The sequence below is a fragment of the Ambystoma mexicanum genome, chromosome 12, assembly GCF_040938575.1.
Source record: "Ambystoma mexicanum isolate Mex_15411 chromosome 12, UKY_AmexF1_1, whole genome shotgun sequence".
Lineage (NCBI taxonomy): Eukaryota > Metazoa > Chordata > Amphibia > Caudata > Ambystomatidae > Ambystoma > Ambystoma mexicanum.
In genome coordinates, this window is record NC_090936.1 from 941,739,033 (window position 1) to 942,027,390 (window position 288,358).

Here is a 288,358-nt window from a genome sequence, read left to right on the forward strand (position 1 = left end):
AGGGGTACAACCCTGTGCCCCTAGTTCATGTTTTTGGGCACCTGTGTGTGACCCACAGAGCAGGGTACGGGCTAGTGGCAGCTCCGTGCTGAAATGACTGGTGCTCTGAGCGTCCTTCATTTTGGGATCCCTAGGCCCTGTCATTGGAATCGGTAGATTCCTGATGCAGACAAAATGGCCCTGATGGCCTCTTGCCTTCCATCACCTGTTACCTTGATATTCCCGATGTCCCGGGAAGCCCTGCCTCTGTCCCTTCCCCCTGACTGGCTGTTGGGTGGAAGTTCTGTGTATGGTAGTGGGGGGAAGTGCCGACCAGACTGGCTGGAGCCTTCTGAACAACCGTATGTCGTGGGTACGCCTGTGGGTGGGACCTGGGAGAATGGAATGTGTGACGAATATGCATTCTATGTTGTGGCTGTCTAGTCTCTGGTGTTTGACACAATGGATGAGACAGCCCTGCCCGAAACCAGTATGAATGCAGCTTGGAGTGTTGAATGGCTTGGTACTTGTCCCAATACACATAACTTGTTGTGAGTGTCTGGAGAGAAGTGAATGGCCTGAATGCCTCAAGTGCCTGATTGGCTGCCTGCCTGCATGAATGCCCGTAGTCGTGATTGGATGCTTGAGCGTGACCCAGCGGAATTAATGGGAGATCAACGGTATATCTGGGGACCTCCCACTGCTAGAAATCGTGCTCAGAAGCTGAAGTCCACTATGATGAGTAACTGGAGTAACTGAAGCTTAACCTTGAGCCCTGCTGGATGAGAAGAATTGCTGTTGCTCTCCTTCGCAATCTGAAAGTTGTTGTGCCTCAAGAACTAACCCAGAGAGGACCTGGTAAGGCGCCCTCTTCCGAGCTATGAGGGACCATCGTGCACAGCCGATCTTTGCCTAAGCTCCCTGGTAGACAGACCTTCGACAGGCTGCCGACCCGATACAGGGAATGCTGCAGAACTCCAAGGAGAAGCGCCCGGACTGTTGTCCGCCACTGTCGCCGACCGCTGTCGCCGACTGGAGCCGCCGTGCTCCCGTTGCCTAAGAACTCCATTGATCCAAGGACGCTCTTGTCCGCATTGTCACCGCTCTATCCTGCTGGAGAAGGCCTGACCGTTGACGCACCGAGGAGCATCCCAAGACCACAGAGACGCCAACGACTTGACGCCCTTGCTGGGCCACAGTTCTTCAACTCTTTGCGGTCCAGAAATAATGACATCAAGGTGACTCGCACACCTCTTCCTTGCAGGACGTTCACGCTTCCCCGTCAACGAGCAACGCTAGGAACGATACCGCCACTTCACCGTCGTAGCTCGAACTGTTCTCCATCGGACTTTCGACGTGACTCCTGCCTTAAAGGGAAGGCACTCAAGAAGGGTTGTCGATTGCCCCGACGAGGAACGCTACAACGCCAGGTACTTTGGGGTTGCAGAACTATTGGAAAGTCTAGTGTGAACAATATATAGACTGGGCTTGCATCTTTCTTCTACAGGTTACCCAGGTGGGGGGATCTTCACACAGAATTGTGGTTAACGGTAGTTACCAGTATTCTGCCTATTGCTCAACCATCTTGCTTTCCTTCCTCTCTCTACTGCTGGTTTCCTCTTTATTTTGATCTGTGTGTCATTCTGACCGTATGCACTTTAATGAGATCTAATAACGTTAGTGGTACCACTTTAGAATTTTACATATTTACCATTGTTGATTTTCGGAGTACAAAAAGAGTTATCGTGATTGTGTATATGACCGTGAATATTCATAATATAAAGACAGTGTTGTAAGCGATACAGTGTGCGGACATTCCTTCGTGGGTGCTCGGGGACTACACGGTACTTAAGAACCAGCTCGCATCACCTCCCGAGAAGCTAGGCCTTGATTGCTCGTCCATTGCTACCGTAATAGAGAATCTTGGCAGGGGTCTCTGTGCCTCCCCTCTATCATATAGAGAGCGGAAGTGCAGACCCCCCTCCGGTCTTTACACACGCCTCTTATTTAATATCTTTGACCTCTTCATTCCTAGTTACAAGGGAAGGGGTGGGGTGAGAGTGGACAGGCAGTCGCTTAACAGTGGAGAACGACTTCCATCATCTTGTTTCTCTCTGAAATGTTCTCTCTTTCCTGTCCCTTCCACTTCATCTGGACTGGAGCAAAGCACTTTGAGGTTGAAGCCAGAAGGGCAAAGACCACTTCTTTCAAGTACAGGGGTTGGACCGCTAAGGTGGGTCCTATCACCTGCAAGCTGTTAACCATAAAAGAAGGGGTTTACCACCACTTCTTGAAATCATCTTGGAATCGTTTTCTGAACTCCAACGCTTGAATAAGATTTTGTCTGGACCCTACTGGCAGAGCAGTCCTTTCCAAAGTCCTCCAGTTGTGAGGTGGAGATGGGTGTTGCAAGGCAGAGGCAAGCTCTGTCCCCAAACCATCCACAAGGACCATTGGGGTAAACCTGCTGCTTGAACAAGTGGAAGGACCCCTGTATTTGTATGCCATTCTCCCATGTGTTTTGGAGCCCAAGAAAAGGATTAATCTTTTCCCTGAGCCCCTGGATTGGGATTCACAGCACCGTGAGAGCCAAGACAGCCGGGATCCAAGTGTTTTTTTATGTTTAAATGCGTGTTTCCACAACCATTCAACACGATTGTACAACCAGAAACATGTGTTGCTGCCTTTTGCACTCTCCCAATCTTCTCACAATAGTCAAGAAGTCTGGTTGGGCGCTGCTGGACCACCAAGAACTGCAAAAAGGTACTGTTGCCTGCTATATCACCCGTTGGCCCATTTGTGGACCCTAAGGACTGGCTATGTATTTTTGATCATGTGTTGCAACCTCAAGAAATATCCATTTGAATATTGTGGTCTTTTAATTGTCTCATTAGCCAGAGTGCTGCAACTTTTCTCACTTTGCATATTCAGTATTCTTTCGACAGAGGTGGGTTTTTACAGTGTTTTCCAGTTAGTTATTATTGTGCAAGTTGTGTTTAATAAAAGTATATATGTTTATAGAAACTTGATTTGACGGTCCTTTATTTTGGACTGTTATACTTTGCTGTGTGGATTGCTACCAAACCACATTCACACCCCTCTTGAGAATATAGCCTTTCCCCGGCCCACCTTTGCACAAAAGGTGAAGGCGGTGTATCGCATGACTGTGCCTGTTTTACTTTTATGATTGTGTTGGCTCTTGATTTGTAGAAGTGTGAGGGCTGAGTGTGGGCTTTAGTCTCGACTCCTGGAGGGCAGAGGTCAGTTTATCACAGTGGTAACCCTATTTCAATATAGCTACACACACTATCCAAACAAAGGCAGTATTTAAATACTTAAGTATCTATACTATGTATAGAGTACAAAACTAGTCTGGAAGCAAAAATATGCTGTTCATAGGGACCGCACCCAGGTTTGTTGCTGTACTCAGGCATTAAATAGTCACTAATTGCTTGCTGTACTCAACTGCAGTATCACTGTAGTACTTGGCATATCACTAGTAGTGACAATGCCTATCCGTGATCACAGGATCCTTCCCAATGTCGAACAGAGGTCCTGGTCCAAGCAAAATGTAAATTTAGCTCAGGTTACAACGAGATGTGGCCTCATTGTAATGCAGGGGTATTTATACAAGTCTGTCAATGGCAAGGTACGGTGTTGTGCTTTGCACCTGCCAGGTGGTTTTGATCTACTTGCTCTCATTTTGTACTGTTCTGTGCTGTCTTCTCCTGAAGGACTGGGTCCAAAAGTAAAATGTGGATGAACAAAGTCTAATCTAAGTCAAATGCAACCCAAATGTAATATACCCTGACGTTTTGTCCCTTGAGCTGGGTCTCATATTTCAAACCATCAGGCTTGTAGCTCGAGCTCGGGTTTCTTCAACTGAATTTGGCCATACGCTGTCATGTGCTAGCATCAAAGACAACCACGCTCTCAATGTATGGATTCCTGGGGCTTCAGTGGAACTCAGTTTGATCACTGGTGTGGGTGAATTGAAAAGAGAAGGGCAGGGAGCCAGCATGATGGCGCTGGCAGGCTTTGAAGTGACTGATGGCCACACAGTGCTTCTCAACCTTGCTGATGTCCATTAGAGGCAAGGTGGCGGGTGATGATGGTACTGCCAGAGACATGGGCAGCTCCTAACATGGAAGAGCAGAGACGGCAGTAGTCCACAGGACTATGGATATCATGGAATGACCCAACCGCTAGCACATGCGTCTTTATGTTTCTTGGTTGGCTGCGGTATATAGTCGGTTGTCCTGGCTGCCTTGGCTCTGGTTCCCTTGGCATCTCAAAGCCACTGATTCTGTTAGCTGCATGGCGTCATGATTCCTGCTTGCTGGGACTCTCCCATAGCAATCAGGAGACATCCTTGAGGAGAGCAATTTTGCATGAATAGATGCATCATTTGATTTCACCATGTGTAAAAAAAAAAGGCTTGTGGTCTAAGTATGTGCTTGAGCTCTGAGAACAATTTTCTAATGTGATACTGCCCCAGTGTTCCTAACAGCTGTGAGTGTCTTCCCATCCGCGTGGAAATCATCAAGAAACTATTTTTTGTTCCTTTTAACTCTAGCTTAAAACCAGACTCATTCTCCAATAACAGTCCGAATATCACCCCTATTATTAGTTAATGATGCTGCGGACACCTTCACTATGTGCACAGCCACACAAATAGTCTGGAGCCTAAGGGTATTTCCTGACCTTTAATGACTAAGGTCCGTGCATTCTAAGCATCCTCTCCCCTGTTATTGCCACTGACCCTGCTATCAATAAGCCTATTCATCTTGGTCTCCTTCTTGCCCCCAGACTGTTTTCTTCCCTTCAGGTTTAAGGTTATCATCAGTGGGGAATCGGTTGCTGCTAAATATTGCATTTTGTTTTTATGAAATGCTGATTCTGCTAAACCATATTTTCAGTTTAGTAAAGTGCCTTTACACTACTCTATAATATGCTTTTTGCTACAAGAGTAGTTGCACGGTATCAGATGCACCAGCAATCTGGGGCCCAGCTAGTGATGAATGAAAGTGTAAACGATTCCTATACTCTGAATGTCACTGCACATTCAGACAAAAGCTTCCTAAGCACCTATTATCAGTTCACATTACTATTTTTCTATCTATAAATGGTTCAATAGTTTTCTCTACAGATATGTTTACCCTGATGCTGCTGTTCCGGCATGTAGCACTCTTTACCATACATAAATATAACCAAATGATGTACGTTTTCATTTAGACAAGTGTACGCGCCAGGGCATCCATTAGATGATTGAGCTGGGCATTGGAGAGAGATGATTGGGTAGGTTCCTCTGGACTATGCGCTAATAGTGCATGTTTTCTTCTGCTTAGACAATCATAATGTGGGGAATGCAGGCTCAAAACAACAGGTGAAATAAACGTGGGCCCTGGGCCGTTATTGCCCAGGTATGCCCATAGAACAGGTACATAAGGCCATTAGCACCTGTCCCATGGGCTGGGACGGGCTAATTTACTGTATTTTCGCTCTGTGAACGGGGCGCCTCACGGCGTCCCGTTCATGCAACAAAAATACTGTTCCAAGTTGGGCCACCTTGGAAAGAGAGGGTGGGGCTCTGTACGGAGCCTCTCTTCACTTTCCATAATGGCAATCGGGAGCAGCGAGGAATGTGCAGCGAGGAGTGCCACAGCAGCGAAATAAGGTAAGCGTTGGGAGGGGGATATAAAAGAAATGTGAACGGGACGGAGGGGGGGGGGGAATGGCAGCAGGGGAAGCCAGCGTCAGGCGGCATGGAATGCAGGCTTTCACTGGCAGTTCAAGCCTGCGTTCCTAGCCACCTGATTAGCTGGCTCCCCCAGCCAGGGTGCTAATGTTTGTTAGGTGCCTGCCCCTTGTTAGAGACTCTCACATTTAGGCAGGAAACTCTAACTTTGTTCCTGGTCACCTACAACTGAATGTAGCCCTCTGTTTTGGGCTCTAACACTTCAAACGAATATGCATGCTTCTTCTGTGAGTCTAAGGCGCACCTATTGGTACATACAGACACAGATAGACAGGCACACACATGCACTAAGGATAGGCAAACAACCAGCAAACTGGTAAAAGGTGATTACCGAAAGCAATATTGAGTTCCTGTGAAATACTGATGGTCCTGCTGGCCCAACAAAATCATGCCTAAATCCCCATGAGAGATGAGGCATACAGGGAATGCGTCAGTGGGCCAATCAGAATGACAGATTGTCCTGCAGAGCTTCAGTAGACCAGTCTGATCCCACAGTGGTGGTGGGCTGATAAATAGGCCCTGGTTCGCTGTGCAATGTGCTTACCTTTTAGATTGAGAACTAACTAAGGGTGAGCCACATAGGAAGAGGGGCAGGAGGTCTCATGCTATGTTAACTCTTTAGGAGAATCCTGTCTTTGAGTGAGAATAGCCATCAGCAGCAGGAGGAGATGGGGATGGCCAAATAGCAGAAAGTGAACAAAAGAAGGAAGAGAGATGAACAGCTGAAGGGTGAACAGGAGGTGGCAGAGAGGGAGGGGCAGCAGGATGTGGAACACCAGGTGGCAGAAACTGAGGGGCAGCACAAGGTATCACACGAGGTGTTAGAAATTGAGGGTAAGGGAGGGAGGATCATGAACGGGCAGATGAGAGGTAGCAGGCAGTATGTAATGTGATGGAGCAGGAGGACGTGGATGAGGGGCAGGCTGAGGCAGATGAGGGGTTAAGGAGCTAAAGTAGCGAGAGGATAAAGAGCTGTAGAAGGAGAAGGTGTGGAAGCCAGAGGAAGTCAGTTAGCTCTGCAATTAGCAAGTACAGCAGGACTAAATGACTTCGCAATCTTGCATTGTGACAAATTGCAGTGGCATAAACTTATTAATGATGCAGATGCACCATTAGCTTCCACTGCTCCCAAAATAACCTACTCCAGTGGTGATACGGTTGCATCTGCCAGCATGTCTGGATTTGCAGGTCATTCCAAACTACAATGTAGAACACAGTGGTGTGAAAAAGAGGCCTCATCACTTTCTGACCTCTCCCTGTAAATACTCCCTTTTGCCCACTGATGTTCTGTTCTCTGGGCTGATCCATGCCACAAACAGACACACACACAGACGCACACACACACAGACACACATCTGCCCTTCAGGAATACAAGGGTGAGTAGTAGATAAAGCACCCACTCATCACTCAAACTGCTACAAACCAAGAGTGATCCCAATCGTAAAGGTAAAACAGAAACAGTTAAGCGATGTACCTCCTTCGTCTTCTGTGGGAACATGGGCTGAAGGAAGGTTATACTTTAATAAAACACACCAGATACAAATAATAACCAAATAGAAAAACACTACACAAAACCCACCCTGGAGGAAAGAACAGAGAATATGTACAGATAGAAACTTGTAGCACTCTGGGTAATGAATCAGAGGTGTAAGCAGGCAAGTAAAATCCACAATGCTCGTAAAAAGGATATGTTCTTGGATGCTAAAAGTGGGCTAAACCAAGTTCGAGGACTGTGCCCCATAGTTGCTCCAAGCATTTCACAGACATTAATCTGGGTCAAACATGTGGGCTCAGAAGTTTGAAGGTGGCACTTGAGCTATGCTGGTCAAAGTATTCACCAGGGTAGCTTCGAAGTCGAACCGGTGTGAGACATGGCAACCACTGGGTCGGTGAGTGAAGGTCCAGCAGTTCAAGTGGGGTCTTCTATGGGTTCAAAGATGTTACCCTTGAAGTGGGAGAGTGGAAGACCAGGCTCCCGCCCTTCCCCTCTCGCGCTTGGCCTAGAGGATCGCGGCCTAGACACCCGCCACGAGAGGAGTTTGCCTATCTACCAGACGACCAAATACCCTGGTACAGGAACATACGGATGTGCCCATCTACCTGCCCAGCAGCCCGCCCTGTCCATGCCGACACCTGCGGCACGGATCAACTCGACTAAACCTACACGTCGTTAGAGATGCCATGACGACCTAGCCAACGGTCAGCACACCTGTGCAAATATACACACCGGACACTCCCACACCAATCCACACGAAGGATATACTCAGTGCTATGACGTAGGCGACAGACATACTCACGGACGTGCATCTTTATTATTTTCCACATAGGCTCTCAAAATGCAGAAAACGCAAGACGCATCATGAACTTATCTAAAAAGGCTTGCTCACGCTTCTTCTAAGAGCCATGTACCATAATGAAGAATATAACGGAGACACGATACTGAGGATAGAGCAATATGATACCGTAACCTAAAGCGCTCTGCATCAAACGGTTCCACCTATTCACCAGGCCCAAGTAGGCCGCAAGCAAAAGCTTCCATGAACATTGAATGAGCAAGAACTGGGTTGCTGACCCTGCAGAATGAGCCCGGCGAAAGCACACCGCCAAGGGCACGATGTTGCAATCTGCAACGCTGCAAGCCAACGCCAAGGTCGCACCTGCAAGATAAACCAGGCACACAGTAGGAAAAACAATATTAATTATGTTGAATTTTGCCTCAAACACGGTCCCACCTCACGTGACAAAGCCAAACCGGACAAGATGCCAAGCCTAGGAGGAAGGAGACGCCTGAATCCCACGTTTCAAGACACAGGCAGATACAATTAAAAGACTCATTGGATATCTGCAGCAGTGGGAGTAGTCGACCTCCCAACATATGAATAAATCCTCACATTGTTTACACCTACCCATATTAAAACATTGTTGCAAATTACAGGTGCACCGTGAGCTGGGAACAGCGATAGTCCCAGACTGGGAGGCTCGCGAGCGGACCAATCAGAACATGGGGCTCTTATCACTGACGCCATTAACATTGACCAATCCTCAGAGGTCTTCATGTAACAATTTTCATGTATCAAATTGAAGGGACAGCCCAGTTATACCACCTGACTAACCCTCAACCACTAACACCGTTCTCTATATGTGCGCTATACTAACCCTACCACTCGAGTAACCAATCCAGAGTGGAAATAGGTTTTTTACTAAACTTTGTAAGATGACGCAAGTAGCGCGTCATACTAAGGTAAAAAGGGCCTGCGAGCCCCACGATTGTGTGTGTGTCAGGACGGACGCGTACGCTCCTTGACCCATCCCTGCCGTTTTGTCTAATAAACAGCAGAGTCACCTTGCTTCTTGCGTGTGTCTCAAACTCTATCTCTTTTGGGATATACGGGAGGAGTTGGGGCCTCCCTGCCCGGAGGTCTGCGGACGGCCCGGCCGACCCCGGCAGAATTTCCCCCTGACAAGTTGGAGGCACTGCTGAGATCTGTTTAAGATCTGCTTTTTTATTTTTACTTTTTTCCAGGTACTACTCCCCTTCTGAGGACTACATTACCATCGCGGAACTGCGAGAAGACCGGACAGCGCAATCCGGATATTGGCCTTCGGGAGCCGGTTGAGAAGTATCCCGCCTGCGGTTGGCGAGTGTCCAGACGTGGTCCAGACGAGGGGAGGTGGCGAGCCGCTAGGAGGGGTGCACGCAGTCGAGTGGCCCCGCATCAAGAGAACTTGGTGAGCATGCCACACACAACAAGCAATGCGAAATTGTGAGGGAGGGGGGAGGAATTAAATACGGGAGGTGGGAGGTGTTGCACAGGTGCGCGGCGAAGGTTTTGACAATTTAGTGTTGGCAACGAAATGAATGGTAGCCGAACGAGTGCGAGAGCAGTCGGTTACATTACGCGAGAGAAGGGGGCAGAGCACGAAAACATCACGTGCGGCCGCTCGTAGACACTGATTGGCCTAGGTCGCGACTACGTGTAAGGGTGTGTATGTGTGTGGTTTCCTACGATTTGGCATTTATTGATCAATGAGTGGATGAGTATCCCTATTGTTCGAGCAAGAAACTCGATAGGTAAATGACGTTTCCCTGTAGGCGGTAGCTAGTCAGTTGCCCAATACGGAAGATAATTGGCTGGTTAAGCCCTCCTGTCGAGGGGCGTATCACACGCGAGGCGACGCAGCCTGCGCAGTCCGATTATATTATTGATTACCTTGTTCCAGGAGTGACAGGAAGACAGCTGTGAGGTTAACGGGGGTAGATTGCAAGTGTATTTTGAACTTAAAGAATATATGAAGAACTTACCAGTAGCTCGAAGAGATCGGTGACGTCACCAATAGGGCTTTCATAGGATATCCCGAGCACAAGGCATCTTTCCTTCTGAGAGTGGTGGGGAAGAGAACTGTGGTAAGGGAGTGGGAACAGAGATAAACGGTCATGAATTGATCAAGGAAAGGCGAAACGGTGGACGTGGCGGCGCACGGAGAACGCCGGCCACGGCAAGTGTAGAAGAAGGAGGAGGAGCAAGTGAAAATAGGACGACTGTATAAGAACGCCATAAGGGGTACGCAGCCGCAGGGGACTACGTGCGCCTCGGCCACAGGGGGCCGTAAGGGTGTCGTGTAAAGGAAGAAAGAAAGAAGAAAATATACAAATGTAAATACTATATTTTAATAATTTTCCTTAGCGGACTATCGCAAGTCCCCAAACTTACGGGGCCAGGTAACGATATAAGGCTGTATATTGTGCTAGTGAGATAACCGCTACCAAATAGGGGAAGGGTAACAAGTGGAGCGCTACTATGTCACACGGGACAGGATCGGGAGGGTGGGGGAACACCAAAAAATACAACACATATGTATCACACTGTCACCCCATAGGGAGAAACTGATTAAGTATAGCATAGAATGGACACAGGGGACGGACAACAAAATGATAACACCATGGCCGCCTAATGGTAGCTTCGATCCATATGCCCAACATTCACTATTAAACCATCTGCATAATACATACAAAGGGAAGAAGTTGGCAAACCACGTGGAGGTGTTTAACTTATGGAGGATGTCCCAAGGGTCCCGACCAGGACCAAATGGAATGTTCACTGTGGGGGAAATACCGGAAGAAAAAGAGATTAAGGAGGAAGGAGAGGATGGGAAAAAGGGGAGTGAAGACCCAAAGAACACGGGGGACGGACAAGAGGGAGGAGAAAAGTATAATAAATCAAATGAAATAAAAAAGGAACCGAGCAACGATATACCCCTAGCAAAGGTAGTGAAAACAGAGGGAGGGGGGTTGTACCCTTTAAGAGAATTAGGAGAAATAGAAAGAGGACAGTTAAGGGCGGCTGAGGGGTACTCGAACCCGGCATAGAGCCCTCCACCATATGTGGCTCATAGGAAGATGCCAGCAGGGGAGGGGAGGACTGGAGAAGAACAAACTGTGGAAATAGGAAATGATGAGTGGGTAGCTGCACAGATACTATTAAAATTACGAGGGTCATTAACAGGAGAAGAGAAGGAGGTAATAAGGAAAACAGACGAGGATAATACCAGGGAGAGTGGAATGAGAGAGGAAGAGCTGTTAGGACAAAAGGAAGAGATTTTGGAGGAACGACTAGCAGAGTTAAGGGATGAGCAGAATGAACTGATCAAACAGCTCGAGAGGGAGGAAAGAGAGAGAGCGAGGAAAAGGAAAGAAGGTAAGAACGAATTGGAAAAAATAAGGGAACGAACTGAGGAGCAAAGGAGAGAAGCTGAACGGGTAAAAGCAGCAGCAGAAAGGGTATCAAGAGCAGTGCTGTGAGAAAAGAAAAGGGAAGAAGAAGAGAAAGAAAGAGAAATGGCAATGTGGAAGAGGAGATTACTATCAGAAACGACTAAGAAATACGAAGAAGGGAGGGTGATAGAGAGTATATTAGAAAGGGAGAGGGTGAGATGGGAAAGGAAGAAAGAGGATGAAAGGATATTGGAACAGGTGAGTAGTGAAGTAATGGAGGAATTAAAAAGGAAAAGGGAGGAAAATGGTAGGGAGATGGAGGAGAGAAATGAAGGAGAAAGAGAAGATAGGAGAAGGGACAGTGAAGTATGGGGGGATGTATATAGAGACACAGAAGTAGCAACAACATCAGCGCAAAGGGGAGCGGTTGATAAAGGAGAAAAAGGAGAACTGGACCTAATAGACTTAAAAACAGTAACAATCAAGGGGAAAAAGACCGAGTGGGGGGTGCCGTTTATGACTGACTTTTGTAGTGAAGAAGAGGAAGGCGAGGAGAAGGAAGGAAGAAACAGTGAAAGGGAAAGCATAGGTAAACTATACATCACCCTGACCAACACAGACTCACCATGGATCCGTAGGAGAAAGGATGAACTGGAGAGAAGTGAGGAGGAAGAGCAAGGAATAGCGGAAAGACAGACACATGAGGCCACACCGTCCCCATCACGCCCTCTCTCATCCCACCCTACATGCTCAACCACCTCACGCTCATTACGTACAATAAAACTTGCGCCCTTCACAGACGAACTGACACCCTATGCATGTCGGCTTAGAGACCTCCCTAGACGCAGGCAGGAAGGACGAATACACATGCCCACATTAAATACAGGAAACGATGGAAGAAGGGGAAAAGATGGAGAAGAAAGAGTTACGAGCAGGGGAAATACGGACGAAAATGACGATGTAGAAGAGAGGGAAGAAGAGGAAGGGTGTGAGGACTCGATTTTATGGAACACAAAGGGTAAAACGAGACATAACTTAATGCCACTTCTGGAGAGGGGAGGGGTTAGACCACAGTATGTCCCTTGGAAGCATACAGACAAAGAAAATATAAAGTGCAGGCTCCCATCATTAAGTGGAGGTGCGGGTAAGTGGATATATGAAATGGAAAAACACACCACAGGACAGAAACTGGCAGTGGGAGATGTAAAGGGCCTTCTAATATCGATATTAGGGGATGCAGCGGATGACATTTGGAAGAGAGCGGGATTCCCTGGGGTAACAATAGTAAACACATCGCACTATGGGGCACCATTCGCAAACTGCAAACTGGGTACAGTACCCAGACACATCAGACATAGGAGCAATTACCTCACGCAAGATGCGTGAGAACGAAGATCCTGTTGATTATATCCAGGAAATCCAAGAAAAGTGGCGCATGGAAACTAGAGAACAATGGGACAAAACACCAGCAATATTTTATCATATACTAGTACAAGGGCTCCCAGAAGGAGTTCAGAAACAACTGAAGAAAGTAGTGGGAATGGAAGCAAAGGCATGGCCAGAAATACAACTGACAATAGTGTATCATTGCAGGACATGGCAAGGAAAAATGAAACAAAAGGAAGAGGACAGGAAAACGGAAGAGGCTAAACTAGTACAGAAAAAACTCACTAAATACACAATGGAAGGGGCACTAATAACTACGCCTGCAACAATGACCCAAATCCCCACACAAGTAGTGGCTGCACAAGATCCCTCCCAAATACCACCTTCACAGACTATAACACAACAGGTGCCGCCACTCCAACCATACACGACCAACATGGGAGGAGGATACTCAATGCCAGGAGCTGGGTATTATAATTACAACAGGGGAAGAGGAGGAATTATGAGAGGGAGAGGATATGGATATAACACACAACAGCAGGTGGGAGGACTTAGAAATTCCTACCCCACAGGGCAACCAGTATACCAGGAAAACACAGGGAGCTTTCCATGGCAGAGTAGGGAACCAACAGTGTGTTGGAGTTGTGGATTATTAGGGCACATGCCACGCACGTGTAGAGTAAGACCAGGAACACCATCATGGAGTGAACAGGGACAACCAAGGCCCACACAGGAACAGCAGGGCATACAGCAACAGCAGACGTTGCAACAGGGAAATGAACAGCAACAACTAATAACACAACAACAGCCACAGACACATTCACTGCCACAACAACAGGTAGCGATAACACAACAACCCCAAGTACAACAAACACAACTGGGTAGGGTGACGGTCCTGGGACACAACCCTTACACAGGAAATGGTCAATCGTTGTACCCTCAATAGGACAGCCCAAAGACGGCCTTGGTGTGTCCCATCCTGTCAGTAACACCTAATGGTGCGGAGGAACCACGCATAGAGGTAACGATAGGTGACAAAAAATTATCATTCCTTGTTGACACCGGGGCGACCCGGTCTTGCATAAGGGAAGGTAATTTTAAGATGTCAGGCGAAGCCATGAACACCCAAGGATTCTCTGGGGCTAGAGGGTTGGTTCCTTTTACTGATAACATTCCCTTATCTATAGGAGATTATGACATGTCAGTTCCACTTTTATATTATAGTGCCTCACCAGTAAATATACTGGGGAGAGACATAATGAACAGGTTGAATATGACGATCTCCTTTACTGAGGACGGCATAATTTGCTCTACTCCAGGGATTAACATGCTCACAGCACGACAGATTATGCAAGCATACTGCGGACAGACAGCGATTAGGGCGGAGCCAGTGGATGGCGAACTCTTCCAGTACGGGACAGACATGGCATTTGCATGGATGCCAGGGATAGAGGGAAAGATCTGGCGGAGGCCAGCAGCCTATTTGTTCAGACCAGAAACACCAGTCAATGAACCAGAAGGAAAGGTGGTTCCAGTGGACATTGAGAGCATTATAGCAACAGCTGATTACATTGCTGTACATGCCCAAGACAGAGAAGGAAGAGCATGGAGGGCAGTGATAGCACTAGCAGAAGGATGTAGACTCACCCAGGTGTCAGATGAGGAGCTGTTCTCAGAAGCAAAGGAGGAAGGTGAAATGGTGTTTATTATGAGTGTGGAAATATGGCTAAGAGTGGCGTACAAACAAGTAGCACAGAAAATTGCAATGGCACTTGAGGCACCCACATGCACCCCAGTCCCCTTCTTTAAGGAGGATATGACAAAGGTACCCACATCATTGTGGACTACTAGCCCCTATGACGTGGGGTGCATAAAAAGTATAGGGGGAGTAAGGATAAAATTGAAAAAAGGTGCAATACTCCCCAGAGTGAAACAGTACCCACTATCAAAAGAGGCAGATGAGGGCATATATGAAACCATAACGGCCCTTATAGATAATGGCATATTGGTCCCCTCAGAATCACCAAGTAACACGGCTGTATACCCAGTGCGCAAGGCTAGAGGGGGGTCTTGGCGCTTCATACAGGATCTCAGGCCCTTGAACAACATAGTAAAAGCAGAATACCCCATAGCCACAAACCCGGTCACAATATTGTGTGGCATTCCAGCAGAAGCATCACGATTTACAGTGATCGACCTTAAAAATGCATTCTTCTCAATACCATTGCACCCAGACTCACAAGATCTGACAAGTTTCACTTACAGAAACACAAAATGGAAACACACCAGATTGCCACAAGGGTATTGCGAATCACCCTCAATTTTCAACAGAGTAATACAGATGGATTTGGGTAACATTGAAGTGGAAAGCACAGTGTTGCAGTATGTCGACGACATAATAATTTGCAGTACAAATGAAAGAACATGCAGAAAGGACTCATTAAAGATGCTGACAATATTGGCTGAAAAAGGTTACAAGGTAGATATGGAAACGTTACAGTACTGTCAAGAACAGGTACTTTAGATTGGTCAGCTCATATCCCAACATGGAAGAAAGATTGCACCACAAAGAGCACAGGCCATTTCAAACACACCAGTGCCACAAACAGTGAGGGAACTGCAGCAGTTCCTGGGTCTGTGCAACTACTGTAGAGCATGGGTATTTGATTACAGTTCATACATAGGACCTCTGCTTGAGGCGTTAAAGGAAGCTAATAAAGGGGAGAAAAAGTTGGGGTGGACAATGGAAATGAAAGAGGCTTTTGATGAATTGAAAGATGCGATATCAACTGATCCGGTACTGGCATCCCCAGATTATGAGCGACAATTTTTTATATTTTCACATTGCGACTCAGCAGTAATGAAAGCAGTGTTGGCTCAAAAAACAAGCATGGGCTACAAACCAGTAGCATTTTACAGCGGCCACTTAGATCCTGTGATGTTAGGTCATTTCCCTTGCGAACAAGGTCTCGCCGCAGCTGCTTTTGCGGTAGAGAAAGCATCAGCAATCACCATGGGGTGCCCAACTACACTGTTTGTGGAACATGCACTATTTGCGATATTGAATAAACCTAAGTCCACCCTAACCACGCAAAGGGCATCAGGTTATGAGATCATCTTAACCAGAGCTGAACTATCAATTGTTAGATGTAGCACGGTCAACCCTGCAAGGTTCCTAGCAGAAGAAATTGAGGAGGGAGATTATGCCCACGACTGTACGCAAATAACTGAAATGTACTCATGTACTAGAAAGGTTGAAGAAAACGCACTAGAAGGAGGTGAGCTCCTGTTCATTGATGGGTCATCAACTATCGACCAAAGGGATGGTATAAGGAGGACTGGGGCAGCAGTGGTAAAAATGATGGAGGTACCGGTGTGTGTGGCAATGAAATGTGTACAATTACCACAGCATTACTCCGCTCAAGCAGCAGAATTAGTTGCACTGATCTTGGCGTTGAAGGAAAGCTTTGACAAACGAGTAACCAGATATTCCGACAGCGAATATGTTACGTCCACTGTCCACTCAGGGCTGTCGAAATGGAGAAGAAGAGGGTTTAGGAGAGCTGATGGCACTCCAGTGCAACACGCCCTCCTATTGGCTGAACTAATTGAAGCAATAAATGACCCCCAAGAATTAGCTTTGGTCAAATGCACCGCACACACCAATGGTGAAGACCACATCTCAAAAGGGAATGCAGCAGCAGACGCACATGCGAAGTATGCTGCATACTTTGGTGAGATATGGAACCCCCCAGAGTCACAGAGAGGGAGAGGGAGGGGAATGGCTAAGGAGATGTTGATAAGTGAAGGGTACACCCATCTCCCAGCAACACAGATTATGGAGCTACAAGCGGCTGAACCAATGGCCGAAAAAGAAATATGGCTAAAAAGAGGATGCACAATGTCACCAACCGACGCACTATGGCCCCAGGGTGACGCTGGAAAGATTGTAATACCACTGGCACTATTGAACACTGCCTCTGAGCCATCTACATTACCCAGCACACACAGGCAAGGAAGTAATTGCAGCACGAATTAGGGAAGACTGGTTCTGCCCCGAGTTAAATTCTCATGTGTCAAATTTTATCAGCAATTGTCTCACATGTCAACAGTTTACGGACGATCATACTCTGAAGGTGATAAGAGGTACTATACCCCGGCCAGAGGGACCTTTCCGACATCTCCATATTGACTATGTTGATATGATCAACGTATGTCAAGGAAATGGGTATATGATTGTAGTAGTATGCCCATTCTCGAGGTGGATTGAAGCAGGGCCCTGTTCACACCCAGATGCATTTAGAGCAGCTAAATTCCTAGTGAGGGAGGTCTTCCCCAGGTGGGGAGTGTGGGAGGTACTGAGGTCAGACAATGGCCCACATTTCGCAAACGAAATGTTCCAGCACATCACATCCTTGCTGAACATCAAGCATAAATTTGCATGTGCATACCACCCACAGGCCAACGGTGTATGTGAACGCCTGAATGGCCTATTAAAGCTGGTCAAGTGGCACAGCGAGTAGAGCGCTCGCTTTGACATCAGTGCAGAGCCTGCGAATGCAGGTTCGAATCCCGGCAGGGCCAAACTCAGCCTTTCATCCTTCCGAGGTCGATAAATGAGCACCACACACCGTGGGTAATAATAAGCAGCGCTCAGATACCTGAGGGTTCGTAGCGCTATATAAATGCCAAATTATTATTATTATTTATTATTAAAGGAGGCAATTGCAAAAATACAGCAAACAACAAAGAAGAGTTGGTTGTATTGCCTTCCATTAGCCCTATTTGAGCTAAGGAATAGACCAGGTTCCGACCACCACCTCACCCCTCACGAGGTGGTTACCGGACGTCAAATGCACCTTCCCCTAATGCCAACATCAAGAGCATTTACTGACCACGAGAGTACTGCGAGTGTCCTTGGTGATGAAATGTACCAATATGTGTCTCCTTTGATTACTAGTGTAGTGTTTGTGTCTCAACAGCTCAATGGCACGCGGGGCGGGTCTAACAGCGAGCAACAAGAAGACGTGGATAAAGAATTGGAAAAGGAAAGACTGTGCAAAGTTGCTAAAGGTGACCACGTACTAATTCGCAATTTCAACAGAAAGTGGAACAGTCCACGATTCACTGGCCCCCATCTGGTAGAGGAGGTATCAACGAGAGCAGTAAAACTACAGGACAAACGTGCTTGGAACCACCTACACGACGTAAAGATCTACAAACTCCAGACCCGCCCCAGCGCCACCGACAGGGCCACTGGAAGAACAACAACAGCGTCACCAACGGAGGAAGAGACTTCTACCACAACTAACAGCCTAAGTGTCCCCATACCCTGCCACCCCCCAGATTCCCCAGAGACAACTATTAGAAAAGAAAGGGGTGATCCCCATACCGCCCATCCCATGGTTACACGATCAAAGGGTAAAGAGACTTCCGTCAGTTGAGCCCCAAACCCTCTGCCCATTGACCCCCTACCCACTGTAGTAATAACGAAACTGAAGGACATTGTTTTGCACATATACACATGTAAACACCTGAATGTTCTCTTTCTTTTCTCTCGCACATGCAGGTACAGCGTATTATTGTACTGTCAAGAAAGTAGATAACTAACCAATTCACTGCCCAGGAGTAGATGGTACCCTCAGACGATAATTACCTGGAAGAATTGTCACACCAATTTGTATATGAAGTAAAAAGGCCAACGTACCTGAAAAGAAGGAGGGTACGTGTCTACTACACAGCATTCCTCTTGGCCATAGAACATTCAATGCCCCACCTCCAACCATACTTGCCTGCCCTGAGAGATAGATCGCTTAGATTGGCGTGGGAACAGCTCTTCGCCTGGGCACTGAATGACTACTTGATAGGGATAGCTTAATAACAATAACTAACCTTAATAACAAGCATATTAAGAATTTTCAGGCGGGCAACTGTAACGTCGCAAGAATAAGCTGCCGGACTGCAGCAAGGTAAGAGCAAAATGCCGGTGAAATTAGCATTTGTAATAAAATTGATAGGGATTTTAATGATCACCGGGTTCTTGGCTGCCTCTGTATGGCAGTACAGCATATTATTGCTGTACCCAAACCTAATGCACTCCCACCCCCAGCTGCAACAGGTGTTATGTCAGGTAGTATTAGTAAAATCCCACTCAAGGAAAATAGAGTTAAACGCAGCACATACTCAGATAATAAAGGCATTGACAACTACGTACAAGATTCAGCACACATCTCAAACAACATATGGTATCAACACATGACCCACATAGGTAAGCAGAAAACAGAAGACAGCTGCTATGTTTGCTCATTGATCCCATACGCCATGAGCGCTTCTCGAACATTTGTTGCCACAGAGATAGATGGAAAAATAGCACGATGTATAATATACCTGGCACTGTTCCAGACGAAAGGAAGATTTCAAGGGACAGTGGTGCATCTGGTGTGGAAAACACGAGATACATATCCATATGAAAACAACTTCCTCAAGACTTATTTGAGTTACCACAAGAGCAGTTTACATGCTGAAGGATTCAAATACATAACAAGTGGTCCTGAAAAAGGAGAAACAAAGAAAGTAACACTGCAGTACTTACCATGTGATTGGTACGCCACTGAAGTCCCTGGTAAAAAAGGATGTTGGGAAAGACCACTGATGATAATAACAGGGAAGGTGTACATGAACAACAAATGGGACATAGGAGTGGTTGGCAGTAACATGGTAACAAGAGAAAATATTTCAACTATTGATGGATATAACCATAGATGTTGGATGACTTGGATCAAGTGCGTACCCATGCTCACGTGGATGGAGAAGGATGAAGACCCAATAACGATACTGCCGCTAACTGGGCCTAAGGTATGCTACCAACATAAAGGAGAGGTGGATGTAGGATACAATACTAACTGTGAAAGCGTGATGGAGTTACCTGAGGGGGGAGCAGGAACAGCAGTAGTAATGGACCATTACTGGGCCTTTGGAGACAAGGCGTATCACACACTGCCCCCTTTGTGGAATGGTGTATGCACTATAGTACACGTTAATGTACCATCACTAGTGGTACCCCAGAAGCATGTGAATATGGTGAATTTCCCCAAGATGGATGAAGGGAACAAAAGGAAGAAGAGATCTGCACAGCCTCGGAAAGGGCCAGAGAACAGACGCAATGGCAACAACACTGTCCTCAACAGAAGGAAAAGACAAGGAGAACCTCTGACAGGAAATTACCTGTGGGGAAGGTCGGAAACAGCACTGACCTCAATTCCGCCGGAACACAGACTATTCAGCATAGCAGCTATGTTCTTCTCCTCAATAATACATCCTGGACTGCAGGCCTACGCAAACGTGAAATGGCTCCAGATAACTAGGTGGGAACTAATGATGACAATTAACTCTACAGTAAATGGATTCAACGCAATAAAAAAGGAATTGCGAGCAGTAAGAATGGTTGCACTACAGAACAGATATGTACTGGACCTCCTCACAGCAATGGAAGGAGGAGTCTGCGCAAAGATAGGACAATCATGCTGCACATTTATTCCTGCTAACGATGCTGACAATGGTACACTCACGGAAGCTGTATCACAATTGGCCCAGATGCACTCAAAAATGATGGATGAAAGTAAAGGTGTGAAAAAGGATGAGAGCTGGTTTTCAATATTATGGTCATGGATGCCATCTTGGCTGTCAGATGGACTGAAGATTATAGTTGGATGTACTATTTTGGCTGGAGCTGCACTGATCATAATAAGATTTTGGAAGGCCCGGAAGGCACGCACCACAGACGAGATGATCGAAATGGTTGGTATACACCTCTTGATGCCAACAGATGACGGCCAACACACAGGCACAATCATAAAAGAGAGAGAGAAGTTGCGCCACCAGATCATCACCAACCACCTGGACCCACCATCTGTGAAGCTCGAAAACCCAAGAATCCCAAGGAGCTACATAGGGAAATGGGTATACTGCACTCCTGGAGGAACCTGTGAATATATGTATTGGTCATTTGAAGACCATGTTAACCACTATGGACATTTGGGAGGAATAACTAAAATATGGAGAGTAAGAGGAGATAAAGAAAAGGATATGTTTGTGGTCGACAAGTCGACCAGAGGGGGGACTGAAGTGGGAGAATGGAAGACCAGGCTCCCGCCCTTCCCCTCTCGCGCTTGGCCTAGAGGATCGCGGCCTAGCCACCTGCCACGAGAGGAGTTTGCCTATCTACCAGACGACCAAATACCCTGGTACAGGAACATACGGATGTGCCCATCTACCTGCCCAGCAGCCCGTCCTGTCCATGCCGACACCTGCGGCACGGATCAACTCGACTAAACCCACACGTCGTTAGAGATGCCATGACGACCTAGCCAACGGTCAGCACACCTGTGCAAATATACACACCGGACACTCCCACACCAATCCACACAAAGGATATACTCAGTGCTATGACGTAGGCGACAGACATACTCACGGATGTGCATCTTTATTATTTTCCACATAGGCTCTCAAAATGCAGAAACGCAAGACGCATCATGAACTTATCTAAAAAGGCTTGCTCACGCTTCTTCTAAGAGCCATGTACCATAATGAAGAATATGACGGAGACACGATACTGAGGATAGAGCAATATGATACCGTAACCTAAAGCGCTCTGCATCAAACGGTTCCACCTATGCACCAGGCCCAAGTAGGCCGCAAGCAAAAGCTTCCATGAACATTGAATGAGCAAGAACTGGGTTGCTGACCCTGCAGAATGAGCCCGGCGAAAGCACACCGCCAAGGGCACGATGTTGCAATCTCGCACGCTGCAAGCCAATGCCAAGGTCGCACCTGCAAGATAAACCAGGCACACAGTAGGAAAAACAATATTAATTATGTTGAATTTTGCCTCAAACACGGTCCCACCTCACGTGACAAAGCCAAACCTGACAAGATGCCAAGCCCAAGAGGAAGGAGACGCCTGAATCCCACGTTTCAAGACACAGGCAGATACAATTAAAAGACTCATTGGACATCTGCAGCAGTGGGAGTAGTCGACCTCCCAACATATGAATAAATCCTCACATTATTTACACCTACCCATATTAAAACATTGTTGCAAATTACAGGTGCACCGTGAGCTGGGAACAGCGATAGTCCCAGACTGGGAGGCTCGCGAGCGGAACAATCAGAACATGGGGCTCTTATCACTGATGCCATTAACATTGACCAATCCTCAGAGGTCTTCATGTAACAATTTTCATGTATCAAATTGAAGGGACGGCGCAGGTATACCACCTGACTAACCCTCAACCACTAACACCGTTCTCTATATGTGCGCTATACTAACCTACCACTCGAGTAACCAATCCAGAGTGGAAATAGGTCTTTTACTAAACTTTGTAAGATGACGCAAGTAGCGCGTCATACTAAGGTAAAAAGGGCCTGCGAGCCCCACGATTGTGTGTGTGTCAGGACGGACACGTACGCTCCTTGACCCATCCCTGCCGTTTTGTCTAATAAACAGCAGAGTCACCTTGCTTCTTGCGTGTGTCTCATACTCTATCTCTTTTGGGATATACGGGAGGAGTTGGGGCCTCCCTGCCCGGAGGTCTGCGGACGGCCCGGCCGACCCCAGCAGAATTTCCCCCCGACACCCTGATGGTCCAGTGTCTGGTTCGACAAGGTGGCAGTTCGAGTGGATTTGAATTGTTCGGTAATATCTGGGGGGAAGTCAGCAAGTAATGCCCCAGCAGTTTTTATCGAGGGCCGTGGCAGCAAACCTATTTAAACACGCAGTAAAGTGGTTTGAGGTAATAGAGTGCCAACAGCAGCTCCCAAGGGCCCTGGAGGGTTGGTTGTGTTAAATAGGCTCAAATCAAGCTTCAACTGAAGAACACAGGCTTCCTGCCTGTTTTAGCACTCTGGCTGCTGTGAAACCCAATCTAAAGACTCACGGATAAGTGTTATTCTTTGTTTTTGGGTTCCAACGCAGAGGGACGTCTCGCCCATGACTGCATTTGTCCCTCAACAAGGCGAGGTTCTGGGTATTATTGTGGCTGGTGAGAGGCAGAGAGGCAGGCCTTGTCCGGGCAGCAGTTTGCCCCCACTGGACCCTGAGGATGGTTATGGGACAGAGCTCACCTCTGCCTTGGACACTCAGCATTCACCTCACTTGTGAAAGATTTTGGAGGGATTACTTCTCCCAGCAGAGATCCAATGAATTCTTAATTAAGAGTTTGTTACAAAGTGAATCCAAGAAGGAGTGGGGGCCCTCTTCTTTGAAAGGCAAAATCCCAGAGGTGAGTTGACTAAGTTTAGCATGCGTAAGGGGTTCCATCTAGATTGCTGACTCTAGATTCTTACATTGTTGTGTGGTTATAGTTGGTGTCATGCTCTGCAGTTTCTACCTTTCTCCCCCTTCCTTCTCTCTGCACTCTCCCTCAATGGTGCACTCAATCTCCCCTATCTTCTCTAATTGCTATTCTATCACCTATCCTATCCCTCTGTCGAAGTCTGGAATGAAAAAGTTGAAGAAGGATCTCCTGGTCTACAATCTGGGCCTGCCCATCACTGACACCTATTTCAATGCTTATTCCAGGCAGACTTTCACTGACATCCACTTTGTCGTTCTTTCTCTGGACCTTTAGATTCCACTTATGGTCTCTGTTCTCCTCCCTTTCTCTTCATCTCCCATTAATGGTGGCAGCCATTGAGAGGTACTCTTAGCATCCTTCCTGTCCTCTAGGGTCATCATTAATGTCTATCTAAATGGCACTGTCACGGCCCAGGGCTCTCAGCCCAACCTCCTCCTTCTTGATAGGCATTTTCCGTCTCTCCCCTCTCCTGTCACTCATCTTTCTGCCACCCCTTTGGCCCCTTCTCCTCCTCCGACATCCGTACCACACTCCTCTACCCCTCCTTGGAAGACCTTCAAAAGTGACAACCTGCTCTACTTAGCTACCCTTAAATTCGCTCTGCCATCAAACACTCCTCTGACATTTGCCACCTCCTTGAAGAACTCGAACTAAACATCCTCGCTCTCACTGAGATGTGGCTCACTGCCAGCTCTGTCACAAGTTTTGACGGTTACAAGATTCTCTCTAGGCCCATGCCTAACCAGCTCAGGGGCGGAGTGTTCCTGATCTTCCTTGAGTGGGTTCCTGCTACTATCAGACCCACTCAGGACTACTCCTCCTTTTACCACCTTGTCTGTAGGCTTGGTGTCTCTCCTGGCCTCTCTCTGACTCTGGCCAACATCTATAGGCCTCCTGGCTAGGTCTCCCACTTCCACTAAATAGTCACCTCGTCTTCCCTGATATAGCCTCTGGGCTCTTCCGCAACCTCTGTGACTCTCTTTCCCTCTCCATACTTTCCTCCAGTCCGACACACTCAGCTGGACACAACTTGGATGTCCTCATCTCATCAGACATCCCCACCTCTAACTCTTTCATTACTCATCTCTCCTGGTCTGATCATGCTCTCCTGTCCTCTCACCTGTACCTCCTGGCTCCCCCGGCTAAGCCCCCACCCACACTGCCAGCCTAATTCCCTGTCATTTGACCTATGAAGTGAGTGTCAGTTGCCACTTTTGCCGCCATCTTCACTCCCCCTCCTACTCTTGCCACTGACTCACACTCTGACACAGCCCTTACTAACTTTCAACTCTCCATCTCCAACACCCTGGACATCCTTCTCCCTGTCATGAGGATCCACATGAAACCTACCTCCCAGTGCAACTCCTGGTATTACTCTGACCTGGCTGCTCTGAAACACAAGTGAAGAGCAGCTGAGCGGAAGTGGCAGGCTTTGAGCACATCATCTGACAAACTGGCCTGCCACCTGCTCCAAAGGCAATACAGACTCTCAATCTGCTCAAAGAAGAGAGTCTATATCCAAGCCCACATCTCTGTGGCCGTTAACAACACTGCTGAATTTTTCAAAATCTTCAAGTAACTCACCAACCCTACTGCAGTCTCCAATTCTCCTCTGCCTTCCCTGGCCTTTTGCACTTCGCTGGCCTCTCCCTTAATTTCCAAAACTCAGAACATCTTGTCCTCACTGTCCTCTACTCTGCACCCTTCTCCCTCACCCACTCTCATGCCTCCCATGTCCCCCTCTCTCCTACCCTCCTACTCTCCTCTTTTTCTCTTATAACACCTGATGAGGATTCTACACTATTCGGCCCTATGAAAATGTCATCCAAACAGGTGCTCCCTGTGCTCCTCCAGAACTTTCAGAGACAACATTGTCTCCCTTTGCTCAAGCCTTGGCCAATTTCTGAAATCACCCCTTTGACACTGGATCCTTACCCTCTCTTCTCAAGTACTCCCTTGTGCACCCTCTCTTCAAAAAGCCTTCTGCCAACCCTCCCTCTCTGGCAAACTACCACACTATCTCCATTCCCCCTTCCTGGAAAGCTCTTGCAGAAGCTGGCCATCTCTTAGCTTTTCCACCATACTGAATCTGTTGGGTGTTTCTATGACTACCAGTCTGGCTTCAGAGCTGCCAGAGGCACGGAAGCTGCTCTCCTGAACACCTGTGAAGACTTGCTCTCTAATCTCGATTCCTTCTCGCCTTCCGTCCTCATCCTTCTTGACCTTTCCTCTGCCTTTCATACGGTCAATAATGCCACCCTGATAAATTGGCTCCATAATACCCTTGGCATCAAAGACCTGGCTCTGGACTGGTTGACCTCCTTCATCTCGGGCGACCTTCCAAGGTTCAACTGGGCCATTTTCTCACCACCATCTCACTCTCCACCTGTGGTGTCCCTCGGGGCACCAATCCTCTCGCCCTAGCTTTTAAACATCTACCTGCCACCTCTAGCCCATTTGATCTCCACTTTCTCTCCTAACTTCCAGTGTTGTGCGGATGACACATAGCTCTCCTTCAAGCTTCCTTTCATATGCCTCCTGCTCTTCTTTTCTCATTCCTGACTGCCTCTCTGCTATTCAGACATGGTGCACTGCTAACAATATCTGCCTTAATGCCATTAAGACATAGATCCTTTTCATTGGGCCCCTGCTCCCTCTTTCCCTCCCACACTCTGGCAGCCCTCCAGGGGCCCACACCCCACACCCTCCTGCGAGGCAAAACACCTTGGTATCATCTTCGACTCCTCTCTCTCCTTCTATCCTCAAATCACGGACCTTGCCAAGAAGGCCTACTTTCAGCTGCACCTCCTCAGAGGCATTCTCCCTTTCCTCACCTTCCCACAGAAACTCAATTTCTCCAAAGCTCTGGTTCTCTCCAGGCTGGACTACTGCAACAGACTCTTTCTCAATCTGTCTGACTCCTCTCTTCGCCCCCTTCAACTAATCCAGAACAGGACTGCAAGTCTTACCCTTGGCCTCAAACTCAGGGACCACATCTTTCCAGCCCTAAAATTGCTCCATTGGCTCCGGGTTGCTGCAGAGATCACATTTGAGACCCTCTGCATCATCCACAAGGCTTTCTAGGGCTTGGGACCCCACTTCATACAAACTCTCTCTCCCTAAATTCCTCCCTGCTAGAGCCCTTTGATCATCTAGCGCTAACTCTGCAGATCAGATGCTTTCCCAAGCAGAGAATGGGGGTAGATCTCTCACCTTCACAGGTGCATCCCTCTGGAATGGCCTCCATGCCCCTTTCAGACTTAAGCCAGACCTCCTTAAGATCTGGAAACTTCTCAAGACATTCTTTTTCTCTTCTTCCTTCCCTCACCCCCTCCCCTGCTAATGTTCCCATCTCTTCTTCCTTCCCTCAACCCCTCCCCTGCTAATGTTCCCATCTGCCCTTTACTGGCTGCCTCATTCCTCCAGAGTCTTACAGGGCACCAGGCTCCCCTAGTCCACTCTTCCCCCTGCACTTGGACTCACCTGATCCCTCCCTCAACCTGCACTTGCCCTTCTGGGCCCGTTTCCATGCACTAGCCTTGCTGGGCCTTAACCCTTGTAGCCCTTCCAGCCCCTTACCTCACACTTAGCTCATGGACCCCTTCCCCTGCACTTTCTGCTTTCACCTGCTTTCACCTGGCCCTGGCCCTGTCCACCTGGCCTCCATGGACACTCACCCTTCTGTCCTGACCGGCACTTCCCCCGGCACTTCCCCCCCTCTCCCCTGCACTTCTTGTTACTGCACTTGCACAATCTGAATGTCACAAGGCCTAATAGGATAGTTTGTTTATTGTCCTCCTTGTTCACCCACCCTCATGTCTTGTTGCCCCTCGAAGCACATGCAGTATAGGTGCATTATAAATACCCAATACATTTTTACAAATCCATGTTCTTGGAACAAGTGGACCTTTGCGTTATGACATCACACCCAAAGTGTGTTGTGCTACAGGAAACGTAGAAGACAGGAAGTAATCATAGAGGTTGGGATAGAGCGAAACAAGATAGTGGAAACTTGCTAGAGTTTTAAAGAACTACCTCTAACTACACTAACCACACCTCCTTCCCTTCTCAATAGAATAAATGACCTTTAGATATACAGCGCCCAGTGTGTGGCTACATATTTTGTGAATGGGTTTGCCCTGTGATTCCTGTTTCCAGGCCATCTTCCAGTGGAGAAGCTGTCTCTCTGGGGAGGGTATTACCTACCCTCTCAAAGGACCAAAGAGAGGCAATCCCCAAGGCTACCTTCCTGCCAATAGTAGCAAGGTACAACCTGTCTCTGGAGAATACACATGATTCTTTTACAGCTGTGTGAGGTTCACACGGCGACACATGTGCTGCCGCTTTCAATAGTTACGAGGATTACCATAACTCAGGCATGGTTTATATTTAAAAATGTATCTTCCAGCAGAACAGTAGACTCATAGGGCCTGCTTCCTAGAATTTATAGTGTGGTGGTTCAAAGTTACTTTGCATTGCCAATAAACACCCTGATTCACAGAGCAGTGCAACGTGTTTTTTTCTGCAGCGCAAAGTGACTTTGCACTGAATTTTCACAGGTGCAAAGTCACTTTTAAAAGCAAAAATACATCCCAGCAGCATGTCCTCAGGTGCATGCTGCTGCTAATGGCATGACCTGCTTGGGTCTTACATAATGGCTGGCTGGTTGGCACACATTGCCCATTATTGATGAGCCACTCCTGGGAGAGAGGGAGAATGACCAATGAATGCAGAGATGTGCAGATTAATATCACCATATTTTATCTGGATGTGGGGGGTAACACAATGCAAAACAGGAGAGGTTTCTGAGGAAGCAAGGTTAATGCTAAGGATTGCAGGATTGATTGAATACCTAAATGCATGGCAGAAAATACGATAATTCCTGTTTTCAGGAAATGGAAAAGTTGTACGTTGGATACTTTGTTGAGACATTTTCAAGGAAAAGGTGATTGTCTTTATTTGTCTTTATTTTTCATTTTTAAACTGTGGACTGTACAGTTGTACTTGAAGTTACCTGATATAAGCATTATGTAGGCATGTGTGTTACCATAAAATGGTTCCTGAAAAAGATAATTTGTGGAATTGATTTCCAACATAGTTGAGTTTTTACAATTTTTCAGCAAATGTTTGTCAATGGTTTGCTACTTTTTTAACCAACAACGCAAGTGGATATTTCATTGTTCCATTATATTTTGTTGAGTTTGCTAAAAAGTTCTTCAGCAAAAGTTAATATGTAGATATTGGAAGCTGCAAAACCCATTTTGCAGATAGCTTTACACTCAATTGACCAGAATGCATATTTTGACCCAAGTTTCCTACATTTGCAAAATATGTGGAGTTTTGTGCACACATTCATGACATTGGTGAAAGTGAAATTCAACTACTTTGCACACTCCTACTATTAAGACAAATTTGATATTCAGCTGCAATGCTTGATGAACAGTATGAAATGTATCAATGTTAATCGAGTAACTCTAAAAGGGTTTTAAAATGATGATATTGCCCTCAAACGTAAAAGATTTCCATAACGTGGTAAATTCCCCTGCCCTCTCTCTCTATACAATGCATGATGGTCATATGGAGACAGGAATTTGCTATGTTTTATTCATATAGTTTGAGTTATACCCATGTTTCACAGGGCTGTAGGCCAGCAAGTTTTTCAAAGAATGTTTTACATCCAATTTATAGTCTATTCTGCTGGTAAGATCTTAAATTATCACTGAAACTATCACTGAAACTATCACTGAAACTATCATTGAAACTATCACTTCTACATCCATCCAGCAGGATGCCACTCTAAAATGGATCTCCTCATTCCTCTCCAACCGCTCTCAAATCATGAACCTCCCTCCCTTCTGCTGCCCACCTCGCCCTGTCCCAAAAGGGGTCGTCCAGAGCCTTTAATTTCCACCTATGCATCCTCAGGCAAATATCCCCCTATCTCTCCTACCCTCACAGAGTCTCAGCAATCCTCACTATCTTCTTGTCCCATTTAAACTATGCCAACTCCCTCTATCTTGGCACTTCTGCCTATCATCTCAGAAAGCTCCAGCAAATCCAAAACTCTGCAACCTTGAATTCTCCTTGCCCTCTCACTGAGAGAACATATCACCACAGCCCTTAGAGTACTACACTGGCTTTGATTTAGTTGACCATGAAATCCTTTGTCACTATCTCACCACCTCAGCTTACGTTTCACCCAAAGCTAAGAGCAGGTTTGCCTCCTTCAAAGAGGGCAGAGCAATGAGAGTGTTCACTGAGAACACCAGTGATCCATGAGAACCAATCAGTTGTAGAGTAGCACAAGGTCATGCATCCCTCCCATGCTTTATAACACTCTTTGACCTTCTGGACTCCCTCAGCATAGCCTACACCAACTATGCCAACAACATGCAAATGTTCCTTCCTCTCATTGGAAATTACTCAAACCATGCTGACAATCTTAGTGAAGCACACACGACCATCCAAGTCTGGGTGGCAACGCATGACCTGAGTCTTAATGACGAGAAGACTGATATCCTTCTAGTCAGACCCTCAACAGTGCTAAAAATAATCAATCCCATATACACAGCCATCAACATCGATGGTATCCAGATTCTAGTCTTCTTGGTGAAAACATTGGGGCTCTACCTCGATTCCACCTTATCACTGATCGGCCAGAGAACGCTATCTCCTCTTCGGCAGCGTACACGACCAAACTGATAAATGCCTCCAGACCCTTCCTATTTATGGATAGCTGTCTAACTATTGCACGTGCAGTCATCTGCGCCAGGCTAGACTACTGCAATGTACTCTTTGCCGGCACCTCTGCACACAACCTCTGGATATTGCAGACCATCCAAAACAACGCTCTTCGAGCTGCCCCAGAACACATTTCGGCCGCACAAAGAGCCATGTACTTGCTCCCGATTTGAGAAAAGAACATTTTCAAAACCCTCTCTATCACGCATAGGTGGATTTCCAAGTTTGCCCCACTTTACCAGTCCCAGAAAATATCCACGTCTCACTCTTCTAGGCCCACCAGAACATCATACTCCCATTGCTTGGTCCAGCCTACGTTTGAATGTACTAAAGTGGGAGGATCAAGTTTCCCTTCCATAGCAGCTAAACAATGGATCTCTCTTGCACTCGCTTTGAGGGCCAGAGGTTCTTACTGGGTCTTCTAGAGAGCTCTCAAAACGTGGCTGTTTGCATATACTGGGGAGCCTATGACAGGGCCCTCCTGAACTGCAAACTGCCAATTGGCTGCATGTAACTGGTACCTGTAAAAGTGCCTCGATGCCTGCAGGTTTTTGCATGATTTATAAATATAAACAAATAAATAAATACATCTGCTGATGAGCGCCCTTCAAGGCCATGTGCATCACACACCACGCCCTCCACAAGATTGTCCCAGAATTCCTCCAAGACAAGTTTAAACACTACCAACCCTTCAGAAACTTTAGATCCAGCTCTGCACTCCACTTTGTGAACCCCCCCTTCAAATTGACCAGATTGGAGGATCCTCATTCTCCGTTCAAACTCCCACCCTGTGGAGTTCCCTTCCACAGAACATCTGCCGGAATGAGGACTACCTCTCCTTCAGTAAGGCCTTAAACACGTGGTTATTCCCTGCAGCAATCTGAAGAACCTCTGTGTCTCCACATCTTACTCTACAGGGCAAGGTAAAGTGAAATCCTGCATCAGACTGGACGACTCAGCCACATCAAAGTCAAAGCTCCAAGCTGAGCCTCAAGTAACGTAAGCAAGCACCACTTCGGTGGATACCAGCCAAAGGCACGGCTACCTTTTCACATGCATTCACCTCCATACACCAGACTAATACATGAATCACAACATCTCTGCCATCAGAATGCAGCGTCGACCTATGACAAAATTTGGTTTAGCTGGACACATAACGAGTCACATAACGAGTCGCTTGCACTTGCACACTCTCTTGACTCCTGCAGCACCCATCAACATGCCTGACCCTCCTGGGTAACTTACTGGGACACAGCCAGCCCATCCAACTCCCTACCTCTGCCTAATGCGCACATGCATAATAATTCTTCTGAGAAATCTCATACATTGGACTCCAGTCCTCCGAGGGCGTTCACCCCCACACGAGCATTGAGGCCATGCTAATTGGATAAATGTGCTATATAAATGACAAACTACTACTACTTCTACTACTACAACTGGGTGTTCAGCAAAATATACCCTTAATTCTGTACCATTGTGCCTTGGGTGTGCATGCATTTTTTTTTAAATACAATTAAAAAAAACATATACAGTTGCTTTCAAATTGTTGATTTTTTCCTTACCAAAGCTAAATATTATAAACAATCTAGAAGAATTGCAAGGCCACCAGTGACTACAGTATACATTATTATAAATGTTAACATGTAACTTATTTAAAATAACGTTATCTTGTATTCATAAAAATGGACACGTTTTTTCTACTACTTGTTGGGTGAACGTGTAGAATTATGTGACCACTTATGAGTGATTTTGGCAGATGGAATTTCATACATGTGTCCTCTTTGTCAGTTTGGCACTCATTTCTGAGGTATCACTTCTAAACTTGGGTACAGTTACCATCAAGCGCCCTGGCGGATTTAAAACTAGATTACGAAAGGGGTAACAACAGTCTTTAGTGTGCGTTTGTGTCCACAGAACCCCCTTTTTTGGAACAATGATTACTGTGGTTTTGCACCCACTTTAATTCTTCCAGTTCTTAGAAGTAAAGGGATGTATTTCCTGTACTTTAGAACTCATTTTGCTATGTATGTGGACAAGTTGTGGTAATGCAACTGCACTCATTTTACTAATACTTTTTACGGTAAGGCGAGAGTCGGAATAAGCCCCATTATTTTGCTACAGGGGATCAAAGCTGATGTCTGATATGAATCTCTCTAAAATGTCTTAAATTAGCAAATTGAATGCATTCGATATCGTACATGATTTAAGGGGTCGAAAATATCATTGTCTCCTCGTGTTTAAGTGCTAATTCAACACAAATGTTTAAGAGATATGCAATTGCCACTCAGAACGATGACTGATAGCCAGGCAAACCAAACTACATTCTCACATGTCGAATTAAGGCTTCCAAGAGCATGCAGATCTGGTGGCGACCTTGCACTAACAAGACCCACAGCGTATTCAATCCACGAAGAAAGGAAGAACCAGAATGAATGCACCTGTCAACCTGTCGTTTTAAAAATAAGATACTTTAAGGGCTTATTAAATAATATATTTTTCTCATTCAATTATTGAAACATGATTTCTCATATTCAAAAAGACAGACCATGTACAACTTTGCATGTCAGATTTTAAAGCGTGAGGATTTTGACCTAAAATTGCATGTCTTAAATTATGTACGTGATGAGAGTTATGAGACGGGAAGAGTGTCATTCAAGTGCATAGATTAATTGGAAAAACATGATTCATTAAATAACTCAGGGCTGTGCATGCATTTAGCAAATAAACAAAATACTTGATTTTACACTAGATAAATTATATTAATTTATAAAGTACTATTTTTAGTTACGATATTATATTATGAAAAGGTTTGTTTAGTTGAATATGAAAACACTGAAGGAGGAGAGGAGTGCCTTTGCCAAATAGAGACAGTCTTCGGTGGATTAGCACATTTCACATATTATGTTTTATTTTGCAGTTTGCGGTGTGCCAACTCACGAGAATGCTGCATCCAAGAGCGAACAGGTTTTAAAAACAAGGAAAAGCTAGACAAGTTCTGAGGTTACCGGCCTGACTTGTCATCCATCACATTTAGTGTGGTTTCAAGCGCTCATAGGATACAATTTATGCTGAAAGAGGGGAGGTCATAATGATTCAAGGTTGTTTTACAGGCACACATTATCATCACACCTATGCAAACAGTCCATGAACTATTGTTTCTTATATTAACATGCAAGGACATATAAGACCGATCAGTTAAACGTTGGTGGGGCAGAGGGAAGCCGATTTGAGGTTAACAGTTCAATATAATGGTAGACTGGCAGGCTGGAAGTGCAGATCAAGTGGGCCTACGGCTAAATGTGTTTCAGGTAGCGAAATGAAGGGTAGGTCATCTTGTGAGAGAGGTAGGTATTTAGGACAGGTTTATGGCAGGTGGTTAGATAAACCGTTTGCTGAGCCATGTTTTCAGGCATCTTTTGAAACTCCTAAAGTTGGGTTCTGTTATTCAAATGTGAGTGGAGGTTGTTCCAGTGTCTGGGTTCTAATGCTGCTAAAGATATAGGTCCATGTCTTTATCTTCTGAACTAGGGAGCTCTCAGGTTGGTGTTCAGCATGGATCTCAGGTTTCACTTTACCACACATTTGTTTAAGTATGCATTAAGGTAGCTAGGGCAGCCTTTTGCTAGGTTTCAGAAGGTATTTGCACTTGTATTTACTTGGATAATAGGGACATTTTTTTCCATCCGAGGAGCAGGTGAGTGTGCCACCCATTGGCGATCCCATTTCTGTGGTTCTGTTTGTAGAAAATGCCCCCCAGGCCCTGCGTTGCCCCGTGTCCCCCAGCCTGCCCTTCCTGGTCTGCCGTCGCCTTCCCGCCTCCCAGCCCGCCCCCCACCCCTGATTGGCTGCTAACAACAGCGTGCCTGGGTCTAGCGACCCGTTTGTTGTACCTGCTCCCCTTTTCCATCCGAGGAGCAGGTGAGTGTGCCACCCATAGGCGACCCCATTTCTGTGGTTCTTTTTGTTGAAAATGCACCCCAGGCCCTGCGTTGCCCCGTGTCCCCCAGCCTCCCCTTCCTGGTCTGCCGTCGCCCTCCCGCCTCCCAGCCCGCCCCCCACCCCTGATTGGCTGCTAACAACAGCGTGCCTGGGTCTAGCGACCCGTGCGTTGCACCTGCTCCCCTTTTCCATCCGAGGAGCAAGTGAGTGTGCCACCCATAGGCAACCCCATTTCTGTGGTTCTTTTTTTGTTGAAAATGCGCCCCAGGCCCTGCGTTGCCCGTGTCCCCCAGCCTCTCCTTCCTGGTCTGCCGTTAGACTCCCGCCTCCCAGCCTGCCCCCCACCCCTATTGGTCCATCAAGGCTCCTAAGCCACCTTCCCAGGGCAGCCCCTGCCCGGCAGCCCCTACGCTAAGGACCCCGAGGCAAAGGACGGCTACACGAAGTGTCTGCAGGTGTCCGCAGAGGGAGCAAAATAAGCAAACAGACACAAACTAAATTGTAAGTGTGGCATGGGTGGGGAGTAGAGAAAATACTCAACTCCAGAAAGCCCTGGTCATTCTACTTTACCTCTCCTGAACGCATACTGCCATAGAATCACAACATGCATACCTAGAGAGATTTGTCATCTCCAGCCTAACTCCATTATTCACCTGACTGTAAATGTTGTAATACATTACGCACTAACACACTAGCCAATGTTAATTAGCACCATATCGATAGAGAAATGTCATGATTAGCCTACTTCTCCTTTAGACAGGTGCAACATTATTAGCACGTACCACACTTAGCCGGAAATTCTCAATTTAGCCTGCGCAGCATCTAGATAGAAATGTGATTGTTAGCATATGCCACACTTAGATGGAATTCTCAAGCTTAGCCCGCGTCGCATCTAGATAGAAATGTGATTGTTAGCATATCCCACACTTAGATGGAATTCTCAATTTAGCCTGCGCCACATCTAGATAGAAATGTGAATGTTAGCATGTACCACACTTAGCCGGAAATTCTCAATTTAGCCTGCGCCGCATCTAGATAGAAATCTGATGTTTAGCATATGCCACACTTAGATGGAATTCTCAAGCATAGCCCGCGTCGCATCTAGATAGAAATTTGATTGTTAGCATATGCCACACTTAGATGGAATTCTCAATTTAGCCTGTGCCGCATCTAGATAGAAATCTGATTTTTAGCATATGCTACACTTAGATGGAATTCTCAAGCTTAGCCTGCGTTGCATCTAGATAGAAATGTGATTGTTAGCATATGTCACAGTTTAGTCTGTGCTAATAGCGTGGCCTGGTTGAATTTAGAAGTGTGCATAATATTCTCTCTGGGTAAAGTTGAATCTAGAACTCTGCCTAATAGCCTCTCTGTGTAGAGTTGATTTTAGAAGTGTGCCTAATAGCATCCCCTGGATGAATTTAGAAGTGGGCCTAATATCCTCTATGTGTAAAGTTGCATTTAGAAGTGGGCCTAATATCCTCTGTGTGTAAAGTTGAATTTAGAAGTGTGCCTAATAGCGTGCCCTGGTTGAATTTAGAAGTGTGCCTAATAGCGTGCCCTGGTTGAATTTTGAAGTGTGCCTAATATCAAATGTGTGTGCCTAATAGCGTGCCCTGGTTGAACCTAGAACTCTGCCTAATAGCCTCTCTATGTAAAGTTGAATTTAGAAGTGCGCCTAATTGCGTGCCCTGGTTGAATTTTGAAGTGTGCCTAATATCGTGCCCTGGTTGAATTTAGAAGTGTTGCTAATAGCGTGCCCTGGTGGAATTTAGAAGTGTGCCTAATAGCGTGCCCTGGTTGAATTTTGAAGTGTGCCTAATAGCGTGCCCTGGTGGAATTTAGAAGTGTGCCTAATAGCGTGCCCTGATTGAACCTAGAACTCTGCCTAATAGCCTCTCTGTGTAAAGTTGGATTTAGAAGTGCGCCTAATTGCGTGCCCTGGTTGAATTTTGAAGTGTTCCTAATAGCGTGCCCTGGTTGAATTTAGAAGTGTGCCTAATAGCGTGCCCTGGTGAAATTTAGAAGTGTACCTAATAGCGTGCCCTGGTTGAATTTAGAAGTGTGCCTAATAGCGTGCCCTGGTTGAATTTTGAAGTGTGCCTAATATCATCTATGTGTGCCTAATAGCGTGCCCTGGTTGAACCTAGAACTCTGCATAATAGCCTCTCTGTGTAAAGTTGAATTTAGAAGTGCGCCTAATTGCGTGCCCTGGTTGAATTTTGAAGTGTGCCTAATATCTCTCTGTGTAAAGTTGAATTTAGAAGCATGCCAAATAGTGTGTCCTGGTCGAATCTAGAAGTGTGCCTAATAGTGCGCCCTGGTCGAATTATTTAGAAGTGTGCCTAATATCACCTGTGTGTGTCTAATAGCATGCCCTGGTTGAATTTAGAAGTGTGCCTAAGTATCCTCTGTGTGCCTAATAGCGTGCTCTTGTGAAAATCGAATTTAGAAGCGTGCCCAATAGCCGCTCATTGAAAGTTGCATTTGAAATGTGCCCAATAGCCTCCTGTGAAAATCGAATTTAGAAGTGTGCCCAATAGCCCCTCTGCAAACTTAAAAGTGAGCCCTGTAACACCTCTGTCCAAACTTGAATTTTGAAGTGTGCCCAATAGCCCCTCTGTGAATTTAGAAGTGTGCCCTGTAACACCACTGTGCAAAGTTGAATTTTGAAGTGTGCCAAATACCATCCCTGTGAAAGTTGAATCTAGAAGTGTACCCAATAGCCTCTCTGTGAAAGCTGAATTTAAAAGCGTGACTAATAGCCTCTCTGTGGAAAGTTGAATTTAGAAGTGTGCCCAATATACTCTCTGTGAAAGTTGAATTTAGAAGTGCATTAGAAGTTGAATTTAGAAGTGTGCCCAATAACCTCTCTGTGAATCTAGAAGTGTCCCAATTGGCCCTCTGTGAAAGTTGAACTTAGAAATGTACCCAATAGCCTCTCTGTGAAAGTTGTATTTAGAAGTATACCCAATAGCCGCTCATGGAAAGTTGTATTGAGAAGTGTGCCCAATATCCCCTCTGTGAAAAGCAGAATCTGGAAGTGCATTTAGAAGTCGAATTTAGAAATATACCCAATAGCATCTCTGTGAAAGTCGAATCTAGAAATGTGCCCAATAACATCTCTGTGAAAGTCGAATCTAGAAGTCCGTAGAGCGGACGAGCACAGATTGCATCCAGCACTGATGAGTGCGTAGAATAGATGAGTATGTAGAAGTGCTGAATGCGGAGAGCATGGGGCAGACAGGAGCCCATGCGTGGGGCAAACAAGAGCGCATGCGTGGGGCAGACAAGAGTGCATGCGTGGGGCAGACAAGAATGCATGCGCAGGGCAGACTGTAGCGCGCGGGGCGGACTGGAGCGTGCGGGGTGGGCTAGAATGCATGAGTGCGTGGACCGGAGTGAATGGAGCATACTCGGGTACATGGAGTGGATAGGAGTGCATGGAATGGACTGGAGCGCATAGAATTGCATGACGTATATAGTATGGAATTTGGTTTGGAATGCAGAGAACGTTTGAAAGAGCATATAACCCATCATATCACGCCACCACGCTTACTCCCTCCTTTACATCACCACTCAACTAGAACACAGGGATACTATGACACCATTCGGTATAACTGTTCTCATACCAAGATCCGCCGCTCACTCCACATCATTCTAACTAAACACTGCTGGTTTCACACCCCCCAGCCAGGCGTTCTCTTTAGGCCTAACGCAGCCACATCCAGTCTGGATAAATCATGCCAGAACGAACACATACTCTTGATCTCTCAACCACCACACCTACCGCTAAGAAGCAGCTATTACACGAATACTGCACGAGCTGCACACATACCCGGTGCTCACATGCACCTTTTGACTCCCTCTACTCTCTCTACTGATCTGAACTTCGGTTCCCAAGGGCGTTCAACCTACCAGCGCCTTCAGACCATACCAATGGTATATAAGGCGCTATATAAATGCAAAATAACAATAACAATAACATACATTCCGATCAGAAATTACTTAATATAACCATTTTACAGATAGTAGGGTACCTGTAGAATAGCACAAAGGTGAGAAAAAGTGGCGAGTCAGTTTATGAGGCTGTGAATAAAGTGAGACATGAACCAGGGCCAAAAAAAACAAACATATAAGCATCAGATGATTTACACGATAAGATTAATATAGCAGAGGAAGTGCTTCAAACTAAATAGGAGCACAACATGATATCATTACTTTATTGCAAATCACTGGAGGGAGTGGTGAGGTCAGGTAGGGAGGATGATGGAGAGGATGGGGCAACTCACTCTTCAGCAAGTAAGAGAAGTTTAAGATGAGGTTAAATAAAACCACAGTCAGGATGGCTTTTATTGTAATGTGCAGAGGTTCCAGTGGAGTGGGGCGCACATGAACAAAGATTGGAAGTGAGAAGAGACAAAGGGCGAGGAATTTGACAGTGAGGTTAAATGCAAAACAGAAGAGGGAATGAGATTGTGCACAGACACAGATACAGTTAAGGAGGTACTGAGAAGCAAGGCTATTGATAACTTAAGACTCGGAGAAAGAACTTGAAGAGGGAGCGGTTGCGCTAGGAGTGTAAATCAAAATGGTGGTGAGGTAGAAGTGGGGTAGGATCTGGGTAGTTTTTAGAGGGTGAAGGTAGCACAGTTGAAGACTGTCTAGAGCGATGAAGGAGTAGAGTGGAAGGTCAAGGAGCAGGCATGAACTGCAGTCGCTTTTGGTGAACATGCAGATGGAGATAAGACATTTTGTGGAGTGGTGAGTAATACATTGCTGAATTTTCTGAATGTTGAGAAGGATAATACAGACAGCAGAAGCAGAGGTAGTAAACAATGTTGCAGTCTGCATTTGAATTAATATGTTAATATTGGATTGTCATTAAGTGGACCCCCGATTTCATACCCGTTTACTATACAGTCCCACTGCACAATTATGGGCAAGAAACATTTGGTTTGCTCAACACTGAAATGTATTTAAATATAGGAATTGACTTGCCCTGCACCTACTGTGTGCAGGGCAAGTCACCATATTGTTACACAATAACAAGCAGATTGCCTACAGAAAATGAAAGTAGCCTGACTGCATGAATCTCATTATTTCTCACATTCATGCATTCATTTCCATGATAGCTTCTCTAGCTATCTTACGTTCTGAATAACATTAAACATTCTAGCTATACTTCTACTGGTTGGTCAGTATATCAACATTCTTGCCTTCACAAAACATCCCCAAATGAGATATAAGACACATTTGCAAATGGCTCAAAGAATGTTGCTTTGCCCAACAAAAGCAGCAATCTACAGAATCAGAAAATGGTTGCATGCCTCATATTTTCCATATAGGTCTGGTGCTGTGGACTGCTAACAAGTATGCACAGTTTAAAACTGGTTTACCATAACTTGCATTCGAATTCTGCATGTTTTGATTTATGGAAGCTGTGTTATTGATTCAGAATGCACAACTTGGAAGAAGAGTTTTAAAATAGTTTTACCTATGTATAGGTGTCACTTCACTAACAGAGTCCTACTGTGTAGTTTTAGTAATTAGGGGTATATGTTTGTTTTTTTGTTTGCTTGTTTTTATTATTTATATTGCACACCAGACCCGAGAGTATTGGGGCACGAAGGCAGGTTGTTAAGCTTATGTTACATTAGTACGCAGGATTAAATACAGCTATGGTTACAATGCTGTGTGCATGAGCATTAGAGCGAAGGTTATACAGAGGTAGTATGCACTGCTGTAGGACAAATATATACAATAAATTATACAATAAATGCAGTGAATTAGTGTGAGACACATATATACAATAGATGCAGTGGTGGACACCTATATACAATGAATGCTAGGAGGTTGCAAGCGATGTGAGGTCAGATGTCGTGTTCCTTTAGCCAGTGGATGAGATTGGATCTAAATTGTAGGTAAGGTAGATCTTCCCTTAGGGCAGGGGGGAAGGAGTTCCAGTATTGTGCTGCTTTAACAGGGAAGCTGCTCCCACCGTATTTAGTACGTTTAAATCTAGGTCATAATAGGAGGTTCGAATTGACTTTTCTTAGAGGGCGAGTGGCTACTTGTCTAGTAAATCTGGCTGTGAGGTAATGTAGAGCTGATTGGTTAAGACATTTGTGTGTCAGAGATGCAGTTTTAAGGAGAATCTTGTCTTTCGTAGAAAGCCAGTTGACAGATCTCCTAAGGTCCGATATGTGAGCATTTTCTGGGAAGCTTAGGGCAGCTCTTAAGGCATTGTTTCGAAGGGTCTGAATCTTGGACGTAACATATTTATTACTGCCTACATAGAGGACATTGCAATAGTCCAATTTGGACAACATCAGGGCTCTCGCTAAAATATTGCAGTTGTTAGGTGAGAGGAAGGGCTTAGCTGCTCTGATTAGCTTGCAGGTGTAGGAGGTGGCCGAGGGCATAGCATTTACATGTTTACCGAAGGGTTTTGACTACCTTCGCCACAGTAATGTTGTTGTTGTCAATTTTGAAGGATGAGTAGTTCAGGCCTAGTTTATTAATGTTGTATGGGGTGCCTAGAATGAGGAGTTCTGTTTTGTCATCATTCAAGCATAGACCGTGAGATGCCATCCATGCCTGGATGATGAGGTATACTCTGTTCACAAAGGCCAAATCCTTGTCATAATCCCCCGTCAATGGGATGAGGATCTGTCTATCATCGGCGTAATTCGTGTAGGTGATACCTAGACCATCTAGATCATCGAAAAGGGGCTTTTTGAAGATGTTGTACAGAGTAGGAGATACACAGGAGCCCTGAGGAACACCACACGATATGGGTGCAGGGTCCGCGGCTGATAGAGGAGAGAGAACTCGCATTGTCCTGTTATCAAGGAAGGACTGGATCCAGGCGACTGATTACTGAGAGAAGTGAGCTGCGGAATTCAAGTGTTTGCAGAGAATCATGTGATCTACCAAAGCTGAGAGATCGAGGAGTAACAGGAGTGCCACCTTGCCTTCGTCTATTTGTCCCTTGAGGTCTATGAGCACAGCCTCAGTACCGTGTTGAGGTCTGAAGCCAGACTGTCGAACTCCTAGAAGGTGGTTTTGTTCCAGATGATGCTGGATTTGCAGATACGCTATTTTATCCAAAATTGTGAGTAGGAATGGCACTGTGATGATAGGGTGGTAATTAGTGGGGATGGATGGGTCTAGGGTTTGTTTTTTGAGGAGGGGGAGGACCCAGGAGTGTTTCAGGTTGTTAAGTATGGTGCCTGATGTGAAGGAAAAGTTTATAAGTTTAGTGATGAAAGGGGAAAGTTCATGGGAAGCATCTTTTATGATTTGAGCTGGGCATGGCATGGGTCACCATGACAATTGGACGGTTTGAGGGTGAGGATAACTTTTTCAACTTCTTTGATAGATACTTTGTGAAAGTAGAAACAGGGAGTCGGTAGTGTAGGTGGGATCGGGGTGGTCTGAGGTGCTGCTGCGGCATTAGTGCCAGTCTTGGAGGCAGTTGCGTTAGTGCCAGTCTTAGAGGCAGTGAGAGTGTCTTTTTTTGTTGTTAATCTTGGCCTGAAGAGTTGTTATCTTGTTGGCCAGGGCATTTTGTATGCTCGTGCACCAATTTGTATCCTTGAGACAGGAGTCAGGAGCTTGGATTCGTGTTTCTACCTATTTAAGGATAGCAAGCAGTTCTTTAGTATTCGATTTGGCTTGGGAGATCCGGAGGTTGTAAGATGTTTGTTTGGCTAGGATGATTTCTTTTATGTAAAGAGCGGCTAGTTTATTCAGGTTATTCTTATTGAGATCTGAGGGGCCTAGTCTCCAGATTTTTTCACTGAGACGTTTCTCTTGTCTAATTGCTTTCAGATGGGGCGAAAACCATGTGTTTAAATGTTGATGGGGTTTACTCTTTCTGATTTTCAGTGGTGCTATAACGTCTAGAGATACAAGCATCACTTTATTGTACATTTCTACCATAGTAGAAGGGTCGGTCTGGTCTGAGATAGAGTCCAGTGTGGGAAGAATAAGGGGGATAAGTTTTTCAGGAGTAATATTTTTTTATTTCTGGTAGGAACAGCGGGTGCTATGCTACCGGTATTCATGGGAGAAGTGGCTGCTAGCATAAAGGATATCAGGTAATGGTCAGACCAGGGCTGAGGCGGTATAGTAGTGTTAGCGGTTGGACAATTATGTTCAGCAATCCAGGGTCCTTCCTTTAATGTGGGTGGGGCCTGTGACCGCTTGGGTGAATCCTAATTCCTCTAAAGAGTTGTTAATCTGTGAGGCGTTGGGATCTAGTGGGTCACTGAAACCGAGGTTGAAATCTCCTAAAATGAGGCACTGTGATGAGTTTTTGAGGTTGTCAGATGTTTGTGAGGTCTTCCTCAAAGGAACCCAGAGGGCCTGGTGGTCTGTATATCAAGTGAATGGTGAGGGTCTGATTATTGGAGATGGTAAGTTTGGTGGTGATGGATTCACAGCAGTTTGTATTATGGGGTGTGGAGAGTCTTAGGGTTAGATTATTCTTAACAATTATGGCAAGACCTCCACCTCTGGAGGTGGTGCGATCTAGTCTTATAAGAGTGTAATTGTCCGGGATAGCTAGCATAGTTGCAGGACCTGCTGCAGAGTGAAGCCAAGATTCAGTAATGGCCAGGAGGTCGATGTTTTCATTGTGGATTAGGTCAGCTATATCTGTGGAGTGGGCTACCATGGAGTGGGCGTATATTAGTGCGCTTTTTATGCCAATTTGAGTGGGTTGAGCAGATAATGGTTGGGCCTTGTGTTGACATTTCAGAGGGGTGGTAGGACCTCTGAAGAGTCGGCAGTTAAGCTGAAGTGGCTGTTGGCCATTGGTATATTTGTAGGAGGAGTTATTGGTAATGGGCTGAGTGTCCCTTGGACGTTTAGTGGTGAGGTGGGCATTGGTTAGGGGATCATACATTCTTGGGAGTTTAGTGCAGAGTTTAAGGTTTCTCTGTTGAAAGCTGCAGGGTTTGGTGGTCATGTCAGCCTGCTTAGGAGGTGCGAGTACATGCTTTAGTTGGACTGTGGGCTGGGGCATGTTGAAGTCTTGTAAAGTGATTATGTAGAGGATAGTTCTTAATAGAACACTGTAGAGTGGTGGCGGATACATAGTGTGCATGTAATGGCAGGTACGTATAAATGGCCTGAATAATAAAGCATTAGGGTTAGACGTCTGGCTAAGGTGACTATGAGTGCAAGTGGGTTAGCGAGATTGGGTAGCTTGCTAAAAAGGTTGGGCGCAGATCATCATACATTCATGGGATATGCAGTGGGGCACCTGATCACATTGCATGCACGTAGTTGGTCTAGAGTAGAGAGGGAGAATACATACGGTAATGCCTTGCAGGACAAATCAGGTTAATCAAGACAAATCAGGCTAATCAAGACTATCAGAGCAGATACCAGATACTACATAGGCATATACTCACATAAAGGTTTGATATGCTATGCAATAATTGTGAAGAGCTGCGACACGAGTGCAATAAGAGGATGCATTATACATATATGGTGAGTATGTATTATATAGAGCAACAGTAGTTTTTATCACAAAGCAAAAATCGTTGGCAATAGGAAGCTTGTGTCTTATAGCTTACCTAGGGCCAGATCGCATAGAAAGAGGCATATGCTGCGCCACTGAGGGGGTAGTGGGAGTCCAGGCAAGTTCACAGGAGTTGGGCATATGGCAGTCGGAATGTGGGAGGCGCTCGTGTTGCAGGGGCGGGCATATGGAAATGCTAGAGCATAGCAAAGCAACAGGTAATTTGGCAGAGTAATTAGCGCTAAGTGCGTGGTTCAGAGTGATGGGTGTTAGATCAATAACAACAGGTGAATACACTGCAATACAAGGTTGGTATGCACCTAGAACACAGCAATAAGCGAGATGCGTTAGTGAAGTGGCCGTTACAAAAAATAGGTATCGTTGGTGACTAGTGGATGTGGTAGAAACATTGCGGGCCTGGTATGCTCCTAAGCATGACTATGCAGTGATCGTACATAATTTAGAATGATCCCCATAGAGTGATAATCAGTAGGTAGTGTTCGGTCGGTCTCTTACCAGACAAATGGGGGCGGCGAAGTGTTCAGCAAAAATAGTCCTTGGTAGTGGCCGTGTGTAGATCCAGCAGCATGAGCGCGTCTCGGGACTTGTATGTGCTCAGCGGTGGGAGTAGTAGTTATAGTTGCTGGTGTTCTGTGGAGCAGCGTATGGACCGTGCCGCAGGTGTGGACAGGGGCAGACAGGAAGGGGCCTTTGCCTAAGTGGGCCTTAGCTGTGGTGGGCCAGTTTCCGCCTCCGGCTTGCCTCGCTGATTAAGGCTATAGCCCCTGAAGGTTGCTAGGCAACCATAGACGACGCCGCAAGAGCATTGGGAGCAGCGGCCATCTTAAGGTAGGATTTTGGATGGTGAAGTTCTCGTGGCTCGGGGTCTGTAAAGGAGGACAAGATTGTGGGGCAGTGTGGTGCTGATGGCCAGGCCACAGTGCCACGGTGCCTCAATACACCTCTATACTGGCAATCAAAATCTTAGAAGCATCATGGATGCACTGCGATGGCGATCGCATCAATTCCAGCTGCTCCTGCAGCACAGTGCGCGACACCGGCGATGTGGAGCAGAGCACGGCTACTGTTGCAGGGCTCCTGCCCTGATGAAAGTGGGGCTGAGGGGCAGACAGGAAGGGGCCTTTGTCTAAGTGGGCCTTAAGCGTGGTGAGCCGGCTTCCGCCTGCGGCTTGCCTCGCTGCTTAAGGCTCTGGGCCCTGAAGGTTGCTAGGCAACCAAAGACAATGCTGCAAGAGCGTTGGGAGCTGCGGCCATCTTAAGGTAGGATTTTGGATGGTGAAGTTCTCGTGGCTCGGGGTCTGTTAAGGAGGAGAAGATTTTGGGGCAGTGTGGTGCTGATGGCCAGGCCACGGTGCCACAGTGCCACGGTGTCTCAATATACCTCTATATGGCAATCAAAATCTCAGAAGCATCACGGATGCACTGCGATGGCGATCGCATCAATTCCAGCTGCTCCTGTAGCACTGTGCGTGACACCGGCGATGAGGAGCAGAGCACGGCTGCTGTTGCAGGGCTCCTGCCCTGATGAAAGTGGGGTTTAGGGGCAGACAGGAGGGGGCCTCTGCTTAGTGGGCCTTAGGCATGGTGGGCCGGCTTGCCTCGCTGCTTAAGGCTCTGGGCCCTGAAGGTTGCTAGGCAACCATAGACAACACTGCAAGAGCATTGGGAGTGGCAGCCATCTTAAGGTAGGAGTGTGGATGGTGAAGTTCTCATGGCTCTGGGTCTGTAAAGGAGGACAAGATTGTGGGGCAGTGTTGCGCTGATGGCCAGGCCACAGTGCCACGGTGCCACGGTGCCACGGTGCCTCAATACAGCTCTATACTGGCAATCAAAATCTTAGAAGCATCACGGATGCACTGCAATGGCGATCGCATCAATTCCAGCTGCTCCTGCAGAACAGTGCGTGACGCCGACGATGAGGAGCAGAGTACGGCTGCTGTTGCAGGGCTCCTGCCCTGATGAAAGTGGGGCTGAGGGGCAGACAGGAAGGGGCCTTTGCCTAAGTGGGCCTCAGGCATGGTGGGCCGGCTTTCGCCTCCGGCTTGCCTTGCTGCTTAAGGCCTCTGGGCCTGAAGGTTGCTAGGCAACCATAGATGACACTGCAAGAGCGTTGGGAGCGGCGGCCATCTTAAGGTAGGATTTTTGGATGGTGAAGTTCTCGTGGCTCGGGGTCTGTATAGGAGGGCAAGATTGTGGGTCAGTGTGGCGCTGATGGCCAGGCCACAGTGCCACGGTGCCACGGTACCTCAATACAACTCTATAGTGGCAATCAAAATCTTAGAAGCATCAGCGATGCACTGTGACAGCGATTGCATCAATTCCAGATGCTCCTGCAGCACAGTGCACAACGCCGGCGATGAGAAGCAGAGCATGGCTGCTGTTGCAGGGCTCCTACCCTGATGAAAAAATATATACATGAGATTTACATTTGCACAATGAGTCCTTCAAACTTGCTCTCATCTTGCCTTCCTTATTAAATAAAGGTGGACTTCACAAAGTACACATTATCAAACATATTTTATTAGGCTCTGCTATGGATGTCATCATATCACAGTGCAATGTGACCTATTTCTGTGTAAAAAAGTTGGTATAATTTAATGATTTTTAAAGAGCGGGGCACCAAATGCACAAAAGTTCTTCCTGTATCATTGCACACAAAATGCATTTCCCCTTTAATTCAATGTATTTTTTATAACACTTTCCCAAACCATCCCCTTTCCAGAACATAGTAGGACAATATTTATAGAGAGCATATATCATTTATTTTGGATACATCCAATGCTCACATTTTGTAGTCATTAGCAACATGGAACCAACAAAAACCCTTCTGTGGTCCAAGGAGAATCTCAATCATAATCAGGTTTCATATTGCAGTTCCTTTATGGATAGGAATTATTTCCTGGAACAGCAGCCTTTGCTTCTGCATCCCTTAAGATAGTCTCCCTCTGTAATGCATCCTATATGAACAGGTGTGCTCTTTACTGCAGATTTTCCCAGTGTCAGAAAGATCTTCTCTGTGCTCATATTATAATTAGTAATTCAAATGTCCACAATTCCAATTGTATGTCATTATAATGTCACACTCGACTGGACAGGTTCCTCCATTGGCCTAGCTCATAGTTCGACAATCCTACTGAGTACACCCCCAATCTTGATTAGATGATCAACATGTATATACTTGTGATCAGAAATTTCAGGGACTAAACCACTCATAATACTATTGACAAAAATCTTTTTCCACAATGCATGGCAGCAATATGCTAATCTAATGAAATCATGATTATTATTATCTGTTTTTGCAGACGCATGTGTGGATATACAACACACTATTCAGCATATTGCTTCATAAATGTATATATTTTTTCATTGTATTAATTATTAAAAATCATAAACAAAGCGAGTCAAATGAATAGGAGACTCTTACTTCACAACAAGCCCAGTCCCATAGTTCTAGTTATCATTAAAATGGTAGACTTGATATACACTTTTGCATATAGGGTCATTTGTAACTGTATGTTATTTTAAAAACCAAGGGAAATATATATGCCTAGACGTGCCCTGTAATTCAACTTGGAGTCTAAAGGTTAGTACATGAGTTAAATAAAGAGATCTTTGTGAGGCCTTGATTAATGATGAATGTAAGTCTGTTGAAAGAGCTCTTTTGGTCTGCTCACATTAGACTAACAGATATGTGGGGTGCCAGGATAATGGATGGTTGAACATATGATGTTAAGTGCAATTAAAGGGTTTGAAGCTGGCAATGAAAACATATAGTTACCAGATATTAATCTCTACATAAACTGCAAATCCTTTTTTCATGGAATGTAAAAGTATGTTTCTAACATTCTCCTCTGGAAGATTCCCAATGGTGTGAGGGATAACTGTCTCTGAGTTGAAACCCAGGTCAACTTGTAGTCCTCACACTATCAAGCTGAATCAAACACCAATGTTATTCAAACCTCATAAAAAAATAACTGTTCTTCTACATATTTATACTGTAGGATATTATTTAAGTCCACTATATTTTTTGTAAGCTTGATACAATAATCTGGGAAATAAAACATTACATTAAACGACTCTGAATGAATGATGATTTCTTCCCTTTAATTGCTGTACAATAAGAAATGCATGATTAGTAGAGGTGTTTATCAACATCTGTTTCTGTGCTGGCTACCATAGATAATGAGTCAAGACCATTTTTTGACAGGTCATGAGTTCAAAAGGGGACAGACCTTCTGAATACACACCCACAATTCTTTATGTATGACTATAATGTCTACACTTGTGATCAGAAAAGGTGGGGGCCTAAAATCACCCGTATTACTACCCGATGAGTTTTTGTTCAGACTAGAGATTCCCTTAGATGAGAAGGAAGGACAGATATTGCCAATCAAACTGGAGACAGTTATAGTAAGGGAAGAGAGAGTAGTATTGCATGGGATTGACAGCATAGGACAGGCTTGTAGGACAGCATTTGCGGAGGAGATGAGCACTGACTGACTGATTTGACAGATGAGGAACAGTTTTGAGGAGACCCTTCAGATCACAAGACAGTGTTTTTTATGAGCATTACCCATTGAAGAATGCCCCTGCCACATACAGTGAGGGAGATGCAGCAATTCTTGGGCCTCTGAAATTATTGCAGGCCTGGGTATTTGACTACAGCACATACACAAGACCCCTATTAAGAGGGCTTCATGAGGCACAGAGGGGGAACAGTGATCTGTCATGGAGACACATAATGACAGAAGCATTTGAGGAGTTGAAGAAAGCGATATGCAGAGCTACAGTGCTAGGGATTCCGAATTACAATGCTGAATTCTACTTCTTCTCATACTCCAAAGGAGTAGTGATGATTGCGACGCTCACACAGAGGACGACCTTAAGACACAAACCAACGGCCTACTATAGCAGATGTTTACACCCATTGATGAGAGGACATTACCCTTGAAAGCAAGCTTTGGCTGCTGCAGCATTTGTAATAAAAAAGGTCAGCCGATATCGCAATGGGCTGCAACAACCCACTTCACATGGAGCATGCCCTCTTTGCGATCCTCGAAAAGCTCAAAGCACACTGACTACTCAACGAACATCTGGATATGAAGTGCTAATTTTGAATCCGGCTATAAAAGTAGCGAGATGCAGAATTAAAAATCCAGCGACATTCATATGTGCATGAATGTACCACATACATGCTATGATATGGTGTGATGTGGCATTTATAACGCATCTAAACACAAGTGTTTCTAGGCATGACAAGACAATTAGGGGGAAACAAGGGAAGACAAAATAAGGATCTTACAAGGCCTTGTGTCATTCAGATCGTGCAAGTGCGCGGACGAGGGCAGGGGATAAGTGCCAGGGGGGAGGGGAAGAGGGAAGTGCAGTTAACTCACAAGTGCAGCCAGCGGGTGTCTCATAAGAGCAGAGAGAAGGCACTTTAGGGTTGCATATACAGACCCTTAAGTGCTGGGGAGCTGGGAGGCAGTGCAAAGGTGACTGGACATGCAGGAGCCTGGGCCCGAGTTCAGAGGGTGACCAGGTGACTAGTGCGCAGAGCAGTCAGGTGCATCAGCAGGGGAGAGGGAGTGAGAAAGCATAAGTAAAAAGGAAGGTCTTGAGTTGGCTCCGGAACCAGAGGTGGTTCTGCTCAAGTTTGAGAGAGGCAGGGAGGCTGTTCCAGAGGGAGACCCCAGCCGACGAGATATATTTGCTACCAACTCTATGTTTGGAGAAGTGTCTGACCCTCAGAGAGTTGGAGGTGGATGAGTGGAGAGTTCAAGAAGGAAGATGTTTTGGAAGATAATGTTGGAGGTAGAGTGGTCCCAGGCCCCAGTAATCCTTGTGGACGATGCAGAGTGTCTTGAAGTTGATACTTGCAGACACGGGGTGCCAGTGAAGAGATTTCAGAGCTGGAGATATACGATCCCTGGGCTTGAGGCCAAGGACAAGTCTTGCAGCACTGTTCTGGATAAGTTGTAAAGGTCGAAGAGTAGAGGCAGGAAGATTTAGAAAGAGGCTGTTGCAATAGTCCAGCCTAGAGAGAACCAGAGCTCTGGAGACAGTGAGCTTCTGTGGGAAAGTTAGAAAAGGAAGAATACCTCTGAGGAGGTGCAGCTGATAGTTTGACTTCATAGAGATGTCAGAGATGTGAGGAGAGAAGGAGAGGGTGGAGTCGAAGATGACACCAAGGTTCTGAGACTAACAGGAAGGAGCAGGAAGAGGGCCAAGAGTGGGTTTCCAGAGAGGGAGAGGAAATGAGGGAGCGGGTGTCCCAATGAGGAGGATCACAGTTTTATTGGCAATAAGGCAGAGGTCATTGGCAGTAAACCATTCCTGAATTGCGGCCAGTGAGTCTGGTATGAGAGAAGAAGCAGGGGTGGCTAAGGGGAGCCTGGCAGATTGCTGAGTGTCATCCGCATAACATTGAAATTGGAGCAGAATTTTGCAATGTGATGGAGTACACGGTCAGCATAAACTGGGCTGAATAAAGAAGAAGTCAGGAATTATGCATCGTTGTTAACTAGAGACAAATAGACTGAGGCAAAACCACCTGGGATGAGGAATCCTCATGTAGGCTGGAGCTCTGGCATATTGGGGTACATTTGACCATGTGTCTGGGTGGTGGCTGGCCCTTCATTGAAGCAAACCTACACTGAGTGCAATTTCAGTGTTTACTGTGCTCAATGTCGAAGAAGGAAATGATTGGTCAGGAAAGGTAAGCTTAATGTGAACTTAAGTAAACTTTAACTTGTGTAAATCTCAACTTTAAGTAAACCTCAACGGAAGGAGAAATCTAGTGTAACAAAAATGTTACTTTAAGAGGATCTACAACTGTAATGGAATGACAAATTAAACGTTACCATCATGAAATCCAAATGACTTATTCTGATAATCCATCCATAATGCTGCTGATTAAAATGTATTATTGTAGGCTCTTTCCTATGTGTGTCCTTGAGGTATCTCCTATAGTATGAGAAAATAGCCAGAGCCAGGCAAAATACCCATTCACACCGCATCCTAGCTCCAGGACGGTTTGGCCACTTCTCACTTTCCAAGCCAGATTTCTAGAGGATCATCATCACTACACAGTTGTCATGTGCCGAGAACAAGATATCGACCATCTGGTCTTCTATCGGCCTACTTATTTCTCTGGACTGCGATGTATAAAGCAAGCTTGACTGCATTAGCGCTGTGTGCCACATTCTCTTATACTTTTTTTCTGCTAAAAACCTCATTGTGGTGCCCATGAATTACTGCCCCACATTGAGGATTGTGCACAGTCCATTAACCTAGTTTGCAGTGGAGGGCTAAACAAATAGGCTGTTGTTCTCTGACCTGTTGCTCCCTCTGCTGGTTTCATCCAGGCCTTTAGGCATCTCTTTAGTGCATCCTTGCACATGGTTAGCATGCTCTGCTCTCTTGTTACTCACAACCCGTCTGTTATCCTCAATCTTGTTCTCTCACACACATTTTATATGAACTTTGCCACCTTGACTTTAAAATGTGGGGCATGAAAAGATGCGAGTATATATTCTTAATCCGCTTTAAGACAAAAACACACTCATCCTTTCAGAAGCTTGAAAACAGTTCCATGGATATTTTTCCTGTTTCTTACTTTCCAGACATATCATGGTCCTTTAATGTGTGCGATAGTTGTTATTCCAATAGATACATCAGTGGCAAAAATCTTAATGTGTGATATACTGAATATTTGGATGGCCTCTTCAAAAGGCTGCAGTAAAGAGCAAACGTTTTCCAACATTTTCCACAGTGTAGGTGTTAATTAGGCACCCACTGGTTGCTGGCTATGGGTATTGCAATAGTCAGTCACAGCATTGTGCTGTTATTGCACACTGTACAGGAAATGGAGGGTGAATTCTACTGAGTTGAAATTGTAATTGTAATTGTTCATTTGAATAGCACATATTCACAAGTGAAGTGCTTCATAGCGCTTCAAGGTGGGAGGGGAACAACGGATAACAGTTGTCATTCTTAGGCCTTGAAGGTTCCAAATTAACTAACAACAATAACTAGCATATTAGGCACAGGGGCATATCTACTAGTGAAGTGCTTGACAAAGGGTGAGGGGAGAAAATAAGAAAAAGTGGGTGGGGGGAACAAACAGAACATGAACTACATGAACTACAGTGCTGGCCTGGAAAACAATTCAGATTGCTTGGAGGTTGGTCATCCAATGTGCCTATGAATGATTATTTCAAGCATGACCAAGACTAGGGGGGAAACATGTGGGAGGAATAGGACAGACAGACTTTCTGGGACTAGAACATTCAAGGTTGAGTAAGTGCACCCAGTCCAGCTAGTGCTGGGTTAAGTGCAGAGTAGTTTCCATGATCATGGGGCATATTACAGTATCCCAGGGACAAGTGCAGAGGCCCGGAGGCAATTGCAGGACTGGTAGGGGACCCTGGAACCTGTGAGGTTTTGGAGGTGCACCAGGCAACCAGGCAGCTAACTGTGCAGGGGGGATGAGAAGGAGTGACGGAAACAGGCAGAAAAGAGAGGGGTTAGCAGGGGAGAGGGAGAGAGAAAGAGGAAGATAAGAGGGAAGTCTTGAGGAGTTTCCAGAACTTCAGGAGGTCTGGCTCAAGATGAAGAAAAGTAGTGAGCCTGTTCTAGGGGGAGGCACCTGTAGAGGATAGGGATCTACCCCAAATCTCTGTTTGGTGAAACGGCTCACCCATAGGGAGTTGGAGGAGGCTGAGCGAAGGGCTCTAGAAGGAGAGTATTTGAGAAGAGAGCATTGTAGATAGTAGGGGCCCAGGCCCCAGCAAAGCCTTATGGACTATGCAGAGAGTCTTCAACTTGATTCTTGCAGCCACGCGGAGCCAATGGAGAGATGTCAGTGCTGTTGAGAAGCAGTCCCTGGGCTTGAGGCTAAGGATAAGTCTTGTGGTTCTGTTCTGGATGAGTTGAAGAGGTCGGAGAGTAGTGATAGGGAGATTGAGAAAGATACTATTGTAATTGTCAAGTCTAGAGCGAACCAGGGCTCTGGAGAAAGTGAGCCTCTGGGGAAAGGTGAAAAAAGGCAGAATATCTCTGAGGAGGTGCAGCTAGTAGTGGAACTTTTGGACATGTCTGAGATGTGAGAGTAGAAGGAGAAAGTACTGTCGGAGATGACCCCCAGGTTTTTTGGTACACAGGTGGGTGGGAGTGCAAGACCAAGGGAGGCTGGCCAGAATGAGAGTGAGAAAGTGGGAGCAGGTGTCCCAGTGAGGACTATCTCTGTCTTGCTGGCATTGAGGCAGAGGTCGTTAGCAGCACACCAGGACTGAATTGCAGACAGTCAGGAATGAGCAAGGTGGAGGAAGGGGTTTAGGGCAGCCGGAAAGAGAGCTGTGTGTCATCCACATAGCACAGAAAGTTAGAGGAGTAAGTAGAGATTTTGTGGGCAAAATGGGCCATCCAAAGGGGCCATGTAGATATTGAAAAACCAGGGGGATAGATTAGAACCCTGGGGGGACACCACAAGTAGAGAGGGTGATAGAGGAGAGAAAGGACCCAGATTCTACCTGGAGGGACGGTCCAAGAGAAAAGCCATGAGCCACGCCAGAGCCTGATCAGTGATGCCCAGGGTATCACAGAGACAGGAGGTAAGGATGTTGTGGTTAACTGTATCAAAAGCAGAGAAGAGGTCAAGCAGAAGGAGGACAGATGGTGAGTTGGAATCAAGGTTTGAGAGCAGGTTTTCATGGATGTTCAGAAGAGCAGTTGATGGTTAGTTGAGAGATAGCCAGCTTCTCCAGGAGTTTGCCCAGGAAATTGGTGATGGAGATCGGGTGATAGTTAGCCATAATGGAAAGGTCGGTAAAGGGTTTTATGAGCAAAGGGTGCACAAGAGAGTTCTTCAGAGAAGTGGGGAAGACTCCAGTGGCAAAGGAAAGGTGGCATTGGTCTGCTTAGGCTGCAGCTACGGAGTCGATGTTGTCCTTGATGTTTTGGAGGGCAAGGGTCCACCTGTTTGGAAAAAGCTTTCATAGACCAGACTTGCCTAGAAACCTCATCGGGTGTGACAGGAGGGAAGGAGGAGTGAAGAAGCGGCGTGGAGGGGGTGGCCGAGGAGGCCACAGAAGATGATGGTGCACTAGTGGGTGCAGTGGAGAGAGAGGAAAGGATGTTCTGTGTTTTGGCGGTGAAGTGTGCCGCCAGAGCCCCACAAATGGCACGGGTAGGTGCAATAGAGGATAAGGCTGCAGTAGGGTTGGCCATCTAATTACAGATATTCTGACAAATTGTTGATGGGCGCAGAGATACTGGCTTGAATATGGACACTACTCTTGTGCCAGATGCGGAGTCTATATTGCCTTTGCAGGAGGCGGCAGGCCACCTTATCAGAGGGTGCACCTTAAGATCCCCATTTCCGCTCTGCTGCCCTGCACTTACGTTTAAGGTCAGCTAGATCAGAGTTGTACCAAGAGTTGCACTTTTTGGAAGGCTTCAGTCGGACCTTCATGATAGGGGAAAGAATGTTGATAGTGTTTGTGATGGAAAGGTGAAACTTGGAGAGGGCTGTGTCCGAATGGGAGTCAGCCGAAATAGTAGGTTGAGGGGAGTAGGTGGAGGCAAAGGCAGCTACTGAGCCTTTTTTCATGGGTCGGAAGACCTTGCAGATGGGAAGCAGTGCAGGGTGTGCCAGTGGTAAAGGAGAAGAGAGCTTCAGGTGAGAGGAAAGAAGAGAATGATCTGTCCATGAGAGTGTAGTAGTGAGAGGGATAGAGAGAGGGATGCCTGTGGAGAGGAAAGCATCCAAGGTGTTGCTAGCAGTGTGTGTCGGCCCAGAGGGTAGAAAGTATAGAGATAACGAGTCACATAGGTTGCGGAAAGCTCCTGAAGAGTCAGGAGAGTCAAGATGGATGTTAAGATTCCCAAGTAGGAGAAGTTGGGATGATGAGGACAAGAGAGAGGATGCCACATCAGCCCATTCCAAGAGGAAGAGGGTTGGATGGCCTGGAAGCCGATAGAAGGTGCCCAGAGTAAGAGAGGAGACAGGGGAGAGAGAGAGCCTGCAGCCCAGGCATTCGAGGAGGAGTAAGCCTGAGTGGGAATGGTAGAAACAGGGATCCACTCAGGATATATCAGGGCAACACCCTCTCCTGGCCTGGTAAGCCTGCACTCAGAGAGGATCTTGTAGCATTCAGGGAGAAGTGTGTCAAAACCTGTGACAGAGCTGTCCTTAAACCAGGTCTCGGTGAGAGCAAGAACATCTAGATCCAGGTGTTCAAGGAGGTGGCAGATCTCACAAGAGTGTTTGACTGCAGAGCGAGAGTTGAGAATGGCAACGTGGAGAAAATGTCAATTTTTGAGAGACTTATGGGGGATGGGTGGTGCAGGACACAGACCCCCCCCCCACCAATAATGGCTGCATGTGCCAGAGAGGTAGAGGCAAGAGAAGGCAGTGGATTCAAAAGTAGAGAAGGTAAGGGAGCTAGTATAGTAGTAGAAGGCAAGGGAGCCAGTGGAGGAGAGGCTGCTGGGCGCAGGGAAGCTGCAGATACAACTGCAGTGTGTGGCAAGGGCACCAGCGACGGAGAGGCTGACAAGGTTGGTGGCTTTGCAATTTTACACTAGTAGTAAGGGAGCGGATGAGGCAACTGCAGATTTACTTGCACATTTAAGGCACCTATTGAGTGTGTAAAGTGTGCAACGATTATCTCGGCCACTCTAACCATCTCATCTAGTGGTTGGTAACAGCTCATTAATTGGCTTACCATAAAATGGAGGATCTGGGCAATGCAGTGCATGTTCATGGTTTCACCTAACCTTAGGCCAGTTGTATCATTACAGTTACTGTCAAATCCTACGTTTAGTCCTCAGGGAGTGAACCAGCGTTCAACAACCACGTTTGCATTCTCCCAGAGATCAACTAATCTGTAGGATTTGTTCTCAGACCCTTCCATACAACAGGTGGCCTGCTGGAAAATAGCATTCCGTAGCTGCTCTCATGGTATTTGATTCGGTAAGATATGGGGCCGTATGCACCAGTGCCTGTTGATGGGATTTAAATCTGTGCTTATAGCACATGTCCATTGTCATGTGAACTTTCTTATCCTCAGAGTGGTGCAGTCTGCTGTGTGCATGAATCAGTGCCAAGAATTTGTTCAGCGGGAATCAACCAAGCCAAGAAGCCTTCTGAAGTCTCGAATTTCCACAAAGAAATAGGGCCGCACATCATTGCAACATTGCAGCAAGAGTGTCATTGAGGAAAAAATACTTTAAATATTTTATGTGATATTTCAAAACACTTTCAAAAGCACAAGGAACCATAGTCTGATGCATTGAGTGGAAGAAAGTTGTCAGCATGCTCTGGTAAAAATAGTGTTCCAAAAGACTTCTTTGTTTTAATAGTGCACAATGGTGGTGCTTAAGTGTCCATTGCCTGTAGTAGTAGAGTGGCCTGTTACATTTTATTTTTGCCAAAAATTGTATTTATTTATTTTGTTTGTTGTTACGTGCCACATGCCCTTGGGCCTCAGAGTGCACAAATAATGGATAGAACAAGACGGAAAAACAGGAGGAGGACACAGGATATCAGAAGGACAGAAAGCAATTACTGATTGATACGTTTTGACCATCCCCTTAAAGGTGGACAGAGATGTGGCAGCTGTCATTGTCAGTGGGAGAATATTCCATTCTCTGGTGGCCTGTACTGGGAAGATGCTACCACTGAATTTAGCAAGTTTGAAACAAGGTTTTTTTAATGTATGCCCATCATCGGACCAAAGAGAGCGAGATGGTAGATCAATGGTTACTTGTTTTGACAGATACACGGGTGCAGTAAGTGTCCAACACGGATATAATATTATGTGATATGGCAATTATAACGCGCCTATACACAAGTGTTTCGAGGCGCAACGAGGCGAGGGTAGGGGAACAGAGGGAAGACAGACAACGATCCCACTCGGCCAGGTGGCATATAGATCGACAAGTGCATGGGCAGGGGAAGGAGGAGAAGTGCGGGTGGGAAGGGGGAGAGGACAGTGCAGTACATGGGATAAGACAATATTAAACAATAAGTAAAAGTACAGCCAGCAGGTGGCAAGTGAAAGGGTAAGTGCAGACGTCAGGTGTCAAGTGCTGGAAGTGGGACCGTAGGGATACAGAAAACAGTTACCATGTGCTGGGGTTGCCAGGAAGGCAGTGCAGGAGTGTGACCAGCGGGGGAGTGGACCTGGGCCCGAGATCAGAGGGTGGCCAGGTAACCAGTGTAGTATCAGTATCAGCCAGGAAATCAGCAAGGGAGGGGAGGAGAAAAAGCGGACGCAAAGAGAAAGGTTTTGAGGTGCTTCCGGAACCGAAGATGATTCTCCTCAAGTTTCAGGGAGGCAGGGAGGCTGTTCCAGAGGGAGGACCCAGCCGAAGAAAGAGATCTACCACCAACTTGTTGCTTTGAGAAGCAACTGACCCTGAGGGAATTGGAGGCAGATGAGCGAAGAGCTTGATAAGGAAGGTATTTAGGAAGAGAGAGTTGAAGGTATTGAGGCTCAGGCCCCAGAAGGCCTCGGGGACGATGCAGAGGGTATTGAACTTAATCCTTGCAGCCGTTGGGAGCCAGTGCAGAGATTTCAGTCCCAGAGAGATATGATCCATGGGCTTGAGGCCAAGGACAAGTCTCGCAGTCCTGTTCTGGATAAGTTGCAGAGGGCAAAGAGTAGAAGCAGGCATATTTAGAAAGAGGCTGTTGCAATAGTCCAGCTTGGAGAGAACCAGAGCTCTAGAGACAGTGAGCTTCTGGGGGAAGGAGAGGAAAGGAAGAATACACCTCTGAAGAGGTGTAGCTGGTAGTGTGACTTCTTAGAGACGTAAAAGATGTGAGGAGAGAAGGAGAGTGTAGAGTCGAAGATGACCCTGAGATATTTTGCCTTGCAGGTGGGAGCAGGAAGGGGGCCAAGAGAGGCCGGCCAGAGAGCTACAGGAAAGGAGGGAGCGGGTGTGCTAATGAGGAGAAACTCAGTCTTACTGGCATTAAGGCAGAGGTCATTGGCAGCACACCTCTCCTGGATAGCAGACAGACAGTCAGACATGAGTGAAGAGAGGAGGAGGCCGATGGTAGCCTGAACATGAGCTATGTGTCATCCAGTTCCACTGAAAATTGGGGCAGAGAGCAGCTATGTGGTGGGTCAAGAGTGCCAGGTATTGGTTGAACAGCCAGTTATATGCTAGTGCAACAACCTTGTCACCATCCTTTGTCTAACACGCAGTCAGTGCAGGTCCCTTCTGGAGTCTGTAACATGATCATGTCCAGGTAGCCCACTGATCGCACGTACCTCACCATTTTTGGCCGTTTCCAGGTACTGAATATTGATCTGTGTTGTCACTGCAAGCAGGCTGTTACAGTAATTGAGCCTTAAATTCACCAAGGCAGAGGCAAGACGGGATCTGTTCTCTAAAGTGGGAAAGGGTCTGATTTGATTCAATAGCCTAACCAGGTAGCCACATGAAGAGCAAATGTGAGATACGTGGCCCTTCATGTTAAGTTCTGAATCTAAGTGGATGCCTAATGTCTTTACACAATCAGAAACCACTATCTGTTTATTGGCAATGTTGAAGCTTTTATAGGAGACATATAGTTTAGCAAGTCACTGGCCAGTAGCCACCACCAGAATCTCAGTTTTATCATCATTTAGAGTCAGGGAGTTGGAAAGCATCCAGGGCTGTATTAATGAGAACACTTCATTTAGCAACTCAGAATCCTGGGCATAGTTGCCCGACAGCTCAAAGACCACTTGTCAAAGATGTCATCTTATGTGGGCCAACATGAAGAGGTGGTCAAATTGCTTGTCAGATTCCCTCACACAGGTGTTGCATAAACCGCAAGTGAACATATGTGTTTGTTGCTTTTCAAATGTGAAATATCTTCACACACCAGCCTTTTCTGACTGCTGACATGGGCCTCGACTTTGTTTACTCATTCTTTTGGTCTTCTTAGTGAACTTTGCTGTCCATGCTCTGTAGGTTCTATTGATAGAGTTTACAGCAGCGTTGATGTGACTGTCTGCAAATATGAACCACTAAATACATAATATATATAGACTTTATTACAATAAGTAGATTACAAAACAGCTTTGTTGTGCTCTACTGCTGTACCGTGAATGTGGACTGTGATTGAGAATGCTTTGGCATGCTCTTACTCACATACTAAATTGACATGTACAAAAGTCTGTTTTGGTGCGCTGTCTTCCCCTTATAAAATTAAGTGTGACAAAAAATGCTTTTGCAGGCTCTCTTCCTCGGCTACTAAAATGATGTGTATGTAACAATGATTTGGTGTGCTTTCCTTCACTGACAAAATAAATCCATTATTAAGAATCTATTGGTGTGCCCTCTCTTCTCTGCCTATAGAATGAATGTGTGACTAAGAATGCTTTGGTGTGTTCTCTTCCCACCTACAAAAATATCATACACCCAAGAATGTTTTGCCATGCTGTCGAACACCTATAAAATGTGACTAAGCATGTTTTGGCATATTCTATTCCTACCTACAAAAATAATGTGCTTCTAAGAAAGCTTTAGTCTGATCTCTCCTCCACCTATGAAATGAACATGTAATTATGAATACTTTGGAATACTCTGCTCCAACTACAAAATTAATGCATGCCTAAGTATTGGCATATTCTCTCCTCTGCCTTTAAAATCAAAGTGTGACTAAGAATGATTTGGTGTGTTCTATCCCCACATACAAGTATGACATGTGCCAGAGAATGCCTTAGTTTGCTCTCCTCTACCTCCACCTACAAAACGAAAAGCACCTAAGAATATGTCGGCGTGCTGTCTACTCTGGCCCTAAAATGAACATGTGACTAAGAATGCTTTGGCATGCTTGTCCTAATTTTAAAGAACATGATGTGTACCTAATGCTGTTCTCTGCCTATAAAATGATGTTTTTCTTCCAAGTATCCAACAGTGGCATGCAACTAAGAATGTGTTGGCATGCTCTCTCCTCCCCCTATTAAATAAAACTTAGACTTAGAAAGCTGTGATGTGTTTTGGCCCTTGCCTACACTAATAAAGTGCACCGAAGAATGTTTTGGCTTTCTCTGAACTGCCTATAAAGTGGAGCATGCACATAAGAAGGTTTTGACATGTTCTCATGTCTCTATTAAATAACGTACACCTGCACGTGTTTGGACATTCTCTCTTCTCTGGCCCTCAAGTGTATGTTCACCTAAGAATTAATTGGCATGCTCTCCTTCCCCTATTAAATAAATGTATGCATAAGAGTGTTTGGCATGCTCCCTTCTCCACCTATAAAAGGAATGTGTGAATGTGTTGGCATCTGTGTGCATTCCTCTACCTACAAAAGTAAAGTGTTCCTAAGAATGCTTTGGCATACTTCCCCTATCTATAAAATGTAAATGAAAACAAGAATGCTTTAGTGTGCTTTCTTCCACCTACAGGCACGGCATGTGCCCAACAATGCTTTTGACATGATTTTTCACACCTTCAAAATAAACGTATGCATCAGAATGCATTGGCCTGATTTCTTTCCCTCCAACAAAAATAGCATGTGCCTAAGAATGTTTAACCATGCCCCCATCTTCTGTTACAAGAATAAGTAGCAAAGATTGAATTGACATAGTCATTTCCCACCTTCAAAAAATTGATTTGTCAACAAGATTGCGTCATGTTTTCATTGACCTACAAAATAAACACATCCCCAAGAATGCATTGGCATATTCTCTTCTCAGCCTCCTAAAATGACAAGAGCCTAAATATTTTGTGCATGTTCTCCTTCGAATATAACATGAAATTGGGCTTCATATTGTTGGCTTGCTCTCTCCTACACCTATAAAAAGGTGTGACTAAGAATTCTTTTCTGTGTTTTCCTACCCACATAAATTGTTTTTAAAGAAGCTAAGAATGCTCTGAGTGGTCTATTTCACCTATAAAATGAATGTGTGCCTAAGAATGCTTTGGAGCGTATGTGTCACACCTACAAAAATTGCATGCACCTAGCAATTTTAGTGCATTCTCTCTTCTGCCAATAAAATTAGTAAGTGTACAAGAAGGTTTTGCATGCTCCCCTCCACCTAGAAAAGGGACATGTGATTAAGAATGCTTTGGTATGGGGCGTGGCCAGCTACGGAACGATGCGGACATGAGCCTTCGAGCTCCCGGGCCCGCTACATACATCCTGCTTAAATCACCTGCCAACATGAGGTGGGTGCAGGCGGTCAGTAACATACTGCGCGGAGGCCGACTGGGAAAGACATGCCGCCTCGCCTCCGACCCGGCGCCCGTCCCGCTGAGCGGAGTGGTGCGCTCCCCACTCACCCGCCAGGCACTCGGGGGGAGAGAGGGTGTCGTGCCTGAAGTGGGCGCACACAAAGACAATCCCAGTGGAAGGGGCCGCGATCACAGATGAAATTCCCTCGCACACCAGCCTAAGCCGGGGGAGGAGGCACAGGTGGAGGCGGATGCGCCTCCGGCAGCGGGCACGGCAATCAGGCTGATTCATACAAATACCCTAAACGCGGCGCACGGCTGCACCACCGCACAATAGTAGGTGGGGAGCCTATACAAGGAAGGACTGGAAGCGCCTCAAACCTGCGCTTACCCCCGTGCCAAGCCCTAACTGGCCCTCAGTGCACACCCGACTGCAAGAGTCTCCAAAATCGAATGCCCCTGAGGAGGGAAATAAGGCACTGGAATAAACCTTACCGTAGCCTACGACATCCCCCACAGAGGTGAAGGTGATTATAACCCATCGGATGCCGGACACATTGGCAGCACATGATACGCAGGGACTCCCGTGTAAAGCAGCAATACAGTATGACTCGCTGGTAATAGGCGACAACAAAGCACAGAATACCTATCCGGGCAAGAGCGGGGCTAAAATCACTGATCGCACTCAAAGACCTCTGACATGGGAAAAGAAAAATCCAAAAAAATGGGAACTCAGAGCAAAATTGACCAATTCACCACTGCCGCAACAAATGTGCCGGTGGAGCAATGGAAGAAGAAAGAGAAGCAATATCTCTGAAAGACATTATGGCGGCGATCACCGATTACCGGGCCTCCATGGAACAAAAAATAGATGGAATAAGTGTGGATGTCTCGCTACTACGTAATGACCTTCAAAAGTTAACTTCCCACACCGGTGAAGCCGAGCAGCGCATATCTGGGACGGAGGATGGACGGAGGAACCTGGAGCAGCAGCTGCATAGAACTACAGCCTGCCTAAAGGTACTGGAAGCGAGAGTAGACGAAGGAGAGGGCAGATCGAGACGGAACAATGTACGCATCCTAGGCTTGCCCGAGAAGGCCGAAGGTGACTGCATGGAACTGTTCCTGGAGCAGTGGCTTATCGACCTGTTGGACAAAAAGAGTTTTTCCAAATTCTTCTCAATAGAACGGGCTCACCGAGTGTCAACCGGACGTCCTCCGCCTGGGTCCCCGCCACGCACGGTAGTGGCAAGGTTTCTAAACTACAGGGACCGGGACGCATTGCTGCAAATGGCACGCACGAGGGGCACGATAACCCACAATGGCTCCAGAATTGCCCTCTTTCCAGATTATACAAGAGAAGTGCAAAAGGCAAGGCAATCATTTGAGCAAATCAAGAAACAGCTGCGCTCTCTGAACGTTAAATACGGTCTAATCTTCCCAGCAAAACTGAAAATCTTCCATAAAGGAACAACGGTCCACTTCACCGACCCTAAAGAGGCATGGAGATGGGCGGAACTACACATAGATGGCAACTGGAGACCGAATCGAAGAAACAGACCTGCGCACCCTGGCAATCCTCTGGCCAGAGACCCCCTCCAGACCAACCACCGAACCGGGATGACAATGTAGCTCCTGCAGAGGGGCAAGTAAACTCAGATTCAAAATGTTGTAAGGAACGAGGGTGGGAAACAGTCAATGACCTTTATCGGCAGTGTGCTTGTGTTGTTTGTTTGTTTGTTTTCAAAACCCAATAAAATTTGTTATAAAAAAAAAAGAATGCTTTGGTATGATCGCTTACTCATCTACATAAATGACATGCACCTAAGAATGTTTTGGCATGCTCTCCATCACTTATACATTGAAGGAAGATTTGATGCTCTGTTTCCTACTCATATAACATGAACATGTGACTAAAATGTTTGGTGTTCTCTATTTCATGCCTACAACAATGATGCGTGCCTACAAATGTTTGGCCTGCTCTGATATGCCTAAATATTGAATGTGTTCCACCACTAACATTAATATGTGACTAAAAATGGTTTCTCTACCCACCTACACAAATTATGTTTTGGCATGCTCCTCTACACATCTACTAAGATGTTCACCTACGGATGCGTTGCTGTCCTCTCTCCTCAGATACTAAAATTAACATACCCCTAAGGATGCATTAGCATGCAAACCACCAGCTATACATCTAATGTGTGCATAAGAACGATTGTGCTCACTCCTCTTTCTAAACAATTAATGTGTGACTACTTTGGCATGTTTGCGCTCATATGAATAATATGGAGTGATATTCTGCAACTTCAAAAATAAAGTGTGCCTAAGAATACTTTTTACTTGCTCTCTGTCACCTACACAATGAACATATGCTTAATAACATGTTGGCCTGTTCTCTTCCCCTCTCACAAAAATAACATGCACCCAAGAATGATTTGGCATTCTCTTCTTTGTCTATTCGTTGTCTATTCAATGAACCTGTGCCCAAGAATGTTTTGGCACTCTCTCTAATCCTACTATAAAATAAAAACGTCACTCAAACTGCCTTGGTGTGATTGTATCCCAACAACAAAAACAAGGTGTGGCCAAGAATGTTTTGGCATCCTTTCCCCTGGCTTCAAAACAAACATATGCCTATAATGTTTGACTTGTTCTCTTCGCCCACAAAAAACCATCAGGGTAATTCATAGAATTTCGCAGAAAAGTGTCGCAAGCGGCTGGCGCAGAGTGTCCGCGTGCGATTGTCTGCGCCAGGCGCGTGCGCCAAAACCGATTTCCGCGCACAGCGTATTCATGGATTTCAGGCTCCCAAACCAGCCGCGGCGCAGAGTATCGCAGCGACCCTGCAGCAGCGCCAGTAACGCCCCCAAGAACGCCCTCGTGCAAGGAAAAGCCATCAAAATCGCTAAATCATCGCAAAGGGCTGCGCTAACCCTGGACCTGTTTACAGGGCTGCCAAACAAGGAACGCAAAGCGGGTAACGTCCATATCAGGGGTACGCGGGAAGTTTTACATGCGATTAGCCAGGGTACGTGTATGACAGGGGTACGCGGGAATTTTCACACGCGATTTGTCTGGGTACGTGTATGACAGGGGTACGCGTGAAGTTTTACACGTGATTAGCCAGGGTACGTGTATTACAGGGGTGCGCGGGAATAATCACACGCGATTTGGCTGGGTACGTGTATTACAGGGGTGCGCAGGAATTATCACACGCGATTTTGCTGGGTACGTGTATTACAGGGGTGCACGGGAATAATCACACGCGATTAGGCTGGGTGGGTCCTCACAGGTGTTCCCTGTACACCCTCCACGGCCCCTGCAGGCAGCCCAAAAAACAGGGGACTACCCTGCACATCTGCTCATGTCTCCCACCCCCCACCCCCCCCCAGCAGTGTGGGGCACCCTCCACCAGGCCCCCACCCATGTCTCCCACCACCCCCACCCCCCAGCCACCATGGGCAGCCCCCACGAGGCCCCCACTCATGTCTCCCACCCACCCCCACCCCCCAGCCACCATGAGCAGCCCCCAACTGGCCCCCACTCCTGTCTCCCACCCACCCCCACCCCCAGCCACCATGGGCAGCCTCCACCAGGCCCCCACTCATGTCTCCCACCCACCCCACCCCCCAGCCACAATGGGCAGCCTCCACCAGGCCCCCACTCATGTCTCCCACCACCCCCACCCCCCAGCAGTGTGGGGCACCCTCCACCAGGCCCCCACCCATGTCTCCCACCACCCCCACCCCCCAGCCACCATGGGCATCCCCCACCAGGCCGCCACTCATGTCCCCTATCACCCCCACCCCCCAGCAGTGCAGGGGCAGCCTCCACCAGGCCCCCACTCATGTCTCCCACCACCCCCACCCCCAGCCACCATGGGCAGCCTCCACCAGGCCCCCACTCATGTCTCCCACCACCCCCACCCCCCAGTAGTGTGGGGCACCCTCCACCAGGCCCCCACCCATGTCTCCCACCACCCCCACCCCCCAGCCACCATGGGCAGCCTCCACCAGGCCCCCACTCATGTCCCCTATCACCCCCACCCCCCATCCACCATGGGCAGCCCCCACCAGGCCCCCACTCATGTCCCCTATCACCCCACCCCCCAGCCACCATGGGCAGCCCCCACCAGGCCCCCACTCATGTCCCCTATCACCCCCACCCCCCAGCCACCATGGGCAGCCTCCACCAGGCCCCCACTCATGTCCCCTATCACCCCCACCCCCCAGCCACCATGGGCAGCCTCCACCAGGCCCTCACTCATGTCTACCACTGCCCCCACCCCCCAGCCACCATGGGCAGCCTCCACCAGGCCCCCACTCATGTCTCCCACTACCCCCACCCCCCAGAAGTGTGGGGCACCCTCCACCAGGCCCCCACCCATGTCTCCCACCACCCCCACCCCCCATCCACCATGGGCAGCCTCCACCAGGCCCCCACTCATGTCCCCTATCACCCCCACCCCCCAGCCAACATGGACAGCCCCCACCAGGCCCCCACTCATGTCTCCCACCCACCCCCACCCCCCAGCCACCTTGTGCAGCCTCCACCAGGCCCCCACTCATGTCTCCCACCACCCCCACGCCCCCAGCAGTGTGGGGCACCCTCCACCAGGCCCCCACCCATGTCCCCACCACCCCCACCCCCCAGCCACCATGGGCAGCCCCCACCAGACCCCCACTCATGTCCCCTATCACCCCCACCCCCCAGCAGTGCAGGGGCAGCCTCCACCAGGCCCCCACTCATGTCTCCCACCACCCCCACCCCCCAGCCACCATGGGCAGCCTCCACCAGGCCCCCACGCATATCTAACACCCACCCCCACCGCCCAGCCACCATGGGCAGCCTGCACCAGGCCCCCACTCATGTCTCCCACCACCCCCACCCACCAGCCACCATGGGCAGCCCCCACCAGGCCCCCACCCATGTCCCCTATCACCCCCACCCCCCAGCCACCATGGGCAGCCCCCACCAGGCTCCCACCCATGTCTACCACCCCCCTCCCACCCCCAGCCACCATGGGCAGCCCCCACCAGGCTCCCACCCATGTCTGCCACCCCCCCACCCCCCAGCCACCATGGGCAGCCCCCACCAGGCCCCCACCCATGTCCCCTATCATTCCCACCCCCCAGCAGTGCAGGGGCAGCCTCCACCAGGCCCCCACTCATGTCTCCCACCACCTCCACCCCCAGCCACCATGGGCAGCCTCCACCAGGCCCCCACTCATGTCTCCCACCCACCCCCACCCCCCAGCCACCATGGGCAGCCTCCAACAGGCCCCCACTCATGTCTCCCACCACCCCCACCCACCAGCCACCATGGGCAGCCCCCACCAGGCCCCCACTCATGTCCCCTATCACCCCCACTCCCCAGCCACCATGGGCAGCCCCCACCAGGCTCCCACCCATGTCTACAACCACCCCACCCCCCAGCCACCATGGGCAGCCCCACCAGGCTCTCACCCATGTCTACCACCCCCCCCACTCCCCAGCCACCATGGGCAGCCCCCACCAGGCCCCCACTCATGTCTCCCACCCACCCCCACCCCCCAGCCACCATGGGCAGCCTCCACCAGGCCCCCACTCATGTCTCCCACCACCCCCACCCACCAGCCACCATGGGCAGCCCCCACCAGGCCCCCACTCATGTTCCCCTATCACCCCCACCCCCCAGCCACCATGGGCAGCCTCCACCAGGCCCCCTCTCATGTCCCCCTGCCCACAGGCCCTGACAATCCTCAAGCATGGGCCTCATGGCCAGCCACCACAGCCCAAAGACACAACCATGCGCCCATGATACTACTCCAATGGAAACAATGTAAATCAACACATGTGTCTCACACACACACAATGGTTGCAAGTGAACCTGAAAACCCATATCATGACATGCATGAAAACAATGAAATGAAACCACACATTGAAGAATGAAAAAATCCAAATAATGTATTAATAACAACAGTAATGGCAAACAAAATTAAACAAAATACACAAGTAAAAAAAAACAAAATTAAGCTGGCTGTCCCTTTTCAAATTAAAATCAATAAATGATAATCCAAAAAAATTTCTTCCAAAGTTCAACTCCATAAAAAGGAAATGAAGGGAAAAAAGAAATAGAAAACCATTGCTCCATGGGAAAAAATATTCATAGTAAAAGAAATGTCCAAATCCAAAGTCCAACTATGTACAAAGTATTCAGGGTCCATCATCCCAACAGAAGAAATGAAACCTACCAAAAAACCTATCTAAAATGGTGGGACTATATACAAAAGGTGGAGCAGTGTCCGTCGACTCCAAATAAAAATAAACTATAAAGGAAACCTATCACTAAATAACTATATACAATGGCGGCGGGCCAGTCCAGCGGCTCACTTAGTGATGTTCTGGGCCAGGGCATCATCGAACTCCTTGTCTATGTCCTGGAGGCGGTCCTGTTCCATGGCCCCGAGGCTCCGCAGGGACGCCGACATGTTCACCTCCAACTCCCTCCGGATTGCCTCGAGGCACTCGGCCCGCCTCAGGGCCCTCCGCATGAAGTTCTCTGCCCTGACCATCCGGAGCCGCGCCTCTTCCGCCCGCCGCCGCTCCGCATCTATGGCGTGGCCCAACCGCTGCTACACGGAAGACACTTCCCATCCAGGGTCCTCCTGCCCTCTGGCCGATGCCTGCCCCTCCGATGTTGAAGGCCCTGAGCTATCGTGGCTCCCACCTACAGCCTCCTGCTGCTGCAGCTGCTGCTGTCCATGTGCCCTGTCCGATGGTGCCTGCAAATCCTCCTCCAGCTGGGGTGTAGTCGTTGATGTGGCCACCCTTACTGGACGTCCGACTCCCGACTGTGGCAGGGATCTCCTGTCCACCAGCCTGGCCGCACGGTCGGAGGCAGCTCCACAGGGCACCCTGGTGACACATGGGTGGGAAGATGGCATGGAGGACGACTGGGGCATAGGGGGTTCCGTGGAGGAGGGGGTCGGAACAAGGTCCAGGAAACTGAGGAATCCAGCCCTGGTGAGCTGTCCCAGTGGGTCAACGCAGTCAACGAGCCGTGCGAGAAGACGTGCAGACTCATCATGAAAAGACTGCAGGTCAGCTCACATGGCCCGTTGACGCAACGCCACCCCACCCTGGACAGGCTCATCCACAGGGAGAGGAAGGCCAGGTGTTGTAAGCCAATCCCCTCCCTGAGAACGTGTCTGGAGGTAGGCATCCCCGCTGGTGCAAGATGATGCAGTGACAGGAGCAGGGACAGGATTGCACACAGGCACCTCCGCGGCGGCCTGTGCTGTCTCCTGTCCCAGATCCTGCACTGCACCACTAGCACCAGTGGAATCCCCACCTCCAGACTCCGCCTCTGTCGCTTGCACGGCCTCCTCCTCCTCCAAACCCCCCACCAACCTGGATGACTCCATGCCATCTTCCTCCGTTGGGCCCTGTGGGGTCCCAGCTGCCCCTTCTGCTGCCGAGGAGTCCAACTCCAACCTCCGCCTCTTGGACCTCCCCTCGGCAGCTGCGGCCTGGGACACGGCACCGGACTCCTCACTCCCCGACGAGATCAGAACCTGGGAGGGGATCCGGGCCTTGCGTCTCCGGCTGGTGGTGCGACCCCTGCCGCTGTGCTCCACAGCACCTTCTCCGCCCTCTTCATCAGTTGACGCTGCAGACAGGGAGAAAGAAAACACAGGCATCAGGGCACTGTCCAATGGACTCATACACACATGACAGTCATACATGAGTGGCATTGGTAAACCTCAGACATGGCATCACAATCCCCAACACACATGTCATTTCAACTTGCATACATGTGCCATACCACAGCCATATTGCAACAGCCAGCACCATCCATTCACATACAACAGCATGAGCAGCCAAAGGTCATCCACACATCACATGCAACATAGGGAGTACACTACACATGCACACACACCACCAAACTTGCATGCATGTGTACACCTCCGCCAACTGTCGCAGTGTTCCGATCGACATCCATGTCACACCTGACAATCATTCCTCCACATCCTGTGCCATGCAAGCCCACACACACAAGCACCATCCATGTGTCACACATGAGACCCCTTGCATGTGTCACCCTCACAGCCCTGTACACCCCCCCTACTTGCCCACATAAAAATACATGTTCAACCTGCACACTCCTGGCACACCACATGCACAGCTTACAATCAGTATGCATGTACACTTACCGCTCGACTCCAGACGGGTCTGCCTCTCAAGGACCTGGACGTGGAGCGCTGGGGATATGCGTTCCAGGACCCTCATCTGATCTTCCAACAAGTGGACCCTTGTTGAGGGTCCTGGACCTGAAGTCCTCCCAGCGCTTCCTGACACGTTCGTAGTCGCGGACTGCCACTTCCTCCGCGTTGATGGCAGTCACGATACCATCCAGATCCGAGTCCGTCCTTCCTTGTCGGCGCGCAACCTTCCGAAGAGGGCATCATACTGCCCCAGGACATGGTCCACCAGGACACCAACTTCAGTGGCAGTGAAGCTGGTGCCCCTCTGCCTCCTTGGCCGGGGGTTGCCACTGGTGCCAGATTTTGCAGCGCCTGACATGGCAACCCCAGAGGCAGGAGTGGGTGGGCAACTGGGTCCTGGGGCTGGGCTGTGGGGCGATGGAAAAGCAGTCGGGAGTCTTTAGTTCCAGCAGGGGTGGTCACAGCAACAGCACCCCTGGCTGATGTGCAGGCACCAAATGGCAGGGCACATGGGCAGCAGGCAGTCAGGCAGCAGCAGATGGCAGGTGGGAGCGTGCTCAGGGCTCTGGGGGGCAGTAATTCGGCCTTCTGGGCAGGAGCGTGGTCTTCCGTGTGTGAACGCGTGCCCAGCTTGATACGGAGTGATTTTGCACGTGAAAATCCAGCACGTTTGCGTGTAATTCGAGCAAAGGCCCTTAGAGCATAAGCGCGTCAGCACACGTCTGTACATTCATTGGCCCAAAGGCCACCAGCATATGCGCGTCTATGAAGTCACATGCACGTTGAATATGGCACACGTTTGAAATGTTGCGTGTTAAAAAAATGAAAGACATGTCCAACTGTCAAAGCGGGTAATTGGTGGAAATGGCCCTAGCGCGTACACGCGGAAGTGACGCTGGACGTGTGGGCCTGCATAAAAGGTACGTGTAGAACAACATTTCCTTGTACGTGCTTTTCGTGGAGAGCGAGTGGGTGAAATCCGTACTTCTTGTCGTTTCACACGCGATTTACTTCACAGCGTTTCAAGTTCGTACTCCCTGTTACCTCTGACAGCTTTTTCTCTTTTTCTGGTTTTCCTGGGCCTGTATCCCTCAAACCGCATTCCCTTCTACTGTTTTCCTGTCTCCTCAGACAGAGTACAATTCTTCTTTTGGCGGGGGTGTTGCCAACGCGCACACGCGCTTCTTTTTCACGCTCTTTTTCCTGGCAGACGGTGAGTCACGCACGTATCTAACATCTCTGCTTGCCCCGTGTGTAGCCTACCCCTTCAGAGGTCAATCTAGGCTGCGTGTGACACGCATACGTTCATTCTTGTGTTACTGGGTGCCACAGCATAGTGCAGGTTTTTTTTCCGCACACGTGGTCTAGGAGGGGTTGCGTGCACGTCATCTCCCTTTTTTGGGCTTCCTGTGCGTTGCGTGACCCGTCATCTTTCCCCAGGGGTCACATTCAGCCTTGTTAGAGCACTAGGGTACATTTACCATCTGGTACCCAACCCCTTTGGCCCCCAATTGCCCAGGACAATAGTTTACAGCCACTCCCATATGCACATTAACATCAGTGCCATGGTTGGGAGGCGAGGAATCCGTAAGGGTGGCAAAGGTGGACGAGCCACAAGTGGTGGCCGTGGTGGATCCGGTAGGGGACGTGGTCGTTACTTGCAGGGTGACCCTGTCCCCCCATGTGTGGAGGACCAGTCAAGGGTACCCATAATCCCCCCACCCCTGCCCCGCCTGGTTGAGGCTGATGTGGCTGACACCATCCATGCTCAGCCCTTGTTGGACCAGCCCATTGTGGCACCAGACCTGGCTGACTCCATGGCTGACTTCCAGGTCAGCAGGCCTATGACACGTGCGCTGGTGCACGTTGATGTCATCAGGCCATGTGGATCAGGGGCAGCAAGGTCATCTGCTGCCCCAAGTAGGCAGGGTGGAGAGGCTGCAGGGGCAGCTGCGGCTCCATCCACCCCAGATCTCACACACCCAGCCAGGACAGTGTCGGTCCTAGTCCATCCTGCTGACATTCCCCCTGACACCATTACACTTGAGCCAATGCCTGCACCAACTCCCATGCTGAGTTTGCAATCCCACACTCCTGATACAGAGTCCACCAGGGCTCCTGCCCCTAGTGTCCAGAGCGGCGTAGGACACTCAGGATCACCACCACCTTCCAAGCGGAAGAGGAAGAGTGCTCGTCCGGCACAGGCTGATGCCCCAGACACGGCTACACAGTCCAGCCCGTCGAAGAAGCCCAGCTTCACGGATGCCGAACTGAATGCACTTGTCGAGTATGTGTCCGCACATGATAACGAGATGGTCATTGTTGCAGGATCCAAGACCACACCTGCACAACGCCAGGCACACTGGCAGACCATTGCGGACATCGTAAGTGCCCTTGGAATCGTGAGGCGCACAGCCAATGATTGCTATAAGCGCTGGAATGACCTAAAGCGCAGGGCAAATAATAAGCTGGCCTCAAGTCATGCCGCAACTCTAGTGACTGGAGGTGGGTCTCCAGTAGAAGACATGGAACTCACTCCACATGAGTCAGTCGCTGGGACCTACGTCACGGAGGAACAGATCCAAGGCGTGGGAGATCTGCCTAATTATGAGGCATTGTCCGGTGAGTGCACATGCATGTGTGTGTCATCCATGTGCATGGCGTGTGTGTGAGGGCTTCTGTTTGTGTGCCAGTTGAGGGTGTGTGCGCCTGAGTCGTTTGGGTCACCCATGTGCTTCATGCAATACATTCTGCGCAGCAGCATTTGGCCATGGCAGTATCCCTTCTGCCAACAGTAGACATCTAGCCCAACAGCACGCCAGTTGCCCTTGAAGTGTCACCTTGCCACAACATTGTTGCTTATTTTTCTCTGTTCATTCAGGCAGCTTGTTTGCATTCCACCACTTTTACTAGGCATTTCTCAGTCCTCTAGTGACATGTCTGACATGGCTATGGTAAAGTGGAGTGACTTTGTTACCTGGATATCATTTGTTTAGACATGTCCCTGTGCAATCGGACCATTTTGGACTGGCAGCTCCAGGTGAAAAATCAGACCTGTTTGAATTAGAAAAGCTATTACATGAGGGAACTGGACTGAATGAATAAGTGCTGCCCTCCTCTCCATCTTCACTCAATAGCAATGGTACATGCCATCTGTTTGATGGCATGTGTATTTCACCTGGCAATCACAGGCCAATGTGTGATGCCACTGCCAGGCAGCATGCAGAAAATGTGTTCATCTTCCATCTTGGTGTCATCAGTGTGTGCCATTTGCCTACCCTTCATACGCAGTGAGGGTGCATGCATGGGAGGGTTTTAGTCATGTGGGACATGTGTCAATCAAGTACTGGTTCTGTTGCTTCTCAGCCCTCATTGTGTGCCATGGTGCTAATGCCTGTTTCCATTTGTTTGCTTTTATGTCTTTGCAGGGGAAGACGCACTTGATACTGCTGGGGTTGTGGAGATGGTGCAGACCCAGGAGGGGTCTGAGGGCCGACCGACCACCAGTGAGGGACGTGGTGTGGTGGTGGGTGAGAACCCACAACTGCTGCAGGTCGTGCTCTCAAGGGGTGTCTCTGGCTGCACCTCCCCCGAGCTGTACTCAGGTGTTCATTCGGATGATGAGACCTACGTGCCGTCGCAGGTGAGTGTTCCTGGGAGGAATTCTGTTCTGTCCCACCCACCTGCACCAGGGTCAGAACCCTCAATGGGGATGTCAGTGATGGCAGCTACGCCTTTGGTGGTTACGGATGCAGGATCACACTCCGCGACATCTGATCCTGTTCCTGGGCCAGCAGATCAGAGGGGGAATGCAGTCCTGCAGCCTCAGGCAGTGCCGGCACAGCAAGGCGCAGTTCGCCTTGCCCCAGACAGGTGTGGTGCCCGCCGACGTGGTGGCCGTACGCCACCTGGCAATACCGCATGGGAGCAATCCATTTACGGTATGGCAACCCAACAGGCAGCTTCATCAGAGATGATGGCTCAGTCCATGGATAGGGTGGCCACTTCCATTGTCCCCCCCGAAAGGCTGATGGAGCGACTACAGCAGGCAACCGACTCCATCTGCCAGTCACACAGGGAGGACATGTTGGCGTCCAACAGGGACAGGCGGGCGGCACTGGCGACTCTGCAGGAAGCCATCTTCATAGAGTCACAGGGCCACAGGGAAGCCCTGAGGATGGAACTCCTTCACCTCAGGACGACTCTTGTTGAGCTTGAGGCTTCAACAAACCGAAGGACAGAACAGCAGCTGGAGCATCTCACCTGTACGCTCTCAGTTGAGATGCAGGCAACTAGGGCGGAGGTCTGGGCATCCCGTGAGTTGTTGCATGGGGACCTCTGCACACTCATCCTCCAGAACGAGACCTACTACACCCGCATGCTTGCAGCCATGGAGGAACAGACTAGGGCCTTGCGTGGGCTGCCTCCCATAGTGCCACCACCTCCGGATGCAGCTGCACAGGGTGATAATAGCGACAGCATGGAGGTGTTTTTTTTTCGCAAGATCCACACAGGTGGGTTTTGGTGTGCACCCTGTCCTCGGACCTCCTGGGTGGACTCCCCAACCCCCCCGGGCCCATTAATGGCCATTTTTTATTTTTTTTATTTTTTTATTTTTTTAAATATTATTATTATTTTTTTTTTTTGGGACAGTGTGTTGCCTTGTGTGGCTCCCATGGGCATACACTGCATTGTGGCTGGGCACATGCAGGCTTGTCATGTATTTGGTTCAGATGCTTGGGTTTTTGTCACACACACCCCTCCTGCTTCCCGTTTCCATGGGCTTGCAAAGGGTGTGCCCAAGTGACATTGACATACATGGTGACATTGGACTCCCGCTACATGTGTGGGTAGTCTAGTCAATACTGTGTATACATTCCTAGTGCATATTGCTGTTGTGTTGTACACTGCATGTTGCATTGATGTGTAACTCATCATCCATGTCTACCTCCTAATTTGCAGGTCTTTTCCTCATGTCTACACAAGCCCCTCTACTTTGGAGATGGGGTCCATGTTGGCAGCAGTGCACCAACAACTCTACATGGCGGCAACAATGTACAGTTGGAAGTGGTGGGAGTGCAGGCATTTCCAGGTGGTGAGACTACGGATTCCTTACATTCGTAATGTCATGTTAATGGTAGTTTTGAGGGTCAGTAGCTGATAAGTGTTATTGCTAAATACCTGCTCAAGTGTGTTGTTGGTCCTGCATTACTGTGAGCATTTCAGGTGTAGCGAGTTTCAATTAGGGACACTGTATTATGTGACTCTTGTGTCATGTTGTTGGGATTACTTTGTTTACCTGCACATAGCATGACATGGCACGGTGTGTCGTGTGGCGGTGCTGGGGATGGGTTGGGTGACATGGCACTGTCCTCATGTTGCATTTTGCAAGTGGGTATTCATTTTAGCTGCATGAATGTGTTTTTTCACGAAAACTGCATTGGTGGTCTCTGTGTAGGTAGGGATGCACACATTGTAACACTTCCCGGTGAACAATCTCAGGCTGATATGGTTTTGACGGTTGATTCTCCAGACATTCAGGATCAGTGTCAGGTTGAGTCATCATTGATTGTCAGATGGTATGTGCCAGGGCAGTGTGCACTCCACAGGGGTGTGATTTCTATGTGAAGTAATTAGCCACTAGCTGTGTATGGGCTGCCTCCCCCGTGCCCTTTCCCCTCCCATGCGCAGCGGGCGTGCATGTGGTTGGGGATGTGGGGGCACCACCATGTCCACGGCCAGGCCCCGGCGTGTTGCAACGTTGTGCAGGACACATGCTGCCACTATGATCCTGCACACTACTGGGGGAGCGTATAACAGCTGCCCGCCAGAATGGTCAAGGGAGCGAAAGCGTGACTTAAGGACTTTGAATGTGCGCTCCACTATGCCCCGGGTTGCAATGTGGGCTGTGTTATATCTTACCGCGGGTGGCGTGGTGGGGTTCCGAATTGGCGTCATCATGTGGGGGCTGAGAGGGTAGGCACTGTCCCCTGTGGAGGTGGTGATGGGTATCATTGGTGGGGTTGTGACCTTGCTCAGTATCTGACATGCATGCATGTGCAGTGGCATTCATACTCACCAAGCAGCCATGTATCGCCATGCCGCCCCGCTTCTAGGTCCCGGCTTATGGTGGACATTCAGTAAATGAAGCTGTCGTGGGTGGACCTGGGATAGTTGGCATATACTGAGGTGATGATTCCCTTGGCATTACATACTACCTGCACGTTGATGGAATGCCAGTGCTTGCGGTTCCTATAGATGTGCTCAGATGCCCTGGGGGGACGTAGAGCCACATGGGTGCAGTCGATGGCACCTAGCACTTTGGGGAATCGTGCCACACCGTAAAAATCCAGGGCGGCAGCATGCCTTTCTGCAGGTGTTCTGGGCAGGTATATGTGCCTGCGGACTGATGGGCGTGCAGTGATGATGTTCAAGACCTGGTGTAGGCAGCATGACTGCATGGCCTGTGACACCCCACCCACTATGGCACTGGTCCGCTGAAATGATCCAGTGGCTAAGAAGTGCAGTACATTGAGGACCTTCTCCAGGGGGCTGAGTGCTTGGGAGCACAGGGTGGGTGATGTGAGGTCATCCTCCCACTCACTCACCAGGTCCAGTATTATGTGTGGTGGAAACCTGTACCTCCCATACACCTGGTCATCAGGCATCCCGAAAAGGCTGGTTCTGGGTGTGAAAATTCTGGCCCTGACTATCCTCCTCCTCCTCCTTTGGTAGCCCACGGCCACTGCTGCTAGGAACGGTATATTCATCCTGGCGTCTGAGCTTGTTAGTTTTTTGTGCGCAAATTTAAGCGTCGCGGGTCGACGTATGCCTGCTTCCTACTGGCGTACGTGTTTCTTTGCGCGTGTTGTAGGCGAGCGTGTGAAACGTCCCGCGCACCCCTGAAATCCAGTACCCAGGCCAATAGCGTGTGTAAATTTCCGAGCACTCCGGAATACACGTGCGCTGATGTACTCGCGTGTGTAAGTGCCCGCGCACCTCTGAAATACACGTACATATGCCAATCGCGTGTACGCGCACTTTTGTCCAATTACACGCAATGACACTCTGACGTGCAGTCTTTCCACGTGTACTCCAGCATCACGTGCTATGAGGGAAACACCCGTGCGGGTCACGTCACAGACACGCTTAAGCGCTGAGGGCCTTTGGTCCAATAGAATCGCGTATGCGTGCTGATGCGCTTACGTGCTGAGGGCCTTTGGTCCAATAGAATCGCGTATGCGTGCTGACGCGCTTACGCGCTAAGGGCCTTTCCTCGAATTTCACGCTGACGTGCAGGATTTTCACGTGCCAAATCACTCCGTATCAAGCTGGCCACGCGAAAACACACAGAAGACCACGCTCCTGCCCAGAAGGCCGAATTACTGACCCCCAGTGCCCAGAGCACCCTCCCACGTGCCATCTGCTGCTGCCTGCCTGCGTGCCTGACTGCTGCCACCGTGCCCTGCCATTTGGTGCCTGCACATCAGCCATCTGCAGGGGTCCAGTTGCTGCGTCCACCCCTGCTGGAACAGAAGACTCCCGACTGGGATACCATCGCTCCACAGCCCAGCCCCAGGACCCAGTTGCCCACCCACTCCTGCCTCTGGGGTTGCCATGTCGGGCACTTCAACATCTGGCACCAGTGGCAACCCCAGGCCAGAGGGGCAGAGGGGCACCAGCTTCACTGCCACCAAAGTTGGTGTCCTGGTGGAGCATGTCCTTGGGCAGTATGATGCCCTCTTTGGATCGTCCTGCGCCAGCAAGGAAGGACGGGAGAGGATCTGGGCCGACTGTGTGGTTGACATCAACGCAGAGGGGGTGGCAACCCGTGACGTCCAGAAGATCAAGAAGCGCTGGGAGGACTTGAGGTCCAGGACCCTCGTGAAGGGCCGGCGCCTCGTGGAGGGGGGCCGGGGCCGCATGAGTTCCATCCAGATGAGGGTCCTGGAACGCGTACGCCCAGCGCTCCACGCCCAGATCCTTGAGAGGGAGACCCCTCTGGAGTTGAGCGGTAAGTGGCCAAGCATTGTTGTGTGAGACAGGGCATGTTGCGGTGTGCTGGTTTTCTGATACTTGCCCGTATGTGTGACATAGGCCATGTATGCATGTATGTGTGCAGGGACATCATGGTAATGCATGTGCGACCAGTGATGTGTGAACCACATGGTTGTTGCATGTGTTTAAACGCGACATGGGGAGCCCTATGCAGATTTTACACATGAGAGCATGCCAGTCTCTGTTCCCGGACATGGGTGGGGGTGAGGGATGGGTGCTGATGCCAGGTACATATATGGTAGCCATGTCTGTGTGCCTGACCTGCGTGTCTGTGACTTGTGAATGCCATGGATGCATGACACATGTGTGTGACAATGCACAGATTCACTGATGCAGCCTAGTTATCCTTGTATCCGCTGTGTTTGGTGTGTATGAGGCCAGATGGATGTGACTGAGGTGAAGTGTGTGCATGTGATAGGCATGACCCATGATGCATGTGAGTTCCATATCATTGTATGTTTCAAGAGTCCATTGGACATGTATGGAAATGTCCATGGCATGCACCATGCCTGTTACTGTGTGTGTTTTGCCTGGACTGACCCATGTGTTGTGGAGAGACATGATGGAAGTGTACTTTGACAGTGGTACTCATCTGCTATTGCTTCCTGTATAGGGGACCATTGTACAGTACCCTGATGCTTGTGTTCTATATCTCCCTCTACGCAGCGGCTAGTGAAGAAGAGGGCGGAGACGGCGCTGTGGAGCAAGGCGGCGGGGATGCCCCCACGGCTGCAGCGGAAGGGGTGGGTGAGCCCCCACAGGGGCCTGCTACGGCGGAAGACGGTGAGGAGCCATCCAGGTTGGTGGTTTCCAAAGAGGAGGAGGAGGCCGCCACTGAGGCACACATGGGGCCTGGTGGGGGCATCCCTGCTGGTGCAAGTGGTGCAGTCCAGGGGCAGGAGGCAGCACAGGTCACCGTGGAGGGGCCTGTGCATGTCGCTGACCCTGACCCTGTGAGTGCACCACCATGCACCAGCAGGGATGCCCCGTCCCAGGCCCGTCCGCAGGTAGAGGGGTTGTCCATGTCACCTGACTCCCCTCCACCTGTGGACGATGGGACCCGTGGCCGTATGGAGAAGGTCCTGATTGGGGTCGCGATGCGCGCGGGTGCAATTCATGATGACGTGCGTGCTTCCCAGGAGGACCACGCACGTCATCACGAAGAGCACCGTGCCGACGTGGCCCAATTGGGATCTTCCATGTTCGGGGGTTTCCTGCATGTGTCGGCCAATCTGGCGGCCCTCTCCTCCTCTGTGGAGGCTATACGCCGGTCGTTCTCCTTGCCGTCTTCTGGCCCAGATGCCACCAGGGCCCCCTGTGGACCTGCCCTGACCAATGCAGCCAGCTCGGTGGGGATCCCATCCCTGCCACAGTCGGGAGTCGGAGGTCCAGCAGGGGTGGACACCACAGCAACTGTACCCCAGCAGATGGAGGATGTGCCGGCATCATCAGGCAGGGCACGTGCACGACGGCGTCGGTGGATTCCATCAGCCTGGATGCCGTCGTGCTGGCAGAGGCAGTTGTGTCGGAGGCAGCAGCAGAGTCAACGTGGGAGGCATCATGGCTCGGGGCCATCAACATCGGAGGGGCAGGCATCGGCCGGAGGGCAGGAGGACCCAGGACAGGAAGTGTCTTCCGTGTGGCTGCGGTTGGGCCAGCAGATAGGTGCGGAGCGGCGGCGGGCGGAAGAGGCGCGGCTCACGATGGTCAGGGCGGAGAACTCCATGCGGAGGGCCCTGAGGCGGGCCGAGTGCCTTGAGGCAATCCGCAGGGGGTTGGAGGAGCAGATGGCGTCATCCCTGCGGACCCTCTGGGCCATGGAACAGGACCGCCTCCGGGACATAGACGAGGAGTTTGATGATACCCTGGCCCGGAACACCACGGAGTGAGCCGCTGGACTTGCCCGCCGCCTTTGTATATAGTTCTTTAATTTTAGGTTTCCTTTGTTTCTTCTTATGATTTGGAGTCGACAGACACTGCTCCACTTTTTGTATATAGTTGCATTTTAGTTAGGGTTTTTTGTAGGTTTCCTTTGTTCAGTTGGGCTCATGGACCCTTGGATGTTTTGTACATAGTTCTTCATTGGATTGTTTTATTTTTCTTTTTTTTTATTTATTCACCATGGAGCAATGGTCTTTGCATTTATTTTTCTCTCTCAGATTGATTTTATTTTTAATGTGACTTTGGACAACATTTTTTTGGATTTGGATTTGTAGTTTTGATTTTTTTGTACGACATGCAGCTTATCTTTTTTTCATTGCCATTGTAGTTTTTTTCAGTTCGTTTGCATTCAATTTTTTTTAATACAATTTTGTTTTCATACTTCACTGTGTGGTATCATCTCATTGGTTTCATGCATGTCATGTTGGGTGTTTTCCCATTCAATTGCAACCATTGTGTGTGATGGACATAGGTTCATTTGCTTTATGAACATTGGGGGTGTAACATGTAATTTCCATTTCCATGTGGGTGAATGGGTTACTTGGTAGGGCCTTTTGGCTGTGGAGGCTGACCATAACGCACATGATTGGGGATTGTGAGGACCTGGGTGCAGGGGGACAGGAGTGGGGGCCTGGTGGAGGGTGCCCTTGGTTGCTGGGATGGGGGTGCAGGGGGACATGAGTGGGGGCCTGGTGGAGGGTGCTCCTGGATGCTGGGGGGTGGGGGTGATAGGGGACATGAGTGGGGGCCTGGTGGAGGGTGCCACTGCACTGCTGAGGGGTGGGGGTGGTGGGAGACATGAGTTGGAATGAGTGGGGGCCTGGTGGAGGGTGCCCTGCATTTCTGGGGGGTGGGGGTGATGGGAGACATGAGTGGGGGCCTGGTGGAGGGTGCCCCTGGATGCTGGGGGGTGGGGGTGCAGGGGGACATGAGTTGGACATGAGTGGGGGCCTGGTGGAGGGTGCCCCTGGATGCTGGGGGTTGGGGGTGGTGGGAGACATGAGTGGGGGCCTGGTGGAGGGTGCCCCTGGATGCTGGGGGGTGGGGGTGCAGGGGGACATGAGTTGGACATGAGTGGGGGCCTGGTGGAGGGTGCCCCTGGATGCTGGGGGGTGGGGGTGATAGGGGACATGAGTGGGGGCCTGGTGGAGGGTGCCCTGCACTGCTGGGGGGTGGGGGTGCAGGGGGACATGAGTTGGACATGAGTGGGGGCCTGGTGGAGGGTGCCCTGCACTGCTGGTTGGTGGGGGTGCAGGGGGACATGAGTGGGGGCCTGGTGGAGGGTGCCCCTGGATGCTGGGGGGTGGGGGTGCAGGGGGACATGAGTGGGGGCCTGGTGGAAGGTTCCCCTGCACTGCTGAGGGGCGGGGGTGGTGGGAGACATGAGTTGGACATGAGTGGGGGCCTGGTGGAGGGTGCCCTGCACTGCTGGGGGGTGGGGGTGGTGGGAGACATGAGTGGGGGCCTGGTGGAGGGTGCCCCTGGATGCTGGGTGGTGGGGGTGCAGGGGGACATGAGTTGGAGATGAGTGGGGGGGCTGGTGGAGGGTGCCCCTGGATGCTGGGGGGTGGGGGTGCAGGGGGACATGAGTGGGGGCCTGGTGGAGGGTGCCCCTGGATGCTGGGGGGTGGGGGTGATAGGGGACATGAGTGGGGGCCTGGTGGAGGGTGCCCCTTCACTGCTGAGGGGTGGGGGTGGTGGGAGACATGAGTTGGACATGAGTGGGGGCCTGGTGGAGGGTGCCCTGCACTTCTGGGGGGTGGGGGTGGTGGGAGACATGAGTGGGGGCCTGGTGGAGGGTGCCCCTGGATGCTGGGGGGTGGGGGCGAAGGGGGACATGAGTGGGGGCCTGTGGAGGGTGCCCCTGGATGCTGGGGGGTGGGGGTGCAGGGGGACATGAGTGGGGGCCTGGTGGAGGGTGCCCTGCACTGCTGGGGGGTGGGGGTGCAGGGGGACATGAGTGGGGGCCTGGTGGGGGCTGGCCATGGTGGCTGGGGGGTGGGGGTGATAGGGGACATGAGTGGGGGCCTGGTGGGGGATGCCCATGGTGGCTGGGGCGGTGGGGGTGCAGGGGGACATGAGTGGGGGCCTGGTGGAGGGTGCCCCTGGATGCTGGGGGGTGGGGGTGATAGGGCACATGAGTGGGGGCCTGGTGGGGGATGCCCATGGTGGCTGGGGGGTGGGGGTGCAGGGGGACATGAGTGGGGGCCTGGTGGAGGGTGCCCTGCACTGCTGGGGGGTGGGGGTGGTGGGAGACATGAGTGGGGGCCTGGTGGAGGCTGCCCCTGCACTGCTGGGGGGTGGGGGTGATAGGGGACATGAGTGGGGGCCTGGTGGGGGATGCCCATGGTGGCTGGGGCGGTGGGGGTGCAGGGGGACATGAGTGGGGGCCTGGTGGAGGGTGCCCCTGGATGCTGGGGGGTGGGGGTGATAGGGCACATGAGTGGGGGCCTGGTGGGGGATGCCCATGGTGGCTGGGGGGTGGGGGTGCAGGGGGACATGAGTGGGGGCCTGGTGGAGGGTGCCCCTGGATGCTGGGGGGTGGGGGTGATAGGGGACATGAGTGGGGGCCTGGTGGAGGGTGCCCTGGATGCTTGGGGGTGGGGGTGCAGGGGGACATGAGTTGGACATGAGTGGGGGCCTGGTGGAGGGTGCCCCTGCACTGCTGAGGGGTGGGGGTGGTGGGAGACATGAGTTGGACATGAGTGGGGGCCTGGTGGAGGGTGCCCTGCACTGCTGGGGGTTGGGGGTGCAGGGGGACATGAGTGGGGGCCTGGTGGAGGGTGCCCCTGGATGCTGGGGGTTGGGGGTGCAGGGGGACATGAGTGGGGGCCTGGTGGAGGGTGCCTCTGGATGCTGGGGGGTGTGGTTGCAGGGGGACATGAGTGGGGGCCTGGTGGAGGGTGCCCCTGCACTGCTGAGGGGTGGGGGTGGTGGGAGACATGAGTTAGACATGAGTGGGGGCCTGCTGGAGGGTGCCCTGCACTGCTGGGGTGTGGGGGGGGTGGGAGACATGAGTGGGGGCCTGGTGGAGTGTGCCCCTGGATGCTGGGTGGTGGGGGTGCAGGGGGACATGAGTTGGACATGAGTGGGGGCCTGGTGGAGGGTGCCCCTGGATGCTGGGGGGTGGGGGTGCAGGGGGACATGAGTGGGGGCCTGGTGGAGGGTGCCCCTGGATGCTGGGGGGTGGGGGTGCAGGGGGACATGAGTGGGGGCCTGGTGGAGGGTGCCCCTGGATGCTGGGGGGTGGGGGTGATAGGGGACATGAGTGGGGGCCTGGTGGAGGGTGCCCCTGCACTGCTGAGGGATGGGGGTGGTGGGAGACATGAGTTGGACATGAGTGGGGGCCTGGTGGAGGGTGCCCTGCACTGCTGGGGGGTGGGGGTGGTGGGAGAAATGAGTGGGGGCCTGGTGGAGGGTGCCCCTGGATGCTGGGGTGTGGGGGTGATAGGGGACATGAGTGGGGGCCTGGTGGAGGGTGCCCCTGGATGCTGGGGGGTGGGGGTGCAGGGGGACATGAGTTGGACATGAGTGGGGGCCTGGTGGAGGGTGCCCCTGGATGCTGGGGGGTGGGGGTGATAGTGGACATGAGTGGGGGCCTGGTGGAGGGTGCCCCACACTGCTGGGGGGTGGGGGTGCTGGGTGACATGAGCAGGTGTGCAGGGTAGTCCCCTGTGGTGTCGGCTGCCTGCAGGGGCCGTGGAGGGTGTACAGGGAATACCTGGGAGCACACAGCCAAATCGCGTGTAGAATTTCCCGCGTACCCCTGAAATACACGTACCCAGCCAAATCGCGTGTGGAAATTCCCGCTCACGTACCCGGCCAAATCGCGTGTGGGACTTCCCGCGCACCCCTGAGATCCATGTACCCAGCCAAGTCACGTGTGGAAATTCCCGCGCACGTACCCGGCCAAATCGCGTGTGGAACTTCCCGCGCACCCCTGAAATCCACGTAGCCTTCCAAATCGCGTGTGAGACTTCCCGCGCACCCCTGAGATCCACGTACCCAGCCAAATCGCGTGTGGAAATTCCCACGCACGTACCCGGCCAAATCACATGTGGAACTTCCCGCGCACCCCTGAAATCCACGTACCCTGCCAAATCGCGTGTGGGACTTCCCGCGCACCCCTGAGATCCACGTACCCAGCCAAATCGCGTGTGGAAATTCCCGCACACGTACCCGGCCAAATCGTGTGTGGAACTTCCCGCGCACCCCTGAAATCCACGTACCCTGCCAAATCGCGTGTGAGACTTCCCGCGCACCCCTGAGATCCACGTACCCAGCCAAGTCACGTGTGGAAATTCCCACGCACGTACCCGGCCAAATCACGTGTGGAACTTCCCGCGCACCCCTGAAATCCACGTACCCTGCCAAATCGCGTGTGAGACTTCCCGCGCACCCCTGAGATCCACGTACCCAGCCAAGTCACTTGTGGAAATTCCCGCGCACGTACCCGGCCAAATCACGTGTGGAACTTCCCGCGCACCCCTGAAATCCACGTACCCTGCCAAATTGTGTGTGAAAGTTCCCGCGCACCCCGCAATACACGCACACGTTATTTTTCAGTCAGCTGATGTCCGTGTTTGTGGGTACCCCTTTGCACGTCATTTGTCCTGGAGGGCCACAGTATAGGACATTCATCATAGCTGTATATAGGTGCTATTTGTTGGCGCACCTTTTGGCGCACATTTATTACAGGCGCAGAGACGCTACCACCTGCTTTCTTGTGGCGGTCGTGTTTGTGCCTGTGCGCTGGTTTGACCGTGCGCTTTTTTGCCCTATTCGATTCCATGAATACGTGTTGTAGGCGAGCGTGTGGGCGTTCCGCGCACTTGCACCCTGTACTTCCCCCGTGACGCCCACATTTTGGCAAGTTGTTCCCCATTCCGAGTGTTACGCCCCGTGTTCCGCCTACTTTTGTTGTGTGCGCCGCGCTATGTGCGATTTTCGCTGTGGCCTGTGCGATTTTCGCTGTGACCTGGCGCATGCCGTTTTTTAGCGCACATCCAATGGTTTTCTTGCTCACGGCCTTCCATGAATCGATGTGCGCTGCTTTTTGTGCGATTTTCGCACTTGCACTGCGATTTTCGCTATTCCACTGCGAATCGCACGTTTTTGGCCACTTGCGCCGCGCTAATTATTCCATGAATCGGCCTGCATATGTATAAGAATGTTTTGCTATGCTCTCCTTCCACTATGACTCGCTCTCCTCTCTGCCTATAAGTTTTTAGCATGCTCTCATTCACCTATATAGTGAACATATGCATAAGAATGTTTTGGCATGCTCCATTCTAAGTCGTAAAAAATTAAAGTGTGACTGATAATGCATTTGAGTGACTCTTCCCTGTCTACATGAATGACATTCAACTATGGATGTTTTGGCTTGCTCCTCTTCACCTATACCATGAATGTGTGCATCAGAATGTATTTGCTTATTGTCCCCTCGACCTATAAAATGAAAATGTGACTAATAATGCTTTGGTATGTTCTATTCCAAGCATACAACCATGACATGTATCTAAGAATGTTTTGACATTTTCTCTCCTCACTAATGAAATTAACACTCTTACAGAAGAGAACAAGCAACCTGCCTACTGTTGTTTCGCTAATATGTTATTTCCAAATATACAATCCTACTCCATTTTCATTAGTGAAAGAGATTACCTACATGGGTTCTGTGCTTAGAGCTTACCCAAATAAGGGGTCGGTTATGGCCAGCCTGGACATAAAGATACTGCAGTCAGGGTCCCAGATGAAAAGAATCTTAAGTAAATGCTGTACATTTTCTATGACTTCACTGATAAACTATTACATTGGTAAGATTGTTCCAGCCTTGATATATGGCTTAGAAACTAACCCCCAATCATATAACATCGACTGAGAGAGGCTGGAGGATAATCTGTGGAGGCATGTGGTGAGTCAACCCAACTGTGTGCCCAAAGCAAGCCTGATGTATGAGTTAAGCCTGAAGTCATTAAGGGCTTGCCTTGAATGGAGTTGGATTTCTCAATACAGGTTGATCCAGACTCCCCCTCCATTCTCTTTATATGAAGATCTTTTAGTAGCACTGAGGGTCTTGTCCAATCAATACCTGAATAATTTGAAAACTACCTGCATTAATATCTTAGCTGGAGCAGAATGCGAGGAAGCTACCCTGACTCCAAACCCTGATAAGGCCAAAGAGCTCATGAAAATAATGGACTGGATCAGAATAATTGCACAAATGAGAACATTCAGGTTGTTTGCCTCTTTAACACTAACTGACAAATACAGGTCTACAATGCCCACATACTTGACTAAATTTCCCGATCCAGTCATTAGAGCAGATTTCTTGAGATTTAGGCTTAATCTTATACCAACTTGGGAAATTAAGCATATTAGAGACTCTGCAGGGACGCCTAATTCAGGATGTCATAACTGTGGGGGTTTAGTTATTAAGACCCTTACGCATCTGCTGATTGATTGTCCCGGGACCTTAGAGATGATGATTCTAAGGCTGGATAGATTTGCTCCTCGGAGCTGGTGGTTGGAAACTGATTGTTTCTTTTACAGAGTGGCCTTGGGCAATTAAGTCTGTTTAACGGCCAAAGTAGTACAACTACTGAGGGAGAGGAATCTATTGGCACCACCTAAATAACAGAGAGTAATTTATTCTACATGACATGTAAAAGTACTTCTTTAGTCATAATTAACTGTTTGGAGGTGCTGTTTGTTTTTTATTGATCCGGTGTACCTTTTATTTTTATTGATCCGGTGTACCTTATATTTCATTTGGTTTCTTTTTTCTTCTTTTTCTTTTTTGTTTACATTGCTTGTATTGCTTCTTTTTAAAGGAAAAATGTATAACAGTGTGGAAATGTCTAAATATTGAGGATTGTGTTAGCTTTGTTGGGTATATGTTTCGTCTGTTTGTGGTTCATCTCTCTCGTTGTAAATTCTATGATATTTTGTGAAAAGTCAATTTTATTTAAGTTTGCATTGACTATATCACAATAAAAATGTTTTATAGGGATTGATGTTTGCTTTTCTATACATGGATGTTAGTGTGAATATGAAAACTAAAAAAGTAGTTGCTGAGCTCTCGGAACTCATAAAATGTTGATATGAAAAGGGTTTCTTGACAGAAGATGAAAAACAATTTTTGATCAATACAGAACCAGTTATGCCCACCCTATATTTTCTACCGAAGATTCATAAAGACTGCATCGATTTTCCATCTGTAAGACCGATAATGAGTGGTATAGGGTGGGCCACGGAAGGGCTTTCACAGTATTTGGATGAAGTTCTCAAACCCCATGTGATCGCGATGAAATCCTATGTACGAGATAGCACTCATGTTTAACAATTCTTGCAATCATTACAATGGGAGGCCGATTATTTGTTAGCAACATTGGATGTATCAGCCCTCTATACTAACATTGATCATGATCTGGCAATACGTACCATTGACTACATCTTTCATGATTTTTCTGCATCATATTTAGACCATGTCCATTTACTGAAAAGTTTTTTGAAATTCACACTTGATAACAATGTGTTTATATTCAATGGACAGTATTATGTTCAAGCCAAAGGTGTTGTTATGGGGGCAAAGTTTGTGCCGTCTTTAGCAAACCTTTTTATGGCACAATTTGAGGATGTTCATATATACAGCAACACTGAATATAAGAGCAATCGGATTGCACAGCGACGCTTCATAGACGATATACTTATTGTTTGGAAAGGAGATTCTGAGTCATTTGAAAATGTTGTACAACATGTTAATAAGAATGATTTTGGGCTTAATTTTGTCGGCACTGCAGACGCAGATGCAATTGATTTTTTAGACCTGCACATTTTCATTGAACAGGGCAGTATCCAAACTAAGACTTTTCGTAAACCAACAGAAGTGAACTCTGTACTCCAGGCACAAAGCAGCCATCGACGCTCTACAATCGAAAATATTCCTTCTGGTGAATTCTACAGGGCCAGAAGGAATTGCAGTAGGGACTCTGATTATGAAGAAGAAACGAGAGTTTTGAGATCTAGGTTCTTGATTGCTTGTTAATTCACCATTCCTTAACAAGAATTACCAACAATTAATTCTTCGGAAAACCCGTTTGCTGTCCGATTGGTCTCATGAGATAATTATAATCAATAGTCGCTAAAGACATTGGATCTAACTTCAGGCCTTGACAACAACCAGGGGTCGAAACACATGTCGGCTGTTGTTTCTTTTGGAAAATAAACATCTCACATGATTTGGACATGTACTACGTTTGTTCGAAACAATCATTGAAAGGAATGACCTCGAGCGCAAGACACTCCCCCGAAGCTTAACTCTCAATCTTCAATATTATTTACAAACTCTGTGGGAAGTTTGAGGGGGTAGTTTTTTGTTTTGCTGCCAGGTTAATTAGAACTAATTGTAAAGGCTGGTTCTGGAACCAATCGAGAGTGGTCACTAGCGCACCAACAGGGACTGATCCCACATTTACAATAATTTTCTTAGCCCTGCTGAACACCCCTGGTTATTACAATCAGTTTAGAGAGGAACCCATATCTACCGAGTCTGACCTGTATGTCTGTGTTTTCATGTAATTCAATAAGAATTGCCAGTACATTGTCTGGCAGGCCCCACTCTCTCAGCTTCGCCCAGTGGCAGTCCCAGTTGATGGTATCAAATGATATGATATGATATGGCATTTTTAACGCGCATAAACACAAGTGTTTCAAGGCATGACGAGGCAAGGGAGGGGGAACAGAGTGAAGACAGACAACAATCCTACTAGGCCAGGTGTCATTCAGATCGCACAAATGCATGGGAAGGAGAAGGAGGAGAAGTGCGGGAGGGAGGGGCGAATGGGAAGAGGACAGTGCAGTACATGGGATAAGAAAATAAATAACAATGAGTGCCTGCCTGTGACATGTCAATCCATGCCCCAAACAAGGGTTGCCCACCCCTGGAAATTGCTTCACTGCTAACAGTATTTAGGACAAGGCCATTTAGAGATGTTGATAGACCTCTCCTAAAGCCTGTTTGATGTCTTGAGATAATCCCCCGGGAATTAGCCCAGGTTTCTAGATATCTAAGGACTAACCCCGCAAAGATGTTCCCATCATCATCTAGTGACGATATAGGACGGTACTTTGAAGGGTCCAAGCGATCCCCTTCCTTAAATATAAGAATTACAAACTCCCTCTTCCAGGGGCCCAGAAATTGCTTAGAGTCTATGATGCCTTTAAATAGGGCAGCCAGCACCCGGGTCTGCCTTAAGTATTGCATTGCTCAGACCATTGGGTCCTGAGGCTCAGGAAGAGAAATGTTTAGTTATTAGACCTTTTATTTCCTCTTCCGAACAGTGCAGGGACCACTTTCAATTGTTTTCAATCTTCATACTCGCTACTGGGACTGAACCATAGAGCCCATAAAAATGCTCGACCCACAAATGTTCTTGAATAATACCACCTTGCTCATTATTATCCGAATAATCAAAGGATCCAACTATAGACCAGAAGTTTGGGGAATTATTTTGCCAGATGGTCCTCAGCATAGTTGCCCCTTCTAGTTGTGATTGTTGGATACGATGAGATCTGGACCAATTCCTATAGATATTTTTTATGGCTTTGATCTCACTGTTCACTTTTCACAGAGCCCCTCCCACATGCTTGGACTTTTTTATTGCTTGTCTTCTCTCTCTTTTTTTCTTCCAGGTTTGTGTATTACCGATTTATCTGGGGGATAGATATCCCACAGAATATCCATAAATGCATAGGGTTGGCAATTCCTCATCAATTCTCCTTCTGACATGGATTCTATCACCCGACCTAGCTGGTCTGCCAAGACCCGACCATTGTTCTTAAATCTCGAGACTGAATTCTCCCTTGTTCACTGTCAGATTTTCATTGCAGCGATGGGTCACCCCCTGTGATTTTATACCCAGCTGTTATTGCCCTATTAATGTAACTAGTGTTTAATGGAGCTTGGGTATTCTGGTTTGACAAGCCAGCCTAGCTAATGGTTGTTTCTCCATGAACACGTGGTATTCGTTGAATGAATGTTTACAGAATACCAGAACAGCATGCTCATTTTATTCAATCCCATGTTATCTAAATAATGTGACATTTAAAATATGTTTACTTATAATGATAGTTATCTGGCAATAGTTTGTTATATCCAAAGATACAGGGCCCGATTCATGGTATAAGGTGCAGAAATGGTGCAAGGGCTGTGTGCAGAGAAAAATCCTGCATGAGAAGTGGTACAGAAAAATGTTTGCGTGCCATACGTATTCATGGATTTAAAGATGCATAACTAGCCGTCGTGCAAGTACAAGCAAGCTCCGTGAGGAACATCCACAACTCAACCCCAAGCACACCAAAAAGCAAGCAAAAGGACAAACACGAGGCACGCCTCCGTGCCACCCCTGGCCCACAATCCAATACCCCTGTGAGAAGGTGCGCCTCACCTCACAGGCCCAGGCTGCATACCAGTGAAAACGTGTGCCCTCCTCGCAAAGCCAACCTGCACCCCATTGAAAACGTGTGCCCTCCCTTGCAAGACCAGACTGCACCCCAGCGAAATCACACGCCTCACCTCACAAGCAAGGCTGCTCCCCAGCGAAAACGCGTGTCCTCCCACGCAAGCCCAGACTGCACCCCAGCAAAAACGTGGGTGCTCCCTTACAAGTCCATGCCGCACCCCAGCGAAAATGCAGGTCCTCCCTCGCAAGCACAAGCTGCACCCTCATGACTGGACACCCCCCAGGCAGCCCCTGTCCAGATTGGACACCACCCCCTCCCCCACAGGCACCCCTTGTCCAGACTGGACACCTCCCACAGGCAGCCCCCTCCAGACTGGACACCCCCCATAGGCAGCCCACTCAAGACTGGACAACCCCCCAGACAGCCCCATCCATACTGCAGCCCCCTCCAGACTGGACATCCCCCACAGGAAGCCCCCCCCAGACTGTACACCCCCCCCAGGCAGCCCCCATCCAGGCTGCAGCCCCCTCCAGACTGTACACCCCCCACAGGCAGCCCACTCCAGACTGGGCACCCCCCCAGGTAGCCCCCATCCAGACTGTACACCCCCCACAGACAGCCCACTCCAGACTGGACAACCCCCACAGGCAGTCCCCTCCAGACTGTTCATCCCCTGCAGGCTGCCCACCCCAGAGTGGCCAACCCCCAGTCCCTGTCCAGACAGGACATCCCCCACAGGCAGCCCTTGTCCAGACTGTAAACCCCCCACAGGCAGCCCACTCCAGACTGGGCACCCCCCACAGGCAGCCCCTGCCCAGACTCTAAACCCCTTACAGGCAGACCACTCCAGACTGTACACTCCCCAGGCAGCCTTCATCCAGACTGGACACCCCCCACAGGCAGCCCCTGTCCAGACTGGACACCCCCCACAGGCAACCCTCCTCCAAACTGGACACCCCCCAAAGGCAGTCCCGGTCCAGACTCTACACCACCCCAGGTTGCCCACGTCCAGACTTGATACCCCCCACAGTCAACCCCTGTCCATTCTGGACACCCCCCACAGGCAGGTCACTCACGACTGGACATCCCCCAGGCAGCCCCCATCCAGACTGTACATCCCCCACAGGTAGCCCCCTTGACTTTAGATCCCCCACAGGCAGCCCATTCCAGACTGGACAGCCACTCCAGGCAGCCCCCGTCCAGACTGGACACCCCCCACAGCCATCCCCCTTCAGACTGTACACCCCCCCAGGCAGCCCCATCCATAATGGACACCCCCCACAGGCAGCCACTCTCCAGACTGGAGACCACCCACAGGCAGCCCCTCCCCAGACTGTACACCCCCCACAGGCATCCCACTCCAGACCGGACACGCCCCCACAAGCAGCCCCTGTCCAGACTGTACACCCCCACAGGCAGCCTACTCTAGACTGGACACCCCCCAGGCAGTCCCCGTCCAGACTGTAAACCCCCCACAGGCAGCCCCCTCCAGACTGGACATCCTCCATAGCCAGCCCCTGTCCAGACTGTACATTCCACACAGACAACCCTCTCCAGACTCGACACCCATCCACAGGCAGACCCTGTCCAAACTGTACACCCCCCACAGGCAGCCCACTCCAGACTGGATACCCCCCAGGCAGCCTTCTTCCAAACTGTACACCTCCACAGGCAGCCCCCTTCAGACTGGACATCCCCCACAGGCAGCCCCCATCCAGAATGGACACCCCCCACAGGCAGCCCCTGTCCAGACTGTCCACCCACCACAGGCAGCCCACTCCAGACTGGACCCCCCAGGCAGCCCTTGTCCAGACTGGACACCCCCCACAGGCAGCCCCCTCCAGACTGGACACCCCCCCCCCACAGGCAGCCCCTGTGTGTTATGAGAGCACAATGAAGGGCCACAGCAGCATGTACACTGCAAATATGACCAACTGGAAGTACCAGGGGGTCCATCCATTAGTGGAGCATCTGCTGACACACCCTTCCAGGCCTTCATCAGCCACCCCAAACACATGTGACAAGTGAATGCAAATCCATGTGCATGTTGTCCTGGGCACATTGCAAAGGTATCAAAGCACAGTAACTGAATGTGTGCCCAGGACAGAAGAAAACCTACCAAAAGATTTTGCAAGATACACAATGGCCAGGCGTGTCACAGCCTGAGCATCAGGACCTGGGTGGAATGGGCGACAAAATACCTGCCAGGGAACAATCACATGACAGGGCCATGCATGGGTGATGGTTAGGCAGTCAGAGAGAACATGAGTCACAGAGACTAGAGAATTGTCCTGCAATACGGAAGAGCAAACATGGCCCACTATTGCATTCCAGGGGTCGAGGTTGAGCACCACGAGAGAAGGCAGTGTGTGACTGCACATGATGATGGGCGTACCTGCACGACATGGGTTTTACACAGCAATAACAAACAAACATGCTATTAATGTGACCACTGAACTCCTCCACAGTGAGCCCACTTCCCTCCACCCCAAACACACTGATGCCAAACACAGAGTGATGCTGCACAGGTAAATGCAAATGAAAACGTACTGTGCAGACCCAGTCGTCTGATGGACCCACCCCCATATGTCAGGCACATATACATCCTACCATCCACAACCATCCCAGTAACAACAAAACACAAGCATGCACGCCACAAGACACATGATTTGCAATCGAGAGATGCACATCTGAATATAGAACTATCAAAGGGGCCTACACACAAATGAACTGCATGAGGTGTGGAATGGAACAAACAGAACAATGTATTGGACATAAATATGTACACACATAAACAGGGAATCAAGTTCAAAGTAGTCCAGGGGAAATGTTAAATGAAACAAATACCCTAAGCCTAAAGACCTATACAATTAAAATATATAAAAGGCAGTGGGCTAGTCCTCCTCATCTCCAATCTCACGAGCCTTTCCACCAGTGCTGAGTCCAGCGCCATGTCCTCACCCCTCAGGCAAGCATCCGTTGTTGCCTGGAGGGCTTGCAGGGTCTCCAGCATTTGTGTCTCTATCACTCGGGCTTCCCTGCAAGTAGCCTATAGGATGGCAGCTCGTCATCCTTGCCCCACACAGCGCAATTTCAGCCCTGGCCATCACAACCCTCGCTTCCTGAGCCTGCTACCTCTCTGCTCAGATCTGTACTTCATATCCCCAGAACACAGAAGACATGCTGCCCCTATTATGTTATTTTATTTTATGTTAAATTATTTAAATGGCGCCTATGCTCTCGGGCGTACAGGCGCTGATCAAAACAAAAGGGAGTAAGAAGAAACTCTGGTATTCCAGACATTATTATTGTTATTATTATTTGTTATGCGCATCCAAGCACAGGTCCAGTCCCTAACACTACTCTCAAGAGAACAGTGGCCGTGATCTCATATAAAGAGGTGGGTCTTGAGTTTATTTTTTAAACTCCTTGATCATCCTATAGTTTCTAACGGCCAGTGGTAAGGCATTCCATTTCATGGGGTCACTCGACTAAAAAGCACCCCTTCTCACTAATTCCAGGGAGGTTTTAGGAATTTGTAAGCTCCTATCTCCGTTAGAACGAAAGTCTGCATGCTGCCTGTTTGATTTTTAATCTGTTTATGATGTAAGGGGGGCATCACCTGCAAGTGCTTTGTATGTGATAGTGAGCAACCTAAACTCAACTCTTTACACAAATAACCTAGTTTTCAAAGGTTTTCTAAAGACGGTGTGGCTTTCCTCTTTTCGCATGGATTCGGGCTGTTCATTCCATGCTTCAGCTGTCAAGACTGGAAATGAGCAGCCCCTTGCCTGGGCTCTTTTTATGCAATCAATTTTCAAGATTTTTGCTTTTGCTGATCGCAGGTTTCTCGTGGGTTGGTATAATACCAAGCTATCTCTAAATTACTGGGGAGCGATCCCCAATATGCACTTATGAGCAAGAGTCAATATCTTAAAGGCAACTGTAGCTGCCACAGGTAACCAATGTAGCTCTTTCCTGGCTACTGATACTGGATGTTTCCATGTTCATTTTTGCACAATGCGTACGGCTGCATTTTTTTTTAAGTGTTTGTATGGACTTTTTGCTTGCTGCACCCAAAAGGGAGTTGCAGTAGTCCAACCGTGAGAGAATAACAGCCCTCGCCATCTTAGCACAGTTCTTTTTCATGATCGTTGGTCTGACTGACCTTAAAACACTCAAATAGTGAGCCACTAGTCGCCACTAAAATCTGATTCTCCTCTTAAAAACTTCCATAGGCCTAACTGAGACTTTTCCTTACTTGTCTGGTGCCATAGATCATTAGCTCGGTTTTTGCTACATACAAACAAAGCCAGTTTGTGAACATCCAGGTCGACGTGTGCCTCCTGCCTCACATTTCGCACCTGCCTCCTTATGGTGGTCTGCCCTGAAACAAATAGCCTCCTCTTCATTGCCACCTGCTGCCTCAGTGCCCAGTGCTTGCTATGTGGGTATGCCCTCCGAGCAGATGATGATACAAGGGGGCATACAGCACCTCACTCCTCATGGGTGTCTGCTGTCCTTCCATTGCCAGTGCTCTGTTGGAACCTGGGTGGGCATGGTGACCACCTCAGCTGATATGCCTTGGACTCACAACTCGGGAAGGGATGTGGTCTCCACTAGACGGGGCATTGTGGTTGGGACTGATGTACAGGGGGCTGTGGTGGTATCCGGGATGGAAGGCACACCAGAGGATGATTGGCACACAGAGGAGCAAGACGAGGATGTGGTTGCAGCAGTGAAACTCCCATGGAGCACACCACAGAACAGGCAGGTTGCAAGCCAGCTGATGAGGCGGGATAGCTCACTGTGATGATGTACAAGCAGACTACAAGTAGCCTGCACAACATCACAATTGACAGCTGTCTGCCTTGCCAACCCGGCCTGCAGGGGTAGCACATCATCCCAGATGGCAACACCAGATGTAAGGGGGTGTCGGTCTGGGTGGACACTGACACCGGGTGGTGGGTCTGGATGGTGGCATCCTTGCAGACCCTGCAGCGGTATTGCAGGTGCATACCGCTGCATCTGATGGCCCAGGGACTTAATTTTACATAGGCGCCTCCACAGTGGCCTGCACAGCCTCATGCCACTGGGACAGGACTGCAGTAGGCACGGCCACCTCAACACCCCCACCTGACCCCATGGTCTGGGCTGCAACAGCCACCTCCTCCCCCTCGACCAACATGGATAACACTGGTGCATCGTCCACCATGGATGACTCCTGTGTGGCATCACCTATCACCACCACTGCTGAGGAGTCCACTCCCACCTTCACCTTCTTGGATTTACCCCCAGCAATGCCCGATGACACCACCACTGCCACATCCACATTGCTCCATAAAGATGAGCTGTCATGGGGGCATGGCTGGGCCCTGCGCCTCTGCCCGATGGAGGGATCCCTGCTACCATGCTCCAGAGCACAGGTTCTGCCCTCTTCATCAGATGCAACTGTGGAAAAGGAGACGCGGAACAGAAACATCAGTGTACTGCACCAAATTGTGCATGGCAACACCAACATTCACATGAACATGACTAGTCAAGGGAACTACCATCAAACTCCACACCCACACACATGGACATGCAATCCAAATCCATGTAGACACCTGCCTGGCCATCAATCCACTTATTCACATCAGGCTGCTTGCCACTGTTACAACCAGTCAATTGGGTATGCTATACACACATGCATCATTTTCACATGCACATTTGAGCACATACACTTGCCATGCACACACATCAACTGAGAGGCCACAAGCAGTGTGATGACCAATCACATCAGCATCCTGTGAACTGCAATGCCTCTACGTGATTAAGCCAGACATACATATGCACATGTTGCATCCATGCTTGAGAGATGCCCAGTCACACATTCCCATCTTTGGCACAAACACATGAACATCATGCATGCACATGATGTGGGCAACATTACCTCAGCTGTCACATTTGTCACCCTGGCATGTCTCAGACACAAGTAACATTGGATGTGTACAGTCTGAAAGGCAACACTACAACGCACAATGAAAGTGCTATCACATTCAAAATGCTTATCGGTCTGAATGCACACATGGAGACCAATGTCTGGGGCATGCACGCAGACATCCGTCGCAGAAGCATACTTGTTGCAAGCCTAAGGAGGTCACTGACAACATGCAGCTACATACAGAGAGCACATGCACTGTAGAGCATTGCACCACATGGCAACCCACCAGTAGACTCCAGACGTTCACGTAACTTGCAGTCCTGGCTGTGCAGCACCAGGTAGAACTTCTCCAGGACCCGCATGTTGTTAGCTAACATCCGGCACCTGCAAGCATGGTGCAGCTCCGCGATGGCACCAACTTGGAAATAGCGCAGTGCCTTAATGTGGGTCCTGAATTTCAGGTCCTCCCAGCGCTTGTGCACGGTTTTGAAGGTGCAGGATGCCACCGCCTTCTCATTGATGGCATCCATTATCACGTCCCAGATCTGTGGATATCCTTCCTTGCATCACAGGGTTGAAGAGGGCATCATAATGCTCCAGCACCTTCTTCACCAGGATGTCAACTTCGCTGGCTTCCCTGGCTGTGAAGTTGACAGCCCACTGCCTAGCTGGGGTTGGCGCTCTGGTCTGATGATGGTTGTGCAGACATGGCAACCCCTGAGCCAGATGTGGGTGGCAAGGTGGTATTGGAGCTGGGCTGTGGAGTGGTGTGGGTGGTGGAATGGCATGGTGGGAGTCTGATGAAGCAGCTGAGGTGGTTACAGGGCTAAAGACAGGAGCAGAGGCAATGGCTGGACAGCAGGCACTCCAAACGCAGTGCAGGTGGGCAGCAGGTACACACACACTGGACAGGCAGCAGCAGATGGCTAAGTTGGAGGCAGCTCAGGGCAGCAGGAGGCAGGTAAAAAGGCACGGAGGCAGGAGCGTGGGTCTTCCTTGTATATCTATGATGGCAGTCGGAAACAGAGTGACAGGACTTTGCGAATAACAAATTAGCATGGACATGTGAAATCTGAGGAAAGGCCCTCAGCGCGTAACTTACACGACACACGCTGCACGCAGGTGTTAAGCATGCCATAATCGGGAATATATTAGTACATATAGAAGCAACTCCGATTGTGTGTGCGAAGAGGAGATGGGCAAGTGGAGTACTGCGTATTTTGGGGAGTCACGCAATCCGTTCACTTCAGGGACCGTACAAACTTCTTATTGTGGTGGGGGATTTGCCTCTGTCCCCATCTACTTTTCATTTTAGCAAGGCTAAAAGTGTTTTGCGTTCACATTCTTCCAAATCTGGGTGCCCCTTTGTATTGCGTATCTCTATTCTTACCTTTCGTGTAGCTTTCTGGGGGTTACGCATATACATTTTTTGTGTTGCTGAGTGCCACTACATATCGCATACTGCTTTTTTCTTTTTCCGGAAGCTCTGCTGGTCTCGTCTATGCATCCAGTTTTTTGGGGGGGTGCCTGTGCAATAAGTATACTGTATTTTTCACAAATGGGGTACTTTTGAGCCACATAACTACTTCTTTAATCACGTAGACTGCCCCCTCACTCTAATTGCACAGTGCAGTTGCTTGGCGTGCCTTCCATTTTTCCCTTACACTTGGAACATGAGTGGAATGGCCCCAAGTGCAAAAGGGGGCAGAAATGGCTGGGGTCAGGGACGTCCTGCAGAAGCAGCTGGCCCAGCCCCAAGGGTCCAGGGACTTCCTAAGGAAGTAGCTGTCAAGCCCCAAGGGTCCAGGGACCTTCTGCCAAAGCAGCTGTCCCAGCCCCAACGGTCCAGGGACCTCCTGCGGAAGCATCTGCCCCAGCCCAAAAGGGTAAGGGATGTGCAGTGGACGCAGCTGTCCCAGCCCAAAAGGGTAAGGGACGTGCAGCAGAAGCAGCTGTCCCAACCCAAAAGGGTGAGGGACATGCAGCGGAAGGAGCTGTCCCAGCCCAAAAGGGTAAGGGACGTGCAGCGGAAGCAGCTGTACGAGCCCTAAAGGGTAAGGGACATGCAGCGGCAGCAGCTGCACCAGCACCAAGGATAATGCCATGTCCCAGGCCACTAGTGGTCCAGCATCTTGACCCCACAGTGGTCCCAGCCACACAGGGGCAACGTCAACAGCTCGTGGCAAGAAGCCTGCACAGCGGGAACAGGCTCAATCCCACTGGCATGTTGAGGAAGTGGAACTTCCATGAGGAAGAACTCCGGATACTCATGGATTACGTGACCATTCACCATGTGGCATGTGCCAGCAAGTGATTTGTTTGTATCTCTGTTGTAATTCATTGTCTACTTCCCCTGCCCCCACCCTGTTGCCCTGTGTGTGCTTTGAAACAGTTTAGCTAATTGTAAACGCGCTTAACAAGTGACCAATAAATAAATGTGCTCCCATGACTGTGTTCAGTGCCCTTTCCAAATACTACTCAGGTTATGGTATGCCTTGTCATGTCATTGGTAGTCTTCCAGGTGTTTCCCTGCTTTTTTTGTGGGCTCACTGGTCTGCATGTGTGATATCTTGTCATTTTCATGCAGCAAGTTGACTTATGCGTGCGTTGTGTATGTTCCATTGTCTAGTGAATAGGGATATATGACATGCACATTTGCTGCATGTCATTGAGGGGGGCAGGCAGTGTGGGGGATGTTGTTGTTTATCAGTGTGTGTGTTGTGTGTGTTTGATTTGCATGCAGTGTGCAGGTGTTGCGTGGGACACATGTTGATAGTTGTCTCGTGAAATGTTGTTTGCATGTGCTTTATGTCACTGAGGGGTGCCCGTGGGTCTTGAATTTTTGGGTGCATGGATGTGTTAGCTGCACTCTGTTCCATTTTGTTCATTGTCTGCATATCCTTCCATCAGGGAATTGTCGGGGGGAAATTCTGCCGGTGTCGGCCGGGAAGTCCGTAGACCTCCGGGCAGGGAGGCCCCAACTCCTCCCGTATATCCCAAAAGAGATAGAGTATGAGACACACGCAAGAAGCAAGGTGACTCTGCTGTTTATTAGACAAAACGGCAGGGATGGGTCAAGGATCGTACGCGTCGGTCCTGACACACACACAATCGTGGGGCTCGCAGGCCCTTTTTACCTTAGTATGACGCGCTACTTGCATCACCTTAGAAAGTTTAGCAAAAAACCTATTTCCACTCTGGATTGGTTACTCGAGTGGTAGGGTTAGTATGGCATACATATAGAGAACGGTGTTAGTGGTTGAGGGTTAGTCAGGTGATATACTTGGGCTGTCCCTTCAATTTGATACATGAAAATTGTTACATGAAGACCTCTGAGGATTGGTCAATGTTAATGGCGTCAGTGATAAGAGCCCCATGTTCTGATTGGTCCGCTCGCGAGCCTCCCAGTCTGGTACTATCGCTGTTCCCAGCTCGCGGTGCACCTGTCAATTGCAACAATGTTTTACTATGGGTAGGTGTAAACAATGTGAGGATTTATTCATATGTTGGGAGGTCGACTACTCCCACTGCTGCAGATGTTCAATGAGTCTTTTAATTGTATCTGCCTGTGTCTTGAAACGTGGGATTCAGGCGTCTCCTTCCTCCTGGGCTTGGCATCCTGTCAGGTTTGGCTTTGTCACTTGAGGTGGGACCGTGTTTGAGGCAGAATTCAGCACAATTAAAATTGTTTTTCCCACTGTGTGCCTGGTTTATCTTGCAGGTGCGACATTGGCGTCGGCTTGCGGCGTGCGAGATTTCAACATCGTGCCCTTGGCGGTGTGCTTTCGCCGAGCTCATTCTGCAGGGTCAGCAACCGAGCTCTTGCTCATTCAATGTTCATGGAAGCGTTTGCTTGCGGCCTACTTGGGCCTGGTGCATAGGTGGAACCGTTTGATGCAGAGCGCTTTAGGTTACGGTATCATATTGCTCTATCCTCAGTATCGTGTCTCCGTTATATTCTTCATTATGGTACATGGTTCTTAGAAGAAGCGTGAGCAAGCCTTTTTAGATATGTTCATTATGCGTCTTGCGTTTCTGCATTTTGAGAGCCTATGTGGAAAATAATAAAGATGCACGTCCGTGGGTATGTCTGTCACCTACGTCATAGCACTGAGTATGTTCTTCGTGTGGATTGGTGTGGGAGTGTCCGGTGTGCATGTTTGCACAGGTGTGCTGACCGTTGGCTAGGTCGCCATGGCATCTCTAACAACGTGTAGGTTTAGTCGAGTTGATCCATGCCGCAGGTGTCGGCATGGGCAGGGCGGGCTGCTGGGCAGGTAGGTGGGCACATCCGTATGTTCCTGTACCAGGGTATTTGGTCGTCTGGTAGATAGGCAAACTCCTCTCGTGGCGGGTGTCTAGGCCGTGATCCTCTAGGCCAAGCGCGAGAGGGGAAGGGCGGGAGCCTGTTTTTCCATTCTCCCACTTCAGAATGATGGCTATTTCATGGGATGAAATGTGATTTTCGACTGCATGCCAAGGGGACAGGTAAGATGTGCATTTATCTTGATCGTAATGGAATGGCTACTTTAGTTGCTGGATGTCTGGATGTGGTAATTCTGGTGCATTACACTGTTTGTCACAATTGTCTATTATAGTTATACAAAGGTAGCGGGCGCCCCTCTCTCGCAAGAACAGACATGATAACCTGTTCAGTGGTTATTAACTGCGAACTCTCAAGTGCTGCGAACTCTCAAGTGGTTAATAACCACTGAACAGGTTATCATGTCTGTTCTTGCGAGAGAGGGGCGCCCGCTACCTTTGTAATACTATTTGTTAAGGAACCTGGGATTGGTAACCCTAGGTCTCCTGGGGGCAACCAGACGTGGTCTCCCTCTCACTGTGCTTAGAGAGGCATCAGCTTCACCTCACTGATGATCCCCAACAAGGGTGAAACACGTGTATGGGGTTGCTGGTGGTACTCTCGTTCAGATTGGAATTGCCATTGTATTTCGGTGCTGGACTGCCCCTGGGCAGGACAAAGACTGATATGCAAATGGATATTTCCCATCTGTGAAAGGCACAGTGAGTAAAAGCAGTGGCTGCGAACTCTCAAGTGGTTAATAACCACTGAACAGGTTATCATGTCTGTTCTTGCGAGAGAGGGGCGCCTGCTACCTTTGTAATACTATTTGTTAAGGAACCTGGGATTGGTAACCCTAGGTCTCCTGGGGGCAACCAGACGTGGTCTCCCTCTCACTGTGCTTAGAGAGGCATCAGCTTCACCTCACTGATGATCCCCAACAAGGGTGAAACACGTGTATGGGGTTGCTGGTGGTACTCTCGTTCAGATTGGAATTGCCATTGTATTTCGGTGCTGGACTGCCCCTGGGCAGGACAAAGACTGATATGCAAATGGATATTTCCCATCTGTGAAAGGCACAGTGAGTAAAAGCAGTGGCTGCGAACTCTCAAGTGGTTAATAACCACTGAACAGGTTATCATGTCTGTTCTTGCGAGAGAGGGGCGCCCGCTACCTTTGTAATACAATTGTCTATTATCTCTTGTTAATATCTTTTGTTGGGGATGGGGTTTATTGTGGTCATGTTGCCATGTAGAATAACATACGGGTCTATACTGCACTGCTTTTCTACACCCCATAATAGGGACATGTTTGTGCACATCATGCAATTATGATTGTTATATTTTGTGTACATGTAAACTGTTGGGGCCATGTATGGCTTGCAGCTCAGGCATGATGTTTCAGAATATATTGCTGCTTACACATTTGACAGGTATGTTAGTTAGTCAGATCCACCAGAGCGCCAGGTGACCACTACGGTGGGGATAGTGTGCGGTATAAATATCATTTAACTTTACATATGGGATGGTTTTGGTGCCAAAGAGTTGATTTAATTACATGGTTGGCATGGTGGTAGTGTTACCCTCCCTCTCCAATGTGTTTCTTTCAGTTCTAAGGGATGCACACACATTTTCAGGTCCAAGGGAACATTCTCAGAGTGGTTTTGTGGGCACAATGGATTGGCCCATTGTCATCATTGAATGGCACCTGGGATTTTGCGGGATCATGTGCACTTCATATTGGAGGGATATTATGTGAAATAAGATTGCACAAACTGGTACATGCAGCCTCCCCATGTGCCTTTTGCCCAGCCATACGCAAACAGTGTGCCTGTGGGTGTGGATGGGGAGCCACCACCATGTCCACTAGGACACCACGCTCTGTTGCAACATTGTGCAGGACACATGCTGCCGTAATAATCCTGCACACTACTGATGGTTCATATAGCAACACACCACCAGAGTGGTCAAGGGAGCGTAAACATGACTTGAGCATTCCCATTGTGTGCTCCACTATCCCTCAAGTTGCAATATGGGCAGTGTTGTTCCTTACCTCGGCAGGTGTATTGGAGTTGCGTGTGGGCGTCATTATGTATGTGCTCAGAGGGTAGGCACTGTCCTCTGTAGAGTGGGGGATGGTTGTCATTTGTTGACAGTGTCTATTGGTCTGTATGCAACATGCTTGCATGTGCATGGCCATTCGTACTCACCAATGAGCCATGGGTTTCCATGCTTCCCAGCTTCCAGGACCCCGTGCAGCAGGGACATCCTGAAGATGTAACTATCATGTGTGCTGCCAGGATATACACTTCAGTAATGATGCTCTTGGCATCACACACACCCTGAACATTGATGGAGTGCCAATATTTCCGTTTCCAGTAGATACGCTCTGTTGCTCGAGGTGGACATAGAGCAACATGTGTGCAACATGTGTGAAATCAATGATACATAACACTTTTGAGAAGTGCGCCAACGCATACAAATCCTGGACCACTGCTTGCCTTTCTGCCGGTGTTCTGGGCATATAGGTTTGCTGGAAGACAGAAGGATGTGCAGTTATGATAGCCAACACCTAATGTAACATGCGTGACTGCGTGGCCTGGCAGATGCCACCTACTATGGTGGTGGTCCGCTGGAATGAGCAACTGGCCAGAAAATGCAGAACAGTGAGCCGTTTATGTGAGGGGCTCATTGCTTAGGAGAACTTGATGCGTGATGTGAGGTCATCTTCCCACTCTGTGACCAGGTCGAGGATGATATGGGGAGGAACCTATACCTGCCATAGGCCTGGTTGACAGGCATCAAACAAAGGCTGGTCCTTGGGTGGAAGCTCCAGGCCCTGGCCATCCTTCTCCTCCTGCGATGTCCCAGGATGACTGCTGCAACAAATGGTGCATTCATTGTGGGTGTTTCCGTTGTTAGTGTGCGCGTTGATGTTTACACCTGCTATCGCGTGGCGTAGGTGTTTTTGCATTTGGGCATGATTTTTCGTGCACCACCGTTCTCTGTTCAATTCCATGAATAGTTGGTTTTGCACTCGTATGGGCGGTGCGATTGTTTGACGGTTGAACATCCCTCCTAATGCCCACAGGTTCGCTTGTTCTTCGTCATGCCACGTATTCCTCCCCCTTTTAAGGTAGCTGCACAGTCCCGGCCTGCCCTTCCCTTGGAGTCCCGTGCAAGGCGTTCTTCGGCTCGTCGTGACGTGGTGGACTGACGTGAGTTCCTCGCAAGTCCCTGGTAAACCTTGTGCATTGTGTTCCATGAATCGACGAACAGGAATTTGCGTGCAATTTCGCACCCAAGTCCCGATTTCCAGCACAGATTATTCCATGAATCGGGTTTACAGTGTCTATAAAACAAATTATAACCATGTAAATCTTTTTTCATTGTTATTTTTAATTTCTTTGTGGAACATGGCAGCACACACACACATGCACAATTAAAATGTATGTGTTTCTGTTATTTATGGCTACAAGAGTGCAATGTTTTAATGCTAGAAGAGCGTTTACCTAGTTTTGTCTATCTAACATGAATTACTTGATATTTCCATGTTATCATTCTGACCATTTATCAATTAATAGGGAGTGTCACATTCAATCAAATAATCCTTACAAGTTCAATACAATTACTTTTCTGTCAAGTTGCAAACATCTCCAAATTGTACCTGAAAAATACCTACCCAAGCATCCGCTATGCTTCTTACATTTGTGTAGGGAACCTTGCTACCCACCATTGTCATTCACCACATACCACACTTTTAAGAACAATTGGAAATACACATCTCAATTTTTCTTAAACATGTCTATTTTTAGGAAAATAGTATGAAATGTTCTCCCTACTTACAGGATGAATCCACTTTAAAACCACTCATACTTCTCAGTTTCACCTCCTCATATTTTCCCTTCCTGACCCCACACTCAACTGTCGAAACATCTTGATAATTGCCTAAATAGTCATCATTATGTAGAGAGGTAGATGTACACATCATCTATAGAGCCCATGCCCTCACCTCCGTCATATTGGAAGAACAGATAGAAAGCACTGTGTTTGACACCTAGCATCATCCCAATACCACATCGAAGGTATGAGAGACATTATGCACTCAGACAACCGTACCAAATGTACCCTTGAATTGAGGCAGTAGACATGAGTCTTCAGACACCATTGGATATAGAAGAACTATAAGTAAAGTCTTACAGGTGTGCAGTGCTACCATAAAGAGAGAAGATATGTGGACACACTAAACCTGATGCATGGCTATCTGGAGAATGAATATGTGACTGAAGTGACGAAGTAAACATATATGAAAATATGAAGAAAACCATATATTCGTAGAAGATATGTGACAAGAGATGCAGTATATATATAAACACAGAAATGCAAGGTAAAAAAGACAACTTAGAAGCTTGCCAAAATAGGAAATATAGCGTGAGTAAAGCATCAATGTTGAGAAAATGTGTGTCAGCATCGTATAATAGTAAGCAAGCAGCATTGAGGAGAAAGACCAAGGCTGCAGAGCTGAAATGCGCTGGAATACAGATTGGTTCAAGTACAAAGAATATTTGCTTGGCTCACAATCAAGGATGCCACATCAAGAAGCAACTGCAAGGCACGAAAGCAGTTGAAGAGGATACGCTCCATACGTAGGACATATTTTTGTTGGATTAAATAAAGGAGTGAATAATTGTGAGTGCCAAGTATTGAACAGAAAGCACATGTAAGATGGAGCAACCAAGACTCTAGAGGCCTTGGAGAATAATATCACCCAATATAATTGAATCAAACAGCATTAAATAGAAGGACAGAATGGACAAAATCATGCTATCTTCACAAATGGTGTAAGACCAGAAGACAAGGCCTATGCATAAAGCATCAGACGGAGATAGCAGTGTATCTTCACTCCATTTAAAGTTCAGGGGAAGCGAACAGTCAGCAAGGTCAACTACAGAGAAGAAGCCTTGGCTTAGTGCCTAACTGATGAGAGATGGTAGGCTAATTAGCTAAGGAGGGCAGTTGTCTGACATTGTTCCCCTGCACCTGGGTTTTGTTTCTTACTTGCTGCCAGCAAGCTGAATGTCCTAGGTTGGAAGAGAGTGCCAACCAATCATGAGGGCCTATGTGATGGTGGACCATATATTGTTGCAGAAGACTATCTGCAGCTGGTATTATACTATTATCTATATTTTACTTAGTTAGAGGTTGTTCAAGGCGTGCCTACCAGATAAGGGGCAGCTCTTTAAAGAAATTCCTGTCCGGTCCCCATGGGTGCTTCCTGGACTGAAGGTGAACTGGAAAATTGGGGAAGAGTTGAAACAAAGGGCTTGAACTGAGCAACGGATGTAAGTAGGAAATCAAAAGTGGCAAATAAATGGTGAGGAATTGTATTGCAAGAGAGGATTCCTGAGGCATGGCCGACATGAAGAATGCGTTAGACACTCCAAAAGTACAATAGAGATGAGATACTTTTACTATAGAAAGTAATCAAAGATGATCGTAGAAATTGTTGTGCACATTTGTTTGGAGTTATATGTCAGTGCAAGAAGTTGATTTGTTTAACTAGAAATATAGAACAATAATAATAACCTAGCGGTTTATCAGACCTCAGAAACAAGCGATTGGTGCCAATCAGTCATAGGAGGATAACAGTTGAGGGAAGAAAACAGAACATAACAAAGCTTTTTAGGTTGTCGTTGTCAATAATAAAACCGCAGGATAGCAAGAATCAATAGAATTACAAATAAAGAACAAAGAGAATATTATTGTGTAGGTTTGAACATTTGTTAAAGAAATTGATTTGATTTTGGGAAATGGGCATTGATATGATATGATAAGGCATTCATAACGTTCCTATACACAAGTGTTTCAAGGCACAGGTCAAATCCTGTGAGTCTTCATGTAGGGGAATCAAGAAAAATGCATTTTTCAAATCGACAACTGTAAAATATTTGGCCGTGGATGAGATATTGCATAATATTGTTACAGTGTTTGGAACCAAAGGAAACTCTGCTTCAACTATATTGTTTAGGGTGCAAAGGTCCTGATTAATCTCCATGAACCCCTTTTGATTTTTTGACATGGTACACAGCTGTGTTACATGATGAGTCTGATGGCATTAATATGCCTTGCTTCATTAATCCTCAGAGGTTCTCAAATATACCTAGATGCACCTCTCCAGACATGGGGTAGTGCTTTGCTTGGGGTAAAAGAGCTCCTGCTTTTAGTTTAATTTTAACTGCACCTATCCCTTTTAATAGCCCCACATCGTATGGGCTCTTGGTCCATAAACCCTGTGGTACTTTCTCTTAGTCTTCCTGAAAAAAGGCGTTCTCTTTACCAATGCCATTCTCTGCCATATATCTTTATTTTTCACTTTAATCCAATAAGTGATACAAAAGTTCATCATCTGAATAGTCATCTCCAAAAAGTTATTTGTCTATCAAATCTGTGAACCTGAATCCTTCACTAAAGGCTATCACTGTTTTCCATCCTCTTCCTTCCATCCATCTGTCCCATGCAGGATCACCCTTTTTTCTCTGACCACTGATGCTTCTAGTTCTAAGGGAATGATCTGCGCTTCCTCATCGTCCATGGGGATTTCTCGTCTAAACAAAAATTCATCAGGTATTTTTGATATTTTACCTTCCAACCTTGGTACCCAGGATAATAGAATAGTCACTTGATCCAGAAATACTTCTGGATCTAAAGGTACTGCCCATGATGCCTTCTGGCCTTTTAAGGCTAGTTTAAACTCTTCCACATTCAAATAGTGAATCCCTGGAGTAGAGCACACTATTCCTCCTTCAGTAAAAGATATCATCATGTTAATTTTCTTCATTAAGTCACATCCCAATATGTTGACTGGCGCCTGCCCAGAGTTTATTAATGGCATTGACATGTCATGTTCTCCTATAGATATTGGCAATTCGTCTCTAAAGGGAACTACATTTGTCACCCCAGAGAACCCTTGAGCATTCATGGCATTTGGGTATTTTCCCTCATGGACACAGGAATGAGTGACTCCTGTGTCTACTAGAATTTGAAAATAGCTTGCCTCCTATCGTCACTTTGACCCTTGGTATCACTTGAGTGTATGGTGTTACTGATAGTACTGAACCCATCAAGTCACTTGGATATAAATTCATCCCCATATCTGTGAAAGGATTTCCTCCTATCACAGTCACACTCCCCATTTTGAGTGTGGGTGCCTGTTGTGTTCCCGCTGTCATGCGCCATTGTGGTAGCATAGCCTGCTGTACTTGTGCTTGCTGCGGTTGTGCTTGTTGTATTTGAATGGTTACCTGCTGTGGTTGCCCTTGTAGTGACTTCACTCGCAGCGCTGCTGGCTGCATTTGTTGAGGTTGCGGTGCATATTTATGAGCATACGTGTGATCATGGGCATAATATTCCTGCGGTTCTACATTATATTATGGTGCATCAACCACCCTCCCTCTTGAAGCTTGCCAATTCTGTTGCATGCCTCCTCTACATTTACATGTCCTGCCTATATGTGCCATTATCCCACAATTTCAACATTGTTGTGGCTGTACACCATTAAATGTTCCTTGGAAATTTTGAAATTCACCTTGTCCTCCTCCTCTTGGCCCATTCCCTCTTCATCTTGCCCGAAAACTATACCCACTCTGACCTGCTGTCACACTTTGCCTGAAATCTCACCTGTTTGTCTTTCGATTTCTTGGACTGGGTCTTTTCCTTCTTCCAGACAGCTCGGGATTTATAGAGACACGGTCGCGTATCCTCCGTCTCCAGCATGCAGGCAAGTCCGAACAAGGTGAGTATGCGTTCAATTGCAGGGAGCAGCACGAATACTATGCAGAGTCCCGGAAGGAAGGAAGCCAGGAAGGAACCAGGATAAGAACAAGGTAAAGAGCAAGTGCTATGGGCAGATGGCCCTAGGAAGGAGAGCGCTGAAAGATGGCTTAGGGTAGAGGAGGGCTTTTAGAACCTAGAAGTAAAGGTACGAGCACAGGGAAAGTACGACCACACTTGCCGAAGTTCGGAAGTTAGCATTGAGACGCGAAGCGCCACGGGGCGTTTCTCTTTTCAAGGAACTGGTGAACTCCTGAAAACGCTAGAGCGGTAATCACGCACTAACGTCGGCCATGTTGGGTGTACCTTGGAAGGAATGTAGCAATGTCTTATGGACCACGTAGTCCAGAAGTGGCTGAAACGTTGAATCATGACAGCATGCCCCCTACTAAACTGCGATCCTCCCGGTTTGCCCGGATGGGTCAAGTGGAACTGTCGTAGCAAGCGAGGGGCTTTCATATTGGACACAGGTTCCCATGTTCGCTCACTAGGTGGGTATCCTTTCCATTCCACCAAATATTGTAGGCGACCCCTCTGTATCTGGAGTCACAAATCCTGGAAACTTCGAATTCGACCTGGTCATTGTTGCTCACTGGGGTAGGTCGAGGAGAGGTCCTAGTGTCTTGTGAATGAGTTTTAGTAGGGACGTGTGAAAAACTGGGTGAATCCTTTTCCAGGATTGGGGCAATTGAAGCCTGAAGGCTACAGGGTTGATTATTTCTTTTATCAAGAAGGGACCATAGAAACGTGGAGCCAACTTGTTAGGTCTTAAATATCTAGGTAAGAGTCTGGAGGAAAGCCAGACCTTATCACTGATGGCATACTTAGGACCCGGTCTTCTCCTGGAATCAGCATATCATTTAACATCCTACCTGGCTTTTTCCAAATGACTTTTCACATCTTTGTCTACTGTGCCCAAATGCTCTATCCAGGAATCAACTGATGGAACAGGGGTGGAGTGAGGTAGAACAGTAGGTAAGACTAATGGATGAAATCTTTGGGAGCAAAATAATAAGCTGCTCTTAATGGCAGCATGGTCGGAGTTATTGTAAGCAAATACAGCCACAGGAATCAAGACAGGCCAATCACCCTGCACCTTGGAGGCAAAACATTGTAGATATTGTTCGAGTGTTTGGTTGACTCGTTCTGTAATCCCATTGGTCTGAGGATGATATCCTGAAGACAAGGCACGTTGGATGCCTAACATTTTGCACAGGTATTTCCAGAACTGGGAGATGTACTGAGGGCCCCGCTCAGCAATGATTTTGGAAGGAAGGCCATGAAGTCTAAAGATGTGGTTTACAAAAATTCCTGCCATTTCTTATGCTGAAGGTAACTTTTCCAAGGGCGTGAAATGGGCCATATGGGAAAACAGGTCGATGGTCACCATTATGGTCGTAAAGCCCTTGGAAGGAGGTAGCTCTACGATGAAATCAGTAGCAATAGTCACCCAGGGTCGGTCAGGTAAGGCAGGCTGGTATAGGAGTCCTGCTGGTTTCTTATTGTCATGCTTATTCTGACTGCAGATTGCACAAGCTTGGATGTAGTTCTTTATATCTTCGGCCATTCTGGGCCACCAAAAGTTCCTCTGAATGAGTCTGAGAGTTGCTGATATGCCTCGAAGCCCTAAATGGAAGGTATCATGACAGAGTTTTATTATCTTCAACCCCAGTTCTTGTGTAGGTATCACTAGATTCTTATTTTTAAATAGATATCCGTCTTTAGCTGAGAGTCCCCACCTGTTTGTCTTAAGGTATTCCTTCCAAAGATCTGATGAAGGTGTTTCTAAGCGAATATTTTCCAATAAGGAATTTGCCTGGGCAATAAAGACGGAATCGGGAAACATCTTTGGAAGGGCACAGGTTTTCTCTGGTTCATAGTCAGGCCATCTGGACAGGGCGTCAGCAATAATGTTTGTCACTCCTGGAACATGGTTTATCTGGAACTGATATTGAGCAAAGAAAAAGGCCCAGCGAGCCTGACGACTGTTTCTGCACTCTAAAGAATGAAGAATTTGTAAATTACGGTGATCAGTCCGGACTTGAATCGGATATTTGGCACCCAAGAGCAGATGCCGCCATTCGGTAAAGGCTGTCAGATGGCAAGCAATTCCTTCTCCAGAACAGAGTAATGTGTTTCACTGGAATTTAGAGTTTGAGATAGATAGGCAATGGGATGTTCTTTTTTGTCTTCCAATTATTGTTTCAGAACAGCTCTGATGGCGTAATCTGAGGCATCTGTTTCCACCAGGAAGGGTTTGTCAATGTCAGGTTGTGCCAGGATGGGTCCTTGAGTACATTTTTGTTTTAACTCATGGAAGGCCGATTCTTGGTCTTTTGTCCAGTTGAAAGTTAACGTCTTTCTTTAGTAAGGCAACTATGGGCTGTACAATAGCAGAAAAGGTAGGAATGAATTTCCGACAAAAATTGGCAAGACCCAGGAAGGACTGTATTTGTTTTACTGATGTGGGCCTGGGCCACGAGAGGATTGAGTCGACCTTAGCAGGATCCATTTCAATTCATTGAGGACCTAGGATAAATCCCAGGTAACGAACAGTAGGAACATGAAAGATACATTTCTCTGGTTTTGCAAGTAGATTATTCTCTCGTAAACATTGTAGGACCATTGACACATGTTCTTTGTGTATTTCTAGATTCTTGGAGTAGATTAGGATGTCGTACAGATAAATGATGACAAAGAGGAACAGCATGTCTGAGAATACTCTATCCATGAACTGTTGAAACACAGCTGGGGCATTAGATAACCCGAAAGGCATTACTAAATACTCAAAATGCCCAAAGGGTGTCCTGAATGCAGTTTTCCACTCATCACCTTCTCTTATGCGGATGAAATGGTAGGCGCCCCGAAGGTCAAGTTTGGTAAAAATCACAGCTCCACGGACCGCTTCTAGGATGTCTGAGATGAGTGGTAACGGATAACGGTCCTTTTGTGTGCATTGATTGAGCCCCCTGTAGTCCAGGCAGGGTCGTAGTTCCTTAGTATCTTTCATTGGCACAAAGAATAAGTATGCTCCTGCAGGGGATTTCGATAGGTGAATGGTGCCATTGGATAGATTAGTGTCCAAGTATTCATGTAGGGCTCTCTTCTCAGGTTCCAAATGTGTGAACATCCTTCCGAATGGTATAACTGCAGAGTCGTCTGTTTCAATGGCATAATCTTCTGGTCTGTGGGGAGGTAACGCTTGAACAATATCTGATGAGAATACATCCGAGAATTGGTGGTAAGGCTCAGGTATCTCGGTGACAGTAGACACACTAATAGGTGAGTTCTTAATCTCCTGGGATTCCAGGGAATAGGGCTGTGTCCCTTGAAATAGACAATGTGAAAGACAATACTCTGATCCTAAGAACAAGGAGCCCGCAGTCCAGTTAATATATACGGATTGTGTCTTTGAAGCCAAGGCATGCCTAGCACCATCGGATAATGGTCAGCCTTTATTATGTCGAAGCATCTCTTGATGGTTGTTTATAGTCAATAACAGTTCCGTGGTTTGTTGGGTTATGGGTCCTGAAGATAACGGACTTCCGTCAATACCTTCGACCGCCTGGATGATGTCTTTGGTCTTCCGGGGAATTTGATGTTTCAGGACCCAATCATGATCAAGGAATATGCCCACTGCTCCACAGTCTACTTTATTAGGAGTATTTTCATATTGTTTCAGCATAGTTTCATATTGTTTCTTCTTGGCAAAACTTCGCCCGTGTCAGATTTCACTTTAATGTCCATCCACAAAATGTATTGATGCATTCTGACATTGTGGCAGGTGACTCGCGTCCATGTAACTTTCTTCCATGAGATATCCTTCCACACTTTCAGTGCAATGGTACATTATGTATGCCTGTCTGAGTGCATACCATCTCTCATAGACTCGATGCGATATGGAAAAAATACAAGGGGTCCCAGTTATTACTTTCCTTTGACTGGTCCAATATGACAGTGGTGAGGAGGCAGGGATTGGCAGGATAGCATCTACCTGCTCCTCTACTAAGGTGGTAAACATAAGTGTGCAGACACCACTGGACATAGAAGAACTATAAGTCAAGTCTGACAGGTGTGAAGTGATGTCATTAAGAGAAGATACGTGGACACACTAAATTTGATGCATGGATATCTGGAGAATGAAGATGTGACTGAAGTGACAAAGTAAATATATATGCAAATGTAAAGAAAACCATAGATGAGTAAATGATAAGTGACAAGAGATGCTGTAGATGGATATACGCAGAAACACAACGTAGATAGGATTACATAGACACTTGCTAAAGTAGGACATATAATGTGAGCAAAGCAGCCATATTGAGAAAATGGACATCCGCATTGCATAATAGTAAGCGAGAAGCCTCGTGGCGAAAGATCAAGGTTGCAGAGCTGACAGGTGCTAGAATACAGATTCATGCAAGAACAAAGGATATTTGCTTGCCTCAGATTCAAGGATGCCGCAGCAAGAAACACCTGCAAGGCACAAGAGGAGTTGGAGAGGATAAACTACATACATAGGACATATTTTTGTTAGATTAAGTAAAGGAGTGAATAATTGTGAGTGCCAAGTATTGAACAGAATGCACATGCAAGATGGAGCAACCAGTCTCCTGAGGCAGAGAAGAGTAATAGCTCCCAATATAATTCAATCAAATAGCATTAAATGGAAGGACAGAATGGCCAAAATCATGGTCTCTTAACATGTGGTGGAACACCAAAAAACAAGGCCCAGTGCGTTATACCAGTATACTTGTGTTCCCTAGCATTTCACTCCCTGTACTTAGACCTTTACATTATACCTAGCATATCTGTGTTGCCTAGCACATTACTGCTTGCGTACACTCAGTGTGAAATACCAGTATACTGAAGTTCCGATGCCTCATGAAACTATTGAACTCCTGCCCCACACACTTTCTCCATGGCTACCCTACGTAGAGTAACGCTTACCATGGCGACCCTCTTAGCTTTGTTTCACTCCATAGCACCCACTAAATTCCTACCAACTTTGCAACCTCATCCACATCCTGCTAATCTGCAAACAGTTAATCTGCAAACAGTCACTACCACCAGTGTAAATTCCATCTCCCCTGCTGAATGTATCACCCATTTCGCCTCTCCACCAACATCCCTGACTCAATGCCCACTTAGCCTGAGGAACGCAAGACTAGATTATCGCCTCCACTGCAGTAAGATGACTCACAGATCTCCTGCCCCACCAACCCCATGAGGACCTGCATCTCACAAACCACAATCCATTCTTCTGTGCCAACTTACACTCAAAGTGATGCCTGCTCTCCCACTCACCAGAGTCCACTAACGGGAGCTCCAATCACTGACATCCCAACCCTCAAGGGAGCCCTTATCAATGCCCGCTCCTTGGTCACTCATGCACTTGAGATTGCCGACCTCATTACTACCAACTAACTAGACTTCCTTGCCGTAACAGAAACCTGGCTACAACCTGCCGATGGTCCTACCCTATCACTAGCCATCCCTGACAACTAACCAATCATCCGATCAGACAGAGGCATTGGTAAAGGTGGCAGAGTGGCCTTCATAGCCAAATCCCACCTGAACCTCAGAGAATTCCTGAACACAGGCCTCCCCTCGGTGGAACTCTTCTCAGTTAAACTCCCACTCTCTGACACTCACACCCTCCTAATTCACCTCATCTATTGACCCCCAGGAGCCATCTCCTCCTTTGTGGAAGACATTACCCATCTCTTAACCCAAAATACCAAACCATGCTCAAAAATCATTCTACTGGGAGACCTCAATCTTGGTATGCATGACTCTAATGATTGTAACGCCTCCACTTTAGACAACACCATCACACTACTTGGGTTCATAGAACGTATTAACGAGCCTACCCACTCCAAAGGTAGAACATTGGACTGGCTGGCTGAGTTTAACTGCTCCACTACAATCCTCAACAATGCACCTTGTGCTTGGTCAGACCACCATTGCATCAGCTTCACCATATTGAAAGGCATTCACACCAACACCCATGCTGCCCTTGCCCCACAATCCCTGTCCAGGAACGAACGCAACATAACCATAGACAACCTTCTACCTCTTTTACAGCCATCACTGATTTTCCCCACAACTTAGACATGGACCCATCTTCCCTAGTTGATCTACACAACGGCACCATAGAACAAGCCCTAAATCAGATAGCACCAGTAAATGGAGAAAGGCTAAACTGGCTGCCCATTTTAATTAAAAGCACTATGCAATGTTAAAAGAACATCCAAAGCTAACTGGAGAAAATCCCCCTTAACTCCCAACAAGTAAAGGTTCTCCACCTCTGCCATTGCCAACAGTAAAAGAGAGATCTACAATGCCAGAATTCAGTACGCTAAATCTTTGTACTAAAGAGCTCTTTACTATTCTAAGACAATTGGAGTCTCCTGTGACGCCTACAGAAGACTGCAGATCGAGAACAAAAATAACAGCCTTGCTGCCAGTACCCACTCACTCAATCCGCCTATCCCACAATTGCTCTCATGTCACCCATTCCACTTCTCCCCTGTAACTACTGAAGAAGTGGTAGATATAATCTCAAGCCTCAAAACCTTCTAACTGCCAGGGAGACATTTGCCCAGTTCCATCATCAAGGAAGGTGCTAAAGAATGAGCACCATTCATCACTGCCTTGATTAACTCATCCTTTAAGAACTGCTCAGTCCCCAACAATCTTAAAGAAGCATGGGTCATGCCTCTCCTGAAAAAACCCAACCTAGTCCCAAGCATACCGACAAATGACAACCCATAATGACAGTCCAATTCCTCCTAAAGATACTAGATTGAGTAGCCTATCTCCAAATTCAAAGAAACGGCCCTCTTGGATTTAAAAATCCAAATGGACAAAGCCCAAGACAAGGATGACTTGGCCATCCTGCTCCTGTTGGATTTATCAGCAGCGTTTGACCTTGTCGACCATCAAATTTTTACTAAACACATTTCCACTGCTGCAGCATTTTCACCGAATGCCGCCAGCTGGATCCAATCCTTCCTCACAAATAGAACAACTAGGGTTTTTCCCACCTACCGCGGATGCTGAGCCAGACCCCATCCATTGTGGAGTCCCCCAAGAGTCCTGTGTTTCACCCACGCTTTATAATATCTTTATTAAACTCCTGATCGTCTTGACAACTTGGGTGTCACCTACACAAACTATGCAGATTACACTCAGGTCCTCATAACACTCACTGGTTGCTATGAAAGAGACTCCATAAAGCTAAACAAAATCTATCTTGAAATACAGGCTTGGATGGCTATACATAGCCTCAGTCTAAACAACAACAAGAAGGAACTTCTGATCGCTGGCACCCAAATCTGTCTAAACAAACTTGACCCTCGATACAAATCCTTCAACATTGATGGCAATATCATCAAAGTGGCCAAAGAGGTCAAAACCCTTGGCGTTTATCGAGACTCCACCCTCTACCTCAAAAAGCAAGTAAACTCCACAGCCTCCACCAAAGCATACACCAACAAATTAATCAATGCCTGCAAACCCTTTCTGTCCACAAATAGCTGCCTCACTCAGCCAGGTCCTTGATTTTGTCCAAACTGGATTACTGTAACACTCTATTTCTAGGCTCTACTGATCACAACTTGAATAGATTACAAGTTCTCCAGAACAATGCCCTTTGTTGCGCCTTGAACATACCACAATCCAGTCACATCTCTACCAATAGATGACACTCACAAATTCTCGAGGCACCAATCATCCAGACCTACCAGATCTACAAACTGAAAATGTCAGGGGGGTCGATCTTCCCGGTGTAAGTAGACAAGTGCTGGAACACCCTCCCCACAGACATTAGAGCCGAACTCCTTCTGAAATTTTAGATCCAAAGTGAAAGAATTGCTCTTTGCTCAGCAACATTTGCTCACCCCTCAATCACATTCCAACTGCCTCATTACTGTCCGACCAAGGTGAAAATACTACTCTTCCCCCTCAATAACTACCTGCACTACTGCTATTTTTAATACCACTGCTTATCAGCCTGAGGAGTACTTGTTCCCAGTCTACCGTTTCCTATTGTAGTGCTACTATCTGTAACCATCTAAGTCAACCAAAAAATGTACCACTGTGTGGTGGCGTCGGTTTCCCCATAGGGAGGCGTAACAGTCTGGGCCATGTACATACTACATCAGCAAAAGGAAGGGTACTGTTATGCACAGGGTTGGTACATCTGGGTTAAATTATTTAGAAAAAACTCTTTAGTCCAGCCCATCAATATAAAACTCATTTGTACATTCAGTCACATAAAACACCTTATAGACAACAAGTATCGAAAAATGTGTATATATTTTTTACAGCAAACAATACAAGTGCGTTAAACAAATCAACATATCAACAAAAAAAAACAAATACAGGCACAGCCATCTGCCATGTTTTAATCATACTGACCAATCTGTAACCTGGTCCTTATGCCACGTCACATGCCTGCTGATGCCACATTGACCATTCTGTAACCTGGTACTCACGATTCTTCATTCCCCTGCATTGTAAATGTAACAACTTATCTATGCTCAAGCACCCAGATACCTCAGGATTAGGTGTGCTCTACAAATAATAAACTAAACTAAACTAATATGTAGGATCTGCCAGAATGGTAAAATCCAGAGGTCGGGTGTTGTCCGAGGGTTACCATGTCTATTCTATGTGGCCAACCTCATCCTTCTAAATCAGACCTTCTATGGAGTAAAGGCCATGTTTGAGGCATTATGTAGTTGGGCGATTGAGAACAAATAGAATATCAATATGGGGAAGACCACAGTCCTGGTGGTATCTACAAAAAAAGTATTGAGACCTTATTTTAATATGCACTAGCTAGCTTAGAATATGTTGATTCCTACCCATATTTGGGATTGGATATAAGTAGCACCAAAGTATATACGCAAATAGCAGAAGCAAAGAAGACAAATGCTTTGAGGCTGACCCAGCAGATATTGACATTTGCAAAGGATAAAGCTGGGTTTTCACTTGAGGGAATAATTATGTTATAAAGCAATGTTTCTGCCCTATGGTCTTTTTGACCTTATAGGATGGCATCCCGATTTTACTAGGGGTTCCACCTATTAAACATTGCAACGTGTCTTTTCAAGAAAAATTAAGCAATGGGATTGGGTGGCAAATTTCACTCACGTTGAGGCCATGTGTAGTCATACATTCATGGCAGGAGTCTCTTACAGTTACCTCAAACCGCAATTATATCTTAGACAATGCCCATGTTCGAATGTCTGTGCTTTTAGGCTGAGGCTGCGGACAAATCAGCAGCAAATACTATCTTTAATTGGTCCCCAGCTGGGGCTTCACCAAAAGGAGAGATATTGCTGTATGTGTAAGATTCCTGAATACATCGAAACAGCAAGGCATATCCTCACCGAATGAGGAACTATGGGCAATGAATATATGATCTTGCTAAGTCCTTTTGTGTTTCATTATGATTATATGAAGAGTGATGATTTTTGGTTTTACTGTCTGAACACAGACAATCAAAAAGTGCATATCGCCTTGTATCAGTTGTGTGAAATTGCTAAAAAGAGACTTGAGCATGCTATTAGGTGAAAAGACTAAACCTGTTAATGTATTAGGATCAAATTGAATTTGGATGTGTTCGTATGAGTCATTGTATTTTTAAAGTTTTAAACTTTCTTAAATTTTTTTATTTGAACATGTGAATGTTTAAATCCTTAGACAATTCTTATTGTTTTTAAATACTGTGATTACAGAACTATTGGTATAAGGAATTTGGCGACTGTTTAAGGAATCAAGAAAGGATTTAGTTTGATGGCTATTTGCACACCATGTAAAATTATAATCAATTCTGTTTAATTCAGATTGTTTTTACTAGGATCAGATTTGGATTTTGGATTTGGTGATACTAGATTCCAGATTTTGTGTTTTATATAGGAAGTAATGTGATGTGTTATATGAATATTTTTGTAAAGTTTTCTTACAAATAATTAATAAAATATAAAGTTTCAGACTGAGCTAGAAGTGATACCTTCACTCCATTGAAAGTTCTGGGGAAGAGAACAGTCAGCAAAGTCTACTACAGAGAAGAAGCCTTGGATTAGTGCCTTAGTAATGAGAGATGGTTGGCTAATTTGCTTAGGAGTGCAGTTTTCTGATGTTGTTCCCCTGCACCTCGGCTCCGTTGCTTATGTGCTGCTAACAAACCAAATGTCCAAGGTTGGACGAGAGTGCCAACCAAACATGAGGGCCTATGTAATGGTGGACAATACATTGTTGCAGAAGCCTATACGCTGTTGGTATTATGCTTTTATCTGTATTTTACAGAGTTAGAGGATGTTCAAGGCATGCCTACCAGATAAGGGGCAGCCAGTGATGGTACTAAGACTTATATGAACTATAGGTATTCATGTTCCCTTAACCAATCTCTCCGCCTGATGTGTGTTTACTGTTTGCCATGTAGGATGACATCATAGCTGACATACATTGAAGTATAAAGTCTTTTGCATAATTGAAATGCGCTGAGAGTGTGTGATCTACAATCTGTTTGTTTTCCAGGCTTCCCTACTGATAATAAAGTAGTATTTTGCCATATTATTTGAGGCTGTCTGGTTATTTGGGCCTGACATCATTTATGTGGCAATCCCATTCAGCACTTCGAACCGTCCTGGTGCTTCTGCACCTCTATGTCTACAAAGACGCTACCAATATACACCAACGCTTTTCAAATAATATCCTTGGTAACTTCTCACTTCTTCCCTGCTGCCCAATTAAGAGGCCGATTCATGGAATACTTAGCGCGGCGCAAGTGGCCAAAAACGTGCGAATCGCAGTGGAATAGCGAAAATCGCAGTGCAAGTGCGAAAATCGCACGAAAAGCAGCGCACATCGATTCATGGAAGGCCGTGCGCGAGAAAACCATCGGATGTGCGATAATAAAGTGCGCGGCGCACGTTAGCGCACAGGCCATCTAACTGCGTGCGCCAGGTCACAGCGAAAATCGCACAGGCCACAGCGAAAATCGCACATAGCGCGGCGCACGCAACAAAAGTAGGCGGAACACGGGGCGTAACACTCGGAATGGGGAACAACTTGCCAAAATGTGGGCGTCACGGGGGAAGTACAGGGTACAAGTGCGCGGAACGCCCACACGCTCGCCTACAACACGTATTCATGGAATAGAATAGGGCAAAAAAGCGCACGCTCAAACCAGCGCACAGGCACAAACACGACCGCCACAAGAAAGCAGGCGGTAGCGTCTCTGCGCCTGTAAGAAATGTGCGCCAAAAGGTGCGGCAAAAAATAGCATCCACACGCAATTTGTCAGGGTACGTGGATTACAGGGGTGCGCGAGAAGTTCCACACGCGATTTGGCCATGTACGTGGATTCCAGGGGTGCGCGGGAAGTTCCACACGCGATTTGGCCGGGTACGTGGATTTCAGTGGTGCGCGGGAAGTTCCACACGCGATTTGGCCATGTACGTGGATTTCAGGGGTGCGCGGGAAGTACCACACGCGATTTTGCCGGGTACGTGGATTTCAGGGGTGCGCGGGAAGTTCCACACACGATTTGTCAGGGTACGTGGATTTCAGGGGTGCGTGGGAAGTTCCACACGCGATTTGGCCGTGTACGTGGATTTCAGGGGTGCGCGGGAAGTCCCACACGCGATTTGGCCGGGTAAGTGGATTTCAGGGGTGCGCGGGAAGTTCCACACGCTATTTGTCAGGGTACGTGGATTTCAGTTGTGCGCGGGAAATTCTACACGCGATTTGGCTGTGTGCTCCCAGGTATTCCCTGTACACCCTCCACGGCCCCTGCAGGCAGCACACACCACAGGGGACTACCCTGCACACCTGCTCATGTCACCCAGCACCCCCACCCCCAGCATCCAGGGGCCCCCTCCACCAGGCCCCCACTCATGTCTCCCACCACCCACACCCCCCAGCCACCATGGGCAGCCCCCACCAGGCCCCCACTCATGTCTCCCACCCACCCCCACCCCCCAGCCACCATGGGCAGCCTCCACCAGGCCCCCACTCATGTCTCCCACCCACCCCCACCCCCCAGCTACCATGGGCAGCCCCCACCAGGCCCCCACTCATGTCCCCTATCACCCCACCCCCCAGCCACCAGGGGCACCCTCCACCAGGCCCCCACTCATGTCTACCACCACCCCCACCCCCCAGCCACCAGGGGCAGCCCCCACAAGGCCCCCACTCATGTCTCCCAGCCACCCCCACCCCCCATCCACCATGGGCAGCCCCCACCAGGTCCCCACTCATGTCCCCTATCACCCCCACCCCCCAGCCACCAGGGGCACCCTCCACCAGGCCCCCACTCATGTCTCCCACCACCCCACCCCCCAGCCACCAGGGGCAGCCTCCACCAGGCCCCCACTCATGTCTCCCACCACCCCCACCCCCCAGCAGTGCAGGGGCACCCTCCACCAGGGCCCCACTCATGTCTACCACCACCCCCACCCCCCAGCATCCAGGGGCACCCTCCACCAGGCCCCAACTCATGGCCCCTATCACCCCCACTCCCCTGCCACCAGGGGCAGCCTCCACCAGGCCCCCACTCATGTCTCCCACCCACCCCGCCCCCCAGCCACCATGGGCAGCCCCCACCAGGCCCCCACTCATGTCTCCCACCACCCCACCCCCCAGCAGAGCCGGGACAGCCTCCATCAGGCCCCCACTCATGTCTCCCACCACCCCCACCCCCCAGCAGTGCTGGGGCACCCTCCACCAGGCCCCCACTCATGTCCTCCTGCACCCCCACCCCCAAGCATCCAGGGGCACCCTCCCCCAGGCCCCCACACATGTCCCCCTGCACCCCACCCCCCAGCATCCATGGGCACCCTCCACCAGGCCCCCACTCATGTCTCCCACCACCCCCACCCCCCAGCAGTGCAGGGGCACCCTCCACCAGGCCCCCACTCATGTCTCCCACCACCCCCACCCCACAGCCACCAGGGGCACCCTCCACCAGGCCCCCACTCATGTCCCCCTGCACCCCCACCGCCTAGCATCCAGGGGCACCCTCCACCAGGCCCCCACTCATGTCCCCCTGCACCCCCACCCCCCAGCCACCAGGGGCACCCTCCACCAGGCCCCCACTCATGTCTCCCACCACCCCCACCCCCCAGCAGTGCAGGGGCACCCTCCACCAGGCCCCCACTCATGTCTCCCACCACCCCCACCCCCCAGCCACCAGGGGCACCCTCCACCAGGCCTCCACTCATGTCCCCCTGCACCCCCACCCCCCAGCATCCAGGGGCACCCTCCACCAGGCCCCCACTCATGGCCCCTGTCACCCCCACCCCCCCGCCACCAGGGGCAGCCTCCACCAGGCCCCCACTCATGTCTACCACCCACCCCCAGCCACCAGAGGCACCCTCCACCAGGCCCCCACTCATGTCTACCACCACCCCCACCCCCCAGCCACCAGGGGCAGCCCCCACCAGGCCCCCACTCATGTCTCCCACCCACCCCCACCCCCCAGCCACCATGGGCAGCCCCCACCAGGCCCTCACTCATGTCCCCCACCCACCCCCACCCCCCAGCCACCATGGGCAGCCCCCACCAGGCCCCCACTCATGTCCCCTATCACCCCCACCCCCCAGCCACCAGGGGCACCCTCCACCAGGCCCCCACTCATGTCTCCCACCACCCCCACCCCCCAGCAGTGCAGGGGCACCCTCCACCAGGCCCCCACTCATGTCTCCCACCACCCCCACCCCCCAGCCACCAGGGGCACCCTCCACCAGGCCCCCACTCATGTCCCCCTGCACCCCCACCCCCCAGCATCCAGGGGCACCCTCCACCAGGCCCCCACTCATGGCCCCTATCACCCCCACCCCCCGCCACCAGGGGCAGCCTCCACCAGGCCCCCACTCATGTCTCCCACCCACCCCCACCCCCAGCCACCATGGGCAGCCCCCACCAGGCCCCCACTCATGTCCCCTATCACCCCCACCCCCCAGCCACCAGGGGCACCCTCCACCAGGCCCCCACTCATGTCTACCACCACCCCCACCCCACAGCCACCAGGGGCAGCCCCCACCAGGCCCCCACTCATGTCTCCCACCCACCCCCACCCCCCAGCCACCATGGGCAGCCCCCACCAGGCCCCCACTCATGTCTCCCACCCACCCCCACCCCCAGCCACCATGGGCAGCCCCCACCAGGCCCCCACTCATGTCCCCTATCACCCCCACCCCCCAGCCACCAGGGGCACCCTCCACCAGGCCCCCACTCATGTCTACCACCACCCCCACCCCCCAGCAGTGCAGGGGCAGCCTCCACCAGGCCCCCACTCATGTCTCCCACCACCCCTACCCCCCAGCCTCCAGGGGCACCCTCCACCAGGCCCCCACTCATGTCTCCCACCACCCCCACCCCCCAGCCACCAGGGGCACCCTCCACCAGGCCCCCACTCATGTCTACCACCACCCCCACCCCCCAGCCACCAGGGGCAGCCCCCACCAGGCCCCCACTCATGTCTCCCACCACCCCCACCCCCCAGCCACCAGGGGCACCCTCCACCAGGCCCCCACTCATGTCTCACACCACCCCCACCCCCCAGCCACCAGGGGCACCCTCCACCAGGCCCCCACTCATGTCTCCCACCACCCCCACCCCCCAGCAGTCCAGGGGCAGCCTCCACCAGGCCCCCACTCATGTCTCCCACCACCCCCACCCCCCAGCCACCAGGGGCACCCTCCACCAGGCCCCCACTCATGTCTCCCACCACCCCCAACCCCCAGCCACCAGGGACAGCCCCCACCAGGCCCCCACTCATGTCTCCCACCACCCCCACCACCCAGCCACCATGGGCAGCCCCCACCAGGCCCCCACTCATGTCTCCCACCCACACCCACCCCCCAGCCACCAGGGGCACCCTCCACCAGGCCCCCACTCATGTCTCCCACCACCCCCACCCCCCAGCCACCAGGGGCACCCTCCACCAGGCCCCCACTCATGTCTACCACCACCCCCACCCCCCAGCCACCAGGGGCAGCCCCCACCAGGCCCCCACTCATGTCTCCCACCGCCCCCACCCCCCAGCAGTGCAGGGGCAGCCTCCACCAGGCCCCCACTCATGTCTCCCACCACCCCCACACCCCGGCCACCAGGGGCACCCTCCACCAGGCCCCCACTCATGTCTCCCACCACCCCCACCCCCCAGCCACCAGGGGCACCCTCCACCAGGCCCCCACTCATGTCTCCCACCACCCCCACCCCCCAGCAGTGCAGGGGCAGCCTCCACCAGGCCCCCACTCATGTCTCCCACCACCCCCACCCCCCAGCCACCAGGGGCACCCTCCACCAGGCCCCCACTCATGTCTCCCACCACCCCCACCCCCCAGCCACCAGGGACAGCCCCCACCAGGCCCCCACTCATGTCTCTCACCCACCCCCACCCCCCAACCACCATGGGCAGCCCCCACCAGGCCCCCACTCATGTTTCCCACCCACACCCACCCCCCAGCCACCATGGGCAGCCCCCACCAGGCCCCCACTCATGTCCCCTATCACCCCCACCCCCCAGCCACCAGGGGCACCCTCCACCAGGCCCCACTCATGTCTCCCACCACCCCCACCCCCCAGCCACCAGGGGCACCCTCCACCAGGCCCCCACTCATGTCTCCCACCACCCCCACCCCCCAGCCACCATGGGCAGCCTCCACCAGGCCCCCACTCATGTCCCCCTGCACCCAGGTCCTCACAATCACCAACCATGTGCGTAATGGTCAGCCTCCACAGCCAAAAGGCCCTACCAAGTAACCCATTCACCCACATGGAAATGAAAATTACATGTTACATCCCCAACGTACATAAAGCAAATGAACCCATGACTGTCACACACAATGGTTGCAAATGAATTTGAAAACACCCAACATGTCATGCATGAAACCAATGAGATGATACCACACAGTGAAGTATGAAAACAAAAATGTATTAAAAAATTATGAATGCAAATGAAATGAAACAAACTACAATGCAAATGAAAAAAAGAAAAGGTGCATGTCCGTCCCAAAAAATGAAAAACACCAAATCCAAAAAAAATGTACTTCAAAGTCACATTAAAAATGAAATCAATCCGACAGAAAAAAAATAAAATCCAAACACCATTGCTCCATGGAGAAGAAAAAATAAAATTAAAAAATAAAACAATCCAATGAAGAACTATGTACAAAATATCCAAGGGTCCATGAGCCCAACTGAACAAAGGAAACCTACTAAAAACCCTAACAAAAAAGCAACTATATACAAAAAGTGGAGCTGTGTCCGTCGACTCCAAATCATAAGAATAAACAAATGAAACCTAAAACTAAAGAACTATATACAAAGGCGGCAGGCAACTCCAGCGGCTCACTCCGTAGTGTTCCGGGCCAGGGCATCATCAAACTCCTCGTCTATGTCCCGGAGGCGGTCCTGTTCCATGGCCCCGAGGGTCCGCAGGGACGATGCCATCTGCTCCTCCAACCCCCTGCGGATTGCCTCGAGGCACTCGACCCGCCTCAGGGCCCTCCGCATGGAGTTCTCCGCCCTGACCATCGTGAGCCGCGTCTCTTCCGCCCGCCGCCGCTCCGTACCTATCTGCTGGCCCAACCGCAGCCACACGGAAGACACTTCCTGTCCTAGGTCCTCCTGCCCTCCGGCCGATGCCTGCCCCTCCGATGTTGATGGCCCCGAGCCATGATGCCTCCCACGTTGACTCTGCTGCTGCCTCCGACGCAACTGCCTCTGCCAGCACAACGGCATCCAGGCTGATGGAATCCACGGACGCCGTCATGCACGTGCCCTGCCTGATGATGCCGGCACATCCTCCATCTGCTGGGGTACAGTTGCTGTGATGTCCACCCCTGCTTGACCTCCGACTCCCGACTATGGCAGGGATGGGATCCCCACCGAGCTGGCTGCATAGGTCAGGGCTGGTCTACAGGGGGCCCTGGTGGCATCTGGGCCGGAAGACGGCAAGGAGAACGACTGGCGTATAGCCTCCTCAGAGGAGGAGAGGGCCGCCAGATTGGCCGACACATGCAGGAAACCCCCGAACATGGAAGATCCCAATTGGGCCACGTCGGCACGGTGCTCTTCGTGATGATGTGCGTGCTCCTCCCGGGAAGCACGCACGTCATCACGAATTGCACCCACGCGCATCGCAACCCCAATCAGGACCTTCTCCATACGGTCACGGGTCCCCTCGTCCGCAGGTGGAGGGGAGTCAGGTGACATGGACATCCCCTCTACCTGCGGACGGGCCTTGGACGGGGCAACCCTGCTGGTGCATGATGGTGCACTCACAGGGTCAGGGACAGCGACATGCACAGGCCCCTCCACGGTGACCTGTGCTGCCTCCTGCCCCTGGCCCTGGACTGCACCACTTGCACCAGCAGGGATACCCCCACCGGGCCCCATGTGTGCCCCTGTGGTGGCCTCCTCCTCCTCTGTGGAATCCACCAACCTGGATGGCTCCTCACCGTCTTCCACCGTAGCAGGCCTCTGTGGGGGCTCACCCACCCCTTCCGCTGCAGCCGTGGGGGCATCCCCGCCGCCTTGCTCCACAGCTCTGTCTCTGCCCTCTTCTTCACTAGCCGCTGCGTAGAGGGAGACAAAGAACACAAGCATCAGGGTACTGTACAATGGTCCCCTAGACAGGAAGCAATAGCAGATGAGTACCACTGTCAAAGTACACTTCCATCATGTCCCTCCACAACACAAGGGTCATTCTAGGCAAAACACACACAGTAACAGGCATGGTGCATGCCATGGACATTTCCATACATGTCCAATGGGCTCTTGAAACATACAATGATATGGAACTCACATGCATCATGGGTCATGCCTATCACATGCACCACTTCACCTCAGTCACATCCAACCGGCCCTATACACCCCAAACACAGCGGATACAAGGGTAACTAGGCTGCATCAGTGAATCTGTGCATTGTCACACACATGTGTCATGCATCCATGGCATGCACAAGACACAGACACGCAGGTCAGGCACACAGACATGGCTACCATATATGTACCTGCCATCAGCACCCATCCCTCACCCCCACCCATGTCCAGGAACAGAGACTGGCATGCTCTCATGTCTAAAATCTGCATAGGGCTCCCCATGTGGCATTTAAACACATGCAACAACCATGTGGTTCACACATCACTGGTCGCACATGCATTACCATGATGTCCCTGCACACATACATGCATACATGGCCTATGTCACACATACAGGCAAGTATCGGAGAACCAGCACACCGCAACATGCCCTGTCTCACACAGCAATGCTTGGACACTTACCGCTCAACTCCAGACGGGTCTCCCTCTCAAGGATCTGGGCGTGGAGCGCTGGGCGTACGCGTTCCAGGACCCTCATCTGGATGGAACTCATGCGGCCCCGGCCCCCCCTCCACGAGGCGCCGGGCCTTCACGAGGGTCCTGGACCTCAAGTCCTCCCAGCGCTTCTTGATCTTCTGGACGTCGCGGGTTGCCACCCCCTCCGTGTTGATGGCAAGCACACAGTCGGCCCAGATCCTCTCCCGTCCTTCCTTGCTGGCGCGGGACGATCCAAAGAGGGCATCATACTGCCCCAGGACATGCTCCACCAGGACACCAACTTCGGTGGCAGTGAAGCTGGTGCCCCTCTGCCCCTCTGGCCTGGGGTTGCCACTGGTGCCAGAAGTGGAAGTGCCCGACATGGCAACCCCAGAGGCAGGTGTGGGTGGGCAACTGGGTCCTGGGGCTGGGCTGTGGAGCGATGTAATCATAGTCGGGAGTCTTCATTTCCAGCAGGGGTGGACACAGCAACTGGACCCCTGCAGATGGCTGATGTGCAGGCACCAAATGGCAGGGCACGGTGGCAGCAGGCAGGCAGGCAGGCAGCAGCAGATGGCACGTGGGAGGCTGCTCGGGGCACTGGGGGGCAGTAATTCGGCCTTCTGGGCAGGAGCGTGGTCTTCTGTGTGTTTTCGCGTGGCCAGCTTGATACGGAGTGATTTGGCACGTGAAAATCCTGCACGTCAGCGTGAAATTCGAGGAAAGGCCCTTAGCGCGTAAGCGCGTCAGCACGCATACGCGATTCTATTGGACCAAAGGCCCTCAGCGCGTAAGCGTGTCTGTGACGTGACCCGCATGGGTGTTTCCCACACAGCACGTGATGACAGAGCACACGTGGAAAAACTGCACGTCAGAGTGTCATCGCGTGTAATTGGACAGCACGTCAGAGTGTCATTGCGTGTAATTGGACAAAAGTGCGCGTACACGCGATTGGCCTATGTACGTGTATATTAGGGGTGCGCGGGCACTTACACACGCAAGTACGTCAGCGCACCTGTATCCCGGGGTGCGCGGGAATTTCCACACGCTATTGGACTGGGTACTGGATTTCAGGGGTGCGCGGGTCACACGCTCGCCTACAACACGCGCAACGCATAAATTTGCGCGCTAACAAAATAACAAGCTCAGACCCAGGATGAACATACCGTTCCTAGCAGCAGTGGGCGTGGGCTACCAAAGGAGGAGGAGGAGGATAGTCATGGCCAGAATATTCACACCCAGAACCAGCCTTTTCGGGATGCCTGATGACTAGGTGTATGGGAGGTACAGGTTTCCACCACACATAATACTGGACCTGGTGAGTGAGTGGGAGGATGACCTCACATCACCCACCCTGTGCTCCCAAGCACTCAGCACCCTGGAGAAGGTCCTCAATGTACTGCACTTCTTAGCCACTGGATCATTTCAGCGGACAAGTGCCATAGTGGGTGGGGTATCACAGGCCACCCAGTCACGCTGCCTACACCAGGTCTTGAACATCATCACTGCACGCCCATCAGTCCGCAGGCACATATACCTGCCCAGAACACCTGCAGAAAGGCATGCTGCCGCCCTGGATTTTTACGGTGTGGCACGATTCCCCAAAGTGCTAGGTGCGATCGACTGCACCCATGTGGCTCTATTTCCCCCCAGGGCATCAGAGCACATCTATAGGAACCGCAAGCACTGGCATTCCATCAACGTGCAGGTAGTATGTAATGCCAAGGGAATCATCACCTCAGTATATGCCAACTATCCCGGGTCCACCCACGACAGCTTCATTTACCGAATGTCCACCCTAAGCCGGGACCTAGAAGCTGGGCGGCATGGGGATACATGGCTGCTTGGTGAGTATGAATGCCACTGCACATGCATGCATGTCAGATACTGAGCAAGGTCACAACCCCACCAATGATACCAATCACCACCTCCACAGGGGACAGTGCCTACCCTCTCAGCCCCCACATGATGACGCCAATTCGGAACCCCACCACGCCACCCCAGGTAAGATATAACACAGCCCACATTACAACCCGGGGCATAGTGGAGCGCACATTCGGAGTGCTAAAGTCACGCTTTCGCTCCCTTGACCGTTCTGGCGGCCAGCTGTTGTACGCTCCCCCAGTAGTGTGCAGGATCATAGTGGCAGCATGTGTCCTGCACAACGTTGCAACACGCTGGGGCCTGGCCGTGGACATGGTGGTGGCCCCACATCCCCAACCACATGCACAGCCGCTGCACATGGGAGGGGAAAGGGCACGGGGGAGGCAGCCCGTACACAGCTAGTGGCTAATTACTTCACATAGAAATCACACCCCTGTGGAGTGCACACTGCCCTGGCACATTCCATCTGACAATCAATGATGACTCAACCTGACACTGATCCTGAATGTCTGGAGAATCAACCGTGAAAACCATATCAGCCTGAGATTGTTCACCTGGAAGTGTTACAATGTGTGCATCCCTACCCACACAGACACCACCAATGCAGTTTTGTGAAGAAACACATTCAAGCAGCTAAAATGAATACCCACTTGCAAAATGCAACAAGAGGACAGTGCCATGTCAGCCAACCCATCCCCAGCACCGCCACACGACACACCGTGCCATGTCATGCTATTTGCAGGTAAACAAAGTAATCCCCACATGACACTAGTGTCACAATGTACAGTGTCCCTAATTGAAACTTGCAACACCTGAAATGCTCACAGTAATGCAGGACCAACAACAAACTTGAGCACGTACTACCATTAACATGACATCACAAATGTAATAAATTAGGAGTCTCACCACCTGGAAATGCCTGCACTCCCACCACTACCAACTGTGCAGTGTTGGCACCATGTAGAGTTGTAGGTGCACTGCTGCCAACATGGACCCCATCTCCAAACTAGAGGGCCTTGTGTAGACATGAGGAAGGGACCTGCAAATTGGGAGGTAGACACAGATGATGAGTTACACATCAATGCAACATGCAGTGTACAACACAACAGCAATATGCACTAGGAATGTATACACAGTATTGACTAGACTACCCACACATGTAGTGGGAGTCCAATGTCACCATGTACGTCAATGTCACTTGGGCACACCCTTTGCAAGCTCATGGAAACGGGAAGCAGGAGGGGTGTGTGTGACTCAAACCCAAGCATCTGAACCAAATACATGAGAAGCCTGCATGTGCCCAGCCACAATGCAGCGTATGCCCACAGGAACCACAGAAGGCAACAAATTGTCCCAAAAAAATTGGGAAAAAAATAATTAAAAATAAAAATAAAAATAAAAATAAAAATAAAAATAAAAAAAAATAAAAAATGGCCATTGATGGGCCCAGGGAGGGGTGGGGAGGCCACCCAGGAGGTCCGAGGACAGGGTGCACACCAAAACCCACCTGTGTGGATTCTGGGAAAAAAAAAAAACACCTCCATGGGCTCATGGCCCACACGGCTACCCTATTATGGGAGTATCACTGCTGTCGCTATTATCACCCTGTGCAGCTGCATCCGGAGGTGGTTGCACTATGGGAGGCAGCCCACGCAAGGCCCTAGTCTGTTCCTCCATGGCTGCAAGCATGCGGGTGTGGTAGGTCTCGTTCTGGAGGATGAGTGTGCGGAGGTCCCCATGCAACAACTCATGGAATGCCCGGACCTCCGCCCTCGTTGCCTGCATCTCAGCTGAGAGCGTACGGGTGAGATGCTCCCGCTGCTGTTCTGTCCTTTGGTGTGTTGAAGCCTCAAGCTCAACAAGAGTCGTCCTGAGGTGAAGGAGCTCCTGCCTCAGGGCTTCCCTGTGGCCCTGGGACTCTATGGAGATGGCCTTCTGCAGAGTCGCCAGTGCCGCCCTCCTGTCCCTGTTGGATGCCAACATGTCCTCCCTGTGTGACTGGCAGATGGAGTCGGTTGCCTGCTGTAGTCGCTCCATCAGCCTTTCAGGGGGGACAATGGAAGTGGCCACCCTATCCATGGCCTGAGCCATCATCTCGGATGATGCTGCCTATTGGGTTGCCATACCGTAAATGGATTGCTCCCATGCGGTATTGCCAGGTGGCGTACGGCCACCACGTCGGCGGGCACCACACCTGTCTGGGGCAAGGCGAACTGCGCCTTGCTGTGCCGGCACTGCCTGAGGCTGCAGGACTGCATTCCCCCTCTGATCTGCTGGCCCAGGAACAGGATCAGATGTCGCGGAGTGTGACCCTGCATCCGTAACCACCAAAGGCGTAGCTGGCAACACTGACATCCCCATTGAGGGTTCTGACCCTGGTGCAGGCGGGTGAGACAGAACAGAATCCCTCCCTGGAACACTCACCTGCGACGGCACGTAGGTCTCATCATCCGAATCAACACCTGAGTACAGCTCGGGGGAGGTGCAGCCAGAGACACCCCTTGAGAGCACGACCTGCAGCACTTGTGGGTTCTCACCCACCACCACACCACGTCCCTCACTGGTGGTTGGTCGGCCCTCGGACCCCTCCTGGGTCTGCACCATCTCCACAACCCCAGCAGTATCAGGGGCGTCTTCCCCTGCAAAGACATAAACACAAAGAAATGGAAACAGGCATTAGCACCATGGCACACAATGAGGGCTGAGAAGCAAGAGAACCAGTACTTGATTGACACATGTCCCACATGACTAAAACCCTCCCATGCATGCACCCTCACTGCGTATGAAGGGGAGGCAAATGGCACACATTGATGACACCAAGATGGAAGATGAACCCATTTTCTGCATGCTGCCTGGCAGTGGCATCACACATTGGCCTGTGATTGCCAGGTGAAACACACATGCCATCACACAGATGGCATGTACCATTGCTATTGAGTGAAGATGGAGAGGAGGGCAGCACCTATTCATTCAGTCCAGTTCCCGCATGTATGTTCACGCTTGAATTAGCTTTTCTAATTCAAACAGGTCAGATTTTTCTCCTGGAGCTGCCAGTCCAAAATGGTCCAATTGCACAGGGACATGTGTGAACAAATGATATTCAGGTAACAAAGTCACTCCACTTTACCATAGCCATGTCAGACATGTGACTAGAGGACCGCGAAATGCCTAGTAAAAGTGATGGAATCCAAATTAATCTGACTGAATGAACAGTGAAAAATAAGCAACAATGTTATGGCAAGGTGACACTTCAAGGGCAACTGACGTGCAGTTGGGCTAGATGTCTACTGTTGGCAGAAGGGATACTGCTATGGGCAAATGCAGCTGCGCAGGTTGTATTGCATGAAGCACATGGCTGACCCATACGACTCAGGCGCACACACTCTCACCTGGCACACAAACAGAAGCCCTCACACACACCATGCACATGGATGACACACACATGCAAGTGCACTCACCGGACAATGCCTCGTAATCAGGCAGATCTCCCACGCCTTGGATCTGTTCCTCCGTGATGTAGGTCCCAGCGACTGACTCATTTGGAGTGAGTTCCATGTCTACTACTGGAGACCCACCTCCAGTCACTAGAGTTGCGGCATGACTTGAGGCCAGCTTACTCTTTGCCCTGCGCTTTAGGTCATTCCAGCGCTTATAGCAATCATTGGCTGTGCGCCTCACGATTCCAAGGGCACTTACGATGTCCGCAACGGTCTGCCAGTGTGCCTGGCGTTGTGCAGGTGTGGTCTTGGATCCTGCAACAATGACCATCTCGTTATCATGTGCGGACACATACTCGACAAGTGCATTAAGTTCGTCATCCGTGAATCTGGGCTTCCTCGACGGGCCGGACTGTGTAGCCGTGTCTGGGGCATCAGCCTGTGCCGGACGAGCACTCTTCCTCTTCCGCTTGGAAGGTGGTGGTGATTCTGAGTGTCCTGCGCCGCTCTGGACACTAGGGGCAGGAGCCCTGGTGGACTCTGTATCAGGAGTGTGGGATTGCACACTCAGCATGGGAGTTGGTGCAGGCATTGGCTCAAGTGTAATGGTGTCAGGGGGAATGTCAGCAGGATGGACTAGGACCAACACTGTCCTAGCTGGGTGTGTGAGAGCTGGGTGGATGGAGCCGCAGCTGCCCCTGCAGCCTCTCCGCCCTGCCTACTTGGGGCAGCAGATGACTTTGCTGCCCCAGATGCACGTGGCATGATGACATCAACGTGCACCAGCGGACGTGTCATAGGCCTGCTGACCTGGAAGTCAGCCATGGAGTCAGCCAGGTCTGGTGCCACAATGGGCTGGTCCAACAAGGGCTGAGCATGGATGGTGTCAGCCACATCAGCCTCAACGGGAGAGGGGGAGGGGGGGGATTATGGGTGCCCTTGACTGGTCCTCCACACATGGGGGGACAGGCTCACCCTGCAAGTAACGACCACGTCCCCTACCGGATCCACCACGGCCACCACTTGTGGCTCTTCCACCTTTGCCACCCTTACGGAATCCTCGCCTCCCAGCCATGGCACTGATGTTAATGTGCGTATGGGAGTGGCTGTAAACTATTGTCCTGGGCAATTGGGGGTCAAAGGGGTTGGGTACCAGATGGTAATTGTACCCTAGTGCTCTAGCAAGGCTGAATGTAACCCCTGGGGGAAGATGACGGGTCACGCTACGCACAGGAGCCCCAAAAAAGGGAGATGACGTGCACGCAACCCCTCCTAGACCACGTGTGCAGAAAGAAAAACCTGCACTACGCTGTGGCACCCAGTAACACAAGAATTAACGTATGCGTGTCACACGCAGCCTAGAATGACCTCTGAAGGGGTAGGCGACATACGGGGCAAGCACAGATGTTAGATACGTGTGTGACTCACCGTCTGCCAGGTAAAAAAGCGTGAAAAAGGAGCACGTTTGGTTGGCAACACCCTCGCCAAAAGAAGATTTGTACGCTGTCTGAGGAGACAGGACAACAGTAGAAGGGAACACTGTTTGAGGGAACAGGCCCAGGTAAACCAGTAAAAGAGAAAAAAGAGAAAAAGCTGTCAGAGGTAACAGGGAATACGAACTTGAAACGCTGTGAAGTAAATCGCGTGTGAAACGACAAGAAGTACAGATTTCACCCACTCGCTCTCCACGAAAAGCACGTACAAGGAAATGGTGTTCTACACGTACCATTTATACAGGCCCACACGTCCAGCGTCACTTACGCGGCGTGTACGCGCTAGGGCCATTTCCACCAATTACACGCTTTGTCACTGCCGCGTGTACGCGCTAGGCCCATTCCCACCAATTACACGCTTTGACACTCGGACGTGTCTTTCATTTTTTTAACACGCAACATTTTCAAACTTGTGCCCAATTCAACGTGCACGTGACTTCATAGACGCGCATACGCTGGCGACGCCTTTACGCGCTAAGGGCCTTTGGTCCAATGACATCGCATATGCGTGCTGCCGTGCATACGCACATGGCCCTTTCCTCGTATTACACGCGGACGTGCAGTTTTTCACGGGCGCTGAAATGCGCATGCACGTCTGTACGCGTCATGTCACAGGGGCGCTTGCGCTTGAGGGGCCTTCTGTCCAATGAAAATGCGTATGCGTGCAGACGCGCTTACGCGCTAAGGGCCTTTCCACGAATTACACGCTGACGTGCAGATTTTTCACGTGCCAAATCACTCCGTTTCAAGCTGGCCACGCGTATGCACACGGAAGACCACGCTCCTGCCCAGAAGGCTGACCTACTGCCCGGCAGAGCCCCGAGCACGCTCCCAACTGTCATCTGCTGCTGCCTGACTGCCTGCTGCCCATGTGCACTGCCATTTGCTGCCTGCACATCAGCCAGGGGTGCTGTTGCTGTGACCACCCCTGCTGGAACCGAAGACTCCCGACTGGGATTCCATCGCTCCACAGCCCAGCCCCAGGACCCAGTTGCCCACCCACTCCTGCCTCTGGGGTTGTCATGTCGGGGCAAACACCATCTGTGACCACTGACAACCCCCGGCCAGAGAGGCAGAGGGGCACCAGCTTCAGTGCCCCCGAAGTTGGTGTCCTGGTGGAGCAAGTCCTGGGGCAGTATGATGCCCTCTTCGGAAGTTCCCGCGCCGACAAGGAAGGACGGACTCGGATCTGGATTGACATCGTGACTGCCATCAACACGGAGGGGGTGGCAGTCCGCGACTTACAACATGTCAGGAAGCGCTGGGAGGACTTCAGGTCCAGGACCCTGAACAAGGCCCGGCGCCTCTTGAAGGCAGCGGATGCCAAGGGGCGCCGGGGCCACTTGTCGGAAGAACAGATGAGGGTCCTGGAACGCATATCCCCAGCGCTCCACATCTAGGTCCTAGAGAAGCAGACCCGTCTGGAGTCGAGCGGTGAGTGTACATGCATCCTGATTGTGAGCAGTGCGTGTGGTGATTATTCGGTAGTGTGCAGGTTGCACATCTGTTTGTATGGGGTAGAGTATGGCTGGGGGTGTACAGGGCCGTGGGGCTGACACATGCGAGGGCTGTAATGTGTGAGACATGGATGGTGCTTGTGTATGTAGGCTTGCATGCCAAATGCAGTTGTGTGGGCACACATGTTTGGAAGAATGTGTATGTAAGTAGACATGTCCGTGATGTCACGCATGTATGTTGTTTTCGGCTGCATGTATCAGCACTGTGTACATGTGCATGTGTGTGTATTTGACAAGGGTGCAACAGTGATGCAACATGGATGCATGTGACAGCGGTATGTGGAAGCCTGATTGGCAGATGTGACATGGATGCCCGTCTGAACAGTGCGACACTTGGCAGAGGTGTACACATGCATGCAAGTGTGGTGGTGTGTACATGTGTGGTGCACTTCCTGTGTTGCATGTGATGTCGGGCTCACCTTTGGCTGCTCATGCTGTTGTATGTGTAGGGATGGTGGTGGCAGTTGTGATATGGCTGTGGTATGGCTCATGTGTGCGAGTTGTAATTACATGTGTGTTGGGGATTGTGATGACATGTCTGAGGTTTGCCAATGCCACTCATGTGCAACTGTCATGTGTGTATGTGTCCATTGTACAGTGCCCTGATGCCTGTGTTTTGTTTCTCCCTGTCTGCAGCGTCAACTGATGAAGAGGGCGGAGAAGGTGCTGTGGAGCACAGCAGCGGGGATCCCACCGCCAGCCGGAGACGCAAGGCCCGGCTCCCCTCCCGTGTTGTCATCTCGTCGGGGAGTGAGGAGTCCGGTGCTGCGTCCCAGGCCGCAGCTGCCGGGGGGAGGTCCAAGAGGCGGAGGTTGGAGTTGGACTCCTCGGCAGCAGAAGGGGCAGCTGGGACCCCACAGGGCCCAACAGGGAAAGATGGCACGGAGTCATCCAGGTTGGTGGGGGGTTTGGTGGAGGAGGAGGCCGTGCAAGCACCAGAGATGGGGTCTGGAGGTGGGGATCCCACTGGTGCTAGTGGTGCAGTGCAGGACCAGGGACAGGAGGCAGCACAGGCCACCGCGGAGGTGCCTGTGTGCAATCCTGTCCCCGATCCTGTCCCTGCATCATCAAACTACAGGCCCATTGCGCTTTTGGACCCATTGGGCAAAGTTTTTGCAAACATCCTTCTTTTGAAACTGAACCAATGGGCCACCACAACAAACAGACATGCCATTCGGCAAACTGGTTTCGTAAAAAATGTTGGGACCAATATCAACTTGCTCATCCTAAACCTGCTCAAACATGAAACCATCAGATCCACCGCCCCGATTTACGTGGCCTTCAACGACCTCCATCTCGCTTTTGATAAAATTAATAGAAACATCTAATGGGAAAAATTGTCAAAATGGGGCTGCCCAAACAACATACTGGAACCAAAAAAATTGCTATATTCAACTACACAAGTCCAGATCCATTTGAGCAAGAGTGGCCTTGTCACGCAACCAATTAAAACCTGGCATGGACTCAAACAAGGCTGCCCACTGGCTGCAGCCCTGTACAATTTGTATACATCAGATTTTGAAGAGACTATCGCTGCTCCACAATTGAATCCGCCATAATTAAATACAACATCAATTCCAATGATTATTTATGCCGATGATATTGCAATCTTTGCCAAAACACCGAGAGGCCTGCAGACTGCCCTGAATAATGTTCAAAAATACATCGATACAAATCAGTTGGAAATAAATACCGGAAAAACCAAGATCATGTCATTAACCACACAAAAGGGCCCTTCCCAGAAAATACCATCATTCTTTCTACAGAACGAAAAAATTGAGCACGTTCAAACAATCAAATATCTAGGGGTCTGGATCAATAAATCCTCTGTCCAACAACCATGGATTGACCACCTGAAAAGTAAAGCACATTCTCTAGTGCATCAGAGCTTAGTACTACATAAAAAATTTGGAAAATATTCTACGAAACCAATCATAATTTTCTTCAAACAAAAGGTTGTACCCATTTTAACATACGGCGGTGAGTCAATGATAAACCTACCAATAACTGTATGGGACCAATTGGAGCGAATCTTTTGGACAAAGGTCTTAGCCACCCTGAAATGTATTCCAACATCCAGAATTCGATTCGAACTTGGCCTACAATCCCTGCAATCAATCATATGGTTGAAACAACTGGATGTTCTCAGGAAAATAAACAATAACGAGAAGATTCCCGCCTTGAATATTCTCCGTCCAATCGCTGGAAATATCAACGCAATGGCTCTGAATAAATGGAAGGAATTCCTTAACCAAGAAAGGATAAGATATGACATATCACTTGAAACCCTACTCTGCAGACCCGAAAGAGCCAAAATTCAAATTGAAAGATTCGATTGGATATCAACAATAAATGAAAAAAACAGATACAAACTCACGTTAAATTGTACCACCGAAATTAGAGCCTTAAATGTGATCCCTCGCTATCTGAAGCTATTTCCTGACCGTCTTATTAGAGACACCTTCATGAGGCTGCGTCTTAATGTACTTCCAACACAGCAAATCCTTGGGATACGAGCACAGAAAGCCCTCCGACATCAAACATGCAGGTATTGCAAGGAAGATGACAGTATTGAAAGTCTACATCATTTATTAATGCAATGCCCAGCCTTAGCAGACAAACGCCTTGCAGTCGCTACGCTCTACATGAAATCCAACAAATCTATGGACCCTAAAGAACGATGGGCATACATCTTAACTGGCAACAGCATTTCTATGACAACTGCGGTTATCGGCTTCTGGCAAACAATCCCGACACAATTAATACCTGGTCATGGACAATCGCCTTGTCTCGGATAAATGCAGAATAATTGTTAAACTCTTTTGTATGAACTAATGTAACAAGTTTTTTTTTTTATAAATGTAAGGTTTAAAGCTATAAACCATATGCATTTTAATAAAAAAGAAAGAAAAAAAGAATAGGTGCCAATACTGCTTGCCTGACAAAATGTCAAAAAATGTAGAATAACGCTGTGCGCATCATCAAAAATATACCAAGAGGTGAGCACATCACGGCCGGAAGAAGAGACCTTCACTGACTGGCGGTGAAACATCATATTGCTTTTAAAGCAGCCACACTAGCACACTGCTTCCTTTAATGCAAAGAAAACTCCAGCACGCTCCCTAAAGACACTGCACATGCTGGCTGTGTGGCGAGACATACACGCACACCTAGTGTTTTTTGGAGATTGTTATGCTACAGTTGGTATTATATTTGCAGACACAGAGACAGTGATGAGTCTAGCTTTGCATATATCGGCACCACAAGGGTATATCATTCAACAACTTTAATGACATTTTATATTCTGGCTCCCACCTCATTGATTGATTCTGTCGCCGATTTGTCTGATGTACACAATATTTTCTGATGCTAGAACAGTGGTCGGAGTGTGCGAAAAGAAGTAGTGGAATTATGTTCCATATGGGCCTGTCCCCGTTCCCCACAAATCTTACCGCCACACCCCCTCCCTCCTACAATCGAAACCCCTAAACAAATGTTCCTGCTGTTTAAGGCAACGTTCAGTGCAGCGCACTGACGTGCAAGTTTCAACTTCTTCCTACACTTTAATTTTAAAACAAGACCATTCTGTAACGGCTTCTTTTCAAACGAAAGTATAGGAACAGTAAAACGTAATTAAAAAAAGGAGAGGAGCACCGCTCCCAACTGCTTCCGCGCACTTCGATCGCTGTGCTAGAAAATCATGATATTGGCAGCTGTAGCAACTATGAGGTGTTGGAATATTTCATGAGTTGCGTGAAGCGCTGCCTATCAAACGTAAATCAAAACGTTGTGTGTAACTTCCAATAACACCATCACTATTGATTGCCCCCCAGACATATGAAACCTGTTTTTGACGAATATGCATACTATGGCAAATCACTTGCAATGTCTTTTAAGCCCCTTTGTTACCAACTGGAATCTTCATATTAGGGAGGCTGAGTTTATATACACCAGCAAATAGCTTGACCTGATTCAGGTTTTTTGCTTAATACCACATTATGAAGGCAAGCATACAATTGTGCAAAGAGCCTAACACAGCTATTGGGAATGTACCAAAGTCTACAGCTACGAAAGTGAATAGCACTGAGTTCAACCTTATACTTAGACAGTAACTCTACAGGACCACATCCTTGCACCACTACACCCAATCCAACCACTGCAATGCTCTCAGAAAGACTGTTCCTCTCAAATACAAGGCTATATTCCTCCACCTCATATTGCGCAACCAGTACCGTAACCACACAGTTAGCGGGTAGCATAGCCATTTGTACACAGTCATCACCAAGGCCATAAAGTTAGGTTACGCAGAACAAGGAACTTAAACACAAACATCCACAACAAACGCAAAACTTTAGTGTTTTTTTTCAGAGATTATAGAAACATTTTATTTTGAAGAAAACAGCAATAGTGGAGCCGTAAGAAATACTTTTCATTTTGACCCAACGATGAAAACGTTCACTTAAGTCCATGAAAACTTTGTTAACTTTTTCGAACACAGTTCATAGCTACCAAACTTTGCAGCATTCACATTTTTACTGAAACTGTCAATTGTAATCTTCTACTGCCAAATCCGATCATCGATCCATCAATGCAAGGCTTTGCGTTCTGCACCAAAAAATTCTTTTCCATAACGAGCGAATAATCTGTGCACATGGCGCTCCAATTCGCAAGGGGAAATTACTGCTTTAAGATTTAAATAAATGCAACACTTTCACATCCGCACTTTTCTACAACCTATGTGCAACCATGTTGTTACTGCAACTGCAAAAGGACAAAATGTTGTCCACAATCGTCCCAAACAATTGTTATAACATATCTGCTCTTGATAATTATTGTTGAAACACTGTTGAAGAATTTCAAAAACAAAAGGGGATTGCTTGATAGAATCCAGGGTCTTTCAGGCTTAAAAACAGGATAAGTTAGTGTGTGTCACCACCTTTAACCCTGTCAGTAATGATATAAAAAGAATCATCAATCGTAATTGGGATCTAATAAAATAACGGTTAGTTCATACCTATCAGGAAAAGTAATCAAACAGTACTTAATCAATGGGGGTTACCTCCTATTGTGGGTCATCACAAGTGTGGCAGTTGTGTGTCCTGTCCACTAACAGAGAACAGAACAGAATTTAATCACGGAAAAATAAAATGGCAACTGAAAGCACACACAAATTGCAGAACAAGAAATGCAATATATGTAATCATTTGTCCTTGTAATCTCCTATATGTAGGTAAAATGACACGGGATGTAAGACAGCGGTTTGGAGAACATAGAAGCTGCATCTGCAACAAAGTGGCAGATAAACTACTGGTGGAACACATTGTCATTTTTAAAAACAAGGACACTGACCTAAAGTGGTTCATTCTTCAAAGTGTCAACTCCTTAGGTAGAGCATGGCCAATGTACTGCACAGGATGGAACAGCGGTGGATGCATAAACTGGACAGTGTTAGACGAGGATTGAACCTATCGGTAGAATGGAAAGCTTTGATCACTCACTAAGCCAAGCCATTCTTCTACACCCGGACAGAAGGAGAGGTCCTTACTTTTGAGATCATTGCTGCCAGATGGTGTCGGTTTTTTCTTGATTGTATGGAGGCACTGTTGAATTGCTCAATTGAACATCATTTGTCTAGAAACAACTGTTTCCCCCAGTGACCTTTCTAAAATAAAGGTGGGGCCTTTTTTGGAGGAAACCATGTGGACAATAGCATTTTGAAAACACAACACTGCACAGCATTGCTGTCAAAGAATTTTAATTGCAAAGACTGGTGCAAATAGATAGTGAATAAACAACATTTCTATAATGTGTCAAACGGGCAGTGTCATTAGAAAATTAGTCCTCATTCTATTGCGTCCTTGCGGGCGTCCATGCTATGTGATTACAGAGTGCAGAGACACCAACAATTGTAATTAAAAGATGCATAAAAAAGATATTCACCTATGATATTCAAAGCGAACGTACAAACTGTTTTATATAATCACAAACAGATATTAATATTGAAAGCTAGTTTTTTTGTATTTTCATTGGGTGCAAGTCGCGGTAATGTGATTATTAAAGGCGGAGTTACTGCATTCCAAGAAACCATTAGCGGAGTGAAGCAGCAGATGGAAGCCAGTACCAGTGACTACGCAGCGAGTTGGGCTACGCACGGGAAGTCGACAGGTACCGGCGCTAGACATAACTTTCGGTAAAACTGGGAATCAATGATGCGAACAGTATTGAGGTCAGAAAACTCATGAGATACTGTACAAAGGGCCTGAGGGTGGCCAGACGAGAGGTGATTCTCTGTGCAAAAAAGCGCAGAATTAACAGGACAGGATATGCACACTATAATGTGACATGCGGCAAAGCCTCACTAAGTGGGTTCTGGAAAGCAGGGAGCAATGCGAGTATGTCTCCACCTAACAGCATGTTAGAGACAAAGTGGCCTATGAAATACTAAGTTAATCTTGTGTTTCGCCTGTAGTAAACTCAGCAAGACCCGCAGTACTTCATATTACCAATTGACGATCGTGTAATGAATACAGAAGCAAGTTCTTGGCTCCTCTTGATTCGGAGAGACATCATATGAATATATAAGTGAGTAAGTCACTTGGTGAAACCATTAAGAAAAACATTAAAAAACACTAATGTTTCTTGCTGCATTGCGCAGTGGGTTTTGCTGTAGCCTAGCGGGTGAGACCCACTATACTTGATTCCACTTATGGGTGATCATGTAACTAACACGTACTAAATATCATCATGCCCACATAAATAGACAGCAGATGAATATATGAGCAAGTTTACAAGTGGCAGCAGTGAACAATGGAATTAATAGTTACTGACCTATAGCACGAACAGAAGCCAAATAGACATGGTCTCTCGCATTGGAAACAGTGTACCATTCACAAGTCTGCTGGCTTAGACTGAATTGGAAGGAAGGGCTGCCCAACGAGGGGTACTCTCTAGAGGATTTCAACAGGATACCACATCTGTTGTTTTCTAAGTAAGTGTGCTCACTGGCTGTCAAAAATTATAATCAGAAATTAATAACTGTTAAATAAATCACTAAAACTTGCTTTTGTGTGCTACCTTGTAGGTTGGTTCTCCATTACTGGGGCAACATCCACAATCTGCAGACAGGAATAATCCACTAATTTTCGCTTACCACACCGCCATTGTAAAATGGAGGTGGGTACGATTTTGTGTGTATTATTGAAATACACTTTATACCACAATAATAGTGTTTTGATACATATTTGAGGATGACATCAGATTGGTTTTTATAATGGGTTTTATTTTTGTTGTTTTTTAGGAAGTGTGGTCCACCCTACAATATGCAACGGGACACAATTTGCTCTCCCGTTTTTTTTGTCCTGAAGATGGTTGACGTACATAGTGTACCAATTCGCGTCCCAAGATACAACCAAAACACGTGTCGACCTACCGCCTGATTAAGGACAGGCGGTTATTGAATCTAAGAGACTCTGTTTTTTATTCCTGTTAAAAACTGTAGGGTTGAATGAGAATGGATCAGCATTATGAATATGAAAAAAATATTTTACAATTAAGTGGTGGATTTAATAAAAAATATTGTAAAGATATGGAGTGAATGATTTGTCCATATTTATAAAAAAAAGATAAATGAGAATGTTGTCATCCTCTATCTAAGGGTCTACCTTGTTTGTTGGACACTGTTGAACAGTGGTCGTAGTGTAAGAAAAGAAGTAGTGGAACTATGTTCCCTGCTAACCTGCCCCGCTCCCCACAAACCCCATCGCCATGCCCCCTCCCACACACAATACAAACCCCCAAACACATTTGCCTGCTGTTTAAGGGAATGTTCAGTGCAGTGCACTGAAAGTGCAAGTTTCAACATCTTCCTACACTGTTATTTTAAAACGAAACCATTCCGGAACGGTTTCTTTTTAAAATAAAAGTATAGGAGCTGTAAAACTTAATTTAACAAAGTAGAGGAGCACCGCTCCCGACCGCTCCCGTTCACTTCGACCACTGCTGTTGAAGAAGCCATCGGCCGGTTGACTGAATCCATGACACGCATAGAGCGGTAGTATATAGCTATATAACATCAATAACAGAAAAACATATTTCAGTAAGCACTTTACAATTAAATATACAAATACATTTTTATTTTGGCTATACCAGTAACATGTACAAAGTCTACTCTTTGCAGCAAATTGAACATTCATCCTTCACAGCGTTCATCATATCGCAGACATTACATTACATTACATTGCCGACATTACACTTTCCACACTTCAATAGCTTTTACTTAAAATGCTGCTTACATTGCGTTTTGTGAATCAATTTTTACGATGTTGTAGAGAACCAACCGCTTGGCAACACAGTTTTCTGAAATCGAAACTTTACATTCCAATGTCTGCTTTCAATACAGTGAATCTTACCATTTCTTTATGGATTGTTGACACATTTACTCCCACAAATTCTTAGTCAAGTTTTTTTAACGACACATAACGGTTTTTCATGTAGCATTCACAGCGTGCCTGAATCAGTTTTGTTTCTGGAAACGCATGCCACAACAATTAACATTATTACTGGCAAACAGTGTAGTACAAATTTTTTAAGTGAACCACATATCACAATATTTACTTCCAGTTTACCGTTATCAATGTGCCTGTTCACAATACATTTACATTTTCTTTAAAAAATAACCTTATGCGCGGTGCAGACTGGCACGTATTTCCCTATACGTCAATAGTAATGTGTCCCTTGCTTGGAGCAATGAAAAGCATTTCCCTAGCACAGACATTTTTTCAGCAAGATTGAATGTATTGTGAAGAAAAGTAGTTTGTCAGAAATAGCTGCAGGTAGTGTGTCCCCACAGCCCGGACAGCCTTGTCGATAATACAAGGATCTTCAATGTCATCCTTAAAGCAACCACCAAGGCTGCACGTGTTGACCAGCATAATTTCTGGAACTTCAAGGGATAACAGTGACAAAAATACAAATATAGTCATCACGTAAAAGTGTAAAAAACACAAACAGTGCAGTACAAGCTTACTAGCTTTGGTGTACATCTATTCCCGCAATCATATCAATTTCTGCATTCATGCACACACCCCTCATTGCCCTGTGCAATAACATGTAAATGTGCAAAGACCACTGCTGCATGTTCATAATGCACATTGGCAATACAAATTCCTTGGCCCCCTTACTTCAATGTTGTCTAACATTGTGGCACATACACTCTTCGTTTATGGCAATCTGCAGCCACTTAGCATAGTACAAACTTTCCAGTGTGTCCAAACTTCATTCACTTTATTCATGTATTTCTTGGTTATTTGTGAAGCCCCTAAAACAAAAACAAAAAATGTACACACTGACACAAAACCAAAAAAGAGTGGTGGGGCCAGGGAACAAAACAACAATGATTTCATATAAGTCATTGTATTGCACCTGTAAACAGCTGTTTCGAGGCACAACTTGACAAGCAAGGGAACAACAAAAGGGAACAGAATAAAAGATCTTACTAGGCCTTGTGTCATTCATATCATGCAAGTGCAACAAAAAATGAGAGCAGAAGTGGCAGAGGTATGCAAGGTGAGATTGCAATAACGAACCTCCAATAAGTGACACCAGGATGCCCAGGTATAAGAAAGTGCAAATAGGCATGGCACCATGTGCTTGTGGATACAGTCCGTAGTGTGTGGTGAACCTGGCACAGTTCATGGAGCTACTGGTGATAAGGCAACGTAGTCCCTACAAGGTTTTCCAGGTGGCCTGGTAACCAGTTAGTGGAGCAGAACGAGAACATCAGCAGGGGAGGGACACAGAAAAAACAGGAGCATAAAAGAAAGTCTTCAATTACTTACAGACTCTGTTCAAGTTTTAGAGAAGCAGAGGAATTCACCACCCAAGTAGAGACATCTACCCTCCACTCACCCCCACTCTCTACCTACAGAAGCGTCTAACCCTCAAAGAGTTGGAAGTGCAGCAGTAAACAGCTGAAGAACAGAAATGCTTAAGAAGATAAACTTGCAAGTAGTCTGGTCCCTAGCCCCCGAAAGCCTTGAAAACAATAAAGACAGTTTTGAAATTAATACTTGCAGCTACCAATTGCAGCCAGTGTAAACATTTCAGGACTGGAGATATATCATCCCTTCAGTTAATGTCAAGGACTAGTCTGGCAGTGCTGTCTGGATAAGGTGCAGAGGTTGAAGATTAGAAGCAGTACGATTTACAAAGAGGATGTTACAACAGTCCAGCCTAGACAAAACTACAGCTCTTGCGACAGTGAGGTTCTGGGGGAAATTGACAAATGCAACAATACCTCTTAGTAGCTGCAACTAGTAGTGTAATGTCTTCAACAATTCCATAATGTGAGGACATACATAGAGAGTGCAGTGAAAGAAAACACTAAGGTTTTTTTTTTTTTTTCTCACCAGAAGGTGTAGGTATAGGACCCAAAGAGGACAGCCGGAATGAAATAGGGAAATCAGTGGCAAGGCTCTAATATAAAATATCTCAGTCCTACTGGCAGTAATGCACACATTGTTGGATGTCCACCATTCCTAATTCGCACATACACAGTCAGCAATAAGTGAGAGAGGAGAGAAGAGGTTGCAGCACACAGCTTGAAGCTTGTCACCTGTTTAACACTCAAATTTAGATAGCAATGTAGATATTAGGTGTGATACAGGTGCCAAGTAAAGGTTGAAGACCAAGGATCAAACATACGGTCCCTGGTCTTTAGCCCGATGATTGGTCTTGCATCCTTAATTGAATTATTTAGAGTGGGCCGAGAAAGAAAGTGGGTAAATTAAAGAAGAGTCTGTTACAACAGTACAGCCTACAAAGTATCATTGCTCTACACACATTCAGCTTCTAGGTAAAAGAGGAGGACGATGAGAATGGGGTAAGCGCAATAGGCCTGCAACACCATTCAATTATAAGGGTGACATTTCGGGCCATTAAAATGGACACATACATTTGTCAATTGCAGGAACAAGGTCTTGAAAGGGGAGTCTGCAGACAACAGCACTGTGGTGCCCATTTTCAGAATAGTCTCAGTGCATAAAATGCCTTTTTGGTGCACATGGTATACCCCACCTTCAGCATCCGCATCCACCCTGCCCACTTGCGAGCACACCATCACAGGTGCCAACTGCCATTGATACTAGACGGGGGTATGTAAGGGTAAGGCGAGTGCCATAGACCAGTGGATATGTTAATGCACACCAAAATGTAACAATATGCTTATATGTTTGAACCTGTAGTGCACTTACAGAAGTGTCTCACAAATGTTTACCTGCAATTATTTGTAATATCTGTATTTAGTTTTGTTTTTTTATCAAGTACGTTTTTTTCCCCCAATGGCTCTATGTCATAATACCTCCATATTACTAACACGTTATACTCCCTCTACATTACGGACAATTACTTTACACATATTGCTCCTATGGTCATTCTGGCTATACTCCTACTACCTTACCTATAATTACAATACACATAATACTACTGTAGACATTGTGCCCAGTGCACATATTCTGGGGGGCATGGCCGGTGGCCATGCCCCCATGAATCTAGCCACTGACCACAACACAATTAACTGTATAACAAGTATGTATCATACACGGTCAACAAATAAAACTCGCCCCCACCCCTGGCAATCAAAATGATGTCTGTGGTCACTGAAATTGACTGTGGACCCGGCGGCCTTTACGTACCCTTTTTTACCCATAAAAACAGCTCTACATTACCTTCATTCCACTCCCCTACCATTTCTATGCCCTCTTTCAGCCAACAAATAACCCCAAATGTCTTTCCCAGGCTGTCCGTTCAGAACGCTGCCTGCAAACTACCCCGCGGGCAGCTACGACACCTGCCCGGCCTTTTCCAACCTACAAAAATAGCCCCATATCATATTTGTTCCATGCCCACATCCTTCCCAGCCCCTCTTTCTACTACCAAATGACCCAAAATGTGTTTTCCAGATGTTTTCCCCACCAAGCTGTCCTCGATCTGCTTCGACTGTCCACGGATCCAACATGGTGGCCGTTTCCCAAAAATCTGATGCACATAATGCTCACCACCATCCAACCAGCGAGTACATCCGATGTCCGCGAACATCCTGCCTCCCTGCCCTCTAGGCCAATCGGAGGCCCATCCGCCGACCAAAGACGGAAGTCAGTCTGCAGATATCACAAATGTATTGTGGCATACATTTTGGTCATTAAAAAAAAAAAAGAAACTGGATGGATTAACACCAAATTTACAAAAGCACACCTTCAGGACCAAACCGCCGCTCCTGCCACACATTTGGTGAAAATTCGTCCAGCGGTTTGAGCTGTAGACGTGAGTAAAATCATTTTTCCATTGCGTCTATGGGAAAAACCAGACATTTTGGAACCCACTCTAACTTTGCCCCCCTTGACGAAACCTCACCAATCTCTGCAGGATCCATCTGACAGAGCCATATACATTTTGCCAAAGTTTTGTGAGTTTTGGTCCGTGGGGTGGGGGGTGAAGTTATACCTCGCCCAAAAAGTGCTCTTCCTATGGGTTGAGCAACTTAACCATAACTACAGGGCCGCTACCGCAGGCCCTGTAATTATCTTAACTACAACTTTATTTTGGTAGCATCAGGGGATGCATAACCTTTCATTCTGCACTCCCCATCTGTTAAGCCAGGTCTATTGCAATAAGTAAGTATGGGGCCGAAGTATGGGCTTTTCCTCTGTGTCTTCAATTCAAATCAAAGAAAATAACTTCTTGCTACATCTCTTTGGAGCTGCAAACCGTGTTGCATCAGGAAGCCGGTATGGACTATATAAGTGATCAAATCAGTCTTAATATTATTCTGGACCAGTCTATGGTCAAATCCAAAGTCCCTTCTAACACATAACATCATTAAAGAACTTCTGGTTTCTGATCTATACACAACATCCCCCTGGTTTATCTAACTGAAAAAGGAATTTAAGTCACAAGGCCTTTTTAAATTTACTCAGCTCCCCTTTTAACATATCAAAAAAAGGATATGACTATGGTTAATTCTAAATGTATTGAACAGAGAAGGAACCCGCGCCCTACTATAGAGATGTGAAATAGGTCAGTCTCCCATCACTTTGCATATAGTTGCCATCAGGCAAAAGCTAACTATGGGTGCCAGTTCCTCAGCCTGCAGAAGAGGAGTGTGCTGTTCGGTTTAAGGGCTAACTGCCTACCCATTCCTACTGTGCTGAGCCGACATGCCGATAGTAATGGTCATCACCAGAGTGTTCTATGTCCCTGTAAGAATACATTCCTTACGCACATTTTATTCTTCTGCCCAATATCACACAACATTAGGTCAATGCTTTTAGTTCTGCTATTTAAAGAGAATAATTTCGGAACATATCTGTGCTCTATGCAGAACAAACAAGTTTCTCATACTGTTTATTCATTCATCAAAGGACCATTGTTATTTAATGAAACATGTTGTTAGAAGAATTATTCAGTGTTATAATTTTTGTACAGGGTTTTACTAATTTAATGTTATATACATCCATTGTTTAATCTGTACTTTACTCTTGCATGATGGTTTTTAACCTTCGATATACAGATTTAATTGATTTATGGTAAATGCATAGCAGAATTCCAGGAGCCAGATAATAGATGCATGGATGAGCAAGACAAAGAGCCTTGAATGCACTTCTAAATTGGGAAAGAGAAGTGGCATGCAGACACTTCAGAGAATGTTTGATGTGATAGGCAGCTTCATTCTGAATAAGCTGAAGTACATGTAAAAGTCATGATAACCAATGCAACAGGGATTGCAATAGCCCAGGTGGGATTAAATAGGAGCAGTGGTCACAGAGGAATGCGCCAAATTAAAGGAAGTGCAGGAGTTGACCCAGAGGGCGACGATAACAGAAACAAACATAAGTTATTTAATAGATTTGGGGTTTCGAAAAAGAAGGGCTGGGTACTGCCACCTCTGAATCTCTCGTGGTGATTGGAAAACCTTTCCAAAGGCTGGATGCAGTTGCATCCATATCTGTCTGTCTCCATCTTTATCTTCATATTTACCGAAATACAGATTTCAATCAAGTCAAGTTGTGTTGCACAGTCATTAATGGGCTCTACTGTTTGCTGATGGAACAATAACATCAACAAGATAAAATAATGACTCAGAATTGTACTTTTTAGGCCAATTAATAAAATAGCTTTCGAGAAGGTGAGATTCAAATTCAGATTCCCTGGTGCTTTCTTTTTGGAGGCTAACAATTTCATGACCGTAAAAGTTACATAAGCGTAGATTACACGCATCCCGGTATGTCACCATTCGTGACTATGCACTCCTCCATCTTCTTAGCTAGTTAGAAACACATCAGCAGCCTGTGCTTTCATTTCTTTAACAAATGGATTATGGGAAGTGTAACTCTAAATAATTCAAATTAAAGAAATTGAAAAGGATTACACAAACGGTAATGCTTTTCTCAAAAAGGCATGTGTTTTATTTTTAATTGTAGTCATTTAAACTTAAGACACTTTGTACATTGTGGCAAACACTGTCACTGATCTTTAAGGGGTTCTGAACTGTAAGATACTTGATTCTGGGACAAGATTTCTGAAACCAAAAGAGTGCAGATGCATATCAGCTCTGCTACCAACTCACAAGACTGATAAATGAATACCATGCACAGTACAGTTGATTACAGTTGTCAATGAGTATTTTTGTTGTAATCTAATAATAAGAAAGGGATATGAATGGGGGAATTTGAGTTAAGCTCACAGGCATCATTCTTTTAGGCGATGTGCACTCAAATCCATAATCTAAAGCACAATGGCCACGATCATGACATCTGTATAAGTGTGCATAATGGCAAGCACAGCATCTCATCAAAATTCCCATACACTGAACCAACATTGTGCGAATGTGCAATGAGGTTTGCCTCTAGTTCCACATCCTGGAGAGAGTGTAGAGGTGCAGTATTCTTGTAGCTCTATTAGTGATGGGGAAAAATAAAATGAATGTGTAGGAGTCTGATCACTGGAACAAAGGTTATTGCATCATTTCATAGGGTGCATTGTATGTAAGGAAATATTACATATGTTGATGAAAAGAAAAATACTGTAGCGGTGTCCAATGGAATTATAACCTTTTTGCTGGTACTAGCAATCTAAACTAAGACGTGCATCACCTGTGCTGAACCATGTACAACTTATTCCAGCATCAACAAATGTTTTTGCACAATATACACTGTCATGGAAACCGTTAAGCTCCATTGACTTGTCTGTTACACATATAAATCAGCTGGATGGAAGCAATATCATATGTTCAATATATATATTAGACTTGCATGCTTGGACTATACTTGCTGTTATTAAGAGGTCGCTTGAGGCCCCTTTGTATTAAAGCTTTAGTGGATGCAATGGTGTCTATTCAGGCACATAAATATGTGCCAATGAAGGCATGTTTCAATTGTCACCAACCACTGCCGTAGAACAGAAATGTGAAATCTATATTTTCATCTCACTAGACCAATTGTGTATGGAAGCGACAGAAACATAAACAGTTCAGAATTGCTGATGGATGACATAGTGGAAAGGTAACATTCACATCTTGTCAATGTTGAGTAAGTGTTACCTCTTTGCCACTGTTTCAATGTAAAGGAGTATACAGACACATGTGAATGATGTTATCTTTCCTGATTGAACAGCTACCAAACAGCATTCATGTTCAGCCACCATATTTTAGGTGGTGTCAGTTTAGATCATAATGGTGGTCCTTCCCCTATCTCCTTAGCTCCCAGACATATGTCCTAGTGCACACCTTTTAGAGATTACATCAACATCATGGTAATTCAGAGGAAGGTTGTTTGTTAAAGACTTTTCACGCACAGTGACTTCACAGTTGATATCTGATGTTTCTTTCCTGTCTGGCATTTCGGCAACCTGAATGCAATTGTATGACTTTGGCTGTTTTGTGGATTCAACATGTGTTTCTTGAAAGCATTGTCGACCTTTGATCCTCAGGGAAACCTGTTTGCTCGAATCAGCCTTGAATTAAACGAATACACAGATGATGCACAACTGCACCTGAAAATATCAGACATTGAGATCCAATAATTTAAGGCCTGCTTCACTCTGATCCAAGCCAGGGTTCATAGCCTAACTCAAACTAATTCCAACCAAAAGATAATTCCTATTTACCAACAACACTGAACATCCTACATGCAGACCTTGCTGTTGGCTATGAACCTTAAGGGCTTCACCTTGCAGCCTATGCCCTGTCTCAAGTCAGTGAGATTACATGTAGTCAAACACCTCTCCTCTGAAACACACATAGTGAAGATATTCTGGGGTAGCATGAAACCAACTATCCCTATTTGTTGGACTATAAACACCCTCCTATTCGATGGCAACTTCATTTCAACCATCAAGGCACTGGTCCTTCCTTATATGAAAGGAGGAAAAAGCTCTACTAAATGTCATACCCACTGCCACCTTGGCACCAATAAAAACCTTCCACCATGCCCTTCCCATCTAGGGAGGATGCTCGCCTTGGAAGCAAGACGAAGTGCAGCAACATAGGTTTGATCCCCGGGTCAGCACTTAGAAACGTCTGGGTATTAAGAAACCTCTAGGTATTAAGCGCGTTATCAATAACCAATTATAATCAAACGACTTTGCAAATACAACTAAAAAATGCCCACTCTTCTCTAACTTCACTGGTTTCCTTTAAACCACACATAAACTTCAAAACCAGCTGCATCATGTGCAGTGATGCCCCAAGGGATGTTCTCTCTTTTCTAGAAGACTAAGTCACAGAATACAGCCCCTGACATGACTGGAGTAACCAAAATGTAAAAAGAGTTAACAAGGAAACAGGATTTTTTTTATCAAAACCACAAGACTGTGGAAACTCATACCCTCCAACATCAGGCTTGCTATCACCATCATGCAGTCTGAAGAATATTTACAACCTTTCTCTTCAAGAGGCCCTCAGCCCGCATTCATCCCGGTATCCTTTCTGATGCCCACCCTTAACAATCCACTCTCCTGTTTCACCCCCGTGTCACTAATTCATCTGAGCAAAATAGTCAGGGTGTGTGGCATTGCACTTTACTGTATAGCAGTAATGGGGGTGAGGGTGGGAATGGTGCAGGTTGTTGGGCACTGGTTGCACCGTACCGTGACTTTCCTTGTGTATTCATTTGGGCTAGAGTGAATAGCGGTTTCAGTCTACTTTGAGCCAACAACACATATCGTAGCCAATGTTAAGAAGTGTAACTCCAATCAGCCACAGTATCCAAACTCAGCGAGGGCGATCATGCAACTGGTAGACACAGATATCTGGAGAGCAGCAGGTTGCAGACCCCTGCCACAATTTCCCTTGATGGCAAGAGTGTGTTCAGTCTACAGCTAACAGCCCAGAGGTGATCATTTTGTCCACAGGTTACATACTGTAGCCCTGTTATTTTGTGACATTTATTAATGTGAATTGCCATGATCATTTTGGCTGACGGACCCCAGGTACTCACGCCCACTCCTTCTCAAAATTGTTATGTCCCCCACACATGACAAATGTTCACTAAGAACTGCTACCTTAAATAGAATGTTGGAAATAAATGCTATGTTGTGAGAATAATTCCCTTTATAAGTATGCACTGTATTTTTACAACTCCGTATGAAGTAAAATTCTGTTGCTTCCCACAACTAAACCCATGATCAGTGCATGCCCAAAATGTAATGATAGAAACACATAATGCACCTTCCTGTGATGTTGGCTGTTCATCCAGTCTTTCAGTTGTCTAGATGAAAATCTTTCTCTTGCTTGGTGCCTTCTTTTTCAGGGCATAATTGAACACTGGTCCAACTTGGGTCCTTCCTCTCTGATACCTTTCTCTCTACCTGTGGTGTCCCCCAGGGATCTAACCTCTCTCCCTGGCTGTTCAACCAATATCTGGCACTCCTTGCCCACCGCATCGCCGCTCTCTGCCCAAATGTCCAGTGCTATGCGGATGATACCCAGCTCATTTTCAGGCTCCCCTCAGCCTCCTCCTCTCCTTCCCTCATCTCTGACTGTCTTTCAGCTATCCAGGAATGGTGTGCCGCCAATGACCTCTGCCTTAATGCTAGGAAAACCGAGATTCTACTCATCGGCACACCCACTCCCTCCTTCCATGCAGCTCTCTGGCCGGCCTCTCTTGGCCCTCTTCCTGCTCCCATCTGCAAGGCTAAAAACCTCGGGGTCATCTTCGATTCCACTCTCTCTTTCTCTCCACACATCTCTGACGTCTCTAAGAAGTCACACTACCAGTTGCACCTCCTCAGAGGTATTCTTCCTTTCATCTCCTTCCCCCAGAAGCTCACTTTCTCCAGAGCCCTGGTTCTCTCTAGGCTGGACTATGGTAACAGTCTCTATCTTAACCTGCCTGCCTCTACTCTCTGCCCTCTTCAACTTATCCAGAACAGGACTGTGAGACTTATCCTTGGCCTCAAGCCCAGGGATCGTATCTCTCCAGGACTGAAATCCCTGCACTGGCTCCCAATGGCTGCGAGGATTAAGTTCAAAACCCTCTGCATTGTCCACAGGCTTTCTGGGGGCTGGGGCCGCATTACCTTCAAATCTCTCTTCCTAAATATCTTCCTTCTCGAGCTCTTCGATCATCTGCCTCCAACTCCCTCAGAGTCAGTCGCTTCTCCAAGCAACGAGTTGGTGGTAGATCTCTCTCTTCAGCAGGGGCCTCCCTCTGGAACAGCCTTCCTGCCTCACTGAAACTTGAGAACCATCTCCGGTTCCGGAAGCTCCTCAAAACCGTCCTCTTTGCCTCCGCTTTCTCTCCTTCTCTACCCTGCTGAACTCCTGGTTGAAACTGCAATGGTTTACCTGGCCACCCTTCTCTGTTCTTGTGCCCAGGCCCTGCCAGCTGCACACCTGCACTGCCTCCCTGGCAACCCCTTGGACTGTTTCTACATCCCTACAGTCCCCCTACCAGCACTTATGCCTGCACTTACCCTGCACTTGCCACCAGCTGGCCGTTTTATTATCTTATGTATTCTACTATCTTTGTACTGCACTTTCCCCTCTGCCCTTCCCCACAAACTTTCCCTCTCCCTCCTTCACTGCACTTGCGCGATTTGAATGACACCTGGCATAGTAAGATCGTTGTCTGTCCTCCCTTGTTCCCCCTCCCTTGCCTCATCGCACCTTGAATTAGGCGCGTTATAAATGCCATATCATATCATATCACCGGTCATCACTGCAGCTTGGTTCTCGATGATGCGACCAACCATGCTGTCCTGTTTCTTTGTCCACTGCAGTATCCTGACTCATATCAGACTTCTGATGTATATTCAAAAACAAGAACTATGTCGAATCTGGTTGAGGACAGAAATGATGCCAAATGTAAGACTGTTCCTTTGAATGTGTGTATTTTGATTTGGATTTGTATACCACAAACCTAGCTAGAAAGTAACAACAACAGAGCATTGCCCAAATAAGTGGGGGCTAACAGATGTCATGTGAAGGGAAGTACACAGCTTACAGTAGCTTAGATGGCTCATACTGCAGGGCTGGTATATACTTAGGAGGAGCAGTTCCTTTGGGACCGCTATATATCTCCTTAAGAGCAAGGTGGATTGCTGATATGTTGCCAGAAAAATAGTTCCTGTCAATTATGTTGTACTTTATCTATCAGCGGCAGGGTGCTGTTTTATGTGCAGGGACCTCATCAATGGTGAAAAGTGGTAAATGTAAGTGGCACTTAAGTGCACTATAGATTTCGTTCCACCACATTTCACATGTAGCAGACTGCCTACCTCCCGACAATTCATATATCACACATGCATCCTGTCATGTACTTCATGTATTTCATGAAATAAAGGGCATTTTGAGTAGTTATTCATGATAGCTTTCTGTCAACATTTCTTTGCAGATATACTGAGCTTAGCTCACGTTTATCTAATTCCCTGTGTTCCCATGATTACCTTGTAATTTACAAAGGTGTGATAGAATTCAGTGAACTGGCATGCAGTACGTTTTCCTCACTTAGAATGGAAGAACCGACATTCCATGATGCCTGGCCCTCTGATGGAATTGAAATGGAGTTAAGCTTATCTATGATGCAGGATCTCAGACTCCCTGACCCAGTGGTGAGGGCTGTCTATGACTTCTCCATTTTGTCCCTTGATCGAAGCACAATTATCCTTACAAATGCGTGGGGACAGGGAACAGGGGTAACCAGGTTTGGATCATTCTGTAACAAGTGTTTTCATTGGCTCACATTATTGATAAGTATCCTTTGTAATGTTTCAGTGTGGGTCAACTCAATTTAAAAAGCAGGAACGAAAAGGGTTAGACGACATAGAAAAGAAAAGAAAACAACATTGAGGATCTATATTCAAAATGTAAATTAAAAAATGCAAAAAATAGAAAAAGGTTCCAATTGAATGAATACTGATGAAAAGAAATGGTCTGACTATGAGTTTTGTGGTATTTTCTCTGGCAATACTGCCAATTGAATTACCGTTACCCCATGCAGTCATTTGCAGGTGCCCAGAACGTTGCTTATTATTCCATGTCATGTGGACCTTTCCATTAGTCCCTATTTTGGAGTCTCATAGGACTCCATAGGGACCAGTAATTACTATAGGTGGAAAATGCCACATGTGGCAGCTGTAATTGTGTCGAGGTAATTACATCCACCTAAAACCAGGTGGAAAGATGAGCTTTGGAAAGAAAGCTCAGAATTTGCCAGAGTGGGATACAAACAGTAATGAATGTTTTACAACTACCGCCAAACTCTTAGCGCCTCATTACATGGTAGGCGGTAAGGGTTTACCGGTACCAGTATTTTACCGGTACCGGTAAACCCTTACCGCCGTACTACGAGGTCCCTTTGCGGGTTGGGGAATTTAACACCTGCTTTTTGCAGGCGTTAAAAACCAACCCGCAAAGGGACCAGGAAGCTAATTACGGTACCGCAATTTGCGGTGCCGTAATTAGCGCCTTCCCCATTCCCATAGAGCCCTATGTGGCAAAAATGGGGAAGGGCAATGGGGGATGGGGGAATTACCGCCCCACCAACCTTGGAATAGGGCGGTAATTCCCCTTTCCACCAAGGTGGTGCCGGTATTTTACCGGCATGGACCAAGGTGCTAATAGCACCTTGGTCCACCGCCATCCGTGTAATGAGGCACTTAAACTGTCCCCTAGATGCCGTGTTAAACCTCTATTTTCTCTTGACCACTGCACTTTCCTGTGATTTATTAGGTGCAAGTGATTCTGATAACACTATTGGCAATTACATATCCATCTATAATCTGAAGTAATTTGCTGTAAATCGTTATCCAATTTTAAGTTTCTTTCTGGAATATGTGTACCATTCATAATAAAAGAAGACATTCACAGAACAAATATTGGTTAAGATAATAAATAACGATTCCTTATTTTTAACGCTTAGTGAAGATGTGACAAGAATTTCCAACCAATTAACGGGGACTAACCCCTTAATACATGAGATGATACTGGAAAACACTGAGAAAGGCCAGCTTCCTCTAAAATGAGTGTCAGTGTTCTAGATCCGATGTACAAATAGGCTTCAAAGAAGAACATAACATGCAACACATCTTCCCGATGCAGGGAGCACACACTGTCGTGACTGCTCTTAAAGGAATACAGAAAAAAACATGCTCTTGCGATTAAACATCTTTCGAAAAGATGGTTACTGCAGGAGATGGGCCTCATTATGAGGTGGGCAGTGCTTTAAACATGTGGCAGTATTACCATTAGCACCGCATTGCCATACCGCCCAACTATGGGTTTGGGGGTAAGGTGGATGAAAAACTTCCAGCAAGAAACTGGCAGTAATTCCTCCACCTTACTGTCCAAAATGGTCAATTCAGCAGTATTACCGCTAGCGGGAATACCACTGAAATCCCCCAACAAGTCCTATGGACTCCAATTAATGGGGTCTAACACTGCCTACAACTACATTTTAATCTGGCAGGAATACGACTGGACCAAATGGCGGTAACAGTAATACATTTTGGTGGTCTCAGCAGATTTACCATTGAGATACCACCAAACCTATAACGAGGCCCACAGTCTTATGTGGTATTGTTTGCTAACACAATATATCTTTGGTTACAAGATTTCAATACATTCTTGCTCTCAACCAAATCTTATGTAGAAGGCCGAAAAAATGCTTTAAATAACTTGACTGAGTACATGCTGAAATGGTTGGAAGGTTAAAGTGGCACCATGTATTAATTTCCAGCAACAGCTGCTTAACATGTTGGAGCTGCGGAATAGAAGATGCACTCATTTTACATAGGACCTCCCAGATAATGAACTTCATGAAATCTGCCTTAGGATTAATCCAAATATGTAACCAATGGTAAGCAGGTTCGAGAGAAAACTGTCCTCCAAGTAACGCAGACCCAACTCAATATTTACTGCGTGGCAGATCTCGGAAAACTCAATTTCTACAGGAAACCATTTTCCACAATGTGTAGGGAGGATACATCACAAAAACCCCACAGTATGGCTCCATATGTTGCTAAAGCTTTGGTTTTCATTTCATACACCTTCAAAATCATGTGCAACGTTCCTAAAGTGAGTCAATCCTCCAAGGGCCTGTTTCATCCTAGGGACCTGTTCAGCAAGGTGACAGCCACCAGGTAAACCTGAAGAAAAACATATACCCAGATAATCAAATTGTGCCACTGATGGTATAACACTGTTATGGCTATCTTTGGAACTTTAATAGACTTCTTACCTGATGTCCCTAAGCCACACAACAGGTAAGGTCACTCCTGTCTAAAAACATGTGCACACCCAGACAGATAAAATCTAATGGAAAAACTGAGTACAGGATGGTAAGGGTATCACAGCGAGGTGGGTTCCTACAACTCTTTCTTATCCCCCACCGGACCAAGACAACTCTGTAGAACACTGGGTAGATAATACAGGGGATTGGGGATGTTGTTTTATGACCTATACCCCTGAAGAATATTTCTAATATGGAGAAAGCTTACCCCATTTGTGTAAGTTGTGAGTGCCCAAGGATGATTTCTATAGGTAGAGGGAAGCAAGATTAGTTAACGAATTAACTAAAGGGGGCAGTGTTGGGATGCAAGTGCAACAACCCAACCAGGGAAAGAGGTTTAGGCTGCGTAAATTGTATTAGCAAGATGAGCTGGTCATTTAGTGTAAGCATTTTGCTGTTTGATTCGGCAGTTCTGCACACGTTTCATATTGTAGTTAGCATTGTTACACTTTTAGAGAACATCACAGAGCCTTACACAATGAAAGAAGGAGCAAAAATGTAATAATGTTGCTTATATATTTAGAAGTTAGAGCTAGGGCATATTTAATCGGTTTGTAGCTGATTGAATTTGTGTTTTGGTTGTAGCACACAGAATTTAGAATGTAGCATTGAAGTAAAGTTTGGGTTGTGCTTTAGGAACCTGAGGGCTGTGTGCCTCATGAGCAAGAGTTCTGCCATTTTAGATTAGGCCTTGTCGGGACTAGCAGTTTTTGGTAGTTAGAGAATTAGGCCACCATTTTGAGATTTTGCTCTGTTAATTTAATTAGAATGTAAATATACTCCCCCCAGCAAACAATGAGACAGCCCAGGTTGCGGAAAGAAGGGAGGAGCGCAGCACAGGTTGTGTCAGGTTGAGCGGCAGACATCAGCTTGGATCACAATGTTGGTCTTAGACAGTTAGATTAGTGTGGAAACTGTGAAGGGCAGATTTTATAAGAACAGTGACTGGTATTGGGCACTGCCAGGATGTCAAGCTTGGTCTAAAGTAACAGTGTCCCCATTGGAAAGTGGCCAGACTGCTTGAACTACAGGTGTTTGCAAATAAATACGAGAAATTAATCTCCAAGAACGTTGCCTGGACTGTGCTTTTTATAAAACAGCTGGTTCCCAAGGGTTCCAGGTTCCAGGTTCCCAATGCAGAGGCTTTTCAGATGAGAGTTGCAGGATGTTATGCCAAAAAAGTACAGCTGCAAAGTCGAAGAAATATTTGGTCTGGTCTCATGAGGAAGCCATTGTATTACCAGGTGTGGTTGACTTCATTATTTGCATTAACTCCCTGATTGGGTCTTCTCACCTTGATCAATAAGGAGAAATCATTGTTGCAACAATGTACCTGAATGTAGTGGATCAATCACATCAATGTTGTAATAAAACTTTATTTTTCTTGCAAACTGTGCACTTATTTTTTACCCCTTGTGGGGTGAGTTTTTATCAATCAGATTTTGGGTCTACCCTATATGATTTTCCCTCTGGATGTCAAGTTCCACAAATTCTCTCCACTTGTCTGTTGCCTCTCCCTCTCTCTCCAACCTCTTTGCTCTCCGTACTCAACTTCTCTCTCTCTCTGCACACCTTCCTCCTTCTCTCACTAGCCTCCCTCATTTACTCAACTCCTTCTCACTTTGCTCCTTCTCTCTCTCTCTCTCTCTCTCTCTCTCTCTCTCTCTCTCTCTCTCTCACACACTTCACACTTTCTCTCTCTCTCTTTCTCTCTATCTCTCTATATTTCACCCTCTCACCTCACTTCTCTCATCCTCTACACTCCATGCTGTGATCTTATATGTCTCTCCTCTCTTCTATCTTCCTCTACCTTTCTCCTTGTCCTGATCTCACTACACCCTACCCTTCTCTCACTCTGCCCTCTTGTCTCCACCAATTGATTTTACCCTACTCTCCAACCTACTAACTTACACCACTACAACAGCATTCTCTCACTCTGTCAGATGCACCCCCCAACACACATTTATTTTATCTGACCCCGTCACCTCCTACTCTTACTGTCTCCTACTCTCTATCTACCGGTACCTTACAGACACTCTACTCGCACACATCTCACCAAACTATCACAAATGGTTCCTCTTTCCATGACATACACCATAACTACGCTCTCTCACACCATTGCCACAGTCTCTTCACCATTCTTCTCCATTGTCTTGTAAAATATATGAATTGATATGTCATTTGTGTGTAGAGTTAGAGACATTGTTGCATTCTGCGCTTTTCTTTTCCATTCTATAGTGACATTCACAAAATATAGGCATCGGCCTACCTAACAACAATCCGCCAGTTGACATCCGGGATGCTATAGTCTCTGACTCATATAGCCTTTTGCTCAGGACTACCTTGCCACCTGCCCCACTTGGGAAAATGGGGTTCTCACATTTAATCCCATTTAATCCCAGTCCTCTCATTCGAGAAAACAAACAATCTGACTATCACTCAGATCTCGCCAACAGACTATGATTCCTCAGTGAAGTCAGACACTCAGCTGACCACCGGAAAATGTGCAAATAGATTCCATCGAACATGAAAAATGTCTAATAGCACCCATGTCAGGACTTAGACCCTGGATAATCAAGTTCTCCAGGCATCACTCCTCAACACAAGATCATTGAAAACACATGTCATCGATGTGCACAAGTATATACTAGATCAGAAATTAGATAGTTGTTGCCACACTGAATCCTGGCTGCAGGACTTTAACGGTCCCAAAATAGATCTTACTGTATCTGATAATTATGTGTTATTTTCACAAAATCAGAAAACATGTAAGGGAGATGTGGAGGCGATCTTTGCTAGGGAAGAATTACATCTATATGAAACTCCCATCACATGCTCAGGGTGAGAGATTATACATCTTAAATGTAGCCCGCTCACTCGTCTTGCATTCATATTCTTCTTTTGTATCATCTACCAGACAACATGCCAAATTTTCATTAAGAGCTTTTCCAAATACTGCAACTCCTTAAAAAGCCTGGCAACGGAACATTAGCCCTCACAGATTTGAATCAGTGGTGTGAAGTCACCTGAGACCCTGAAGTAATCAAACTACAAACAAGCCTTAATAATTGTGATCTTACTGTACTAAATCAGTAACCTAGCCACAACAATGCCAAAACATTACATTGAGGGATCAGCCAGAACTTAGACATCAGAATTACCAGAACCAAGCCATGCATTTGGTCTGACCATTACTTTACCAATTTTCATATCTACCCCTTGCAGTCCCTAAAAAACCAAAGTCCAGAGTGGGAATGTTTTAAAAATCCCCCCAGCACCTGATCTCACGGTACGCAGCTATTCAGGGACACCACAGACAACAACTTCCCTAACAACTTGGCAGCCTGCTGTAAGCTGCATATGACTCACAGGCTTGACAGGCTTGCACCTCCTAACCCAATTACAGTGAGAGAGGGAACTTCTTTTAACTGTTGGTTTACACATGCACTCGAAGAACATAAAAAGAAGAAAAGACAAGCTGAACGTGTATGGTCAAAAACCAAATCAAATCACCATAAAGCAATGTGGAAGGCCATGGTGAAATCCTATAAAATAGTTGTCTTTGACGCTGAGAAAAATGACCCAGCCAAACAAATAGTAAACACAAATAATTGCTTTTCAAAATTCTGCAAATGCTAGAAAAAACTAAACTTTAGCCTCAGACCTTGTTGCCTACCAAAGAAGATTGCTTAAAGGTACAGTGTGCTTTTTCTGATAAAACTGATGCCAAAATAGTCCTAGTCTGCACATAACTGTGCTAGAAAAACAGGACCAGGCAGTAGAACATATAGCCTTTTTTTTAAAGTCATCACTACTCTTGACCTTACAGAGGCCCTTACAAATATGCACCCAACCTCTTGCCCTGAGCACATCATACCTTCTAAGATTATCTTAGATCATAAACCACTTTTCACCCCTTTCCTTACATGCATTGTCAACTCTTTCTTCAGGCATATTATTGTTCTTGATTGCATAAAAAAGTAGCTGTTACACCACTGATCAAGAAGGCTGGACCCAGTCTCGAAGATCCCTCCATCCTCAGACCCATCCCCAATTCTTTTTTCTCCTGGGAATAGTTGACAAAATTGCCACCAGGCAGTTTCAAACCTTTTTGGATCAACATTCCATTCTTTATCCTAGACAATCTGGTTTTAGGTCCCACCACAGGACAGAGAGTGCTCTGTTGGACCTTCAAACTAACATGCTTGATATGGTTGACAAAAATCAGCATGGTTTACTGATGCTGTTAGACCTATGCACAGCGTTTGATTCATTAGATAATAACATCCTTCTTACCACACTTCAAAGGGACTGCAGATGCTCCCGCCAAGCCTTATCATGGTTCCATTCTTTCTTATTTGGTAGGGCCACTGCATTACACTGGAGCGGCCACTGTTCAGACACTGTTGCTATCTGTTATTGAGTTCCCAAGGGAGCCTGTCTGTCTCCAGCACTTTTTAATGTGTATATTAAGCCACTGTCTGATAAATTGGATAAATTGGTGGAGGCTAATATTCTGTTCTCCATGCAGATGGCACTCAACTTTTGCTTACTCTGAACAGCGACAACGGCTCTGATTCTTCCAAACACGATAACATATTTGTTGAGATTAAGCAGTGGATGACTATCCACCAGATGTGTTTAAGTAACTCCAAGACCAAGCTCCTACCTTATGGCCCAAAACAAGTTAGATCTAAACTGGATACTCGCTATGCTTACTTCGAGATCGATGCATTCTCCATCCGACATTGGGCAAGGTTAAAACTCTGGCCACTTACCTGGATTCGTCATTGAGTTCCGACTCACTAGTAAACAATTTAGTGAAAACCACGTTTTATCATCTGAACCTGCTCATTTAAGGCTTTCATTTCAGAAAGAAATGGTGAAACCGTAGCTAGAGCAACTATCCTTTCTCGACTTAATTATTGCAATGCGCTCTTAAGGGTGCAACTAAGGTAATATTACCAAGCTCTAGAAAATCCATAATGAGGCTGTCCAAACCATTAAAAGCAAGGTCCATGGGGAACACATCTCTGAATACAGGAAAAAGCTCGACTGGCTCCCGGTAAGCTCTAGAGTATGCTTTAAGAGTCTCAACTTAGTACATTAGTGTGTCAAAGTCAAGGCCCCCTCCTACCTGAAGGAGAAACTAAAGAACTACCATTGTCAGAGAACACTTGGATCTAGTAACATCTGGTTACACGTGTGTCCCAAGCCCAATCGCGTTCAGCGTATGGAAGATCTTCTTCTTTCTTTGCAGCTACAGCCTGGAATGCCCTCCCCTTGGCTCCGACAAGAAGAAGCTTTTCGGTCATTTCACAAACAACTGAAAACAATCCTATTTGAATAAATCCCTTCTCCTGCCGTGCCCTTGGCTGTCCTATGCATTTGTTGTCTTCTATGTGTTTGTGTGTTGTGCCCTCATGCCCACAGGTTTTGGTGCTATAGAAATAGATAAAAATAAATAAAAAATATTTACTAAATGTGCTCAGGTCTAGCGTCCTATGTCAATGGACACAAGAACTTTTCTTTTACTCTCCCTTCTCATGGTTGGAGTTCTTTGCCTAAAAAACACATGGCATAAAATAACTGCTCTCGGTCATAAGGCTGTCAAATTTTGATGCAATGCATTCTCATTTTGTTTGTCTCACATTCATTACTCAAGTGTTCATATTTATATTACTTTGATGTGAACATGAATTATGTTTTTATCTTACTGGTGCTATATATTGTGTTTTATTGTTGGTGAAACATGTGTTGACCTAATAGTAGGTGTTTGCTTTCTACGGGTTTGCCAGTATCCGGCCGGTAATTCTGGCAGGATCCCGGGAAACTGTCTTTACCGTTACCACGCCTGATATCCTAATATTACCGGGATATTCCAGTTGTCATGAATGATGGTGAATCCACATTCCATGGAGTCCCATAAAACTCCATGGAGGGGAATGCCAGAATTACCGGCACTGTTAATATGGGTGCCAGAAATTAAGGCATTTATTTGTGGGTGGGTGCTTGATTTACCTCCAGCTCTTGGCTGAGGTAAATCAGATCCCCCGCCGGTAAACTTGTGTTTTGTCGGTCTGGGAAAATTGCTGGTACCAGAATCACTGGCAATTCTACTGTCAATGTTCCCAGACCGGCAAGCATGTAATGAACCCCAATGTCTTATTCTCTATGATGATTGATGGATCTTTTGAATCCGAATAAACAGATTTGACTGACTGGCTGATATATCATTAGTTTCATAAAGTGAGCATCACATGTTTAATGCCCCTTAGTATACAGTACTAGCCCTCAATTCTGGGACAAGATACAGGTGGTTTGATTAACACTCACATTTATTTAAATAAAAGACTCAAAGTTGGTGTTAGGCAGAATTGCAGGCAGTACCCTCTGGGACCAATAAACACAATTAGGACTACAGGTGTTAGCCAAACCAACCTTTGGTATAGGTCTGAACCACACAGTTTTTGGTAGCGAGCTGAGTAGCCAGGCTTATCTCAAGAGTGAATGTGAGCAGTACACGTAGTTACACAGAGGACTTTCAATCACAGTGGTTCAAGTAGACACTTATTCTCAAGGTTTCTTGGTAAAAACACAACACAATCGTTTAGAAAACATTTCACTAGAAGAAGGCAACTTAATATTACAAACCTATACACTTCAATATGAAATTGTAAGGTTTTGAGACAGTTTGAGATCCCCTGAAATAGGAGCCAAATGGCAGTTCAGTTACTTAGAAAGAAACTAAAGGCACAAGGTAAGTAACATAGATCATATATTCTTTTAAGACAGTGCAAATGGTTTCAGTTCACCAGAAGAGTTCAATTCAAGTCAATAGGCCAGGCCAAAGTCAATGGGCTAGTGTCCCGGATTGGAAAGAGCAGTTCTGGTAAATGGTAAAGTCTTTGCAAAAAGTTCTTAGAAGTATTTTAGGTGAAAAAGAATCATATGTCGGGTCACAAGGTGATTAGGCCTGCAAGTTGGGAAAGTTTCACAAACTTTCACTGCAAGAGTGGCGTTCTCTCAATCGGGTTGGCAAAGTACCTTTGTATGAAGAAACAAATGCTGCCGAAGTCATGGTTCCTGGCAGGTCCTGCAGATCTCGTTGTTCCTGAGCCTCAGTCTTGGAGACAAGATGGAAGACGTCGGGTTACTCCTGCACTGCACTGCACTACCTACGTAGGGGTGAAGAAAGCAAACAATATGCAGTCACTTCAGTTCCAGTAGCTATAGATTCAAGATCACAAACTGGTGTCCCTCCCCCTGGTTAATCCTAACCAGTCTTGAGAATGGTATTCAGGTGTCTTATGAGTTAATTGGTCCCACCAACTCAAAGGAAGAAGCCGTCCTTGAAGGAACTTCTCTGTCAAATGGAGTTTGGCAATTTGGATCTGCAGCAGGCCTTTACCGGGCAAACCAACAGTCCAGGAGTTGCAGCAGTCGTCCTCTTACAGCTCGTCTTTAGTTCTTTCGTTCCAGTGGTCGACTATGCTTTCCAGTTCTAGAGACTCACCTTTTAAACAGTTTTCTCCCTTTCATTCCAGCCTAGATGTCACTCACCCAAGGGGTGGCTGTCCTTGCCGGACAGTCAGCCAGCCAATCATGCCAGAGTGCATTTGGTTCTCCTAGGAGACTAAGCACAGGGAGTTCCAGGCACCTCCCTCACTTCCTGCCCACCCCAGACACTCAGACACCAGAGGCGTTCTTCAGTCCTGAATCCCGCAAAAACCACACAAAGAAAGGGACCAAACCTGGTTTGGCGCGCAGAGACAAACACTAGAAGGACCTTTCAAAAAGAAACGGGAAAAAAAGAAGACCGGAACCTGTTTAAATAAAGGGGCTTAAGGCGCCATCTTGTGTGCTAATATTCTTGCAAGTATGTGCTCTCTATCCTAGATTGCAAATGTATAATAAGTAAGAATAGGTGTAGGAGCTGTGCAAAGTTACATTTTTACCTTGATACCTCCTAGATCAGCAAAAAATGCAGTTTCAAACTGTTTGGGAAGCACAGACCTGTTCGCAAAGCGTTGAACCATCATGCCGCGGGCACACGTGTGTTAACGTAACACTGTCCCACACATCTTCGATGATGTCAGAGGTTTGCGAACTTCGGCAAACACAAAAAAAGTTGAAAAAGTTGTAAAAAGTTTATAGTACTGTTAAAAATGTTGCAAAGAGGTGGGGAATGGCACAGGTTTAACTTCAAACTTTGTACATGTGCCGAAAATGCTGTTATATTGGGGGTAAGCATAATATTAGAAAGTTGTAGCAAATTAGGGTGCACTGATAACAACCCATGAAATTCAGTGAAAAAGCTTTGTTAAAGGGAACTTATGGTTATTTTGCACTAATAAAAACCTATGAAATTCAGAGAAAACACTTTGTTAGAGGGACTTTATTGTTAAGTTGTGCTAATAAAAACCTATAAAATTCAGTGAAAAAACATTGTTAACGGGACGTTATGGTTATAAGTAAAACCGAAAACCCACAAAATTCGCCAGTTATGGTAAGCTAAGCAACCATAACTCGCGCCACCATCCTACACTGCTAAGACTAACACCCAGGACATCAAATATGAAATCACAAATGTCATTCACTCACTGCTGACATCACATATGAAAGTAATGTTGATGAAAAGTCCCTACAAGGGATTGTGTTTATAATGTTGGTACCAAGATTTCAAGGCTGATTGGAGACCTATAATTAACTACTTAATGTGTTAAAGAATGTACTCATGTAAACAGAACATTACATTGGAGTGGTGTTGTTAATACAGGAAGCTAATCATACATACACATAGGCAATGTCTGCAGCATGCACCATAGAAGTACAATATTTTTTAATATCATCATTTTGGATGGTACAATAATGAATCCCAATTTATCAGAGTTTTCAGTAATGTTAAACATGGAATAAATATCTAACACTTCATGAATTACAGCACACTTGCATTTGTAAAAACAATGCACATGAAGACCCACAATGCCGACAGGGAAACTAAAGTAAAGAAGAAAGAAAAATCAGCACAAGAAAATGTCAATTACATTAAAGTTCATCATTATGTATATAAATTAATTATGTTTTTGAGGCCTGCATAGTGTCCCGTGTATGTGCACCATGAGCTAATAACAAACCCTAAGGAAAGTATCTTAAGAACATACAGAAAGGTTAACGTCTAGCTATATAGCACCTTTCGAATTTTTATATTCTGACAGTTAGTGAACAAAAACACCCGGGCTAGATATGTTAGTGAACAAAAACAAGTGGCCTTGATGTGTGATGTCATCAGTGATGTCATCAAGGACAATTGTGGTGTCATTTTTGATGTCCTGTGTGTTAGTCTTATCAGTGCATGGTGGTGGCCCAAGTTATTGTTGCTTAGCTTATCATGAGTGGCGAATGTGTGAGGTTTTCGGTTTTACTTGTAACTATAACGTCCCTTTAACGAAGTGTTTTCACTGATATACTAAGGTATTGTATATTAATGCAAAAAAATATATGTTATGTATAATTGTTTATGTTTCCATAAATTTCTCTTCCACAATTTCTCATATGTGAACCTATACCCCTATGTTTACATTCAGACCTGTACTTGAATATTCCCAACATGGTTTTTATATCAACTGAAAATATATGAGAAAAATTAAATAAACCAGTGTTTACCTTAATTTAATAAGGTATTGCATTTAATTATTGCACATCGAGAAGGTAAGGAAGAGATTATTACAGGAAGTCATGATTCACTCGATCAATGCTTATCCTGAAAAGCCAAGAGCATCGTGGGTGTTGAATTGGCCTGGTCAAGAGGTCTTATCATCTAGCATTGTTCGCTGGACAATGGATGTTTTGAAGGTACGTGCAAATTCCTAAATATGGGTATTTGATATGCATCTCTTTGAAATATTTCCAATGCACAAAAGGAGCCGAATATGACAGAGGCCTCTATAACAGAAGATCAAAAATGGAAAGGGTCATGAAAATATGTACATCAAAGAAAAAAATGGTGATCGTGCACTGACAGTTTTCCAAAACAGTGTTGGATGATATACATGTCACCGAATCAACTAATAAGACGTTTCTTTTGGTTTTTGTGATGATATATAACACTGCATAGTGAAGACTGGTGGCATTAGTTGTGGTGTGGGACCAGGCAAAGGGGTGGTATTTAGGTTTTGAAAAAAATAAAGAAAGGTAGAACAGTCAGGGGCTTTGTGACTGTCTGGGTAAAGCTCAGTGGAGTGTCAAACAAGAGCTGCAAAAATATACTGGGTCCAGATTTTCAGTTGCACAATGCTGAGTATTTGAGTAGCCTGTCCAGTAGATGCAGATATTTTTGAAACCAGATAGTTTGGTCGTGTGAATGTCAAACCCTTGCATATCATAGAAGACATGGACATATACATGTAGGCCTCCAACTGTAACCCTTGAAGATTACTTTGGAGTGGGGAATTGTGCTTGATGTGTCCTGTTCTAAATATCGGATGTGTTTCAAAACGTAGTGTAGTACCATGGGTACACACGTAAAACATAATCTTTTCAGTAGCGTGTTACCTCCATCCAATCTTTAGTGGTCCATGAATTAAACAATATCTGTTATGTCTGAGATGTTGAAATCTGTGAATGTGTAGTCTAAAGTAAACATTGAGAAGTCAATCAAAACGTAATGAAGCAGCAGGAGAGGTTTGTCAAAGGATTACTTGAGAGACAGCTGTGAGAGGCAATCGTGAACATGCCGTCTTAGGGATGAGTTCTGGGAAAGCAGTACAACTTGCCTTTTTTAGGGTTTTGAATGCTGGGGGATATTGAGTCACCAAAAGCACTGGGCCATGTTTTCATGGGATTAAGGAGATTGATGATGGATAGTGAAGGAACTGAGTGGGTTCTACATAGTTAGATGGAGATGCCAAAGATAGCCCTCTCATTGAACATGTCTTCATTTATAGATCAATGTAATGTTGATGCTGCACACATTAACGTTTTGTGTCAATGATGTACCATCCACGCAGCTAGATGTTGGCACGGTACCCAATATTGTTTTGCTTTGTGGGCTCATATATGAGGACGTTATGGGAAATGACAGGATACACACTATTGCTTGTTTTAGTTTGGGGATGGAGAGGGCCATGTATATTTTAGTGATGGTTGGCACAGCAATGAGTGTGGAGTTAAGGATGAGCCCATTCATGTTTTGTATGCTTCCTTCGACCTCTATGTTCATTTCTCTATGTTCCAGCCTTGCCATGCTAGCCCTTGGGAAGAATGCATAAGGTCGGAAAAGGGTAGCACGGGATGACAATACTTTCATCATATACAACTCCAGTTTCACACTCATTTATCATATGTCACTCAAAACCCTAAAGTTGAATGGCAATATTTGAAAGTACCCTTTGAAAACACCTTTAAAGACATCACTGACCTGAACGTGTTCAATTAAAAATGTATGTTGGGCATTTGTGATTGTTTTAAATGTGCAACACATTTTTAAATGAAAGCTAGAGTAGTGGGTACTGTTTTTAGCCATGTTTGCAAAATGTTGTCTGCCATGTGCGTTTTGCATCGGGATTCTCATGGCCCAGCTAGTCTCCAGGACCTATGTCAGAGCATGAACACACCCACCTCTGTAGACTCACCATGAAATCAATTATTCGTTAAAGGACATTTTTGACTCAGTCACATGCCGTAGGAATCTCTCGCCCATATCCGGTTAGGAAAAGTAGGCAGACTAATTCATGGAGCCATCTAGTAGTTCAATTCCTGTCCCAAAGACGTTGAGTGTTCTAAGGGCTGCTGGGAGAGAGGTAATTCTGCTAATAGCATACTAGTAGCGCTTTGTATATTTGATAGAATAATTGCTGCACACACTTCAAGGGGTGAAATACATGAATGGTGAAACAATGGAAATGATGTTATCAGCATCCTTGAATAATGTCTATGGCCCTTTCTCTAATACGCAATCCATTGATGGAGTTCCTCTGCAAGACAATGGAGTGGGCCATTTACTTCATTTGCACAAAGCCATTGTCCGTCCCCAAAAAATTGAGCATTTGAAGTTTCCTAAGGACATGGCCTGTTTTGGGAAGAATTGATTGTACACCATTTAAAGAGCTTTGTTCAGTCTGTGCACCTGCCTCTTCGGAGGCTTTTTACACAGCCCCAGGGGGTGTAACAGCCAATGACACCCAGGTGGCAGACAGAGGGCTCCTTTCACTGGCAAGTCCAGAATCCATTAAAATTACAGCAGTGCCTTCAGTGGCCCAGATCGAGGCAGCATGACCTGGGCCCAGGGGGTGGACTGGCCTATAGGGAACTCTGGAGATTTACTGATGGAGCTCTGCACCACGGGGCTCTTTTGCGTTGTAACCTATTTAATTTCCAAATGTTCTCATAGAAAATCAGTTGGACTTGCTGGAATATGTGTAATATGGGTCACTTTGGAAATTAGTTCCAGGGCCTCTTTTAGTTCCCAGTCCACCTCTAGCTGGACTGCCCACCCCTGACTTAGTCCTTTCTGTTGGTAGACAGTGGGCCTCATTACGAGTCCGGCGGTAACTGAGGCGGTAAAACTGCCTGCTTACCGCCGGACGCGTATTACCATTCCGCCTCCGTGATTCCCGGAATTACCGGAGCATTACAACCCCGGTTTCGCGGGAATCACGGAGGCGAATGGTGTTAATCCCCATTCCCATTGAGTCCTATGGGACTCAGTGGGAATGGGGATCATGGAAACACCGGCAGCATCTCGTAATGCTGCCGGTGTTTCCTCATCCACCTGCAGGCGGCGGTGTTAAACCCGCCAGGTCAAACCTGGCGGGAACATCACCTCCCGCCTGCAGGAGTCGGGATCAGGCGGTCCGGAAACAACGGTGGTGGCGGGTTTACCGCCACCGTTATTTCCGGACCGCCTGATTTGTAATGAGGCTCTATGTGTTGAAATGGGGGTGAAGTTGTCATCCCTATCTAATGCTGTGGTACTTCAGTCCTCAACGACAAGTTAGACATGCTCTCGCACATGAAGCTCACATCATGAACATGCACTGTCGATTCAGGCAAAGTAAACAATATCCAGTACTAGCAGGAAGTATTTCACCTAGACCCCACACAGACTGATGAAGGGCATTAATAAACTAATGAGAACCAGCATGCTTTGGCGTATCTGGGCGGAGTATCGATAGCAAGAGGGATCAGTAGGAATTGCGTGTGTAGTGCCCGACCTATCTCTCCAGATACACTATGTGCAGCTTCCACCAAACATTCTGAAGTGTAAAATATTGCTGTCAAATTAGATAATCGATTCACGTGCATGGGGGATTGTCTAGATGTTCAACACTGAGCAAGAGAAGGGCTCTTATTTATGACTTTTCTTTGAAACAGGATACCAGAATTGATTAATAAAATACAATTTGATTTGTAAAATCGAGTCCCTTATTTCAGCACAACAAATAAAAAAGAAGAATGAAATTCACTGCGTTATATTCCTTGACGTAGAGCAATACATTATTTGCATTATCCATCTGCCTTGTCTTGTGTTTAGGCCATTTTTCAACAAGGAGGACTCCACGTATATTTGCAAAGAAGCAGTCAACACATTGAGTGATTGTCAAGTTGGTGAGAGGCCAGCTCACGAAAATGGAACGCTTTACTCTGAGGAAGCTCATGACTATCCACATTCATGATACGTGAGTTGTGTTCATTTATGAACTTTAGGGAGATTGCTTTTCTGAAATATATCCCTGGAAGATGCTTTGCAGTTCCAGCGGATACGGCTTACAGCCATTTCTGCAAGCACGTTTATGGATGTATGAATTCTGATGAGACGTCATGGGTAATGATATCTCTACATCATAAAAAGAAGGTGGCAGCTTCGTGGAGACACAAGTAAGTGGTTTGGCACCATGCCGACTGTACACATTTTCAAACCGTAAGCATTTTTTCTCTGAAATCATTGAACAGAAATATTGATGAGGTCTCAGCAAGACTTAGAGCATGCTTATCCAGAGTAAGGTGTCAGCAAGACTTAGAGAGTGTTTATTCAGGTTCCGGGATCCAAGAGGGCTGAAGTAAGTCACTGCACCTGATGATCAGGAGACTTTCTTTATTTGCATATCCACTTCGCCTCACCGGCTCCTCTCATGACCACTCGCTATAATGGACTCGCTTCCTCTCCTAGACTCTCATTTCAAGTTACAACTTCCACATTCTAGTTCTACGTAAAGCAGAATGTTACAATGCTCCTTTCCTTATGATCCAAACAAATAACATGGTGTAAACTATGTACAGACCTGTTTGAATATTCGGGAGCTGAAGAATGTGTGCGGTATTTTCAGTTTGTATTTTTACATTTGACATTAACACTTAACGTTGGGGTAAGTAAAGTGGGTTAGGCGTGTTATGCCACAGGCTACATAAGTTCTGGCATAGCCGCAGGCACATGAACTCGAACATTGCCAGGCTCAGAAAATAATGCAACATTTAAAGCAGAATGCTTGTTGTTCATGCAGGACAGGAGGGAAGAAAGGAAGGAAGGAAAGATAGGGAGAAGTGCAACATATACCTGGGCTGCAGGATGGCATGCTAAGCAGAATATTGCCCAAAGGTCACCAAACCCAGGGGCTCAAGAAGTACATGAGCTGCTATGGGAGGGGGGAGGGTGACAGATGACACCACGAAAGAGGCTGGGAAATAATTAATATTAAATATTAAAGAAAATATACATAATCATATAGAAGAGTAGGTGTTCAATGAGGGTTTGAAATAGAGGCAGAGGAAAGTTGGAAAGGGGGACTTCCTGAAAAGAGAGGGTTGTGGTTTGTGGCTTGATATTTGGTGAGGATTGTGTGCTGGGCTGCCGATCAGTGTAGCTGGGAGAGGGAGCTGCCAAGAGAATTATTTGAAGCCCGTGGTTCAACTCCAGGGCAGTGTCCTGGCAGAGACTGGCCGAGACTTACCAAGCTGCAGGAAGGGGGCTGGTGAGCCAAGGGTGGGGCGGCCCGTCTGCAAGGCAGAGAGTCCTGAAATTATTTGGGGGGATGAGTAGAAATAGGTGAGCAATTAATTAGGACTCCTCCTACGGGCTAATTGGCAAGGTGTCAGAATGGACACAAAGAGCATAACTTCCTTAATCTTTAGGTACCGAAAGATTAATGGAGTAGCTGGATTCAAAATGTTAAAGGGGAGGGTGCCCCTTTAGTGCAGAAGGGGTAATAATCTATCAACCCTTCCAATGATAAACACGAGTTGGAGAATAATCAGTAGCTGAATCAATATGCCTATTTTATTGCTTTTATAACAACTTAATGCCGGTTAGGGGCTCTGTGGTAAGTAATAACAATGCATATGTTTGAAATGACATGCTAAACTAGAGTGTGTTTTTGCAGAAGTGCCTAATGCAAAATATTAATTACAAATGTTCTCATGTCAAACAAATGACCTAGTTGAAAAATCAGTCTGTTCTTGCTGATGAGAGTGAATATGTATGAAGTGCCTAACTGTAAAAGTGTGTAGTGGTCCTTATTCTGTCTAGAGCTTGTCCTTTTTCTTGCATCTGGAGGTTAATGGGCATTATGAATGAAAGTCATAATACGAAGCCTGAAGTTATTCATCCTCCCTTGTGCACCTAAGAAGTAACCTATGTGCGGCTGCACGCCTCATCAACGGTCTGCGCAAATGTGAACACATCAACCCAGCACTCATCGACCTTTACTGGCTCCCACTGCCTTCTCAAATCCCCTTCAAGTCTTGCTGCATCATTTATAAGGCAGTCGACCTAAAGTCACCAGCTACCTCGTAAAAAAACTTGCCATCTCCGGCAGAGAGCACACCAACAGAAGTCAGGATGTAGTGATTTAGGTTTCATGGTGTCTTTGCAGAATGAGTAGAATGCCTGGTGAGTGACATGGAATCTTGCTGGTGAGAATATTGTTATATGGTTGAGAGTTCTGAGTGAGTCAGTTGGTGAGATGTAGCCTAACTGGATGGATGCTGGTGCATGTTTGCCTGGAGCTCTGATGAACTTGACATAAGAAACATAAAAGATGTACTGGAACTTCATTAAAGGAACAAATGGAACATCAATAGATGTCAGTCATCATTGAGAACCCAAAGCTTTACATTGGTGATGAGGATGGTGGCTGTGCTGGTGGGACAGCACTGAGGATGGCATATGCACCGCCCCCCAACCCAAGAAGCAGACCCTCCCAGGTAGGGCAAGCACTTATTGTCTTTAGGCGCAGTAGGGCCCAGTGCAGGGGCCACTTGTGCAGGATGTAGTGATCTACGCCATGCAAGAGCCATCTGGGTTGGTCTGTCTAACCGGAAGTTGGGCAGGTTAAACTCAGAGGGCCAAGAGGCTAGCAGAGCAACAGCGGCAGGGCCAATTGACTGTCCTGAAGGGGTTTGGTAACCCAAAGCTGTGACATGAAGGGCTGCAAGCCCATGGCAGTAGCAATTGGAGAGGCTTGGAGCCTGAGCTGTGCCTTGTAATTGAGGAATCTGGAAGTCATTTTGTGCAGCTGAGGGGCTTGGAGCACATGGCAGCAGCATTTTAAGAGGGTTGGAGCCTGAGCTGCGCCTAGGAGGACCTGCCAAATCACTGAGGGCCAAAAGTGACAATAGTGACATTGATGGGGTCGGGGAGTCCATTACAGAGACTGGAGGGGTTTGGAGACCATATGCTGTGCTGTTGAGGGGACCCGTTATTAGAGTTAGTCGAACTTGAAACCTACCTTCGTGTGGGCAGCGGTCATGCAGGTCCTCTCATGTGGTTGACAGCTTTGAGCAGCTTGGTGGAGAGGTCCTGGAGTTCCGTGGCTGTTAAAGCAAATGTTGAGAGGTGTAGCAGAGCAAGACATCTGGTGAAGTATGCCATGGCTGGTGGAGCTGCGGGACCCTTGTGGAGTGTGCCGGGTGCTAAGCGGTGGAGGGTTGGGCACCGCCTGAAGTGTTAAGCTGATAATGCCGTTTATTTGAGCATAGTGATGTGCAGCTGTGGATCAAGGAAGGCTGCAGTGACTGTTGGAGCTGAGTCGTGGCCTTTGGGGCAGAGAGATCTGTACTCTTTGGGACTTCGCCGAGAATGGTGACGTCAGGTTTGGAGCCTGAGGGGCTGGTGATTCATCAGAATGCTGCCAGTAGAAGGCGTTCGGGGAAAGCACTTCCGTAATGGGAAGATTAAAGAAAAGGACCTTAAAGCGTGACGTTGGACGTGGTCACGAAAGATGCATAATTTTTAAAAATGTCTTTTTGAGAGGCAAATACAGTGACTTGGGGACAATCGGTGTCGGTGGATGTTGTCACGGGGAAGCATGAAGGAACAGACGACATCCGACCCTCAAATATAGTCAATGATTGCGGTTGTGAATGCGGTACACATGTGCGGCTTTGGCTGCAGCTGATGGCCGCAGGGCTGCATTAAGGTCTGTGGAGGCAAAACAAAACATGGTGGAAGCTGCTAGCAATGTAAATGAGGCAGCGTAGTGCTGAATTTTGACTGGGGGTTGGCTGAGCGGTCGGCTGGTATGGGGCCATGTCCTCAAAGGTACATTTGGTTTAGAAGAGCTAGCAGGAGAGGCGGCAGCTAATATTTATGTGCTATGACTATGACTATGTTTCATTATGCTAGTAGGTCACAATCATAGTGATTTGACAAAATGTTAAGTATATTGCGGTTACTGTTATGTGAGGCCTGTGCATGTTTGTGTGGGTATGGCAGGAAGTGAGCGTATTGTGGCTTACTGTGTTGTGGTCTTTGTTTGGAACTGTCATAACAGTGAAGATGTTTTTTTAACATAAAAAGCTCAGTTCAAAAGTACAGTTATGTTTAACGAATTTTACTTCCCACATGTGGACCTCTAAAAGTTATTGATAGGTGGACTGGCAAATGTTACAATATTGCATTTGATTTTATGCCACACTAATATTTTGCTTTGCAGGTGTCACTGTTTAAGAGACTTTTGTGCCATTTTGGGAGTTCAAAGGGATTTGTTAGAGTTTAGAAATATGTTAAGTATTTTAAGTACTGAATTGAGTTGCAGTGTGGGGATCTGTGTGTGGAAATGCTAGTGTTTGTGCATTTTTGTGATGTTGTGCTCTTGTGCTTGATAGAATTGTGTATGGTGTGTTCATTGGTGTGGGTCTTCACAGCAGTTGAGTTGGTTTTTGAATTTAGGGAACACAGGTGACGAATAGGGGGTGGCAACTTCACACCGTGTGTGTTTTGGATGTTGTTTCACCCGGGCATTTGAAATGTGTAACCTGGTTCTTTGCAAGTTTGGGAGCACAACATAGTGTTGTGTGTATATTGAGGCTGTTGTGCTAGGAGTACATGTGTAGTGCAAGTAGTGTGCAGTTGCTCTGGTGAATGTGATGCATTTATTTATGTGAGGTGTGTGATAGTGCTTCCTCACAGTATTGTTTGGTCTATATGGTGGATCATTAGGACACAGGTGACAAATTGGGGGTGGCGGCATAGGCACTTTTGGGTGCACATTTTGTTTTGTGTCATTTCAATCTGGTGTTTGGAATTCCCTGCCTTGTTCTTTGGTGTGTGTGGTGCACAGCTCGGAGTTTTGTGTGTGGTGTGACTATGAGGCTAGTATTGGCTATATGTTTTTGTGTGGTAGAGGAGGAGAGAGGATATAGGTGAGAGAGATACCTGAGGTGTTGAAGATTGGTAGTGGTGCAATTTTCAGTGGTTGGTGTCCTTCCTTTACTGTGTAGAAAAGAGGAGGGGCATCGTTAGTATGTCTTATGGTACCATTTGAACTGGTGACGTGTTCAGGTTGTATGGGTGTGGTGATAGTTCTTGTGGTTGAGATGCACGCGCATGTATTTGAGTGTGTGTGTGCACTGTGTGTTGTGAGTGTGACCAGTTTTGGTAGGCGTTGTAGTTGTTGTATAAGGAAGGGAGATATGTAGTGATTTAGGTTTCATGTTGTCTTTGCAGAATGAGTAGCATGCTGAGTGAGTGACATGGAATCTTGCTGGTGAGAATGTTGTTGTATGGTTGAGGGTTCTGAGTGAGTCAGTTGGTGAGATGTAGCCTACCTGGGAGAATACCGGTGCATGTATGCCTGGAGCTCTGATGAATTTGACATAAGAAACATACAAGATGTACTGGAACTTTATTAAAGGAATAACTGGAACATCAAGAGATGTCAGAGTCATCATTGGGAACCCAGAGCTTTACACAGGACATGTGCAGACTTGAAATCCGCTGCTGCAAAAAGGAAAGAACCAGAAAATAAGCCTTCTCTGCCTACGCCCCAAGACCATGGAACTCCCCATCAGCATCAGACTCGCCTCCATGCTCCAACAATTCAGAAAAGAACTCAAGACCCACCTCTTCAAGCAATCTCTCCTCCTCAACCCCTATGCCATCACATCGCCCCTTACGCCACCTGATTCGCTGGACACCACCTGCCCGTCTCCTCCCCAACACCTGGTACAGCTGTACCTCTCCTTTTTGCCCTTCTGTATTCTACCCCCACTGTATATATATATTCTGTTGTTATCTGTGCAAAAGCGCTGTGTTATGCATCTGTACTGTTGTATTCCTCTGTAAAGTGCTCCGTTATGTATCTGTGTTGCTGTATACCTTTGTAAAGCACTCTGTTGCTTCTTCAAGCGAGGTCCGCACTCAGTAAATACCATGATATAATAATAATAATAATAATAATAATAATAATAATAATAATAATAATAATAATAATAACCAAGGTATAATGAAAGTGGCAGAATGGAAGAGTCAAGCTATTTTTTCCCTACAGAGCATGATAACAAAACATGGCAATGTAAGCAAACATGATAATGAAACACAAAACTAAAGTGAGATCAAAAATTTGAAAAGGTTAATGACTCTATAACTCTACGGGCACATTCACTCCACATAATTCCTCAAGGAATATGGTTTGTAATATATCCTTTTGGGAAAAACACTCCTGCTTGCATCCCTTTCTACCTGCTCTCGCCAAGCATCACTTCCTACAACACTTACTCCAGACATCCTGCACACCCTATTTACACTCCATACTCTGCAATCTGATGTTTTCACTGCTCCACGCAAACTCTCCACCACTTTGATGGCCTCTCACCAAATTAAATCTGCATCCCTCCTTGCAGGAGGAAGTTTTATCTGCACCCAGTCTCCTACAGTGATAACCTTTTTCTTGGTGGCTCTCCTCATATCACTTGTGAATAGGCGTGTTACAAATCCCAATTGAGAAGTGGTTAAGCACACCATATTTTACCCATAGTGTTATGTGATTCATACATTTAGAGCTATACTGTAGCTCTTCAATAGTTAGTAAGTATTAAGGGTGCAGGGGAGAAATAGCTGACTCTGGTGTCACTAGTCAGTAGCATATGTATAGGACAAACCAACTGGCCATATTTCATGGACGCTCCCTTCCCTTGCACACCTATGGACACTGAAAAGAATAGTTCAGTTAGATTTTAAGAGTGCTTTCAATCTCGTGACACAATTATTTCAACCGAGTACATGGTACAACAATTTTTAGGAAACTTGAATTACCACAGCTGGCAATTTATTCAAGATGTACGAAGTATCACACATATGAATCATATAAACCATATTAGTTCATATATATTCATGCGTTTTGTCAACATAAAGAAAAATGTTTAAAACATAGATACATATCAAAGAATAAAGCTCTATGCGTTTTGAGAGAGTTCTCCTTTCTTCAGGAGCAAAAGGTTGTTGTTTTAGATATTTAGTAGTCGCATTAGGTTAACATTTCTAGAATGTAAATCACAGCAGTTCCGAAATTGTCTTGGTTTCTCTGTATTTAGTGCTTCAGGTGCTGATACCGATGTGAATTAATGAGTAATTCTTCTTGAGTTCTTTTACTTATGATATCACTGGTACAATGTCTCAGTCTCAAGATTAATCTGTGTAATACATGTGTTGTGTGTTAATTATGCTAAGTAAAATATGGCGTTGTAAACATTTGTCAATATTAATAAACCAATTACCTGCCAGTGGTGTTAAAGATGTCTTCAATCTTTAATGGACCTCCGTTAGATTAGAGTATTGGTATTGGTGTCACTTCTTAAAGTTGCAGAAAGTACATAAGGTTACCTAAAATACAGGTACTGTGAATTAAGAGCTGCTCCTCTTAGGTGCGTTACAAATGCCACATCCCATCATATCATATAAAAAAAGAACACACTGACCAATAGACACACTGGTTACGGTCACAACTCTATTGGTCGCAGTGGCCTCAATTAAAGTAACTTCTATGACCGGATCAGAATCTGGGATGGATTTTGCCTCCATTGTTGTTGCCCTCTTCCTTGCTCTCTGTTCTTTGTTCTTCTTCTGTCTGCCCCAGTAGATCATTCTCATTTCTTCAAAAAGAGATCTTGTTTATTTTTACCAGTTGATTATTGATTATGTAGTAGCTGAAGTAATGCCTTTCTCTTCTCTCGAGGTGACATCAGGCAATGTTGGAGATGCCTTTTCCAAAACAGTAACTGGAGTGTTCACCACGTTCCTATAGATGGAGTCATATCCCTTGGCAAAAGTATAGATACTACTACTGCTGTAATTATCTCAATCTCATTGAAATTTCAGAATTTACATTGGCAAATCTACTTGATAGTTTTGTAGTTTCTCATTCAGTTTTCTTTGAAAAGATTGAACTATATCTTGATCTTGTGCTCTAGGTAATTCTTCAGTCATTTCTTGAGTTACCTGAGCATCATGAAGTGTAGCATATAATTTGATGAAGTTTAGCAATCAGGATTTGCAACATATGTTGTGAGCAATCTGCTAAACTCAATTCCCACTATTTTAAAATGTTGCTGTTTTAACTCAGAAATGTAAGAATGCAAAGTCCCCTAGGGATAATCTTCACTTCAACATATTGTTCAAGTGTTGTAAATTCCCACCAGTTGGACAATTCATTTCGTTGGAGCTATTCTATTTTTTTTGAGTTTGTCCAGCATAGATTGATTTGGACTGGTGGTGGGTGCATTGCTCACATTTAATCCCCCATTTAAACCTGACAAAAATGCTAAATCAGCTAATCCAAGGTGGTTCGCTATTGATACAGCTGAATCCATCATGTTCGTTATTTGTCTAAAATATCTGTGGAGTTTGTTGTAAGCTAAAGTTCTTAGAAACAAAAAAAGCTGCCCATGCCACACTGCAAGAAGGATATCAATTCACTAATGCACATAATACACTCCTTCATCAGTCCCAGTATACAAAAAAATCCAGATATTATTATCAGTGCAACAAAGAAAACAAATGCGGTGAATACGGTAATGCGGGTATACACAATCACGGGTACAAATCTCTTCTTCAACCACATGCACCTATCATCCATGCTGCGTCAAGTGAGTAAAACACAGGGAAGCTTCATCCTGTGTTGGGTTCATTGAAAGTTCCTGTGAGACGTTGCGTGCAGGAACATTGAATACTATTGGGCTGACCAGTAATTACAACCAACGGTGAAGCACCATGAGACAATTCTGTTTGTGGCATGCACTATATGAATAACATTATTAATCATTTATATCAACAAAAATTGAAACATCTGCTATGTTTGGGACTCAACCATTTGTATGAGCTATTTGGGAGGTATTAAACATGCTGTTTGTGTCCGGTGTGGGGTATGATTTGTAATATCATCAGTTAATCTATAATTCCGTTTAGGTATTTTAGTGTTTTTCTATTGTCCTTTGTGCCATCTTGTAGAGGCCATAAAGTGTCACAGAAGGCAACTGTCCAACTGTTTAGATCAGAGTCAAATCATAAAGGACAGAGATGTAGGCAGGGCATTTCATTCCTGACCACATTAAGGATCCCATAAGTGCATTGAAGGGAACAAGATGGAGAAGATGTATAGGAGAAGTGCCTTGAGCGCTTGGACAAACCTCGTCAAATTGCAAAATCTGGTGTGAAAATTTTGATTAATTGATGATGGGAGAGTGTAGGGATTGCCAAAAGCCTTATCTTGTATTGTTGAAAGGAAAGGCAACCTTATGTGTGGTCTGCAGTGACGTAGGGTCAACAATCATCGACGAGATGGAAAAGCTTCACTTACGCTTCTGGTTGGATAACAAAGGGGGCATGATGGAGAGATTGCCACCATGGCTCAAAGCAGAGTGGACAAGAATGTTTCAAGGTCTGTGGAATTAAGAGATGTTTCTTCTTGTCCCTGTGTGGGTTGAATGAGGTTACAAAAGGCTGAAACTGTAATGTAGATGCTAAGCTTCCAAAACATGTATAGATTGTTTTGCGAATTGTGAGAATCATGTGGTAGACTAACTTGCAGTTTGGCTGTAATGACTGGAAGAATTTGAAAGCCAGGTTGGTGGCAGACTTGCAGGTTCTTGTGCACCTGTGCATACATCTACATATTGTGTATGATAATTATCTATATGTGTATTTTTAATTATTGTGCATTTAGTTTAATTTACAAAAACTTTAAGTACATACAAAATTAAAAAAGAGACATTTCTCACATATATAACACTCAAATGTATAAAACGTACATATATAAAACTTTTCATAAACATCATGAGTACAAAATACCATCAGTATCCTATTGTTGAGTTAAACGTTTCCTTTTGGTATCAAATCATATTCCCATCATCTCCACTTTCTTTTTCATTTCTATCCATACCCCAAAAGCGGCAGCCGTCACAACAATTGATTGAGCTCCACATATCGTTGACCAGAACTGATCGTAAAGGATGCTGTCCATATTGTTTACATATTCTGAGAATTCTTTTACATAACAATCAATCAGGTTGGGACAAACTGTTAAAATGTGATGACATGTTTCAATTTCTCTAAGGCATGGTCTACAGTAGTAGTCATAAACAATTGAGGATTTGGCTTACCATGTTCCCATACATTTATTGTTGGGAAGAAGGTTTAACCTTAAATACAATATGAAACATTTGAGCTCGGTTGAGCAGACCTTAGTCTGATAAATAACTACAAGGTATGTAATAGGGAAAGCTCTGATAGGAGTATTCCTTATATCTCTTTTTTTGTCTATATTCGGGCCCTATCCAACAATTTGTGTCTATTTTAATTATCATTTCAAATTTTGGCAGGGTTACACAAATATCTGGCTTGATTTCTAAATAAAAGTGTTTTTTCGATCGTCATCCATACTGTATCCTAATAATTGTAGTGGAGCCTTTGAGTTACGGTCTGTTTTCAACAATTTGACATTTAATAATGTATGTCGTACACACCCCACAGATTTTAGTGAGCAAAGCCTATACTCAACTGGTACTGATTTCGGCAAGATAATGATTGTATGTAGCAATATGTCCTTAATTTTATCTAGCCATTGTACATGTCACTGGGGAGTGCGTTAAGTGAGTACAATATAGAAGGCACAATGCTTAAATGATAGACTTCAAGAAAACCCTTGATATTGTGTTTCCCTTGACACTGTATGTAATTTTTTATGGCAAGCCATTTTTTCCATATGTTCCCTTTGAACCCAGCTTCCTAATACAAGGGAGGAGACCTGATTTTAATGGGGAAGCCCAAGTATGCGAATTCACTTGTCCTTTCCAAATCAGTTTTATGAATGTGCCCAACAAAAGGATCCTTTGAATATGTATTACTGTAAATAGTGTTCTCTGTACATTTCAGTCTTGGATGTTGTGCCAGTGCTGTCCCCCTACTTTGCTGTCTCATTGTCAACTTTAAACATCTAGTTGAAGCATCTGAAGTATTGTAATGCCTGTGCATCCATATAGCTTAATGTACAGACATTCTTGTTGACCACTTCTTTGCAATCCAAATTAGCACATTCAAATACATCAAAATATGTGATAGCCTTTTTAACTAGTCTCTCCTTATTTTTCACTTTCAGGTTGTTGGTGTGATGTGATCACTGTGTTGTAATCATGATTTACAAAAATTGGAGCTTGGTGACAGTGCCGGTAGAAAGCCCTGCATAGATGCATAGATGCCATGCAATAGTTTAATCCTTCATGGCTATGAAGAGGATCAGGCTGGATAGCTCATGAGTTAGTGCTCACTTCAACATGGTGTGAACTTGTACTATGGGTTACTTGTACTATGGGTTCAAATCCTATGGCAGGGATGTTTCAACCCTTCATACTACCAAAGTCAATAAACTGAGGTGCCTCAATATGGGTAATAATAACACCTATTACAGTGCTTAGAAGTGGAAGTGATGTTGTCCGATAGCTGCCATGGGGTAAGGCCCCTTGAAGCAGTCAAGAGAAGTGGTCTGTATTTATGCTTGACTATATCTATTCTAACTGAAAAGAGTGAACACAGTCAAAATGATTGCATAACTCTGGCACTAGATTAGAAGAGGAGGCCCACTATATAATCTTCTATCACTGAATTGGGAGTTGAAATTGCTTTATTTCATTAAATCAGAGGCAATGTTGACTCCTCCACTATTGGGCCTTGCTCAGATAGAGCACAGTTGTGCAAAGGTCTTTGGTGCCCTCCTGCAAGTTAAAGGAATGTCATTTGATATTTGAGTCATTTATATAGCGCACCTGGATGAAACAAATAGTATCTGGGTGCATATGGTATCAAAAAGCAGTCAGCGATAAGAACAAATATATATATATATATATATATATATATATATATATATATATATATATATATATATATACCAGATTATGGCCCTATCAGTGAAGGAACTCCTCCTACTATCCTGCTGTAGTTATTTAAACAGATGTGTCTTTAGAGCTTCATGGAAAGAGCTAAGTGTTTTTTGGTCCGAATTTGCTGTACAATATTATTCCACAATTGGACCATATATTGCAAATCGACAATCACACCGAAATACACAATTGGAGGGGGGATTTTCAACAGAAGTTTGTCATCAGACCACAGCTGTCGAGTAGGTTGGTACTTAGTAATTTTCCATGAGAGGTAGCTGTGGGCCAACATACTGACACTTTTGAACACCAACCACAACATTTTAAAATCAATACGATCCTTAACCACAAGCCAGTGCAGAGATCGATTCAGGCTTGAAATCTGAAAATATAACAGCTGCATTTTGGCCTTTTTTTATAATCTCTGGATTTGTGTAGAGATGCCAGCAGATGCCAGCTGCCCATTGCAGTAATCCATATACAAATTCACCAGGGTTCCCACCACCACTGTGTGGTCCTTGGCAGGAATGAATGGTAGAGCCTGTCTCAGAAGGTGTAAGGTGCTAAAAACTGATTTCACCTTAGCACCTTTCTGGGCACTGCTCCCAAGATCTTCCTGCCAAATGCAGCCCAGTTTTTTTTATTTTTTGAGCAAATGCTAAATATGAGCCCAAAAAGCAGGGCGATGCAGGGCACCTACTACCCTCCAGGAGGTGTTTAGGACCAAATAATGCTACCTCTGTTTTCCCAGCATTCAGGAGAAGTCAATTGGAGGACATTCACCCATTGACTTCGTCCAAACAGTTTTCAATAATCTGAAAGGTCTCCTCCATTTGCCCAATTTTGATGAAAACTTGGGTATCATCCGAGTATGAATTAAATTTCACTTAATGCTTCCTCAAGCTATACATCAATGGCCTAAGATACACATTAAAAAGGAGGGGAGAAATTGAGGATCCCTATGGAACACCACAATCATGTGAAAATTAACTTGAGAGAAATCTACCCAATTTGACCCTCGGATCCTGGTCTGACAAAATCGACTGGCACTGGTCAGTGTCTGGTCTTAGATGTTTCCGGTCTCCCCGAGGTGTGTAAGCAGGATACTGTATCAAAGGCTCCAGAGAAGTCCAGCATGACCAGTAGAGATAACTCTCCCTGATCTGCCACATCAAATAGGTCATGCCACACTGCCAGCAATGCCACCTCAGTTTCAAAACCTGATTGAAAGGGGTCCAGCAAGGATTCCCTATCCAGAAAGACCTGTAACTGAGACGTTACTACCCTTTCCAGAATTTTTCCCAGCCATAGTAAACCCTTCACTGGCCGATAGTTCTGCTGATGTTCGGGATCAAGTGTTTGTTGTTTCAAGACAGGCGTAACCACAGATTTTTTTAGCATTACCGGACTGAACCAGATAGTAATGATTTATTAATAAATTTATTCAAGAGCCATTGTGCTATGCTTGCTTCTATGGGCAAAAGTGTAAAAACACCACATCTTCCGTGACTAAAGAGAAGGAGAAAGACTCCCCGGCCAAAGGGGCACTTGTTGTCTCTGATCCTTTGCTATAATTTTCGGGACCTATCCCAGTCTGGGATGATAGTGTAAACGTTTCCTGAATCAACTCAATCTTCCTATGGAAGATTTGTCATGGGCCCCCACAAACTGCACATGTGGGAATGATTTGTTAAAAAGGAAAACATTATTGAGAGAACATAAAATGCTGTTTTTTTGCCTATTCCCATTCAATTGCCCATAGAGGAAAAAGTGCATTTGGTGAACAGCCGAGCAATATCGGCTAGACAGATTTGAACCATATAAGAAACAATTTGCCTTGGCTGGATTGGTGCAAATCCGTCCAGTAGTTTTCAAAATATTCCATGGAGAAGGGGGTGCCCTGCTTCTAATAACTTGTATGTTCCTTCCATGGTGCTTTCCAGCAGAGAGGCTTCTCAGAAATGAAAACCAGCCATTATTTGTGTTCGATCCAAGCAATTCCCATGATAATACCAGTGGAAAGCAAAACAAGAGCAGTGCTCAACAAGCTATTTAGAGGAGTTAAGAAGACACCATGTGAAGTTGGGGAGTTAAGGGTGGTCTGGGCAGCCAGTTACAACATGTATGCTTATCAGGGGAACACCAAGGGCTTCTCACGAGATTACAACGTAAATTCCTCAAGACACACTTGGTAAAGAAACTGTGTCACATGAAGCAAAGTGTGATAGAGGATAATGGGAGAAGGCCAGGTAGGAAAAAAGCAATTGAGGGAAGAGGTGGGGACCATGGAAAATGGCAAGAGTACTTGCAGAAATACTGGGTAATCTCGTGAGAATCAAAAGACTGTTACCACACTACCAAGGGAATCTCCACAATCTGAATTGATTTCTGTGAAATTATTGATGGGAAAGAGAGTGGAAATAAAATTCACACATGTAGTAATCACATCCACTAGGCAGAAGGCAAAACGATTTGGGCAACATGTACAGTGAATCTACAGTGTAACAAAACCAGTGAAATCCAGCAAAAAAACTTCATTTAAGAGAGAGAGTTAAGGTGATCAGATTTAATGCAATAACAGCCTTGACATTAAGTGGATGTGGGAAGTGATGACCAAAGGGAGGCATACATTTACCTCGTGGGGATATTGATGGGGGACCCAAGTTACGATGTTCATCACTTTCAAAATCGACTGAATTTCAAGGGTTTTGATACATTTTTTCACTAACATACAAAATTAATGTTTTCTACACAAGAATAAATGGAAGTAGAAAGCTTATGAATGAGAAATGAATTCGGAAAATGGTTGGAAAAACATCTGAAATTGATAAGTCTTTGGTTGTGCTAGCACATTATTGGTCACAGGATGAATCAAATTCAGAGTTTAGAATGTGTTCTGATTCTGGTAATGAGATCTTGATTTATAGACATTAGACACCAAGAAGCTTAGAAAGTATATATAGATAGTTGGGAAAATACATATTACACAGCCTCTGGGAATTGGAAGTGTAGTTATGGTTACGTTGCTCAATCCATAGGAAGAGCACTTTTGTGGTGACTTATAACTTTGCCCCTCCTGGACGAATCCTCACATAACTTTGCAAATATAGTATATGGCCCTGTCAGATTGATTTGGTGAGGTTTCGTACAAGGGGAGCAAATATATAGGAGGATCCCGAAATGTGTGGTTTTTCCCATAGACGCAATGGAAACATATCTTTGCTCATGCCTATGGCCCAAACTGTTGGACGGATTTTGAAGTAAATGTGCGCCAGGACCTTGGCCCGAAAGCGTGCTTTTGAAAATGTGGTGTTAATCCATCCAGTATTTTTTTTTAATACAGCCAAAAAGGTGTTCCCAAAAAATGTATGATATCTGGGTTCGATCCGCACACTCACTTCCCTATTCGGTCCGTGGACAGGCCTCTGTGTAACGCTCATCTGATTCCCACGGAGGCGCTGATCTTGGCAGGAAGGTGTCTGTGACTCGAAAGGTGATGTGCAGAACCCGATGGGCTTCTGGGGTCGAACCTCTTCGCACTGTGTGTCGAACTCGTAGGGTGAGGTTTCTGCAGGTGAAAGAATTTGGGGGTTAATGGTCTGGGTTGTTCAATGTCCCTCTTCCTCTCTCTCCCTCTGCGTAGAGCCCCCAGGTCAACGTGCTCACCTTAGATAGGTGAATGCTGGGCTCTCCATCTGCGTCTGGTGCAGGGACGCTGTTGCCAGTTCCTTCACTGGTGAAACATAGGCCTCTTGGACTCAGAAGACCGTTACCGTCGTTAACTGCACGAGCGGTGAGTTTCCAGACACCTTTTTAGTCTTTATAGTCTTTAGGTGCAAGGCACGTTAACATTGAACAGGACTTCGTATAATGCTTTTCTCCCTTTTGTCTTGCAGGACTCTTGAGGAAGATGGCGTGAAGCGCCTGGAAATGCGTGAGTAAATGCAAGCGCTCTAACTGTCTTTTCCTTGCAGCGTAGTTCGTGCTGAAGAGCAGGCGTTCTATTGCGAAGAACGCGATGGGCGTAAGTAAATACCTGTCTAATGTCTCTTCTTTTGTCTTTCAGAAGTTGGTTTGCAGCGCCGGAGCCCGCGGAATGTCCGTAAGTAGATACAATGCTTTTATCTCTGCAGGCGGCGATGCAGTGTGAAGAAATCCAGAATTCACGGAGTGCCGGTAAGTAGTGACAATGCTTTTGTCTTCGCAGGCGGAGGTGCAGCGTGCCGAAAATGACCGCAGCCGATGGATCAGGTGAGTAGCACTGTGAGTTAAGGCTGCCTTGCTAACCTGCTGTTTCTTGTCTCTGCAGGTGCTGATGTCGACTGGATGCAGGAATGGTGAGTATGCTTCTTGCAGATTCAGGATACAGGAATGGTGAGTATGATTCTTGCAGATTCGGGATCGTAAGAAGAAAGGCTGGAACAGACTCGGTGAGCGTTCTCCTGCAGATGCAGAATAACGCGAAGCACGTTTCGTCTATCGGGTGTGGTTTAAATAGCCTTGGAGTGATGAGGCGTCTTCCTCCACGGCCCCGCCTAGGTAAAAAAAGAGTTCCAGTTCCAGAAGCTTTCCAGTGCTGAATCCAGGGAGTGGAGCTTGCCCCACCCAGGTAAGAAAGTAGTTCCTGTTCACAGAGGACTTCTAAGAGGCTGGTAAGTAAGCAGCATGGTCTGCTGCAGGTAAGTCCACCCAAGCATGTGCACACATATTATGAGCCCGGCGCTTCCAGTGCCGGGACCGATGATTCTGATGAGCCTGGTGCCACCGGCGCCAGGACAAGGTTCAAAAGGTCCCCGTGGGGACCGGCTGGTGCCTAGGATTAGGGTTAGGGGCCTGCTTCCAAGGGCGTTGGGCTGGTCCTGGCTCCTTGGAAGCAGTGATCATGACACTCTGATTGGACCTGAATGTGGCGTGATGTCCGCGGAAATTGGATGCGCAAACTGATTGGAATGTGAAAAGCGTGAGGTACGTCATATTTTTTGAAAACGCCAACGATCCAACAATGTTGGATCCACGGACTGTAGCCGTTGCCGCGAATATTGAAAAACATAACATTGCACTTGTACAACTAATGAAACAAACTCTGGGGATGTGAGGGGTGATGAAAATGGGATGGGATATAGCCAACAAAAACATTATTTTAAAAGCTTATAAATGTGGTGCCATTTAACGAATCTGCACATACATTTGCAAAAAGATTTTAGACCTAGATATTAATGTTTTTGCAAAGTTTGATGGGAGCATTGGCAAGGACCTGAAATCATGGTTGTCCGTGTCCGTGTTTTATTTTTTTTAAAGTGTTATAAAGTAGATCAAAAAAATAGTGATCACATCATTGACATTCGTGATGTCATATTTCATGTCCTGGGTGTTCATTTTAGCAGCGCACGGTGGTGGTGAGAGTTATGGTTGCTTAGTTTACCATAATTGGTGAATTTCTGGTGTTTTTCTGTTTTACTTGTAACCATAACGTCCTTTAACCAAAGATTTTTTTATTGAATTTCATAGGTTTTTATTAGTGCAATTTAGCCATTCAATCCCTTTAACAAAGATTTTTTTGGTGAACTTCATAGGTATTTACTAGCGCACCATTAATTTCCTACAATTTACTAATATCATACTTACCCCAATATAGCAACATTTGTGTCCAGTTTACAAAGGTTCACCTTAAAACTCTTCCATTCCCCATCTTCTAGCATCATTGTTAACACTTCTATACACTTTTTGCCACTTTTTCCAATGTTTATATGTTTGTCGAAGTTCGCAAATGACTGACATCATTGCAGACTTTTCGGATAGTGTCATCTGACAATGCACTCGTCCGCAGCATGATGACGTGTTCACGAACGGGTCTGCATTTGCGAACAGGTCAGTTTGTAACTGTATTTTTAAGCTGACCTAGGAAATTTGAAGCTCAAAATGTACCCTTACACAGCTCCTACAACTATTCTTACTCATTATCCATTAGAAATGTAGCACACAGCACATACTTGGAAGAATGTTTGGAAAAATGCGATTCATCTTAAAAATGGCATCAGCTAGTGCCATCCCTCATCCCCAAGAGCCACCACCACCACCAAAAGCTGGGGACATACACAACGAAAGAAGCATAATACTTCAAAAGGCCTCAAAAAGATCAGGAAGATGAGGGAGAAGGAGTGTCTGCCTCTAACACCCATAGAAAATCATGGGTGTGGCAGTTCTTTACTACTGTTGGAAATGAGCCAAACGCTAAAGCTACCAAAGTGAAATGCACGTAGTGCATTGTTGCACTCAGTAATGGACAACCTGGGTAGTACTTCTACGGGACCACCTCCATGCAGCGCCACACCAAATCCAACCACCCCAATGCTCTCAGAAAATGTCGGCTGTTCCTTTCTTAGGAAGTAGTAGGCTGCCTTTCGCTACCTCATCTTCTTCAACCAATGCTACATCACACAGCCTACTTCTGTGGGTCACAAAATCCCACCAGCTACCATGCAAGTGATAAAATATGCTGTTGATCCATATCTTTCAAAGACAACACTACAATGTAAATATTGCAACATACCATTCTACAGGGAGGAGCAATTTCGAAGTGCTTTTGAAGGTCTGTTCAAGGAACATAAGAAACACTACCCTCGGTCTTAAATTTAACACAGGTACAACATCTTCCCTTGTCCACCTGTACCCCCCATATGTGTGGTTGGTGCCCCTTGCCTCAATTCCCTCCCTTCTCTCTAGTATACAATAAACACCATAATCTATTACCATTTTGAACTATCTGCAGTCTCTGCATTCACTTGTTTCACACATTATTTATAAAAAAAAGCCGGATTACACATGCCCACCAGCACTCATAACAGCCCTTCTACTCTTTTTTACTGTTATGTTTCTAACACTCCCTCATTACCTGCTTTAAACCATTCGCACATAAATCCACCAATCACGTCAAAAATCTATACATATATCCATCAACAGATTAAACTTCCACCCACCAACTGCCACTTAAAATTGGTCTACATATCTTTTGCATCTATATTTCCCTTGCGTATACCAAACATGTTTACATATTGCTCCTATAAATGCACATATGCATTGTGCAGTGACAGAAGTGCATAAATAAAAGGGCCAGTACGGATGAACAAATGTTCATGGGTTAGGTTATAATCCTGTTATAGGATTATAGTGATGGGAAGTCGTTGGGGTCGATTTTATAATATAGGGAAGAGGGGAAAAGGGGCTGTAGAGCCATTTTGCGACATACAGTTTCCATTGTACTCAGCCATGAATAGCGGGTAATAGTCTGTTTGCCTAATTGTTGCTCTATGGTCAGTGGACAGGACTGTAGGCCATAGCTGGTAGGATACGGTTAGTTATTAGGCAGGGTATTATGGGCCTTGGCTCAAGGCCAGAGCTACTGGCCATGGCCAAAGTTCATGACCAGTGGACCAAGGTCTTGTTTACTAATTGGTGCAACCTGGCCAGTAAGCTACTGTCTTTTTGCCAAATTGTTGCCATGTGGACTGTAGACACAGGTGGAGGCCATGGCCACAGTTACTGGGCAGCGTGATATGGGCCACACCTTTTTTTACTAATTGGTGTAACATGGACAATGGCCACTGCCAGCTAGTATGCACACTATTGCCGACCTACACCTTTGCCGAATTGCTTTTTGGCAAATTTTGTATTTCTTTTTTCGCACAAAATACAGATTGTATGTTGGGGTAAGGTATATATATGTAAGGGAGTGTGAGGAGTATAAGAGGACCTTCAGGGGTCTCCCCCCGTGTTTTGCATTAAAAAAGTGGTACATTGGTGAATGTTGATTCACTCCTGCCGAATGGCACCAGGGCACCATAGATCAGTCTAGAAACAATCCATGTTATAGAACTGTCCCTGGAACCGAATTACTATTATAGAATACCAATAATTAGCAATGTTTAAATTGCTTAAACATCTGCTGTCTCTTTCATGAGTCTGGTTTAAATGTTCATGATATCATCATGTAAAAATAAAAATGCCATTTTGAAAAGAGGAACTGTTTTGCTTATATTACTGGTAATTTCGTTTTTTCTTTTGAAGAAAATATATTCAAGCAACCCTTGATCATAAAACAAAGCCAACTATTTCGCAGTTGCTAGTCAAAACATACCTTTGTCATCCGAATATGTATATTGCTGATTTCCAACTCTCATTATTTGGTGAAGACATTGGCACATTCCCAGACAACTATAGAAATTAAGCCGTTATATTAGGTTTCATGGGTTTGCCATGAAATGCTGCAACATTAACATTCAAGTTGCAGAACTCTCTTTCACTTCGCAATTGTAATTCTGAAAGTCATTTTCAGTGTACACATCTTTAATGAGCCTGGTTTGATTTCTCACAATACGCAGTCAGAGACTGTGTAAGTAGGCTGTTTGAGAACGATACAACAGATTATTACTTCATTTTCCCAGAGAGTGTTCAAATGAAAGACCTCATTATTCAACATCATTCCATTTAGGTCTTTAAAGTAGACATCTTAGCAGAGACTCACTTATGTAACCCTTGCAGTTCCAGCAAGTGTCTTCCAGAACTGAACTTTAGCCAGGGCGACTGTATTAGCAGTGGTGTAGATTGCTTTCATGTGTGCATATATGAAACATTGGACCCACAATGGCATCATAGCAGTTAGCCTATACACAGTAGAAAAGACAATGTCCATCAGTACAATGAACAACAATGAGGCAAGGAGATCACAGCCAAGCCCCTATAAGCAGCACCACGTGGGCAAGGGGTGATAGTCTGGCCCCAGTTCTATCAAGTAATCCTACCACCTGTCAGAAAAATGGGAGCAGCATTAGGCTGTCTACTTCAGGGAGAGAATGCCTCCAAATGTTTGGTTAAGCAACAGAATGAGACTACCAACGCACCAAATCAACAAATGTAACAGGAAGTATAGGCTCCAAGAATTTCATCCACATGAGGTGCTCTGACAAGCTGACCGAGGTTAGGTTATTTTACTGAACCAGGCCTTTTTGTGTTCCACTACTATCTTAACACCACCAAATATACCATTATCTAACATTAGACTGAATGTCTAACACTAAGTTGGCAGGGTCTGCTGTCTGCAGCTTTAGAGGTAGTTATTGACATTTAGGTGATAGGTTGTGCAGTTCACAACACTAGACCCATTTCTGAATGTTCTGTCATGTACCAAAATCAGACTCCAGTCCTGCTTCTCTTCAGAGAAAACCATGGTGCCAGTCCAGAGCCTGTGGTGGAGGGACAGGGCATGCATTAGCTATTGTTTCAATAATTAGACATTGACTGTTCCTTCTCATGAAGCTGTTCCCAGGACATTTGATCATTCCACAAAGTAATAGTTTCTCTCATTGCCGAAGAGCATACACATGTCTTGACGGCTCCATTCAGACATGACCCCTCCAGCTGCTTCACACCATGTGGGATGACGCGTCCACAATTGGAAGCTATCAAATAAGGTATTTGACCACCTCCATAGAGAGTCAGCTCACATACGAACCTCTACGCTGCCTATCTCACAAACACCTTCTTTAGATTCATTTTCATTTTCATTTTCATTTTTATTTTTATTTTAATCTCTCCCTGTCTTGCCAGATGCACTTCTGCATGTTCTGAACATGCCATGCCACAAGAACAATAGCAGCAGCATTTTTCTACCCACCATCAGAGCCATGTATCCACACGACTTGGCAGCATTTTAGTTGCCATCCGTTTGAAAGCCCATTAGCCTTCCCCCTTTCACCTGCTCCCCACCACTGGCTGGTCCATCTCCCACCTGTGCTGCACGGACCCAATACTAGAGAGGGATAGCCCTGGCGACAACAGCGTTTTGGGACATGCCTGTGAGAGAAAGGGGTTCTTTCATCTCCCGTGGTAAGTTGTTTCCATTCACGAAGATCTCTCTTTTTTTGCTACTTTACTATCTTACAATTTGACTGTCTCAGTTGAACAATTTTCCACGAAGAAGACATGCAGAACTAAGGTTTATTTTGCCTTACAGAGTTCAAAATCTCACTCTGATGGAGGTGGCCATCTTGAATTTTCACAATTTCGCTGCCGAAACCCAAACATGACAAGGGGCATATACTCTGCCTGGATTATCCTGCCCCCTGTCGCGTTGGCTTAACCTGTATTCTATTAAGGCATAATCTGTTTTGTATCAAGGACTGTTCAAGGCATTTTCACTGTCTGAGTAAGGACTCTCTCTAATTTTAAAGAATAGACTTTGAAAACTCAGCAACTACAACACAAACAGGTTATTGTACTTTGGCATCAATTGCCACACAATGCAAATGCTCTTCTGTTTGAATGTTCCTATTGAAACTATCATATGAGACACATGTTTTTGCCTTCTTTTTGGAAGTTTTCATTTTATTAATGTAACAGAATCGGTTTTCCCAGCTATGGCAAAACCTCTAAGTTCAAAATAACTCTTGTTTGAAGCTTTGTATATATTTGGTTGCATGATAAGTGTGTTTTACAATTGAATATGTTCATTTTTTTTTACTCTTCTTGAGTTATCATTATTTCCCTTTATAAAGAGACGACTTCATTTATTGGGATCACATTTCACCTAGATTTCTTTCCTTTTTCGTTACCAATGTTTTCTTTTTTGTTATTGTTGTATATACAATTTACAGAAAACCATACTCAACAAAATACAAACAAAAGACAGATTAAAAAAATTAGAATTACCATCAGAAAAAAAGAACACAGCTTCTATAGGCAAAAAGACAATGCAGAAATTCAATTAAAAACGGATTGTTTCCAATACTACATTTTTCTTATCCAATTCAGAACTTAAAAATATAATAGCATTATTCAGAGCTGAAACCAAAGAAATAGCAGTGCCCCACACCCAACGACACCAAAATAGATTACGGGCCACCTCTGAGCTGCCAATTGTCTATCCCCGAAAAAAAAACGGTTTGTTCATTATCAAAAAAACTTACATACAACAACAAGGTGTTTCAGGGTTTCATAAGATTTGTTTTCACCACAGAACCTACAATCCCTCGCTGATGCTTTCAAATCATCCAAGGTATTCGGGCCATTCCAATTCCTGATTTTCTCGTAGACAGGCAATTGATTTAACCTGAAACGCCTAAAATTCATACATGTTACAGGGCATTTCTGAAGATATAGTGGAAGGCATTCCCTTGCATGCATGAACTGTGAGTATTCCACAAAGCTGGTATAAGAATGGATGCAATGGATGTAATCCACTGTGTCAGCCCAGTCATATCTAAACAGATTCTTTTTAATATGCCCTGTTCTTATAATGAAATCATCTTCAGAGGCACAAATGTAAACCAACACAAAACACATCCTTTCACTAAACTCACTCAGCGATGGAACAGAGTCTGCTAGTATAGCCTCCTTGAGACTCTCATGAAGAGAATTCTTAGGAGGAGCAATTATTCTTCTGAAGAAAGAAAGCTGTCTCCAGACATACTTGGCCTTTAATGACACAAGACACAACTTGTGTCTAATGATTGCATTGGGAATAGCCATAGAAAGGCCAAGAACATTCTTCCATAGTCTTCCATGAATAATATTCAAAAAGTCACCCATGTTATGGGAGAAAAGATGAAGACCGTGCAGGATTATTGCCTCAAATTTGGCTAGATATAATGTCTCAGGGAAGCAAATAAAACGTACACACTTTCTGCTTTAAGAACTTAATTTGTGTAGTAAGTTTCTTAGCTTTATCATTCAAAATGGATTTCCAGTGTTCAATACTGACCCTGTTAGCCAAATGGTATCCCAGATAGATTAAAGTCTTGACCTGCTCCACATTATCAGTTCCCATAGTACAAACATAATGTATGTCTTTGGTTCTATGCGAAAAGACCAGGGCCTTAGATTTAGAAGCATTGGGTAACAAGTTATTTTCTTGAGCATATTTGAAGAAAAGCTGCATCTTTGCTCTAATACTTTGCAGGGTTCTATTGAACAATATAAAATCATCCGCATAGGCCATCCACTCCAGCCTAACACTCCCCAACCTTGCCGGTGCAATGGAGGGACCCTGCCACAGTCCCTCTGCATCACACGTGTAAAGGTTGAAGAGCGTAGGTGCCAGGGCACAACCTTGTTTTATGCCTGTGAAGGTAGGTATCTCAGAAGAGAGAACACCATCTTCAGACAGGCAAACGCAAATTGATGTTTTAGAGTGCAAAAGAGCAGTCAGCTGGACCAATACCAATACCAATTATATAGTTTCACTGCCTTGTTTTAGTACTATTTAGCTCCTAGGTCTACAGTACCAATTCCCTTGTTTTGCTCTATTTGTCCAATATGTGTATCAAGCATTCACTAAGAAGTGAACAACTTTTTTTTTTGTTTATTGGTATAGCTGACTTAAGCCAACTTTTCAATATTTGATGACATTTTCAAGTATATTACAATTCATAAATCATCTTAAAAAAAATAAAACACTTAAACTATGCACTTAATCTATATCACAATTATAAAAGCTCAAAAGGCACCACATTATCAACTGATGTGAAGAAGTCAAAAAATACAACATGATCATAAATCTGCACATGAATTAAAACATGGACTAAACCTTTACATGAACACTCACATTGGTGTCAAAGTACTAATAGGATATGACTTTTAAACAATAACACATGAGAAAAAAAGATTAAAACGTTCAGCTTTCTCATAAAAAAAAATATCAGTCAGACTTTTCAACACCCTAAAACATAAAATTCTTACAACATCGTCGATAACATCAACCGTAATAATTGGATCATGGAGTATTTCATGAAGCATTCGCTATTTGAACATATTCTAGCTGTAAAGCCTTCAAGAATGTAATTGCACCTATCCTGTAGGAGGCAACTTGACCAGTGAAAATAAGATGCCAAAGCAACTCTGTTGTCATATCTCCAAATTTGTGCAATACAGGCTTTAACAGTCGTGATCTCAATGATGTCAGCTTAACACACATCACTATTAAGTGGCTGAGCCTGATTCATGGAATTTGTGCACCGAAAAACGGGTATTTGTGCGCCATTCTGCCCGCAAATCCCTGTTTGTTAAACATGGATTTGTGGGCAGAATGGCACACAAATCCCCGTTTTTCGGCACACAAATTCCATGAATCAGCCCCTAAATGTTTTAAGGATTCAATCTCGTTCTCACACCCACAGTTTCTACATACATTTTCTTCCTTACTTATAATTTTGCGTTTGGCCATGACTACCCCAGTGGGTCAGAGGTTAAATCTGACCCACATAAACCTTAGTCTGTGTTCTCAAGAGGGAGATTTTATCAAATATGATTCAGACTCGCTATAGTTTTTATGACCGAATAGTTGTGTTGCAAAGTCATTATATTTCCTGCATTTTTCTCTCGTGTCAATCCAGTCACGCTGGAACAACTTATTTTTTGCCTTTGATGGATTCTGAATTAGGAGATCAAATGTAATGTCAGTGCATTCTAGTGCTTGCTTAACCTGATGTCTCCATTTTGTCATGAATACATCCTCGGCTTGACAAACATGTCTTGCCAAAGTTCCAATTATGGCTTCAGATGGCATTGCTAGCATGCATTTGCGATACAAGGCTAATATGTTCCATACATATCTGATGTTCATGAAATCAAACCCAATTCTCACCTCATCCACAATCCTGGGGCACATTGGGGCAAATGCAACAATTGTCTCCAGAATTTTGCCTCTAATCTATTCCAGACTGTGACTGGTATGACACTTTTACTTTCGGCACCATAAATGAATATGGGTGTTGTTTTTTGTAAATAGAATGTAAGTATAGGACTGATGGAAAACCTGCCATATTTATTCTGAATCAGCAAGGCCTGGGACATTGAAGTAGCAAGCTTGATCTCCAAGCATTTAACATACACTTTTTGTCATCTCGTTCAGCAATAGTCACCCCCAAATATACATAATTGGATACCTGTTCTAATTCCTGGTTCTGCAAGAGCCACTTGTATCTTTTAGGAGCGACTATTTTATTAGCAGACCATAACATTACTTTGGTATTCTCTAGATTGATTTGAGAGAAAATTGGATTGAACATCGGAATTCAAAGCTTGTAACAGGTGCTATAGACCCACTGGGGTTTTTGCCATCAGGACTAAATCGTCCGCATAGAATAGAGCCGGCACTGCTCTAGAAGCTAATCTATGGGCATCAGATCTTACCATTGCAAATACTCCCTGTACATCTGCGATGAAGAAGTTAAAAAGTTCTGAGGCAAGTATGAATTCTTGTCTCAGGCCTCTTAAAGTATCGATTTTAGGTGTCAAATTTCCCTCCAGGTCAATTCTCACTTGCATCTTTGTGTTATTGTGGAGAGCACGAATAAGGTTGATTAAATATACCGGACAATCGGCTTTCATTAATTTCTTTTACAGTAGCTCTCTGGAGAGGGAATCAAAAGCTGCCGTTAAGGTCAGCAAAGTTATATAAATTGGCTGCTTCTTGGCCTTGTGGTGTGTAATGATGGCTTTAATTGTTAACACATTTATCGCTGTACCCATGCTCGGGATAACCCCAGTCTCACAGGGATCTCTCTCCGCATACTCTATAGCCCATGCATTGACATCCCTCAGAATAAATCTTGAAAAGATCTTTCCCGGGGCATTGAGCAGGCCAATCAGTCTATAGTTAGACAGAATAGACCGATCACCCTTTTTGAATATGGGAATCACTACAGCATTTCGCCATGACTCAGGGATGGTGTTTGAGCTTAAAATTTGTTTGAAGATCTTAAAGAGTGTCTTGACCCATATTTCCAGATCTTCTTTGAGTATATAATTGCTCAGGCCGTCAGGGCCCGGGGCTCTCGATGGACTGAATCTAATGATGTAATATAGAATATCGTCTTCTAACACAGCCAATTTATCAAACTCAGAATATATATCCAAGACCTTTGCATCGCTATACAGGTGCTTTAAATAACTGTACAAAGTGAGAGACCCATTCATGTTGCCGCACCACATTAATTTGAATAGGTAATTGCCTTACATGGGCACAACATTCATTAAATCCCAGATGCCTTGGACTGGCTCAAGTCCAGGGGAAAAAAGCCCTCGAGTAGTAGCCCTAAGGGTAAGATTCTTGGCAATGGAAATAGTTTGGGGCAAAAACAAAAAAAGTCAAAACATTTGTACCCAACAAAATAAGGGGTCTAGGAAATTCTTGCGAAACTTAAGGATGGAAGTGGACAGACAAATGCAAGTGGACAGGATGCTTTAGAGCTAAAAAAAGAGATTTCTTTAAAAGCAAGAAAGGAATAGTTAACAAATAACGTGCACCGATTGTTGAAGCTGGTAAGGCTCCATTATCCGTAGATAACTCGCAGGAGGAGGATAGTCCCTCCTTCGATCTAAGTAACATCTCAGTATATCCGGTGGATCGGGATGGCTCAGACTGTGAGAAAGTTCTGGGTACTGAGGATTTGTCTAACATTGAATATGGCGATGGGAAGGGTTTGGGGAAGTGTTGTCTATTAAGGGAGGGCAGGGTGGTTCCCCAGCATGGCCCTGCAGACGTGCATGCAGGAAAATCTCCTAAAGGGGGTGTAGAGATCCAACCACCAGAGGTGGAGAAACTTTATGCAATTTTCTCTAAGCCGGTGGTGGTTAAGGATTTACCAGGGGAGTCGCCACCAATTAAGGTTCATTTGACCATGCCACTACCACCATCGAGGATAGTGGAAGAAGTAGGCTCAGGTGAACCAAAAAGTAAGTCTTTGGAAGTCTTCAGAGGGCCCGTGAGTAGGAAAGGGGGCACAAAGAAGATCTCCCAAAAAATGGTTACAACACAGTACGCCAAGCCCTCACAAAAAGTGGCTGGCAAAGATGACCATTTGTGTATTTTTCTGAATCAGCTCTTTGAGAGCTCTAATATGTACCCTCTGAATAGACATTGCATTTTGGCTCTAATGCATGAAATCACTAATTTGAGATTGTTGGCCTCAGGGGACATTAGAACTGTTGAATTTGTGTATGACGACTGTTTGGATATGGTTAAGCTCCATCTGAGGTCATTTTTAACAAAATAAATAATTATGGCTGAGAAAGAGCGCTTCCTGGCATTAGGTTTCGAGGTAACTGATACAGGGCCCTCGATATTGTCAAGTCTGGCGCCAATTTATCATGACAGGAAGGGCAAGATACAAGACTCAAGAGACAGTTACAATAAGGAGATTTATAGCTCAAGAGGATATACTCAAGACCCCATGAGAAGGAAACGGAAGGGTCCATGGGAGGGGGGAAGACACACACAATATACATGATGGTCCAATTGGTCACTTATCACGTGGAACTCTAGAGGCTTTAAGAATATTATGAAAAATCATGACCGGTCTGCCTCATTTGATATAGTCTGCTTACAGGAAACTCTCTTGCAGGACATACCAATAATAGATGGCTTCGACACTGCATATAATAAGGCCCGCCAGGGAGTAAAGGGAAAGCTGTTTACAGCCGTTAAACAGTCTTGGGGAGCTACCATGCAGAAAATTGAAAAAAATAGTCTGGACATTTTGGTGGTGCTGTTAGAATGGCAAGAGAATGTCCAACAAAGGAACAGTTGGAGGAGGCCCTGACAACAATTTCTTTCACACTACTAGGTGAGTTCCCTGCTGATGGGGCCTCTGTGATAATTGTTGGTGACTTTAACACAGAATGTCTAGAAGATGAGTGGTATTTGGATTAAAATAGGAAAACTGTGGGTAAGGAGGCTCGGGAGAGTGGAAGAAGAATAAAGCAAGAATTTGAAGCATGGAATCTAGTAATTGTGAATGGTAATGTACAAACTGACGTTCCCCCTGCTTTTACATGGCAGAATGGCCTATGGAAGACAATTTTGGATTATGTTTTTGTTTCTCAAGACTTAGTCGTAAGAGGGGATACTTTAGAAGTTATGTCCTTGATTTAGAGTGATCATTCTCTACTTGTAAATAAACGGTTTGGTTTAGTAAGCAAGAGGGAGTCCGATTCCTTGGTAGTGGGAATAAGCAAAAGCTTTTCTTGGAGTGTAAGTAAACATCTCTGAAGATAAGATTGCTTTGTTATGTACGGCAGAGGGATTCTCAGGGACAGTTAGGGAGTTGTTGGGTAGGCTAACCACAGATAGAGGCTTAAATCATACCCACTCCCTTGATTTAGAGACCCAGGCACATAAAAAAACAACTGCACCGAGAGGTAAGGTATCTCAAGAGGTCCTTATCTGTTGGAGATACTAAGACAAACATATTGGAACTGGATGAAAGGAAGGCAATTTGTGTTGTACATAAAAGATGCTGAGAGAATGTTGGCATGTATGTCAGGAAATAAGACGAAACATTTTGGGACTTAATAAAACCCATAGTAACCCAGGATTTTTTAAAAGCACAGGCGGTTAGTGACATAGCCTGGGTTAAGCACTTTTCTGACTTGTACAGGGTAGAGGGGCTTGAAAGGCCAGTGATCTGGTCTCAGGCGGCCTGGAGTGGGCCATAGTATGGAATCTGGATGATGTTACTCACCTGATAAAGAGAAGTAAACAATCTAACGCGCCAGGGTCATACGGCCTATCAAATCTGACGTATAAAGATAACCCAGTAGTTTGGTCAAAAGTGCTTTCAGACTTATTTTCCAGCATTCTTAAAAACAAATTGTTTCCCTGTACCTAGGCCGCGGCCACTATAATGTTGATTTTTAAAGATGGTTTACTCCTCTAGAGATGAGCTGTGCAGAAGGATTTTAAATTGTAGTGAATTGAGTCAGAGCATTTCTGTCCTAGAGTTTTTAAAGAACGCTGCAGTGTTTTCATAGAGGATGGGGAATGTATTAACCTTTTGTATAGTACTTAAAAAAATGCACATTTATTGATAATATTGCTGCTAAAGTGCAAAAGATATTGAAATGTGAATTTGGAATTGCACTGGATTTCTTAAAATTTACATTTCTCTTATTTGTACTATGGCTTTTTAAATACTGAGTTAAAAGTACATTGTACAATGGGACACAATAAAATAAATAAAATAAATTCTCAAAGTTGGCAAGATGTCTTGCAGCTTTTCAGTGTTTAATGGGTGTGTGGGTCTAGATATCACTGAAGGATCTTGTGCCAGAATAAAACCTAAAACAAATAGATCCATCTTCGCTTTCCAAAGTAAATTCCTCACAATATTGGAGGGTACCCACAGCCTTATTGTCGACAACGCATTGTCATTTAGGAATTCTACTTGTTTGATGTCATAGGTGGTAGTATCCTGTAAACTAACTATATCTTTAAATATGGCTAGTATAGATGTTTGATTCAAGTCGTAGGCAGGGAATGGGGTGTCTCTGCACTTTAGAATAAACCACTGTCTATAATCTTTTGTGTCACAGTCTGGCTTATTGACATTTTCTGAGACAGATTGTCTATTCATCTTTCTTTTGCCTAGCTCCATTTTACTTTTGGTGCTTTCTTGATGATTGCCAAGTAGGTCCCCATTCAATAGTGGTCTAGAGTAAGCTGGTAAGCCCTGCTTATTTTCTTGCTCCATTGCAATTTCTTTTTGATGATTTAAAAAGTCCTGTAATGATACTTTTATCATAGTTTAAATTTGGGGTAAAAGATCTTCTATTGTCCCCAAATTGGGAGCATCTGTTCGCTCGTTTGAGGGCACCCTTACCTCCGGCATTAGTACCCTCTGCCAATTATCTTCATTTGCTGCAATTAGCTTTTGCTGTTTTAAAAACTCATCCAATGAGGTTTGTATCATTGTTTGAATCTGAGGAGCCTTATCACCCAGGGACCCTACATCCGGGGTACCTGAGGGCTCGCTCAACGGCACCGTTGCCTTAGGAGCAATGACCGAGTCTGAATCTTGGGTCCCGGAACTGGAAGTTCTTTCCATAAATTTTATGGGTGAACTAACAAAAGGATGCCCCCATTCATGATTTTTGGTTGAGCAATTATGGGGCAGGGTATCGGCCCACTCTTGGCCCCAACTGCAGCAATAAGAGCAACCAAATTGTCCAGCAGAGCATATGATAGTATTTTTGCATTCTTCAAAAAATGTTATTTCTTCCGCTGGCTCATGGCTGTCGGTTTACCTCTCGTCAATGTGTGTTTTTTTTTATTGTTTGGCCAGTAGAAGGGCACGCTACCTTCAGATTTGTCTGTTTAACAGCTGGAATAGTGTTTCTGTTATTTGGTGCGGGCAGTTGCAAATCAACTGACTGATGATTAAGAGCATCGGCCGAACTGGTTTTATTACTGGCAAAGTTGCGATCTCAGGAACATTAGCATTCGCTTTGCCGCACTTGTTAATCAATGTTATTGATATTTTATTAGAAAGGCCAGCCGGGGCCGCAAGCAGAACTGCAGATGCAACCTGAAATATATTAAAGACCTCATTCTCCTTATTAGAAGTCATTCAAGCCATGCTAGCCCCTCTTAGTGTCTGCACAGCTTGATTAATACTGGAGATCCCTTCACACACACTCACAATCACACAATCCGTTTCACTGGAAGTCGTTAAGCAGCTGCTATTTGACTCTGCCCTCAAGTGTTTGTTCAGTCTTTTTTGCACACATTCCACAGACGACGCAGCTGATATACCAAGAACCCTCACATTAATTGCCTCTGTCTTTCCAATACACTTGCAATCAAACATATTCATCCATGTACTAATTGTTTCTATCTGCAATGCTTCAGTATTAATTTTAGTATCTAAGGAATCAAATAGTTTGGTTAGAGAGAGCATGGTAGTATTAATGGAATTAAGAGTAATCTCAATGAAGGGTAGGCGATCTTGGTTTACAGATTACGGAGCCAGCCTGCTTTGCTCTACTTGTGCTGTCTCCTGAATTCTACACAGGCTGGTATGACTAAACCATAGTGACCGATCGATTACAGAATGAACATCTTGCTCAAACATACTATGGGAGTCATTTAAGGAGGCCCGGGGGCTTGGCAAGACATTTGCAATAGGAGAAAAGCAAGCTGGCATGCCAATGCTATAATTAACACCCACTGCAATATTTCCCCTACATACAGATACGTCTTGACCAGACGGAAAACTAGCTGGATCCGCATTAATTGATACACAATCTACTTCTGGGCAGTCAATAATTTCCAAGATAACTTTTGGAAACAAAGGCAAAGCACTAACCCCACTTTCTAAGCTCCTTCCAGATGGGAGCTCTCCCTTAGTGCGATTTGGGCTCTCGGGAGGGGGGACGCCATTATTTAAACTGGACAATATTTGCGTGTCTGTTACAGAGGAATTCACAGCGGCAGCATAATTATGCATTTCACCGTTTGTGAGAGACATGTTGCCTGATTGCGGATACGGGTTTCATCTTGGTAATCGAGCAATAACCACAGATATCTTCCATGATACTCTTGCGCTCAGGCAGGAAAGATGTAAGGCCTGTGAGTTTTTTTCTTTTGGCAATAATTGGTGAGGGGTCTGTTCGGAGTAGATTTCAGTGTGACTGGCGCACGTGTAATCACCACGTGTTCAGCCATGTCTGTTTTCAGAGTGCATACCCAACCCCTCATGCAGAGTACACCAAATGTACTAACCCGGTCAAAAATAAAAAATAAAAAAATTAAGTAGCAACATAGCTGAGCAAAACTGTAGAAGACCTCACCCTACTCAGCCCTAACCACCACAACAGCCCTTAACCAATGCCCTTTCCCGAATGCGTGCGCATGAATGTGCATATGCTACAGTTTTATGCAATGCTGGGAAACACTGGGTGGAGCAAGAGGCGGGCTGCAAGTCTGTGTCAAATCACGTATGCAATCAAATGATGCTACACAGTACACTAAGTCCACTGAACCATAGCTCGGAGAACGCAGAGACCAGCTGTAGAGGTCCAGCCACAAGAGCCCTTATCCAATGCCCTTTCCCGAATGTGCACAACTTTCACTTGAAACTTGACACCTGTTTGAATTTCTGTGTGTTTTCTTTTGGCATTACATATAAACGATTTGATCATCCTCCCGGGGTTAGCTCAGGGGCAACATGCTCGCCTTGGAAGCAAGATGACACGAAGCAACACAGGTTTGATCCCAAAAAAAAACTATTACACAACTAAAAAACAAACAATTCCTGTAACAGCTCCTTGATGCCCGCGGGCTGTGTGAGTGCTTTAAAAATGCAAAAATAAAATAAAAAGAAATTATTTCTCATTTAATCATTGGTTGAAGCAATTAGGCTTTTATTAATACAGCCAACTTGGCCGTCACCCTTTGGTAGCAGTACCCCCATTTTGCCATTTTTTCAATTTGAACAAAGACATCATGTAGATGTAATGCCAGAACACTAAAACCAGGCAGGGGTTCCACTGCCCTCTATCGAGTCTTAGGACTGGGGGGTACATGGTAGGGTGGCTAAGAAACACCCATAAATATGAAGAATTAGTTCTTCATGGACAGTACTTTGGTTACACTTCTCATGCGGCTACCTGCTTCCCAAGAGATATGGCAAACTAAGATAGTATGTTGCACTGCCCCCTCTCCCTAACCCCCTGCACTTACTCTTTGTCCTCCTCCCCAGCACTTGCGCAATCTCAATGTCACCTGACCTAATTAGATAGTTTGTCTTTGTCTTCCCTTTGTTCCCCCCTTGCCTTGTCACACCTTGAAACACTTGTGTATAGGCATGTTATAAATGCCATATCATTTCATATGTTATAGCTACAAGGCCTGATAGCAAGGGGGTTGCCAAGATAACAGGTTCCATGGGATAGGAGCTCACTGTTTCATTTTTTTTGCTCAAGGGGTTAGTTTCCCTTTTTTTCTGCTGATTGTCCAATTTGGGCATCTGCATGGGGATGCACTCACTATGTCAATAGGATTGCACTAACCAATACAATGTGATAATGTATGTTGTGTTTTGGTACTCATAGAGGTGGGAGCCAATGGGGATGAAGAAATTATTTACACCTGATTGATATGTTGTATAGTTTGTTACTCTTGTGTCTTTTTCCTTTGAATTCTGTAACCCAATGTGGGCGTGTCGAGTTTTTGGTTTTTCAGTTTCACAGAGCTGACTGATTTTCCCGGCCGTTTAATTGCATGCATAAAAGCTGTCTACCTTGCAACCTGTGCCTTGCATTATTGTTTCGTCAAGTTGCTATTTTGGGTCTAAACCACACTTTCAAATTAAGTCTTGTGCAGAGAATGGTTTATTTGAGTCTTCAATTAGTGTGGCAAATTGTTTACAATGCAAGATATTGATAACATTGAGATACAAATGTATGTGTATGCCTTATCAATGACAATTTAAGGGCCACTACAATGCTTTACCATAATAACCTCTAAGCAAGCCATGCATGTTTTGGAGGGAAGGTGACTGAAGTAATAATGAGTAAAATGCATGATGTGGTGGAGACTTGCATAATTATTTTCTTGCAGCGAACCTTTGAGGATTGTCCCAAAGGAGATCAACCATGAATATTCAAAATGATGGCATGTGCAATAGAAGAATCCATCGTACCTTCATGTGCCCCTTTTATACGGAAGCTGCTCTACTACCTTGGCAGCATTGCCTGAGGGTAGTTTGGTCGAATTCAAACCCCCATCCCATCCACCATTCATTGGACATGACGTGCAACTCAAGAAGCCATTCCACACAATCATTACTGTTCATTGCCAGGATTATCGTAGAAAAGTACTCAACTCAGTTCATGCTCAATTCACAGGACATGCAAATGAACAAACCATTCTGCACTGACAGTGTTTTTGCAGCAGTACTACGTCGAAAAATCACAATAAATGACCCTTTCAATGGGAGTGCAACTATTTCAACATGTGCTAATCCCCAAACTCTGCAGGCAGAATTAATCTGATCTGCAATAATTTTTTATTTTTTTCAGTTACCTCTTCTCTACCTGGTAATTAGAAGCATGAAGACAGAATGTATGCGACTTGGTATAAAACTCCAAATAATACAGCTATGTCCATGCCCTTTCTGCACCCATTAAGTGAACCAAAGCAGCAATTGGAAAAGGGCTGTCAATAGGCAGTGGTATCCTGCAACCAGATACATATATGAAGGTTGTATGCAAATGCGATTATCATTTATTGTATTGTGTTTTTATCTCATAAACGATGAGAATCAATAGTACATGTTTATTTGTAGATACCTACCCGTAATTATTTAAAAGTATGTTACATATTATGACAAATGTTAAATGCCAACTTCTGTTTTGTGCATGCTCTTCTTCAGATCTAAGAGACATACTTTGACATGGAGGTTTTCATTCTTATTCAATAATAGGGCATACGGAATAAGGAAGGTAGTGTGATAACCCTGGATGATAAGACGCTCTGCCTTTGTCATCCTGTTTGACTTCATTAAATTCACCGGATTTAAATGTATTTAGTTTTTTCATATTTCAATCAAACTTTCTTTGTATTTCATTTATTTTCCAGAAAAAAATGTATATCAGATTATTTAAAGGAAGGGTGTACTCACCTGTTAAAATCTACCAATTGCAAAAACAACCACATCTGACCATATTTTGGTCTTTTAATTTTTCTAACTTACATTACTTGAAATCAAAATCAGCAAACTGCTGGTCCCGAGCTGCCATTTTGTGGTGATCTAATCAAATTCCTGATTGATTGCCCTATGGTCAAGTGAGCTGGCAGTAATAAATCAAAGCCTACACCCCTCTATGTGGCATCAGCAGCTGCAAACACTATGCAACACCCCTTGGCATGGCGATAGTGCACATCGGAACTAGGTGTACTGTCCACACATCAACAAAATCACGTTTCTGCACTCAGAAGACTCACTCAATGCAAACACAAATATTTGGGCCTCATTACGACCCTGGCGGAATGGGTTAAACGGCGCCGTAAAAGGTGACGCGCCGTTCAACCCGTTCCGCCACATTACGAGGTCCCCTCGCGGGACACGTTAAGCACGTCTGGGAAAACCAGTCGTGCTTACCGGGTCCTGTGAGGGGAAGAGGAAGCAAGCAATGGGCCATCTCGTTATGGCCCGTTGTTTGCTCCCTCTCCCATTCCCATTCAGCCCTATGGGGGCTGAAATGGGAATGGGGAAGGACTGTGTCTGGGTCCTTGAGGGAGGAATTACCGGGTCATCCGAACTCAGAATGGCCCGGTAAATCCTCATTCCGAGAACCCGGACACGATTGCGATTTCAGGGCCTTCCTGGCTAATTGGGTCATGCAACTCTAAAACCAAACCCACTGAGTCAATGCCTTCCTTATTGTTCTTTATCATAACATTCCAGACCCCACATAATTCTCAGTTCTCTATTTTTCACTTTGGTCTTAGAAGAACTGTGTTCCCCTCTTTGAACCACACCATCACGGCTGGCCAAGATGTTTGAATCTAAGTCAATGGATGGAGGATTAGATGAGACAGTGATAATGGGATTTCTCTCCATGCTCAAAGTTTTCTCAGTCAATTTTGTTCTTGGAATGTTTTGTAGATGTTGTATTTCCCCTCCCTATGTTTGTTTCCTCTAGGTTTAAAATTAATTTTTCTTTGGTAAAACTATTGATCAGGGGTTTTCGCATGCTTGCCCACATCATTGTTCAAGTGGATGAGTGTAGAGTTCATGATATCAATGTTATCCTCTTCATTGTTAGTCAATACATGTACCAAGTTTGTAGTATGGCTAAACATTGTTACTTCCCCTAATGTGAATTAATGTTGGTCATTTACTGTAAGAGCCTTCTTTATGTTCCCAAGACTCTCCTCTTGGTTTTGTAGAATCTGTTTACATATTGCTGTAACAGCATCCAAAGCAGACCACTGATGATACACTTTGCTTTTTAATTGTTCTAAAGGTTTTACCAAAGCCTTTAGGACCAAGTTGCGAGCACTTAGCATTGTAAGGGCTGCTTTTGAATACAAGAGCCATTATTACTTTCATATCGAGAAGGTTGGTCAAGATTAGTTGAGTTTGATAGACATTTAGAAAGGTCCAGATTATTAACTTCTTCTTGTAGTAGGGAATTCACTCTGTGATAGATTGCATTGCATAGTGGCAACACATTGTTCTTTGCTGATGTGCAACAACATTGCAATGTAACATGGATCTTTGTTCATCCATCTGAACCGTGTGGGGACCTTACATCTTCTGTAATTAGACTTTACTATCCTGGAGGCAGATACATCTTTAAATAAAAGCTATACCTGATAGTATGCTGGATATGATATGTTGTCATATGATAGTTTATTTATAAGCACTTATACACAATGTGTTTCATAATTATTATTTTTTTCATAATTATTACAGCCACAACAATTTGATATTGCACATGTTTCAGCCCAGTGAGCCCAGCCCGGCTCAGCTGTGAAAGGATTTTGTGTATTCTCAGTCAGACAGGATGTCATTGCTACTGCTATCAGGACTGAAGCCTTGAGGATAGCCTCTTTTTTCCTTTGTGAGGGAAGGTAACACCCTCCCCAGAGAACCATCCATTCTTCAGGAAGCTTTCTTGGGAACAGGGATCACAAAGCACACATATTCACAAAAGCTGAAGCCTCATTCCAGGGTGATGCACATCTAAAGGCATTTGATTCTATTGTGAAGGGAAGGGGTCAGGGTTAGTATAGATTTTCTTTAGCACAAACCACTTTGGTTGTGATATCAGAAGGCAAAGTCCACTTGTTCTTAGAACAGTGATTGGATCCCTAAAGCAGGCTAGCTTTAGTTCAATCACCTCTGGGCATTTGCCTTTAAACAAAGGTGTCCCCCACTCCTTCTTTCATTCACGTTTGGACAAACAATTTAGGAAGAATGTATTGGACCTCTGCTAGGAGTCCTCCTTCAGTTGTGGGCCAGTCTCATCTGTGTGTGGGGGCATGAGAACAAGGACTAACATTTATCCTTGAGTCCCTGTATTGGGACTCACAGCAACCAAAATTCAATGCATTGTGATGAATCAGGAATGAGACGTGAACACAGAGGACTCACAGTGATTGTTATAAACATTTATTGAAAATAAAAGGGTTGGAAAATACTTCTCTATCCCTGCTCTAGGAGGTATTTCCCTACCTCAACCAAAAATGAAGGCTCTGTCCTGTGTCAATGTGTCCAAAATAAAATGTCCTGTGTCCAAAATCCTGTCCTAGTCCTCACTTTCTAAAATGAACTCTAAAATGCAAAAGGTATTGGTTTGGTCTTGTAAGTACACACATGTTCAAAGAAAAGGATAACTCCAGCAAAAAGGTTTCAAATTTATATTTTTTACAATTCTAGGGGATGACTCCCTGCCTCCCTGGTTTCTCTCCGCCGCAAATAATACTTCAACAACCTAGCTATTCATAGCCCAAGAGGACAACTCTCTCTCTCTTGATATTTGCAATTCAGCTAACAGAGTTGGATTTGCCTGGCATACTCTCCTGCCAGGACTTTCTTAGACACTTCACTCAATTCACAATCCCAAGAGCATGGGTCTTCCTTAGAATTCTCTTTCCACACTCAGCTTTGCCTGGTATACTCTCCTGCCAGGGCTTTCTTTAGACAGTTTACTTAATTCACAATCCCAAGGACATGGGTCTTCATTAGGATTCTCTTTCCACACTTGGATTTGCCTGGCATACTCTCCTGCCAGACCTGTCTCATATCACTCAGTTCACAATCCCAAGGGAATTGGTTTTTCTTACGATTCTCTTTACACAATTGGCTTTGCCTGGTATATTCTCCTACCAAGGCTTTCTCATATAACATAACTCTCTCTCAATATGGATATGGTCCCAGACTTACACGGTTTCTCAGGATGCAACCTTTTCCATGCATTCAACATCCAACAGGTTGGAGAACCTTCTTACAACAGTCTCTCTCTTCCAGGTCTTCTTGCCCTTCATAAGCAGCCTTTCACCTCTTTTCCCAGTGTGTGGCAATCCTCCCAGAGCTCCCCAGCGGCCCACCTTCCCCAGCTGGGGTTACCGGTTGTGTTTGGCTGCTTTGTTCTTCCTTGCATCGGACTGTGACCGCTGCAGTTTGCGGGTGAATCGGGAGAATGCTCAACCTCTTCTCTGCTCTCCACCTGGTCACTCAGTTTGACGGGCAGCCTTTTGCTCTCAGCCATGCCACGGCACAGCACCAGCTCTTCCATACCTTCCTATCAGGTATGTCAGCAACACCTTAGCATCAGGCAGTGGTTTGCCCACTCCTCCCCCTTCACTGGACTTCCCCTGCCGCCAGGTTCTCCTCAAGCTTCTTCCAACACAAGCTGCTTGCTCATGTCAGATATCTCTCTCTCCCCTGCATTAGCTGTGCAGGATTTAAATGTCCGGCATTGCGTGACTCCTTCCAACAATGATAGCGCAGTGTGGGCTTTCCATGCTCTATTGTTCTTTATAGCTCCATTCCTCCTCGTCCCAGCATTTTCAAAGGATTCGTAAACATCGGATTGATAGTTTGGATACTTTGTTTTTGCCATTCTCTTTTCAGGACATTGGTAGAATGCCATCAGCAAGTCTTGAGGGTTGTTGAAGGGAGTTACCACAATATGCCATCAAGGCATGCAGAATGGAGTGGTCATCCCTAAAAGGAAAAGGTGGAAACCATGTCTCATCTGAGGTACCGGCTGCCTTTCCTTGGCCAAATGGGAAGAGGCTATCTCTGGGAAAGGAGTGATAACATCATCAGATTAAGCACAGCATCCAAGATCCCTGTATTTTTCCCCTTGAACCAATTTGAGCCTGTTCAACTGCATCAAACCAACATGAACCTCTGGAGCTGCCTCTATTGCCTATTCTATCTGTATGATTGGGATAACTCTTCACTTGTAGCAGTTTGAGCAGACATTTCAGCCACTGCACATGGGCATCCTACATCTGAACAAAGGTTCGAGTGTTAGTAACTCCATCAACTGTGCCTCCCAAATTACTGTAGTTTAACAGTATCACATTGTTTCATTGACAATAAATATGTTGTGGTAATTTACTATGAAGTAATTACTTTCTAAATGCCTCCTAAAAATATAGGTATTTTTGGGTCGGGGTAAAAAGTGGGTGGGGAGGGGTTTGGGGCAGGGGCAGTAATGAAGGGGAAGGGAAGGCATGGGGTGTCCAATAAAAAGTTTGAAGTCATAACTTTGTAGTAAATAGATTGCTCCTGAAGAAGAGAGACTCACTCTCTAAACGTGCTGAGCTCCTTTCAGTTTTTGAATGTTTATAATTGTTTTTCTGAACCTTGATTTTCAAAATATTGAGTTTTTTATTATATTCTGTAAGTTTTCTTAAATGTATTGTCAAAAAGGCTTACACTGTATGATATATAATGCATGTATGAGATGAATACATTAAATATATTGAACACAAAATCAAATCCTAAGTGTTTTTTTTAAATGTTCTTTGAAATGTTCTTTTGAAATTGTAATGCGATCGAAATTACGGTAACTCATGACATTTTCAAATATTGATCTCATATATATCCAATTGTTTGACTAAAATCTGACTGGATGTAATTGCCAGTACTAATATGTGTGCAGGGGACGGGATGACTCATAATTTATGGGTTCTTCATTTTCCTTATTAATTCTTTCCTGACTTCCGATGCCTGAGTCTGACTTTTCTCCCCCGCATCCTTGACTGTCACCACTGGTGAGCCTAGTAGCTCCAAATATTATAACTTCCATCTTTACTACTGGGGATCTGTTAAAAGATAAGGTGTGCTTTTTTCTCTCATTCGTTTAAGTTACATTCAAGAAGCCTAACCTCATGCTGCAGGGTGGCTGCAACATAAAGATGCAGAGAGACAGATTAAATAGGCACATTCAGGTGCATACAAGCAACGGGGGACAGCTAGATACAGGGTTCAGGTGCACTGGCACATGCCTATAACTGAGGGTGCAGCAGCTAGATACATGGTTCAGGCACACTGGCACATGTATACAACAGGGAGGACAGCTAGATACAGGTTTCAAGCACACTGACACATGCATACAACATGAGTGAACTTCTGAATACCGTCCATAAAGGGTGATGATTGAAACCCGAAAAAAGAGCTGTAGAATAAAAGGGCAGTTATAAATATGCTCAACGTTAATTTTGAATTGTTCTTAAAAAACAATACAATAAAGTAAGTCAAATAACTTTTTTTTTTTTTTTAATAAATTTACTTTATTGTTTTTTTTTCCATTTTCAACAAGTACCAAGTAATACACAACACTTTTCATTCTTGCATGCATCTCCAAGTGCTCCTGGAATCAGTGAGCATGAAAACGAAGAAAACAGGTAACTTGGAGTTGACAAGCATGTAACTAAACAATTGATACTTGTCCCCCTTCCCCCACCCCCTCCCCTTCCTCCCCCCACCCTCCCCCGAATAGCGCTCCAATAACAATGTATGTGTGTCCTAACTGACAGTAAGTGTGGTACTTCTTCCTACTTTAGTAGTAGAGTTTGCGTATTGGGCTTAATGCCCTGAGTTGTACTTTATTAGCTATCTTGCGCGGGCAAGCCGGCTGGCGGAGGCAGTTTTCTGTGTAAGTCTTGTTGGTCACAGTGGCGTGTTCATGTTACTCTGTCTCACGGTGTCCCGATGCTTCGAGTAAAATTATAAGAAGGGCAGCCATATCATGTGAATATTTTTCTTAGACTCCTGGATGGCTGCCGTGAGGTTTTCCATTTCATAAATAGCATGTGCTTTGGTAGCCCATTCATTCTTTGTGGGCAGGGATGGGGATTTCCACTTAATCGTCAAACAGACCCTTGCTGCTAGGAGTAGGTTGCGGGGCATATGTGTGAGTATTACATTGGAGTCTTCTTCATTTGGTTCTATTCCAAACAGGACCAGTATTGGAGTTAAAGTTCTAGGTATTCCCTCTATGTCATGTATCCAGCCCAGGACCTCCTTCCAGTATGTTTGCACCTCCCGGCAGCCCCACCATTGGTGCCAATAATCGCTAGTTTCTCCACAACCTCTCCAACAAAGGGGAGAGGTGCTATGAAACATTTTCGACAGTCTTTGGGGGGTATAGTGCCACCTTACCAACAAGCGTGCATTGTGCATTTTATATTGCACTGATATGGATGATGACCACACTGCTCTGTGAATGGTGTCTCAGACTTTTGGTTGTTCTGTAAGGCCCAACTCTAGTTCCCACTTGGTCTCAGATCGGGGACGTTTCGGGCATCTTCTCGTGAGCAGGACTTTGCACATACGTGAGATCAAGCCCTTCATTGTTTGGGGTACACTTAGTATCTGCTCAAATGGAGTGAGGGAGCGTTTTAACTTTGTGCCCCATCTGACATCGTTCAGGGCGCTTCGCAGTTGTAAATATAACATGGGGGTCACCTCGTTACCTCGCATCGGCTCTCGTGCTTCTTCATAAGAGATAAAATTGCCCTCCTTCCACACCTGACCCACTCTTGTCAGTCCTGCATCGAGCCATGGTTGAAAGTGCTGCACCTCTGCTATAAGGTCGCGAATGGGAGGGGCCCAGATAAAACTGAGGGGAGATGGCCACGTGCTGACTCCTTTCATTTCCCGGGAGGGGCGCCTCAGGGACCACAAGAATTTAAGTACTGGATGTTCTTTTATTCTGCGGGTCATTGCTGATGGCGGGACCCACATCCATTCTCCCAATGTGACCGGCGCAAAAATATCATTCTCTATGGCTACCCACTGTTTTTCGGGGTTTTCCCAAAGGTGGTCTGATAGGACTCGGAGCTGGGATGCATTATAATATTCCTCTAAGTCTGGGTAACCCATGCCGCCTGACTCTTTAGATTGAATTAGTGTAGAATAAGGGATTCTGGGTTTCTTATCGGCCCACAGATACCTTAGGAGCGTTCGTTTTACTTCAGCCATGAACGGTTGCGGGACAATTACCGGGAGGGATTAGAATAGGAATAATAGACGGGGTAGGACATTCATTTTTATAGAGGTGAAACGGGCAGCCCAGGACAGTGGTAGCTTTGTCCATCTCCGTACGTCCGCTTGAATAGCTTTCCACAGAGGGACATAGTTAGCTTCGAAGAGGTCAGATATGGGAACTGTTATATTGACGCCCAGATATTTCACTGAGTGAGGTTGCACCAGGAACCCCCAGTCCTCCTTTAAGTGTTCTAGCGATTCGCTATTGGGTTTTAGGGGGACTGCTATGGTTTTCTGCAAGTTGGCTCGGAACCCCGAGAGGGCTCCATATCGAAATAATTCTCGAAAGAGGGCTGGAATGGACTCTGTAGGTCTGGTTAGGTATAACAGAATGTCATCTGCAAACATAGCTAGTTTATATTCCTCTCCTCCCCGCGGGATTCCGTGTATCAGGGGGCTTAATCTTATGGATTGGGCTAGTGGTTCAATGACTAGGGCGTATATCAGGGGGGACAGCGGGCAGCCCTGTCTTGTGCCTCGCGTGGGCGTGAATGATGCCGAGGTGACACCATTGATGGATACTTTAGCTTGGGCAGAATGGTAGAGTGCTCTGGCTCCCTGGATCCATGTGCTTCCCAGCCCGACCCACTGCAGTACTGCCCTCAGGAAGGGCCACTCCACGCGGTCAAATGCCTTTTCGGCGTCGATTGATAAGAGGAGAGGGCCTTCTCCTGCTTCTCTAAGTGTTGCCATGAGATCAAGGGTTTTCCTTATGTTATCTGCCCCCTGTCTCCCCCTTATGTACCCGACCTGATCGGTGTGGATCTGCTGGGGTAGAACTATTGCTAGCCGTGCTGCTAGAATGCCAGCGTAGATCTTTGCGTCTACATTTATGAGCGAGATAGGGCGGTAAGATGAGCATTCTAAGAGATCTCTACTTTCTTTGGGAATGAAAATAATTGTGGATTCAGTGAATGATTTAGGTGCTTGGCCCGTTTCCAGGATCGAGTTAAATAATTTGGTAAGGAAAGGGGTCAAGGAGGTGCTATTGGTTTTATAAAAGGCAGGTGTGTAGCCATCTTGTCCCGGTGCTGAGCCCGCTTTCAAGTTGGAAATTGCTCTGCTAACTTCAAGGGTGGTGATCGGATTGTTTAGTGCTCCAAGGTGATCCTCTGATATTTGTGGTCGGGGGAGCGTGCGTAAATATAGATCTATAGCCGGGGTATGCTCGTTTCCTTCTGATGTGTACAGGTCCGAATAAAACCTGGCAAAACGGTTGACTATATCTTGTGGTTCGGTAAGAGGGGAGCCCAATTCGTCGTTGATTTTGTGGACTGCCCTCTCAGCTCTTTGTTTTCTTAGTCGATTAGCTAGCATTGTGTGGGCCTTATCCCCCTTCTCAAAAAACTTCTGCTTAAGGTACTTAAGCTGTGTGAGTGCTTTGCCTTGCCATATATCTCTCAGTTCTCCCCTGAGACCTTTGATTTGACTTGTTAGGTTTGCATTGTGTGATGGGTGCTGCCTCAGTTTTTTCTCTAGAGTTGTTATCTCTATTCTCAGTTCCTTCTCCCTGAGCTGCCTGAGCCTTTTCTTGGCTGCACCCTCTACCATGAGGATCCCCCTGATTGTCGCTTTGCCTGCTTCCCAGACTGTATTTAGGGGCATATCGTCTACGTCATTTGTTTCGAAATAATCAGCGATAGCATCTGTAAGAGTTTCCTTAAATAGCGGGTCTCTACACAGGAAGTCATTGCACATCCATCTACGCTCGGGTCTGGGGAGAGGGCCTAGGTCTAAATCTACTGTACATAAGTCGTGGTCTGACCAGGCTACGATTTCTATAGAGGATTTTAAGATGGCACTTTCCTCCTCGGCCCCCAGCAGTACGTAATCTATTCTCGAGTAGGTCTGATGCGGGGGAGAGTAGAAGGTGTACACCCTTTCCTCTGGGTGTGTTGTTCGCCATGAGTCTATTATGTGGTGTTCTTTTAGCAAGCTCCGGAATCTGTCACCCTGTAGGTGGCTGGGGGGATGGACTTTGCGCGCCACTGAGAGCCAATCTTTTTCTCTTTCCGCTACAACATTGAAATCACCTCCACAAATCAGGGTTCCCTCCCGCCAGTCCCCTAGGAAGTCAAACAGTGGCTCATAGAAGGCGGATTGTGCCTGGTTTGGAGCGTATACGGAGCAGAGAGTCAGCTTGCGTGTTCTCACCCTGCATTTCAAAGCTACGAATCTGCCCCCTTTATCTCTATGTACGTGCTCTATGTGGAGGCCTAAGGGTTTCCTGTACAGGATTCCTACCCCCCCTTTCTTATGCGGGCCTGATGCCCATACTGCATTTTCTATGTCCCTGCCCACAATTTTACGTTCTTCCCCTAGGTTGTATTTCGTCTCCTGAATAAACAAGACATCAACTCCGGATTGTTTGAATTGACGAGCCAACATTGATCTTTTTTGAGGGGAGTTGAGGCCCTTCACATTCAGGGAACCGAAGACAACACCATAAGTTCTAGCCATTGTGTTCAAATTGAATCTTGTACCCTGCCTTACTTATACGTAGCTCACGAGGTGGTGTAACTTCTTGATTTTGTTTTAGGCTGTTACCCTGTTGTGATGTTTCTCTTATTTGTTAAGTAGTACTGTGTTTCGGCTTTTCTGTTCTGTAGGTTTGCTTGTTTCCCCTCCCCCTCCCCCCCACCCCTTACAAGATGCTACCGGGAGCATCTCGTACTTCAGAAAATGAGACGCCCTTTTTATGGAAGGGCCACACTAAAGAGACCCCTCTCCAGTGACATAGCATTTTGATTATATAGAAAATAAACAACTGTCGCGGCACGCTTAGTGCAAGTTTCGAATCATGTTAGTTCCTGGACCAAATTTTAACATTACAAACTACCAATCAGTCATTGGCGCAGAGTACTTGGGTGAAAAAGGTTAAAGGCTGGTGCTCCCTCGTGAGGCCTTAGAGGAAGCTGTGCTTGTATGTTCCGTGAGTGTCTCTCAAGGAGTGTTGAGTTTCTTGAATTTCCATTTGGATTGTGCTCGTCCGCGGCGTGGTGGTCTTGGTGCTGGATCGCGCATTGGGCCTGTTGGTTCTCTCCTGGAATCAGAGTTCATGTCTGCTCCCGTATTCTGCAGGTGCTTCAGTGCCCGTTCTGCTTCCTCGGTAGAGGTAAGCCTGAACTCCTCGCCATCGTATTCGAAGGAAAGCGAGAACGGGTACCCCCAGCGGTAGCGAACTCCCTTTTCCTGCAGCCAACCCGTTAGGGGGCGGCATCCTCTTCTCTTGGCCAGGGTCATTGCTGATAGCTCTTGAAAGAGTTTAACCTTTGAGCCCTCGAAGTCTATGCTGTCCTTGTTCCTTGCCTTTAATAAAATGTCTTGCCTCTGCGTGTAATGGTGGCATTTAATAAGGACTGAACGGGGTCCGCGTGGTGGGCCCCCTGCTCTGTGGACCCTGTCAAATTGCAGCGCGGGAGGGCTTTTGCCGTTATAGAGTGAGAGAATGAGGGATTTTATTTTGCATTCCAGGCTGGTCGGGGTTTCCCCCTGCGTTTCCTCCAGGCCCATAATTCTTATGTTGGATCTTCGCTCTCGGTTTTCCAAGTCATCCATCTTTGACTCCATGTCTCTTTCCTTCTGCTCCAGGTCTTGAAGCCGAGCCTCGTACTGCATAGTGGTAATGTCCCCTGATTGCTGGTTATTCTCCACAGCGTCCAACCTGTCTTCCACCTTGGCCATCTTTGACTGGAGATCGGTGACGGTTTCCATGAGACTTGTTTTTATCGACCTGATTTCTCCGAGAAGGAGGCGAATGTCCGATTTTGTGGCACTGTCAAGGTCGTTACCTGGTATCTCAGAGGTACTCTGCACTACAATTTGCTCCATCGCTTCGTATGGGCGACTAAACCCGCGTAAAGTTGCCAGGGTGCCTGGATCCAGTTTGCGCGGTGGTTGTGGCAAGCGCGTGATATTCCCCTGGGTCGGATAATGTTCCTGCTAACAGTGTACAGTTGCGGGCCCCCAGGTTCTGCAGGATGCCTATGGCGGGGACTGCCCCTTGGCGCTTTATTCTCTGGAAGCTGGCTTGTTTCCGCTATTGCTCCCCTCTGTTTGTGCTCTTAGAGTGTGGTCCAGTGACCGGTTGTGCTTTTGGCGATGGCTTTACGGCAAGGCGATGGTAACATTGCCATCTATTACTGGCCTAAGTGTATGGGGATCGCGTGGGTTCACCTTTCCTTTTTCTTCTTTCTCTTATTTTGTGTATTTTATTGTGCTTGCCTTTCTTTTTTTTTTTTTTTTTTTCTTCCCCCTCTTCTCTTTCAGCAGGGGGTCCGCGGGGCCGTGTACCTATAGCGTCCTCCACCAGCGCGCATCTCCCAGCCTTGTGTTTGTATGTCTGCTGCCGCGGGGGCCGCCGTTGGGCAGGTACTGCTGGGGCTCTAAGAGCAGTAGGTGTATTGCCTGCGCGTATTGCTTGCGCGTGGAACCGGGTACCCCCGGCCAGTCTGCGGTGATGCGCGTGACGAATATCAGGCCTTTTAGTGGGGGGAGGGGCAAGGGGGGCCGGCTGAGCCTTTCCCCTTAACCCGCCTGCCGTCGCACCCCGCCGCACTCCTTACCGTATGTTCTTTTACTCCATCTGGCTGCGGCAGGGGTGCGGGTCGGAGCTGCGGGGGATACCGTTCTCGCCCGCTTCGGAAGGGCGGCGATCCACGGCTCCGGTTACTCGTCCGCCATCTTTGGAGGCACCGTGATGACTCCGGACGTTCCACTTCTCAGGCTGCGTTTTCTTATAAATCGTCCGCGGTTTTTCTTTAAACCTCGTACAAGGCGCCTCGGTACCTTCACCGACGATGTCGTGCCTGCTGCTTGTCCGAATTGGTCCAAAATAAGTGTTGTTTTGCTCTGTGGGTTATCGCTGGAGAGGGAGACACAGGCTTAAACTGCCTGCATGTCTGCGCCCCCTGGTGGTCTCCGTCAAATAACTTTTTTAAAGATAATGAGGATAAATGCCATAATGTGTTAAAAAACCAAAAAGTAATAGGAAATTCAAAAAGACCATAGTGCAAAGATCTATAGGCACACAATTACATAATAAATAATTGCACAAGATACAGTCTATCTGATTTACAAAGCATTTTTCAATCAGGTTTTCGCATTGAAGTACGTTTTTGTAAATCAAGTGTTTTTTAAAAATTCAAAGCCCATAAAGAGAAGGGTGCTTTGAAGTAGTGGAAATACCTTGTTGTGTTGTAGGAGGTAGTGGAGTTAGTAGCTGTATACAACAATACAATACAAAGTACGAGTCTTAAAGCCCAGAAATACTCTGATCGGACATCAAGCAAGGAAAAACAATAATAATGTCAAAGTCATTACAAGGGACGTTGCATAGCATTCCAGGCTGCTGAAGACACATTGATGGGCAATGGCTATGATATAGCATCCTCTCTACCACACTCATCAATGTCTCCAGTGACACTTTATAATGTAATTTTATATAATGAATTAGTACTCTGTAGTGAACTTTTTATTCATATGTTTCGTATTTCTTTTAATTCCTCAGGAATCACTTGTTTATTCATGTGTAACTATTCTATCTTTCATTGGTTCTGTGTGTTTACTTACGTTTTCAGTTCCACCTTCACAAGCTCCGATCTAAGTACTGACGAGCTCGTGAAGCCGGAACGCGTAGTGACGCGGTTGTAATTGTTTGTATGTGGTGGGCCCGTAGAATAAACTCACCTTGAGATTAGCCCTGTGTCCCTCGTTATTAAATCCTACATACTCCTCTTTAGATTGAAACATTTTGCTCATGTTTGTTTTTGTTTTGTCCCTGGTATATGTCCTAATATTTTTAAACCATAATAAACTGTCTCAATACTTGTTCTCATCTTTATGCTAGTGTACAAGGGACTCTCTGTGGGAAGGTGTCCGACTTCTATAAATGTTTTATTGTAATTCATTTCTGTTCAACGGTACATCCCTGGTCTTCAAATAAATACAAATAAAGATGTATTGCCACCCGTGCACCTAAATTTAGGGCAATCACGTATCAGATCAGATTATCACAAGATGGTGATTGGAGACCAGTGTGCCTCACGTATATATCAATTTAACAAAATGTAAGTTCAGATCCACTGAAAGAAAACATGTAATGGATGAATATATGCTGCGATGTGGATGTCTTTACAGTTGGTCGATTTCAACATGTGAGTGCAGCACTTCTTCAACTGCCTTACTTATCACTTCTGTTTATTGTCAATGCTCTGTCTTCCTCTATCTTCTGCACAACAGTTTTCATCACAAATGCAAAACAGTGTTCCTTTTTCCGACTTAATGTCTCCTTCATCTCGTGCAATGCTTCTAAGGCGAGCCCTCTGTCAAGTATTGCTCAAGACGAGCATCCCGATCAAATAATGGAAAGTACAGCAGTTATCAATAAAAAAAACTTCAGGCAGTCCTCTGACAATAAAAATATTACTTCATTAAGGCAACAGGTTTTTAGAAAGCTACGTATAATGTGTGAAGTGGGGGTCAAAGGTATGGATACAATACATTTCATTTTTCATTATTGCTTTATCTGTTTTTTTTCCCTTGCCTCAACTTTGGCGACCAAGTTTAAGTACCACTTTTCATTTTGCTGCCAATCCTAGCAGCCATCTGATGTTCGATTGCGCCATTATTTTTGATGTCACGCTTAGCTTGACAACATAGCATGTATTGTAATGAAAAATGAAAGCAGTGTCTTCAATGCCTCGCTAATGCAACCATTATGGAATGCAAGATTGCTGGGAAAGCAGGCCCGCACACAGCCCAAGTTCTGCGAATGAGTTTGCAGATTAGATTTCTGATTCTAATCTAGATTCATTTCATCATCTTCTATTTCAAATTGGAAATGGAAAACTGCTTCTGTCTGCTTTTACCCATCCATCCACACCAAGTGGTCATATTCTTCCTCCACCACATAACACAGCTATTAAAGTGCCACTGATGCGGGGTAACCCAGGAAACCCAGAGAACAAAAGGAGCAGAGAATGACTCAACAACATATCATTACATCCAACTCTCTCTCCAGTTTCACATTAGCCTCTCATTTCCAGTGTCACACTTTCCATGATAACTCTAGTGTTCATTATTATTATGAATATTATTATTATTATTATTATTATTATTATTATTATTACATTCTTGATTTGAAGAAAAGACAGAAAGACAGAAATAAAGAAAGAACAAAGAAAGAAAGAAAAAGAAGAAGGAAGAAAGGAGCAAAAAAGAAAGAGACGGATGAAAGTTAGGGATTAAGAAAGAAGGAAATAAACAGGGGCAAGAAAAGGAAATACAAGGGAAGTAAATGTTAAGTTATGTTAATAGTTTTTGTAGAGCGCATGCACGCTGAAGCATCTTGGCGCTAAGGTAAACCGGAAGGATTTAAGAACCAGCTAACAACAAGAAAAGATATTAAAACAGATAGGTTTTTAGCAGTCGACGAAAAGCAAGAAGATATTGTGTAGCCCATCGTTGGAGGAATTTCACAATTTGTTGGCCGCCACAGAGAAAGAGCGGCCCCCCACTCGTTCAAACTGATAACGAAGAATCACAAGAAGACAAGAGCCCTTAGACCGCAGTTCACGAGAAGGCACATAAGGACAAAATGTATCCTGAGATATTCAGCCCCCGAACCATAAAATGCCTGATGCACTATCACCAATTATTTATATGGGACCCATTGAAGAACAGGGAGCCAGTGCAGTGATCGAAGAATAGGAGAGATATGGGCACCTTATGGGGTACCGGTACAAACATGGGCAGCATAGTTTTGAAGGAGCTGCAACCAATGGAAGAGACACAGAGGTTGGGCCAAGAAGAGAGAGTTACAATAATCCAGCCAACTGAGGACCAGAGAAGCCATCACTAGGGGTCTCGGCTGGACAGGAAGAACGGCAGAACCTTACGAAGCACTCAAAGATGGAAAAATCCCACTTTACAAATGGCTCAACTTGCCCATCCATAGGCAGAGAAGCAGAACAAATCACTTGCTAATTCTTTAACTCTGAAACCGGGGAGGGACATGGCCCAAGTTCCATAGGCCAAAAGGCCGGAGACCAGGTCAATGCAGATGTGGGACCAATTGCCCGAGGGCCATGTGGGGGGTACACCACCGGGATCTCTGTCTTGTCCCCGTTAAACTTCAGCCAGTTACTGCCCATCCACTTACTCACGGTCAACAGGCAGCTCCTAAACTGAAACATGATGCCTGGTTGGTTAGAATCCAACTGGACAACGATTTGCGTGTCATCAGCATAGGAGTAACACCTGAAGCCGAAAGAATGGATGAGCAGAACCAAGGACTGAATGTAGATGTTAAAAAGAGCCGGGGACAAGGCCGATCCCTGGGTGACCCCACAAAGCAAAATCGCAGCGGCTGAAAAGAATGGAAGCAAGTGTCAGTGTCTGAGTATGATCGGCTAAAAAAGAGGCGAACCAGGCAAAAAACCTGACCAGAAAGGTCTGCCACTGCTAAACGATCCAGTAGTACCTGATGGTCCACTGTATAGAACACAGCCGATAAGTCTAACAAAATAAGGGCACCTGTTCCACCTCCATCAGCCAGCAGACGGAGATCGTCATACACTGAAACCAGAACACTCTCCGTCCCACAACCCGGGCGAAACCCAGACTGAAACAAGTTCAGAAAAGAAGAATGTTCCAAAAAAAAGTGAGCAGAGCGGAAACAAGAGACCCTAACAATTTTATAAAGAAAGGGGGCAGAGATATAGGCTGAAAATGTGCCGGGACGAGCAGATCTAACAGGTTTTTTCAAAAGTGGAATGACAACAGCTTGTTTAAGCTCTGATGAAATAGATCTAGTATGGCAAGAGTCATTAACTGCTTCTGTCAACCAAAAAGTAATATGGGGAGAAATGTCTTTCAAAGTTCTCAAGGAATAGCATCCGAAGGCGAAGCAGATTTTAGTTTGCAAATCACCAGCTCTATCTCCTGAACTGAGAAGATAGGGAATACTAACCAACTATGATCTGACGAGCAAAGAGAGGACTGATGCACAGGAGCAGGAAAAGCAGATAGACAAATCTGTTCCTTAATCAGATTGACTTTATTAATGAAGAATGCTGCTAAATCATCACAAAAAATGTGTGAATGAGCGACCTGCGAAGCAGTGTCCAAAGGAGAGGAAAGCGACTTGACAACAGATAATAGTTCTCGAGGTTGGTTAAGAGCGTTTTTAACCTTACAGGTGTGGGAGTGGGACACTGGATGGTGAGATGCGGTATCCCCTTCATTGTAACACCTTTACCCCATCCTACCAAATAGGATATTTAAGAACTCTACCCCACCATTTTACATGACAAACACTTTCCGACAGACAGACTGCTATGAAAAAAAGCAGACTAACACCTGAGCAGTATACCTTACGTATTCCAATACATTTTTCAGGTGAGGTCAGGCAATTAATGACCATCATACAAACATACCCGACTTCCATTAAGCTTCCCCACATAGATAAAAGATGGAGCACAAGAACACAAGAGTATACTCTGAGGGAGGCAAAGCACATGAGGAAACAGCAGTTTTGAGACGGAAACTGACGAGAGAGGAAAGATGACAAAACAGAAGGGGATCACAATGAGGGAAATTCCCTTGACTTTTTCGGCAAGGAACCATTATTTTCCTGGACCCTCAAGAATAGAAAGCGTAAGACCAGGAAACCAGGCTGAAGAATCCTGCATTGCGTGTCGGAGATGCCGGTGCCCTCCGGTGTCAATAATCAAGGCGGGGAGAAACACCAGCTGCTGTTGTACTGTCTTTAGCTCCAAGAACAAAGCAGCATCAGTGAAATCAACACAGCTGGTGAGTTGGGGAGACCAATACAAGACCGGTCTGTGTTGAAGTCAAGGTTACAAGCAGCAACATTGTATGGCAGGCACTGGAACAAACATTTATTAAAACACGTGTTATAAGAAGAGTAAAGTTGGATTACTGATGAGTGACTGAACTTTAAAACCGAGAGACAATTCCTTTGACAGAGTGGTCCGGCACCAGGTTGGAGCTCAATCGAAGGTCTCAATAAGGTATCCAACTGAGGAGTAGCAAAAGTGAAAGTAACAAAAGGCAATATCAAGAAGAGAATGAGTCATTGGAAATCATAATGGTCCTGCGTTGGATAAAGCAAAACCTGCGCCCCGTCGAAAGTCTTCGATTTAGAAGTAGAGAAATTTGGTCTGAGCACTGTGTGGGAGACCAATTGAAGATTATCTGTCAGAGTGGGTCTGAGCCTGGAGGAAGGGGACCCTGGGTGAACAGTAAATCACCCAAGAAGCTGTATATGTGAAATCCTAAGAAGAAAGGAACTTTAATGTTTTTCGTGTTGCATCCTACCCTCTGAAATAAGAGACTTTGCATGGTAAAGAGACTATGGCACATAAGGCCTGATGTAGAAGTTCTGAACTGCACCCTCATGCTAGAGAATCCAGACAGTGTGCTAAGCTTGAGTGTGCCACTTTGTCCTGTGCTGAAAACATGGGGTAGGGAAGCCAACGGTTTGAATATCCTGTCATGTTATTTCTTGAACACTTTTCTTTTACATAAGATTGTTCCCCCCACTATTTGTATTTAGAAGTAAGGATTGGCAATAGGTTTATTTGTGTAGTCCCCTTTTATTTTGGCAGATTCAACTAGGACTGTTTTATTATTATTATTTGATGGTCGTAGCTTGCTCCCAGCTTTAGATTTAGATGGTGTTTTGAAGTTCCATTGAACTATGATCACTTGTGTCTGTCTTAATGTTTGATACCATGCCTTCCTTACAATGCCATGGAGATAGGAAAGATAGACACATTACAACCAAGCATTAAGTGTGGCACAATGAAATCAAGGTCCACTTTATGTGCTATGGTCAAACTTTTCTACATTGTACACAATCTTTTAGGCACAAGGATTTTGTCAAGTGACCGAGGACACTGAGATGGAATGTCTTGGGGTTATCATAACAGAGACAATGGCAGAAGAACATATGCTATAACTGCAGCTTGCAAAAAGAAATATACACAGACCGAAACAGATGCTTATTCTACTCTAAATTATTTTTTTGACGTTTTCATCTGCATGTCAATTTAAGTAGTTTAAAAATAGACTAAATCAGTGACTCACCTCCCTGACCTGAAGTGCTGAAATGAACCTGTAATTATTCATATTCGTTCTTTTTTAGGGTCACTGATTATAGTGTTACACTTGTGGAACCACCTGTTTTTTTTTTAAGGTGCCTAAACAAGAAAGCCAGTCATTTCAGAAACAAAGACCCACCAGCCCAGGAGCTTCAATTTAAAAAAAAGAAAGAACACTTTTTTAGGGATAGCAAGGGAGACCCCTGGCGACCCCCTAATGACATCCCTGTGCAGATCTATTTGGAGAGCAGATTAACACTTTGCGAGGTAATATAACATTTCTTGTAAATGCTGTATGCTCTACAAAGAACTTTTTTATTTGTATGTGTATTTTATTATATTTATAACATGCTTTTAACAAAGCCTGGTGTACAAGAGGAAACAGTACATTAACATATAGTAGATAAGCAGAAAAATAATAAATAACAGTTAAAACTAAGTACAGTCAAAGGACATCATACACAAATGCATCGACTCAAGACAAGCATGGAAAGGATTAGAGATCAGAGTTAAGAAAAGAAAAGATTTAAGACATGAACGAAAAAGATGAAGGGAAGGTTAGGAGCAGATATCTAGAGGTAGTGAGTTCCAGTGTTTAAGGCCAAGGAAGGAGAGTGAGCGGAAATGGGATTGAGGGTAAGGAGGTTTTAGGACAGAATATAGAAATTGGGATTCAGAGCGGAGGGACCCTGAATGGGTGCAGAAAGAAAATAGGAAAGAAAGGTAGGGGGAAGGGCAAGACCATGGGTAGATTTAAAAATAATACATAGAAAGCAAGCAAGTAGACACTATTCTAATTAAAGCCTAGGGAGGGAACAAAAAGATGGAGTAATGAGAGAATGAGGTGAGAGACAGCTAAGAGTGTGAATGGCAGAATTAAAAATAGAGTTAATGGGGGCAGGATGATAGGCAGGAAGACCAACAAGAATAGAAAAAGAATATTCAAGATGTGAGAAAACAAGTGTGAGAATAAGTAGTTTAGTCATAAACAGAGTGAGGAAGGGGCAGGCTTTCTGGATTTCGTGTAACTGAAATCTGCAAGAACTGCAATGTTGGTGATGTGGGGGAAAAAAGGTAAGAGAAGAGTGGAACATGACACGAAGATTACGTACGGCCTGAGAGAGACAGAGGGAGAGAAGAAGGGTGGACAGAGATAGGGGGAGGTGGCAATGGAAGGGATCAACAGAGAAGAAAATAATAGCATTTCGGTTTTGGAAGCATTTAAGAAAAGAAAGCTAGAGTTTATCAGGACAGTGAGACATGAAGACAGAGAAGCATGAAGAGTACTAGTGAACGAGGAGAAATAGAAACATTTGAGTCATCAATATATAAATGAGATCCAAGTCCTAATGAAGAGATGATAGCTGAAAGAAGGGAAGTGTAAAGAGAAAAGGGAAGAGGGGCAAGAACAGAACCTTGTGGAACACTCTGTAACAGGGGAAAGACAGGAGATTGTTTTCTGGGTCAAGATACAGTAAAATAATGATTCTCGAGATAAGAATGAAATCATTGAATAACAAGTCCAGAGAAACCAAATGAATCAAGAGTGGAAAGAAGGGTGGGGTGATCTACTGTACTGTATCAAATCAAAAACAGGTCAGGTAAGATAAAAATAGATGATAGCTTGCAATGGCGGGCGAAGAGAAGAGACTTAGAAACACTAAGAAGAGCATTTTTGGTGGAGTGGAGGGGATGGAAACCTGATTGAGCAGAGGGAAATAAGGCGTAAGAATCAAGATAGTTAGAGATTTGAGAGTAGACAACTCATTCTAATACAGATGAGAGGAAAGTTGAAGAGGGATGGGGTGGAAATTAGTGGGACTACGGGGGTCAAGAGAAGACATTTTAAGAATAGGAATAATGACAGCACTTTTAAAGTCAGAGGGGAACAAAGCAGAGCAGAGAGACACATTAAAAAATGAAGTAAGAAAGGGGAGTAGGAGAGGACACATTTTAGGAATATGAGGGGAGGGAAGTGGTTCTATGGGAGAAGTGGTGGGGTGAGCACAGGAGAGATGGTGGGCAGTGTCAGACTCAGAGAGCGGAGTAAATGAGACATGGAAGAGATAGGTGACGAGGGTAGAGTAGGAGGGGAAGAAGCAGAAGATACAAATGAACAGAGCAAAGTAGCTTTGTTCATAAAGAAAGAAGGACATTCCGCTGAATTCCTCATGAAAGAGGGTATATAGATTGTGTAAAGAGGGAAGATTTTTCCAAAGGTATTCAGCACAGAGCAAAGAAGACGAGAGAGAGAGAAAGAAGAGCTGGTGTAGGCCAGGGTTGAGGAGGTTTACAGGTAGGACAAAATGGCTGGGCAGGATATAAAGCATTAAGAGTAGAGGAGTGAGAGGAGTTCAAAGACCACATTGCAACATTAGAAGTTAGTAAGGAGACGGGACCCACAGCAGGATGTGATTGCCGGTTAGCAGGGGGTCAGGCAGTGAGCAACCACCAATGTGTGGAGGAACAGCAGTAGCATCAACCAGCAGGTAAGGTGCTCTGGAGGGCAGGATGACAGCCCACGAGTGCTGAGAGCAGTCTGGATTTCCAACAGAGGGTGCTTTATCATGTGAGGATCACGTGAAGATGTTGCACGGCCAGTGGGAGGGGCCATGCCTGGACCCATGGCAGGATGACTAATCGAGTCCATGTCTGATACACAAGGAAAAGCTGTTTAAATCCATTTAAATAAGGGTTCTGTGGTTGCTGACTTTTTTGTGCCTCTTCTACAGGTTTCGCTTTGCTTCGTCTGAATGTATTTTTCCATCTGCACCGCTATACAGTTTGGTCCGTCATGAGCGCTATATAAATGCACACATAGAAATACAAAACTACAATATCACTGTACATAAAAATTAAAAAGATTCAAAGTCAAACTATCATAATCCTTATCTTCTTCTTACAAAGATGAATAACTTAAAAATGTACAATGTACTCACATTTGTAATGATATTATATGGCATTTGTAACGCGCCTATACACAAGTGTTTCAAGGCGCGAGATGTGTATCTCTTTCAATGTGTATCTCTTTCAGAATATGTGGCAGCTGATAGTTGAATGTGAATGCTTTTTTCTCTCCCAAAAATCTATAGATTTACCAAGTCTATTGATATGTCATTTGTACATAAATGTATGGAGAAGAACTTGCTATGGTGCAATTGTAAATACATGCCTGTGCACTTTAAACGCACCAGAAATAAATGAGTGTATTTAGCATGTTATGAATTATATATAATGGATTATCAGTTTCACAAATAACATGGTGGCTTAAATGGGCTTTGCCCAAACCTGTTTTTCAGTAAGTCTCATGACAAGGTAAGTCAAGCTCAAATTGCGCTCAAAAAGTTATTGCTTGGGAGGTCTAGATAGCCATGATGCAGCCATCTGGCAGATTATGGCCTGTCATAAATCGGCTGCACCCCACAAACATGTGCTTATCTAAAGAACAATACCAAGCAAATGCATCAAATGCAGTCTGAACAAACTCAATTTGTGTTCCCCATATCCAGTTTATGTATGGGCATTGGTCACGTGTTCAGGAGGCCTGTATTCAGAAACAATTTTTCAGAGGAATTAGCTTCCATTTGGTTTTGCCCTTTAGCTTTTATCTTGCCCATTAAGCTCATCTAAGCCTGACTAATGGAAACTTCAACAAAGGAGCTCTTTCAGCTGTCTACATGAAGTATTAACTTGAAATGAAAACGCCATATGCAGAATGAGCAGAATTTAAATCTATCTTCACTTTAGGTTATATTATCATGCAAAAAAAGTGTGTTTCTGTAACTGTAAAAATGTTGTCCAGTGAAAAAGTGAAAACTGTTCTGACATTGGCAGAGTGTGCTCCACAAGAAGATACTGAAAACTATTAATATTCACCCGTTATTAACACAATTTTGCAATGTTAATAACTTTATAATTTGACTCCCAAAGAAGAAGACATGACAAGCCAGGGCTAGCAGGTAAACAGGTTGCTATAATGCATAAAATAAACAGGTTCACAAATGACAGCTGAGATTTGGAGAGAGAGTTCACAACAATTCATGCTAGGTACAGTTATCAGAAGTATCTCTGGCAAGTCGTACAGACAGCAGTCCTTATATACACACATTAGTAAGCTAAAAGCGCGGCCGTTACCCAGACATGTTTGCACAACCGTAACAAACTCTTGCACCAGCTGGAGTCAGGACAAGAGGAAGTCTTGCACTTACCTGTGTACCCCTTTCATCATTTGCATGGCCAGCTAGCACGTCTATAGAAAATGGAAGTAGGTGCATACCAGTGTGGCATCGTGCTGCTGGGGTAGCAGAAGTCTGCCAGGCCAGGCCTGAGCTGATTGTACTGTGTGCAGCATGTAAAGGTGGATATACAGAATGGGCCTAGTACAGGCTTCTGTTATAATATAGATATTCTGCAACAACATTGTAACACCTTCATTTGATGGGAGGATACCCTCGATCAGCCACTTTATCCAGAGCAAACTTGATGCAGTTTGGTTCGCAAAGCAGAAAAGATCCACCAGTGGGCCTAGCTTACTGGGTGATTACTCTCTTCAGCTGGAATGTGCTATGATGTATCTGTGCTAGAAGTGAATATAAAAGTTGTAACGCAGAAAGCTATATGTCCTTGTGATGCTGCTTCACTTAGAAATGATAAAAGCAAATATAGATCTTGATTTCTGACTATATCCAAAACTAATAGAGAACTGGTCTAAAAGGGAAAGTTGCTGCATTTTTCAGCGCAAAATGCACCCTGCTCTCTGACAATAGCCATAGTAAATGAAAAAAATTGCATTTATTGTGCGGACCTTCTTACCATAGCTGAGCAAATTAAACTCCATGTTTTAACAAGTGCAGCCACAGGGCTGGTGTACAATAATCAATAGGTTTAGAGTGGCTTAATACGTTATGACATGTGGAGGCCATAGTAAATTTAAAAAGACATTTTGAGAAAAGTGGGAGCTTATTTGGGCCATCTAGAAAATTATTAAAGTAACAGTGACCTTCCAAATACCTCAAATGATATTGCACAGAAGGGGGAGGACCCTGAATTGATAGGTACAATCTGTGCAGTTGAATTTGAAGGATAGTCCTCGTCATTTCAGAACAGCAAAACCTTATGTTTTTATGTTGTGTAAACAAAGCAATATTCTCTGGGACAAAAAAAGTATTCATAAATGTGACTTTTTAAAAAGCTGTAAAACCACTGATATAGTGATGGTGGCTCAGAAAGACAAGGGCAATCTTTATTTGCTTCATCAATAGGGACCCCTTACTAAATCAGCATGTACTTGATGTTTTCATCCAATAAACAATGCATGCAATCATTGATCCTTGTATCTGTACTATATTGTGGGTTTTTTATTTTGTGTACATTTAATATTATACTCAATTCTGCTACATCCATTCCTTTTTTTGCTGTGTGTATTTTTGTGTGTTGTGAATTCCGGCTTTGACTGCCTCTTCCTTTCAACTCCAAATTCCTTTTAGTATCTCATTAAGTATCCATGGTCTTGTAGTGGGGATGCAAGTTCTACGCAGAGAAAAGGTGCAAACTAATCAGCTGCAGGAATAAGTCATTAAAAGGGGAGGAGGTCTGCAGTTATGGCCGCATAGGGTTATGCATCAGGCTGGAAAATGCCCCTTTCTGATGGTATTCTAACTAAATATTTTACAAATAATAAGGCTTACACTGCAGGTAGGTATGTGGGACATAACATTAGATTAAGGCATTGCAAACAGACATGCATAATTGTAATTGTAATTGACCGAGATTCTCCTCATCAGCACACCTGCTCCTTCCTTTCCTGTCACTCTCTGGCCGGCATCTCTTGGCCCTCTTCCTTCTCCTACTTGTGAGGCTGAAAACCTCGGGGTCATCTTCGACTCCACATTCTCCTTCTCTCCTCACATCTCTGACACCTCTAAGAAGTCACACTACAAGCTGCACCTCCTCAAAGGCATTCTTTCTTCCCCCAGAAACTCACTGTCTCCAGAGCTATGGTTCTCTCTGGGCTGGACTACTTCAACAGCCTCTTTCTAAATCTGCCGGCTTCTACTCGCTGCCCTATGCATCTCATCCAGAACGGGACTGCGAGACTTGTCCTTCACCTTAAGCCCAGGGATTGTATCTCTCAAGGACTGAAATCATTGCACTGGCTCCCAGTGGCTGCCATGATTAATTTCAAAACTCTCTGCATTGTCCACAAAGCCTTCTGGGGCCTGTGGCCTCAATACCTTCAACTCTCTCTTCCTAAATAGCTTTCTTCTCGAGTTCTTCGCTCATCCGCCTCCAACTCCCTGAGGGTCAGTTGCTTCTCCAAGCAATGAGTTGGTGGTAGATCTCTTTCTTCGGCTGGGGCTTCCCTCTAGAACAGCCTCCCTGCGTCCCTGAAACATGAGGAGAACCATCTCCGGTTCCGTAAGCACCTCAAAACCTTCTCTTGACTCAGCCTAGGTCCCTTCACCCACCAGTTGCACCACTGCACTGCCTCCCAGGCATCCTCCGTACTTGGGGACTGTTTTCTCTCTCTCTTCAGCACCATACCAGCACTTGACACCTGATGTCTGCTCATCTGCACTTACCCTTGTACTTGCCACCTGCCGGCCGCACCTTTATTTATTGCTCTACTCATTCTATTTATTTTACTGTCGTTCCCATCTACAGCACTGGCCCCTCGCCCCTGCACTTTTCCCCTTCCCCCTTCCCCTGCACTTGCGTGATCTCAATGTCACCTGGCCTAGTAAGATCGTTGTCTCTGACTTCCCTCTGTTCCCCCCCCTTACTTCTTCACTCTTTGAAACACTTGTGTATAGGCGCGTTATAAATGTCATATCATATCATAATTGTTTATTTGTAAAGCGCTTATACACAAGTGAAGTGCTTCAAAACACTTCAAGGCGGGAATAGGACAAGGGAATGCAGTCGTCATTCTTAGGCCTTGAAGATTCTGAATGATCTACCAACAATAACTAGCATATTAGGCCAGAGGCATATCTACTAGTGTAAGTGTGTGACAAAGAGTGGGGGGAGGGGCGGTGATGAAAAAGAATATACATAACAATAGACAACCGTACTAGGACGTGCAACTGCACAGACAGGAAGTGCGAGGGAAGAGGAAAGGAACAAGTGCACCCAATCCAGCAGGGTCTGGGTTAAGTGCAGAGGGGTTGCCCCACTCATGAAACATATTCCAAGTGCAGTAGTGCAAGCAGAGTGCATGTTCACGTTGACTAGAAAATACATTTGCACTTTTATTAATTTGTCTAGCAGTGGTGGAAGCTGATGGCACATTACAAATTTCACGCTCCCAGGTTATTACAGAAAGAAATACACAATTCACAATACATTTGAGTTCAAGAAACAAAGCTCATGAGTGCCAGGGGAAGGCAGCAATTGTACAAACATTTTATAATTTAGCATATTAGTTCTGGAAACTTCTCTACTGACAGTTTCAAAATACCTCATGGCGGTTTCAAATCACCCCTTGACCTAATCTGAGCCTGGGATGTGGTTCAAAGAGTTCCTAGGCTTCAACATTAAGTCCAGCACTTGTTAACAATTCAAGGCTCATGTGGTGTCATGATCGATAGCGTTCTCATGGGAAACTTGTGACGATATCAAGCGGCAGATGAATAAAGTTTCGCTGGTCATCTCTAATGTCTCAATGTTTTGGCACTATGATGTGGGAACCGTGGGTTGGACTCTGATGTCATAGCAGTGGCCAAAGGATGCTATGGAGAAACTTGCAGGACGCAATCAATTCTGGATAATGCATGTTCCGCTGAACAAGGCTCCTACATATGAGACAACATTTTTTCCACTCTGTTGAACATTGAGTTCTTTATTTAACTAGTGCAAGTTTTCTGCACACCATCTAAATCAAGTTTTTGCATTATTAATGGTCAGGACCTGATGCATCGATGTCTGGGCCTTACCGGTGGTATTCTCATGCCATGGCCAGTATAGTGCAAGCAGGTGGTGATCACTACATGTCTGCTGGATGATCTCAAATTTGCTCACTTTCCCAAACAAGTCATCACTTAAAGAGACATAATCAATAGTAGTCTTCAAAGGCCTCTCTGCCATGTGTGATGGTAGGGAATATCACCCGGTAGGGAGCCATTTGCCATTCTGAGATTTCTATCTAGCATAAAATGGATCCATCTCATCGCGGTTTGTGATTTTGTCTGTGCACTCAGATCCATGCAATTTAGATTCAAATCACCAACCAAGATTGTAGCCGAGATGTCAACAGTTTTAGCGATGGTTTCTCATAGATTAGCTAGATCACTGTAGAAAACTTCGTCTGAAATACTTGCCGGATTTCTATAAAGATTCATTAAAGCTAGAGACTGGGTTTGTTTGGAAATTCTCACCAGCTGGGTGAAGTCATTTGGGGTTCCCCAAGAGTAAACTGTCAAACCTTGGCTGGCTTTTACAGCAACCAGCAGACCCAATGTTGGTCGCCCTTTGGAGGCAGATATTGCTGGTAACATTATGATATCATGGTCTCCCATACTGGGGAGGTCAGCATCCATGTTTCCTGGAAGGCCACAATATCAAAATTGTTTATACAGTTATCTTGGCCCAATTGTAGATGTGTATGGCCCTGTGTGTTCCAGTTTGCTAATAAAGTTTGTGTTGTAATTATAATCTTTAGTGGTTATGCATGCATGGAGTCAGAATTATCTCCCATTACTTTAGTACAGGGCTCACAGTATGAGCATTGACAGGCTGCTATGGCATGGCCGTCAATGCTTGTTGATTCCTTGGTCGTTTCTGGAATTTGATTTTCACACGCCACTCACTCTGGATCTTGAGCTATTAAGAAGTCCAGTTTAAATAAATCCATTTTGGCTTTCCAAAGCGTGTTTAAGACCAAACCTGATTTGATCCAGAGACGAACCATAGATAAATTGTGATCACACAAAAATTCAACCTGGTAAATATCAACTGTAGAAATGTCTTCAAGAGCATGAACATCTCCAAAACTGTTCATTAAGCTCAAACAACACAAATCATATCTTTCGAACGGGGCATTGCGACATTTCATAATTAACGTATGAGTCATCTGGAATGTGTTTTGGTGCTTACTTCTCTGAGAGCGAGATGTTGGACTCCCAATGTGGTTTTTTATCATGGTTTCATTCTCAGAGGCAATCCGTGGTTTAGAAAAATCCTTTACACATAGGCACTCAGTTAAAGCCTGTGCATTTGTAGATTTATTATCGCTGACTCTGATGGTAGAGCACTGTCCAGTCACCAACAACCAACTTTGGGTTGTTGTTGGGACTACGGGAGGTGGGTTGGACGCAGCCTCTGTTATACGTTATAATAGATATGCATCAACAGCAGCCTTTATTGCCATTGTGCGATCTTGCAAACCTTTGTCTTGCGTCATTTCATTATTTTTGGTCATTTTTGTATTGGCTGGTGGTGGCTGCACAATATTGCTCACTAGTGATTGAACTATTGCTGGTCTTTCCAGTTGATGTTGATCTTTAGTATTTTCTTTGATTAATTCTATAAGGTCATTTAATGGTGGATGGTTTAATGGTTGCTTCAGTGAAGTTATTTCTAATGCCATTGTGGGAGCAGCTTGGGACACTGGTTTTAGTAGCTCCTCCGCTGCTGGTTTGGTTTTCACGATTTGTGTCACATGGTTTATCAATTTGGTCGGTTGCAACCACCCTATGGGGTGCTTGTCAACTTCTGTAGAGTTTGGACATGCCTGCAAATTGGGCATTTTATTTTTCTTTCATGTCACTTGAGTCGATTTGATTGCCAGATGTCTCGATTGACCTCTGTTGCAGGGTTGTTGTGTGAAAACCTCAAAATGAGCTTGTTGCCGGGCTATTCGCTGATTGTCATCTGTTGAATCCACACTGATCCATTAATCACTTAGATTCACAATCGTTGCTTCGCCACCATCTATTGGGCGGTTTACTTTGCGTAATGGTTAGCATTTTGTGAATGATTTGATTACGGAAGTCACTGTCCTCCTGGGGATCAGGCACAAATTGTGCATGGTTTATCACTCACAAGCCAACAGTTTGGTTGAGAAGATGAATGGCCTACTAAAACAGTGCTTGGCTAAACTAACACAAACATTTGGCAAATCATTGGTGTACTTTTTTCCCCCTGCAGTTTTTGCCCTACCTGACTCCTCATGAAATTGTTACTGGTCGGAGAATGCATGCGCCTATAACTCCAACACCTACAATTTCTGATGCTAATACTGTTGCTAATATTTTGGGGGAGGAATTTCACAAGTACCTCACAGAGCATACAAAGTCGCTTATGTATATATCCCAGCAGATAATGCCAGGAGTACGGACTGAGCAAACTGACAAGCAGGAAAATGAATTCCCACAAGCAGCGCCTCTTTACCCTGGAGACCGTGTATATGCACAAAAAAAATCTTGTTAGAAAGTGAAAAGCCATCAGATTTTCTGGTCCACACATCGTTGTCAATACAACTCCTACAGCAGTTAAATCAGAGAATCATCAAGGATGGGTCTATCCAACCGCTGTGCGCAAGGACAAGAGCACAGGATACCCCGGAGAAGAGGGGCAGACCGCAACGGGATGGGAAGAATACACCAACTTTCATTGATCTCTTTTGTTGTATAGGAAACCAACTAATGAAGATGGAGAGAGCAAAGTGTAGAACAGTGCTCTCATTTACAGCAAACAAAAAATATATGCCTTCTGGGGTGTGGTTTTATTAATATGCACTAATATTGGACTGATATTAGCATTATGCTTTTTTAGAGAAAACAGTGATTTACATGCAAAGGTGGAGTGTGTGAAAAGCAGGAAAATAAATGTACTAAATGAAGAGGAATTTGATCGTGACACTGAACATGGTCAGGGAATATCTTCAGGGAACATATGATTCAATGAAATGTTGCAGGTGTGAAGATAAAGATCAAATGGCACATGTTACATGTGTTCTCTGATACCACACGTAACCAGGTCACCCAACCCTTTCCTGCCACAGGCGGTACCGTATGATGGGGTAGGTTGCTTAATGCACCTGTCCCTCTGTAAAACAAGGGGTCTCTTTCAAGGAACAAGTGTCTGTCCAATGGGTGGATGAAGAGTAGGAGGTATACATTATGTGCAGATCGACAGAATGGCGAAAAATAAAGAAACCAACATGATGGCATTATAATATATAACAAGTGTTCTAAAAGGGGAGCAAATAATACATGAATACAAAGGACTCTAATGCATAGACAAAGAGGGGCATATCATTCACTGGTGTCACACAAGACCCTCAATGAGAATAAAAGGAGTGTTGTGGTACAATGGTCAATGGGAGTGGGGAATAACATAATGCTGTGCTGAAGGGGTGATAGGATTCAAACAAAACATGGTGACCAACGTAAAGGAAATCTGCAAGGCAATGTGGGCAAAATATGTGCAATACATTAACATGTTAACATGGATAAGTGAAACTCATCAACCAGTTGACATAAGGAGTTCTACACTATTCATTTTGTGTTTCAGGTCCAGTGGGTCCATCCAGTGGGTGCTAACAACGGCTGCGCCATAGTGATGAGTAGTGTGCCGGTAATGCAGGGAACAACCATCGTAATGGATCTGTGGTGGGCATGAGGATTGAAGCCTTAACACAGCTTCCTCAGACTGGAGTGGGGTTTGTGCAATTGTCACTCTGCACAGCCCTGCCCTGGTGGTGCACCAAAAAAACAGCAGCAATATGGGGCCCTTGTTAAAGGAGCAGTATACTGTGTTAAAGGAAGGTGAAAACACTGTTAAATAGAAAAAGGTGATCATATAATTACTGGTCAAGAAAAGCGCCAAACATTTGTCCGCGATTCCAGCCGACCTCAGACTGTTCTCAAAGGCTGCTACTTTTTTCACTTCCTTGTTGCTTCTAGGTTTGCAGGCAGCGGCTAATGCAAAATAGCTGCAGCTGACATGCTATGAATTACTGCAGCTAACCAACTCAACAGATAAAGACCTGCATACAGTAAAGGAAGTGTTAAGAGCACTTCATCTAGTGGCCCTTCAAAACAGGTTGTTTTGGATCTTTTAACTATTGAAGGATGGGTCTGTACAGAGTTTGGCAGCTATTATAGCACTTTCGGACCGATGGGAAATCTTCAAATTGTACTTTGAAAATGGCAATAAGTGAAATACAGACACTCTACGAGAAGGTGACAAATGAAGTTTGTGGGGTGCAATAAAATATTTGGTTTAACAGCATTTTACTTGGCTGTCAGTTTGGATTTCCATAGTATTTAGAGTGACTGTACCTGCATTGTCCTCATGCTCGTCAACTTCTGCATTGGCAAAACCCTGTTTAGACTTTATACTACCCCAACAACAGGAATATTCATACTTGCCCTAAATGTTGAAGATAAAAATGAACATATTAACCCTGCAACCAAAGACGAAAAAACTAATAATGATACTGATTGGGTAAACACACAACCTAAGGATCTAGAAAATTATACTTCTTTCTAGATTTCATGTGATAAGGATGGGCAGGGGTGTGTAATAATAAAGGGGCCATTGGAAACTGGGAAGCGGATGGGAGTGATATCACCAGACTAAAAAGAGTGTGGATACCCAAAACAACAGTAGCTGAATGGGGACTAATGGGTTGAGGAAGAGTTAGTTACTGATAAATCAATAAAAGGGGGGGAATAATGTAGTGGGAATGCATATTCTTCATGGAGAAAAGGTGTAAACTTATCAGCTGCAGGAATAACTCTCTAAAGGGGGAAGTGGGCTGCAATGATAGCTGCATAGGGTTATGTATCAGGCTGGAAAGGGCCCCTATATGATGGTATTGTAACTAAATAATTTACAAATATTAAGGCTTAAACTGAAGTTAAGTATATGGAACATAACATAAGATGTAGGCATTGCAAACAGGCCTGCATGTTCACATTGACTAGAAAATAAATGTACACTTTTATTAATTTGTCTAGTAGTGGTAGAAGCTGACAGCACATTGCAAACTACACATTCCCAGGCTAATGCAGAAATAAATAAACAGCTCTCGATACATTCAAGGTCAGGAGACTAAGCTCATGCGTGCCAGGGGAAGGCAACAATTGTACAACCATTATATAATTTAGCATATAAGTTCTGGAAACAGGTCAACTGACAGTTTCAAAATACCCCATGGCGGTTTCAAATCACCCCTCAACACATCTGAGCCTGCGATGTGGTTCAAAGAGTTCCTAGGTTTCAACATTAAGTCCATAACTAGTTAACAGTTCAAGGCTCATGTGGTGTCATGATCAATTGCGACCTCATGGGAAAATTGCGGCGATATCTAGCTGCAGATGAATACAGTTTTGCTGGTCATCTCTAATGTCTCAATGTTTTGGCACTATGATGTGGGAACCGTGGGTTGGACTCTGATGTCATTGCAGCGGCCAAAGGGTGCTATGGAGAAACTTGCAGGACGCAATCATTTCTGGATAATGCATGTCCAGCTATAGGGGAATCGCATAGCTTCGCCAATAAGCTTCAGTTGGGGGATTGACATATTGTTGCAATGTGTTTTAATGCTATTCAGTTTGTATCATTGTAAAGGTTTTCAATTTGGGCATAACTTTGACAGCGCTTTTAATGCAGTTATGTCTCGCATTCTGTTTGAATTAAATGTACACAGCTGCAACTGAACCCAGCGTAAATTACGTTACTTTGTGCCAGATGTACACTCCTTTTTAGACTTCTTTTGTCATTTTTACTGTTGAGTTCTGAGGCACCCTGCTTAGCAGTCTTCATCCCTTTCTTATTTCATGCCTTGCTACAAGTCACTTGCATTTTTTCTCAAACTGGTCCTCAACATTTCATTTACTTTCTGTCCTGCAAAACTTGTCTTGTTTCCATTTTTTTCTTTTTTGTCGCTCCTAAAATTTGCAATTTCCCCCACAACGAGCCCAAATTACTGCTCCAGTGAATAATTTAAAATCTTGTTTGCAATCATATATTTCCTTCAACTGGAATATATGTTAAATGTTGATTCTTTTCTTGGACCTTTTCGTCTGTAACGGTTTATTGAGAGGCACCCTCAACACTGAGATTTCCTGCCCTCCCCACTTAAGGTGGCATGCAACAGACAGTTTAACTGATTCTTTTATTCAGCCCCACTTCAGACCCATTTCATGCCCCTTTGATCCGCCTGGCTAGCAATAAGAACAGAACCAGGCTGGTGTATAGGAAATATATTTGTATGTATTTAATTAAAAAAGAATAGAAATTTGCACGAAAATGTCAAGCACCACTTTATCTGTGGCACAACACAATAAACTTCTCTCAACATAAATAAATCACAAAAGTGAGTTGAAAAGAACAGAAATAACAAAGTTGTTGAAAGTTACTTTCAACAACTTTGACTTCAAGACATATTTAAACTGATCAATAGCCACACAATTTATAAATGTAGTGTTGTGCAAATTTGATTTTCCTGTGGGCTTAAAAATAAAACTAGCAGTACGGTTGCAATATTGGTAAAAATACAAATGGCAATTATGATTTCACCACACTTTTGGTTTAAAATAAACACAAGGTGATTTAATAGTTTGTTTTTCACAACCCACCCCCCTTCGTTGGCCTGTGTTGGGGAAGCCGGATAGAAAAATGGGTATGATTTGGGGAATTTTGGATTTCAGACCCCCCACCCTGCACTGAAAGGCCTGGGTTGGGGAAGCTGGATTGTCACAATTGGACTAATTTAAGAACAAAGAAGCCCCTCTTGCTTAAAGAAGTCGGGGTCAACAGAACAAAATTAAATTATAGGCTATAGTTCTCAGTGCACACTGGGAAATGAGCCTTCTTAATTTTGAATTTTAATTAAATCACCCCATAGTGTTCCACCAAATGGGGAATTCATAAAATTAATCTTTTTCGTTAAATAGGATAAGGATCTATACAGTTTCCCCCACACTATAAAGGGAACGGATTTAGGGCAAGTAGACTCCCCCACCTTTTGGTTTCCCAGGGCCCAGTTCTACTTACATAGCAAGCCTCTGTTTAAAGTTCAGGACAGCCAGCTGCATGTCAGGACCCTCTGGAAAGATAGGGTAGTGGTGTGGTGACTGCACTCCTAAGGATGGCCTCCTGATCGCCACAATAGGACCCAGTCAACATTTAGGCCTTCCGAGCAATATACAGCTCCACCCAGATACACTCTTAACAATCTCCTCCTGTGTGTCCCTGAAGCTGTCGGATAGTAAGTTGCAGCAGCACTCTTTTGATGGTAAATTTCAGCAGCTCTGTCCCTTCCTCCTAATACAGTCCCCCTTATATAGCAATGATGACACACCAATTTTACAATCTTGGGGAAGTATCCTGCAAAAGTTCTTGCAACTAGGATTGGAAGGTTACCATTCTCTCTACTCCCAAATCCAGCCTCCCTCTCAGGATTGGTTTAGGGGTCTTAAGCAACATATGGCAATTCCTATTTGCATTTCGCATTTGTTGTCCTGTCAAATTTTTGGCAAACACTAGTTATGCAGCAAAACTTCATAATTTTACTAGCACCTGCCTTAATATATATATATGTTCCTGTTCAGTTATTCATGGGTAATCAAATAATTAAATAAAACAACAGCCACATCTGCACCATGTTGCACAGCCATTTGGCAATTTGATGCCATTTTTACAGGAAGCCTAACAGTTATGAACATTTCATTTCCTACCCATATTCCTAATTTTATCCTTAACCAGTTCATCAACTTTTACATCCGGGCCATTTTCAGATCAGCCAGGAACCTAATTTAACTGGCCATTACAGTTCCTTATCTCGTAGGTGCATGAGTTTTATATCTCTAAAACCACATGGAAATTACCTAAACAGTGGTACATAAATGAAGAACATCTGCCTTTTGGTTGCTGGTAAAAAGTCCTAAGTTATAATAGTCATTTTAATTGTAAATGTGTATGTTCAGCAAATGGGAGATCTGCTTCATCCAGCCATCTGTCTCCCTGGGCCAGCTTGTAACCAGAGTTTCTTTTGCACACATTTTGGTCATGCTCCAGCTAAGGAGAACTTTCCTGCTATCACTGCCTTCAGAGCAAGAAAGTCTAGGGAACACTTAGTTTTCCACACTTTGGGGTGCAAATTCATCCCCAAAGTGGCAGAGACTGAAAGGCAATGCAAGGCCCTATTGTGAGAATGAGGCTGGCTGATGTTGAGATCCATTGGGATATGCAGGCCGGTTCAAAACATTATATTCCAACATAAGGCCTAATGAATGAACACAAATGGGCCTATTTAAACTTTACCAAAATGGACAGGCACTCAAGTGAAGGAAAAGGTGCCTGAAAACTTAAAACTGCTGGATGTACCCAATGCATTGCGAAAGACCTTTGTGGCCAAAAATTATGTTTTCATTAAATGTGAAAAGCTATAATTTCACTTAAAGAGACAGAGAGTAGCATGTTACATTGACTTCAATGCAGCACAAGACAGTGATCTAGAAATCTAAAGTGAAACCAAGCACATTGAATTTGTCACAAACAAAAACACATACTTTTCAATATTCCAAATGACACCATTTAAAAGGAGAGGCTTACTTGCCGTGGAAGAGAACACTTGTTACCTCTGTTAACTGTGTCCTATGCATGAACAATGCATAAATGGACACTCATGCCTTTTCAACTAGTACATTTAAGAAATATGTTACCCAGGAAGAGCTGGCCCATATGCCATACAAAATATCATGGGTAAAACACATCTTTTCAATTTAAAATGCTATCCTTTCAGAATTATGGATGCAGCTGGTTTTCCCCACTGAACTGAAATGGCTGTGCCTCTGAAACTTAGGCCTCAAGATCTTTGGGCTTAGCCCAGCAGGGAAAACAGATCTGTTTCAGTTAAATCCAAAGAAATACAACAGTTTTAACTCAAATGTGTGGAAGGGTCCAATAAGCCAGCCAGCAGAACTGACCTCTTGGACTGTCATGGCCCACTAAAATGCCTCTCAGAGAATGCTATTGGAATTTCAAAGACTGTTCCACAAACAGCCAACAAGGAGCCAAGCAGATATCTAAGTCATGAGACTTTGAATAAAATTAAAATGCCTGGGTTTTCAGAAATGGAAACTCAAGGATTGCCCATATTATGTCTTGCCATTTGATTAACATTGGACTCCATTTTCCTTAATAACAGGAGAACTGTGAGTCGCAATGAGCTCATCTAGGACCCATATTAAAGGTCACAATCAGCCTGTCAATTTTATGTAAATATTAACCATATGCCATGTGTGTAAACTAATTTAGAGATGAAAATGGGTTTGTGACACTCATAATAATCTGAAAAATCCAAATCTTGATGAGCTGATAGAAGGAACAATTAATGTGTGTTTTGTGAAGTTTGATATTTGTAACTATTTTAGATCAGAAATAAACCATGGAAAAAGACAGCTCCTCCGGGAAGGGTGTGCCCTAATAAAATTATTGTCACCTGATTCGTCATACATTGTAGAATTCAAAATTATATATATTTATGCAGTTATCTGGAAGGAGAAGATAGTTGCCATGAAGTAATATTCAGAGAAAACCAAACATGTCAAAATAAATGTCATTTGAAATTATGCATTTCTCTCCTCACTTCATCATCCATAATCCAGACATCCTAAACGCCTTCTAATATCTGCTGGCAGTGGGTGGATTGGTGGGGAAGGGAAGAAGAGAAGTGTCAAATCTGTAGCGTGGGAGTATTCATAATATGTAAGCGTCATAAGCACTATATTATATCAGTTTTCAATCTAAAGAGTGTGGGGTATATTGACCCACTCTACAGCATTTCCCCACATTACCAAGCTGCATTTGTGCAGAAAGAGCCAAATAGCTGTGCTGGCTCCTTTGAGCGCCAAGGCTCCAAACTGCATTTTGCATCATCCTGCCAAGCACACATCGGGCTAGATGGAACAAAGGGGGCACACTGAAGGAGATTGGCAGTGTTTTCTGGCATCAACAAAAGGAAGAAAGTGGAAAAAGCAGTGTTGCTTTGCTGCAAAAGCCAAAATCTCGATTGAAAAGAAACCCTTTTCCAACTTTAAAAAAGAATTGGTTTTGACGCTAATTTCCCTTGTTCCTTAAAACCACTGTGATTCATAAGCCCTACCAGCCCTCTGTGTCTCACTGTACCTCAGAAATGCCAGGCATGATTCTGAATTGACAAGCCAAGTCAAACCAACTCTAAAAAAATATCAACTAGGAACTTTACTTTGATTTACATGGGAAATGCGGTCATTTTCTTTGCAAAAGTATCCAAAACTCAGCTGTTCAGAGAGAGACTCTAACTAGCTGAGCCATGTTTGTTTCAATGTATCTGTGCTGCAGACCAACTCCAGCATTCAAGAGAATAACTGTAGCTGCAAGACAGTGTGTGAATCTGCTGGAGATGAAAAGTTGCATTTAAGAAGGAAAGGCCAGCTGCACCACATGTAAAAAAATGAAGGGGCTTTTGCAAATTAAAGAAAAACAAATGCCTGTGTTTTGGGACAGTACACTGGTGATTGAAAGCCTGCCAGTATTTAGCTATATGAAGGGGTTTGTTGATGGTGAGACTATATAAAGGGGTTATTTTATGCAACCGGCTTGCTTTAATTCTGGATCGAAGATCAGAAATTAAAGATTAAAACTATTGTGGCTGGAGCTGCAAGTTGAGAAACAGGGTTTCTGCTTGTAGGGGTGGCACCAAAAGGAGGGCTCACTCTCAGCAGATACTGACAACCCCCTGATTATTACAGGGTTGAACAGACTTTTGTCTCTGCTGGGACCCTGACAATCAAGCTCCCAGGGAAGGAAGCCTGAAGTGTGAAGGGGCAATATAACTATATAAATATAGTCAAGGGAGAGGCCCCCACCATGCTCTACAGGAAATGACATTTGTCAGCAGTGGAAGGACAGGAAAAAAAATGGACCCAGGAACAAAGATACTGCCATTTGTTCCCAAAGACTATTTCAGGAATAAAACTTAAAGACTTCTATCTTTGCAGCAAGACTTATGTGCTTTCTTTTGAGACATGATAGAAGACACTGACACATTGTGGACAGAAAGGGCAAACGATCAATCAAAAAGTATCAATGTTGCAAACATAACCTTTTGTACATACATCCCTGGGGATAATGTGCATCTGTGTACAAAGTTATGGAATTTTAGGACAAATCTTTCATGCTCAAAATTACCAAAATATATCAGAAGGGCGAAACAAAGTCCCACAGCCTCGAGGATTGGACTGATATGTGCTGCATATAATATGTAACCTCTGTATACAATTTACTGAGAGATTGCAATTGCATAAATGTCTGTTTTTGGCAAAATCTGATTTTAAGTAAAGTAAATGTGGGAGTGTTTGGACATTGTAAAACTCACCTCATAAATCTGGCATCATTCCCTTGGAAATCCAACCAGTTGAGAGTGAGGCGGAGACTAGCACACCTGCCCAATCCAAGTAGTTTAGGAGAGTGCTTAGTTAACCCTGCCCAGCCTATACTTTGATGTCATTATGCACTATAAATAAGGGTACTTGACAAGACTTAAAACACATACTCTCTTCCTGATTTCTTGTGGGGCATCCTGTTCCTGTTACCTTCATCTTGCACTGATCCAGATTCCAGATCCAAATACCAGGCCAAGCATTTCTGACCCGTGCAGTAAGGCCTAAATTCTAAAATCCCAGTACCCAAAGAGAGAAGCAGTGGTATTTTTGTGGGAAGCCTCCTGACACCAGCCTGGCTTGCGGCCCACCAATTGCTGCCCAATAACTACACCCATAGGTACCTGTGCCATTCGGTGACCAGAGCTTCCAAAGTGTCATTTTGATTACAAACTGTTTTAAATCTTCCACTAATTTTTCAAACTGTATGCTCTTGCTAATCCATTGCTTGTGATTGTTTGTACCTTTACATTGTTGCTTTAGTGAAGAATTGTATCTGCTTCAAGGTTTTTACACACATTCATTATTTTATCCATCCACTTCCAAGTGTCATTTTTAGTACTGCCAGGGTTTCAAATCCGTTTTCACTCTTATTTGGGGAGGGAAGATCAGATTTGAATTCCGTTTTTAGCTTCTTATTCCTGATTACCTGCTGTTTCTTCATATCCATTTAGAATTGATTATTTGTGGGTTGAGGGAACATTGCAGTGGGAAATTCTAACTTGAGTGCTATCTTTCCAAAAGTGCTCCTATTCCCTGGTGTTTTGTAGATGTGTCAATAGAAGGTTAAACTAAGTGTGTTGTTTACATTCCTATGGTTATTATCACCCCATTGGTGATCGCTGCCCCATATTAAAAAGTATATTGTTTATTTAAATGTTCAAATAAATAAATAAATATTGTATTTTACCAACAAGCCTGGTTCATGGTCCAATGTGATGGGGGGTATTTGTAAAGGGGGTGTGATATGAGTGGTGTACCATCTCAATATTGAATCTAACATAAAAAGATAAGCATTTCAGTCGTGTGCTGCATACTAGGCCGAGATCAAGGTGTGTGTCGTCTGACTGAAATCCTTAACAAGAGGGAGAGAAGGACAAAAGGTGAAAGCAGACAGATAAAGGAAAACTGACAACAGAGAGCTCACAAAAAAGAAGGCTGACAGCCAGGAGAATGGATACACAGGAGACCCTGGGACACTTGCTGGGGACTTCTGCCTGAAAGATGGGAGCCCCATCTGAGAGAGACGTGTGGCTGAAGGGACCTTGCTGTGAATAAGAGAGAGGTGTGAGCTACCTAGCTATTCCCAAAAGAGGGTCTGAAATCTGGCTGACTTCCTGAGATGAGAATAGAGAACTCCTATGTAAATAGATATATCCCTAAAGCTATTCATTGTGTTGGGAACTACCTGCCTTAATCCTTTTTATTTAATTGTGGGTGAGGGGGGGTGAAAAGATCACAGGATGATTTTTGTTAAAATTTGAAACTAACTAATGTCATGCCCAGTGTGTTAAAGCCATTATAGTTAATGAAATAATTGGGTGACACTATTTTCTTGTAACCCCTGACTTCCTTACAGAAGAGGGGTGTCCTTAATCCCAAAATAAGAAACCCCAAAACTCTGCATTTCAAGTGAATGTAGTGTGTGCAAAATGAATGTTCTCTTTCATTCCAAACAAGAATCCCAAAGATCTGCCTTTCATTTAAATGTGTGTTCACCAAATGATTTTCCCATTCAGTTAAGTTCCCAAACCTTGCCTTTTAAGTAAAAAGCCCAAATGAAATTCCCATTATATTCCCATCCCTGTACCTTGCCTTCAAACCAAAGGGGTCATATATAACTGATACCTGGGGGTGGGGGGTTGCTAAAGAAAATAGCATTGTGATAAACCAAGCAATCACTGTGTGTTTTTAAAGTTTCCTATCTTTTAATGTGAAAATAAATCCTATGTGTGTATGGAATTAAAATTCAACCTTGTGTTTGCTGTGGTAACTGAAAGTTTATTAGGAAATACATGTTAGCCAGTTAATGCAAGTAATTTGCATTTGTGATTATTGAGTTGGTGGCTGGTGTTATTGTGGTTTGTTTATTATTCATTGTAGAAATTCAAATGAATATACACTATTATTACTATACACCGGCCTGGTTGCTAGCTTATTGGTGATACAGAGGGTATCTTCTGAATGGTGTTATACAGGCTGGATGCCGAACCAAATTTGATTCTGCTAAGCCCTTTGTTGTGCGAAACCTTGATAGGAGGGATACTCCCTGAGTTCAGAGGGATTGTCCAAAAAAACGTGACAATAACGTTAGCAGGACACACTTTATTGCATTTGTAATTAGATGGGGGACGTAACATCCAGATTTGCAGTGGGGGATTGCTTTGTGAAGTTTGCCCACTCACAAGACAAAAGGGTTTGCCTTGGGTGCCAGGAACTTTTTTTATAGAAACAAAGTGGGCTTTTCTGTTCAAATGGTAGAAGGGCTACATGTTTCACATTTAAACTGGAAACACACATGCAAAGACGTTTTTGTGCCAGTGTTTAAAGATCCTGTTTTTCATGTAGAAAGGGACCTTCAGTTTGGGGCCTTTGAATGCACCTCACACATCTTTCATTTTTCTCCTAATTTCTGTATGCCTTTTTGGAAGCAACAGCTTGGATTACACATAAATATATGGAGAACAAAAAAAAACATGCCTATATTAATAAATCTCAGTGGAGTTGGCAAAGATGGCTGAATGGACCTGAATACATTCATCTTGTGCATGAACAGTTTCAAGAAAATACAGGGTGCACTGACCATTAGAGAGATAATAAGCCCTGACGGATCTGCGTACATGTAAGGAGACACTATTTATCACTGAAGCAAATGGTTTAGCTGAAAATACTGCATCTTAAAGTATTACTTTGTCAGATTCATGACCTCTGGCTTTTTGAACATCTCTCAATTGCCAAGAAAAAAATGCCTCTTAGCTCTAGTGACATAATGCACAATAAGTGGCAGCACTGTGAGAGCTGAGACGCACGAGAAATGTGTTGCAAACCCAGCAAAGTATATGCAGTTACTTGAACGGCTTCAGTAGAAATTCACAGATTTTAAAGATGCGCTGTATGTGTTAGTTTTCTAATCATTGCGATACTTTCAGATATGCCAATACTCGCATTGCTGTTATGGCCATTCTAATTTTCCTTTCAATTAAGTCGTTGGTTTGCTATCCGTTTTGTATCTTTACCTTAAGATATTGTTCTTTCTTGACAGTCTAGAAGTATACAAGTGTTTTATCAGCACAGTCGGACTGTTAACATCATGTTCTTTTATGATGTTTAAAGAGGAGAGAAAATGATAAATACTTTTTTTTTTTTTAAAGAATTGTGCAATGTTGTCTGCCATTTCTGAAGCTTGAAATCCAATAATCTTAGCAAAGGCTGAAATGGAAGATGTCCATCGACTGACATTTCCAATATAACCACTTCAACTGCAGTGACCCTACATCGTGGCATTTGGACTTTCAAGCTTTCACTGCGTTTAGCCGACCGGTTGCAGAGCGTATAGTGTATAGTTTAAAACATTTTGACACATGTACCCAATATAAGTATATGGGCCTCATTACACGGTAGGCGCTAAGGGTTTACCGGTACCGGTATTTTACCGGTACCGGTAAATCTTTACTGCCTTACTACGAGGTCCCTTTGCAGGTTGGGGAATTTAACGCCTGCTTTTTACAGACGTTAAAAATCCAACCCGCAAAGGGACCAGGGTGCTAAGTACGGTACCGCAATTTGCGGTACCGTAATTAGCGCCTTCCCCATTCCCATTATGCCCTATGGGGCAAAAATGGGAATGGGGAAGGGCAATGGAGGAAGGTGGAATTACTGCCCTGCCAACCTTGGAATAGGGCGGTAATTCCCCTTTCCTCCAAGGCGGTACCAGTAAATTACCGGCATGAACCATGGTGCTAATAGCGCCATGGTTTTCCGCCTACCGTGTAATGAGGCCCTATATCATTTGCCAAACTAATTGAGCTTCATTAAGCAATCAGGATACGAGACAAAAGCCAAGCATACGTAATGTATAATATTCTTCTGTAGAATAGATTCGTTTTACCTGTATAGTTAATTGTCTTCGATCAATTTTTTAATGCAAGTATATCGTTCTGATTAGTGACATTTACTGAGATGGCAGCTGCTGATACGATAGGATTTGTAAAGTACAGTTCGCCCAGTTACACTACGTAAGTGTCATGTGTATTCGTGCATGCAGGAGAAAGGTTGACTGATCTTACCTTCATTTATTTTCCTTTGACACATTTTAATTGCCAGAAAAGTACAGGATGTAGATCATTCGAACGATAATTTCCATTTCTCTACCATTTGACAAAAGTCCCTTCTGAATTGCAATACAAACAACTTAAAGGAGATATTTAAAAGCGCAGCACATAAACAAAGGGGTACAATTTGTCATGTCATTGTCAAGAGCACAGAAAAGACACTACATGCGTTTTCTCTATCTTCTTACTGCACTATATGGGAATCCTAAACCAGATTGATTATGTTGTCTTTAAAGGTAACCTGGTCTGTGGAATTCCTGTCCCTGATTGGTCAAACTTGGGAATTTGTTTGCCTTGGTAAAGCTTGGAGTTCCACCAATGTCAGCACCCTGGCTGTGCCACTCACTGTATTCCACCCACATCCTGACTTGCCCCCAAACGAACCGCCACCCACATAACTGGCTCCCAAGATGGTGCTGGCTACATGCACTTTAGCCCTGCCTAACTGCTTAGCTACTCACCCTCTTGCTGCCAAGCATCTTTCATCTGGCTAGTACCCCGGAACCACAGCACCCAACACAGCCTGTCCAGGGGTTCTTTTTCACTATAGGCACCTCAACTGGGGGCTTTACTGCTTGGCAAAATAACTGGGGGACAAATTAACTTGGTCCCAAGGCTGTTGACATACCTTAAAGTATCCCGCCTCTGGGTTTATTGCTAAAGTAATAATAATAATAATAATAATAATAATAATAATAATAATAATAATAATAATAATAATAATAATAATAAATAACAATATGATGTATTATTTAGCACACACCAAAAACTGAATGGTATGTTGGTGCTTAGTAATAAGCAGTATGTCACAAGGGGGTGATGTGGGGCTACCCACTGGCCAATTTCTGTGCTATACCAGCTTGTATGGCTCGGAAAATCCATATAGCCTGGACATTGTCCAACGAAGGAAGCCTTGCCATTCCCCGAACTCCCTGCAATGGCAGCATGGCCCTCAGCGCAGCGCCCCTCATATCACAGGAGTGCTGCACTGAGAGCCATGATAGCAGTGCTGCATAGCTGTCAGTGCACCGCTCCCATGATGAGAGGGAGCACTGTGCAGACAGTCAAGTTGACAGTGGCACATGGCTCTCTGAGCGGTGCTGCCTCTCTTCATGGGAGTACCACGCTGACAGCACTGCTTTACTTTATTAATTGATATTGCACACCACTGACCCAGAGGCATAAGGGCGCCAGTACACACACCGAAACAGAGATGAACAAGAGCAGCTACATAGAAAAAAAGGGATGGTCCGGATCCGCCATCATCAAAGAAACCAGTAGAGAATCGAAATTTCCTCTCTAAGGTTCAGAGGAATTGTGGTCCAAACATGTGGAGCAGCAGCGAAGAAAGCTCCTTTCTTAACCTGCGACAGTCTACAGGCTGGCGTTTTTAATTGCAAGTTATTATGTGATCCTAGGTTGTGCCCATTGGATTTTAATACCAACACTTCCATTAGACAGACTGGGGCTGGACTATCGAAACATTTGTGAGTGATTAGCAGAAGCCAGAAGTTAATTCTGTCTTTTATGGGAAGCCAATGTAGGCTTCTTCTGGCCTTAGAAATATGGTCTTTCCTCTTAAGATCCATGATCATTCTAACAGCATTATTTTGCACAACCTGAAGCCGATTAACGTCAGCTTTAGGCAGTCCAACTAATAGGCTACTACAATAATCAATTCTGGAGCCCATCATGGTGCTAGCAAGTATCTCTCAGTTCTCCTTAGAGATAAATGGGCAAGCATGTGTACTTAATTTAATGTAATATGAGGCTGAGGAGACCAAGCTGCTAACATGTGCCTTCATATTAAGCTTATGGTCAAAGTAGACCCCAAGGGTCTTAAGTATATTTTTTGTTTTAATCACACAGCCATTAATTTGGAGCTGGGCATATTCTATGTCTATTGTATGAGCTTCTGTGCCCACTAGCATCAGGTCTGTTTTACTGGTATTAAGTGCAAAAACATTATTGCACATCCAGCTTTGAATCAGGCCATATATGCTATTGATACTAGTCTTGTCCTCCAAAAAGTTGCTAGAGAGGGGGACGACACTTTGTGTGTCGTCACCACCGTAGTTTGTGAATTCGATTTTATGTTTTTCCATAAAATCCAGAAAAGGGATATCAGGGACACACAGGACCCTTGTGATACTCCTTGCATCAGTTCAACAGGATTAGCATCTTCCGTAGCACTGCTTAGCCTACATTGGTGCTCGCTAAGGAAGGATTTGACCCAATGAGCTGCCGGCATTGAAAACCCCACCACCTCCTCCAACCTGATGACCACTAGTGCATGGTCCACCAGGTCGAAGGCGGCGGACAGGTCAAGCAACATAAGCATAACCATCTGACCATTGTCTATATATCGGAGCAACCTAGACTTAAGATCCAGCAGCACTGTCTCTGTCCCATGGTTCTCTCTGAACCCTGACTGCCATTTATTCAAAACATTATTGGATCTGAGGTGAGTCATGACTTGCATATAAGTGACTCCATCCAGAATTTTGAGAAGAAATGGAGAGATAGATATGGGTTGATAGTTAGACGGATTCAGCGGGCAGAGACCAGATTTTATTAGCAGAGAGGGATTCAGGTATTCTTAATACCATTGGGGACATGACCTTAGCTGAAAGAGGCATTTACAAACTTACATAATGTAGTGATTAACATAGAGGAACAGGCCTTATCAGCCATAGCGGGACAAACATCCCCTTAACAATTAGTTGGTTTCAACCTTTCTATTATCGATGTCAACTCAGGTTCACTCACCTGTTGAATGAAAATTGCTCTTCTAATTTCCAAATTCTACGGTTAATGTTCACATTTTCAGCATTTTTCGGTATTATAGCTTTCTTAGAATATTCAATTTTGTCCTTAATGGTATTTAATTTAATGCACATGGTATCCTGTATTGAAGGACACCATTCATTTTCTTTGACGACTACCTCAGTATTGTCATTACTTGGTTGTTCCAACTTCTTCCGAATTTTAAATAATGCCCAAGGTAGGGAGTGTGCTTTAGTAATTCCTTCATGTAGACATGATTTTTTGTCAAGGATAACCTCTGTCAACCTCTGTCTTAAATCTTTTAGCTGCCGTTCTATATACTTCTTTGTCAGATTTCATAAGAGATTTTTCCACTTATAAAGTGTTTTCATTTTTACACTTTTAAGTGCTTGCAAGACTGGGGTAAACTGTAGATTGGTCTCCCTCTGGGTGACTTTCTTTGTTCGCCAGTGGGCTAGCAGATTTACGGCCTTCTGTAAAGTGTGCTGATAGACCTCTGCAGTTTCATTCACAGGGGAAATATCATTCATATCCTGATGCAAAGATAAGAGCCTCCGGCGTGAGATTCTTAATATTTCTGCAGCACACCATGGTTTTGGGGACTATCTTGTTCCCAACCTTCTTCTTACAAACAACCCCAGAATGTAAAAAAACGGATCTGATCATGGACATGGGTGAATATTCTGGATTGCTAAGATTACATTATTGCCCGCTATCCAGTCCAATGTGTTACCTGTGTCATGTGTGGGGGTCTTCACACGTTGTTCGAACCCTAGGTCTATGAGAACCCCATCCAGAGACCCAGCATGTATATCATTCTCATCAGACAACCAATAGTTAAAATCTCCTCTTCTCCAGGGCTGCACATGACAGGTGCAGCCTTTGCAAAATAAATCACCTGCCTGCTTTCCCCACTCCTTACATTGTTAGGCTGGGGGCAGCCATCTGCCCTTCTTACTGTCTGCAGGCTTTGCTGGGCCACACCTGGCAGCCATGGCCTTGCTGTTTTCAAAACATTGCCCCTCCCGAGCAGTGATTGCTGGAAACTACCAGTTCCCAGTAACCATCCAGGCAGATTGCTTTTGTCCCCTTTTTTGAAAAAGGGACATAATAGCTTTATAGACCACGCCCTTGGGCCATACTGGGAGTTATGGGCCCTGAAGAACGTGTTAAATGCTCTTGCTGCACCCAGGCCTCTAACTTATTCTTCAGGGCTCATAACTGTCAGGACGGCCCCTAGGTCTATAAAGCTACACTCTTATTACCCTAATTATTCTTATCCATTTCATCAGCCTTTGAAGGATGAAGTGCTGAGTCAGTGCTGCATGGATTCAAAATTGCAACTTTAGGTTTCAAACAGCTGTCAGAGTAAACTCGTAACTTTCCTCTCTTACATAACTATATTGAGACACACGTCACACTTTTTGGAAGATATCAGAAATAAAATATTAATAATTATGTTACACATATGTAGTGTTTTCACAAAGTGGTTTGCTTAGAGCGTGTTCATGTATGATTATTAAGTTAAACCAAATCTTATGTTTGGGATTTGGCAGACATACATTCTCAAGAGAGTGACCAGCAGAATCAAACCATGCCTGATCCCGGTTGTGAATTCCAGCGGGTGAGACCAATCAGTGAGATTTAAAGGGCAGCACAGAGCCCTCGAATTTCTAGAGAGGTTTAATGTCCCTATAAAGCGCCTGGCTCATTTTCTAAATCTTTTGTTGCACGTCCAAAGACATTCCTTGCCCTATGAAATGAAAATAAAGATTTGATTCCCCAATGCCAGGCATTATTTAGTGATATGCAACATGCAATGTGCTGCTTTAAATCCACGGTGCCAGGAATGGCTGGCTGCATGCAAGATGCTTTCTTCATAACTAAACTCTCAGAAAAAATAAGCTCACCAAATCCTCTTTTCAGCCACATTCATTTTTAAAGGTGATGGATGTAGCTGTGTTCATTGTCCAATAAAGAATACTGGGATATATGACCTTCAAAAAGCAAAGAACTAGCCAAGGAACACTACTGCAGTTGTTTGCTCTCCTTACCAATTGCTTAGGCCTTAGAAGGTGCCACTTCCTATCTTGATTTTTTTTTGTTGTCAGTGCTAACAACTTTAACTACCTTAGGGTCTTTCCGAGCCTATCCAATCATCTTGCAGAGTGACTCCAACATACAAGTTGGACAGCTACAACTTGAATGATTTGAACTCTATTAATTCAACTGTGACTGTAATGTTTACCACTTAACACTAACCACTCTAGCAGACAAGCGTATATATGAGTTACATTATCGCTTAGCTGGAAAGAAGTGTTCGGGCATGGCATGAGGAACCATGTTTAGACATTTTCTGATTTCCTTTAGATCTGCATGGATCTTCATTAACCCCCTCCCACTCGTCCCCCATTATAGTGATTGTACTATTGACTTGCATTATGTTTAACAACCTATCTGTAGATAGGCAAATGCACTTATCCATGTACTCATCTCAAATTTCCAACTGCACATTTGACATCCTAGGTAAAACATTAAACACAATTGTTCATTTATGTATTTATTTAGTTATTTATGTTTTGATTGTTAAGCACATATACACTAAGTTAAGCAGCCATCTTTATTATTTACAATTTTCCAAATCTTCAGCATAGCTATAATTCACCATTCAAAATCACGTTAAATAAAATGCACACTACTTGATCATTTGTTTTGTTACACAATGATCAGAAAATGATAATTCCAATGAATACTTTTTCATAACATAGTGATATGCAGTTTGAAAACAAGTTTTTTGTTTTTCATTCATGTTTACATAATCCACTAAATCACATACACCAGGACAAATCATCCCACAGCCCTCCTATTCCAAGGGAACAGTTGGTTCAAATTCAGGGAACTTGGCAAGAAGGTGGAAAAGTCGGGAGGCAGTAACAAAATCACTAGGCAATGGAGAACAAATAGGATGTTAGGAGCTTTCTGAAAGCAAGACGAATGGAGGTGGAGAACTGGCTGGTGGGATCTCAGTTCCAAAGAGTCAAGGGCACAAGCTCTGCTCCGAGATAAGGAGAGTGGAAGGAATGATTTTGGTCAGGTTTACTAAGGAGGATCTGAGGTTGTGAAGATGGTGATACATCAACAATTTTTTTGCGAGGGTGTTTGGGCATCCATAATACATAGCTTTGTTAATGTGGCATAAAAGTTTAATGCACAGGTATTCTTTAATTGGAACCAGTGAATTGACATGAGAGCTGGTTTCATATAGTTCTCTTTAGGTCACCTGAGGAATCATGAGGAATTATGCACCTGGATGACAAATAATGTATGTCTGAACAAGGCAGGTAGACCAATAAAAAGAGTGCTATGGAAATACAAGTCATTTTCATGTTTAGCTATGTCAGATCCATACCCATGTCCATTCTGAGAAGTCTCCTTAATTTACATCTTAAAGGACATAAGGTTGGTCTTACAATCAGAATACCCCTCTTTAAAGTATAATAGAACGCAACTTATTATTCTAGGCTTTAAATTGCTGCAAGTCTCCTAGAAACAAAAATTGCATCATTGACATACTCATAATCTTTATATATAAAGGGGAATGTATGTGTGTGTATGTTTGACCGTTTATATAAATTCACACCGTTGAACCCAAATCTACCAAATTTTGCATAGTTTGTCTGGGTCAAGATCGTAGTCTATGTTTGGATGCAAAAATCTTATATGCAAAACAAATTTTGGATGTGTGTCTGTATGTCAGTCCGGTTTCACAAATCCACACTGTTGAACCCACTGCTAACAGATTTTGCATGGATTCCTCATTTGTCTGGGGCAAGATTGTAGTTTATGTTTGGATGCAAAAAATGTACTCCGTAAACAGCCTCATTTATTGATGCTCACCCCAATTCGTTACAGTAGGTATAGAAGGAGGCAACATTTGGAAAAGTGCCCAATGTGTCTTTTATTCCATTGACATGTATTACTACTGTATACAGCTCGAAAGTGTTTATTAAAGCATTTTTAAAGGGAATACCAATGCAAAATAAAAAAAAATGTTTTACCACACCACTCCATATATGGAAAATGGCAAGATTACAGTTTACGCAAGTTCATTCAAGAGAAGAGTGCACAATCAATCTTTCTTGGACATTTTCTCAAATGTGCTGAAGCCAGTGAGTGACTGAAACATGCCGCAAAAAAAAAAAAAAACAAACAAACATCACATGGAAAAGCTCCATCTGATGCAAAGTGAAAATCAATATCAAGACCTTCTGAAACACAAAAACAAACAGCAGCACGAATTGCCGACCAGAGGGCAAGAGCAACTTTCTCCAGGGCAAAGGAGATGCCAGAGTAAACTGAAGCAAGACTTGCTGACAAAAGGAAAAGTGCAACATCCCCGAGGGCACATGAGACACCAGAGCAAACTGAAGCAAGACTTGCCGACAAGAGGACCAGAGCAACATCTTCCAGGGCACAGGAGTCACCACTCGATCAGGAGACGGGCAATGCCGGGTACCCCACCTCGTTATACCATAAACAGCACTCAACTTTTTAACAAACTTCTAGATCAACATACAAGGCATGAATATGCTAGGATCTAATTCCCAGTTCTTGCTGCAACAGAGATAGGATGTTGATCATTTGAAGCTCATATAACTACAAAGACAGATGATCTCAGGGCATATTTCACCAAGCATCTGTAGCACTAAAAATTATCATTCATTGCACTTTATCATGACAGGTCTTGCTAAATGAAGCTGCACTCTGATCACACATTTTCTTACAAAGTTTATCAGGGCCACTGTTAGCTCTTTGGCCATGGCTTGGTTTTCTCCATTTACATATTCACATGTGACTCTACTTAAACACAGTGCCTACATAGCACATTGTGATATATTCTGAAGCCTTTCAGGTCTGCTTACCTGGTAACCTTTGTATTAGTTTTTCTTAAAACCATATTTTTTGTTTGTATTTAGGAATAATGAAGCCATTAAAAATTTGGGATTTTTTTCAATATTTATCGTATTACTAGCAGCACCACCCAGCGGGTTAGGCAGAATCATATGCAGTACCCTTTGGGAACACCACACACAATTAAGACTACAAGTGACAGTACAAATTCACCTTTGGTACAAGCCTGTACTATACAGTAAAGTGATAGCGATGGCTGATCAGCCAGACTTATCTCAAGAGTAAAGTGAGCAGTATCAATAATTACACAAAGGACAGCAATTACTATGGTTCAAACAAACACTGACTCAAGGTTTCTGAGTAAAAGAATATACATTTATTTACGCATCAGTTGTAAAACAATTCACTAAGTAAAGCAGCAGAAAATCACACTCTTAATATACTACATACCCCCAATCAATTCTGGACAAGTTAGCCTCAAAATGAAGTGTGAGCAAAATTGCACTCCAGCTATTTGAAAGGGAGGGAAAGACAAGGTTATACAAAATTAAGCAACACCAACAAGTAAGTAGGCAGGGCAATCTAGAAAGGACTTGCTACAATGAGGATTCAAATCAATGGGCCTGGGTCAATGTTAATGGTTCAGAGTCTTTGCAGAGGATCACACAGTTCAGAGTAGTTTGCGGTTAAGTCTTTGCCAAGAGTTCGAAATTAAGTTGGTCGAAGGAAAAGTTATTTAAAAGAGTAGAGAAGGACAAGCCCTCGGATTAGCGAAAGATTTCAAACACTTTCACCGCGGTCGGACGGAACCAACAACTGGGTTAGAACAGTATCTTAAATGAAGAAGAAGGCTATAGCTGAGGCAACCGTTCCTGGCAGATCCTGAAGGCTCACGGTTCCTGAAGCGGCTGTTGGACTGACACGAAGTAGGAAGGCTGGAGGGTTCTGCAGTGCCCAGGGAAGACACCAGCAGCAGAGCAAAGCAACAAATAAAAGGTGCATTCCTTAAACCCAAACAGGGTCTGGTCCTCCTGGCTATCCAGTTCACTGCAGCTGTGCACAGCAAATGTGACCGGGGAAGGGAGGCCTTTCTTGGTGTTTGGTGAATTGGTTGGTCCCACCAGCTCAAGTGAAAAAGATTCCTTGTAGATCTTCTCTGTCTTCGAAGTTTGGAGATTCGGACCCGCAGCAGGGCTTCATTGGGTGGTTCAGTCATGGTAGTGGTCCTCTTTTTTCAGCTTCTCTTCGGTTCTCTCAATCTAGTGGTGATTCTGCGTTCCAAGCCCCAGAGACCAGCTTTTTATGCAGTTTTTCCCCATTCACCCAGCCTGGCTGTCAATCATACAGCAGGGTGGCTGTCCTGGCGGGACAGTCACCACAGTCAATCATACAGAGTGCAACATGGGTCTCCAAGGAGACCCTGTGCAGAGAGTCTCAAACCCCTCCCTCACATCCTGTCCCCCTCAGAAATGCAGGCACCTAAGGAGGGCTTCTGTGCAGAAGCCCGCCAAAGGACAGAGAACAAAGGAACCAAACCTGGTTTGGCGCGTAGAGTAAAACACAAGAAAGACCTTTACAAAAGAAATGGCAAATAAACCCAGCCTGAACCAAATAAAAGTAAATGAGGTCCAGCGGATTTAAGTTTGAGGATACTAACTTAGCCAAAAACAGTAACAAGGCTTTTTACATAGAGCACGGTAGGAAAAGTAAGATAGATACCACTGCCACCAGCCAAATCTTAACGAAAGGGGAACAAAATAATGTTCCATGAGAGACAGACAAAAAGGGATAACTATTAACCCTTTAGAGTACTCTATTGGAGATAGTTTGTACTGGGTCTGTGAATTTACAAAGACTAATAAAGTAAATGGCAACTTTACATGTTCTGAGAGACATTAGTCAGTCCCAGAATATGAAGTTTAAAGTGGGAAGTCTGAAAAATACAACCCTGTGTCACATCTTTTTACTGTGTAAAACACAGTAAAAAGATGATGTCTATGTAGTAGGTGAAGCTCCACAGTCTATGAACACAAAAATGTTAAACACACACAGCAAAACACATATAAGAGTGGGAAAAAAGGCTGACACCCTTACCAGGTGAAAAAAAAAAATCCTAGAAATCCAGCAAAGCTGCTGAGGGACTCAGTAGGTAAGGGAAATTAGCCATTCTGGAGAATTCTCCCTAAAACAGTGTTGCACAGGTCTGTAGCTGACATATACCTGAGGGTCTGCTATTGCCTTGTGTATGTTTTATTGTGTTATAATGAAGGGTTGCAGCAGTGAGTGCAACTACGTGATGCAGCAGTCAACCATCAGCTACTAAAAAGTAAGGAAGGTGCCGGAAGGGGCAGCAGCCACTACTGCTCCCCACTAAACTACACATCGTGTTTCCCTTTGACTTTTCTTCCGTGTTACTGTTGCTGTAACTGTTGCTGTTACTGTTTCGGTTGCTCTGTGAATCTGTACCGCACTAAGCCTCTCTCCCACTTCAGGTTCCCTCCAATTGTTATTGTGCACACCTTGCATTAATTGCTGGCTGATTAAAAATCAAATTTAGCTGCGCGAACACCCTGCTTTGATTGCTGCCTGTTTAAAAATCGATTTTAGCTGTGTACACATCCTGCATTGTTGGTTGCTTGTTTAAAAATCGAATGTTGCTGTGTGACATCCTGCATTGTCTGCTGCTTGTTTAAAAATCTGTATTGAGTGTGTTCACAATTTGCTTAATGGTAATGGGAATGTGCTGACTGGTTACCCCCAATCTGCACTTTGTTCTGATCTGTTACCTGCTCCCTTACTCTCTTCAGCCCCCATTGTTTCTTCCCAGTCCTGTCTGTGTCTCCCTGTGCACCTGATTTTCAAAGCTACTCCCACCCATGTACCTCAGCTGCTCTGACTGGTTAAGTGTACCACAGTCTGTGCCCCCTCAATATGACACTCACTATCTCCCCTATCTTCTATACTGTTTCTCCATTTCCTATCCTTCACCTCTCACAAAATCTGTCAGGAAGAAACTCAAGAAGGACACACTGGGTTCCAACCCAGGCCTACCTATCGCTGACACCTACCTCAGTGCTTCCGCCAGATAGACTTTCACTGACAGCCTCTTTGTCGTTCCTTCTTCCGACCTATAGACTCTCCATATGGTCGCTCCGCTCTCTCCTTACTCTTCCTCACACATAAGTGGTGGCACCCATTAGGAGGTCCTTGTTGCCTCCCTTTCCATCCACAGGGCCGTCATAAATGTCTATCCAAATGGTACCAGGGCCTCAACCCAACCTCCTACATGTTGACAGGCTACTTCCTTGCCTTACACTTTCCTTTTTCCTTGTCATGGGCTCCCTTGCCATCTGTTTGAACGGCCTCATCTGGGGCTCCCTTGGCTTCTGTGGCCCCTCCCACACTAGCTCCATTGCCACCCGCCACTGTCCTGGCTCCCTTGCCTGCCTTCTCCCCACTGACATCCTTGTCATCCTAGCCTCCTTTGCCTCCTCCTACCTCTATCTTTCAGGCACTCTCACCGCCTACTGGGAGCAAGTGCGGCCCTTGCACAACCCTTGTTAATCCTTCAAAAGTGGCAATTTGTTCCATGTTGCCACACTAAACTCTCGCTCTGTTGTCCAGCACTCCTAAGACATCTGCCAACTTCTTGAACTCCTGGATCTTGATGTTCTTGCTCTTACTGAGACATGGTTTAAGGACAGATCTGTCACAAGTTTTGACACTTGTCTTCCTGAAGGCAATAAGATCCTCTCTGCGCCCAGGCTTAACAGATCAGGAGGTGGAGTAGCCCTGATCTTTCTCCTCCTTTGAATGGCTGGTCTGAATGCTATCTCTCTCGCCTGTCTCCTCTCTTACTCTGGTCACCTTCTATCAGGCGCCAGGCCAATCCATCCTCTTCCTCTCTAAATGGGCAGACCTGGCCTCTTCTCCCCTTTCTTCCTCTTCCCACCTCCTCCTGCTGGGGGATCTTAAACTCCATCTTGACACTCCTGACTCTTCAGGACCTTTCTTCAACATTTGTGACTCCCTTTCTCTTTCCATTCTACATTCTGGTGCAATGCACACCGCTGGCCATATCTTGAATGCCCTCATCTCCCTAGACATCTCGCTGTCTACTCCTCTCACTACCTCACTCTCCTGGAATGATCATTCTCTTCTCTCTAGTCACTTGAAGCTCTCTTCTCTTTTAGCACTGGCTCACCCTGCACCACCTCCTGCCTTCAAGGTCAGCTGACCCATGAAAAGAGTGTCAGAGGCGGCCTTTGCCTCCACCTACTGTCCTCCTCTGTTCCTGCAGCTGACTACCACCCTGACACAGCCCCCTCTAACTTTCACTGTTCCATCTTCAAGACTCTTCACATCCTTGACCCTGTCATGAGGGTCCCACTGAAGCCTGCCAAAAATGTCAACTCTTAGTACAACTCTGATCTGGTTGACCTTAAACTTAAGTGCAGAACAGCAGAACTGAAATGGGGATCTTCAGGGACACCCTCTGAAAAACTGGCCTGCCACGTTCTTCAAAGGAAATACAGACTCTGCATCCTCTCCAAGAAACAAGCCTATATACAGACCAGCATCTTCTTGGCATCTACCAACACAGGCAAACTTTTTAAAGTCTGCAAGGAACTTGCCAACCCTACTGCAGCCGTATCCTTTACTGCTCCCACCCAGGCCCTTTTCTCAGCCCTGGCTACACACTTCATCACCAAAACACAGGCCATCCTGTCCTCTCTCTCTTCTGCACCCACTCATGCACCAACATCTTTTAGGCCCCCCTCGGCTGCCTCCCACCGCTCACTCTCTTCCTCTCTCCTTGCTCTCCTCTGTCACTCCATATGAGGTTTCTAGACAAGTCTGGTTTATGAAAGCCTCTTCCAAAGAGGTGGATCCCTGCCCTTCCAAAACCATCAAGGACAATATTGACACTCTCTCTCCAGCCTTGGACGATCTCTGTAACCTCTCCTTTGACACTGTAAACTCCAGCAAACTATAGACCGATCTCCATCACTCCTTTCCTGGGCAAACTCCAGGAGAAGTTGGCTATTACTCAGCTTACCCAACAAACTAAATCTGTTGGTTGTCTCCATGACCATCAGTCTGGCTTTAGAGCATCCAGGGGGACAGAACTGTTCTTCTGAACCCCTGTGAAGACCTGCTCTCAAATCTTGACTCTAACTCTCCTTTTGTGCTCTTTCTCCTCGACCTCTCGTTTGCTTTCGATACAGTAAACCACAACATCCTGATCTCCCATCTACGGGATACCCTGGGCATCGCAGACCAGGCCCTGGCATGGCTTGCCTCTTTTCTCTTTGAGTGTCCTTCCCAGGTGGAACTGGAGTCCTTTCTCTCCCTCATCACTCTCTCTACTTGTGGTGGCCCCCAGGGATCTAACATATGCCCCTGGTTCTACAATACCTACATGGCCCGCTTGGGCCACAGGATCTCTTCCTTTATCTCTAACTTTCGGTGTTATGCGGAAGACATGTAGCTCTCTATCAGGCTACCCTCAGCCTCCTCCTCGCTCATCCTTGATTGTCTGTCTGGAATTCAGTCTTGGTGTGCTGCTAACCATCTCTGCCTAAATGCAAGTAAGACAGAGATCAACCTTTTTGGTGTTGCGCCTTATCCGCTCATTCAACGACAGGTGCTAATCATACACCGATGATACCCAGTTGCTGATCCGACTTGATCTGGATCAGTCTGAGGTGTTGGCATGCCTGAATAAGTGCCTGACAGCCATGGGTGAGTGGATGGGACACAACTAGTTGAAACTGAATGGGGACAAAACTGAGGTGTTGGTGGTGGGCTCTCCTCCTGACCCCACACTCTGGATTTCTTCTTTCTGGCCTTCAACCTTGGGTTTGCTTCCTGTACCTTCGATTAAGGTTATAAATCTTGGAGGTAATTATGTTGGCCAATTTGTCTATGGCTGGCCAGATATCTGTGGTATGTCAGATGGGGCATTTTGAACTGAAAATCTTAAGAAAAGTGCTTCATCTGATTCCAACAATGCTACGCCCCCCTGTGGTGGCTGCTATAATTCTGAGTAGGCTGGACTATTGCAACTCTCTGTACTCGGTGCAGCCCAAGGGGTTTGTAGGTCAATTACAACGTCTCCAGAATCTGGTGCCCAGGGTGGCAATGGGTACCTCCTATGGGTCCCATATATCCCCCGTATTACGCTCCCTTCATTGTCTCCCAGTGGCCCAGCATATCCAATTTAAAGCTCTCTGCATTGTTTATCGTGCTTTAAAAGATCGGAGAGCAGAGGACTTGTGCACCAAGTTTGAGCGCTATGTTCCGAAACACCCACTGCGGTCTTCGACAGCAGATATGCTATGTTTGCCTTCTTTTCGCCTCACTACGGTGGGGGGGCCTACCTTTTCGATTGCAGCTGCACAATTGTGCAATACTCTCCCACTTTCTATGAAATTTTTGTCAAACCATCTAGCTTTTCCAAAAGTATTAACAACTTACCTGTTCTGAGCTGTTAGCAATCTGGCTAAGATGTGCTGTTCTGTGGGTGGGCACCTACCTCTCCAGTGCCATGATGCCTACCGGCGACCGTGCACACTACAAATGGCCATAACATAACATAACAAACATAACAACATTCTATTTTCACATCTCTGATATCACCAAAAAGTCCCACTACTTGCTGCACCTCCTCAGAGGCACTCTACCTTTTCTCATATTGCCGCATGGGCTCACCATCTTGAGAGCACTGGTTCTCTCTAGGCAGGACTATTGCAACAGCCTCTTCCTCAATCTTCCTACTTCTATTCTCCGTCCTCTACAACTCTGAACTCAGAACTGCAAGATACATCCTTGGCCTCAGGCCCAGGGAATGTATCTCTCCAGCACTTGAATCCCTCCACTGGCTCCCAGTTGCTGCTAGGATCAAGTTCAAGACCATCTGCATAAACCACAAGGCTCACTGGGGATGGGGCCCACACTTTCTACAATGATCTCTTTCTAAATACTCCTCCACTAGAGCCCTCCGCTCATCCTCCTCCAACTCTCTGTGGATGAGACATTTGAGATTTTTGGGTACATCTTTATCCTCTGCAGGTGCTTCCCTCTGGAACAGCCTCCTTGCCTCACTCTGTCTTGAGCCTTGGCACCTTAAATTCCTGAAACTCTTGAATACCTTCCTCTTCTCTTCTTCCTTCTCTCTACCTCTCCCCTACTAACCTACGTTCTCTCTATTTACCCTCCTTCCTCCTTCTCCTTCCTAACTCAGCTCAGTTTTGCTGACTGTTTGCCTGGGTCACCTCCAGATCCTTACAGGTCCCAGGCTCCCCTGCCAGTCTCTTGCACTTTCCTCTGGGCAGTTGCACTATGTTAATCATTTCTGAACTTTCAGCATACACTCCATGAGTGGGAAACCTCTCTGCACTTAACCCAGGGCCGGCTGGAATGGGCACATTTATCCCCTCCCAACCCCCTTCCTTGCATCCCATCTGTATGCATAAATGACCGGAAAGTACTAGGACTAGTAAGTTTATATGTATTGCCCCCCCCCCTTCGTAGTCTCCCCTCCCTAGAATGTTAGCGACTGTAACACTTCATGCACTTGCGCTAGCAGAAATGCTGTCAGGCCTAGTATGCTAGTTTTTATGTCTGATCATTTAAGCAGAATCCTGTGCACTACCCTTAGGGACCACTACACACAATTAAGACCACAGATGGCAATACAAGTTTTACCTTTGGTACAAACCTGTACTACTATGCCAGAGTGGTAGCAGTGGCGGAGCAGCCAGGCTTATCTCAAGAATATATGAGCAGTAGCAGAGATTACGCAAAGGGGACCACAATTACTGTGACTCTAGCAAACACTGACTCAAGGTTTCAGGTAGAAAAATATAAGTACATTTATTTTTAAACCATTCGTTATAAACACAACACTTCTATTAAACTTAAGCACAAACCATACGTTAAATATACTACCACTAACCAATTCACTTTGTACAGTATGGGCCTCATTCCGAGTCTGGCGCTAACCAATGGCGCTATTAGCGCCTTGGTCGGCGCCGGACCCGTACCGGCACCGCCCTGGTGGAATGGGAAATTACCGCCCTATTCCGAGTTGACCAGGGCGGTAATTTCCCATTCCCCAGGGCTCTTCCCCATTCCCAAATGAGCCCCCATAGGGCTCAATGGGAATGGGGTAATTGCAAATAACGGTGACCGTACTTTACGGTCACCGTTATTGGCTTAAAAGCCCCTTTGCGCCCTCGTCCCTAACGCCTGCTAAAAGCAGGCGTTAGGGACGAGGGCGCAAAGGGAACTCGGAATGTGGCGGTAAGGGATTACCGGCACCGGTCTCGTTAACGGTGACCGGTATCCCTTACCGCCATACTCGGAATGAGGCCCTATGTCTCAAGGTAAGTACCCTGTGTTTGAATGAACCGTTGTTATGAGCAAAAGACGTTACCGTGGATTTGATTGCGATCACTTTTTGACAGTTCGGTCTACTAAATAAACGCGTATCCGTGGCATGAAATGCTACCGGGGCAAAAACACACTTAGCACCTGAGATACCCAGAGGGAGTTGGAAGCAAAAATCACAGTCAATATTTTGGTTAGGCAGACAGAATCGAGAAACACTCAGAGACAAGAGTTCAAAAGTCAAAGGGCCGGAGCCAGGGTCAAGTGACAACGGGGGCCTGTTGCTGAAGATCACACAGTCAGATAGTTCACGATTCAACATAGCCAAGAGTACTTCGATATTGTCAATGTTCGGAAGCAAAAGTTATAAGAAGGAGGGAAGACAAGGGCAAGCATTGGAAATGAAGAAAAGGGGTTCACCCAGTTTCCTCAAGCAGAACACAGTACCTTATTCCAATGGTGAAGCTGGTGCCCTGGCATTTGTTCCTGTTGGTTTCACGCAGACCCACGATTCCTGGAGCTTCGTTGTGAAGGAGGACGTCTGAAGGGGGTCTGCACCACACAGGGATGAATCCGACAGCAGCGACAACGAATAAAAGGTGCACTCATTAAAAACAGGAGAGGCTCTTCAAATGGCTATCTGGACCACTACAGCTGTGTGCAGCGATTTGGACCAAGGAAGAGGATCCTCTGGCTGTGGAAGATGAGCTGGTTATCCCCACCAGGCTCAAAGGAAGAAGACTCTGGACTGGATCTTCTCTTAGTCGTTGAAGGGTAGATAGCTCAGGACTGCAGCAGGGCTTCACTGGGACGGTATAGTTGCAGCAGCCGTCCTTTTCTCCACTTCTCTTCTGTTCCTTGTAGTTCCAGTGCCGACTCTCTGACTTCTAGCCCAAGAGACCTCCCTTTTATGTGCAAAACCCCCATTCACACAGCCTGGCTGTCAATCCCCCAGCAGGGGGGTTGTCCAGTCCTGACAACCACCTCAGCCAATCATGGCAAAGTGCGACTTGGGTTTCCTAGGATACCCTGTGCAGGGGGTGACTACACCCCTCCCTCACATTCAGCCCACCTAGACACCCAGGCTCCTGGTGGAGGGCTTCTGAGCAGAAGCCTGCCAAAAGACAGTGAACAAAGAAGGCAAATCTAGTTTGCCGTGCAAAGTAAAACACAAGAAGGACTTTAACAAAAAGAAATGGCGAATAAAACCAACCAGAGCCAAAAGAAAGACGATCTGGTCCAGCGGGTTTATGTTTGAGGCTAATATAATAGCCATGAGCAATACCACGTTTATTTAATATAATTGTGGTAGGAAAGTTAGGGTAGATACCACTGCCACCAGCCAAGTCTAACTGTTAAAAGAGCGAAAATATGCTCTAGGAGGTACAGATAAAAAGGGATATGAATTAACCCTTTCCAGTACTCCATGGAAGATGGGGTGTACTGGATCTGTGGTAGATTGACTAAGTAAAGTTAATGGCAACTTTACCCTTTTCTGGGGGACTGTAGTCAGCCTCAGAAATGGAGTCGGGGGAAGTCTCAAAGACAACCTGTGCCACAGCACTGAAGGTGCTGGGTGACACACAGAAAGAGGGGGCTACTGAAGTGGTGTACTTCAGAGTCCACAATCATAACAACAGAGAAATACACATGGCAAAACATAGGTAATAGTGGGGGAAAAGCTCACACTCTTGCCAAGTGGAAAAAATAAACTCCAGAAGTCCAGCAAAGCTGCTGGGGGACTCACTAGGTGAGGGAAATTAGCCATAAATGAGAATTCTCCCCAACACTCAAGGCCTAAAAATGATTACTGTATTCCCTTGCTCCATTCCGACTTGAAGCGCTTTGAAGCACTCCATTTGTGTATAAGCGCTATACATACTCAATTACAATTAATATTACTTTTGATTTGTGAAACTGTGCCCCTTGGGCTTCTCTTCCACACATGTGAAATGATCCCTTTGGCTCTCTTAAGCTACCTGTCACCTGTGGTTCTGTTGTACTGCTGTAGTCACTGTTGCACTGTTGTGTGTCTCCTATCTCCCCCTGTTGTGACCCTTTGTGCTGACCCGCACCCCCCTTGTGTGCCTACTGCATAGCAGCTTGGTGCTGTGAATCTCTCCTTTCTTTTCTCACTCCCTCCCGCTCCTCCTTGTCTCCTTGTGCCCTCTATTGTGCTTTCTGTTTCTCCCATCTTCTCTGACTGCTACTCTATCTTCTATCCTATCCCTCTGACTAATCTGTCTAATTCTGGAAGGAAGAAGTTAAAGAGGGACATAATGGTCTCCAGCCCAGGCCTCTCTATTGCTCATACTTACATCAGTGCTTCCGCCAGACAGACTCTCAACAACATCCTTTTGTCGTTCCTTTACCTGACATATGAACCCTTCACATGGTCTCGGATCTCTTTCCTATCTCTTCCTCTCCCATTAATGGTGGCACTCAGTGTGAGGCCATCTTGGCTCACTCCCTCCTGCTCCTCCTTGTCTCCTCGTGCCCTCTATTGTGCTTTATGTTTCTCCCATCTTCTCTGATTGCCACTCTATCTCCTATAATATCCCTCTCACTAATTCTGGGAGGAAGAAGTAAAAGAGAGACATCCTGGTCTCCAACCCAAGCCTCCCTATCGCTCATACCTACATCAATGCTCCGCCAGACACACTCTCACCGACATCCTTTTGTCATTCCTTCACCTGACCTATGAACCCTTCACATGGTCTCGGATCTCTTTCCTATCTCTTCCTCTCCCTCCCATTAATGGTGGCACTCAGTGTGAAGCCCTCTTGGTCTCCTTGAACTCTTCCAAAGTCATAATAATTGTCTAACTGATTGGCAGTGTCTTGGTCCAGGGCCCTCAGCCCAATCTCCTCCTGTTCGATAGGTGCCTCCCCGCTCTCATCAACTTCCTTCCTTCCCCTGCTACTCCTACTACCGCCTCTGTGCCTCCTCTGTCAGCACTTGCTTCCACCACTGCCCTCACTCTGGCCCCTCTTGCACTTCCACTTGGTGCACCACTAGCCTGTACACCAGTCATCGAAGACTTTGAAATGTGGCAACCTGCTCCACGTCGCTAATCTTAACTCTCGCTCTGCAGTTAAACACTCCTCTGACATCTGCAACCTCCACAAATAACTTAACCTGGAAGTCCTTGTTCTCATTGAGACTTGGTTTACAGCCAGCTCAGTCACAAGTTTTGACACTCTCCTCCCTGACGGCTACAAGATCCTCTACAAACCCAGAACCAACTGACCCGGAGGTGGAGTAGCTCTGATCTTTCCTGAGTGGCTCCCTGCTTCGGTCATTCCTATGCAGCCCTGCTCCTCCTTTGAATGCTGGTCTGCAGGTTCACTGTCTCTCCTGGCCTCACTCTTACTGTGGGCACTATCTACAGGCCGCTTAGCCAGGTTGCCCTCTTTCTCTCAGAGCGGGCTGATCTCTTCTCTCATTGCCGCTACCTCTCAACTTCTCCTCCACAGAGACCTCAACATCCACCTGGATTTTTGTAATCCCACCCTGGGCTTTTCCGCAACTTCTGTTACACACTCTCTCTCTACATTCTGCCCTCTGATCTGAAACACTCTGCTGGGAATACTTGGGATGTTCCCATCTCTTCTGACATCCTCTCTATCCCACTCACAACCCACTCAGTGGATGCCTTTGCTGCTACTTTCCTTGATCCTCCAACCTGTAAAACCAGATATTATATGAAGAGGCCTGGTATGTTATCATTAGTAATTCATTACTCATTTAGGGATACATGTATCCATCATTCAATACATCCAGCATTCTCTCCTTACATACCTTCCTTCTTGTGCCCTTCGCTCAGCTACCTCCAACTCTCTAAGGGTCAGATGCTTCTCCAGACCGTGGGTGGTACATATCTTTCCTCTGCAGGTGCCTCCCTCTGGCTTGGCCTTCCTGACCCTCTCAAACTTTAGCTGGATCACCTGAGTTTCTGGAAGCAGCTCAAACTTTCCTCTTCTCATCTGCTTCATATCTCTCCCTCCCCTGTTGACCTACCTGAGCGACCTGTCTGCTGCACTGACTGGCTGCTTGACAGAGTCTCACTGAGTACCAGGCACTCTTTTGATCAGTCACTCATGCACTGCCGTCCGGCCCTAACTCATGCTTAGGGGATGTAACTGTAACCTCTACAGTCCCTTGCCTCCTTGCACTTACCCAGAGCTCTGCTGCACTGGCTGCACTACTCAGAGCATTGCTGCCCTGTTCCGCTTCCCTCTCTCTAGAGCCCTTCTCCTCCCCCTTGCACTTCTCGTTCTCACACATGCACAATCTGAATGACTCAAGGCCTACTAAGATTGTTTGTTTTGTCCTCCATCTGTTTTCCTCCCTTGTCTTGTCGTGCCTAGAAACACTTGTGTACAGGTGCGTTATAAATGACGTATCATATCATATCATATCATAACTTCCTATTTTTGAAAAATGGCAAAATCGGCAATCTCCCGAAATCGCAGATACTGATAGCACAGGGCCAGACCCCGCCCTCTGCTGAGCGAATGGGTAGGGTTGGTCAGATTTCAGCATCACCAGTACACCCCATACTGGTATGCCATTCTCAGGCCAAAATTTGAGCACACTAACTGTTGTGGGACTGGAGCCAACAATAGCAAAATCGTCAATCACCTGAAACTGCCTATACTTATAACACAACGCAGGGGCAATGGGTGGGGTTGGTTAAATTTCACCATCACCAGCACACCCCAGTCTGGTATGCCCACTGTGGGGCATACTTTCAGCCCAACAACTGTTATGGGGCTGGAGCCAACCGTGAACATACAAACACACTTTCATAAATATATATATAGATTAGCAAACAATAACAGCTGTATTTTGCACACATCAGCCAATATCAACGACATATCAGTGAGCTAGGACCCATAAAGAAAATAAGTGTAACGGTATGGACCGACCACTTTAGCTCCCTATATAAAGCGAACATCCCGATTAAATATTCTGGGTTTAGTGGCTCGACTGTGCGACTACTTGTAGAAGAAGTACTTGTTGCAGTGAAAAAGCAAATCCATAATCGAGCAACTGGCCCGGATGCTATCCCAGCTGATATATTTGGTGATGAGGTGGAATTGTGGGTCGCACTGCTTACTAACTGCTATAATGCTTTTTTTTAGAACTAGGAACATACCTACAGTCCTGGAGACAGGCAATAATCTATCCAATATTCAAAAGGCAATCCAGGTAACCCATTGTCCTATAGACTGATATCCTTGCTGGATACATACTTTAACATTTTTGTTTGGGCTGTCCTGGAAAGGCTGGAGCAGTGGATTTTTGATTCAGGGGTACTTGCTAAGATACAATACTGTTTCCGGCCGGGTCTGGGCACCAGAGACCAAGCCCTGAACATGTATTTAGTAGGTGCAACATCAATATTTGTTAGGGGTGAGCCATTATATTTGGCATTCATGGACTTGACAAGGTGGATAGGGCTTTGCTCTGGACCGTGCTCAGGTTCATTGGTTGCCTGGAGGAGCTGGTGAAGGGTCTCCAATTGATACATGAAAACACCTTGGCCTGTATCAGATTTGGAGAACATGAAAGCCCATACCTAGGGTCACCAAATTCGACTATCTTGGAGTTAGTTTTAGTGAAAATTGGCGGGTGTTTGGACATGTGGATAAACAATGCCTGCGAATGAGACAAGCTCTTGGGGGCCTGCCCCGGTTTAAATACGTTTGTCTCAGCCCGTCTATTAATCTAATCATGGAGGTGTATAGAGCCCAAACGAAAACCGCCACCAACTATGGGGCAGCACTATGGGGTATGGAGAAAGTTGTTAACATTGAAAAAGTAGAGAATACCTTCCTGAAGAAAGTGATGGATCTCCCACAATCGGCACCCAACTATGGTACATATATGGAACTGGGTTGCCTGCATATTTGTGATGAGTGTTTGATGGCACCCCTGTTGCATTGGTTGGCGATATGGTCAAAACAAAAAGCCATGCTATCGCACACAATTATAAGAGCTTTGGTGAATAGCCCAGCTAAACAGAAAATGATGTGGCTTTTAAATATTCAGAAATGTATTACTTTGCTACACTCTGAGAATTGTATATGTCCGCCAATGCTTTTATCTTCTTGTTCATTAAAACAATATAAGCAACAATATAATGCCATCCTTGTGTCAAACAGGGAAGCTTTTGCTTTAGGGATCCCCACGAATAGAAGGCATATTGTTCTAACAACTGTCGAGGTTATCCAGCCATACTTGCTCTATAGCCACAGGCCTGCTGATCGGTGGGCACTGATGCAGGCTTGTTTTAACTCTTTATGGCTGGGGGCACGAACAAAGAATTGGTTGCATAATGGACAGTCTATAGCCTGCCCAAGTTACCAATGGCCGGAGGAGGACTTGAGGCATTTTGTATTATTCTGTCCAGCCTATAGGGACTTGAGAAGACAAACATTATTCCCATTGCTCAAAAATACAGGCTTTACCCAAGCCAGACGTGCATTGTTGTACCTATTGTCAGCTGCTACTATACCTGTTGACTGGGGCTCTGTGAACTACTTGAGAAAGGCTTGGTGCTGGTGGAACAAACTTTCTCTTTCTGCAAAATGATTAAGAATGTATGAAGTAAAGCCTAGTGGATTCAAACTTTTTAATGTAATCTATTTGATAACAAGTTCCTTTTTTACTCTGTTTTAACCAGTTTTCCTTGTTATTTTAATCAAATTGGTGCTGTTTTTGTGCTGATTATGCATATTTTCTTTTATGTAATGTGGTTTATGGATATTTTTATTTCAAACAAACTTGTTTGATTGATATCAGCAATACACTGTTTAAACAAAGGAACACGGTCACACACTTGTTTACAACTATCTGTAGTTACGACTACCCCAGAGAGTGCCTCCTGGTTATTACATTTTAGGCTCACTTAGGTTGTGAGTGTAAAGACTGGAGTGGGGGGGGGGTCTGTACTTCTGCTCTCTATATGGTAGAGGAGAGGCACAGAGGACCCCAGTGAAAATGCTCTATAAGGTAGCAATGGACGAGCAGTCAAGGCCTAGCTTCTCAGGAGGTGATGCAGGCTGATTCTTAAGTACAGTGTAGACCCCAAGCCCCCACAAAGGAATGTCCACACACTGTATTAGTTAAAACACAGTCTTTATATAATTAATATTCAAGGTTATGTACACTATCACAATAACTCACTTTGTGCTCAGAAAATCTACAATTGCAAATATATACAGTTCTAAAGTTGTACCACAATTGTTATCAGATCTCATTAAAGTGCATCAACTATACTCGGTGAAATGTCACACAGATCTGGGAATACAAGTAACCAACAATAGATATAGGAGGAAAGCAGTTGGCTAGAATAATTGGCAGAGTATTGACCCCTACCAGTTAGGCACAATTCTGTGTGGAAGTCCCCCCACCTGGGCAACCTGTAAATAAAAATATATTGTGCAAGCCCAGTCCATATATTGTTCAAAAGAGTCTTATTTCTTTCTAAAATAGTTCTACAACCCCAATGTACTTGGAATAGCAGAGTTCGTTGTCGGGTCATCGACGGATCCTTCTTGAGCGGCTCCCTTTAAGGCAGGAGCCACGGACCGTCAAGATCCCACGAGGAAAAAGGGTGAACGATGACGGCAACGCAGCAGCTTCGTTCCTAGGAGTGTTGGAGTCCTGTTAGCAATAGGCATGCGGGGCACCTCGATGACGATAGTTCAGGACCCCAAAAAGATTGTGAAGAACTGTGGCCCAGCAAGGGTGTTGAGTCATCCGACGTCTCTACGGTCGTCAGGTGGTGGGAAACCTACCAGCGGATGCTCCTCGGCACGTTGGCGGCCTCGACTTTCTCCGGCGGGACAAAGCGGTGCAGCCCTAATGAGTCACTCACCGACACCAGGGATTGATGCAATTCTTCATTTAACTCATCAGGAAAGGCCTGTTTATGAGCGCATGAATGCAGCCCTTCTAAGGAAGTTCTGTACAACCCTGAACAGTATCTCAAGAACTTCAGAGACCTCAGAAAGAAAAGTGGGCAGACATTTGAACTGATCACACACTTGTCATTGAAATATCTGAGCAGATGGGTATCTGATAACAAAGTTGACACATTTAAAGGGATGTACAATTTGATTGCGTGTGAGCATATCTTGAGGAATTGTGAGGTTGACCTAGACCAGCATCTTGTGGACAAGACTATTACAGACTCTAGGGAGCTTGTGAAGTATGCCAACAGTTTTGTCAGTACTCAAGTTCAGAAAAGAGCTCAGTCGAGCACACTGAAACCAGAAGAGAAATATTCAGACAAGAGAGGTAACAAGGACTGTTAGGACAGTTTTTCTGAAGTCCAACTAAGGGCTTAGTAAAACCATTCAACTGAGGCAGTACAAGACTCCACTCTTAGTATAAGGCTGTACCACCTGAGTTCAGGGTAGCGTAGAAAGAACATCCAGGCTTATCTTAGGAGGGAGAGAGGACAGTAGAAGCAGTACAAGTGAAATTGTAATACAAATGATCCAAAGAAACACTGAAACACTATGTATTGTAAAAATAAAGGATTTATTTAAATACAGGTAGGCCCAGATAAATCTAGGGGTAAGTAAGTACTAAAGCATTATAAGAAATCACAGTATAAAAACACAGCACTTTACTTGAAAGCCTACAGACCCAACTGCAAACCTTATTTGGAACACCTAACAGTAAGGTGTAGCAATTATTGCCAAAGACTGCCTCCCTATCAGAAAGGTAGAGAAATCCCTGACCAACAACAACAGTGACTACCTCCAAGTCAAAATAACCCTCTCTCCCCACTGCACCATTACTGTACACACTGTCTACCGCCCTCCAGGCCCAACAGGAGACTTTCAAGCCTCTCTCACCCACCTCCTCTCTGACAACCTCAAAAAACAGTCTAAAGCCATTCTCCTTGGGGATGTCAACCTAGGGCTCCGGGATAGCAAGGACGTAGCAGCCAAATCCCTTGACTCTGCCCTCAATGCTCTAGGCTACAAGAACACCATCCTGAGCCCAACTCACACCCAGGGCAGAACACTCGACTGGATAGCACAGCACAACTGCCCACTCATCATCACAGGAAACAATCCCACCCCATGGTCTACCCACCACATCATCACCTTTAGCATCCTCACCACTAGCTCCCCTGCTGCCCCCTCACCTCAACCGCTCCCACCCTGCCTCGCCAGAAGCTCCCGCCAGCTCACGAAGGAAAGGCTACTGCCCTTCCTCCAAGGCCCAGCCTTCAGACCACCTTTTTCATCAGACCCAGAAACACTCGCAACAACCTATGATGTTGCCATTAAAGCAGCTATCAACTCCATTGCCCCTCTCAAACCTCGCAAATCCAAACCCACTACCCACTCCAACTCTTGGTTCACCCCTGACCTCCTCACACTCCGAAATGAGAAAAAAGCCACACTCACACAGTGGCAAACGTCCCACTCTGAAAAAGACAAGATGATCTTTAAAGCCCTATCCACCAAATACAAAAAGGCAATCACCCAAGCAAAGGCCAAATCCTTTGAATACAGAATCTCGGAAGCCCAATCTAGCACAAAAGAAATCTTTGCCATTTTCAGGGAGCACGAGACACCCACTCCCGCCCCCCAGAATTTCATCAAAGACAAAGACTGGTGTGTTGAAATACAAACGGCCATGCTAACCAAATGAAGCCTCCTCAAAAACAAAATACTAGCGAGTAAACAAGCCTTACCCAATAAGCATATCCCCTTCCCACCACCTGCCCCGGATCCCCCTCTACCCTTCTCCTTCAAACCCATTCAGGAAAAAGACATCATCAACATAATGAGGAACATCAAACCCTCTATCTGCAAAGGAGATGCATGCCCAGCCTCCATTATCAAAGACTGCACGGAAGCGCTAGCTCCCTTCCTAACAGCCTTTGTGAATGCCTCCTTGACCACAGGGAAAGTCCCCGCCTCCCTCAAGGAAACTTGGGTACGCCCTCTTTTGAAAAAGCCAACTCTCGATCCCACCTCACCCAACAATTACAGACCCATCACCACTGTCCCATTCCTCCTCACAATATTGGACAAAGCAGCCTACCTGCAGGTCCAGCACTTCATTGAAGAGAACAAACTCCTTGGACTCCGCCAATCTGGCTTCCGCCCCAGACACGGGACCGAAACCGCCCTACTTGACCTGAAAAACCAGATGGACGATGCTAGAGACTTGGGTAAACCAGCACTTCTCCTACTCCTTGACCTATCCGCGGCCTTCGACCTCGTGGATCATAGTGTCTTATGCCACCACCTCTCCTCCACTGCCAAATTCTCCCCAGAGGCCACAGCCTGGATCACATCTTTCTTACAAGACAGAACCATGCAAGTATTCTCTGACCTTGCTGCTGCATCACCAACCATTATACTTTGTGGTGTACCCCAAGGCTCCTGTCTCTCCCCCACCTTATACAACATCTTCACACGACCCCTCTTCCTCATCCTTGACGCTATGGGCATATCCTACACCAACTAGCCGACGACACGCAGATCCTCCTCACTCTCACAGGGAACTATGACACTGACTCCCTGACCCTCAACAACCTCTACAACACCATCCAAGCCTGGATGGCAGACAACGGTCTATGCCTCAACTCTGACAAGACAGAACTCCTCCTGGTAGGTTCCCCTGACACACTAAAAAATCTAGATGCCCAATTCAGCCACTTCACCATTGACTCCATTAAAATTCCGCTCTCCGACTCTGTCAAAACTCTGGGAGTCTACCTGGACTCCAGCCTATCCATGGATAGACAAGTCAGCGCAATAGCCTCAGCAGCTGCATATCATGCCAAACTTATCAACGCAGTCAGACCCTTTCTCTCCAAAGGGAACTGCACCAACATAGCCAGAGCCATCACCGGCTCTAGGCTAGACTACTGCAACGTACTCTTTCTAGGAACCTCCAACAAAAACTTAGAGAGACTACAAGTAATACAGAACAATGTTCTCCGGGCAGCCCAAGGCATTGCTAAAAGAGAACACATCTCTGAAGCCAGAAAACTAGCCCACTGCCTCCCAATAAAGGAAAGGTTTGTATTCAAAGCCCTGACACTGACCCACAAGTGCATTCACCTCACTGCTCCAGCATACCTCTCTCAAAGGATCCACCCCGTCTCCACTACCAGGCCAACCAGATCACCATACACCAACATGCTCTTGGTGCCACTAGTAAAAAGAGTAAAAACGGGCAGATCCAGGTTCCCCTATCTAGCGCCCACTCACTGGAATGCCCTACCTCCCACTATCCGAGGGGAGGCCTCCCTCACCACCTTCCACAAAACTCTGAAAACTACCCTCTTCACATAAGACCCGACACACCAGCACGAATACTTATCATATATGTTGTAATCTACGTCCCAATGCAATATCCATAACAACAGTATGATATCTTGTAGTATTCATAATGTGTTATCAATCGCTTTCATGCCTGTACCATGTAACTAAGTTATTGCAAGTAACAGCGCCTCAATGCCCCTGGGCTTCTTGCGCGCTATATACATATAAATAAATAAATAAATAAATAAATAAATAAATAAAAGTACTTCTAGGGAAGTCAAAACCTTGTTATACACATTTAGTATAGGTCACACCTATTCTTTTGGAGTAAAAGACCAATGGTTGCTTTCAGATTACATTCAGTAATACAAGGGCAGTAGGCTCTTCCAGTTGTACAGTGACTCTTGGAACAAATCACATACACAGTCAACTGGACAGTATACTTTTGTTGAATAATGAAACACTTATGCTAGGTGCAGTAAAAATCTATAACTACTTTTGTCATAACATAAAGTTATACCAGGAGAGTAAAACCTAAGGATGTTATATGCAATTACAGATGATTTCGAAATCAGGGAACCCCAGATTGAGGTAAGCAATAACTCTGCTAACACAAGGGAAGTAAAAACCACATACTTTAACTTCACAATGAAGGGGGAAGTAAAACCCAATGTCACACTTTACTGAATAGTTATTCTAGGTAGACAATAACCTAATGTAGACTTATTAAGGACAGGCTATAAGCAAGTCAGGGAAGCAAGACCCAGTTGGAGACATTCATTCAGTTATCCTAACAGGACTAACCTGGTGATACCAACAGTTGGAAGACACTCATACAATTACCCCACAGGAATAATCTGGTGAAACCAACACATTACTTTTGTAAAGAGGCACTACCTAATCACAGGAGAGTAAAATACCTTCACAACTACTTTCTATTAGACTGCCAAAACAGTGGCTAAGGAAGAAAAGATGTTAACCATACTTTTAAAAATAGTGCATCACACATTCAAGATCAGTAAGAACTTTTTCAACTGTTCACTCTTCGAATTATAGTTACCAACCAACTCTTTACAAGTAAGTAAAACACTTGATTTCTTTTATAGGCAGAAGTCCCAATCCCTTCAAAGTCTTTCCCTTATTCTTGGAGCTTGAGTGTCCTCAGTGGCAGCAGAGGGGTCACTAGGACTAGTGACCATCAGGCAGTGTTAGAATAAGTTCTTTAGTAGCAAAAGTCAGATTTGCTTAGGAAAACTGGCCAAACAGGTGAGTACTTTACTTCTAGGGTTAGAAGAGGGTCCAGGGGCTTCACAGAAGACACTGCAGAAGGATTCTAGCAGTGGGACTGGGTGCATTGGACGAGGGACCTCCCAATCCCAGATAACACCCCAAAGCTACACAGAAATCCCAACAGGCTTAAGGTAAGTATATACCCAAGCCAACACAGTAGCTCATCAATGAAGAAGAGATTGCAGCAGGAGAACTTCAGGGACTGCAGCCAAATAACCGGTCAGTGGATTCCTTGTCCTGGAGACTGAACACAAGATCACAGACGGTACTTTGCAGCAGGGATTGATGAAGAGGACTCTAGGCAAGAGTTCTCTCATGGCTAAATGTGGTTTTGCAGATTTGGCACCTTTTCAAGGAGCACAGAAGAAGACCAAATATCGCGATTGAATTCTCGTCATTACAAAGGTCTAGCACTCTTGTGAGGGGACTTTTTGGACTCGATTCATGTCTATGGAGATACACCAAGATGCCCACAATGTTTCAGCGAGATTCGGAATTTGGAAGACTGTACACCGCACAGTGGCTGGAGGTCCCAGGGCATTGGGGTATTGCAAGAATGCAAGGTTGCAGCAACCCGCGCGATGGCTCAACATGCAGGTCTTCTTGAGTCGTCTAGTGGATCTCACCAGGCTCTGGGTTTGGGTCATCGTTTTTGGAGACCCCAGGTCGATTGGAAGGAAGGCCTGCAGCAGGCTTCAGTTACACAGCAGGTTCTCTGGTCGCTGGAAATCATCTCTGCCACTTTTCCTTCATCATTTTCTTCAGTTTTCTGTTCCAGTGGTCGACATGACCTCAGCTTCCAGGTTTCCAGTATTTATCAGGAACTACAGCACAACCTCTGCATTCTCTCCCTGCATTTGACAAGAAACAGTGTCTGGTTGTCCATTCAGGACAGCCAGGCCCCCACTAGGATTTGTCCCAGTTGAAGCAAGGCGTAAGACAAAGGATGGGGAAGTTTTGGACTCCTTCCCCACTTCTTGATATGATATGATATGATTGTTTATTTATATAGCGCCTTTACACAATGTGTTTCAAAGCGCTTCAAGGCAAGGGAGGGAACAAGGAAAAATACAACCACATTCTTACAGGCCATGAACAGTAAGGATGTGAAATTAATTATTGTACTCGGCCTGACGACATTTCAGATAGTGCAAGAGCTAAGATAAGGAAGGGAGGGGGAGAGTGGGAAGGAAATGGAAACAGACAGGCGACTACCGTACTAGGCCTGACGACATTTCTGGTAGATCCGGAGAAAAACAAAAGGTGAGAGAGAGGGGTGAAGAAAGGGAGGAGAGGAACAAAACAAGCAACTATCATACTAGGCTTGATGACATTTCAGATAGTGCTGGAGGGTTGGGGAGAAGGGAAAAAACAGTAAAGGGAGGGTGGAGAAAACAGACGAGGTTGCTATCATATTAGGGCCAGGGACAATTCTGATAGTGTAAGTGCATAGAAGAAAGTAAGGGGATGAGATAGGAAAAGGGAGAAGGGAAAGGAGGAGAGAACAGAGAGTAAGCAGTCAAAAAGAGTAGAGAAGCAAGAGTGGAGAGCAAATACAATTGCAGAAGTCAGTAGTAACACATAATGTTGCAAGCCAGGAAACAAGATGAAGATGGAAACAGCATGATTCAGGGCCACCATGAGTACAAGATGCAAAGGAAGTCCAGCATGAGAGTTGAGAAAGAGTGACGCACCATGAATGAATGAAGTCCATACAAGTCAAATCCAGCATTGGCCACAAGACGGTGTTGGTGAAGGAAGGCACCAGGTGGGCGGGGCTTGCTAAGTGGTGAAAAAGAGCATCAGGCAGGAAGGCGCCAGGTGGGCGGGGCTTAGGCCAGGTGACCTAGATCCACTTGCACCTGCTCCACATCTGCAAAGGAAAAGAAGCTGGAGGTCTCCTTAAGTAGGGAAACAGAGCGGCAAGCAGGAAGGCACCAGATGGACGTGGCTTGCTAAGTGGTGAAAAAGAGCGGCAAGCAGGAAGACACCAGTTGGGTGGGGCTTGCTAAGTGGTGAAAAAGAGCGGCAGGCAGGAAGGCACCAGGTGTGCGGGGCTTAGGCCAGGTGACCTAGATCCACTTGCACCTGCTCCCCATCTGCAAAGGAAAAGAAGCTGGAGGGCTCCTTAAGTAGGGAAACAGAGCGGCAAGCAGGAAGGCACCAGGTGGGCGTGGCTTGCTAAGTGGTAAAAAAGAGCGGGAAGCAGGAAGGCACCAGGTGGGCGGGGCTTGCTAAGTGGTGAAAAAGAGTGACAAGCAGGAAGGCACCAGTTGGGCGGGGCTTGCTAAGTGGTGAAAAAGAGTGGCAGGCAGGAAGGCACCAGGTGGGCGGGGCTTAGGCCAGGTGACCTAGATCCACTTGCACCTCTTTACAGACTGACTGGAGTCTGGGCAGGGTGTCCAGGGGACTCCCGCCGAAGACAAAACTCACACAAAGGAATTTCCGGACCCTGGATGTCTGGGGAAGGCACAAGAAATGACAAAAAACACTAAAATGGCAGAAAAAGAAGACAGGGGCCATTCTGGCAAAATGAGCACCCATAGGTGCTTTTACTGCAGCTGTGATCACAGCCCGTGGTAAAGGTGCACCAACTTAGTAAAAGGTTTCACTGGCACCAGCCATTAAAGGTAAGCTTGGCACTGTAACAGAATTGTTACCGTTTTAGTGTGAAAGGGGATACATTGTATCTCCCCAGCACTCCACATACGGTGGGGTGTGCTGGTTTCACCTAACAAAATGTAAAAGGGATCCAAAGATCCTTTCTACCCTTTGGAATTGTAGTTCACTCAAGGTTAGCAGAAGTTAAATGGGGAGCCCCTAGGGCAACCCAGCAACAACAGGCACTTATTGCCAATAAGTTGTTAAACATGATAACTTTAAAAAGACACTATGGAGAGTCTTCAAAATAACACCTATAAAAAGAGTTAGGGATTAGGTGAGTGTTGAAAAAGGTTCCCACTCACTGAGGTATTAATGAAAAATATCCCACTAGAAAAGCAAACATTTCTGGGGTTGAACCAGGAAAGGAAGATTTACCAGCTCTGTGGAAATCTTACCTAACAAGGACGGGAAGGGCAAATGTCCAGCCCACTCCCCTTCTAAGTCAGGTCCCCAAAAGCATGACTGGAAATCCCACAACTTTAGTTCAGCCGTGCACCCCGAAAAGAAGTGCGGTGGCACCCGTAACATTGGGACACCTTCGTTCTCACAACCCAAAGGTTGTTTTATGTGTAAGTAGCTGGGCCATAGGGAAGGGCACCGGTACATGGAACAGTCGACAAAGAATCTAAAGGCCTGTAAGGAGCTGATGAAGCACTGGCATAACCAGAAAGCCACAGTGACAGTTTATTCTCCTCATCAGTGGGTATGGATCATGGAACCAGTCATATCCTGTGACCTTCAAGCCAAGTGGACTGGGCCATACTGTGTGCTGGAAAACGTGAGTGAGGTAGATGTGAAAGGACCTAAACAGATGTGCAGTCTTTCACGTCAGCCGACAAAAAACCCATTATAGCCAGGATGTCATGGCCATGGAGTGAGTTACAGATGAAGTACTGAGGAGACCAGTCCCCTCCCAGATCTCCTGCACACTGAACGCAATATAATGGAGGAAAAGCCCCTGTACTATTTAACAAAGCTGGCTTAATACATATTCATTTTAGTAAGGCATAGACATAACATCAAATAAATTCACACAGCTGGGGAACAAAACACTTCATTGATTGCACAAAACAATTATGGTTATCCCTCCCCATTCCCTCACATGATCTACAATTTGTCTTGTGAGAGTTACTACAACAAAACAACATTCAAGCAACTACACTCTCATTACTACTAGCATGTGTGTCTAAAACAAAGACACATGTAGAATAAAAAATTGGGGCAACAAATATAAAACACAACTACAATGGAGGCTGATCAATTTGATCAGCTCCCCTTGTCCGATATATGAATCCAGCAAGCACGGTCAATAGTGAACACTCCGTGCCATTTCTCTGTAGAACGTGGTGAATGAGTGAGTTTACCACCTACGTCACTGTAGTTTGTAAACAAAAGATCTCATGCAGTTAGAGAACCCTAATCACAACTAAACAAATTGACTTGTACCAACTTGATGTTCTGCCGTCGGTGTGGCAATGCCTTTTTCGGGGCAAGAAAATTAAAGCATGGAAGGTGGTCAGGAATCCAATCAGAAATATCTGCCAAAGACAAAGGACAGTATAAAAGAAAATCTATATTAGTTTTGGGTGCATCAATCCATGTACTCTACGAGTTACTGATCTATGTTGCACACCTGGCTTAGGTGAAATGACCAAATGAAATGACCGGTGTTCCAAAGTTTGCACTATCCTGCTCCCCCTCCCCTGGGTGCTCACTGCAAGTGCTGAAACCAAGGAGTCATGTAGGACAAACTCGTTTCCCAAAAGTGAAGGTCCAAAGAGGACCTGCATGCTGACTGGTGCCCCGTTACACCACAGCCATGTAAACAAAGTGTCTATCACCCTGAGAGTGCCAACTGCACTGACCTCACCCCACCTGAGAATCACCACATTTGGTGCTATGTCAAGTGGCAGGCCAAGCCTGCTCGGTTGTTGAATTGCACTGTCTGTGCAGAACTCGTGGCCTGGGAAAGCGGTCCATGTGTCCATTACACGTCAGGCATCTGAAGTGAAAGATACAAACAATGAATGGAAATAATCTCACTCATTTGCTGTTTTCAGTGTCACAAGGACCACATACATTTGTGTGAAAGCTGACCTCTTGGAGTGGACATGCGCACTCATGTTGCTTGTTTTGCTTGATGCTTCTGAGTGAAATTGGCCTGAATGGAAACCAGTTCAGGCTCTTGTTGTGTACGCCACCGTTGTACACGTCAGGCGCCCTAAAGTTCAAGATACACACAATGAATGGATTTCATCTAGCTCACATGCCGTTGTCAGTGACAGACAGGTTGCATGCATGTTGCTGTTGTCAGTGACAGACAGGTTGCATGCATGTTTGTGAAAACTCTCCTCTAGTTGTGTACCTGAGCACTTGTGTTGCTACTATTAATTGATCCTTCTGAATGAAATTAGCCTAAATTTCGTGCTGTTGTAGTTCACATGACTGGTTTTTGCAACCGCAGTCAGGGTTCAGTTAGTGATTGGAGAATTATTTAATTAAGTCCATGGTGCTTCAGAATACAGGTCTGACTATTAAGGCATCGAATTGCCAAACAGCACAGGGCACAGTTACTTAGCTAGGCCACAGGCTGTGAAGGATTTTGACATCCCCACCACACAGACAAAAGGGACAGCCTTCCTGGGTCTCACTGGGTACTACCAGTCGTTCATCAAAAGGTACAGGACCAATGCCATGCCCCTGAAGGATGTAATTTCCAAAAAGATGCCAAAGAAGGTCACTTGTACCCCTGACTGGCAAACCTCCTTTCAGGATTTGAAGGATGGATTGTGCAGGGCCTCGGTTCTGAAAGTGCCAGACTATGGTCAGGAATTTATTATCCAGACAGGTGTCTGCGATTTTGGGATTGCTCTCAAGGGGTAACGCAACTGGCCACCTACATTAGCAGTCAATTGACAAAAATGCAAGTAACTGGGCCATAATTGAAAAAGCAGCTTACGCAGTCGTGTGGGCAGTGAAGAAGTTGAAGCACTAAATCTTTGGGTCGCACTTCACCATCCAAACAGTCCACCGGCCTCTTAGATGGTTAATGGTCATGCAAGTGAAGAACCCTATGATTTTGCTTTGGGCCATATCCTGGAAGGGATTACGTATGGACATTGAGCACAAGCCAGGCTCCCAGTATGTTAATGCAAATGGTCTAAGCTGGCACTTTTGCCTAGATGATGAACCAGACCCTCAGTAGAGTGGTGGTTTGCATGTTGAGGCCGGGGGGCATGTGAGGAATGTGTCCATCCACGTGATAGGTGTGCGCTTGCCTGGGCTTTTTTGATATTTTTAATTAAATGGAATGATGGTAGAGCAACCACAGGAAGTGTGGGGCTAATTCACTCACATTTTACTATGCTCACACCACGACAAAAACATATACCTGTGTACTCTGGCGTGGACACAGCCTACAGGCGCATTCTGATCCTGTCATATTTACTTGCAATGTGACAGCCAGAAGAACACAATTAATTAATTTTATTTGATTATTAATGTGATTTAATTTATTAACATTTTTCATATTTAAATAATGACATATAAAAGGATTACAAAACAATATATTACTTTGGTTTATATATACATATATTCAATGAAACAACATTGTTAAAGAGACATTAAGGGTAAAAGTAAGACCGAAAAAAAATCAGAAATTCGCCGTGCTCTGCTAAGACTAACACCAGGACATTTTTATTATGCAATTTAACCATAACATCCCTTTAAGAAAGTTTTTTCATTGAATTTCATAGGTTTTTATTAGTGCAACTTAACCATAAAGTCCCTTTAATGTTTTTTTCAGAGTGCGTGCTATTTTCCTACAACTTTCTATTATCATACCTACCCCAATATAGCAACATTTTTGTCCAATTTACAATGTTTCACCTTAAAACTCTGCCATTTCCCACCTTCTAGCAACATTTTTAACACTCCATTACTTTTTCCACTGTTTTTGCTTCCGTTAATGTGCATATGTGTCATTGTGGAACTTCCAGACAGTGCCACGTGACCATGCGCTTGCACGCAGCATAATGACGTGCCCATGAACGCGTTTGCACTTTGCGTTTGGGTCCTCAATAACAGGCCGGAACTGCATTTTCTACTGATCTTATAACTTTCAAGCTCAAAATGTACCCTTGCACAGCTCCTACACCTATTCTTACTCATTATCCATTAACAATCTAGTACACAGCACATAATTGGAAGAATATTAGCAAAACTGCTATTTATCTTAAAAATGGCATAAGCTATTGCCATCCCTCCTGCCCAAGAGTCACCACCACCACCATCAGCTGGAGGATCCACGCAACAAAAAAAGCACAGTATTTCCAAAGACAATAAAGAGGACTAAGAAGATGAGGAACAGGAAGTGCCTACCTCTAGCACCCAGAGAGAATCAAGGGTGTGGCAGTTCTTTATCACTGTTGGGAATGTATCAAAGGCTAAAGCTAAAAAAGTGAAATGCACTGAGTGCAACTTTGTACTCAGTCATGGACTACCTGGACATTACTCCCATGGGGTCACCTTCATGGGCCGCCACACCAAAAGAAACTAGCGCAATGCTCTCAGAGAGATTGTTCCTTTCTTAGCAAGTAGTAGGCTGTCTTCCTCCACATCATCTTCCTCAACCAATACTGTGACCACACAGCCTACTTCTGTGGGACACAACATCCCACCAGCTACCTTGCATTTAATAAAAGAGGGTGTTGATCCATATCTTTGGAAGACAACAGTCCTATGTACATACTTCAACACATCACTCTGCAGCGGAAGCAATTTTGACGTGCGTTTGATGCTGTAATCAGGGAGCATGAGAAACACTGCCCACTACCTTAGATGTAACACACGTGCAACGTGTTCAACTGTCCACCTGCCCCTCCATATTAGTACTTGGTGCCTCTTCCCTTATTTCTCTCCTCACCTTACGTTGTAACCTCTACTACCAACATATTTTTTTTAAAAACAACAAAAGAAAGGTTCCTTTAGGAACCACCTATCACAGTTAAAAAATAGAACTAAAACAAGAATCCTATAGACTCCATCTAATGTACATTTCTCAGTAAAGTACATAGACTCAATACGTCCTTCCAACATTTCCATTAGCATTTTGTGTTATACTAATTGGAATATGTGATATTCATCCCCCGTTCCAGGGACCGGAATGGGGGATAATGGTCGGCAGCCCATGTTACCGGCCCAAGCGAAGTGTGTCTGTGTGCGCCCTGATGCCTGCAGGCTTCAGTGCATTATGAATAAGTAAATAAATAAATAAATAAATAAACAATGAGGGCTCCGGACCATTATCCTCCATTGCAGCACCTGCAATGGGGGATAAAGGCCATTAGCACCTTTGGTTCTCAAAGAGGGAACCTGGGGTGCTAAAAAAAGGATTTTCCTTCCTACAGAGGGATGTGCACGGTGTCCCGCTGTAGGAAGATAAATCATTTTCCAAGATGGCCACCATGAAAAGGAAAGACGTAGCTCTTCCCTTGGCAGCCTACGGGTGGCAAAGAGAACGAGTGGCAGCGTCACTTGTCGCCAAAGAAATAAGGTAAGTAGGGGGTTGAGGTTAAAGAAAAGGAACAGAGGGTGGGAAGGGGGTATGGTGGAGATGGTGGCAGGGAGAGCCGGCTGTCATGCGACTTGGAATGTGGGCTTGTTCTGGTGGTTGAAGCACACGTTCCTAGCCACCTGATTCCCTGGCTCCCCCACCCAATTGTATACTAGAGAAACATATAAAAGGACATAAATAATGTTCTGTCCCAAATACTTTTCTCTAGCATACAATAAGGACCATCATCTATGGACCTTTTCAACTATCCCCGATCTACACAGTCCCCTTTCCAGGCCATAGATCATTAAAACTCCCAGATGGCAAGTACACACCATCGCACAGGGCAGCCCTTCTCCCTTTAAATGTTATACTTGTAACACTGCTTCATGGCATGCTTTCAAATAGTCAAATAGTCACACATCCATCTACAAATCACTTCCAAAAACTGTACATTTAACCCTATTACCATATTAAGCTTCCACACACCAACTGCCACTTAACAATCTTCTACAAATCTTTTGCATCTGCATTTCGGATGCCAAGGTGGGAAGCCACTGGCTAACTACTGAAGGAGTACCAAGAGTGGGATGCATTTTAACCATAACATCCCCTTTTTCTGTCAATTTAATAGGTTTTTATAAATGAACATGTTTCATGGTGTTAAATCACTGGATATATGTTATTAATAATTCTATTTTCATATATATGAAATAACTCATACTTGTGCCTGTCGTTATCAACAGCACATGCTGGGGATGGAAATCATTGTTCAATTGCCTACAGTATAAGGCTCCACCATGACCCCAGACAAACCAAACCACCCCATGTATTCACGTTACCTACCCTGCATCCTAGCTCAGTGTCCACTATACCCTATTAATGTAACCAATGACCAGTGCTCATTGCTTGCATCCATGGCCAGTCTCCAAATCCATGGAACATGTGCTTCGGTCATGCCGCATTCCCAAATAAGCAAATCAGAGTGCACATTTGGGTTATTCCGAGGGCCAGACCCACTAACTAAACATCAAAAGTATATCACTAGTTTGTCTACTTACATTCTTAATCTTTGGAAAAATAAAACAGAAGACATATTTCCCAAAACATGCTTTTAGGTCCTTGATAATGCTTGTCACGCAAAATAGTCATTGGCGCCCTTCTGCGAGAATGAACACGGCTAAACTACCTGATCTTTGGGAAGGTACCCACTCGAGAGTCCGCAGCCACACTTTAGTTCACAGAAATGAAATATCCATTTGTATATCAGTCTTTGTCCCGCACACATGGGCAGTCCAGCACCGAAATGCTAAGGCAATTCTCTTCTGAACAAGAGTACCAACTGCAACCCCAAACACATGTTTCAGCCTTGTTTGGCCTCATCAGTAAAGGGGAGCTTTGCCTCTCTGAGCACAGTGAGCAAATGTTCCACATTGTAATCTAGTCCACCAGTGCAGGCTGTAACCGCAAACATAATTTTTTTTTCCCCATTCAAACCTACTGCTTTGCCCATGCCACATGCCCCAATAAGAAAATTATAGCACACATTTCTCCTTGCTGATGGCCAGACCCATTGCCCAGACACCAATGTTATATCACAGTTGTGTGTACTTACAGTTTCACACTTTCAAAAAAATGTAATACAGGACATATTTGCAAAACCATGCTTTGAAGTACTTGCTGACCCTCTTCGTGCATACTTCTGCAATCACATCCAGCATTTCAACCTGTAGCCACAAGCAGAATTTCTTTTCCCATTCAAACCTATCCCAATTTCGAAAAATGTTACCACATAGCCGGTCCCTGGTGGCCATGCCCACTTTAACCCCATTGCTAGTCCTTCATGGACATGGCCAGTAGATAGATTGTCCGGGTCATGGCCTTAGGCCATGACTCGGTCAATCTGGCCACTGCCCATGGCCACAGGCCCTCAGTCACCAAAGGTATATCGCTTTTTTGTTGTTGTACCTACATTATGACACTTTAAAAGAAATAAAACATAGACACATTTGCAAAACCATGCTTTCAGGTCCTTGCCAATGCTCCTTACACAAGTTTTCTGCAAATCCACCCACATGAAAATGTTTTGAAAAGTTTAAAAATGTACGTACATAAAACAGTCATATAACTTAGCCCCCACTTGACAAAATCCAATCAGACTTTACACAAACATTGAAGGTTGGGTCTATAATCATTCTGAAAACATTTGTCCACCACGTTCGTCAAACAGCACCACATTTATAAGCCTATAAAATAGTATCTAAGTTTGCTCACTGTGGACCAAATCCCACTAAACTTTGCAATCTCTGGGTCTAAAATCTTTTTGCAAGCTTTTGTGCAGATTCATCAAATGGCATCACATTTATAAGCCTTTAAAATATTTTGGCATTCCCGCTCTAATTGTGTTCCCTCTTGACAAACAGCACCACACTATGCAGAACCACTCAGTCAGGTTTAGAATGACATTTCAAAATTTCATGCAGTTTTATTGAGTGTTGTCAAAGTTATAAGCCATCCTAAAACTGCTTTTCACCAACCCTGTAATGCAGAAATAAGAATAGATGTCCCTGAACATCTCAGATGTTCACGAACATCAAGGACTGCCCCAGACATCTGGACTGTTAGCGGACATTAGAATTATAAAAGCACCCGTTTTTGGGGTTTTTTAAGGCCATATCGCATCCTCATTACCCCTCACCTTCCCAGAGATTGTTTCATTAGTTTGACAAGTGCAATGTTGTGTTTTTTAATACGTTTTTACTGAGCTGTCCGTGGACACCGGCAGATGACTGCAAATCCAACATGGAGGGTGTTTTCAAAAATCTGATACACCTCACTTTTTTTATTTGTATTGAAAAATCAGTGGGCGTGTCCAATGTCTGCGGACATCCCGGCCCCCTCTAGACCAATATGAGACCTGTCTGTGGATCAAACGTGGAAGTGAGTGCGCGGACCGAAGCCAGATATCACTATTCTTTTACCTACTTTTTTGCCTTTTAAAAAACTACTGGATGGATTTACACCAAATTTGGTGAAAATCTGTCCTGCGGTTTAGGCTGTAGGTGTGTGCAAAACGTTTTTTCCATTGCATCTATCGGATAAACCACACATTTTCCCCTATAACTTTGCTATGCCTGCACAAAATCTCACCAATTCGAGGCTGGCCAGATAGCTCAGTGGGTTGATCACTTAATGCTGTGAACTGCAGTTTGTTGGTTCAAATCCCGGCAATGCAAACTCAAACTTTCAGCCTTGCGATTTTGATAAATGTATTTTTATGTGTTCTA